At 44.2% G+C, this 247,608-nt stretch overlaps 2 protein-coding genes across 12 annotated transcripts; one reads left to right on the plus strand and one right to left on the minus strand.

Moving 5' to 3' along the window:
* Positions 1-25,766: 25,766 nt before the first annotated feature.
* On the plus strand, positions 25,767-28,694 carry PMAIP1 (phorbol-12-myristate-13-acetate-induced protein 1). Its single transcript, XM_048931187.1, has 2 exons — positions 25,767-25,894; positions 26,091-28,694. The coding sequence occupies exons 1-2, from the start codon at positions 25,843-25,845 to the stop codon at positions 26,201-26,203; spliced, it is 165 nt and encodes a 54-aa protein (XP_048787144.1). The 5' UTR covers positions 25,767-25,842; the 3' UTR covers positions 26,204-28,694.
* A 4,008-nt stretch (positions 28,695-32,702) lies between these two features.
* PDZD2 (PDZ domain containing 2) lies at positions 32,703-231,525 on the minus strand. Of its 11 annotated transcripts, none has more exons than XM_048931119.1 (25): positions 231,385-231,525; positions 170,951-171,738; positions 100,054-100,450; positions 86,827-86,969; positions 85,664-85,796; positions 83,680-83,847; positions 72,477-72,588; positions 70,549-70,697; positions 68,904-69,023; positions 66,127-66,241; positions 64,392-64,465; positions 64,024-64,249; positions 62,825-62,942; positions 60,555-60,687; positions 57,596-57,677; positions 56,576-56,679; positions 55,422-55,578; positions 53,507-54,297; positions 52,161-52,305; positions 46,726-50,320; positions 45,972-46,089; positions 42,294-42,395; positions 39,734-40,004; positions 37,697-37,831; positions 32,703-36,989 (listed from the first exon to the last, which is right to left on the minus strand). In XM_048931119.1, exons 2-25 carry the CDS (start codon positions 171,448-171,450, stop codon positions 36,823-36,825), a joined length of 8,055 nt encoding a protein of 2,684 aa, XP_048787076.1. In that variant the 5' UTR covers positions 171,451-171,738; positions 231,385-231,525; the 3' UTR covers positions 32,703-36,822. The 11 variants fall into 11 exon arrangements, with proteins under 11 accessions (XP_048787076.1, XP_048787074.1, XP_048787075.1 ...); XM_048931117.1 differs by having other exon boundaries at positions 55,422-55,581; XM_048931118.1 differs by lacking the exon at positions 231,385-231,525 and adding an exon at positions 218,489-218,581 and having other exon boundaries at positions 55,422-55,581.
* Between the last annotated feature and the right edge of the window lie 16,083 nt (positions 231,526-247,608).

Consider the following 247,608-nt stretch of genomic DNA (forward strand, 5'->3'; position numbering starts at 1 on the left):
TAAGGCACTACTTAAAGACCAATTAATAAATGCACCTGCATGTAGTGGTTCAAGCAGGTGTCTGAAGACAAAGAGCAGATTACTGCAATCCTAGCAGCCTGAGATTGAAAATAATTACAGGTTGACTCATGTTTCCTTGGGCTATGATTATGTTGAACTTTACAGTGGCGGAAAATGAAGTAGTCAGGTGTATTTTAAGTTATACTCACAGATATTTATGTTCTTATTTATTATCTCTACCTCTAGCCTTGAATTAAATCCAAAACATTATATCAAATGACACTTTTGCATCACCTTTCATCATCTAAGCAGAAGTAGGCATCAGCTTTTCTTTGCTGTTTATAGCTCACCTGAACATAACTCCAACTTCCATTCTTGTTTGTTACTTTTCTCTTTTCATAGGAACCCAACTTTACTGGTGAAACACTAAGGATAAAGCATTAGGTTATGCAAACTCCATCACAAATCTGATGTCACAATGTGCTCAGGTCATTGCAGTTCCTTAAATGCAACTGAAAAAGCAGGCACAATATCCTCCATGCTGCTGCCTTTGTCGATTCGGCCCTTCCAGGAACTTGTTCCAAAGTAACTCTCAGTAGTGTATCAGGGTCATATTTTGGTTAAGCAACAGCCATCTCTGGAATGAAAAGTTGGCTGAAATGAGCCCATTAGCCTTCCTGTCACAGTATCTAATCTGAGTTCAAATGAAAAACAAATACGCAAAGACTGGAACAATGTTTGCCTGTGAAAACAATCCAGATTAATACAACATAGGAAGGAAATAGCAAAGAGTTCAGGTATTTACACAATAAAGCTGAGCATAGCCTTTGAGGCAGCTTTCTTCTAACTGTCTCTGCCACCTACATGTAGTTGTACCTGGAAAGGAAATTTTGTAATATTCTGCATTGCTCAGCAGGAGCTCTGCACAAGTAAACAATGGCTTTAGCAGAAGACATTGATAACAGCTGTGAAGTTTTTCACTTAATCATTTACTGTCTGATCCTAAACTTGCTATAGTTAATAGAAGGAGTCCCACTGAGTGCTGCAGGCTTTCGTATGGATGCAAACCCAGATTTACAAATGCAGCTGCTGTTAAAAAGGGGGAGAAAAAAAAAAAGTCCTTTATTTAGGCACTTGACTTGGATTTGTGTCCTGGTCATTGACATCTTTATTTGACAAATGCAACCCATGCTGGACTTCCGACTAGCTGCACTTGTTTTGGGTCTGGAGAAGATTTTAATGCATTTTAATCTCATTACAGCATAGCTTGGAAATATCTGGGAGTATTACGTACACAAACCCATCAGGAATTAAAGATTTTCTGGTGAGAGCTGATTCTGGCCAGCAATTAGTGTGAGCATCCTCTGGAGCTGACCGACCTCTTGATTGTTCCAGCTGGAGCCAGTAAAGACTGTCCAAACTGGAAGTTGTTCAATATATTTTATCCTCTTTACTTACTGAATAGAATTCACTTACAGCAGCCCTACAATACTAGTTATTCAGATCAATTCATAGTAGGAGTATGTCTAGTGAACAATCCATCTCAACTGCCCTGAGCTATTGCTGTTAATTGGGTGTGGTAATCAGCATTTTGTTCCCAGCCTACTGCAGTGTCCACGAGAAGTGCACTGCAATCATTATACGGAAAGTCAAAACCATCAAGGCAAACAAGGAAACCAGCAGGAAAAACCTAACATACACACTAATTACCCATTAAGAGCAAACAGATCTCATATCAGTAAATAGTGAAAATATCACATTGTTCTCTTGTTTATGTTAGACTGTTGTTTTGGTAGTTGGATGAAAGCAAAGATCTTCCCATGTGAAACTGGAAGCATCAGTCTCCCAACAAATAAACTTGGTTACAAACACTGGCAGCAGTCTGCCTTGGCTTCCCTGGTCACAAGCTGCAGTGAAGCTGCTTGGAGAGCAGAAATACGCAGAGAATGGAACAGCTGAGCACACCGTGTCACAGGATTTGCTATGATGCTTTTCTCTGAGCTTCCCCTTTTTGTTTCCCTTGGAAGCCCGTCCAAATTCTCCCATCTCAGCCTTTGGTTCACATGCACAGCAGAGGGAGCCAAGCCACCATAAAATAAAAATCCTACCCCCCTCAGCACCTGGAAATGCTGTGTAGAGCTCTCTGTCCAAAGCACTGATCACTCAATACTGAAACTTCTTTGTGTAAAGCTGTGGCCTCCCCCAGCCTCAGACACCTCCTGCTCATAAGCAAGACTGTACACACAGGGATTCTGAGGACATCTTTAGGATAGTCTCATTTTCAGGTGCTTTTTTTTTTTTTTTTTTTTTTTTTTTAAATCATATTTTCTCTGCATTCTCCCTTTTACCTGACATTTTAAGGCTCTGTAGCAACATTCAAAGCTTTCCCAGTTTTCCACTGCCTGACAGCAAGCCATAGGCCTTGCCTGTGAACATATCCTCAGTTGACATTGACATAAACTCTGGCTTGGCTTAGCCCCTCAGAGAAGAGAATATCACACCCCAAACCCACAGCTCTGTCTCACAGTAGCTCCTTGGCTTTCAATCCACACAGCACTGATAGAACATGGGAGAATAGCTTTCTATGTCTACAAATCACATAGAACTTGTAGACATTCTCAGACTCGTGACACAGGACAATTTGTAGGATGCCCTTCTCTGCTTTAACACAGCTGCACCAAGTCATAAGAGATTGCTGAACAATTTTGCAGAATTTGGAGATGAATATTGCAATCTGGAGAATAAAATGGCAGATGAAATGCAAGATATGTAGTTATGAAGCAGTAGAGGAAAACATCCCACTAGCTAAAAATTCAGCATCTGTCTTGCTTGACCATGCCAATTTCCCAGCTCAATGTACAGGATTTTCTGAAGAGTCACAGTTATTTAAATAAGCTGGCTTCAGTCTCACAGCCTTATGGGAATTATGAAAGCACAGAAGGCATAATCCAAAGTTTCTAACAGCGCTGAATTCACAGTTGTGCAGCAGGTGAGCAGACCACTCATATCCAAGTGTTGCTGAATGTCCTGGTTCAGTAGTGATGCATTGGCACAGGATGCTCAGGGAGGTGGTGGAGTCATCATCCCTGGAGATGTTCCAGAAATGTGGAGATGTGGCACTGAGTGACATGGTTAGTTACTATGATGGGATGAGTTGGATGATCTTGGAGGTCTTTTCCAACCTTCATGCTTCTACAATTCTATGATTCCCCATTAGGAGTCAACTGCAAAATCTGTTTGAAGAGCCATAGTCATTAGAAGAGGCTAATGGATGTAATTCTTGAGCTCCATGTGTCACATTCCAAGCACTGGTGGCTTTGGCATGCACAGCTGTATGAGCATCTGCAGCCCAAAGGCCACCCAACACAGCACATTGTGACTTGTGAGCTTGGATCCCATTTGTCATGATTAAGAAACAGCGTTCAGTTCTCTCACCCTTCAATTTCAAAGTTGCTTTTTCATGAGAATATTGTGAAGTCACCAGATTTTCTTTGCCAGCAAGAGGACAGACCTCCCATCTTTTCCACTTCCCTTTCTTCAGTTTTGATCCTCAAGAGATAAGAGGTTTTAATAATCCTTCAACTCTAAAATGCTAAAACTCTACATATTAGAGAATGAAGCAGTGTAGCCTCAATGTAATGGAAAAAAAATCCCAGCACCATAGAATAGCCACAATTTACAGAAAATGGAATTGAATAACAGAAATTGTGCAATGTTTTCCTGAGAATTTTTAATCCTGCCTCAAGTTTAAAAGCAACAACAGCACCCCAAAACCCTATTATAGATCATATATAGATCATATATTCTGAAGCCCCCAAAACAGCCAAATAATTGTAATAATCTGATTCATTAAAGGACCCACATTTATAGATGTAGACAAATGAAAAAGAATGTGCTGCTAAGTGTCCAGTAGGTGTCATTTTTGTTCACTCTTGCTTTGCTGAAAACTCCTAAAGTAGCAGGATTTTCCTCAGAAAGTCAGAGGTAAACAGGCAGTATCTGGGAGGAGAAACCATGGCAAATGCAAAAATTCTGGTTTTGAACTGAAACCTCTCCAGGCTGCCTGGGAACACTCAGAATTGGTGTGGTGCTAATACCTAGTGATTACTGGGCTGAACTAAAGACCTGGCAGGCAGCTCCAGATTTTGCTCTAAGCCCAGTTCCAAAGGGTTTCTCACTGTAAAATAAACATTCTCCCCCCATGATTTACGATTATGTCCATGCAACCCCTTCATAATATTGGCCACATTAAGTCTCAGCAAGCCCACCAGGCACCTTCCCCCATGCTGATGGAGATAAGAGATTCACAGTCTGCACATAGGCACTCCTAGGCAACAGTGTCTTACTTCCTCTCAGCTACTCAGAAAGTTGAAAGCACTGAATAGCAAACTCCTTCCACAGGAGGAAGTTGGACCAAGACTTGCTAGAATTGGAGTAAGACCAGTCAGAGATGGTTTCCCATCTGGTAGATACATCATTTCTGCATGGCGCAACCCCTGGAGCAGGACTGAAAACACCGACCCCAGGCACAAGCCAACACTGGATCAACAGTACTAACACAAAATCTGTCAAGATTCACCATGCAAAATATTCACCAGTGTAAAATATTTTACCAATTTTGTAATTTTTTGATAGTTTTATTAATCACCCACTTTGTCCCTGCACAAGGATGTTGCCCCTCAGGGGAAAGCAAACTGGAGGAAACGTGATCTCTTAACATAGGGCTTGGCTACCATCAGGTAGACACTGCCAGTGCATGGGCTCTATAGGTTGTCTCTCTCTTCGTCCCTGACCTAAACATGCGATGTCCTGCCTCTATCAGCCCAGCTATGGAAACCTGAGTCTGCTGCTGTTTGTCCTTTCAGTATCTAAAAGGGGGCTGTAAGAAGGAAGGGGACAGAGTATTCAGCGGGGTCTGCTGTGGTAGGACAAGGGGAAATGGCTTCAAACTGAAAAAAAAGGGAGATTAATATTGGATATAAGGAAGTAGTCATTTACAGTACGGTCAGTGAAGCACCAGAACAGGTTGTCCAGAGAGGTGCTGGATGCCCCATCCCTGGAGGCACCCAAGGTCAGGGAGGAGGGGCTCTGAGCCCCTGATGGAGCTGTGGGCATCCCTGCTCATTGCAGGGGATTTGGACTAAATGACCTTTAAGGGTTCCTTCCAAATCAAATTATTATTTGATTCTATGATTTACAATGACAAAAAAGGAGGCAATGCAACAGTTACTTTCCATCACCATCCTTCCTACCCAGCACTTCAGTGAAGATGGAAACTTCATCCCTGGATGAATGAGGTGCAAACCACAACCACGTGTCTAAACTTTTCTCTTGGGCACATTCATATTTGAACAGAACTTGCACAAGCGTAGCTTCATGCAAAACAGATTCAGCCCTCAGCAGTCTCCTGCTCCTGCACAAAGGTGCAGAAGCAGCAAAAATTTCATTTGGAGTTCCCAAAGAACTGAAATAATTATTTTTATTAAATTCTTCCTCACTAAGTAAAGCATCTTTTTCATGAACCCACATTAGCCACGAGGAGCCAGCATTTTCAGTACCATGTTCCACAGAGGGAATTGCAAACCACAGCTGTTCTGGCCTGCTGTTAGCCCTGCTCTGATGCTGCAGGCTAGAGGCTCAGGGAGCAGGCAGAAGATAGCACTTTGATAGACCTAATTAGTTTCTCTGGCCAAGAACAATTCCTACACACATCATTATATTTTAAATTAATTTCTTCAATTCCAAGTGGTTAGAGGCTGTTGTCACTTCTTTCCCCTGTTGCATAGATAACTTGCAGCTGTTTGCAAACAGCTGATAGGAATTTTTGGTGGCCTGTGTAATGCTCCTGCCTCCAAACTGGAGGAATTTATGCAACGGTGTGAATTTCAAATGTGTACTATCAAATTAGCAATTGGAAATATTTCTGTGCATGGGTGAACCTTGTGTGAAGGTCTAACATAGCTTTCCATTGCGGAATCCAGATCCTTGAGGTGGGTTTCCCAGATTCTAACAATCAAATAGTAGTTTGAGTTGGAAGGAACACTTAAAGGTCATGTAGTCCTACTCCCCTGCAACGAGCAGGGACATCTGCTAGGTCAGGGTGCTCAGAGCCCCATCCAGCCTGACACTGAATGTCTCCAGGAACAGGGCATCCACCACCTCTCTGGGCAACCTTTTCCAGTGCTTCACTATCCTAGTCATAAAAGAAGTCTTCCTTATATCCAATCTAAATCTCCCCTCCTTCAGTTTGAAATAAGTTTCCCTTGTCCTATCACAACAGACCCTGCTGAAGATTCTATCCCTTCAAAGAAATGTGAGATGTTTCTGAAGATACCCATTGTTTTCCCATAACCAGGTCTTGGGCCCCTTCTCGCAGAGCACCGCGTCTTGAGGGAGCAGCTATTGAGTGAAAGTGGAGCCTAAGGTAGGCAAATGGGAGCTCACTTTCAGCTTCTGTAAGCAAAGACTTCAAACAGCTTTCGTTGTTTCTTCAGCCACTGAGTAATAATAAGGCAAGATAAAATGCATACAGTCAAATCCTGGTAAGTGCAAATCTCCTTTTTGGCAACTCAGCCAGATGAACTCAATTCCATCAGACAACAGTGACCTATGGCTGCACCACTTTATATGGGAGAGCTGGGAGTCGCCTTTCAGTATCTCACAGGGGGCTGTAACAAAGAAGAGAACAGACTCTTCAACAGCACCTGTTGTGACAGACAATGGGAAATGGCTTCAAACTAACAGAGAGGAGATAGGATTAGATGTAAGGAATAAATTTTTTACAGTTGGTGGTGAGGTGCATGTTGCATTGCTTCCAACAGGTGCAGGCACAAGTTGCCCAGAGAGTCAGTGGATGCCCCTGGATACATTCAGGGTCAGATTGGAGTGGCTCTGAGCAGCTGATGGAGCTCTGGGTGTGCCTGTTCATTGCAAGGGGATTGGACTAAGTGGCCTTTAAAGGCCTCTTCCAGCTCACACAAGTCTATAATTTATTCTATAATGACAGAAAGGTTCTGCTTAACTTGCTATGCCCAAAGGGATCCATTTTCTTGGGTGGTCAGAGTACAGAGCATTTTCTCACATGTAAGGCACTTCAACCAGCCAATGCTGAACTACAGGGTGAGGAAAAGCCCTACCACCAACAAGCAACTTAAAATGAAAAAGGCACCTGCAACTGCAAGGTTAAGTCTGAGGTTTTCAAAAAGTGAAATTAGCAAAGATCAGCGTTCTACACTAAGGAGCCCCTTTGATATAAGTGGTGACAGGAGCACGACATAAGATTTCAGAAAGCAGGGTGACTGATCGCATCATGCTTTGAAGCAGGGGCTTTTTCAAGATTAAGTCTTCCAGGTGGCAAGTGATGCCTGAAGGCCTGCGTTTTCACCCAGTTGGTGATATTTATTTTCTCCTAGCCTATAAAGAGTTTACTTTTTTTGTGGTTTTTGAATCAGTAACTGAGAGTTTGTTTTGTAAAAAGGGTGACTTGATATGTGATCTAAGCAAAACTAGATACAGCAAGGGAAATTCACAGGGCGCACAACTTGGGGAATGACTTATGACTCTGTTGGGTGACTTCTGGATGTGGGCACACCCCTTAGGCTGAACAACAAATTGGCCCTCTTGTTGAAATGATGCAATACCCATTTTATAAAGAATTACTGTATTTTTTACAGTACTTTCTGCTCTGTGGTTTGCATTACCTTCCTACTCTCCAGAATGGCTCTGCTTCCACCCCATGAGCCCCAGAACAGCTCTTTACAGGCAAAGTATCAGCACCAGCTTCATGCACAGAGCTCTGCGCATCACCTGGGCCAAGGGGCTCTGCTTCATCAGTGATGAGACAGCACAAGACCGCTCAAATTATGGGTCCCACTACTTCCATGGCCTCAGCACACAGAAATAGGTTGCAGAAATAGGTTGTTTTATATTCTCTCCCATATTTTCCAGTTCTCTCTTATTCTTTTCTTCTTTCAGTCAAAGCAACTTCAAAGGCTCTGCAAATTTCAGAACTTCTGCTTCTTGAAGCTGCCCCTCTCCTCCCATTTCATCTTTCACATCGAAGGCCTGGCACATCTTGATGGGCAGCAAGAGGATGCAGCAGGACATAACAACAAGTTTCTCAGAATGGAACCAAGAAAACGCTTCAATGAGCAAGTATGCTCTATTTATTTTGAGGGACAGTTTGAGAGGACAACAGTAAAATAAAAATCACTTCTTACATTTGGAAGTGATAGGAAAGTGTCAGCAAAGGCTGCATTTAGAGACCTGCTGCATAGCTGCCACATCTTCCCCTTGTTCCATTCCCATATCGGACCTAGGCCTGCTTTCTTTGAAAGAGTTGTATCAATCCTGGGCATCATCCTTTGAAAATCAAGCTGGTTTCAGTCTCCTCCTTTCTAAATTTCTTTAAAAGAAAGGCTTTTAAGAAAGTATGACTGATTGTTATTATGCCCTTGCTAAAACAAGGAGGAAGTTGGTTAAATGATTTTAACCACGTGGTGCAAAACCCTGTACTTAAACCCATTTCCAAAGTGCTCTTTACTGTGGTAGTACACTTGCTGGGATGGATCATTTAACAGCATCTCCACACTCATGAAAGCATCTTCAAACAAGGGGTTACAGGTGGACATGGGACATCTCTGGCCACCTCGGTAAGCGCCAACTTTCTAGTGAAGGCTATTGATTGGGAGTTCAGGAAACTGCAATGAAGAGAGTCGAACAGTACCGAAAGTGATTAATTCACGTGGGGCAGAAACCTGCCCTGATTCACAGAAGCAGGCAGTGCAGAGGGGATCTACTTCTGTGAGCATGTGGCAGCAGTGAGCACACCGCTGCTTGGGGTATGCAGGTCCCATGTGTCTTATGTCCTCTACTTCCCATCCCAGACATCAATCTGGAGGGGGATTTGAAGGCTCAAGCTAATGGCAGGGCAAAGTGAGATGTGTGAGAAGTAAACATCTCTGACTGTGGTGCTGCACACACAGATGACCCAATGGCTCAGTTGTTCCAGGATGTGCAGCAATATGTAAGGCCAGGGGACAGTATTAAAGGAAGAGATAGCAGTAATTGATGCCAGTGTTAACTGGGAAAACAGCTTTGGTTGATTAAGTCAACAAACAGGAAAAAGGTGAACGTCATCCACTAGTCATGCATATTTGTCCTAGTGCAGTGTGTCTGTTTCACTTCCCAGCCATGGGCACCCTATAAATTAAAGAATTTGGAGAAGGGATTATTCATCTGATCATCAGGTCCTTCTCTGTGCAGCCTCTACAGTCTTTGCACTCTGTACATATGGTTTGAAAAACAGCAGCAACTGCAGTGTAGCGTTTGTACAATAAATGTCAAGGGAGTAAAGGAGAAAGAAAATACTACCTATTGGGGATCTCCACTGAGAAACTGTGTTTAGGCTAACCCTCCATGACACAATGGAAAATAGAAAGGATCCACAGCAAACAGAGGGTGAGCTGCCAGCTCACTATCTAGCTGCTTAATCACCCACAGAGCATCTGAGCCCAAATAACACAAATTGGCTACTTCTCTTGTCTCTGTGGGAAGGAGTGGGACAAAGGTTTTGAACTCTATAAGCGGCCCATGGAGTTTTTGGGGCTTTTCCTTATGGTATTTCCAATTTTTAATTTTTTTCTTGTGATTATAATCTCTTCAAAAATACAATCTTAGTTTTGGTCTTAGTTGAGTGCACCTTTTCCCGCTGCCATGTTCTATGTTTTATCATCTGGAAGTAAGTAAGAATTGTCACTACTCTGGAATTTCTAATTTTTATCCTTCTGAACAGATCCCGTACTCTCCATCCCTAACAGTGTCAATACCGACAGTAGCCCACGGTGGTCTGTTCCTAGAAGCAAGTGTTTTCTATCAATCTCTGATAAACAATCAGAGAAACAGTGTAAAGATGTAGAGGCCTCTCAACCTCATTTCCACACCTAGAAATTACTGGACTGTGGAAACACCAATTTGCTAAAGCAAGGAAGCATGAAGGTAGACATTAAAATCGTGTTGAAGAGAAAGCATGTTTTTTAAACACATAGAAGTTGTCCCATTTCCTTTGTTTCGGTAAGCATGTCTTTAGCCCATAATTACACAGGCAATTTTGGATGACTGCTTCCTCTTTCACAGAAAGGTTTTTCTCAGTTTTGTTCTCTCCTGTCAGCTGCTTTTCTATGTGTATAGCTGTAAATTGAGAAAACCAACCACAAACCCCCTAGAGACATAACAGATTTATTCCCGTGAATGTGTCTCAGCATTCCCGGCTCTCTGAAGTTCACTGTAATTACTTACTACATGTTTCTTGTAAATAACCCAAACAAAGAGTGAGTCATGTTGGCAGAACTCACAGACGAATGATTAGATGTCAACTTTGAGCTATGGATAACCAATCTGTAGGTTATCAGCTCTCGAGCAGAATTTAGCCACACTGCCAAACACTTTTCTGTCAAAAGTGTTCAAAGTGTAGTGTTATGGTCAAAAGTGTAAGTGGATTCAGGAGAAAACTTATTCTTTTGGGATTAAATAGGAGAGACACGAACCTGTTGGAGATCGTCCAGAGGAGGGCCACAGAAATTACCAGGGATGGAGCAGCTCCCTTGGAGGACAGGCTGAGAGCGCTGGGGCTGCGCAGCCTAGAGAAGAGAAGGCTGAGGGAGACCTGAGGGCGGCCTCTCTCTGTCTAATGGGGGCTGTAAGAAAGAATGGGACAGAGTTTGCTGTGATAGGGATAAGGATAAGGGGAAAATTGCTTCAAACTAATAAAGGGGAGAGTTAGGTTGGATATAAGGAAGATTTTTACAATAACGATGATGAGGGTGATGATCCCTGGAGGCACCCAAGGTCAGGGTAGAGGGGCTCTGAGCACCTGATGGAGCTGTGGGTGTACCCATTCACTGAAGGGGGGTTGGACCAGGTGACCTTTAGTGTCTCTTCCAACTATACGACTCTATGAAATATGTAATTATTTATCCTTATTATATGCCCCTGTATCCACTGATGTTTCCCTTATGCCCGAAGTATGAGATCAAATGCTTAATAATTACAGGAAAAAATACTGATCCCATTGTCCAGAGAGTTTAGCCTCTTTAGTTCTCTGCTCCAACCTCCAAGATTCTTGCTAAGTAATCCCGGATTGATGCTGCAAATTGCCCTCCATCCTTTTGTCCCTGGGTGTGGTACAGTGATTACTGTTGGGGACAGAAGAGCAGCTACACACAGCCAGCTGGAATGACTTCAGACATTAAGAGAACAACCGCAAGAAAAACTGTCACGTCACAGCCGGGTGTGTGGCTCCAAGTGAGCAGCAGGCTGCACGGAGCGCTTCCTCAAAACAACCCTGCTGCACACTGTGCCCACAGCCAGCTTCTGGGTGTGCAGAGAAGCGAATGAAGGAAGAGAAACAGCAGGTACAAGGTACCTGTCTGCACCACAGCTGCAGCTCTGCTCACTTACCGAACCCATCCTCCTCTTTGCTCTATCAACACACCAAACTCTGCTAATCTCTAAGCTGCAGAGTCGAGAGGTCAGAGGGCAGCCTCCATTTCCTCATCTCAAGGTTTGCATTTTCTGTACATATACAAACTGGCTTTACAGCTTGTTTGGTTTTGTAAAATGCCCTGCACAGGAGAGAATTAAAAGTAACTGAAGCAGTGAAACACCTACACTGCAAGGCGCAAATAAATTTCCATTTAAGGATATCAGAGCACCCTGGTGGAGCTGTGTCCCTGTTCCCTTCAGGGGAGTCGGACCATGACCCTAAGGGCCCCTTTCAACTCAGATGGTTCTGTGATTCTGTCCCTTAATGAGAGAAAACTTCTTGTGCTTCAGTGTAAGATAGGAAGTTTTCAGGTATCAGTGTTTTCAGCTAACAAGTCACTTTGCCTATACATTTGTGAAAGAACATGATTTTGCTTTATCCTGACTAAAGTGCCAAGTGAAAGCTGATATTTTGGTGATTGCTCCAATTATATTTACAGCTCATATTTCCAACCAATTATATTACAAATGACCTATGTAAATTAATAGTGCAATTTGATCCTGCATTCATAATGTCAAAAATAACATTACCCTGATACTGCGTGTCAGTAGTCCTCATCTCAGGTACACTACAGGCTACTTCAGCTATACAAACAGGACACTCCACCATCACCACCAACTCAAAAGAAAGAACAGTATAGTTACTGCTCATCCACTCTGCAGTATTTATTTTCTTAAATTTAAGGCTGTTGTTGGATGATAAAATATCATGTAGAAGGAAGAGAAAAACAATTGCTCTGAACCCAGAGGCATCATACTAAGCAAATAATAAAATAATAAAAGCTAAAAAAAATTAAATGAAGAGGAGAAAACAGGAGACAAAGAAAGAACATCAGAAATAGGTATAGCAAAGAATCATAGTATAATAGAATCCCTGAGATTGGAAAAGACTTTTAAGATCACCTAGTCCAACTTTTCACCTCCCACCAGTGTTGCCACTAAAACATATCCTTCAGTGCCACATCTCCGCAGTTCTTGAGCACCTCCAGGGGCAGCGACTCCACAGCTCCCTGGGCAGCCTATGCCAGCGCCCACTCTTTCAAGGAAGTTATTCCTAATATACAACCTGAACCTCCTCTGGTGCAGCTTAAGGCTATTCCCTCTCACTCCATCAAACATTACAAGAATTCATATTATATATATATATATATCACATATAATTACAAGAATATCAAAAGCAGACTTGATTATTGAAATTTCCAGTACTGAATTCAATGCATTGCTTTTCTTTTTGTCTTTTGGAGGATACATTTTTAAGCAAGCATTTTGAAGATTCTTCTTCAACCTCTGATGTATCACAAAACTACAGGTCCAATCAGCAACTGAATGCCTGTCTTAAAAGCTCAGATTTCCCACAAATTCTACCAAGAAAGTATTTTTACTTGGGATTTTAAAAGCTTGGCAAGGTTTTTTGCTTTCTATTTCTGTAGATGTCGTCACTTTGTGCTTTCTGGCAATTGCTGAGATGCCACAAAACCAGCAGTTTTGACAGTGATTCAATCTTGAGTCAAAACCGAATGCTGACAATTTTTACTTTGACTGAGCATGCAAACCGTGAGCGTCCTGAGCATCCCTGTTGCAAGACTTCTGGTTTTCAGACTTCACACCACCTCTGCCAAACATATTTATTGCCTGAAAGCATTTTTTTCTGATTCTGTGAACTTCTAAACTGGTGACCCAGAGGCAAGATGATATACAGTGACAACTTCTTCCACAGCCTCTCACAGGCAGTAGGAACCTGACATTCAGAAGTGTAATGGTGGTACCCGCAGCCACAAGGCCATATGCCTATGACAGCCCCCCTCGCAGTTTGTGCCCCTCCCTGAATACACAGTCTGAGGGAAGGAAGGTGGGATCTTCATTACTGGTGAGGAAGAGGAGATTAGGGTGGGGTGGCAAAGCCGTTTCTCCAGAGGAACTGGGGAAGTCCAAGAGAGGCCTGCAAGTAAAGGCTCATTCCTTCCCAGCACCCATTACCATCATTAACACTTCATCACGAAGGTCCTATCCAATGGAGTCACCCTGTGGAGTTATATCTCGCGGATGTTCCCCAAAGAAGGTCATATCCCATGGGATTACCAAGGTGCTCACATCTCACAGAATCATGGAGTCATAGAATAGTTTGGGTTGGAAGGGACCTTTAAGATCAGCTATTTCCAACTCTCCGCTATAGGCAGGGACACCTCCCACTGGACCAGGTTGATTCAAGTTGATTGTCAGGCACTGGAATGGACTGCCCAGGGAGGTGGTGGAATCACCGACCCTGGGGGTGTTCAAGGAAAGACTGGATGTTGTGTTGAGGGACATGGTTTAGTGGGAGCTATTGGGAATAGGTGAACGGTTGGACTGGGTGATCTTTTAGGTCTTTTCCAACCTTAGTGATTCTATGATTCTATCATTCTATGAAGTTACATCCTGCCTGGCCTTGAATGCTTCAAGGCAGGGGGCATCCGCATCTTCACTGGGCAACCTGCTGAGTGTCTCACCACCCTCACTGTAAAGAATTTCTTCCTGTATTTAGGAAGAAATATATTATATTTAATCTACCCTCTTCCAGTTTAAAACCATTTCTCCTTCTGTCACTACATGCCCTGATAAAAAGTCCATCTCCAGCTTTCCTATAGGCCCCATCAGGTACTGGAAGGCTGCTATAAGGTTCCCCTGGAGCCTTTTCTTCTTCAGGCTGAAGAGCCGCAGCTCCCTCAGCACGTCCTCACCGGGAAGGTGCTCCAGCCCTCTGATCATCTTCATGGCCTCTTCTGGACCTGTTCCAGCAGCTCCATGTCCTTCTTGTGTTGGGGGCTCCAGAACTGGGCATAGTGCTCCAGGTGAGCTCTCATGAGAGCTCATGAGAGAATAGAGGGGCAGACTCACTTTCCTCAACCTATTGGTTACTTCAGTTTTCTTGATGCAACCCAGGATACAGTTGGCCTTCTGGGCTGCAAGTGCATATTGCTGGCTCATGTTGAATCTTTCATCAACTGACACCCCAAATCCTTCTCCCCAAGCCATTCTCTGCCCAAACTGTATCTGTGCTTGGGATTGCCCCAGGTCAGATGCAGGACCTTGCACTTGGCCTTGCTGAACTTCGTGAGGTTGGCATGGGCTCACCTCTCAAGCCTGTCCAAGTCCCTCTGGATAGCATCCCTTCCTTCTAGCATATCAACTGCACCTCTCAGGTTGGTGTTGTCTGCAAAATTGCTGAGGATGCACTTGATCCCACTGCCCATGTCACCTACAAAAATGTTAAATAGCACTGGTCCAAACTTCAGTCTTTGAGGAACACCACTTGTCACTTGTCTCCACTTGGACATTGAGCTGATGACCTCAACTCTCTGAATCTGACCATCCAGTCAATTTTTTATCCAGGGAGTGATATATCCATCAAATCCATTTTTCTCCAATTTGGTGACCATGATGACATGTGGGACAGTGAAAAATACTTTGCACAAATCCAAATAAATTATGTCAGTTGCTCTTCCTTTATCCACTGATGCTGTAAATCCATCATAAAAGGCAAACAAGTTTCTCAGGCATGATTCGCCCTTGGTGAAGCCACGTCAGTTACCACCAATCACCTCGTCTTTATTTTCCATATGCGTTAGAAGGGCCTTCAGGATTATCTGTTCCATGACTTGCCAGGCACAGAGGTAAGACTGACTGGCCTTTAGTTCCCTGAATCTTCTTTTTGTCCCTTCTTGAAAATGGGGGTTATGTTTCCTGTTTTCCAATCAGTGGGAACTTCACCAGGCTGCCATGACCTCTCAAATATGATGGATAGTGGCTTGGTAACTTCATCTGCCAGTTCCATCAGAACCTGTGGATAGATCTTGTTGAGTCCCATGCACTTTTGCACTTTCAGTTTCCTTAATTGGTCAATCTCATGGAGATCACCATGTTTACCCCAAGAAGGCTATGTCTCAAGGGGTCACAAAGGAGGTCACATCTCATGAAGGTCACCATGATCACTCCAAGAAGATCGCATCCCATGGGGTCACCAAAGACACTCCAAAAGCCATAGGTGACTGGGGGCATGTGGGAGCTGGCACCCACCAGGCACCCACCAGGCACCACACTGCAGAAGGTGAATGTCACCAAATCCCGTGGTGTTCCTGCAGATGGGATGTGGTTTGTGGAATAACAAGCTTCACATGCCCCACAGAGGAGACTGCCATCTTCCACCCCTTCTGCACCATTTCCAATGGAACTTACCTGCTCCTGGACACATCGGTGTCCTATGCCAGACTCATGATGCCACCTGTCAATTTAATTCCTTTGTTTTAGAAAAAGAATCAATTACAACAACAAAAAAATGAACAAATCAGGCATCATGTGTCCTTGCAGGTTGGTGCAGATCTCTGAGCTCCTTGCAGCTGTGATAATTTGACCCTCCTCCCAGCTCTGCAGAGCTCTGTACCACAGGATGATGAAATAAGGGGGGAGGATGGCATCATGGCCACCAAGCATGACTGCTGTACAACGGCAAGTCTTGCACCTGCCGATGCGACATGGCCACATGCCTCCTCCCCATGCCCCCCTCTTCCTCTTCTGCAGGCACAAAGATGAAAAAGATAGGACAGCTTGGCCAAGGGGCATGGGGCATGCACAGCTCCAAGACCCATAAACAGACCACTGGGACCTTCTCAAAGCATACGGGTCCAATGAGGAGCCACAGGTTGTAATACACAAAAAAAGGGTTTGTGTTGATAAGTGCAAAACATTTTTTCCTGTTTCCTCTATTTACTTCTCCTTTATGTCACTTGGAGCAGCCAGTGCATCTGCTAAGAGATCTCTGGTGAGGAAGAACACTGTGTCCTCACCCTCAAAGTGAGGTTTTTTTTTTTAATTTCTGACTTGTTTGTTTTCACTCTTCATGTCAAAGTTCACCCTGCAGCTTTATCTATCCCTCCAGGCATATCCCTTGCACTACTACAGCACCTGGCACGTGACTGCAGATGAGCAGGAGAGGTTGTCCCCATATCATGGACCTGAAACCTACTCATCTTTATGGTGGTTTTCTTTCCCTGCTGCCAGCTAGAACTAAAGTGGGATCATAGAATCACAGAATAATTAAGTTTGGAAAGACCAACAAGATCATCTTGTCCAACCATCAACCCATGCCTGTGACCACATCACAGTGCAACATCTACCCTTTTCTTGAATACCTTCAGGGACAATTACTCCAATTACAATTACCAGCTTCCTGGGCAGCCTGACCACTCTTTCTGAGAATAAGTTTTTCCTAATATCCAACTTGAAACTGTATGACCCTTGGGTCAGCACAGTAATGGAGGAGTGCTCAGGGAGGACTACCAGCACCTCTCTAAGAGCTAGTTGCACCTATAGAAGAAGCTCTGAGCACCCCAAAAGGAGCACTGGTTGGCAGGAAGGAACAAGCCTCCTCCTCCTTCTGTGCAAGGTCATTGCCAACAGTATATTTCTTGCAGCCTTTCGTGGCAAAGATCTCCCACAGAGGGTACGCAGGGCAGCTGCAGATGACTTCCCATATCTGGGAGGGGGTGTTTTATTGCCTTTCCCATCTAAAAAAAGCAGAAAACATCACACCCTTCTCCTTTTGTGTATGTGTCTGTGTGTGAGAAAACGAAAACGAAAAGGAAATGAGCTCATTTCAGAGCAATAAACCGCAGAGCTTTTAAGTGAGATTACCTCATGCCATGTGATGACAACAGCCTTTCTCACCTTTAGTGATAAGCCAGCTGAACCACTGCTGTCAGTCTGCGACCACCCTGACATCTTTCACCCCAACACGGTTCCTGTCTGCCCTACTTTTCAGCTACTACAGCCTGCATAGGGACTGTTAATATAGAGGGAAGGATACTGTAGGATTAGCACTGACATGATGTGGTGCACAAATCCTGAAGTGGAAGTAGTCCAGGTTCCATCCCCTGGATGCTCTGGTAGATTGGACTGCTGGTACTCACCCTAGAACCTTGGCTGTGTGTGCGGCCGATTCTGACGCTCATGAGATTTGGGCTGTGATTATCTACCCACAATACAATCACATGATTCTGTGCTTTTTATTCCAAAATAGACATCTTAAAATGAAACCCCAAACACATACTCTTTATTTTCTTGTTGCACCAAAGACATGACCCTGCAATGACTAAACACACCTAATCTTGTATTCACACAAATCACAACTGATTCCAATTGCAGAGGACAGCCAATACAATGTTGAGCATACTATCTGCCTCTTCCACATGTAGGACTCTAATTTTTACAGTGAAAAAGAGTTAAGGACTTACAATTTCAAAGGAGAAGGTTTCACAAAATATAATAAAATCACAGTTAACGCAGCTTAGGCTGGAATGAACCTGAAAAATCACCCAGTTCCAATCCCTGCCATGGGCTGGTTGCCCCCCACCAGCTCAGGCTGCCCAGGGTCTATTCCAACCCAGCCTTGAGCACCTCCAGGGATGGGGCACCACAGGGCACCATCTCTGGGCAGCAGTGCCAGGACTTACCACTGTCTCTATGAAATACTTTCCTCTGACTTCTAATCTAAGTTTTCCCTGTTTTAGTTTAAAACCATATCCTCTTGTCCTATCACTTTCTACTTGTGTAAAAAATTAATTTCCCTCCTGTTTATAATTTCCCTTTAAATACTGGAAGGCTGACACAAGGTCTCCCAGAGCCTTCTTTTCTCCTGACTGAACAAGACCATCTCCCTCAGCCTTTCTTCATGAGATTGGTGTTCCAGCCTTCTGAGCATCCCCATGGCCTTCCTCTGTACCCACTCCAACAGCTTCACATCTTTCTCGGGCTTATGTTACATTTTTCATTTAGCAGGATGTCAAAGTCCTCCTCTGCAGGGCTGCTTCTCTTGGTCTGTATACATATCTGGAATTGCTCCAACTCACGTGCACGTGGCGCGGGCCTTGTTCCAACTCACTAGGTTCAGATGAGCCCATCTTTCAAGGTAGCTCAACTCCCTTTGGATGGTATCCCTTCCTTCTGCCGTATCAACTGCCCCACTCAGCTTTGTGTCATCCGCAAACTTGTTGAAGGGGCACTTGATCACACTTCTATGTAATTAATAGAGATGTTAATGAGAACCTGCCCCAAGACAGACCCCTGGGGGACACCACTCATCACCGGCCTCCACATGGACGTAGAGCTACTGAGCACAACCCTCTGGCTGAGATCATCCAGCCAATTCTTTATCCATTGAATAGTCACTCTTCAAACCCACATCTCTCCAGTTTAGAGACATGGATGTGTTGTAGGACCATATCAAAAGCCTTCACAACTTATATGACATCAATTTCTTTTCCTTTGTTCACAGATGCCATCACTCCATCACAGAATGCCACTAGATGAGTCAGGCTGTTTCTGCCCTTGATGAAGCTATGCTGGCTGCCTCAGATCACCTGCTGATCCCTTATGTGCCTTAACATCTCTTCCAGGAGGATCTGATCCATCATCTCACAGGCAGAGAAGCGAAGCTCACTGTGCTGTTGCTCCTTGGGTCGTCCTTTCTTTTTTTAAAAAAGGGAGTGATGTTTCCCCTTTCCCAATCACCGGGGACTTTGCCTGACAGCCTCAACTTTTCAAATACGATGGAGCATGCATGGCTTGGCAGCCATATCAGTCAGTTCGTTCAGAACCCTGGGATGCATGGACTTGTCCACATTTAGTCTTAACAAGGTGGTCTTGGACTTGCTCCTCTCTCACTGGTTGGGATTTTGCTCTCCTGCTTCCCACACAGAGGATCAGCTTTCCCACTTCAAAACTGGTTTGTGGGATTTAGGGGAATAAGTGATTCTTTATTCAATTGGAGATGACTCAAACAAAGCTCAGCATAGAGAAAGCATTGCTCAGACTAGGGTGACCATCTTCTAACCAAGCACAGTCACTCCTGTCCCACCTGAAAAGCACTGGCAAGGCACAGAGGAGGTGCTGCAGCACTCCCCAAGCACAAGGATGGCTTGCTGCTACATATGGAATCCCAGCTCACCATGCTGGTGTCCAGCAAAGGTGCCTTGAATTCCTCAGTTCTCCTATTAACTTTCTTTAAGGCACCAGCATGTCAGGAAAGAACCAAGCATCTCATCTGTGGGATTTCCCTTGTTTATTTCATTCCTACATCTGATGTACTGACTTTATGCATCATGGCAGAGTGCAGAGGACATTGTGGGGAATGTGGGAAAGGAATTAGCCTGAGCATTAGAATAAAAATTGTTGATAGGCACTGAGCTGAAATTGAATAGAACACATTCAGATAACCATCAACAACCATAAGCATGATCCTCAGAAAGAGCAAAAAACTGAGTGGTGAAGGTGCAGCTGCATTAACAGTCTTAGTAATGTTTGCAAAGTCACCCTGCAAACACTCCACTCCAGTCTGATAAATGGTGATGAAAGCCAACATTTACTTTACTAATATCTGCTTGTTCTGGATAGCATTTACCAGGACTGGCCTTCATGAGGATATAAGAAAATTGTTATCACCACAAGTGCTGAAACCTACTTAACAAACAACCTACTGAATTTTGCATGCTCTTATGGTGGGTTCTTTTAAACTCTTTAGAAAGCATTTTCGTGACCACCAATAGTGTGAACTGAGAACGGTCTCACATGGATCGATAGAATCATTAAGGTCAGAAAAGATCATCTAGTCCAGCTTTTCACCACTACTTTTTCACTACTACTTTTTCACTGCCCACTGAGTCATGTCCCTCAGTACCAATTCTGTTCCAGTGCCCAGCTACTCTTTTGGAGACAGATCTTTACTAATATCTAACCCAAACCTTTCCTGGCACAAGTTGAGGACATTACCTCTTGTTCTATTGCTGTTACTGGGAGAAGGGGCTGATTCCCACCCCGCCACAGCCTCCTTTAAGGGAGTTGAAGAGAGTGATAAGGTATCCTCTGAGCCTCAACTGCAGACTGAACAGTCCCTGTTCCCTCAGCCAATCCCCTGTGCTCCAGACCCCTCATGGCTTTGTTGCCCTTCTCTGGACACACTCCATGGCCTCAATACCTTTCTTGTAGTGAAGGTCCCAAAACTGAACATAGTATTTGAGGCACAGCCCTACCAGCAAGAATACAGAGGGACATCCCTGCTCCTGCTGGCAACACAATTTCTGATCCAAGCCAGGATGCTGTGGCCTTCTTGGTCACATAGGCACACTGCTGGCTCCTGTTCAGCCAAGCATTGACCAAAAGCCCCAGATCCTTTCCCACTGCACGTAGTAAATTTAGAACTGATAATATAACAATTTTAGAAAATTCAAGGAAATTCAGTCAAATAAGTCATCGTGGAATCATAGAATCATTGAATGGCATAGCCTGAAAGCTATGGGAAAAAGCTCTGGGAAAGCCAACCCAGCCCCAAACCCTGCTTGCTGTGGGCTGGCTGCCTCCCACCATCTCAGGCTGCACAGTGCCCTATCCAATCCACCCTAAGTACCTCCAGGGATGGGACATCCACAGCTGCTCCGGGCAGCTTGTGTCAGTGCCTTAACATCTTCAGTGTGTAAAAATTCTATTATGAATCTCCCCTCTTTAAGTCTAAAACAGTTCTCCCTTGTCCTATCACAATCTGTCCCTGTAAAAAGTTAGTCCCCTTCCTGTTTATAATCTTCCTTTTAATAGTGGAAGGCCATAGTAAGGTCTCCTGAAAGCCTTCTCTTGGATATCCAAGATCAGCTCCCATAGCCTTTCCTCATAGAAGAGGTGTCTCATCCTTTGAGCATCTTTGTGGACCTCCTCTACCCCCACTCCAACAGCACACCTTTCTTGTGTTGGCCCCACACCTGGATGTGGTAATGCAGATGGGGCCTCATGAAGGCAGAGCAGAAGGGGACAGTCTCTTCCCTTTCCGTCCTGCTACGCCTCTATGGATGCATCCCAGGGTAGTGTTGGCCTTCTGACCTGGAAGCTTAGACTGCTGCCTTGTGTTAAGTCTTTCACCCACCAGAACGTTAAAGTCCTCCCCTGCTCTCAGTCCTCCCAGTCTGTCCACATACCTGAGACTGCCTCGATCAAGGGGCAGCACCTGGTACTTGGCCTCATTGAACCTCATTTGATTCACACTGGCCCACTTTTCTCAGTTACTTCTTTATCAAAGAGCACACACTCAATATAAACTACCTTGCTCTCAAGCTATGTTGAGGAGTGGCTCTGGTACCCAACCACATCCTCAACCAAACATTATTGCTGACAGCAGGACAACTGCCCCTGCTTGTGGTGAGCACCAGGCCAGAAACATTCCAGTCATCCTTCATTCTTCACCCCCCAAAAAATGAATGCAGCTTGTTTGGCATACAGACGGTCATGGAGAAGATAGGTGTTCACCCACCTGTCAGTGGGAAAGCACTGCTGTACATGAATAAGGTGTTCACCTTGAGGAAATACATGGCTGAGCTTCCAAGGAAAGCAGGCAAGGAAAACAGCAAAGGAGGGAGGGTCTATGGTTAGTGGTAGGGAAATTAGGTAATATTTAAACAGCTGATAAGTTGGGTGTAACTGGAGTTCTCCTTCATTTCTTATCTGATGCTAGATCACTCCAGCAACTCAAAGAGGAATTAATTATTTTACATGACTGTGTGAATCTGCACTGACATCTTCCTTTGTGGGTGTGGAAATGCAGGGGAGCCCCTGGCTCCACAGTGTAGAAAGAGAGGATGAAGGCAATGCCCAGGGCAGTGGTGGTGTCCCAGTTCTTCAAAACATGTGGACAGGGCATCAAGGGATGTGGCCTAGTGATGGGACTCAGTAGGTCAGGCTGATAGTTGGACTGGGGGATCATGAAGGTCATTCTCAGCCTACATGATTCCATGATTTTACTTCTAACAGCAAGAGCCAGCCCAGCAGGACAGCTAACAGGAACCAACAGGAAGAGCCATTTCAGCAGTGAAAAAAACCCAATGGCCTGAATGCCCAGCACAACAGCCACCACAGCCACCATGCACTGGCATGGCTGCACCCACTGCGCTCCGGATGACCTTTGGCTCACAGCCCTGGCAGCGCAGCTCCGCTTCCTGCTCCAGCACTCACTGCAGGAGCCGCCGAGATGTAGTCTGCAGAAAGAGGAAGGGAGAGAGCAGCACACAGCCCCTCGGTGAGTACAGAGCAACGAGCACCGGGCTGCAGGACTCAATAGTGAAAGATCCTTGTAACGAAGCAGTCGCAGTGATTTATTTAACTTTATAGAGAGGCGCTGCTCAAAGCTGATTCAGCACAAGCATTAAAGTTTAGAGAAAAAAACACTTGCTTTCCTTTCACTCCTGCTTGTTTTCATTTCTGCAGCATTCGTTTTCCTTTCATCACATCTGCCCACTGGCATTAGTCATGCTGCAGGTTGGTCACGCGCTGCTCTTGATCCCCAGTGCTGCTCAGACCGCAATGCCTGACACCAGCACGACTCCACGCACTGCATCTTGGGATTCTCCCTTCCCAGCTGCACAATCCCTCAACCCTCAGTTGCTGATAAGCAGAAAAATGGCTCTGAGGTCCGGGGCTGCTCACCACTGCTCCCACCCATTTCCCCCAGGCTGTGCCTACGGGGGTCCCATGGCCCACAAGCTTTCAAGACCACTCTAAGGAGCAGTCTCCTGGGGCACTGCTCTTCCCACCGCCATGCTGCTTTGTTTAGAGGAACTGAAACCAAACATGTCAGAGCTCATTGGCAGTCTGTAACCACAGCAGGCTATTTTTCACTCTGCCACACTGTGCAAAGCAAAGAGTGGCCCCTGGCCACAGCCTCACTGTCCACCAGCACCCAGCAAGCTCCTCCTGTGGCAGTGGGCTCCCTTCCCTGCATGTAGGAGGGCTGCAGTGGCAGGACATGCAAAGTTAAACACTGCAGGAGCTCTGACTTCTTAAACCAGTCTGCACACTGAAGTTTCCCACTCTTCTTATTGCCCTACCACCGTTCTCAAGAAACAGAAAGAAATAAATGAACCTTGCCAATCAGCTAGTCTACTGATCTGTGCCCCACTGCTCTGGCAGGGAGAAGCGTCTCCTCTCCTGCATATGTTCAAAAGAAGAGAGTCTGTCTCTTGGTGCTGCTGCAGGGGCAGTAGGATGAGCTACCTCTAAAGGCTCTTCCCCTTTTTGGCAAGGGAGCCTTGCTAAGCTGGGCAGATGCTCAGAGGATGGAGCATCTCTTCTATGAAGAAGGGCTGAGAGAGTTGGTCTTGACAGCATGGAGAAGAGAAGGCTGCACAGATAGCTCACTATGGCCTTCCAGTGCTTGAAGGGAGATTATAAGCAGAAGAGGGACTGACTTTTTACGCAGTCTGACAGTTGATAGGACAAGGGGGAAGGGCTTAAAACTAAAAGAGGGGAGATAGATAGAGCTAGATTAGCTACTAAGGAGAAATTCTTGACTCACAGAGCAGTGATGTCCTGGCACAGACTTTCTGGAGTAGCTGTGGTGCCCCATCCCTGGAGATGCTCAAGGCCAGGCTGGATGGGGCCCTGGCCTGCTTGAGCTGGTGGGGGGCAACCAGCCCACGGCAGGGGTTGGGGCTGTGGAGGCTTTGAGGTCCCTTTTAGTTCAAGTCATAAAGTGATTCCATGATTCTGTGATATATCAAGATAGAAGGGCACTGGTTTTTATGCCTGAGTAGTATGTCTCTCTCCAAATCCACACAGGAGAGCAAAATTTTTCTAGCCCTGCCTAAACGAGATAAATAAATGCTCACAGCAATTCTTCTTTCCATGCTTTGCCCCTCTGTTCCTCTTCCTCACTTTTTGTTCTGTGGGAAGGAAAACACAGAGGGCCAGTGTGTCCCTGTTCCCTGTGCTGCTGAAGCTGCTGAGCATCACTGTTCATGGGGTTGTGAACAGTGCACAGTGCTGCCCAAGGGATACCCGCCACAAGGGCAACGCATCCCAGGGCTGCTTGCTGCCTTCCCACCACCTAAACTCAACAGACCTGTTTGGAGATAGTTTCTCCCATAACAGGAATCAAAGGTCAAAGGGCAGCTTTCCCCATATGGGCCTGCATTACAAACACACATGTTGGTGTGGATGTGAAATGAACGCAAAAATATCACGTCTAGCCAATAAGCTTATATACCATGTAGGTTTTATATTAAAAGGTGAGAGATGAGGGCAATGCATTCTCAGACAGAGGAAAGTGCCAATGGGCACTGACATCTGGTGTGCCTGCTCAGTGCAGCTCACGGTGCTGCAGCCTCAGCTGTGCAAAATCCACATCTCGCTGTGGATTCCATCAGGACACCCCAAGACAAACAGGGAAAAGGGGCTCTGAGCTGAGCTGGTGAAGTTTCCTCTTCCCACAGACAGCAGATCCATCAGCTTTGTGGACACTTGCTCCAGAGGCTCTGATCCCACAGGGAAGCGCTTCCTGACTGCCCTGTTGCAGCGTCTTTTCCTGCTTGTAATGTTGCAGTGCGAAAGGTGGGTATGCACTGCACCCAACCACAAATCAGCTCTTTGTTATGTCCAGCCCTTCTTATTCTCTTTCTCTTCTTTTCGTTTTCGTGTAAACACAAACTATCCTGCAGACGGGTGACTCACTCACAGACCTCTGGCAGCTCTCCCAAAAGTATGCTACAATCACAAAGTCACGAGGGCCACACGGTAATTTTGGCTTTTCTTCCGCGTAGCACAACTTGCAATTGCAGGTGAGCACCCGAGGCTGCCGGGGCCGCCCGGGCACTGTGCGAGGGTCCAGCAGCAGGAAAGGACCCCGAGCTGCAGGTGTGGGTCAGCTCCTTTTGTTCCACCTGGTTTGAGGACAAGGTCACCAACCTTAGAAGACTGTGCCAGGAGTACCTGCTGGCTAACAGTGGGCAGAGGTCCCTTCACGTCGCTTTGCCCACCATAGGCACATTCAGTCACTAGCTGCTGCTTGCCCACATCCTACTCCTCCGCGCCTCTGTGCCAAGCACAGTCCATCCTTCCACCCCTCATTGCCCATGCACTCCACCGCATTCCTCCACCCTTTTTTAACACGAGCACACCTCCCTCCTTCTCTCCCTGCCGGAAGACACAGCCTTCCATCCCTCATACCCATCCCCTTCCCCCCAACACACCCCATCCCTCCACGCTCCGCGCCACGCTTTATTTCGGCACACCGCCACCGGCCCGGGCGCGCTCCGACACGCTCCCGCCACGGGCCGGGGGGGGGAGGGATTCCCGCGCAGTTCGTTACGTCATCACAAAAGAGGGAAAACCCCGCCGAGCTCCGCTCTTAGGGCGCGCTTCGCCCCGCCTGCCCGCAGTCGCCCGCCGCCGCCGACCCGCGTTGAACCGAGAGGTGCCGAGCCGAAGCGAGCCGGACCGTGCGGAGCTGTTGCCGCGATGATGCCTGGCAGGACGATACGCAAACCTGCGCCGCCCGCGGCGCCTGCAGGTAGGGAAAAGCGAAGGGAGACAGGTCTCAGTGTTTTATTTTTTTTATTTTGGGGGGGGGGCTGGGGGGTTGATACACGCTTTTCCCTTTTTCTTCTCGTTTTTCTTCTTTGCCTTCTTCTTCCCTTCCCCGATATCGCTATCTGGAAAAGACCTCGTTAGAATTAAACCCCCATCGCCCTGCGCGTGTTTTGCAGAGCGGGACGCGGTGGCTGAGTGCGCGCTGGAGCTGCGCAGGATCGGCGACAAGGCGGACCTACGGCAGAAGGTCCTGAACCTCATCGCGAAACTCTTCTGCCCCAAAACGTGAGCCGCCGCGCCCGCGGTGCTGAAAAAGAAAGAGGGGAGATTTCGGCTTTGCAGATCTGGAACGAGAGATTTCACTTACACTGGGAGACAGAGAAAGCTCTTTGACTTGTGTTTTGCTACCTGGAGCCACCGAAGGATGGCTGTCGCTACGTGATTCCTGTGGGAAGTGTTACAGCATTATTATGCTTTACGGATGCCAAGCAGAAAACAAAGTGATGAGCACAGCCCCTCGCCGCTCTGCAGGGGGATGTGGGGCAGGTTGGAACTTGTCCTTCTCGGGGCTGGGGAATTCTGTGAGAACCCTGCTTCCCTTGTTGCCTTCACATCCCACGTCCCACCCAGAACTGTGGACAGAAGGTTACGAAGCAGAGAAAGAACTAAGGGTTGTGGAACGTGGGCACGAATCACGAGGTGAAAGCCGGTGTTGAGGTTCTGACTGCTCTTATCTTCTACAGCTTGGATTCTGCTGGACGGGGAAGTGGTGGTGCTGGGGATATCTCATCCGTTCATTAAAACCACTGCCTTAATTTAAAGGTTATTGGTTGTAGCAAGTGGCTTTGGGGATAAAAAAAAAATTGCAATTCTGTGAATTAATGTGACGTTGCATAGTTCTAGTCTGTATATTATATATATGTATATATTTGCATATATATATATATTACATATATATAAAATATAAATATGTGTAGCCCCTTGTATGAGAGGAGGATTTCAGAGAACTGTTAAGCGAATGCTACTTCTTTAGGCTCAAAGAGTAGTATGAACAAATGCTCAAAACATGATGGAAGTACTTCATACTAACCAGAAGAAAGCACTGTTTTCTGATGATACAGGAAGTACTTCTCACATTAAAGAGGGGAACATAATGTAGTAATCATTAAATAAGTGATACGAATGTATAATGTACAAATGCTGATGTTAAGGTATGTGTGTTGAGTGGAAGGTTTCTTCCAACACTGAAAAGAAGTCCTTGATGACAATACAACACCACTGTGTGCTTTTCTAAGTAACACAATAACTCATCAACAGACCACAAAGTTGAATCTGAGTCAAAACTCGAATTTTCTTCAGATTGTCGTTTTTTCAAAGAAGGCAGCTGCCTCTCTTTGAAGAAATCATAAAACGGATTGTTACAGTCAGTACAGATAAACAGCCGCAATCTTCAATAGTTCTTTAAGGGAAGATCCTTCCCTTGTACTTTCTCTTTCATTTCGCGGCACCCCCATTTTGTTTCCGGAAAGATGGAGCTGCTGCAGCACCCAGAGAAGGGCAATGTGCTGCTGTAACTTGGAGTTCCCCTTGCTGGCTCCAGAGGAGCTGCGCTAAACTCACAGCTCAGACATGTGCCACCTCTGCACGCCCCGTCTTGCTCCTGAGCAGTGTTCTTTCAAGGGTGCACACTAGCAATAAAACGGCCTTAGCTGTTGACATTTGTCGCTACCTCTTCAATCAGTGTTCAGAGATGCACAGAACACCCATCTCCTTCAGGAGATGTAGCACAGAAAGTCAGGTGAGGCCACGCACTTGCTCCTCTAGCTGAGTGCCGCTTTGGTATGCAGCTGTATTTGCGTTGTGTAAGGGTGGGTAGTTGCACCTCCTGAATTCCAGTTCAGTTTTTCCTGCCTGGTAATGATTTTCTGGTTTTATTTATACCCCGTGTTTCAGCTTGCTCTCCTTCCTCTGCCTTTGCAAAGCTGCTATGATGTAGCTGACAGATTTGCTTGCTCTGCCACAACCAGCTGTACGAGGCTGCTGCTCCTTGGCACTGACCACTAAGCAGGAGCAGGAATAGCTGTAATTCATCTTCTTGTTGGAAAGCAACATGTTTCACTGACATCTACAGGCACCAGTTTTCCAGGTATAAAAAAACTGAATGCAAAGAGTTTTAGTTAAACACCAGCGTGCTGCTCAGTAAGGTTGCCTGCCCCGCAATCAATAGAAACAGCAGTGCTGCATGGCCTGGTGACACCCCGTGAGCTATGCCTGGCTCAGGAGCACAGAGCATTTACATCAGGAGCTGAAATATATTTGGATAAAGGTCTTCTGCTTCATGCTGCTTTGAAACTCTGTAGGAAATTAGGCTCCTACAGAGGAGTTCATGGAGCACGGGCAATAATTCAACACAAATGTTATTAAAAAAAAACAAAATCTGTCCTCATAAACGCATTATGATGGGGGCATCTGCATGAAATACCAGTGCAAGTGTTTTTCTGTCTAGATCTGTAAGGACTATTTGCTTTTTGTGAAATGTTTTTGTTTTTTCAAGGGTTGTCAAGTGCTAGCATCAAGTGAGCTCAGGAAAACGTCTGTATCCAGGTGATCAATGCCAGTACATGAGCCTGCTAATGTCCTCCCCACATTTCCTTCTGTTGCTTCCCCAGAGCATTTGCTATTATATGATGTATCAACACGGGTTTGTTTTTCTTGAGGCCAGATATTTCCCTATATGCCCCATGCATGTATGTCTTGAATTCTTGTTGAGATAATAAATGTGAAGTGCAAGCAAAAAAAATGAGTCATTGTTATAACTCCAGTTTTTCTGAGGGTTGTAAATGAGCAATCATATTACACTGATTCCTTCCAAATAGGTGGAAGTCAAAGGGCACACACCAAACCAACAGCAGACTGCCGCTGGGAGAGCAGCATCGTTAAGAGGAGCAACACATAACAACACATAACCATACCCATGAACTTCAAAATGAGACATCGAGGCATCTGTTCTAGCAATTTCTAGAAGTCTGCTCCAGCCAGGGGCACTATTACCATCACCAGAGCTTTGCACCTTTATGTCAGAGAATCTTCAGGCACTAGTGAAGGGCAAACATTGAAGCTGAGTTTTGGGGTTTGTTTTGTTTTTGGATGCAGGCAGAAGGAGATGCTGTGTTTCACCAAGGCCAGATTTCTAATTTCTCTGAAGTCTGATCTTGGAGCCCTGAAAGGGGTGAAATTCCACACTGCTTACCATGAGGGAATAGCAAGGGGTGGCACAGACCTTCCTTCTCAAAGTTGAGGTCCAAGGACATGGAGAACCCAAGATGCTGCCCAAAGTGCCACACGGGACACAGGCTCCCAGCACTAAAGAGGGATAAAACTCTGACCAAAGATTCTGAATCTGGTAAATGACAAAAATATTAAAGGCATTGTAGTGCCATGCAGCAACCTGCCCTATGGGGCACAAAGCCCCCACCTCCTGTCTGCAGGGCCCTGACTCACCCCGAGCACCTGGTGTCACAACCAGACACCAACACCCCATGTCTGACCCTACACATGTCGCTGGGTCACGTTTACACTGCGCTCAGCTGGGTGAAAACCAGCTTTGTGTTAGCAGCCGGCGCGGGGCTGGATGCACCAGTGGTATTTCATAAACAAATTGCTAGACAACAGACAACAGAGAGCACACTCCCCCTGGATGTTATTCTAAGTCATTCGGAAAGCAACAACTCATACACTGCTATGTATTTTTAGCATACACTCTGGAAGTGACTTATTTTCTTGTTTTCCTCTCACGTCAGCACAAGACTGAGCAAGGTCATGATGTGTGTCTGCAGGGATGGAACAGCACTGGATGCAGTGTGCTGGCTTTTGGTCCAGAAGGTTTTCCCTAAAGCAAATGGCAGGATGGCCAGCAAGCAATAGTGCTGACATTGCTGCAAACATGCGGCTTTGCCTGAGTGCACCAGTGCTGTCTGGACAATGGTATGAATGTACCAAAGCTGCTGCCTGCCCTTGCCCTTCCCCTGCACTGTCTCTTGGTGACACAAATCTCAGCTGTCCATGAGCCCTCAGAGTACTGCATAAAGCTGGGGAGAGGCCCTGGGGCTGGTATACCCCGAATATTGCTGCCATCACATGGCTTTGTGCCATTTGGGTTTCCCTGCATTACTACCCTTGTTTCTCCTCCCTTTGGCTCCAGACTCAGAATTCGACCTGGGCACACAGCCAGCTCCACTGTGTACCAGGGATTCATGGCCACGTTTCCTTCCCCTCTGTGCTCCTCAAGGGGACATAACCAAGCTGTGGTGGAGAACAAGGCCACGTTTGCTCCATGTCTCTCTGGAGGAGGAACCAGGGCAGTCTCTTTCCCACACAGCAGACAGGATTTCCCCAGCACTGCACTGGAGCAGTGGCATGGCATGGAAGGCACATCACCAGGAAGGGGAAAATGGCAGGAACTCCTGAGCCTGTTTGCTCAGCAGTATCAAACTGATTCAGAGAGGTGAGGCCACATACGTGGCATCATCAGCAGAAAGGCAAGAAGGTTCTGATTCTGTTATTGGCTTAGTTCAGAAAATACTCTGACTGCTGGGGAACTTGCTTCCAGGCAAGGTTTACGTGATACAGGTGGAAGGGAAACTCCTTGCTTTGGGAGAGGGTGCTTACTAGCATCAGAAGGGGTTTTCTTTCTTGGCTGACTGTACCCTGTGTGCCTCAGGCCCAGCACTGCCAGCCAGTGAGGGGAGGCGTTGTCCCCTCTGTGCTGGGTGGCCTCACCTCCAGCTCCGGGTGCAGGCTGGGTGCCACAGTGTACAGACATAAAGCTGTCACACAGCGCCCAAAGGAGGGCTGTCATGGTGGTGAGGCTCTGCGGGGCAAGGAGCGTGAGAGCGGCTGAGGGCCTTGGATGTGCAGGGCCCAGAGCAGAGCAGGCTGAGGGAAAGACAGACATAATGCTGGAAATCTAGATGGGTCCATGAATAACCACAGTAGAGGCACAGGGATCCTCAATCCGGGTGAGCAAGGTTAACGGAACAGGAGAACAGCAAAGATACAAAGACAGAAATGGCAAACGAGGTAAAGCTTTTCAGGCAGGAAGATAAATTTGACTGCAACTAAGTCAGTTATCTTCTTTGGATCTCTCAACCCTGTATGTTAGTGATATGGGAATTACAAAAAAAGCCATGCCCCAGAGCACAAAGTTCTGCTTTTTGTGCCAAGATTCCCCTTTGCTGGCACTCCAACAGATTCAGAAAAAGCCTGGTCTCCAAAACACATCTGGGTTGGGGAAAAGCCAAATCTGACTTTTCACCAACATACATGGCTTAGTGTTAAATGAGGTCCCATGTGCTAATCCATCTATGGATTAAGTCCACTGTGTCTAATCTCTGCTGTATTTCTCTGCAATGAGCCACTGTCTGGAGCAATTAAGATTTTAATTAAGGGCTTTCAGGACTGGTCCTGCAAGAGCCAGGCTGCTCTGAAGCTGTGGACCCCCAGATCAACTTGTGTTAGGATGAAGCGACAGCAGGACAGACAGAAGGACAACCCTCCCACCCATTGGACCCGAGGCAGCCTTTTTCTGGGGTGACTCAGCAGAAGGGATGGGACTTTAGCCTCCGCACGTGACTCTTGCTCACTTGCACCTTCCTGGCACAGCACCCAATAAAGAAACTGAAAGCAAACACAGAAGCTTCTGGAACGTGAGTCCAGAGATGGAGACAATGCAGACGCCTTCCTCCATTTGCCCAAAGGCCCACCAGCTCTTTCTGGGCGCACTGCAAATCAGCGTGAATGGTGAGAGGTTAGCAAGCACTGAGCAGAGGCATGTGAGCGAGAGGGCAGGGCAGGGGCTGGGAGTTTCCACCCATGCAGCTGCTGTGAGCACCCAACCCATCACTCAGACGCAGAGCAATGCGCACTGACATGCGGGCCGGCGAAGAGGATATAAATGCTTAACCCACCAGTTCCTTCCCCCGCTCTGCCTACCTCGCAGTGACTACTGACATGTCCAGGCACTCGCAGGCAGTGCTGCTTTTGGGAACCTCCGGCATTTCCCGTGTCAGAGCAGCTCCCGGGGAGAACATCTGCACTGTGCTTTACAGGCCAACGCATCCTTCTGGGTGGCAGGCTGGCTTCCAGCCACAGTGCAGCAACTTCAGAAGGTGAATGCTAGCAGCTTTCCCCATTGGGAGCTCTCTCTTGGCCTCTGCCTCCTGCTGTGAACTCCACTGCACCCCGACTCCATCCCCTCTAAAGTAACATCCAGCCCAGCCCTCACCTCCAGTGCAGCGGGGTTCCAGAGGGGAGCACAGCCCCTGGGAAGGCTGAAGAAAACAAATAATAAGCTAGGACTTGCTGTATACACATAACTCCTATACGTATAACCTGTTTCCTTACAGCTCATTGCTGGTCAGGAGGCTGAGAAATTGCTGCTCATAATGAAAACTCTTCATTTCCACTTTGCCATTTTCAAAAAACAAAACAAAACAAAACAAAAACAGAAACAAACAAAACAAAACAAAACCCACCACATCTTTTGGGACACCAAAACAGGTCCCAAGCACCTTTTAACATTTCTTAAATGCTTTTATCCTGCTTACTCTGAATGACTGTTCTTGGAGGGCAGTACTTCACTTCTGGTTTAGATGCACATCTTAACAGTATTACTGCACGGCCTCTGTCCCCAGTACAGCTTCCTCTCTGCAATGCCAGCTCCAGCCATGGACCAGCCAGATCTCGATGTGACAGAAATAAGTACCTAGAGGAGTACTAAGGATACCATTTATTTTCAAAATCACTAAAAAACCCAAACAAAACAGTTTATGGCAACACAGATTTACATAACAGAGACAGCAAATTGGAAAATGTACAATCTATTTCATGTTATTGCACTCGCTGTTTATAATATATAAGTCATTTAAAACAGTTTTCATTAGAAGAAGTTTTATTCATATAAATAAAGGTGTAAATATACAGTATCATACAAGAAGTGTGTCAGCCTAATACACAAAACCTAACCTAGAGCGGGATCCCTATTTCTCACATGATCTAGCCTACTCCTCATTGATATTTCCACATGTACATTTACATACCCTAAATGCAGAAGCAGGTAAACATTCCCACCTGGGAATGTTTCCTTCAGATTTTCACAAGAACCGCTGCCGAACATTTATAAGGGTTAATTTTAAGTGAGGGTCAACAGAAAACCTGAATCACTCAACAGTTTCTTAACACATATCTGCTCTCAATTACTTTTTTAAGCAAGAAAATGATTAGACATTGTTCCCTCTCTAACTTAGGCCTAACCTCATACCTCTGCTTTGTTTTTTTTGTTGTTGTTGTTTTGTGGGTTTTTGTTTGTTTGTTTGTTTTTGTTTTTAAGTACAGATGTAATCCCCAAAGAAGCTGGGAAGAGCTCCCAGGTACAAAAGCCTGCAGAAGATGCTACTGCTGTACCACACCAGAGCCTATTCTCATATCCAACATGTGCTCCAAGCCTCGGAAGCAGCAAAGCCTCCCACTAGACTTCTATCTAAAAGCAAACTCTCCTCATCTGGCACGCCTTCAGGTTCCTGGTGAAAAGCAGTGGACCAACTGCATAATTTCATCCTGACTTCTGGTCTATGAAAATGCAGCTGTGAGTCTTTGGACAGTCGCTCTCTCCTAGAGCTTGCTCAGCTCTCCAGCGTGGTGAAGAATCACCGTGGGTCTGACATGCAAACAAGGAGGCCAAAATGCCTGTGAACTTACTGAATACGGATGAATTAACACAACTTCCTGTGTCACTCTGCTGTGACCAGCCTCTCAGAAAAGTAAGCTACTTTGCCAGACACACAACCGATGGTTCACTACATCTGTTTGCTTCACCCACTCTTTCTGTAATAGATCAGGCCAACATTCTGTAAATCCTGGGGCTTTTATGTAGAGTGTCACCCCAACAGAAACATCAGGAAGTGCCACTGTAACCACACCAACACCAGGAGCACCGGTCAAAGTGTTTCCTGCTCCTTCACCAAAAAAAAAAAAAAAAAAAAAAAAAAAAAGTTTTTTCAGGAACAGAAACAATGAGGGTTAAATACTATTCTTTTTCTTGCTGCGAAGTTATTAGAGAAGTAAATAGTTCTACCCATATTAAGTATCAGACTTAAAATGTTAAACCTATCTTTAAATTATCCCCACTACTGAATTACACACAGAACTCCCCACCTCTCCTTGCTGTTACTCATCCAACACTTATCTACATGCATGTAAAATAAAATACTAAACAGTATTCAACTACTGAAGATCAAAAGCCTTCTAAATCACTCACAAAGAACAGTATCTGCAAGTAAGTGTCTGAAAATATTCACCACGTATCATTTTAAGACATCTCAAATTAAGTTTGCTTTACAAAATGAAGACTTCATCTTTGAGCTCACAATGTACTGGGAGAGTGCCATATATCCTCCTGACACTGTGACCTCAAAAATTTTCAACTAAAAAATATCCCCATCATTTCCTAAAACTTATTTGTGATTTAGCACATTAAAGTAGCAAAAAGTCAGTACTGCACTTGAACGTGTTATACAGATACAGGTACATATTTACTACGTTGCATTAAATTCCACATGCATTTTACGTATCTACTATACACGCTTTTACAATCAGATTTTGGTCACTCCTGAACAAGGCCTACCCATTTAATCATCACTGCCAAATGTCTTCTCCCTGATTTTTCAGGGAAGACGCAAAGCTAACCTCTTTTGTCCCGGCCCAGGCCTGCTGCCCCAGTGTGGGGCTGACCCCAGGTGCTGCACCCTCCCCAAACCTCCCCCACAAGGATGGGACCAAAGGTGGGAAGTGGTCCTGGCAGAGGAGCTGAGCTCTGGGGTCTCAGGAGACCCAAATCCACCTCATTGACCCTGAATGCATTCCACAGAAATCCTGCTGGCAAAGCAGCTGTAGGACTATGGACAGTATTGCCTTTCATGTAACCAAAAGTTGCATCTCCTCCTAGATGCTTGTGCTCATACATGTCACCGAAAGAGATTAAAATACGTTTGTTTATAGGCAAGCATTGCACAGGTTTCCTGCTCACTTGGTCTCTGGCTGCCCCACAGAACTGAATTTTATGCTGCCTATCATGAGTTGCTGATTGACACAGCTGCGACAGAAATGAACCAAACCAAGGGCCCACCATCCTGGAAGCAACTGATCCAAGCACTGTGAACTGAGACATAAACAGAGGAAACGATAGCATGATCTTGGGGTACAGCCCCAAGTGAGGAGTCCTGGCCTTCTTATAACAACTACGCAGTATATTGCCTTACTACAACAGCAGGCAGCAATTCAGATTTGGACCGGCTCCAGGCTCAGAGCTCCTCACCCTGGGCTTGTTGGCGACAAGCGGGGCTCCAGCCCAACGCGACAAACAACCTGAGCACTCTGGAACAAACAACTTGTTCTCAGCTGATAAGGACACTGGCCCATTTCCTCCTCTATCTCTTTTATGTTGTTTAGCCATCCCAGACATAGGAAGAGAAATAGCACAGTCTAATCTCTCGCACTCATACATTCTCCTCCGTGTAGAACAGACTATAAATAACACTCAGCAGCATGGCCCACCAGGAGCAGAGCTGAGAAAATCCCACCTGGAGCACCTGTAGCACTGCAGCCCCTACAGTTTTCTCTATCTACAGCATGGCTTCTCCCACCCATGCAAATAGTTTTCAGTCTCACTATCCAAAACCCTCAGCATCAGCCCATTTCTGATGCAGCCAGAAGCACTTATGCTTTGCACACACATACTCACCCACTCCCACACAAGAAAAAAATAAATACTGGACAGGAAGGGAAAAAATAATAATTAAAAAAACAGTTAATAGCCACCATAAATATGGCCAGTTCAGATTTAATCTGTTAAAATCCACATCCTTAGACCACCATTTGCCAGCTTCAGTATTTCAAGCTGGGCAACCTTCAGCCTCTTGCAGCCAAATAAAAGCAGCCTGGCTTTCAGACGTACTTAGCGATCGCTGAAGTCTGTGGGATCTGCAAGTGCTCAGCACTTGGAAACTGCCCTTCTTTTAAAAATATATGTGTATTTAAAGGTGTCTAATGTTAGAAGCCTAAATTTGAAAATTCAATCCCCAATTTTTATCACTCCCAAAAACTAACAACTCAGCCTACACCTTGGTGGACAGTCACCTAATATTCAGACTCGATTTTCTTGCTCACAGATTTCTGCTGATTTATTGCCAAGTGCTTTTGTATACACGTTTCCCCTAAAGGCAGATTCAGCTGTGGTAGATTCTGAGTTAATTCATCAGTTTTTAGAGGATTCTTCACCTTTGCAATAAAACGCTCACCTTAGGCATAAAAGTTGTGCAAAAATTATACGTCTCTTTTGTCATGCACTTTAAGCAAAACTGCACTTAGAAGAATAGAGTGAGATTGTTCCAGACATTCTCTTATTATAACAAATAAGGACCAGACCCTAAGTAAGTGTCCTGAAGTCAGATTATAGCTAAGTGATACAACACAGTCCAAGTATCATCCTTGTCAACAGGATGGCAAATGACAAGTTGTACTCCCGATGCTCTGCAGATACTAAAAATACGAGGGACAGGCACAACATTATTTCTCAGTCAAAATACTTTAAACCGAACTCAGTAAAGGTCTTGAAGTTCCACTAAAACTGCCACATCATACAAAAAAAAAGGTCTCTAGTGTTTGGTTTCCTTCATTCTTGATAAACAGGAGAGATTTTAGACGATCATCACGCTCTTGCTCAGTGGTTCTCCAAGGCTCTTAGCACCTCTTTGTAAAGCATTAAGACACTTCTGTGGCATTAGAAACAAAGACAGCTTGTAGCCAGTTTTAAATGTTTTGTCTCAGCAAATGTGATTATATGTAGCACTTCCATCACACTGAAGTTCTGTGTTTCCTGATGAGTAACTGAACAGGGCCCTCTGGCACAGATTTAATAATGTTCCAGGCATCGTAATGCATGAGGCCAAGTAATGATTTTCCACTAACAGCAAGAATCTCATCTCCAGATTCTATGTTTCCAGCTTGCTCTGCAGCACCACCTACAAGCAAAACAGGAACAAAGTCAATATAAATAAAAAATTGCTTTCTACTGTGACAAACAGCAGCTAAGCCATTCTTCTAGCAGTGGTGTCACTTATGCTCAGCTCAGCTCTTGCAATCTATTAGTAAGTTTTCTATAATGATAGTTCAACTTACAACACTGGCCACAATCAATCAGGGAGAGAAGAAGGACTGTGTTTACAGACATATATTAATGACCTTGAAAATTAAACATGTCCTTCCCTCTTAGAATCAATTTTGAAAGAAGAAAAAACAAATACATGCATGGAAATTGATAAACAATTCAGGAAACAGCACTTTCACCTTTTTTCCTTGATGAAGGAATGTATCACTCGAAATTAAGCCTGTACAAATGCTGAAAGCCCTCAGCTTCATTAGGTTTGAACTTCTCAAACCATTATGTACAATAATGCTGCTGTGATTTCATGCTTACAATAGCAGACAAGTCTAGGAAGCAACTGCGCCATCATAAGTAAATCAGATTGCTGAACAAGCACTCAGTAGTAGATGCAATCTCCAGACATTCTCAAGAGTATTTTTTTTCTAATGACTGCTTTGGTTACTAAGTGGTAATAGTCAGTGGCAAGTGGTAACAGTCAGAGGATACATGCCTGTTTAAAAAATAAATAAATAAGAAAAAAAGAAAACTGGGTTAATATCTGCTGTATTTTCATGTTTGCAGTACCTTTAAATATTCTTTTTACGAGCAAGGGCCTGTCTCCAGCAATAGAAGCTTTTCCACCATCGAGACTGAAGCCCAAGCCAGCAGAGGTTTTCAATAATTCAACACAGATGACATCATTCATGTCCAGGTTTGGATCTGCAACAGAATACACACAGCATCTTGTTATGCATTTAACAGTAAATTGCAGGTTGGGTTTGGTTGGGTTTGTTTTTTGCTGCAGTGACGAAGCCACTCAGAGTTCAGTCCATAGTGAAACTACAACATGTTGTCACCTTGCTTCTCAGAAGCATATGTGTAACATTGCTGCTGTGAAGGACTGACAGCACAGAACACAGTATGTGCATTTTCATTTTGCATGGGCAACAAAAGTCCATCAAGGCACTGAAATTGAAGCTGAACTCAACAAAGATTTTAAATGTCAACAAAAGAATTGAAAAAAAATTGTGCAAGTACTGTGGAGAGCACTTTCTTTTGTTTCCCATTCATTATCCAAGGAGTTGCACCTTTTCAAATAACAGCAATAAATAAGACTTACATTTAAAAAAAATATGCTCCATTCTCCTAAGAGAGAGTTTGTATGCACTCACTAGTGTGAATATTTGTTTCTGGTCTCACATCTACAGAAATAATCATAGCTATCAGTCAGCAGGTGTATGCCGCTTCCTAAGTCTTAGATACGTTTAGAATGCAGTGAAACTGTAGTTGACATAAATTATGATTTTGTTTAGAAGGAAATAAGCCTATAGTTTTGGAAAACAGGACCCTCTTTGCCCTGCGTGAGTGTAAAAATTCTGCAGCCTGCAACATCACAAATGGCTGTTACGGTTACCTCAAACAACTCCAAATGTTATCTGAAACATCTGGAGAGGAGCCTTGCCGCAAAGGATGGAGAGACACTCCTAATAAACCAACGCTGTTTGTGAGAGAACGTTGCCACCTAGCGCCGGCAGACTGCGCTCTGCATGTGCCACTAAGATGTAAAAGGGATTCTGAAATCATTATGTGTAGTGCATCCAGGGGAGTAGTTACTGAAAGGATGATTCATCTACAGAGCGTTCCCTATTTCTTTAATCTGCATTATAAAGTTGTACTACAGAATCCAGTGAAATTTTAAGGCAATTAAAACTGCTACAGAAAAAGAAGAGCCAACAAAAAAATCCTCTAAAGGCTATGTCCAAAGGGTTCGAAACAGGTGAGAAGCATCTCCTTTTCTGCCTTCTGCTCTGAGGTGTATGCCTGGTACTGCCCAGGGAGCAGGGGAAGCTGGATCATTGGGGCTGTCAGCAGTAGCCACTGCCCACTCCATCCCCTGCACTGCTGTGGGATGGGAGCAGGTCAGCGCTGTGCACCTGAGGCAGCTGCATACACTCAGACAGTACAAAGGTTTAGTGCCTTAATCCTGCAAAAATTTGGGGTATTTTGAATGGACCTCTCAAGTGCATGGAATTGTTGCTTTGTTCCTAAGCAGGGCTTACTACTGTCACTGAGAGCTGCTTAAAACATTTACTCCTCGTTTCCTATGGGATGGCTGCTTTGAAATCGACTTAGCTCCTTCTACCCATTTATTACAACACCAAAACCATTTTTGCTCTTTTTAGAGAAATAGTATAAAATCTGCTACTACAGAGCAAAGTAAAAGTTGGTCTCCACGGACAACAAGCTGTGATTTCATTTGTTGGGTTGCTTTTTGTTGTTGTTTGTTTTCTTGCTCTAACTAGTGTTACTACTTTAAAGAAATGTATTGTGGATCACAAGAATATACAGAATCACTAACTGTAACTGAAACTGGATTAGGTCCTACATATCCTTCTAGGCTTCTGTCTAGTTGTGACATTTCAAACAAAAATACAACAGCATCAACCAAAAAAAATCTGCATTTGGGCTCCAAAGTGAACAAATAAAATTTAGGAGTAATTTCATTTGCTCCCTCCAATTACATAAGGCACGGACTCTTTTAATCTAAAACACATGGACATTTTCCCCTTCAGTCTGCTCCGCAAAGGAATCCTTCCAAGTGCTCTTGGACAAAGATCATACCTGTTCCTATTTCCATGGAAACATCCTTTCCAGACCCCACACATTTTCTGCCAGTAGCTGATATCTCACGTCTGGAGGAATTATTTGCTTTGTCTTTTTCCTTCTGGATGACAATGACTGCATATTTGTGCAGTCTTGCCTGATGGAGTGCATTCAGGACGTCACCGTGGACCGAGTTTGCAAGAGATTTGCCATTGATTGACAGAACAAGATCTCCTCGCTGGATAGTCCCTTCTTGAGATGCCACTCCCTTGGAAAACACTCTGTGGACCTACAAGAAAAATTTTACCTTAGAGACACATTCAGCTCATAAGCACATGTAGTGAACATAGAGACCCCCACCATCAAAGTTCACAGCTGCTGCCCACTTCCCGGGTGTCAGGCACACAATACTTGCTCTTGTCATCAGCTTCAAATACAAAGTCTATGTCACTGGACAAGAACTGCAGGTTGGGATGGGGGGGAGTTCATGCTGCTATTGCACGGTCAGCTCTATGCCAAAGACAACCAAAACCAGCTAGGGAATGTAGTGTCACTTATGCACTTATGTGCTTTCATTGACTTTCTCAGATGCCTTCAATGAACAGTAACTTCAAATAATACACTTCAAATAATTTCAACCTAACACTAATTTTGAATGATGCACAGGTTATCTAGACATCCATATTACAGCAAACTCACCAAGAACAGCACCGCACTGTGTTATACCCACTCCCCAAATTCCCAGTGACCAGAATCCAAAGTAGTTTTCAAATAGCCTTTGAAGCGATGCACAGTATTTGTGCACAAAAAGGCTCTGACTTACTGCTGCTATACAATATTTAATTGCTCCTCTTTATTTGTCTGATCAAGTACCATGTGAGTGGATGCAAAAGGACGATTTAATGGCTCAAAACACGTCTTTTCCTGAGCACATAAAATACTTCATTCAGGGTGGATTAAAAAAGAATAAACTCCAGTGAGCACAGCTGAGATTTATGTAGGTGCCACTGACAGAAAGGGACTGACAACACCAGTCACGACTTGTTATTTAAAGACTTGCCTACCAAGCACTGTGATTTATCAGCCAAAGCACCGTTTCCCATGCAATACGGTTCTAGGCACACTGGACAAAGGCTCAAGGCATTTGTGGACACCATCCTGCATGGCATGTTCTGTAGGAATTTCTCCACTTTATCCAAAACAACAGCAAGAGTCAGAAACCTTTTGACTCCTTCTCCCTCCTGCTGCAGGCCCTCCTTAGGTTGTGGAGTCTGGAGACAATCAAGACCTGCCTGGACACCTACTTGTGTGACCTGCTGTAGGGAACCTGCTTTGGCACGGGGGCTGGACTCGATGATCTCTGCAAGTCCCTTCCAACCCCTACAATTCTGTGATTCTGTGAAGCACCTGCTGCAACCAGGTTTACAAAGATAGTTTTCCAGCCAGCCCAAGCAAGCATCCAGAGCTGGAATCACTGCTTCAGTGACAAATGCAGATATTCAAATGCAGGTAGTAAGTGGAATATGGAGGTCATGCCCAAAGCATCTGCTGCCTTCCCACACATGCCCAGACTCCTCAGGTTCTTCATTTCTTTTCCATTTCTGCACCCAAGTGTTGGCAGAACAGCCTATCTCAGCAGCTCAGCACCCAGAGAGACCAGGAACGCAATCTTGGTAGCCAGAGAAGTGGAGCTTGTCCCTAAACTGTTACCATGTTCTGATTCAGAGACCACTAAATGTACAATGCATTTATTTACACTGGTCATAGAGCAAATACCAGAACACTCCTACTTGAGTTCCTGCACCCTCCAAAGCTGAGGACATACCCTTCTGGCCTCTGTACTTAATGTTTCGCTCTCTTACGATCCACTCTCTTACGATTCTGTCTCTTCCAAGGACAGAATTCAAAAGCACATCCTGTGCAAATAAATTGTCACACGGGACATTGTCATTTGGCATTTTTCTATCTCACTGAACTCTTTTTGAACAGTATTTCAACTTTTTAATATCTTTTGCTTAAAAATTGCTCAATGTCACACAACATTCTTGGTTCATAATGCTGCATAAAATGCTCTTTAAAAAAAAAAAAAAAAAGGAAAAAAAAACCCTCACTTACTGACATACTGACACTTACTGACATCCAACAGTTTTTACTAACAGTAAAACAGATCAGTGAAGAGGAATCCAGAATGTTTGCTCAGGTCTGAAACAGTCGCTCTTAGGATTTGCCAAAACTTCACTTTTTTTTGCTGCACAAAATTTCCTTTCAAAGGCTGGAAATACAGATTTCTTCTAAAAGGCTGTATGCATGCGAAGTTTTACTCATATGCATAGCATTCTGACTACCCAGTAGCACAGCAGTTGCACTTTCAAAGACTGAAAACATAATTGGCATCCATCTCCATAATGAAAATTACAGCAGACACTCCCTTCGATTTCAGTCACAGACAGCATGCAGCTGCCTCTGAGACACACTGCTTTAAGATTTGCAGCGAGTCTTGATAAATGAACACTTGATCTAATCACCAGCATGCTTTAAAACGAGCTTTGCAAAAAGATGACTTGCAGTCATCACTTACTGTGACTGATTTCTGTTCCAGATCTATTCCTCCAGCAACACTAAATCCCAGGCCAGCTCCTTCTTCTTTACTCAGGACTACAAAGTATGCATCTTCTTTGCTCTGGCAGGAAAATGGGGGCAAAGTGGTAAGAGAATAAAGAGAAAAATAAAAGCAAAGATCAAGACCAAGTTCCTGCACAAATCACAAACTTCCAGTACTCTCAGATTATGGCAAGAGGAAAAAAAAAAAAAAAAAAAAGCTCAAGAAATTCAAACATTAATTGAGACATGAAATATATTTATATTTCTGCTACAGATAAGTAGCAGCTCTGTGCGAAAACTCAGGTGACAGCAGAGATTTCTTCAGTCAGTCAAAGGTTAGAACGCAGTCAAAATTAGGGTATAGAAGGGTATTACACTTTGGGCAGCCTCGCTTTCAAAATCAACTTCACGTTGCTGGATGTTTTGCAGGATAACTGGACACTTCCCATACATCTTTCAGGACCAAACACTGTATTTTCTATGTTATTATGAACACTTCTATCCTATTTCTCCTTTCTCTTGAAAGGCAGTTATGGCAGCTGCATCAACCTCTTCTCAGCAGTGCTGGGCAATCTTGCAAGGAGCAATGATTACAAACTGCAGCTTGGAAGATTCAGTGGTACGGCTATTTCACTTCTGAGGTGGAAGTAATGAATCCATTAGTGATCGAAACAGGACTAAGCTGTGCTGTAGCAGAAAGGAGAACACAGCACAGAAAAGGAACTGGCACTGGTCTGCACCAGGGTTGAACTTGGCTCCAGATCAGCAGGAAGGTGTGAAGTCGAGTTCTTTGAAGTAATGAGCTGCTACCAAAATGCAGATTTTGCATTGAGAGAGAAGCAGTTCCGTCCAACAAGTCTGGTGCCATTTTCTGAATGGTTATTAGGACAAAAACAGATACTGTTACAGATGCTCTATTTTGCAATAGAAGGGAAACTGCTTGTGGGGCATAGCACCAGAAGCAGGGAGTGGAAAGCAGGACTCTCATCTTTTTCCTGGGAACCTATCCAACATTAAACATTTCCAGAAGCTGCCAACACTAAAATTAATGGCACATCATTAGAAGCAAACTTCTTAATCTATTTAGCATTAAATGACATATTCAACTCACTAAATCAAACATTTTAACTCAGTGCTTGCCTTTAATTTCAGTGCAGAAAGCACAGGGAATCACAGATTATTTCTGCTGAGTGGTGAAACAATATGAATTCTTGGCCTCTGTGTGTGCATTTTGCCAAGTAATGGTCAAGGAAGATTTTCTGCATTAGAGGCATCTCTGCAAAGCACATGAGAAATTGATGCCCCCCTGCTTCACACCACTGATCCATGGGGGCACAGGGGGCACATGGGGGCGCTGCTCTTGAAGAGCAGTCAGGGATGAACACATTAACCTACAGCCTTTTGTAGCTGTCAAGACCTTCCTCACTCATACTCAAACAAGAACAGCTTTACATTAGCCTGGATACAACAGTGAGTCACATATCTAGCTTAGCTTCCTTCAACAAAGTGCTCCGAGGGTAACAAACAATTGTATCTTTGACCATTAAGGATTAAAGCGTTTTTGTTTAAGAGGTCATGTTCTTTTCTACCCTTTCCCTCCCTCACTCTGGTGTGTCTTCGCCTGAAGTACTGGGTGCAGTTCTGGGCTCACAATTTAAAAAGAAGGTCAAGATGCTTGAAAGCACCCACAGGAGGGCAACAAAGCTGCTCCAGGGGAGGTTCAAACTGGGGATTAGGAAAAACTGCTCTATTGCGAGGGTGGCCAAATACTGGAATAGGCTTACTAGAGAGGTGGTTGATGTCCCGTACTTGCCTGTGTTTAAACAGCATTTGGATAATGCCCTTAAATTATATGTTTTAAGTAGTGGTCTGACAGTTGGAACTCAGTCTTTGTAGGTCCCTTCCAACTAAAACTATTCTATACTGTAACTTCATCTGCTTACACTTTCAGAAGTGTTACAGGGTTGTGTGATGACCACATGCCTCAGGACGGTCAGCAAGACTAACTGAACTCTGGTTTCCCATTCCCAAACATGTGCCTTTCCTCCTTGTCCAGCCCTCAAGTGAGTCCTTATTAGCATGTGTAAAATTGGGCAACAGATCAGTCTATTCCTTTACCTGGCCGCATAGTGGAAGCACAAAACCTAGAGTGATGTGTTGGGCTTTGAGAAGAGTCAGTACAATCAGATATCTGAGAAGTAAGTCAACACAAAGTAGCTCCCTACAGTCTGCAGGCAAGCTATTGCCTCAGAATTTCTAAGGAACTTGCCCAGACTTACAGAAGAAACGAGCAATGTCACATAAAAGAACTAAAATCTTTAGCCTCTCCATTTAGCCTGTTCATCAGATGACCAAAGATCTGATTTTTTAAATATGTATTATTAGCATTTACTGAACACCAGGAGTAAATTCAGAACCACCCAAAGCATAAGATAATGATAAACTCTTCCTGGAGAAGCTCCCTCTGAATCAGACAGTCTACCTCATTTTTCAGCAATTGCGTAAGTATGAAGAATCGTCCTATTGTACAATTAAACCCACCAGTTGACTAGCATAACATTTTCCAGCATGTGTGCCATACTGGGCTTAAATATGGATAAGAAACTATGCAGACAAGGAGTGCATTCCAAAAAGCATTTACTTTTATAAATATTTGAGTTCTCAGATTTTGAGAAGTGGCATAAATAAATAATGTCTCCAATACTCCATATAAAACACTTTAAAGAACACTTAATTACTTTCGTCCAGAATTACAATCCAATCCTAAACTCTTCGGTAAACCTATCAAACTGTCTTGGCTCACAAACCTCTTGGGATTTGCAAGCTTTAGTTATGCTGTCCTTGGAAGGAGGTAAAGCTGGGTATTTTGGGGAGGTCTTGTTCCCTTCAGTCCATTCTATACTCTGTGAGTTAAGTCTGAGAAATACTCTAAATGCAGCTCAGCCAGCAGTTATGCAGACCAGATGGCAGTTTTCCCTTTAGTGCTGTCATTATTTTATCAACTTCAGCTCTGATTCAAAAAGGATGTGGACATATCCCAAAAACACACACAGTGCAAAGAGGGAAAAGGACACCCTGGCAATCATTTCATTTCAGAGGCCTTCTTCATACATCTAAATAATGAAGGTTACCTCGGCACAACACGTTTCCACAGAAAAGAGCAAAATGTGCACAGTGGTCTCTTGCAAGTCCTCCATCAGATGCTTTTTGGCGCTCTAAGCCACCAGTGTCTGTGATCTTGGCTTCTTAAAAGAAGTGTTTCCTTCCAGAAAGGAACAGAGTTTCCCCCGTGTGGTGGGTAAAATGGATTTGACTACGATGGCTGGTGGAAAGTTAAATTCTGATGTGCAATTATTGGCAAACCAAGGAGGTTCTCAGCTTAAACAATGACTGGAGCCACTCTTCCTCACTTAAAACGTCTTATTGTGGTTCTTAACTGCTTTCACACTGGACAAACAAGATCCTTTTTTATCCAGAACCCACCAAAATATATTCAGGGTTTATAGTAAGCATTCAAAAACCAGCAGTAGTAAAACCATCATCAACCATAACCTACTGCAGGATGACTGGAGGAACTCTGGAAGGGATTTCATAGGCCATTAAGAAAACCCCTAGAAAAACTGCCAATATTTTAGCTTCATCTTCTGGTTATTACCTTCACTTGTGCTTTGACTTCCTGGAGCATAGAAGCAATGTCACATTTTGGTATCAGAGCTGACAAAACAGACTGCAATTTTTGCTGGTCCAGGTTTGAGATGAGCAGCTGATCCAGGCTAAAACAAAACAAAACAAAACAGGAAAAAAAAAAATGTATTTCTAGACTGTGTAGATATATTTCAAGCACACAGTAAAATTTGCATTAGGGTAAGCAACAAAAGGGCAGCTCAACAGCAAACAGAAATCTTGAGCATGGATAAGAAATGGTATTAGCTGGGAGAATGAGAAGGCAGAAAGAAGACAATTTACAACAGCTCTGAAAATCAGCCCCCACTCGACTCCCCCCCTGCTTCCCAATGATTTTTGCAACAGACATTAACAAAACCAGGCAGACAGCTATTTCTGAAGTCTACACACTTTTGAGGGCAGACAACAAGCTTGTCTGTCATCCCTCCAGGGTGGGCAGGAGGCAGTGACTGCTGCATCATAACATGCTAAATAACAACCAAACGAACAGCTAGAAGGGTCACATGAAATGAGCTCAACCCTGCCAGGATAAAGCATCCCATCCCATACTGAAGAGCAGCTGCAGCCAAACAGCACTGCAGCAGCTCTGAAATGCAGCAGAGCAAGAAAGAGTAAAGAAATTGGTGTAAGGGCCAAAGCTGAAATGCGCTTTCATCAGGAGAGGCTTGCAGGGATGAAATAAAATACTGCAGAAAAGACAGCTGATAGAAACAGCAAACACCGACCTGAGGGACCAGCTGTTTCCCAGGTGCTCTGCATCTGGAGAGCCACCACGGGGTGAGTCGTCATCTGAGGCCGACCCTGGTGTCCCCGAGCTGCTGTCCTGAGGGCTGCCACTGCCCATCCCCCCTGCCTTGGTAGGGCTGTCCTGGCTTGACAAGACAAAGGATCTCCGGGGAGTGATTTCCAGCTCTGTTTTGAAGCAGGCAGGCTGGGGCGGCCCTGAGAAGCCCTCACCACATAGCTTGTCCAGGTCAGGCATGCTGAGTGCCCTCAGCTCCCGCAGCCTGGAGCGGGACAGCGGCAGCCGGCCCAGAACTCGGCTGCGCCGCACCTGCGAGGCCACAGGGGGAAAAGGAGACTGGTCCGCCCCAGTGCTGCACTCCTCACCCCTCTGGGGCTTTCCTTCCTTCGTGACACCTTCCACTGCACGTGTTGGCTCTGTGCTTATGGGTGACTTGGCCACAGTGTCAGCTGGCATCGGCGTGCTGCCGTAGGAGCTCAAGCTGCGCCGCAAAGCACGAGGCGTGTCAGCAGGGCTGGATGCAGTGGCCATCCCACTGCATGACCTCCTGCCGAGTTGGGACCGCGTGGCCGAGTGGATATCGATGGCCTTCACAATGGGCCGGTCAAAATTTGCCAGGTTTTCAAAGGATTTGATCCTTTGTTTGACAGAAAAGGATGAGGTAGGTTCGTGTGGCCAGTTCAGCTCGTAGTAGTAGTAATTCCTCCTGAAACTCCTCAGTTTGTCAGTGGCAGGGTAAGTAACATCACTGGCGGAGGGGGATGTGTCATGCATCCTCTGGGAGCTTTTGGAGCTGTATACCTGCTCCTTCCCACTCTGGCCATTTGGCAGGCTGAGATGCACCATCTGTAACGGACCCATCACCGCCTGGGGACATTTTTTGTCTGCAGCATGGCCCTGGGGACCTTGTGCAGGCTGAAGCTCCACAGCATGGCAGTTCTCCCTTAAGTGACCAGATAACTGGGCTGGCATCGAGTATGTCCTTGTCACAGGTTTTGACAAGCCGCAGAGATTTCTGTCTCTGGCAATATCTACTTTTGAAAAATACACTGTGGTCCCCATCTCTTCAGTCAGTTGATGCATCTCTGTGCTCACCTCTTCATTTTTCTCCAGCAATGGCAGCTGCAAAAATGGTGCTGGTGAGGAAGAGGCAGAAGATGAAGAAGATGAGGAGGAGGAGGAGGAAGAGGAAGAGGAGGAGGAAAGCTTCACCTCAATGAAACTACGCTGAATCTCCTGCCCTTCTTGCTGCTCCAGCTGAACTGCAGGAGACCTCAGTGAAGAAGAGCCTACAGCTGACGCTCCAACATTTTGCAAATCTAACTGCCTAATGTCATCTGCACTATAGATGCTCTTCATTGTGTTCAGGTTCATTCCAGAGTTCTCAGTTCTCCCTTTCATATATTCAACTCTTGTTTCCCCTTGAGCGGATGAAGCAACTTTGGATTGACTGTCTCTTGCTCTGAAATCATCCACCTTAACACTCTTACCCTGAGACACTGCAGGCTGCATGGAAGCTTGCTTTTCTTTTGGCTTTCCCCATGCCTGCTGCAGATCTGTTAGCTGCCCACACCCACCACAGTTCATTTCACTGCATGCTGCAGGGCTGCTGGTGCCATTCAGGGCAGGCAGAAGTGAATCTTCAGAAATGACCAGAGATGGTTTATTTTCCAGCTCAGATTTCAGAGTCTTTGAGGCTGCTGAAATGCTCTTGCTCAGATCTGGATTTGTAGATGAGTTACGGGGTAACAGTGCTTTCTTCCCCAAAAGTTTAGGAGACAGCTGTGGAGAAATAGAAGTCCTTTTCTGATCAGCCCCACTGACTTTGGTAAGATTAACACTGGAAGAATCTGAATTTGTCTTTGCTTTGCTTTTGATAGTAAAACCTTTTAGCTTTGGACCTCCTTTGGCCTTCTGGTTATTTAAAAGGGTTTCCATTATACTTTTCTGTGCTATTCCCTTAGACTCCTGGCAAGATTTTTTCTGTGAAGATGGGCTGTGTGGTACTACAGCTTCTTTGCTGTGATTTGTGCTTGAGCTTTGGATTTTTCCATTTGAAGTCCTTCCTGAAGTCACACAGTTAGTTTTCTCATTTTTCCCTGGCAAGTCATGAGTTGTATTAGCCTTTGGATCTTTAGATCGGGAGGGAAAGGGAGACCTGAGTGATACTGCTTTTGCTGATGTTGCATTCACATGATTGCTGTCTGCTTTAGACAAGCTGGACATACTGTTGGTTTCTTTCTTTGCTAAGCAATAGGTAACAGTGTGATTACAGTCATCAACCACTGTTTCACTTTCAGATTTGGATCTCTGTTGGTCATGACATCCTTCTTTCTCAAGCAAGCTGTTCTCCAAGCCACTGACATTTCCAGCAGAGCAAAAGCCACCTTTTTTGCAATGCAGAGACCCCTTCTCTTCAACAGACTCACAGCATTTTATGTGTCCATTACTGATCCCCAGACCCACTTGCTCTTCTGCACTTAAGGCACCATTGTTATGGAATGTGTAAACTTCAGGGACATCAACCGAATTCTTTAGGATGTTATTTTCTGGCAGAAAGATTGAGGAAGGAGAACACAGGGAAGCAGAGAAGACTTTTGAACATGGTGAGGGACACAAATTGGGACCACTGCAGTCTTCCAAGCCCAGTTTGCTGACTCTTGACTCCAGTGACCCACACATTGCACAATCCTCAGTTTGCAAAACTTTGCCACCATAGTGATGTGGTGGTGCCAGAGAGGATGAGCTTGTCACAGATGTGAGATGCTGCTCCTGAGAAGGCTTTTGCAGCTCATCGTTCATGCAACAAATCTCAATTTGCTCATCATCTGACTCCAATACAGTACAGACTGCTGGGAGATTAGCAGCAGCGCACGGCCCAAGCAACACGTCACTAGCACTATCAAATGTTTCTGTGACAGACTCTGCATCTGAGTGAGAATCTTCTGCAGCCCCATACATGGACTTTGGAAACACGTCACTTCCCTTACTGTCTGGACAGCTTGCTGCAGGCAACTCATCCTCACTTAAACTGCTAAAATTCCTAGAATAGTTATTTAAAGAGTTTTTATTCACAGTAAAAAGTTTTCCTGTGTTAATAGAGTCCAACACAGACAGCCCCAAAACCCCTTGTGCGTTCGCTGTGCAATTCATAGTCTTCTCCAGCAGCTCCTCCTTGCCCCGACGCGGCTCAGAACCAGGGCAGCCTTCATCAGTCCCACAGCAGCACATGGTGGTGGACTCATCTCGGAAGGGGCTCTCTGCTCGCGACGGGGTGCGCGAAGCCCTGCTCTCAGGAGCACCCATTTGGTTGAGCAAGTCATCAATATCGGTGACAGGCATGCAATCCCCGGCATGGCTGCTCTTTGTGGTACCTCTCTCCACATCTTCCGTCACGGCATCAGGTGGCAGTGTCATTCTCTGTACTGCACAGCCACCACCAGCATTTTGCAAACCTGCTCCTTCTTGTTTCCCAGCACTCAGTTCTTCTTCAGCTGAGAGCGTGCTGCTGACATCAGCTTGACTTTGAGTGTCTACTGCTGGAGACAGGATGAGGTTTGTAAATCTGCTGACAGCTGCATCATGATTTAAAAGAAATCAGAATAAAAAAAAAGAAATACAAATTCTATCAGATGTAGGAAGTGATATCAAAAACACCACGATTTATTATAAAAATAGACACCCATGTACTCAGACTAGATTTTTCCTTCTTCCTTGCACTCCTCCTCTTTTATAATCATGTTTACAACAACTCCAATTTATCATAACCCCGCGTATTTGAGTAGCATGCAGGAAGGAAGAACCCTCCCATCCAGGCCGAGCAGTCATAATCTGTTTAACTCTCATCTTTGTGATTTAAACAGTCAAGCAGCCAGCTACCAAAGTGTCACTGTGCAGGAAGTCAGGCTGAGCAGTGCTGTTTCTCACTGCTTGTTTGATTGAAAACACCTCCAATCGCTTGCACAGAGTCTACAAAGCCCTGCCACAGCAACCAAAGGTGAGCAGGTAACAGCAACAAGCAGTGCATGAACACCTTCACTCTGATCCTCCTGACTCTCCTGCAGGTGCTTCATGTGACATGCATGGGTGATGTTACACATGCATTAAGCACACTGGCTTTGTGAGACTTCTGGCACAGACGTTTCTTCTCTTACAATATATCTTTACCTACTCCTGGGCAACACACTGAGCGCCATGCCACTGCTGCACTTTAATATGTACCAGTTCACCCATAGCCCCAGTTCCTTAATTTTCACTAGTTTACCCCCAATATTTGCTTATACCTTCCTTCATTGCTTCTGGGACACAAATCCATGTCTAAGTTGTCTTCCCAAGACTGGTTACTACCAGATGAGACTCAGAAAGTGCATGGAGAAGCAGGAATGCATTCACACAGTCAGCATCCCTTCCTGCTCATTCAAACACACCTGCATGTCTATCTAATTTTTGAATGAGCCTGCAGGACTGTCCACACTGCTTATCTTATATACCTGTGTTAATAAAGCTCCGAGCTCATCCTGTAGTCAACAGAGGGGAAGACATCCTCTTCTCTGCCAGAAAGGCAGAGCAAAAGGAAAGTAGAAGAGTTCCCTGGTGAAGAAGTGTCAGTATGCCCCTAGCCCAGTGCTGGTAGACTGCAAAAGCCAGAGCAATAAGGAAACAAGAAAAGGACTCTCTGCCAAACCAGAAATTCCTTAAAGAACAACTGGAATTGAAGCATTTGGAAGGAATTTAGGCTCACGGGTATTAAAAGGAACATGAAGAAGATCATAAGCTAGAATAAAGCAAAATATTATGTTCTTCCTGAATTTGAAAAGTATGCTTTTCTTTTTCAAACATTCACTTCCACACCATGAAATCTGTACAGTCTGTGGGGAACCATATATTGCTGCAGGAGCATAAATCAACCCTGAGCAGAAACTAAAGACGTATCAAGTGTTTCAATTCAAACCAGAAAATCTTTTATGAGATGCATGCAAATAAGCATTTTGATAAGATTGTGATAATCCTGGGTTTCATGACACAAAAAAGCATCTTATTTTCTAGCTGTCCATTCCCAAAAACACTGCTCTTAAAAGAGATAGATGTAATTATAAAGGCTTAGTGTACTTCCTGAAAAGACACAGTAGAAAAATGGGCTGTCAGTACAGGGCTGCTGCCAAGTTAACCTCAGGTATGCACAAAATGACTCAGACCTCAGCAAATGCCGACAGGAGGGACATACTGTAAATGGGAGCTCTGAACACTTAACATGGATGTAGGTTTCCTCCACTCATCACAGCACCAGGGAGTACCTTGAAGCCCGGTTAGGTGATGAGGTGCTTTTAATTTGAATTAATGTGGAAAGGAGGAAAGCAGAAGATCAGACTGGTACTCATAATAAATGGTACAAAAACAAAACTACTCTCTTCTCACCTGATGCTGCTTTCTGGATCTCCAGGGTTACAGATGTAGGAAGGCATTGCATAAGCAAGCAAATTTCCTCATATGTCATCTTGCTGACTGGGATACTGTTGATGGTGGTAATCTCATCTCCTACAGTCATCTTGCCCATTGATCCCTGATGCAATGACAGAACAAAGGAAATTTTAAATACAACATTTCCATAGGAGCGAAGATTGCAGGGAACAATTTATGGCCAATAAGCAACATTCCCTATTTCACGTCACCACAGCAAACAGGTACCACTGCTGACAGTTTGCCAGCACATAAAGAGCAGGCTGTGTCTGTGCCAGGAGAGGAACTGATGACCAACCTCAACCAGGAAGATCAAAAGAGCTGCTGGTTTCTCTGAGAGATGAGTATCAGGATGGAGGACACAGCCACTTTCATTTAAATGGACTGGTCTGGACTAAACCTTCAAGACTGGAATACAGTCTACAATTTTTTGGTTTTCATGTAGGAATTACATCCCTGGTCAAAATCTCTTAAGACTAATTAGACTCTCCTAGATTACTACACTGGACAAAGAATAAGCTTTTAAAGTGAAAAAAACAAGTATTTTTCTCATCATGGTGTAATATGACAGAAAGAGAGGCAGGAACAGAACCCAAATCCTGAACTCTTACAGCCCAATGTGAACTGCTGAGATGTATCCCCTGTTAACACTAGTGGTCTTTAAATAAATTAAAAATGCAACATTGAACACTGTACACCATAATATAATTTTTCCCTTGTTTATGCTATTGTATCTAAAGTCAGCAGTTGCATGTCCAGCATGAAGCCAGTAATCAGAAGACATATGCGAGTAAGAGATGCAGAAAAACAACACGTTACTGGTACTACTATGGTACGTGGCAAATCTGGCCAGCAAGTAACACCTCCTGGCACCAGGTTTGTATAATAAAGGGATATATGCTCATAAAATAACAGGGAGAATATTAACACATGCATTCCAGGCTGCAACACGGCTCCTGTCTTAAAAAGCACCTTTATCGTCAGGATTTACTTATCTTGTTTCTGCCTCTGATAAAATGTAAGAAAACAAAGTAGTGCTTCCTCAAACTGTAACTCTGGAATGTGGATGAGTCCATCTCAGTGCATCTGCCTTTTGACTTTCTCATTTTTGAGCCAGCCAGAGTGCACTTCTGAATCAAATATTTCATTCAACAGGCATTTCAGAACCATATGGCATGAGGACTTCTGCGCAGCAGCAGCAGTGCCTCCCGTGCACTTTTTCTCCACAGTCCACTAGCTTAACAACAATAATCCCTGCGAAGCGAAAGCAAATCATAACAAGGCAATCCAAAATAAATAACTACCCTTTCCGCTGCTCCACCTGGACGTAGCCCTGTGACAACAACCTTCAAGGGCATAGCCTGGATTTCCAAATCCAGGCCGAAAGACTCGTGCTCATTGCGAACCAGAGTGACAATTTCACCCTGGCACTGCCCAGCCCCATCAGGTGCTTCACACTTCTTGCTGTGCGGGAGCATCCTTGCAACAGGCTTGCTGTAAGCGCCATGCTCCTCTGTCCTCTGCCTCTGAAGACTTCTGCACTCGGTGCTCATCATGCTTTTCACTCTTGTAACAGCCCTGTGCTCCAGTCTCGGGGATCTCTTAGATTCGAGCTGTGCCTCTCGGAGTTCCCTCAAACTCAGGCTGCTGAGACGAACTTCAGGCACACTAGAGTAGTCAAAAGCTATGATGGGGAAGAAAGGAGAGTCTATTTGCTCTGGCGTGCTGTCTGCAGACTCCACGGAGCTGCTGAAGAGAGGGGAAGATGTTTCTGTGCCAATATATCTAGATGAGTTGCTGTCCTGGATCTCATCATCAGTTTCTACTGATGAGGTTGTAATGACAATGCCAGCATCCTCCTGGCTCTTGGCCTTCTGGCTTCTTTGCAAGTGGGAACTTTCATCATCATCACTGGCATCGCCATCATAGAAGACAACCCTTCTCTGCCGATGGAAGGGGCTGCGAGCAGATTTGGGACTGTCACTGAGGATGCCAGGGCGGACAGACTCCACATGCTTGTTGTGAAGACAGGATGATCTCCCACTAGTTGAAGAAACCAGACCATTTGCTTTTGCTAATCCTGCTTCTCTAGCAGCTAAGGGAAAAAAAAAAGAAAAAAAAAGAAAAAAAAGTTATATTTTAATTGTATTTATCAGTGATTTTTAATACCAAGCATGAGTCTGCAGCAGAGGACATGTAAACGTTTCCAGAGAAGTTCAGCCTCAGACAGCAAAAGCAGTTTTTTAAGTTCTCCTTCCAACTCCAATACACAGTAAGAGCAATGGCAGAAAACTTCAGAATTTATGAGTAATTTCTGAAATCAGTTCATGCCACATCTGGTTTTATTTTCAGTTTATTTCTAAATTATGGCTATCACCCAAAGAAGAAAGAGATGTACATACTCATGCATTCTTTACATTGAACAATTCTTTCACATCTTGCTTAAATCTAGGATGCTGCTTTTATCAGTTTACAGTGAGTGAGAAATGTTTTCTTGAACAAAAACAGAAGTACACAGCCATCAGTACTAAATTAAAGACTAACAACCCTGAGAATCCTTTTCATATCATTTTTAGAAAGAACTGCATCTTACTTTGCAGAAAGCTCCCCCCAACATAAAAACAATTTTTTAGCATGAAATAATAAATTTCTGGAGAAAAATGAGTAGAAAACAAAGATATTAGTAGACAAGGACAGGAAAGGAAGAATAAATATATTATCTTTGAATCAGAAATCAGAACAGTAAGGAATGATTCTTCCAGTCAATTACTATGAGAAGAAATATAATATGCAAAAAATCAAGCGTCAACTTGAACATTTAATTGTTTTTACACTGCTAAAGATGACATTTTGAATTTGTGTATTTAAGGTCACAAAGAACACTTTCATTTAAATGTAATCAATCAGATGATCATAAGCCATCTGAAAAAAAATCCCTGCAGCTTTGTCATTCTAGATTTGGCCAGACCAATCAAATGAAGACATTCTCAGAGCAGCAATTTGGACAAACTACCATGGAAACCGGCATTTATGAGCATTGTTGTAAACCTCTTCCATCTTCCAGAATTTCACATGATGAGCAGCGGTTTGCACTATGCTGCCAGGCATCTCCTATCAGCACAGGAGTCACCACAGCTCTTCTGAAAAGCAAATTAGTGCTCAGTGACTCTCCCCCCATTAACCAAATGATCGGGCACTTCCATGGCTTATTCAGGTTACCAGGAAGAAGGGAGCTGTCATCCAGCAAGCTGCTTCTGTTCTTCTGACGGAGCTGTTCTTCATCACAGGAGCCAGTTACAGCATCAGAAAATGGGATGTGGCTCGTGCTATCATGCGAGAAGTACTGGGAAAGCTCTGCCTCGGAGCTGACGGATCCCTGCTGAAAAAAACAGGCTGGTCATCTAACTCCATCAATGCTTAAAGCCCCTGCCATTCTCCAAGCTGATCATGAAGAGAGGACAGACCAACCATCTCTACTTTCAGACTATGGCAACCCAAAGTAAGCAACGTGATCCATAGATCTGATCCACTTGAATTGGATGTCTTTGCTAAGATTTTGGCAGTGGACAGGGTATTTTGTCCTCAGAACTGGTTCAGCTGTTTTGAGGTCTCTCAGAATATTAAGGATGTTGATGAACCAAAGAGCATGTCCTTAAACATTCCCCTGAACAAGCACCACAATTTCAACTCACATCACCTTTGTCAGCAAAGGAAGTTTAAGCCCAATTTAAAAAATAAGGGAATTGCCAGGATATTGAGGATCAAACTTTGGTGGCTGAAATGCATCACAACAACACCTTTTTGGCCTGCGTAATAAAAGAGATTCCAAATCTTACTGATCAGCAGATATTCAACATACAAACCAGGGATTAAACTGTTCTCCTCTATAACTCCTTTATACACCTTCTTCACTTACAGAAGGGCTCAGTTTGTACTTCTGGTTACTGATGTATGACTTCTTTATCTTCCCCCAAAAAAGCAACAGAGACTTCCCCATGGTACATGTTGTTCCCCACGGCTACGGAGGGAAACCAAGCACTTAACCTTCTGCACACAGGCTTGGGTCCCTCCTGCTAACTCGTCCCTATGTCAGCAGGAGCTTCCTGCAAAGCAAGGATTCCTTTGAGGTGACAGGAGGTGGGAATCCACAGCTTCCTGTGCCACATTCTGCACATTGTTCCTGAAGGCAATGATCACACCATCAGGAGTTTGCAGAGCTAGCATTAGAATTTAAACATGTGGCTTAAGAAACTAATACTTCTATGGAGCCCCTGTAACACGGAAGGAGAGTAGAGGTTTATTTTTGAGCACCCTGATCAAGTCGCAGCTTCAGCACCTGCAGCAGCCTGCCTTTATTGTATCTGATCCTTTACCCGGCTTGCTGGTTCCAGGAAGCGTTTCATCGTCCAGCTGAGGGGAGATGAGGTCTCTCCTTGTTTGGTCTTCACACCAGGAGATGGGGTTTTTTGCACAGTGCCTGTTGAACACAGCTTAGTTAGATGTCAGAAATTAAAGCTGTGGTCCATATATCCAAACAACCCCCTTCATTCACCATCTGAGCCTGCAGCTGTTCTTAATCCCGCTTATTATCTGAACTGCCTTCATAAAACAAGATTTATTTAACGTTTCATGGGCTCTCCCTCAGATCAGGTGAAATATTACCAAGAAACACACTACACCCACCAGGCCTGCAGAGCTATGAGCACAGGATGAGCAGGAGATGGTCTCCCTCCCCTGCAACCACAGAAGACAATCCAGCAGTCACTTGGCAGATCTATTGCAAAAAGGGCCTTAGCTGACAGAGAATATAAGGATAATCATAAATTTAGCATTTCTGTCTGAAAATCACCTGGGTGGTCATTCTGCCATTGCCAAGAGCTTGCTTTCATCTGTAACATTTTAGGAAGTACAAGCTCTCGAAAAATAATTAAAAAACAACAATAAAAAACGGTCAAACAAACATCTGAGAATATATTTTGACATGAACCTAACAACTGAAACAGTACACAACACATGGACCTTTTCAAATAGACACACAGACACTTTTTTGTCACTGCTTTGCCCTCCACATGGGTAAGTGTACACAGGAGGAGTCCACTGCTAGGACATTCTCCAAGCTTATCATGAAAAGAGGACAGACCAACCATCTCTACTTTCAGACTGTGGCAACCTTGTGAAACCTAAAGTAGGCACCATGATCCATAGATCTGGTCCACTTGAACTGGATGTCTTTGCTAAGACTTTGGCAGTGGACAGGGTATTTTGTCCTCAGAACTGGTCAGCTGTTTTGAGGTCTCTCAGAACGTTAAGGATGTTGATGAACCAAAGAGCATGTCCTTAAGCATTCCCACATCTGGAAAGGGATAAATATTTAGGAGGAAACAGGCTGCTACCTGAGACATGAGAGGAGCCCGTGTCCTTACTCTCTCGGTGAGTAGTTCGTGCGATTGCTTCATCCATCTCCTGCTCAGAAACCTAATGTCCAGTGGAAGACAGAGATCAAACTGGGTAAAATAAACGAATATGAAAGCCTGACTAGAAACAGGATTCACATATGACATACTGCTTTCAAAGCCAGAATTAAGAAGACCTAGTTGAGAGCTCCTAAATCTCAGTCCCCTGATCCAGACTTGATCCATCCAAACACCTTCAGAAATTAGGAGGCAGAAGGCAGCCAGTTTTATGAAGATAATGTCCAAGCACCATATTGTGCCAATAAACAAAACTTTGCTGGACTTAAAGAAGTCAAATGAAGCCATTACAGTACAATTTTAACTCAATTAAACCCTGTATGTTGATTTATTGAGAAAATACTACTTTAATATAAACAAAGACTTCTCTGTACAAGCATACATCAGCAACACAAGATATTGTACACTTAATCTACTGGAATAATATCAAACTTCCCAAGATATTAGCTGTTGTTCTAATTTTAATTTCTATTTGCTTTTAAAAAGAAGAAAACCTAAACTGTTATCAGTAATAAATGTTCTTCTGGGTTAGGAATAAATACCGGTTTACCATATTTGCTGATTTTCTCCTGAATCACTGCCATGCGCTTAATTATTACTAGCAAATTCCATATAATTCTGTACAGGAATGACTAGTCTGCAGGATAATATATTTAAAAGCAGAAGGCAATTTAATTCTGTCAGAAGCAATTTCTGTACACACTGCTTTACATGAGTTAAAATTCAGCATAAAGAGAGATGAGAAACTTGAATCTTTCTGAACCAGGAAGATTTGAGAGACTCCTAAGCAAACTCAGCAGTTTAAACATAGTTTAAACACCACACTTACTCAGAATAATAAGAACAAAGAAAATGTTGTGGTGTTTCTCTTGGATGTACATGAAAACACGAAAGTGAACGCATTCAGCAACTAAATTTACTGTGGACCTCTTGTGCCATAAAATGAGAGATTAAGTATAAAAATGTCTAAAACAACAAGAGCCTTTGTAGAAATACATCTGTTTTCAGATTGTGGCATGACCTTTGCAGCAAAAGTCTCTGGGCTCCCGGGACACATGGAGTCCATACAGGACATTGATCAAACCCTGAGAATGTGGTCCAGGACCTTTACACAAACCATTGGGTACAAGATGCAGAACAAAGCCAGGTGTTGAGTAGATTGCAGCATTTGTTTAAAGCTAGACAAAAATCCACACTCCCGCAAGCTCTGGCAAGTTTGATTCTTTAGCATCCTCCACACCTCAGGAAAATCAAATTCCTTCTATGAAGCGGGACAAGCAAATTCTTAACTACTTTTGCATGTTGGTGTACTATAATTAATGAATACATTAAAAATAATAAAACAACAACAACGAAAAAAAACCAACAACAGACAAACATTTCTGTGGGTCCCCCAATGCTGTCAGAGAAATGATGACAGTGAAATGGGATAAACGTAGGTCCCCATACAGACACTCCTTCAAAGATCCAACTATAAAGGATTGCAGATTGCCTGCAGTGGAAACACTTCAGGGACCCTCCAGCTCAACTTCTAACTTTACTTACTGATTTCTGGCAAAGGATTTGTTGTTATTTCAAATATCACTTATGAAAAACTGTAAGAGGATACACTTAATAGTTTCCCTCTGTTACTGAGTAATGGTGAGCAATTAGCCTAACTGAGTTCATCTCAGCAGATACCTGGTTGGGTCACTCATCGGCTTTCGAGCCACCACCAGAGTGAGATGAAAAGAGGGAGCGAAGGGCAGGCTCTACCCCACGAGTTCTTATTATACTTATAGACTCTGAAAAGTCTATATGCCCTAATAATGCAATCAAACAGAATCATCATGCTGGCTCAGCACAGCATACAGACTCCCCAGAAATACTGTTATCTTAGGCTACAAGCCCAAATCTTACCCCTTGCTGCTTACTTTAACTAGCAGAACCAAGGTCTTTTTCTTTTAAGCATCACAAAGCCTCGTGGCAGTGGCCATAAACTCTGGGCAGTGTGACTCTATTTGTCTATTGTTTGCATATTCAATTTAGCAGAAAATATACAGTTAATTATAAAGTCAGAAACCTCACTTCTCCTAGCTATGGATTTATTAGGGCCTCTATTTGCAGTTACAAGTTCAAAAGTCAGAGCTCTCTGGACACACAAATGCAAATATTTTTACAGCTTCAGTCCTGTTTAAACAGGAAGGTTTTGTACATTCATGAAATTCTTTGAAATACTGAAATAAAAGAAGTTGTTATTCCTTATAGTTCGGCTAAAAGGGCTTTATCTTCTATCATCAATTTTTAAAAATTGATTGAAAATAATCACTCACTCTGTAAACCCATGCTTATTTTCAAATTGCCCTGCACACATTTCACAGTAGCAGAACATTCCAGATTCTCATTTTTTAATTCCTGAAGGAAAACTTTGATGTTTGGGCAGACTTTGCTCTTTCAAAAGAAATATTCCTATTACTTTACTACAGTTAATCAATTCAATCTGTTGATAATTATACTCCTGTCCCTAAATTATATTCCACTCGCAGACACACAGACGGACTAAATGCAAATTAACTTTAAGGAGGAAGAGGATTTGTGCCACGTTTACGTTGACACTTGGTACAAATATGAAGAAAGATGGAAGCACTTCAGCTCAATGGTTCCAGGAGAACTGCATCCAGTCATTGTGTGAAGAGGAGAAAAGCAGCAGGAGCAATTTAATTTTGCTACAGCTTACAAAACTGGAAGGCGTCACCACAATCCTTTAGCCTGACTTTTTGCACAATACTTGCCATAGGAAGAACAATCCAGCACTCTTCACTTGCCACTTTCCTGGCAGCAAGAGTCAAATTGCAGCAACAGATGAAAAGAACAGAGAGGTGCTGGGACGTTTTCTCCCTACCTTTGGGTTGGGATGCCGACTAATGATAAGGCTGACCGGCCCTGGACCGCACTCGCTCAGAATGGCGTAGGCTTCGCTCAATGCTGCATGACGCAGGCTGACTGAATCTGCCTCCAGGATCTGATCACCCCGACTGCGGAGAAACATAAAGCCAGTTCATCACAGCCGCCTTTTACAGATACATTTGTGCTTCTGACTGGTGGCCAAACTTTTTCAGAGATACAAGTATCTGGAAAAGATTTGCAAAACGCTGGCCTCGCGCTTGCTCTCAGTGATGTGAATGCTTTAAGTCCTGTTGACTTTGCAAGGCAGGTCCAGTGATCCCTTCTGCACTTATTGCTAGTGCTACAAACCCTATTAAATCAACAGAGAAAATTGGCTGCATTTGGACTAGGGTGAAAGCAAAACTCAGTTCTGCATTCAGATACGTGTCGGGCACAGAGGAAAAATTAGATTCAGACGGGCTGTTCCTTCTCATCATACTGAATTACTTCACAAAAACACTGATAAGAAATTCATGATGTAGATTTGAATTTATGAAATGACTCCAGGAAAAAATTGGGAGAGATAAGAAAGTATTTGCTTCAAATTAATGTACAGAACATAGTAAGCCAACAAAAGTCCCCCCTCTTCAAAAAAATAACCTGGGAGGAAAGCATAAATTGTTTTCTTTTCTTTTCTATTTTTTTTTTTTTTAACTCTTGCTCACGGCATCCAGACATCTGGAACTATTCAAAAGAGAAGATCATCAAGTAGGGATATCATTAAAGCATCCTCCATAATTACTAAAACATTTGCCTTGTGTAGATACTCAAACAATCCACTACCACTGATTTATGTTGGGTTACTTGTGACAGTGAAAATGGGCTTACACTGAGTCCACGTGCCAAACACAAAATGGCAAATGCATGTGGCAGCCTTCTGTAATCTGCACTCCACTATGAAAGCAAAGGCAGTTGTGTAATCATGCTGCTGCTCTGCCTACCTTTTAAACACCTCTTAGAAACTACGAAAAATGGAATCACTTACATGGGCTCATAACTGAGAGGGGGAGTTCAGATAAAGAAGGGCTGGGCTCAAACCATTTCCAATATTGTAAAACCAGCATCTGATTAACGAGGTTTTCCGAAATCAAGACCATCCTGTAAGTTCTGGCTTATGGAGCCATAAACCACTGATGGGACAACAGGAGCAATGTCTCAAAGAAGTAAGCTAGAAAACTGGGAAGCTTGCCTGGATATAATCAATCATTTAAACCTAATAATGATGCAGCTGTTGCATGTAGACACAGTCAGCACTGCAATCTTGTTCCAAAGAAAGCAAGCTGGCACTGAGGTATTGTCTCCTGTAGGCATTTCTATTTGGTAGGAAATTTCAAGGGTTTTTGGCAGAGATGCAACCATGAAATTATCTTCTTTTATTATTATTATTATTAAGCCAAAATGCTCTATCATAGTTTTGCTGGAGAACACGGAAGAACTCTCTGCCCAATACAAAAGCAAGGCTGTTACACAGCACCTCTGCCACAAGCATGGTGTTGACCACACAGTCACAGTGCATCTTCAGCACAGCCAGACCTCCCAGACATGCTCCTGGCACCTAGCAGCACTTATGCAGCAATGCAGAAAGTGGAAAAATTCCCTGAATGTCTTGTAAAAACAAGGCTCCCAGGATAGGAACAGAAAATAAATTTGTCACATAATGTGATGCACAAGGAAGCCCTAGGAGTGATTTCCTCTCTCTCCAAGAGCTCCTTATAGTCATGCAAATGGCACAACGGAGTACGTGAGACAAGCATGGAACAGAGATTCTCCAGACAGTAATGGCAGAAGAGCACTACTGCAGCCTGGGGCACAGACAGCTGCAAGAACATCCCACAGCTCCTCTCATGAGAGTTTCAGGTGACTGAGATTTACATGGGGCTCTGCACACCTCCTCCCATTATGGGGTCTCTGACTGCAGCTCTGAGAAAAAGACACAAGGCAGCACATCCTCCTGCTCCCTTTCTCAACTGAGCTAGCAGGCTTAGTTTTCTTCACAGAGAATTAAAAGAAGCCAAAAACAAGTCTTAACGATTATGCTGCCTACAGCCCACAGAACAACATTTCTTGAGTATTCCATGCCACTTTGGAATGCCTTTATTTTCATGTTTTCTTGTTGGTGAGCACTGAAGTATAAATACTTTCCAGCTGCATCAACCAATAGGTAAGAAGAAACTTTCCATTGATTTTATTGCAAAACCACTCCGGTATGTTTTTGTTTTAACTAACCTTAATCTGCCATCCATTTTAGCCACTGATCCTGGGGCCAGGCTGTGAATATATATCCCTGGAGAACTGTTTTCAAGCGTGAGACAACAGGCACCAATGCCGAGTCCAACCCCTGGCTCTGTGAAAAACAAAAAGCACAAAGGAAAGCACTGTTATTCCCTGCTCATTGTACTCACATAGGACACGCAAGCTTTTCTGTTCCCACATCCCATCTGAGACCAAGACTCGTATTGTTTCAGGACTGGCCTTAGCTGCAGCCAGCCAGGAAGCCAAGACCAACACTGGAAATCAGAGCTGGAAATACCCAATCCTGACTGGTTTCTGAGATCCAGGAATGGCTCTGCTCCTGGCAAATGTTCAACATGCTCTGGGAACTGCCTGGGACTGGAAGTGCTATACACAGTCTGATCTGGTCTGAGACACAAAGGAGAAGGAATGGCAGTCCAATAAAAATCTCACTTAAAATTGTTTCAGAAAATAGGAGCACAGGAGATGCTGCCAATTGCACTGCTCTCTTTTGTGAAATACCTGCACGACATCCCTCAGCAAAGAGGCACGAAGAAAGATGAGGAGTCTTCTCTGGATCAGAGATTTCCTGTGAGCCCTTTTCCCTTTGCTGTCCTCCTGTAACTGTGTTCATTAACTGTGTACTGAAGTAGGAATTGCTGGACACCTGCTTTCTCCAAATGCTTAATCCAACCTTTAAAGACATCATCCAAGTCTTTAAAGCAGGCATGCTTGTCCCACCACAGAGGGCATATGCACTAAGCTTTCCTCATGCAGCTATTGTTCGTGAGATCGATCCTCACGCAGGAGCTCAAGCAGCTCACCTGGGCCATTCTGAGCAGTCTGCAGGGAAATGTCCTGCCCAGACCTGTGCTTTACAGGAAGGGTACAGACAATCTGGTCTGACAAGAGAACAATTCACGTTTTGCCATGTATCTCACAGCTTCACCCCTTCCAGCAGCACAGTCACTGCTACCAGTAGCAGCATCCTGACTGGAACAGCGGGATGTACAAGGGGGAACTATTCAGCAGTTTTGGCATCAGAGAATGTTCTTCTCCTTCACTGTGTGATTCAAGAGCAGAACAACAAGGGAAGGTGCCCTGGATATTACACACATTAATTAGCGTTTTCCCAAAAACCTCCCCTAAGAAATACACGTTCATTCTCCCAGCCCATTCCAACACACCCTTACCTTTATTGAGTGTCACATCCATGACAATTCTGTCCTTTGGGCCAGGGCCTTTGCGGCTGGAGAAGGAACCATCCGCCTCATCAGGGCCGGGCACTGGTGTGCCACCGCTGGCACTGGAGCTGGGCGAGCTGGAGCGGCTCAGCAGGGTGGGAGTTGCACAGGGTGTGAGGCTGGGGCTGCGCAGCCGCGTGCGCACCGTCAGGGTCACCACCCCTTTCTTGAGTTGCTGGAGAGAAGAGCCCATGATAAGCCAACGTTTGCCAGTAAAACCGTGTATATTAAATTTGTGAAAGCAAAAGAATGTAAAGGTGCTAAAAAGCACCCAGTAAAGAGAAGCATGAATTGCTCTAGTGCTACATCCTTGTTACCTTGAACCTCTGGATGGCTTCCTGATGGGTCAGCCCTTGCAGAGACTCTCCATTAACTTCCAGGATTTCATCTCCTGGTAATCAGATACACAAAAAAAAAAAAGCTAAGTCAGAATTGCACAGACTATATAGATGTAAGAAAACCGCGTTCTACATAAGGCAATCTGCTACTATAAAGACTTCAACCAACTGCTCAGTAAAAACCCCCCTACTGTCATCAGCTTATTTTCACTTGTCCTAATGCTTTTGCAAGTTAATGATGAATTCACAAAATAAAGATTGCTCTTCAAGAAGAGATCCTTAATATAGTATTCTCATACTAACAAACCAACTGAAATCATCACAGATATTCACTTAAGTCTGAAAATAAGATGTTCATAACATGAAGTCCAAGGGGACCACAAAATCCCCCTTCTTTTATGAGCATCAATAAGAGAAATGAGAATCTAAGTGAAACACTACCACATACCAATCCAAAACCTGCACAGGGAAAAATGGTCTTGCATCCATGCACAGAAAGCAAATGTGTTCCTCTTACCAAGCACCTATGGAGGGAAAAGCGAGTAGCCCACACACTGTGATAGCAAATGCCCTGCTCCCCTCAACAAGCACTTCCCATCGTGTATCTACCTGCTTATTACAAGCTTCCTGGGTTCTGGGTTGTACTATTTACACCCCACTGTGCTGAACCTCTTTCATTTTATTAAAAAGAATGGCAAAGTGAGCAGGAACCAGACCCAATTTCTGCTATTTCACTTTCATCTGTTCAAAATTAGATGGGGTGATGTCACCACCCACGTTTGCCCCTCCTCTACTTTCTCTGGAGCTCGTGAGCTCTGAATATCTAGTGAAGGCTTGCTGAGTCTTTACGACAGCTGCTACTTAGCAGCTTCCCTTGATGAGTCCATAACCTATGCTGCAGGGCAAGAGCATCCCTTTGGCAGCGTGCTGAACAGTTGGCACCCAATGCAGCCTCAAACATGTCATGTAAGGACAGGAATGGTAGGTAATACAAGGAGAGGTAAGACAGGAGCAGATTCCTGTGGGAAGCGGGATCCCCACCCCTTACAGAAGAGTTACAGACCACCACCCTAAGTTTGTGGTCACTCTGTACTTTTAACTCTCTAAGAGTCTCACTAACATGGGAGCACTCAGGAACACACAGAACTGGCTCTACATATCATACCCATCTGAGATCAGGACTTGGGAAGCAGTAACAAAGCCAGGACTTTTCTGCTTCTCTGGCCACTTGGGTGATCCTACTGCCAATCCCATCTTCCATCATTTCTTTTCTTTCTGGCCATGACCCTTATTTGTTGATTTAAATCAAAATCATACCAAAAGGCTCAAAAAACACAGGGGCTCAGAAAAGCCTCTCCCAGGCACATCACTGTGTACCTCCCCTTCTCACACCTGCATCTTTAAGCCAGACATTTCCCTGTTACCAACAACCCTTTGTATCTGAAGAACTGGAGCTTAAGGTATGGGAAAACGAGGGTCACTGTGGCAGAAAAACAACTTCATGCTGTAGATCACCATTCACAAAATGCAACATTATCAAGTCAACTGCTGTGATAAGTCCCCCCCAGGATGGATAAACAGGGTGTGTTACATCCTCCACAGCCTCTTGCTGATGGCTGGGCACCCAAATAAAGCTGTACTCGAATTTTTCAGCTGGACTGAAGTAGTATCCCAGTGTGGTCCTTTACGTACAGGTGGTGTCTTTCTACCATACCTTCCTTAAGCCTTCCATCAGCAGCTGCTGCACCATTGGGGAATATAGTCTTCACAAAAATCCCCATGCGTCCACGAGCAGAATCCTGACCTCCCACAATGCTGAATCCGAGACCCTGCAGCAAAGGGAGGAGAGGACACACAGCTGGCACCTTTACTCTACTGTCACCTAAGAAAGACTGCTGGTAATGTACAAAGAAGAATGAAAGAAAACCTAAAAGCTTCTGATGAACTGCACCGCAATCTTGCTCTCTGCTTGCATCTCCTAATTTACTGTCATTCTAATGGCAACAGCTTTACCAACCCAAAATGTAGGAGCAGGCACCTTGAGCTAGAAGTTAAAAATGTGATTTTGAGATTATTTTCTTAACCCTGGATCAATATATTTATGTTATCTCCTATTCCAATTTTAAATTGCTCTTAAATTGACAGGCAGTACATTCCCCCTCTCTGAGATCTAAACTCAAAATTAACTACAGGTTTTCCTGCTGTCACAGATCCTACATATCCTTGTGGAAAAACATGACATGAGGTCAGTGCTATAATGTCAGGAATTGTAGCTGGAAAGGGGTTGGCACAGAGGGGCTGTCATGCACATGTACATTTTTAATTATTCTGGAGACACGCACCACATTGTATTTAAATAAATCTAGATCAATGCATTCCCCAGGGCTCCATCTGTTAGCTCCTGCCCCCCCCCATGCTGCCGTGGCTGGCCTCAGGACTGCCTTGCAAAGCTGGTCAGGGAACAGATGAGCACAGCAGAACAAACATCTCCTCCACTTGCTGAGTTATTTCGCAGCCAAAGCACTTCCTTCATCTATCCCCATATTTCTCATCTTGTCACCACTGTATGTGCCTCTTACACGTTAAAGAGAAAAGTCACTGACCAGGTGGACGGGGAGGTGGGATGCTGCTGTGGGTCAGTGATCTGAGGCCAAGGCTATTAGCAGCGCCATGGGCAGCACTGCCCAGCTGAGAGATGCTGCTGGAGCAGGCACTGACACAGTGTCATTACAACACTGTAACACACACAGCTCTCCTGTTTCACTCTATGAATACGGACCACTGTTGTTACAAGCTTCTGGTATTTTGATAACACACTCCTGATTTCCAGAAAGGAAACACCCTATAACCCTATTGTGCAACACACAGTAACTCGAGTGAATGCTTACAGTGCAATTACCAAACACAAAACATCCTACAGATAGCACAAGACTGCAGCACTCCCCATGTCTGTGTGGGGCTGCTAAGGAGAAATAGGGCTGCAGAAGGCAGCAGTACACAAGTCAGCCCACCCTCCCAAAGTGCTGCAGCTTCCCAGGAGAAAAACACTCCACAGAGATTCCACACAGCAGTGAGAAAATGAGGCCATGTGCTGCAGGGAAATACTTTCCAAGTCCCAGGTCCACATAGATAAAAACACAGATGTTATTGTACAAATCATATGCAGCACTTATTCTAACACAAACAATGGTTCCAAATGTGGAAGATATGTGAAATAGTGGTTCTCTGAGGTAGCTCATGAAGACTACAGCCTGCATACTCCCAGCTTGGAGCTAGCTGCAGCACAACAGATAAGGATGGCTTATCACACAAGGAGAGATAAGACAACTCTTATGCAAAAAATAAGGTTAAAAAATAAGGAGAAAAATCACTAGGATAAGGAGAAATACTCACTAGGAAGCCTCACTGAAAATGTCTCAGAACAGGGAGTTATAGCAACTGCATCAACCTAGCCAGAGAAGTCACTGCTTCTAAGTCTTTCCCAAACTTAAAGCACTAAAGAGAATTTGTTTTGTACTTGAATTGAAAGCCAAAACAAGGCTTTTTAGTCCAAAACGCATCCATCTGATGAATTTAAATAGTATTTCAGAATGGAAAATGCATATTTTTCACATATTTAAGTGAGCGCATGGACTGGGTTAGGGAAAACAATACAAACTGAATATAATGCCTTTTTTATTCCCTGAGCATTCAGTCAGCTGGTACCTTGGAAATGTGCAAATACATTACTGGAGAAAGAAAAGGCTGAGTGAACTGGGTCTGTTCAGCCTTGAGAAAAGAAGACTGAGAGGGGACCTGATCCAGGTCTATAAATATCTGAGGTGTGGGGGGCAGAATGGCAAGGCCGGACTGTTTTCAGTGGTGAGTGGAGACAGGACAAGGGAAAAGGAAACCACAGCATAGGAAGTTCCACACAAATGTGCACAAGAACTTCTTTACAGTGAGGTGACGGAGCACTGGAACAGGCTGCCCAGGGAGGTGGTGGAGTCTCCTTCTCTGGAGATGTTCCAGACCTGCCTGGATGCCGACCTGTGCGACCTGCTGTAGGGAACCTGGTTTGGGGGTTTAACACCTAGTTTACAGTAATTTTTTTTTATTATAATGTATCCAGATTCCACGGAGATGTAACACACTTGTCCACAAACAGGCATGCAAACAGGTACTCTTATGTAGTTGCTCCACCTGCACATACATCTGCATATTTACACATCCACTTTCAGCATCTGATATCTCAGTAATGACCAGATGCACCAAATCAGAATGAAAGCCATACCACACTGACTTTATGACACAAATATTGTTTGGTCTGTATTCTGCAGGTGCAACTTCATCATTTACATTTCAAAATTGAGTTTGTTATTGTTACTGTGCTACCTCTGAAAGCAAAAACCAGTTCCATGCAGCTGCTAGGGGTAGGAGTTGCCTCACATACATCAACAGTGCCTCCTGTATCCTGTTTGGGAGAAACCAAACACCTACAGACATCCTCACCTTGCCTTGCCCTTTCATCAGGACAATGTTAGAGATGATGGACGGCTGGGTTAGTCTCCATGGAGATTCCACCTGGGCAGCACTGAAGGAACGAGTGGACTTCTTCACAATGTGGTACTCCTGGTAAATGAGCAAACAAGGGACACGGCTGAGTGTGTAGCATAGGCACCAGAAAAATGTGTCTCATTGGGGATGTTAATGGAGTCAAATCCAGCTGGTGACCGGTCGTGAGTGGTGTTCCCCAGGGGTCGGTGCTGGGGCCTGTCCTCTTCAATATCTTTATTGATGACCTGGATGAGGGCATCGAGTGCACCCTCAGTAAATTCGCAGATGACACCAAATTGGCTGGAAGTGTGGATCTGCCTGGGGGTAGCGAGGCCCTACAGAGGGACCTGGACAGGCTGGAGAGCTGGGCTGGAGCCAATGGGATGAGTTTCAACAAGGCCAAATGCCGGGTCCTGCACTTCGGCTACAACAACCCCAGGCGATGCTACAGGCTTGGGGCGGTGTGGCTGGAGGACTGTATAGAGGAAATGGACCTGGGGGTATTGATTGATGCTCGGCTGAACATGAGCCGACAGTGTGCCCAGGTGGCCAAGAAGGCCAAGGGCATCCTGGCCTGCATCAGAAACAGCGTTGCAAGCAGGAGCAGAGAGGTGATTGTTCCCCTATATTCAGCACTATTGAGGCCGCACCTCGAGTACTGTGTCCAGTTTTGGGCCCCTCACTGCAAGAAAGACATCGAGGCCCTGGAACGTGTTCAAAGAAGGGCAACAAAGCTGGTGAGGGGTCTGGAACACAGGGCTTATGAGGAGTGGCTGAATGGAACTTCTGGAATTCCCAGCAGGAGCTGGGAATGTTCAGCCTGGAGAAGAGGAGGCTCAGGGGAGACCTCATTGCTCTCTATAACTTCCTGAAGGGAGGTTGTAGTGAGCTGGGAGTCGGCCTCTTCTCTCATGTCATTAGTGATAGGACCAGAGGGAATGGCTTCAAGCTATGGCAGGGGAGATTCAGGCTGGACATGAGGAAGTATTACTTTTCAGAAAGGGTGGTCAGGCACTGGAATGGACTGCCCAGGGAGGTGGTGGAGTCACCGACCCTGGAGGTGTTCAAGGAAAGACTGGATGTTGTGATGAGGGACATGGTTTAGTAGGAGCTATTGGGAATAGGTGAACAGTTGGACTGGATGATCTTTTAGGTCTTTTCCAACCTTGGTGATTCTATGATTCTATGATTCTATGATTCTACGTTGCATCAGGAAAATTGTGTGCACTTGGAAAGAGGGGGAGATCTTAATAGATACGTTCAGATGAGCATTCAAAGCATGAAATGCAAGCCTGTTACTGTCAAATTGAATTTTGCCAAATTTTCCCCCCATTTCACACAGAAGGATTGTTCTGTAATGTACCAGTCACTATTTAAATTATAAAGATAACGGCAGCTTCACAATATACTGAATTCTTTATCTGCTAAAAATAAAATTAAAAAGTGCCCTACATCATTAAGTCATTAGAATTAAGAGAAGTAGAATTTTTTTAAGAGCTCAGATCTCTGGAGGTGCATCTCATGGCATCCAATTCAGGGCCTGATCACAGCATGAATGCTTCCCATCCTGACCATGCGCACGCTCAGGTTTTGCACCTACCTGTCGAGCTCCTGCTGATTCCAGCTGCTGTGGCAGGGAGTGCTTCCTTCCACCCCGGGAGTATTTCACTGCTATCTCATAGCTGGATTCACCATTTTCCACCATCAGCTCATCATCCTCTCCCACAGACTCTAAGCGGGATCCAGCACCTAGGGAAAAAAGAGAAACATCTCACAAACATCTCAGAGCTGCTTCATCTTCTATCCAGCACGCATTAATCACCTCCAGCAAACCTCAACTTAGCAGTGCCTTAAAACAATGCTTACTGAACCCATCCAGGCACTTATAAGCTAGGTTTGATCATCCTCAACTGAAAATCCTTCTGCTGTCACAGCTTTTCTGTGATGTTGAACTCTTCAGTGCTGTCACTTGTGGTAGTAGGGAAGAGCAGATAATTGAGCAGGTAGCTCAGGGATAGAGAATAAATTCAGCTGTTCTCACCCAATGTCACTTGCATGCACACTAAGCTCTCGAGGCTAATTCATTTATTTAAAATTAAAAGATCTGACACTGTAGCTGTATTCATTTCTGGCGATGTCACGTCACCTTGAGGGAAGTTTTTCTGGAAGGGAAAAAGGATAAACATGCCAAATAAATGCTATTTTCTTTCCTTCTGGCTGTGGTTTTAGCTGTCTTCAATAGGAGAAGAATACAAATTTTATGTTGGAAGCAAAATGACTCGTCCTGCAAGACATCCTGTGGTCAGCCTCCAGGCTCTCTGCTCCTCAACCAGTCCTCCTCCCATCCTCATTTTTCCTGGGACCCAGTCCCAGCATTTCCTGCATATTTATCTCTGCAATTTCCCCACCACATAGGGAAGCACCATTAACTTCTGTCCGACAGATAAAAGCTCAAGACTTGCAAAACTCACATGAGCTGGATTTTACAAACCAATCTAACTTGAAGCTGCCACAGAAGGGAGCAGCTCTGCTTCCCTTTCATCTTCACTGCCCTGGTTTTAAACTGAGCTCAAAAGCCATGTGCTCAGGGAGATCCGCAGCAAAGTTACCCAGGAGAGCCCCAAACCAGTTTTCTGCCATCTCCTCTTGGCGAGCGTGCTGTGTAAACACTAGGAAGGGAGCAAGCACAGAGCTTGTCTTCACTCAGCATTGGGAGTTTTACCACTGCAGCCATAGGCAGAATTTGTACTCACTACCAAGAGTGCCATTTAAATCCAATCTCTGCTCTGGGATATGAAATTACTGCTATTTTTCTTGCTAGGCATGACTCTGCTACACATATTCAGGACACCTACCTTAGCAAGACCCAGTGTTTTGGTATTTCTTTCACTCCCAAGCCCTCTGTGCATTCACCACTTACCATTCCTTGTCACCTACCCCACTATTCTTCTAGGATAAGTTTCATTTTTGTGTTTTATTCTCCATTTCTGTACAGTTTCCATTGCTATGCCACATTCAACGCTGAGGGATGCTCTGGGCTGGATCCCAGTGAGCCACCAACACAGCCACAGGGAGTACAGGCAGGGCAGCTGCCCAGAGGATGGTAAAAGCATCAGAGTAAATGGAAATGAGAGTGAACGTTGGAGGGATGGCTCCTCATAGAGTAGGGAATGAGAATTTGGTTGAGCTCTGCACACAGATTAATGTTAAGACTTGGGTATAGTGCAAAAACGTGGAGTACCACAACAATGATGTGTTGGCGATGACACTTTGAGAGACCTCCTTCACCCCAGCCCATTAAAGAGAAAGCCCAAAATAAGAAGCTTACAAAATTTTGTTTCATGTTTCTGTTGGTGCAACAGCTCAACTCAGGAGGCAGAATGCAAACATCTAGCAGTTCGAATTTTCCTTCCAAATTAAACTACTGCAGTGTCCAAAGGAAAGAAAACCTATCTCATTTTAGGGAGCTAAAAGAAATACACAACATAAAACCTCGCCTACCACTATCTTTTATCAACTCAGCATTACCTTGGGATCGACTTCTGTATTTCAATATGCCACTTCCCAGAGCTGGACTCTGGTTGTTTCCTCTGGAGGCTTCTGCAGAAGCTGCATCTTGAGACTTCTCAGTTTCCATCACCTAAAAAAGCAAGAAAATCTGATTTACTTGTGAACCCGTGAAGCTGACAGAATTCCGCTCATTTTTATTAAGTGACAAAAAGATTCCACTGCACATCGGCTCAGTTTTCACAGAGCCGTCACAGGATTAAGCCAATACCTGTAAGTAATTGTCAGCAATATCTTTGGAAGTTACGGAATATTTTTACCAACGTTTGCCTACAGCTTGGTGTGGGCAGGCAGCCTCCACAGGGTACCACTCCAGTGCCTCCCCAGCATCTCCAGCACCAGCTCATTCAGGGACTTCCACACGCACTTTAACAACCTTTTAGTGTAGCTTTTATTGGAATTTTTTCAGCTCAGTAAACTTCCAAAACCATCACATCCTTATAGAGATGATCACTTTAATTGTACACACATCAGATCCTCTACATTTTCACCCCATTACCCACGATTTTAGATGGTTCATACAAGAATGGCAAAGCTTTCCATACACTTACCAGTCACATTCTATGTTCAGTGTATTACATTAACTGCTGCAAGTCAGTCTATAAAGAATGCCACCAAATCACCAAATACTCACATTGTTGAAATATTTTTTAATTCCATCATTACAGCTTACAAATGGCATGATTTTCCTCAGATCTTACTTCCCATTGCCCCATCCCTCTTCTCCCAAAACAAAGAAAACCAAAGTTTACCTCTTGCACAGTCTATATCTTGTTATTACTGTGCAAAGGGTAGAAGTTTCAGGAGAAGAGATAAAATTGGCAGATAATGCTGAAATGGCAACTGCTGTTTGCCTTTGGCTCTTGTTCCTCTCCCTTCAATATTAGCAGCTACACACAGTTTGTTTACACCATCTATTTCTCGTTGATTTCTCAAAGCACTGCAGCAATAGCCTCAGAATCCACTTCTGTAGCTTGTGAGCTACAAACAATTTGTAGCTCTAATTCCTCTAAAGAAGAAAATAATGACACTGATACAAGCAGAACTCACAATTGGTCATCCTGGTAAGGCATCAATCCAGAAAAAAATGTAAAAATAAGTAAATGAAATCCAAGAAACCCAAACCACAGACAAAAACAAGGCAGAACACTTAAGCAAGGTGGCATTTTGCCTTCACCCTGCAGACACAACGCTGCCTGAATGTGCAGCTCTGCTAACCTGACTGTGAGTGGGAGATGACCGTGTGTGCAGACAACTGCAGTCTGCACTCCAATAGAAAAGCAAAATTTATTTTCACGAGCAAACCCACCACTCAGTCTTTGCTCATCCTTATGAAGTGAGCTTCATTCTGGCTGGGTTTTCTGATGCTCTTCCTGTGTCTCTGCAGTCATGAAACCCACCATGGTGTCCTCCTGCTTCTCCTTCAGAACTGTCCCCACATTGCAAAGCTGCAGCCCTGCAGTCAGCAGGCCAGAACACGTGGAGTTTATCCACCCTAACAGATACAGATGGACTCAATCCCACTTTCCTGGTGCTGGATACAATCAAAATTGGTGTTGGAACTGTGGAGCTTGTTTGTTCCTGCAGCATGCATGGACACAGGCACTTACACCTAGTGTGACCACACAGCTCCCAGAGAGTTTCTTTAACTCGGAGTATGGGGAAAAATGTTAGCCTGCAGCAACCTACATACAGACTTTGAAATCATCAATGCTATAACCAATTCCTGTCCTGAGTCAGATCTCTGGAGTGACTGGTTGGCATATTCCTTGTTTCTACTAGATGGGGTTTGGGTTGGTTTGCATCTTTCTTGTTTTTGACTGCGCAAGAGAAGCAAGTACAGATGCATTGTGCAACTCCTTCCATTTTCATTTGCGGGGGAGAGGAAGAACAGCAGTCAGCTGCCACTTGCATCAAACCATTACATCCCATCTGTTCTCATCTCCACGCTGTCCTGGAGCCTGCAAGTACCTGCCCTGCACATTCAACCTGGGGCAGGTGCAAACACTGGGGAGAGCCTTAAGACACTCTCCTTGGCTTCCTGAGGTTGCATTTTATCTGACTTGGCTTCAGATTACAGTAAGACTGAAATATCTAAATTACCTATGTCTCTGTCTATTTCTTATTTTAGCAGAAAATATTTACCTGACATGGACCATAAATTTTTAAGGAAAGACATACACAATGAAGTGGACACTTTTCAAGTCATTGACATTCTCTAATAAACCACCAAGAGTTTTATCCTTCTCAGAAAACACTCAGAAATCCAATCTGCAACACTTGCGAGAGCTCCCAGCAGCCGTGTGTCTGTAATCTTCAGCTGTGCTGTAACTGAGACAAGAAAAGCCCAGCTCCATCTTATCCTCCTGGCTGCACGTGAATGTATTCCTCTACTGTCTCAAGGCACTGCCATGCCATTTTAATTTGCCTCCCTTTCAAGGAAATGGAGCTTTCTATTTCAGTCTGCACGCCTCTTATTAAACGAAACCCATAAATCCTGCCTGATGCTGTCTCAGCACTGAGGACAAGGGGAGCTTTAGCATTCATAGTTTGAGGGAGATCTAAAAATAGAGCCCGTCTCACCAGTTCATTAAGTAACTCCGGGATCAAGTGATGGTGACATCTCAATTGATTTCAAAGAAAACAGTGCCATCACGAACACACGGTGCTGGCACTGAACCAGGACCAACAACTACCCCTAGAGCCCTCACTTGGGCAGAACGCCACTGTGACCAGGCCCTTAATGAGGCAAGATGAGGAGCAGGATTATGAGAATCTGCATTGTTTAACCACAAACAGCTTGGCAGTCGTCACTGATTCAAAGAAACAAGGCAGCACACATGGGATGACACAATTTAAGAAGCAAACTGTTTCACTGCTGCTGTTGCCGAGCTCTTCGACTGCTGGCTTTCCCATCACCAACAGCCTCATCTGAGAAGGCTGCAAAGCATTCACTGCACTCCTGGCTTCATCCGGCCCCCGCAGAAAGTCCTGTTGGTCCCATGAGACCAGTGGGTGCTCTAAAGACTTTGCAAAAACTGTGGAGCTTTATCCTTGAAGACCTGTTATAACTCTAATTGCTGCAGCTCTCTGTGCCTTTATTTATTACTCTGTGACGCACAGCGTGCTTTAAGCCTTAAATGTGCTGTCTGGTAGGCAGAGTGCTCCGCAAGCCCCCTCACCTTGCACAAAAAGCAAAGAAGTGCCTTCCTTTCTAAATTAGCTCTTTTTCCATTTAATTGAATCCATCTCCCAGATAAGTGACAAAGCGTAGCACTGTAATTTACTGGAATTAACACTGCGAACAATGCAGAGGATGCAGATTTTCTAAATCTGGTCAGCACCACTCTGGTTTTGTGGTATGCACACAGCCTGGAAGGACCAGGATGAGTTGGGAACCACCACAGTCTGGTCTGCAGTGTGTGAGCACCCTCCTTTGCCCCAGACCCAGTCAGAGGAGGAATTACACTCGGCTGGACCATGAGGCTCACCAGGAATAATGAGATCCAGATTTCATAGCTTCTGTAGCAAAGTCTTCCAAAGGGCACTGCCAACCTGTGCTGGCACAGTGTGAATGCAGATATCCAACAGAGCCGCAATGGAGGAGAAGAAGGGGGGGGCATCACCTCTGTGTCAGAACTATCTACAGCTTTTAACCTCAGAAGAACCTGGAGCCCCAGTTTCTCACTCAATGCTACAGTAGGTTTCATCAGAGATGGCACAGACTTAGATTTGGGTTGCTTGCAGCGTTCTTGGTAAGGACGATGTTGGTACCTGCAGGCACAGCTTGGGCTTCCTCCTGCCCAGAGAAGGGGACACGAATTGCAGCAGTCATTACCTAATGGCAAAGCAACTGCCACCACTTCATGTGTTGCGAAGAGATCAGGAAGCATGATAATCATTCAAGAACTGGAGCTGCCCTATTTTCTGAATAGGTGGAAATGATAAATAAACAGAACAAAAGCCTTTAAAGTGGTCCCTAAGAATGCCTGGCCAATCACTCTAACAAATCCCTGCATTCAAACACCAGCCTAAACCTATGCTATAATGCAGCAGATGCTAGAAAGGACATTACTGTCAGCCTCAGTCAGTGCAGAACTCCGACAGTTATTTGTATTACGCTTCACACAGTGTATAAAGCTGTCACACACCAAGCTGGCACTCACCAGCACAAAGCCAGCAGCAATGCCTGCCCGCGCATCCTCCACACACAGAATGGAAGCAGACCATGGCAGAGCTCAGCTGCTTTTATCTCCCAGAGTGCTTGTTTTGTATGAGACATCCCAACTCCCAGTCCAATGAGTTTGATACCAGGAGAACAACCATGCCCAAAGGATGCGGGCAGGTTCTTGATGTGTACGGATCCCAAGCATGCTGGCTTCACAGGCACCCTGGTGCTACATTATACTATGGCTAGGGCTGCAGTTAAGCAAAGGAGATTTCAGTTTCAGATACCCAAATGGTTGCTAAAATTAATAATAATATTTTGAAAAGACAAACTTTTAAAAGAAATGCAGGAAACACCTAACATGACTGAATTTTCAAAGAAACAAGTACCACAGTCAGCACATGCCTTGGAAACATTAAGATGCTCCCAGCTAAATCCTTTTTGGACCAGATTAGCATTCTTCTGCAGAATATTACAATTTTCACTACAAACATCATCTAAGCTGAAGGAAATCAAATTCATACATTTCTGAAATGGTGCAGAAATGGATCACTGCTGCTGTCTTCTTTATGCTTTATCCTTTTTCCCTACCACACATCAGTGAGGATGACAGGATTGCGTGCAGTGTGTTCCATGCCCACGAGATGTCCCCATGAGCTGCAGTGAAGTCCCTGAAGATTATTGGTCCTGGTAAACGAAGGAGACAAACATGGATCTCAAGCTGTGTGAAAGCTGCTCCTGCTTCTCAGTTATTTTCTTTAATAAATGCTCAGATCGTGGCTTAGCACAAATTCGGAGCCTATAAATCATAGCAAAAAGCACTCTGCTGCATTTTCTTTGTGTTTTTAATGACCACCTTTTCACTTGCAGTGAGTGACAAAGCAAGCCATATGCAATCCTGAAAATAAGTAACTCTCCTGAGAATGATGTGAAAGTCAACCCACAGCTGCAGAGAGCATTCCCGCAGCACGGCTGATGGGGAGCTCTGGATCTCAGCTCTGTTTATATCACCCTAAGTACACGAGAGGATACAGAATACATAAGCACAAAGCATCTTTCATACCTGAATCAAGGACTGAAGCCTCATATATTATACAGGCCACATTTATTTGGACACAGTGCATCTAGAACATGTTTTAACAGAACCCAACGAGACCGGGCTGTGTACATGCTCAGTAATTCGCAGATAAACAAGCTGCAGATGCGATGATACGACATTCACACTAACTCTCAAATCCTAGAACCTTTATCATCTTTCTGTTAATGTATGTGAACTGCACGGCTGTGACAGCATCTCCTTGTCCCAGTGCCACAAGGGGGATATTTTTAGCTTGCTAAAGGCAGTTCATCTCCTTCAAAATCGGGCAGCTATCCAAACAGCCCAAGGAGAGACAGGCTGTACTCTATCTGTTGCTTTATGGGAAAAGCCCTCATTCACAAAAACAACAAGAATGTGGAACACGTAGTGTAGATAAACTTGCATTTCGATCACTTTGCTGACTTGGCATTCAAACTCATCACGGAAGGGGAAAAACTACCAGTCTGTGCATTGTCTGCACTGATCACTGATATTTCTGGTCAACTCAAAAGGTTATCTCTCAGTCAGCTCAAACATCAGGAGGTAACTCATAGTTTGTAGAGTGCATCAAGTCTACAGGAACCCATGCGGATATCTACCTGTGCAACCTGCTTCATCAAGGGGTTGGATTAAGTGATCTCTACAGGTCCCTTCCAACTCCTACCGCTCGATGATTCTGTGCACCCTTTGTAGTACTATCCTATTAACACTCACATGGAACAACCACATGAAACAAACAAGAGCTAGTCCCCAGATATTTTCTCATTTCCTCCCATCCAAATTTCCACCTACAACTTGCCACTCAGCAGTTCTCCGCAGTCACTGCAGGACTCAGAGCATATGTTACACCACAGCACAAGTGTAAGTCACTGCATGGGCTCAGCACTACAGGGACATGATGGACAAGGTAGGACCTGGACAGGTACAGTGCTGCCAGGCCCTCAGCAAGTGCAGCATCTGCAGCAGGATGGGAGCTCCAAGCCCAAGGAGTTATTTAGTCCATCCGCAGAACAAGGGCCAACCTTCATCTTCATCCACCCTGAGCAACGCATTCCCATACAGAGCGGATTTCTGACAGCAAAAGCTGCTTCTCTCTTTTCCAGCCATGCAACCCTGCTCGAGGATGAGTCATGTCTCAGCAAACCCTTCCGAGGATGCAGTGCCCTAATGGGAACTAACACTTGAGTCCTCTCGGTAATGAGGGTCCCTCCCCATGCTCTGCACACACTTAATTGTTGAGTTATGCTTCCTGTTCCTTTTCAATGCTAATGCTTTCTCTGAAATTCTCTCCCAGTGTTTCCAGAAGAACTTTTGACCCCAAGAGTGTTTTTAAACTTATGGCATTGTTATCCTCTTCCTTATTATGCTTGCATGGCTAGAGGTAATTACACATGGATTCCCTAGTAAGACAAGAAGGCTTGCAACAGAACATAACCAACCAGTCTTGTGTCAGATGAAAAACAAAGCAGGCACAGTGGGCAAACAAATGTACTTGGGCATGCTCACAAAGTACATTTTGGAGCATACCATGCAAAAAAACAAAAAAAAAACCCCAAAAAACAAAAAAAAAACCAAAAAACAACAAAAAAATACCACACACACACAAAAAACCCAACAGGTAAGCATGCTTTGACAGAGGCAAAGAAGCTCCTGCAGCTCCTGCAATAAACCTTTAACCAGAGACATTCAGTCTGTTACTTGCTCAGTGAGTCCCGGCCGCACGCATCACAAGGAGAGTAAGATTCAGTGCAGCCCAGAGGAGCAGTCCCCAGCCTTCCTCCCTGCCTCCAGCTACTGCAGATCCAGCCCTCCCAAGGCAGTCCACTCTACTTGTAATTAATAATTTCTTGGAATTTCTCATCCAGCCCATTAACACAAAGCTGTCTGCTGAAGTAGAACACTTCAGAATGAAAATACACAGACCATCATATATTGAACAACACAGCACCACCACAAACAAAGGCTAAGAGCTTTCGAAGCTAAGAATGGTACGTGCCTCTGCCAGGGGACCCAAAATGTCCCAGACTCATCAGACACTTTGCAAATTCTTGGCAGACCTGCCTTCTGTTTTGAGCTCATTTCCCATGCTGCTCTGCCATCCAGCATTACAGTGACAAATAGATGCAATTTCAAGCAACAGAAATGCTAGGAAAAATGAATTAAAATTAAAAAAAAAAAATTGTCAGAGGCAAATATTACCCTATCATCCTATTTCATTTGGACATTAATAATGACATCTTAAAACAGCAGCATCAATTGCACAAGGCAAAACAGGGATTTAGGGGAAGAGTCTAAAATCCCCAAAGTGACTCAGGACAACGTAATACAACTTGATTCTATGGCCCAGTATTTCATACCTAAAGTTCGAAACATTTTGGTCAAACCACTTCTAAAATAAATGCATGTTAAGGATATTAATGCAATCATTTTTCTGTCTGGCAGCACAACTTTTATTGGAGTTACAACTTTAAGGGATGTTTCAAATTAAACAGACTCTGTAAAAACAGAGCTCAAATTAAACTCTGCTATGACACTTTTAATTAATAAAATACAACAAACGGACTCTTCATTAAGCCTTACAAGCAATATTTCTTTTAGATTACAGTTTCCAAATATCACAAAACTCTTCTGCTGAGTCCTAAAGCAGTTGAGTAGCTCAGATTATATTTCCCCATTGAACACACACTGGAACAGAACTTAAGGTTCTGGAGAACATGCTGAGAGGGAGAATGCTGAAGATCCAGCACTTAGAAAGTTTTTTCCCTTCTTAATTTTCATGGAATCATAGAACAAGTCTGGTTGCAAAGGACTTCTGGGAGACCTCGTTCCAGCCACCCTCTCAAAGCAGAGACAACTTAGATTACATTCTAAGAGCCTGGTCCAGTTGAGTTCTGAATATTTACAAGGAAGATGAGAATTTGTACCCGAGTTCCGAGCAATTTCAATTTCTGCTGGGCAGTGTGCCTTTGAATTCAAACACAACTTCACTGGTAACCTCACCAGGAGTGGGCAGGCTGCACAGTGGTCTCCTGTTCACAGGCAGGCTCTGCAGAACCCCAGAGGTAAAATTCATCCATCCGAGCCCAAGTGCTGAGCCTGGGTCAGCTTATAAGCAGCCAGGTGCTGTTGCACTAGCAGTGAGTCCATCAGGAATATAAGTAGGTCACTCCAAAAGTAATGCCTCCTAGCAACAATGAAATGTCATCCAACCATGAACACCTCTGAATTAATTTTGTTAGTTGGTCACCTAGCACCTGACAGCACCCCCTTAAGTGTCTGCAAAACCCTGCCCAGCAAACAAGAAAATTCACTGACCTCTTGTCATAGGTGAGCAGCCAGTGGTGAGAAAGACAACTCCTGTACAGAGCTGGACTGAGAACTGGCCTCAAACCTAAGAGGTCTGATGCTAAAACCAAGACCTCAGTCCAGACCAGTGTCAAGCCCTCTGGAACACTAAAATCCTTACATCCGTACTGATAAAAAATGCTTAGTTCCTTAGTTCCAGATTAGTTTTCTTTTAACCATCAGCAACAGTGATATACAGTACCAATATATGGAATGTATGAGAGAAAGAGAGCACGTGATTATCATCAAGGGAGTGGGAGCAGCAAAGAACAGTAATTTCTAAAGCAGTTTTGCAATTAAGTGTGTATATATATATATACATGAATATATATACACGCACAGATACATACTTGTACATACACATACACTTTGTAGCCACACAGGTATGCTTTTGTGTTTGCTTGCTTTTTATTTTAAATCATATGACACTTCATGCTCATGCTGACCTTCAAACCAGCCTCAAAGCCTTGCTGTGAAAAATTCTCCCCACCTTGCCAGACAGAGAAAAACCACGTGTGAGCTCATCTTTCCCATGCCTTTGCCTTCCCACGTCCTGCCTGGCAGCACACAGGATTCGCACAGCCCAGGTTGTGTGAAGATGATGGATCAGACTGCAGGGAGAGCCCAGGGGTCTGCGCTGCGTGCACTGCCCACGCCAAGCTGCAGAGCTGTGCCTGCACTCCTGAGGCTGACACAGCACTTACACAGAGAATGCAAAGGCATCCACATGCTGGATTAGAAGAGGAAAAATTTCATGTGCAGCAAAACTGAAAACACAGGAGGTCCTGAGAACCATGAGTAACTCAGCATGCTTATATCCCTCTGAATGACATCCTCTCCAATAAGAAAAACAAAACAAAACAAACAAACAAACAAAAAAAACCCACCAGAAATAAAGGGAAAAAAATATATACTCCTGCCATTCTTCCAACACATTTACTACTCAGATTCCTATGATTTTCCCTCCACCCTTCGGTGATGCATTACAAAAGCTTTCAGCTACTGCCATCAAAGGCAATGCCAGGCAGGCAAACCAAAGCTCCAAAGCCACCTCCACTGCAGTAGCTTCAGCACAGAATGTAGGGCAGGATGCAAACTCAAGTACAGGCTGAAGGGCTACACTGGGCTTGTCCAGCTGGATCTTCACAGCACCGTGTACCTCAGCTACCTCAAGCTTTTCCAAGAGTTACGTTAATTGAGAAAGGAAATATTCAACGACATCTCAAAACCGCCTTCAATAAAAAACACAAAGAGTCTTGCCTGGAAACTCACAAGCATATGAAGTGGCACTGGTAGCATGTGCAGAAAGATTTGCTGGAATGCCAGGGAACTGCATCCTGAAGCCATGTATAATTAACTTTTGATTTTTAGGTTAAAGCTTTGTTGAGCCACAGGCTTAAGAAAAACTACCAGATCTTAAAACACGACACACAGAAGAGAATTTCTAAAGCTAAAAGAATGCTGAGATGCCCATTTAAGTTTGCATACAAACACTACCATGTCACTGGCACTGAGCATCCCTGATTTATTCGCATTTCCCTTTCTCCCCACAGAACAGCAACCTGGCACATGGGAGAGAAGACTGTGCAGACATCATTAACGAGAAAACAAAACTTGTCATACTAAAAAGATGCTTGAGAGAGCATAGACTCAAAGCAGAGATAACATGCAGGTATGAAGGGAACACCAGCATCAGGCAGATCGTAGCATGAAGCTGGAGAAGTGTAAGAATACACAATCAAATCACCACGCTAGACATCACGTCTGAGCCACCCAAAGGTTTCAGAGATTTATTACAGTTGCCACAGAAAGGGGGGTGGAAGAAAGACAAGAAGAAAAAAATCAAGAAGAGAATAGCTTCAATTGAATCCACATGCTTTCTCATGCCTGAAAACAAGCCTGTAAGCTCTTTAGAGTTGAGAACATCATTTTATTTTGCATTTGTACAATACAACAGAGGCCCAGGATACTGATGAAGCTTCAGAGAGCTGCTACATTACAAATAAATAACAATAATCCACTTAATCTCTGCTTAATGCAGCCCTGAAGGGAATGCGGGTGAGATTATCGACTGACAGCATTTACTCAGTAGACCTTCAGTTACAGTCCACAGCCATAAATTCAGACTCCTCCCTTCAAAAAGCATCCATTGGCATCAGCAGAGCAAATGAAACCTTGAAGAACTGGACAGCAGGCTGTTCCAGAAGTTTAGTTACAAAAGAAGCAAAGAGGAGCGTGTTGCCACGTAAGCGCTGTAAGAGATATCCCATTGGTTCCAACAAAAGCACTGGAAGGGGCAAAAAAACACCCAACAGATTGGAGAAAGGAATAACCATGACTCTCCCACAGCTTGGAGCATACAAGAGCTCCTGCTGCCCACGCTGCTGCTTTGCTACAGCGCAGAACAGAGGGCAGATACCACAGTAGGTGACACCCCTGCTTCCAACCACCTTCTGTGCAAAAAGGGCTGGGTTGGATGGCCCCTTCCCATCTGTGCCAGGCTGGAGGAGAATGAGACAGATGCAAGCAGGTGTCGAGCGAGAGGGTGAAAATGTCACCAAAGCCACACTTACAGCAACCAGTGTTTCAGGGGACACATTCTCTCCCTTCACATCTTCTTCTTCGGGCTCTTCATTTTCTTTATTGTCAGTGCAAGAGACAGAGTCTTGGACTGAGCAAGTGCTAAGCAAATCTGGCAAACTGGCAGATGGGTACTTCAGAAAATCCCCTTCAGCGGATTCCTACCCGAGAGACAATAAAATGTGTTACATCACAGAATCCACCAAAGCCACGCTGACTCTGCCCCATATCACCTGCCCAAAGGGAGCTCCCCAGCAATCCTCCCTCCTTATGTATTTCCATCAGCTTGAACTGTAATGGCCCAGTTACTGACAGCAGATCTGGTGTTAACATGTGCACCAAGTAAACACAGGCCAATACACATCTAAAACAATCAGATTTCATAAAAGAGAATTTAAAATAAATGCTCCCGCAGCAGTCTGCTCCTCCCCACCTGAATTCACTAAAAGCCACGGCAAGCAGACGCAGAGCTTGCAGGCTCATTACTCATGTCACTGTGTCCCAAATCTCACGCCGTGCTCCCTTCACATATATGCCTATCTAAATGTTCCAAGGCAACAAACCAACAGCGCTGTTTGGGAGAACTAACTCCGTAAGCCTCTACCTACCCAGTCCAGATGCTTCAGGAGACATTCCCCTGGCTTTGGCATGTTTTCTGAGAGGTAAACATGTGCATCAGCTGAAGTAAGACGGTAAGACAGGCTCTCGTTTTATTGCTTCCAAAGGCAATCCTGTGTTTGCAGTGCTCAGCATGCCAAACTGTAGGGCTGCTTTCCTATACCAACAAACAGCAGCCAGAGGAATCTGATGGGGAACACTTCACCTATATATGCCCTTCTATATGAAATTTTAATCTGTAAGGTTATTCACAGAGATTATTTCGATGCAGTCACTCCATGAGCAAGCAAATAATTTTCAGGACAGTCCTAGGCAGGCTAACGCCTTGTGTTTTGGCAGGGACTCCAACTGTCCAAATGAAGTACAAAATGTACCTATTCCAGTTCAAAGCATGTTGTTTCCAGAATAAACACTGGTGGGGCTAATATCATGCTGGGAGCCTACAGAAGGTCTTGAATGAAACTCCCTGTCTAAATTAAACATTAGAAAGTTACAGGCTCTTCACTTTTAACATGGAGGAAGAGAGCCTCTTCTTGACCAAGTCAAGAAATAGAAAGCTTCTTTATGAAGCCAAAAGAGCATCCAGAAATGAAGCTTATGTAAATCTGCACCAGATTGGCTGGGTTAACAAGAGTGGTCCCCATGCCCCCCCTTCTTCAGAGGTCCCTCCCCAGCCTCAGTGGTCGTGTTGTCCTTTCTGAGATCCTAAGTGCTTTTGGAAGTATTCTCAACCCTACCAGGGAGAATGTGCAAACTGGGGTGGGGAGGATTTCCATAAACAAAGCAAAAATATTGTGTAATATTCCCTTGATCTCTGAAAGCAAAACTGAGAGCCCTCCTAATAAATGAATTCCACTCTCATTCCCCTGAAATTTCATGCTACTTTATCTGTGAGAGTTTTGCTCCAAGCTATTAACAAGGACAAAATAAGGAATTTAAGCCAAGGGATCATCATCAGGAGACCTCTAGCACACAGATATGGAGAGAGATAACAGACTCCACAGGCAAGCACCTGATGAGGCTGAGTACAGCCTGCTTTATTTAGCAGTCTACGTATATTTTAAGAAAATGCTTTTTGCCCAAAACTTAAGTAACGTCTGCATGACTAAATCCAGCCTCATTTGCACACTGAACAACAGTAACAATACAAGCAAATCACTACTGTAGTCTATACCCTGCTGATTTGCCACAGATTTACAGCAGCTCCTGATAACAATCCCAGTAGCACTGCATTAAACTTAAGGGAGCAAATGCAAACATGTGCCTCCATCTCAAAAATGTGCCCTTTCCACGCACACATCCTTGAGGACAGATCTAAGGGAGACACCAGGGAGAGGACATAACGTGTGCTGCTTGTACCTTGCTGGCGACCACCAGCTGCACCATGCCGGCGGCCGAGCGCAGGAGAGCCACGGCGTCCTGGTGGGACAGCCCCACCAGTGACTGCCCGTTGATCATCAGGAGCTCGTCGCCTGCCGTCAGCCTGCCGTCCCTGTGAAAACAGAGAGGGAACGTTGGGCTCCCACCATGCTTTAGGTGGATTTTGGTGAGGTAAAATGTGACCTGGGTGATGCTAAATTTGCACTGATCAGTGAAGCGTTGTTTGACCAGAAAGGGAGCACAGGAAGGAGTCCTCTGGAAATTGTTGCTATACTCAGAGCCATTTCACTCTGCCTGCAGAGTGAAAGCACTCTCAGACCCTCTCTGTGCCGCACTGGAGATGGATGGGAAACAGCAGTGAGCCTCAGATCTCACCATCAGAAGCAGGGCTGGGAGTGAGCAATCCCCTGGGATGCACAGCTTATCCTCGCCCATTGATGACCCCATAGGAAAGGCCCATATCCCAGAAACTGACCTGGGAAAAGAGCCCTGCAAGCCATCAGGCTCACTGGGTTACGTTCCATCATCAAGAGCCTGGTGCCAAGAATCACAGAATGGCTTGGGCTGGAAGTAATCTTAAAGATCAACCCATACCAACTCCTGCCATGGGTTGGCTGCCCCAGCTAGCTCAGGCTGCCCAGGGCCCCACTCCAACCCAGCTGTGAGCACCTCCAGGGATGGGGCACCACAGCCCTCTGCGCAGCAGTGGCAGCGCATCACTGTCCTCTGAGTGAAGAACTTCCTCCTAACATCTAACCTAAATTTCTCTCCTTTAGTTTACAGTCATTTCTTGATGTCCCACCATTATCAGACCATATAAAAAGTCAGTCACCCATCTGCTTATAAGCTCCCATCAAGTACCGGAAGGATATCACAGCAAGTCCCTATACATACTGACTCTGGTATGGACCTGCACTAAACTCAAGTCTTTTGTTTGTCTTTACCTTGGACTAAACATGCTGAGAGAGGTCTTCAATAACAAAAATGAGCTTTCAAGCTAAAATTTCACCTTCTTAACCTTTACAGACTGATGAAGGTCTCCACATCATTAGGACAAATCACCCACACCTATCCTGACCCTGGCTAACAGCAATGGCCACAGATGCTGGGTCACACTCTGAAGGCTCAGCTTGCTGGCTCACCTGTGTGCTGAGCCGCCCTCCTCCACGTGGGTGATGATGATGCTGTGCGGGGATCGCTTCGAGCCTCTGCCTCCTGTTATCTGAATCCCCAGCCCGTCCGTCCCCTTCAGGATGTGCATCTTCCATATTCGGGAACCTTCTCGCTGAGAGAAAATGGGCAGAGAGTCCTTGAGTTTGGATTTGGACACTGAGAGAAGGCTGGGAGGGTAGAGGAGGGAGCGACGTACAGCCTTGCTGCCCATCACCACACATCTGTAGAGCTCAAGCCACATGGCTTTTTTGTTTTTGGGTTTTTTTTGCTGAGCTTTTCCTTGTTATTTGTGGTCCAAGCAAAGGAGGTAGAAAGGAGGAGGCAGCATAGAGCAGGTGCAGCATGTGTAAGTTTCCTTGCAGGCCCGCTTGCAGCTTTTCTGAGCTATGCTGTTCTGCGCTGCAGTTCTACATCCCAATCCTTCCCATAGCCAACAGCAGCCTCCAGCACCTTCACCAAAACTCTAGGATTTGCAGAAAGCGAGGGGCTGAGAAGCGAGATACCACTGAAACGGCACCCTGAACACCAGAGCGGAGCAGACTTGCAGCATGCAGCAGCGTTTCCCTCTCCAAATGGCTCGCAGCATTTGAGACATGAGGAGGAAAATGCCAGCCTCACACTGTCAGCTTCTGATCAACTATTCCTTATTTGACAGATGTTATACAGACTGTAAGCAAGGATTTTCCCACCACAAAGAATAAATTTTCAATATAAGCAAGGTAATGAGTAATGTTTAGCACAGCTTTATTTATTTATTTTTTTTAAAGACTATAAATCCAAAACAGAGCTCTACAATTTCTGGTGCAATACAAAATGCAATACAAGAGACTAGTTCCCATGCATCCTACTGGAAGGACTGGGCACAAGGAAACACAGGAGAGGCTGCTATCAGCGGAACAGGAAAGGAAAGAGAAAAATAATCAAGCAAGCAATATGCAGAGGCAATTGCCAGGACACTCTCAGAGGGAAGGGAAGAATCAGAGTAACAGAATTATTAGAATCCCAGGAAGCTTCCAAGCTTGCAAGGCAGAAAAATACACAGTTTGGAGGTGATTTCAGGCTGCTTGCCACAGTCACTCAGCACGGGGGAGGTCATATTTCTGACTGGGTCTGTGCTGCACAGAGACAATGTTCTTGCAGCACACAAACACCCAAGCAGTGGAGATGATTCAACTTTCATGCCAAACTGTGAAGAGCTCGTAGAAATTGCTGCTTGTTTCCGAGGAGTGGAACTGCTAAATATATCAGTGGACGTAAGGTTTGTGGCAGTGGCTTGCAGATTTTAGTCCAACGCTGCTTATCTCAGCCTATATTAAGTGAAGAAAATGTGTTTTTTTTCTTTTAACCTGACCACTGGGGACCGATGTTGAAACTTTTAAATGCAATGCAACATGAGTTTTTCAGACAGAGAAAAAAATATGATCTCGAGTATGTAAACTAGTACCTCAGAACAAAGAGAAGAACAGGAGATAAAGGTTACACAGCCCCAAGACCACGGTACGAAAAACAGGAAAAACCAACCTGGTGTTTTGAGAGGTAAGCCAAAAGTTTGATCCTGGAGAAGCAGACACCTGTGGGTAATTTGTTAACTTGACAGCAGTGCACATGAGCAATATCCCACAGGTTTAACTAGGATGCTGAAGAAACTGATAAAAGCCCAGTCCCAGTTGAGTAACAGGGCATGTAAGGACAGCAAATACCTTGAGACAGATTACCAAGATAGACAAAACATCACGTTAAATGCAGAGGCTAGAGACAATTGTATTTATGTGCTCAAAAACAAACAAACACACAAACACAGAACTAGGCCAAAGTCTGACAATGCTCCAAAGAGATTTTACTGCTATAATATGCCCTGCACCCATAATGAACATCAGATGTGTCACATCTCTCCCTCCCCCAACCAAAATGATGCTCATTCAGGATGCTGCTCTGGCTGTCCACTTGTTACACCTAGTTCAGAAGCAAACCCTTTGATAAAGCCTAACAATGCACTTATAACACTGTTTCTAATGACTTGCAAAAGTGTTTTGGAATGCTGGTTATGCAAAGGCCCACACACAGCACCCCGCCTACACTCCTCAGCACTTCTCACTGTCACATACTAAAAAAACCCAAATTCACTCTCCACTGACCCACACTCCAATACTCATTCATACGGCACAACACTTCGTAGCAGCAAGTGGTGAGGCTCTGCTGCTCTCATTCCCTTTCAAGTCCCACTGAAGTCAAAACTACCTGCGCATTACTCAGCCTAAGCGGGGATGGCAGAGCACAGTCACGCTGCACACAGCACCTCAGCCTAGCATGTAACCAAATATACATTTATTTAATCCTTTCTGAAGTCACAAGTCAGTGGCACTAAGAACTACATCTGCTGACCATTCTCCCTTTGCAGAACAGCCACAGCTGTTCAGTCAACCCCAGAAGTACCCACATATCTTTGACTTTTTAAAGCTGAGCACCAAAACGCAGATTTCCTAGCGTTTCAGTGAGATTTCTTGGAGAAAGGAGGTGTTCCACAGAGCCCCATTTCCTCCCCACAAAGGCACTCTACTTCTGCACAGAGCAGCATGGGACACTCCACTGCCAGCTGGGAAATGCTGCTGCTTCCATCAGGCACCTTTTGTGGCTGCATCACACAAGAGCTTTACCAGTAAAGCTCCAGGCCAAGGATTCTTAAATGTATTTAAATTTGACTAAAAAAACAGTTTTCTTGAGTTCTTGGAGAAACCCACATTCAACAGCACAAGCCTTAAATGCTTTAAATAAAATTTAAAAAGCAGAGCAATGCATTCTATGTCTTTCACTTTTAAATTTTTTAAAGGATCCTATTTCCAAGTATTTCTTCCTAAACAAGAATACACATTCACTCAGACTTCAGATGAGGGCTAAGACTGTGCCATATTCACTCAGTTCCAGAGACTTATGACACCCAAGGGAAGCTTCATTCATGGTTAGATTTGGCTGTCCGCAGGTCCCTGCCCTTGGAGCCTGCTGAATCCTGCCCAGAGGAGGACGATGACTTTAGCTGCAGAATGGCATCCTCTGATGGGCTGCACAACACTGGTTGCTGCCAGTTTCGTATCCCTACTAACATTGGAACTTTTCTATTTGCTCAGAAAAATCCTCGTAGCTTCATTTATAAATGATTCAGAATAATCCCCATAGTTTTGTTCACAAGTGACACAATAAATCCTCACACATACATCCACAGCAGTCTGTGAGAGAGTATTTCATGCCCACAGTACAGAGAGATGCTGTGGGTTCAGGGAGGTATTTCAGACTGCAGATATCCTCAGCAAGAACAGCCTCTTTTCACTGCTCTCAAGAATAAGGAGACTAATCCATACTCCTTCACTACCCTTAAACAAAGTCAGGTCAACACAAGGAAGCTCAGTACTTGTGAAGTGAGATGGAAAGGTGAGCTAGACCTCGTGGGCTGATGTCACAAGCCACAGAGAACCATGCAGTCCACCTGAGATATGGCCACGAGGCACACTTACAGACTTCCACACTCTCTCTGGAAATCACCAAAGGAAGGAGAAGTCAAAATTTCTTTTAGAGATTTTTCCCCATCTTCTGGAAGGCAATATTAGTCCTGCTGAGATCTATGCCACAGCACCCGAGCAGCAGTAGAACTACTCCCCATGCTAGGAGAGCTGTGTGGATGCCATGGATGAACATTTTCTTCTCAAGAACAGTGGTGAGGCATTGGAACAGACTGCTCAGGGAGGTGTTGGACTCACCAATGCTGGAGGTGTTCATGAAATGTTTAGATGTTGTTCTGAGGGACATGGTTTAGTAGAAAATATCGGTGACTGGTGTATGTTGGACAGGATGATCTTAGAAGTCTTTCCCAACCTTGGTGATTTTATCATTTAAGAATCGTGGAGGTATGGCACTGAGGGACATGGTTAGTGAGCATGGTGGGGATGGATTGATGGTTGGACTAGATGACCCAAATGATCTTATCCAATCTCCACGATTCTGTGATCTTACCAACACTTACAAATATCTAAAGGGCAGTGGCCAAGAGGATGGTTGAAAAGAGCCAGGCTATCTTTGGTGGTACCACACCAAGCGATAGAACAAGGGGCAATGGGCGTGAACTGGAACACAGGAAGTTCCATAAAACATGAGAAAGAACTTGTTCACTTTGAGAGTGACAGAGCACTGGAACAGGCTGTTCAGAGGAGCTACTGAGTCTCCTCTGGAGATATTCAATAGCCATCTGGATGCCTTCCTGTGCAAGGCAGACTAGGAAACCTACTTTAGCAGAGGGGTGGAATAGATGATCTCCAGAGATCCTTTCCAATCCCTACCATTCTCTGTGATCTCTGTGTGTGACTCTATTTGTCAGAGAGAAGGAGAAGAGACTAGACCTTCTTTTGAAGTCCCTTCAAGATTTATACTGCTTCTGTGAACATTCTTATAGCAAGAAGAAGCACAAACGGTCAAGTGAGAGAGGCTGCAGCTTGGCTAATGGCTGTTTTTTATTCTCTGCAGTTACATCATTCTTAGGTGACTCAACTTTCCTCCTAACTCGGCTCTGGCAAGCAGGCAGTGCCTTGGATCAGATCTTTCCTCTTGCAGATGATCAAAGTGCACAAGCTACAAATAATTAAAATGTTTTTTAAGATGGTATGAATATTCCACTCGGATTAATGATGAGCAAGAAAAAATGGGTCATCTTATGTAACAGACCACAAATGAGAATAGAGAATCGAGCCAGCATCTCAAGTTGCTCCCTGCAGGCTGCCTTTCTCCACCATTGTATGCAAGGCAGCCTCTGTTCAGAGCAAGAAGCCTACATCTGGAACAAACTAGCCTGCTACAGATGTGGGGAAGCTCGCGTTACGCTTGCTCCAAGTGCATACCATCAAACGCTCAATTTCATAAGCACATCATTAATAAAACAAAAAGGAACATTTTTCCCCTCTGAGTGTAAAATAAATAAATAAATAAGATGTGTCAGAGCCGCTCTTCCCACCCGTCTTTCACCAGCTAATTGCAGGGGAGTTTAAAAGGGGCTTGACTGATTTCTACTGTGTGGTGTTCAACAAGTTGCAAATCTGAATATACAAAGGAAAGATCGCTTTGAAATGTTATATTAAAGAAAAGCTTGGCAGGAGCAAGGTGTAAACAAATGGAAAACAGAAATGCAGTAAGTAGTTAAAAAGGCAGACAGCAAAATGGAAAATGTAAAATAGCTGTCTACAAAAAACACTTTCTGTCACAGCAGCAATGATTTTTGCATAAATAAGTAATAGTTTTCAAGCAAAACCCAGGATAAGCTAAGCTGAGAACAGCAGTAACAGTGTGTCAGCACACTGGACACGCACATGTCAACCTTGCCAGACCTTGCATCCCATGTAGGTATCTACCAACATGCCCATGGGACTCCTACCTGCCCTGCTGGTACCATGATGGGGTTTGCTGCCTGTGCAGGACCAGCTCCCACCTGGTGACCTCACGGGACCACCCCAGCAGCAGAAGCTAACAGTAAACTCCTCCTTGCTGGCCATGAAGCTGTTTTTGGAAACTTATGGTTCAAGAGAAAGTTTTAAGATTTACACCTTGAAAAATTGATCACAACAGGTTTGATGGCAACCAGAGTGCTGATGGCACGCACCTGAAAACCAGCAGTATTTCCCACATAAAAACACACAGCCAGGGCACATGTTCAGATCAGCATCAGCACTACCAAACGGCCTAGCCTACAGGGACAGGGAGCTATGCCGGGTGTAAATAGCAGCACTTCCCTCCTCAGAACCCCCCAGTGATTTGGGGCACATGAAAAGCTCCTCTCCCAGATGCCTGCCTTGTGTCAGATGCTACCTGCTCGCATCATCCCATTCCCCATGCAGACAGGGGACAGGAGTAGCTGGGTAGCTGCTGAATTAACCTTAGTGACCACATGCCAGGTGATTAGCTCAAATGTATTGCTCTCAAGATGCAGTCAAAAGCCATCACTCTTACATCACAGATACACTAGTGCGAATGACTCAATCACAAAATCATGCCAAAATCTGATATTTGCAGATTCTTAACAAAGCAATTATTTCATCGGGGATAATGAGTATAATTTTCATCTGGTCTTACCAAGATGTTGTTAAAGCTGGTTTGACAGCAGGATTCCTGCTTTCATCTGCTATCTTGAATTTTCACTGTTAAACAAGCAAGCTAAACCACTCCAAAACAAATCAAAAGGGGAGGAAAAGAAAGTCATCTACATTCCTTTACCACTGTGTTATTCCAAGGCACAAGTTCTTTGCCCATCCTTACTGTCTATGAAAAGTTCCTAGCGCTGGAGATATTTCTTAGAACTGGAACCAGCAAAGCCTTTCACTTCTGCCTCCAGGTGACACAAGCCAGTCAGTGCCTCTGGGTGTTTCCTAAACCTCTTGAAAGTAGAAAAAGTCAAACTCATAGTCCTCATTCTGAATTATACAATGTTGACCGCGAACTTTCTATGCCCTCAAAACAGGTGCCCATTTCTGATTCAACAGGCTCTTTTTGTTTGGGCAAATGGCTTAGCATCCTTCAACTGAAAGAGTACTTTGCCCTGAAGAGAGAAGCATCCTAAGGATAAAGTCTGGAGAACAGCAGAAAGCAAAATCCTCTCCAAATACAAATACACAATTAAAATACACGAAATAGGCATCACAGATGAGGGGATGAAAACTCTGCAGTCTTAAGCAGAATGACCCACAGGGATGCATCTCCAGAGACAGACTAGTTGTTGACATCATTTCCTTGGCAAGGGCTTTAAACATTTTATCAGCCATTGCATGCACCTGAACTACATAATCACCCCTTGCAAAAAATCTGCTGGAGATGTTTCTCATCCTAAGCCATCACCATCTGGGTCGCACCTTCCTGTGCTGCTCCCCTCTTGAGGCTCTGGAGCTTCCTTGCAAGATCAGCCAAAGGACTGCGCAGCTACTCCTGACTCAAGGGGTTGAGGGGTTGTTCAGCACAGCAAATGCCCCCAGGGAGCTCAAGCTTTTAAGTTTTACAGTGTGCTTGCACTCCTTCAAGTATCTCACTGGGTCTCAATCTGTTGTTGTTGGGCCATTGGGAACAGTGGATTGGTTTGAAGCTTCCCAGAAAAAAATCCTTGCTGTCTGCAGTAGATTAAAGCCTGTCCTGGAGTAAGTCACCATGGTCCCCATGTCAGCTAAAACCTAGTCTGTCCTGGGAACTGGTTTTCATCTCCTGCTGTCAGGAATCTGGGTTCGCTAAGCAGTTTCAGTTCCCTGACTCAAAAATTAAGCATATGCAGATCCATAATCACAGCTTGCACCTGAAACACTGCAGCACTAAGCAAACAGCATGCTCCATTTTTAGGCATGTCCACTGGTTTCAAACATTCACATGCAATGATCAAAACATCAAACTTAAACATTCAGCTACAGCCATCCTTTGCGTTCCACTTATGGATTTGCTGTATCAACCATACCATATGCAAAATGAAAACAACACTTTCTGGATGGATAGTAGATGTTTTTTTTACTGTTGCTCTCTCTTACAGTTTGTCATAGCAGAGCACAAATGTCAGCTGAGAGCTCTTGTGGCACAGCCCTGTGCATCCCTGACATCTCTACGGGCAGTTCACTGCTAACAGAGAGGATCCTTTCTCACGATGACACGTTTAAACTAATTCATTACAACTTATCCATTGCTGTACTATTTCTGTGCACAAACCTGCCCTAAGCCTTTAGAAAATTCGATTCAAACAGAGAATAAATGAACACACTGCTACTTAAAATTTAAATCTACAGCTAGCTCAGCCACAGCTATCGCTTAAATCACAGCAAAGAAAGGCAAAACCTGCCATCACTTGAGAAACGTGACAGCAAGGGCAACTTACCCCAGAAAGTTGTGGTGACGGCTGTTTTATGGCAAGGTGGAGTATAACTGGCAGCAAAAATAAATGAACTGTAGCATCAGTACTAGTTACATAAAAGCGCTTCCTAAAACTCCAAGCAAAATCAAGGCCAAGTTTTGTCAGAGCTGTGCAGCTACAATTAAAAGACAGAGCTTGTCCCTGAGAGAGTTTACAACCCAAAATAGGCAAGAGAGAGGAAAGACATGCTTATCACTGTGCAAATTAAAACTTCAAGACAGTAGATAGCCCCAGGATTCACGTTAATGAAAGATAGAAGCAAACACAGAGGATAAAAAGACGTTAAGAACAGAAACAGATTCTTAAAAAGGCCTGTGCACATCTTAAGCTGTCTGCAACAGGAACAAAAACTGGAGTTATGTATCTCTAAAATGTGTATCATACAACAGTGAAATAAAAAGCCTTGATGAAATAATAATCAGTGCTTACACTGACAAAAATAAGTTGATGCAAAGCAACTCCATTTCCCAAGTTCAGTGAAACTGTCACTGCTTACCCTTGGAAGTATCCTACTCACAGCAAGGTTTGCATTTTGGTACAGAAAATGGTTGACAATTTTTCTTTCCACCCCATTTGAAAAACAGGAAAATCCTTATAGTAGGTACAGTATGTCAAGTCTCGTGTTTTGATTCCTGTAACATACCATTAGCCTTATTCTTCTGCTTGGCAAGATAAGAAACATTTCGCATTAGCCAAAATGAAAGGTACGACTGACATTTACCAGCACTGATTGGTAAATATTGCTACAGAAAGCTGTCAACCTTCCATAACTGCAAAACAACATGCAATTCAAAAGCATTCCACCTTTCCTGAGACATGCCATCTTAATAAGCAAGCAGTAATGGGATGGAACAAAGACAACTTTCTCATTAAGTGCAGACAAGCACTGCTCACCTGAGGTAGTATAAATGCAAGTACTCCTTGGCAAACATCTGACTGGTCTTGTAGGTGCACACACACACCCATGTGCACCTGTGCATACAATCAGGAGTACAGGGAGAATTATGGTCTACGTAAGACAGGCCCAACTGGATCATAAGGCAGCAAAATTGGCTGCACGTGCTGCTTCATAGCTGGAACTCACTGCTGAATAATGTGGGTTAGCAACACAGAGCCCTTGTCATCCACAATGTCAAAGTGCTGCTGAATCTCACTTCCTCAGAAACCTCTCAGAGACTCAGCTTTAATATGACCTCCCCTATTTTCCTTTTTTTAATAGGTAGTAAGCTGACCTCACAAAGACAAAAAAAACACTTTATGGGCCAGCAAATGCTGACTGCTCTCCATACAGGACACACATGGCAGCTCTGCTCCCATGCCATGTGCCTGCTGCAGCAGACAAGTGCTCAGACATACACCCCAACCCCTTTCACCTGCCTGCCTTTACCGAGAGCATCTCCTTGACACCCAGTCACCTCTACATATCATCTAATCAAAACTGCTACTTCTGGATCTGGATGTCAGTCCTTTCCTAATGCAGAAGTGTAAATTTAAGAGACTTCTGGAAGCATCTCTGGTTTTCTTCTAAGCCAGTGAGGACTTCTCAAAGCATCGTGTTGGGGTAGGAGGAAGGAAAGGCAGCAGTTCGTGCTCTGGCACATTCCATCACCAACCAAACTTCTGGGTCACTGATGAAAGCCTCAACTGCCATACTAGGAGACCTGATTCAATGGAATGCCCTTTGAAAAACCACCTTCATTGCCAAGGTACTCTGGCTCCTTACAGTCCCAAGTTCACACCTCTGGTCCCCATCTGACAACTTCTCAGCACTCCTCAGTTCTGAGCAGCTGAGAAAACAGTCCACATCTCTTCCAAAACAACTGTGACAGAGAAACAGAGAACAAAATCAAGTGATTTTGTCTTCCCAGTAAAAACAGTGAAACCACGAAATTGGTATCTTGTGAGGAAACCTCCTGTTTCCCTTTCTTTATCATTCCCCAGCTCCTCCCATACTCATCTTACATCCTTGCCTTTGTAATTACCAGCCTAGAAAATACCACCTGGTTTCAAGCCACTGAATAAAAGCAGCAAACTTTGATTTCTGCGTTTAAGCTCCTAGATCTCCCCAGGATGTGATGGGTCATTACTCTGGCTCAGAGATTGCCTGTTTTTAAATCACTATGCACGACTCCCTGGGCCCTTTCCAAGGTCAGATCTGGTTTCCAGGCCTCTGAGATCTTCCTGCCAGGCAGACAGAGCCCTGCAGCTTTGAATCTGCACATTTTTAAGGGGCACTCTGGTTCATTCTAAAAATATCGCAGCATAACTTAGCCACCTGTAAACATCAGATGCTGACTGCTAATTGACAGGTACAATATTTATTGAGGTTACATACCAACAAACAGTCTAGCAGATTTGTTTATACATAGCAATAGCAATGCCAAATGCACAGGAGAGACAGACCAAGATCCGGGAGATGAAAGCAAGCCTGAAGGGGACTGACACATGCATACGAGCCAGTAGCACTGGAATCTCTGGGCAGGTTCATCTGACAAATAGTTTTCGTCTCAGCTCTCATTTTACAGTTCAGCACTGCTGTTATTAGCAGCATGTTGTGACAAAACAAGAGAAAAACACCGAGCTTGTGGGAGAGGAAAGCTAACAACACCCAAGGCACGTGGCTGCCTCAAAAGCACTCCTGGCACAACAACTCCAAGGCCACGAGCTGACCTCTGGGTTCAGCAGAGCAACAGCCAAAGACAAGCAGACTTACTCCAACCTCTTCTCCCCTGCATTCTGGTTGCTTTAACTTCAAATGAACTTCCTAAAGGGAGAAAAAGGGAATTTCCTGGAGCCAAGATTCCAGCTCTGTAATTCTTCCATCTGCATCCTGGGGCTGGGGAGGGGAATGAGAAGAGGGAGAACCAGAGAAGTCCTCCTGCAGCCACGCAGGTGCTGCAACTCCTTCCCAAAGCCTTTCCTCCCACCCGCAGCTGACCTCCAGCCTGCTGCAAGGCATCTCTCAATGACACACAGCGAATATACTGCTCCCCAAAGGTGCTGGGGCTGACAGCTCTGGATATTCCATTAGCCAACGCATGGAGGAGACGTCAAGCACCGCGCAGGCAGCGGGGATGGGCCGGTTTTCCCCACAGAGAAGGTGCCCTGCCAATGCACCCTGTCCCTGTCCGGGAAGAGATAACTCATCCCAAAGCTGTGAAAGGTTTGGCTTGTGCTTTGAAGCCTGGAAGGAGGAAGGCTGCAATTTCTGACACTCCATTCTGGATGCTGTGTTCAAAAGACTCCTGACAGGACTGGATCTCACATGCCTGACCGCCAGGTCATGCTTTGGAAATGCAGCTTTAAGCGACTTTTGAAGCTTCCAAATATCCTCACCCTTTGATTGTCGTTATTTTTTAAATTGTTTTGTTTTAACAGAACTCAAATACTTCCAAAAATTTTATTTACTGTCTCTATTTACCATTCATTAAGAAGCTGAATTAAGCTGCTGATTACCGACAGCAGCTACCACACAGCTGTTAAAGTGATGGGCATCTGTAGGGTCTCCTTGTTTTCAAAAAGCAAAGGCTGTGCAGGGCATGCCATTCAGGCTCAACTACTTACAATTCTCCACGTTCAGATGTTAGGAAAATGTAATTAATACTGACACGTACAGAGGTCATATCTCTGAGCAAAACATTAAGGGGGAAAAAATTAAGAGAGAGAGAGAGAGAGAGAAGCAATTTTGCTAAATGACTGTGCCTCCCAGCAGGCTCTGTGACAGATACACCACAACAGCACAGATTATAGCTCTTACATTTCCAGTGACTCAACTAAGCGTTTACATTTTAGAAAACCACCTTATATGTGCTTTGCATTAAAAACGCATTTATTGCTCACATTGACACATGTATATTCTGAATTTAATAATACACTTGTTGGATCATGGTGACTCAAAACATCAACGTAATACCAGCAAGAAAAGGCTTTAATCGAGTTTCTTCATACTTGGCGTCGACTTCCTCAAAACATACTCTGGCCATCTTCATTTATAACATTTTTAATTAGACATCTCCAGAACAGATTGCTGAAAATATAAAATCTTCCTTAAGTTTTTATATGAACTGGAGTCTCCAAAATACCAATGGGCTGGATTTATTTATTTATGGAGTTCTAATGTTTTTCTTTGGAAGGGTTTTACAGACTGCAATTATGAGGCTTTCAAAAATGGTACATAATTTACAAAAATGGTACATACTTCCCCTCCCTGTTGCACCATGAAATCAAATGTGTCTCATTGATGGGAAGAATAGGTTTTCTCAATTACATTTCTTTAAGACCAGCACTTAAAAAAATTGGATTAGTCCCCTCCAGTGCTTTTTATGTTAAGTTAGCTTAATCTAACAACCAACATCACTCTGCACTAGTACAGGGGAGTACCAATTCAGAAAAATTGGTTTAAACCAATGCTTTCCCCAGCTGACATTAGGGATGAGATGTCCACTCACACTGCTGCATTGCCATCTTTGAAGTCTTAAAACCAAATGCAGCTGCTGCAGCAAGCCCTGAGCCCAGCACAGCAGCATTCATCTGTTTATGTTATCAGTGTCTATGAAAAAATTGGCAGACAGCTCTTCTGGTGACAGATGCATACTGAAACCTAATCAAGGCTTGGGTTATTTTTCTCCACTCAGCAATGCTGCAATTCTAGCCAGGCAAACCCCAAGATCTCCGTTAGGATGAAGAAAGAAGCAATGAAAGTCCTGCACCCACTGCCATCCCAGACATTAACAAATCATCCATCCCACCAACTTGGAGCAAAACTCACAGCAGCTTCCATGTGGCTCCCAAGCACTTTTCAAACAAGCTTTGTAATGCTAATAATTGCGCCAAGGTCTGGTGCTGATTCTGCTTCTCTTCAAGAATGGAAACTTCAATTCCACTTTTAACCGAAGCTTTAAGGTCCTATCGAACTCAGACATGAAGCCTAAGAGGTCAAAATGAACATCTTTCACTGACCCCTCTCGCCTCAGTGTCTCAAGGTCAACATTTGTTCCAACAAAAGAGTTCCTGAAGCCAACACTGACAAGTCTGAGAAATAACAACCTTCTCTTTCACCACAGAAGGAACGTGGCAAAAATTCCTCACAGTTACTACCTAATTCTCATATCCTCCTGTCTCCTGGTTTTGTACACAATGCCTGCAACTCAACATCCCAGCAGCTTAGTCTGTCACACAGAGGACAACACAATGAAACCTGTGAAATCATTCTAGAAGTTCCCTTAATCCTCTTGCGCATCAGAAAATTTGCTTGCTTCTCCACAAAACCTCAAAGCAGACCTACCTGGGCTGACTGATCAGCGATGTCCATCACGCTGCCCTCTGATAGCCGGGACCGGTGCTGTGCCCTAGCGCTGCGCAGCTGCTCCTCCGCATTAACTTCTGCTTCAGGGGCCTCCGGTTGAGCCACCTCCACCTCCATTGGGGTACAGTGCCCATTCCCGTGCTCTGGCTTTTCTTTGCTCTCCTTGCTGCCTGGCGTCCTTGTGATGACCCCAAACTTCCTGGTCCTCTTCCCATTCTGAGCTGTTCTGTCAGCAGGTTCAGGGCTGGGCTTGGCTTTGGGGTCACAGCTGTTGCTGTTGTTGCCGTTGGAGGGAGGAAGAGGGGCTTTGCGCTTGATGCGGCGCAACATGATCAGGTAGACAAAGCCTCCATTCCAGCACTGCTCGGCCAGGTAACTGCAAGGAAGAGGTGCATGTGTTAGCAATGGCTCACCCCACATCCCGCCTGCACGACTTTCTGGGCAGCACAGCTGCATTCAGAATGAGGACACACTGGGATACCTCCAAGCATCTGCAGAAGCTCCTTTTTCCTTTGGTATTAGAAATTTGCACTGACAATCAGAGATCTCAGTGCTGCCTCCCAGCAGCCCTATCAGACACTCAGGCAGCAGTAACAGAACAACTGGTAATGCTACCAAATGGTAATGCTACCCAGCACCCTGACCTGCAGACCAATGGCACAGCAACACAAAATGGCAAGAGCAAGCAAAGCAAAGCAAAAAAGTAGTTCCAGTGGGGGGGATTAATATAAATAAATAAATTCTGAAAAGTTAAAAATAGTCTGTTTAGCCTTGAGAAAAGAAGACTGAGAGAGGACCTGATCCAGGTCTATAAATATCCAAGGTGTTGGGAGCAGAGTGGCAAGGCCAGACTCTTTTCAGCAGTGTGTGGAGACAGAACAAGGGGGAACGGCCAGAAATGCAGCATAGGAAGTTCTGCACAAATGTGTGCAGGAACTTCTTTACAGTGAGGTGACGGAGCACTGGAACAGGCTGCCCAGGGAGGTGGTGGAGTCTCCTTCTCTGGAGATGTTCCAGACCTGCCTGGATGCCGACCTGTGCGACCTGGCGTAGGGAACCTGCTTTAGCAGGGGGGTTGGACTCGATGATCTCTGGAGGTCCCTTCCAACCCCTACAATTCTGTGATTTGCATCTGAAATGAGTCTCCTCAGAGAAACTCATCTTCTGCCCAGGCATACCAACTTTCTTTCAGGGCCCCAGGGGAACAAATCAGCCACAGGACTAAGCATATGCTGAACCAACCACCTCAGTACAGCAAAGCATGGCACTACAATGCACCCTGGCTCCCATGAATGGGAATAAGTTTCCTTTATAGCAGGCACACTCCAAACAAAGCAGGAGCTAAGTCATTGCAGTTGGGCATGGAGCAGCCACCAGGTCCCCATACCACACCATCACCTTCCTTCCAAAGGCTTTGAACGTGCCTTGTAGAAAACGGCATTTCTGCTTCAAATACTCAGTGACCTTAAATAAACTGCACCCATCAATGCAAGAGGGGAATCCAACTTCATGCCTCTTTTGGGAAAGCATGTACCTCAATCCAAATTCTTGAAATATTTGGGTTTTCAGCCAAGGGTGTGACCAACGAGGAGTACAAACAAGCTGGAATGTGTATTTAACAGGTTTGTATGTGCCCTTTCACATTAATTTAGACCAAAAAACTCCACTGTCTTTCTCACTAGAAAAGTGACAAGAATTTCCCAGAGCACCAAATAACCCTCTGGTGCAGCTGCAATAAACTTTCCACTAACACAGAGCAGTTGGTGAGCCTACAGCTATTAGAGGAGATGAGATGAGAAAATAGGTGTGGAGTTAAACCATGAGAGGTCCTAAGAGAAAATAACACAGCACTTGTGTCTGAGAGAGCAGGAGGAACTCGGGAGTTTTCCACCCTTTTTTCCCTGCCTGATGCTTGTGGGGGAATTTTACCCTTCCCTTTCTTAAAAGTTGTTTGGCCTTAAACACAACTCTTCAAAGCTATTCCTGCATAGAGGTGACTTACGGCAAAACAGGAAAAGCAGCTCTGATAACCCCTGAAGCAAACTTCTTTGCAGATGGGTGAAGAAAGCTCTCTCCATTACTCAAAGCAATCTGGACCAGCCTGGCAGTGGCTGAAAGCAACACACAACGGGTATGTTTTTGCCCACAGACATTAGCTGGTAGTTTCAGCCCACCCCTTCATAAAGCTGAGATGTCCCCCAGACAACAGCACCAGTCAGACTGCCTGTGTTTCACTAGGAAGTCTGATGCCCAAATGAATACAGCCACATAAGTACAGCCCTGGAGCAATTGAGCTGAGGGACAAACAGGTTTCCCAAATGTATACAGACTGAACTCTCCACAAAGGCAAGCCTCCTGAAAGAAAGGAAAGGGAAGAGAACATCTATACATATCCAAATAAAATCTTAAACCCATCTTTTTTCAAACCATCCTCAAACAGCACTGCGGCTGCAGCAGCCCAGCTGTCTGGATGGCTGTGAAGTGACACAGGCCCAAGGAGGCAGCTGGGGCAGGCAGGACCTGCTGGCTTTGCCTAAAAGATTCCACAACTAAGATGGAAGTAGTTTGGATTATCAAGTTAAAAGAAAAATGCTTTTAATCAACAGAAGAGGGGCCGTTTTGTTCCAGAAACAATACGGGCTGCCTGTTTTTCACATTTATCTTCCAACTCAAATTTCAAGGCAGCCAGTAAAGTTGATTAAAATTCATGACTTTTGCTTGCAGCAATACCACTACACTCTGATCCATCACACATAAGCCTGATAGCGCTGTTGCTGGCACACAGAAGAGCTGCTAGTATCCCAGTAGCCCCGTGCCTCACATGGGTGCTGCCCTGCCTGCTTGGAGCAGAGCCCGTTCTGCCAGACCTGTTCTCCTGCAGGTGCACCAACGTGGGAGATTTAAAACACTGATCACTATCTCCAAACTAATTGCGGCTGTAGTTTTGAGTGCCAGTAACCAAGTGCAAGCAGTAAGCAACTGCCTGATTTTGAAACCAAGCAGAGGGGGAACTTAGTGCATATCCCAAATAAAGTCATTTGATAAAGAAGAAAATAGTTTAGTTCACCTCCTCTTGTAACATGTTCACTCTGCTTGTAACATGCAAACTTACAGAAAGAAGTTACAGAACAAACACAGTTTGTTCTTCTCTATCTACTGTCCACAGAAACTCATGCCTGAACTCAAGCAGTAATGATGCAGCAGCTGTGCTGAAGTCAGAGGGGCCACACTGATTTACTCCATATGGCAGGATGATCCAGGCATGCTACCTGTAGTAACTCACTGTTTTATGTCTTCTTGAGTGCTTCTCAGCAGTTCAAAGCACACATTCCCATGAAGAAAAAGGAATGCTTTCTCTGGGGCAGGAATCAATTACCTTTGAGTGGCAGTGAGGGACCATGCACACCAGATGATCTCTGGTATTTCCGGACAGGGTATGTCCAGCTTCCACAAGGACGGGTACCAGTGATGCAATAAGTGGCATCATTACCCCAGAGCTTGTTTCAAATCGAAAATCAGGCATCCTGCGTTGGAAAAGCAGCATGGTGTAACACCATGCTCACATTACAAGATAGGCATCTAATACATGGAGTATTTGCGGTCATTGTCAGTATCACCCTAGATCTGTAGGCAGGGCTGCTAACCAGGGAGCCTGAGCCACATTTAAGCTCTGCTAAGCATGTGCTGCCTACTTAGCTGGCTTCCTTTTCCATTGTCATTTCTTTCCCTATTTAAGAAAGAAGCCAGAAAACCCCATGAAAGCACAGCAGGCCTTCAGCACAGGACAAAAGACAGGAAAGAATGTATTAAAAGACTGAGAACCTGCAGATTTTTAATTACTTTCAATCAGTCCAGGAGCATCCAGGTGCCAGAGGGAAATAAAGAAATGGATTCAATAAAACATATCTATACAGCCTCTATACTGCAAAAAACCACCAGAGCTGTACAGGACCCCAGAATTCACTTCTCAGGGATTTAATGTGTGCTAAGCAGACATGTCTTTTTTTAGGTTCAGTCTCAGCAGAGCATCCACAGAGATTTTAGCCATCATTGCACCGAAGGGATTTTTTGGCTGGGCAGGATCAGAGTCTGTGTGCATCCGCAGCTCTCAGCACACAGCATCAGCTGCTGCCTGCAAGTTTTCAGCTACTTCAAACATGAGCTCAGATGAAAAAGGCACAAGAAGCAAAAATCTCCCAAATGCAGCTTTGATTGACCTAATTTAATGAAAACCGAGACTGTAAATCACAATAGGTTTTTAACTTCCTCTATCCTGTGCTGGTTGGCAAGAAGCCCTGCATGGCATGCACCAGCTAAAACCCTTGGGCAGCCACTCTTAGAGTCTGCAACTGAAAGCAAGAGATTTCACTAACTGGTAATGCATCATTTGCAGAACAGTTTACCAACAAAACGCTCACCCATGCTTCCTGGTTTTGCCCGGCTTTGTAAGGTAGTGCCAAGAATCCTGTCTCCCTGCATACAAGGGGCTGCTCCCATCCTATGGAACTCAACCCAAATCCCTGCCTTACACCTGAAAGAAATCTCAAGTCCCATGCAATAACTCAGAGCCCAGGGAGGCAACGCCATAGCTCTGCAATGGGAGGCAAGGAGAGGCTGCACAAGCTCTGCAGTAACAAGTGGCAAAAAAACTCTTGGAGAATCATGGAACAGGCTGAGTACATTTCTGGAAGAAAAGAATATATATATATATATATATATATATATATATATACATACATATATATATATATGTATATATACACACACATATATATACATCATTTTTATTTTTTTTTTTTATTATTATTATATATGCATATATAAAGGTAAACCTCGGGACATCCTAGTCCCAGTGGAACAGGAAAACACCAAAGACCACAAAACCAACCCAGCCATGTGGGTGGTAGACCCTGGAGGGACAACAAGCATCGAACCTCGATATTTCCACTGTAGTGTCATCTCCCCAAGCAAGGGCTAAGATATCACCAAAGAGTCAGTTTGGAAACATTTCCCACTGACATGCTCAGAAGGAATGGCCGCTTTTGCTGCTTTCATCCTGCTCTAGCTCCAGCTCTGCTAAAACCTCAGCCTGAATAAAAGACTGCCCTTAAGCAGCAGGCAGATTTGTTCTTCTCTGCAGGAGAGAAACCATGGAAATCTTAATAATCTTTAAAACCAGGGAAAAATCACTTTGCACTTTAAACAGCACAGTAAAATTCCCTCTGGCAAAGCTCAACCACAGGTTAAAAAATGCAGCTAGTGGCTGCTATCAGGGGACACTCCCCTCTTCTCTTCCATCTGAGCTACTGAGAGACAGACACATCCTTTGGAGGTTCTTTTGAGTTATGTAGTCATATCCCACTTCTGCCCTACGCTGCAATTGCACAGATCAGTATGTTAGCTCAGTGTACTCCAAGTTTCTTGGCATTCACGTCCAGCATCATACTTAGAAAATGTGTAGGGTAAACTCAGACATCTTTACATTTTACATATAGGAGTGTGCAAATACGAAGACCTACAGATTTGACAAGAGTGTGCTGTGACAAACTCTGTCACATCCCATCTCTGTTGAACAACTACAGACGGTTGCGCTGAACTACATGAAAACCAAAGCAGGCCTGGCAGCTGTAAGAGAACATCTGGATCCACTTTAAGATCAGAAATACTGAAGAAGTATGTTTATTTTACACTAATAATACCATTTCGCATTTCTACACAACCTTTCATCCTGATTGATCAGAAAACAGAGTGGAAATGACACGCACGGACATTCCCTCGCCCACAGTGCAGCTCACCAGGGCACGAAGGAGGAATTTATATCACGCCGATAGCTGCTGGAGCCGCAGACCTGCGGTGTCCTCAGCAGGACAGACAGTCCGCCAGTTGTTACACACTGCTTTGGAGGACTCTGGCATGGTGAAATGTCTTGAAACTCAATCTTCTCTGGGCTGGAAGGATGAAAGGCAGAGTAGATCCTCACAGTACCGAAGTCTCCACATTCAAGGGGGATTTAGGAGCTAAAACTAACAAACCATCTCTCTATGACACAGGAAACCAAGCTAACTTGCTTTTCAGGTAAGTCAGGGCAAATTGATGACTAACAGATAGTGACTGATCAAAAGCTCCACGTGAATCCCTCACCCCATTGCAGTCACTGTGGAAGAAAACCCACAAAACCGTGGGCAGATTTTGGCAGACACCAGAGGGCACTTTTATAAGATTTCCACCTCTTCAGATGAGACTCAGGTGTGCATTAACACGGCCAATGAAGATCACTCCCAAAGCCCAGGCTGAACCACAGCTCATGGGTCTCACCAAGAGGCTGGGGCACACCCCATGGGGGTGTGGGGCCTTCCTGGAGGACACTGATCTCTGGCCGCAACTCACCTCAGCTGAAATGAGCAGTGTTGGCAAAGCCAGCTGTTTTATCACGTTTTTGCACCAGGAAAGAGCCAGGTAGCTCTCAGCCCAGAGCCTTGCTGTGACAAGCCCCATCCTGTCTCAGGCTGTGCAGGTGACGGCACACACAGGGGACATGGTGTTCTCTGCTTGCCTTAATAAGCAGGGGGAGAGGCAGAAACAGCACGGGAAGTCGCTCACAGAGCTGAGAGACGTAAAGCATCCAGGGAGGGCATTCAAGCAGCCAGAGGTGCGGACAGAACTTTCACCTCCAAGAAGAGGATGAGTGGCTCTCAGCCCTTGGCTCACCGCCAGGCATGAGCAGCACCACCCAGAGCCTCCTGTGGCTGCAGCTCCCTGAGCTATGCTGTTTTCTCTCTTAGTATATAGCTCAAGTATTGCTGTAGAGAACAGGACTCTGAATCCATATTGCAAATTTTTCACCATTAACTGTACAGCCAGGAGTGCAACTAGACCTACTGAAACCTTCAAGGAAAAATGAATCTCGAAGTTAAACTTCAAGGTATTTTTCTGTGGCCTTTCCTAAGCCAGTACAAGCATGCTGGGTGCTGATTAGACGCAATCCCTCCTTCGGATTAAGGCTGCCAGCAGCCTCGAGCAATCATGCTGTCCTCGTTCTCGTGCTCACCTTGGAGCAATTCGAGCTGCTCACAGACTGGCTGCTATCAGCACAACACCAAAAAGTCAGAGAGGCAGCATATCAGTGAACAAACGGGGCAAGGTCTGCTCTTCAGTGCTCAGCAGAGAAAGCAAAGCAGAGAGAATTTAAGATTAATAAGAACAAAAGCTCCAGAGCTGAAGTCTGCAAGACTGTGCACACACACCTCTGGATCCAGAAGACCCCTCTGCCAGGCTCACCGTGAAGTCTCCAGCTCTGGGAAGAGGTGACAAGAGAGCAGAGGATTGCTGTTGTGTTCTCACAGACTCACTCCCTACCTGTGGCTTTCACAGAAGGATGAGATTAAGATCAGCCTTGTGACACAGGGCCATGACTAAAGGCTGTCAAGACACTTTACTGACTGATATCAGTGCAATGATGTGGCCTTGAATTAGGGAGAATTAAACTCCTCTTCCCCTGCTGCTGCTCTTGCAGATTGCTTGCAGCACCCAGGCAAGCCTGCAGAAAAAAAAAAAAAAAAAAACAACGAAAAAACAACAGGGCCAACCCACAGAATTGCTGCAAGGGGCAGGGTGGCAAAGCTGTGGCATCAGAGTTTCACAAACACCTTAAATCCACAATCAGCCAACACGAAACATCACAGCTCTCCTCCCACCCAACATCCTGCTCGGCTGCTGGCACAACCCTTGGGCAGCCATACAAATGAACCAACCTGGGAACTGATCCAGCTTTAAATTAACACGGCCAAAAGCAAACACCCAAAAAACTCAAACCTTAATGCAAGGAGCTTTAACCCGGCTCGGTGCTCTGATCAGGTTCCCATGAGCACGCAGGGACAGGAAAGCAAGCAGCAGCGAGGCCAGGCTTCCGCTCCCACCGGCACTGCTGGCACAGCTGCAGCTCCAGGATAGGAGCTCGCAGGCTGCAGGGAGAGGCTCTGGCTTGCTCAGCTGAGCAGCCCCACAACTTTGTTTTCTAAAATCAAAAGGCCACACGTTCTTCCTGCAGACCAGCTTAATCGCATCCTCACTGCAGGTGTGGAAAGGAGAGAGATTAGATCGCAGCTATCATGCTGACACAGTGCAAAAATGTGTTTTTGCCACATGTGCTACAGAAACATGGTCAGAGTTTATAGTCAGAGAGTGATGAGAACAGGGACCTCCAGAATGCAGCACACAGATCAAATGGTTCTGCTAGGAAAAGACAAGAATGATGCTGCCTTCAGATTGCAGCAATTTTTGGACTCAAGCTTTACAAAAAAGCTGATCCTACTAAACAGGTTAACTCCCACAACTGCACCTGAACATCAGAAGCACACAATGCTCTTCAGGTCTGGGACTCTGAGGGAATAAGGATTAAGCTGACAAAATCAATTTGCTCCTTTTTTGACAGCACAGCCTACAAACAATGGTGGCTCAATTCAGTCCAGCTCCCATTTGTTAGTTCTGCTGGAAAGATATGTTTACCTGGATATGTGGCCTTTCTCACACACATTATGTTCTCCTGTTGTAGTCCAGAGCTGGACGTACTCTCCCTGGGAGGGCAGGGCAAGGCCAGACACTCTTAGTTGTTTCATGCCATTTGGTAATGCTGCTGCAGTGCAGGGGTGATTGAGTGCTGCCACCCCCTAAAAGCCATATCCAAACATAACTGCCTCTAACAACGGATTAAGGAGAAGCCTTTTCTATTTTCACCAAATATGCTTTCTAAAATGTCTTGATTTCATTTTGCCTGCTCCTCCGCTCATGCAACACTTTACCAAACTGCAGGACAGTGATTATTATGCCTTGTCACTATGGGATCGAGCAAGAGGAAACATGGCCAAAAACTGCAAAGGAAGAGTGAGATTCAGTCTGCTTTCTAGCCCCTGTCTCTCTCAACACCCTCACAACCAAGGGCTGCCATCAACAGCTTTTCTCTATTACAGCACTTGTGTACATACCAAGAATACACTTCTGAAACAAATCTCATGCTCCCTGTACACTGGTTCACACAGTTGGTAGTCACCCAAGCTTCAACCAAATTCATCTCACGAAATTCCAGAAGCAGGCACGTGCCAGGCACCCACTCCATGCCACTCCAGTTGCTGTGCTATGTGCTGATGTACATCAGTGTTGTGTTCATGGATCACACTACAGCCAGCCCTATATAATGCCAAAGTAACCCCAGAACACAGGTCAGCTACAGCACAACAGTTTCCTGTGGTACCTTTTGGGCTATGCTGTTGTCTAGCCCAGACACTTGGTAACTGCTCCGTTACAAGAGTATCCTCCAATGCATTCATCTGAGCGAAGTCTGCACGGACCAGGGCTACCATTTAATCAGGCCCATGCACAATTTTCTGCTTCAGGAGAAGCACAAGGACCCAAACAGAAAAGGCTCATTTGCAAAGATCACACTTTGGACTGGAATACAAATAAATTATTGTTTACTTTTTGCAGCAGCTGCAGTAAGTCATGAAGCAATACTCAAAGAGTTTTCAATGCCAGTGTTACTGTTAATTTCTGAGACACAGCTTTCTATCATTAGTTCAGGTGTCCAGCTTTTTTTATTTTTTTTTAAACAGTACTTCTGAATTAGAAAACAAATCTCAGAAATGTTAATGAAGAGACACTGATATTTTGACTTCCAAACCGAGAGAAAGCATCAAAGTAAAGATTTACTTTATTTCAGATCAGTTTTCATGGAGTGCTCTTGATGGTTTGAAAAATCTTCATTCATACACAGCAGCAACTTTCCTTTTCTGCCATGTTCCTCCCAAGGTGGAAGACTTACTCCGAACTGGGAAGTCCAAACAAGTTCACATTTGCAAAACATGAAATCACCAGACTGAAAAGCACACATGCCTCAAGTCAAGGAAAAAGGAAGAGGTCAAAACCCACCCATGCATGACCCACACACCACCCACATATACAGTACGCACTCAGGGCAGCATTCCACCCACTGTACCCTGAGTGCCCAAGTCTTGCTGCCTATTTCACACTGTGCCACTGCACGTCCAGGGCTCTCCACCTTCCCTCCACAATATTTTAGGACCACAGTGCCTCTGAAGCAAGCGTCTTCTATGTACTCACCCAGCTCACACCTTCCCTTTCTCCCCACAAGTCCCCAAGTAGCTCCTGTTTTCCACTGTCATTATGTAGCACTGATCTCTGAGATCAGACCAACAGAAATGGTCTGTACTTAGAATCTGCTGTATACAATATATCTGCCTGGAGATGTAGAAACAGGGAGAGCTCTTCACCCCACTCCCCACATAGTACCAGGCTATTCCAGCTCTCCAGAGTTAAGCTTCCTATCTTTCTCTATGCAGAAATCACTACAAATGCCCCAAACGAGAGGAAAATGCACACTCATGAATGACTTCTATGCCAGCAGAAATGTTCTGCAATGATATTTAAAATTAAAAAAAAAAAAAAAAATAATAAAAATTCTGCAACGCTGTTTTAACAAATCACATTGTTTACGTTCCCACATCATCCGTAATTCTCAAAATACTTCTCTCCACTGAGAAGTAAAGGCTTTGCATGTCTAGAAGCAATGAACAGGAGAGCCAGAAAATTTAATCAAGCCTATTTTACAGAAGAAGTGAGATTCTGGGCACAGCCTTATCCCAGCACGTTCAGCTGAACTGCTGAGAAGAAACCTACAAACAGAGGGAATGGGCAGGCTCCCAGCAACCCCACAAAGGCTGGGGCAGATATGGAAGGAACAAATCACAGAATCTTAAGAGTCGGAAGGGGCTCTTAAAGGTCATCTGGGCCAACTCACCTGCAACAAACAGGGACGACTGCAGCTCCAGCAGGTGCTCAATCTGATCCAGCCTGACCTTGAGCGCATCTAAAGACAGAGAAATTCACAGCCCTTATTGGCTTTAAGGGGTAGAATTTGGCAACAAGGGCTACCCACCTCCAAAAGACCACTCAGTTCTTGGTGTTTTCCTGTATTTGTCATAACACTGAAAGTAGCTGCCTCATCAGCTGCTACCTCATTACCAAGGGGGACAGTGCCCTCCATATTCATGCTCACAGCTTCTGCTTTGGCCACGAAGCTCGCAAAGCCAAAAAACACAGAGCCAGTGCAAGAAATTCAGCTCCCTGTTAAAACCAGAAGAAGGAAGCCCTAACCCTCTAACGATGCAGGGGAAAAGTCTGGAAATACAATCTGACTGCACACCAAAAACTTTTTAAGCCACTCTCGCAAGTGACATCGCTGTCTTTCAAGGACTGTGCTCTGGGAAGGCTGGTTTAGCTCTTTAACAAAATCACTACTTCATTACTGGCTGGCTATGACAACAGGCTGTGTACACAGTAAATCCAATGGATCAAAGCTTTAGCCCCCGCCAAACCAAACTTCTCCAAGTCCCCAACCATGGCCACCAGGCACCTCGTGCACCCAGCAGTTTCACCCATTGACACCAAGCCCCACTGCCAAACATGGCTTTGGTATTCCTGACATCTGTCCAGGAGACCTCGCCCTCTTTGAGCAAGCAAACCATGCTCACCACTCACTCTGCAGTCTCCCATGAACACAAGCATTTCCCATTGGAGCTCCCTGGCTGGGGTTATTTTTGCAAAGTAAATGCAACTCCCCACTCCTGCTGCACACAGCCTGGTTTCAGAGGATGCTGAGGATGTCACCAACTCCAGTTGTGCAATTTACCAAAAGCCTGGAGCATTACTCCCAAACACCATGCCCAATAAAGGAACCGCAGCCAGCAGCTTGCAGCAAAAGAGCTTGCAAAAGTGAGAGCTGGGCGATGTCAGATATACATGTGCCTGTCTGTAGTATGTCTGCTTCTTGTCTTGGATGTTCACATTAAAAATCAGCTTCTAGTTACACCCTCACTCTCTGTTTTCACCGCCATAAGTTGGATGAGGCCAAAAGGGAGAAGAATTAACAAGCGCGCATGGCAGCAGCCATAAACATTTCCCAACTTTCACTCAGTTTTGCAACACAAGATGGAGACATGCCCTCTTTGGAGGGCCAACAGATCAGTGCTCGCAGATGATTTTAACTTGTCAGGCAGCAGAGTGAAGTTGCTGCACTCTCACAGTTCTCCCAGCCTGCTGGAAGCACTCTGCCAGCCACAAATAAGCAAGCACCCCTCCAACACTGAGCACCTTTTGGGTCACAGAAACATCTCCAGCAGCAGCCCAGGCCATGAACCAGGTTCCCTGGGGCAAGGAGCTGCAGCACCAGCCCTTGGCACTGTAAGGAAACAAAGCTCAGGCTTCCCTGTTTCTTCCTTCTGTCTGCCCCAGAGCTATGAGCACAAATGTACTGATGGGGCCCATGGGGCTACAATTTTATTTAATTTTCTTTTAGGACCTCTCAGTTATTCCTTCAGCTCTAGAATGAGGCAGACCAGCACCATGTCACAAGATATCCATAGTAAACTTTTTGGTGACTGTCATCTGTTATTCACTCACTGCAAATCCTTGCTGTCAACAAACTGTAGGAAGGGAATCAGAATTTTCAAAGCCATAAATCTCCTAATAACTATGGCCTCTTTATGCGGGCTTCAGGAACAGCCTTGTCATCTGGTTAGAAACTCAGGGCGGCTCTTCATTACTGGGGTGAACTTGCCTGAGAACAGCAAAGAGATGGACAAAACCGTCATCGACTTCAGCAATGCAAAAGCATTCATTACCCGACACTCTCCTACCAGATACATCGAGCACAGTGGCATAAATTTACACTGTGCCAGTGACCCAGACACCTCCCTCGAGCCTCACAGTCCTCACAGACAGCACTGGAGTAAGCCTGTCTGCAAGCACAGAGCCTATATCGCGTTGGCTTCACATTGGCTCCTAGCATGCAAACCAAAGGCAGTGTTACGAGTATCTGCTCTGCAAATTAAGAGTGCCTTTAGTTGCTTTGAAAAATAAGAGCTTATTTAGTCAGTACATCAGCTTCTTCAAAGAGTCTGCAAACTAATTAGCCACACCGAGTTACTATTAAAACACAGAGCTTTCATGCAATACTCTTGATGATAAGAGAGATGGTGCCTTGGTACTAGAGGTATAGAATTAGCACAAACTGTTTGCCAGACGCATTTTCCTATCAGCTCCAAAATATATTTCAGACTGAATATTTTCCTTTCCCAGAGTGGATGTGGGAATTCACTTATCTTATTTGTAAGTTCAAAGCAATAATAATTTTTGTCTATGCACAGATTGAGAGTTTGAATATTCAACAGAGTGAGAGCGAGCAGGAGAGCATGGAAGATGCTGAAAACTAAAACAGAAGCTGAAGTTAAGAAAATGAAAGTAGAAAATAGCTGTGATACAAAAGATCCATGCAGCTGTTCCAGATCAACTTTTACAGGACAAGGGGATTGTTTAAATGAATGCAAAGGGCACACTAGCCAGAGGCAAACCCTCCCTTCTAGATGCAGATAAGTCCTCCAGCAAATCGAAGTTTACCAACTCCAAAAATATGCAAAGCCCAGACACTGAGACCTGAAGACTCACAGATTTTAATTCCCAGAGTTTCTGCCCACCCCTGCTTCTTACAGCGCAGGTTTATTTGGCAGATAAGCCTTTGCTACTTAAAAAAAAAAATCAAAGGAAACAGCATCACAGGAAAAGAAGTTTCCGTTCCCCTTTCAAGTTGCATTCATCTGGTCCCATTGTAGCTTTACAGGTTTACTTACAGCAAAGAGCAGGTCTGCATCCGAGAGTTCCGTGCTGTGCTTGCACCCTCCAGCCCGGATTCCTCTCCTCTGCAGCTCCCACGGAGCCAGCCCCACCCCAGGAGCTCCTTCCTGCAGAGAATCACCACATCCTGCTCCAAAGGTGTTGCAAACCACGGTTCTGAATTTCACGACAGGATCTGACAGCAGCCACAGGGAAAACAGCACACGTGTCCCAGCAAAGGAGGAGTGGGGGGAAACTAAAAACTCCCACTACGCATCATCATGACTAGTCCATTACCAGCTTATAACATGCCATATACCTAATTTCCTTTCTCTCCCCTTGCTAAACTTTCACTGAAGGCACTGATTGGACTTGTCAGCATGTTCTCACACAAGGCGGAATTCAATTAAACCAACAAGATAGCAGGTATTGGGTGTCTGCTTAAAAATAACAAGTAGCAACATGCACACACTGTCAGTGTAATCAGAAACAAGGATGCTGTGCAACTTATTTTCTAACTACTATATGCACAAAAAAAGCCAGAAGCAGACTTCAACCAACTGCCTGCAAGTAGCAGGACAGAAGCAGAGCACAGCAACCACTGCATCTTATTTCATGCGCTGGATCAGAGTTAATCTGAGAAGCAGCCACATAAATCCAGAGGGGATCTATTAAAAACCAGTGCAGTGATTCAATCCACGTAGAGAAGCATAAATTCAGAGAAAACTCAAATTCTGAGCATCCATATATTCCTTAAGAGAGCCCTTTGTTTAGTGACAAAAATTTCTTTGTTGGACAAGCTGGACGACTTATCCAGCTCTAAATGTTGCAGGACATTTCTGCTCCTCAAGTAATGCAGACAGGCGTTAGCACACTTGCAATGCCAAGGAACTATCAGCTGTAAATGTGTGTGCCAAGCAACTCTGCCACAGGCACTTTAACACAGTACAATTTTAAATCTTTCAAAAACTATTTTTTATCTTTCCAAATCAGACTCTTCCACCCACCATATCGTAAGGTAGCCCTAAGGATGTCCCAGTCCACTGAAACCCCAAAATTCCAGCAGCGGGATCCCAACACTCCTCTCTCTCCTTGCAGAAGCAAGGGGCACTTTGCCACCTGCCCAAGAAGCCCAGGGTTTTCCTTCTGGAAGGCAGTGATGAATCCATGCCACAGAGACTCCTTCACAGTCCCTTGGGAAGCTCTACAGGAAGAGAGCTTGGCCTTTTTCAGACACATGGCTACAATTCACTGGAGACAGACGTCTGTTCAGGGTGGGGGTCCCTTGACCACGCACCCAGTGACAAGTGAATCACAGAATGGTTTGGGGTTGGAAAGAGCTTTAAAGTCCATCCAATTCCAGCCCCCTGCTGTGGGCAGGATGCCCTCCACCAGATCAGGTGCCGAGGACCCCATCCAACCCGGCCTTGAGCATCTCCAGGGATGAGCACCACAGCTGCTCTGGAAAGTCTGTGTCAGCACCTCACCACCCTCTGGGTAAAGAATTTCCTTCTAACATCTAACTTAAGTCTCCACAGGGACATCCAGTTTTCAATTTCCAATGCCTCCTCACCGGCTTTCTGCAGCACTTTTTTTTTTTTTTTTAATCCAAAATTAAAGCTACTGACCACAGTGGTAACGCTGCTGCAGACAGAAATATTTCCCTCTCCTCAAAAAATCCTAGCTAGACGCCTTTGTGTTCTAGAACAGAGTCAACTTATGGATCCTACTGTCTGGCACTTTGTCCAGCGAGAATCACAAAATGGTTTGGGTTGGAAGGGATCTTTAAGATCACCTAGTTCCAGCCCCATGCCATAGGCAGGGACACCTCCCATGAGACCAGGTTGCCCACAGCACCATCCAGCCTGGCCCTGAATGCCTCTAGGGAGGAAGCATCCACAACCTCACTGGGCAACCTGTTCCAGTGTCTCACCACCCTCACCATAAAGAGTATCTTCCTAATAACTAGTCTAAATCCAGTTTGAAGCCATTTCCCCTTGTCCTGTCACTACATGTCCTTATAAAAAGTCCTTCCCCAACCTTCCTGCAGGCCCCTTCAGGTTCTGGAAGGCCTCTACAAGGTGCCCCTGGAGCCTTCTCTTCTCCAAGCTCCAGCACTCCCAGCCTCTCCTTGTAGCAGAGGTTCTCCAGGCCTCTCATCATCTTCATGGCCCTCCTCTGGACATGCTCCAGCAGCTCCATGTCCTTCTTGTGTTGGGGGCTCCAGAACTGGACACAATGCTCCAAGTGGAACCTCACAGGAGCAGATTAGAGGAGCAAAACCACCTCCCTCAATCTGCCGGTCATGATTCTCTTGATGCAACCAGAAGCACTGCAACACATTGTCTCCATTTTCTGAACTTGTGCAGGTAATCTGAACAAACTGTCACTGAGCACAGCAATAACAAACACTCCAGCAACCACATACACCCAGGGAACAAAAGACCCACAACCTTCTTAATCACCATGCTCTCCTGTTTCCATGATGATGACAAGCCCTCCTTCCCCATTATGCAAAGTATGAAAAGGAAAATCAGAAATCATCATAACCACATATCATGCACCGATTCATCCTCTTATTTTATTTGGTACTTCCTCAATGCCAAGGTGCTACTAACAGTTTCATACGTGTCATGCAAAACTTTATAATCAGTATGGTATAGTCTTTACTCTGAGATGTGGTAGCATTTACTCTCCTGTGAATTTTTAATTTTTTTTTTTTTAAGCTGGGATATTTGCTCTCACATGGATCAAATATAGAAACACATACAGATACATATGCATAAATACTACTCATATGGATGCCATACAAGTACCATATGTTTTATGCATTAGACAAGATGAGGTCATAAACATGACTGAGATGCTACAGCGCCCACACAAATTTAATATATGTTAGAAGCAAAGGGTAGATAACATCAATGGAACCAATTCTGAGAAGCACTGGGGGCCTGGTTTTGGTTACTATCACTACAGGCTCAAAGCTGAAGGCTCAGGGATGTTTAACAGAGTAGACATTAAATTTAAGATACTAGAGGATGTGATGGTGTTTAATATAGGCCTGTGATATTAATAAAAATTAAAGGATCATCAAAAATCCTATAGAACAGTTACCAACTTGCAAATGGTTGATCAAGCTTAAACCTGTTGCATTCTACTCGATTTTGCACCTATATACATAGCCATCTATACAACACACAGTAAAACACAAAGTATCTTATCACCTCAGTTGGACTGAATCCATAACAGGTTTGCTGTTGCTCATATTGTTCATCACGTTGTTCATAACCTCATGTTTCATTTGGTCAAGCAGAACTGCCCTGTTATTGTCGTTTTGACATTTTCCATGAAGACACTGTATGTTCCCAAAAACAGAGCCGGCCTAAGCTGCCTGTGCCACCAGAAAGAAGAGGGGACAAGAGGCAGCACTGTTGTCACAAAGACTTCTTTGTAGTTACTCTGACTAAAGCCCCTAACTTAGGGGAAGTTTTTGGCAGGGGCCCTATAGAAATGTGTTGGCAAATAGCAGAGAAAGATGTTCCTCCCCCTTGAAAATCCTGACATATCTTCCCACGTTAGAGGTTACCCTTCCTCTCCAATCTTTCCTCCCCTACACAGCCCCAGTTCTCACCAACATTTTTTCATTATTTTCAAGGGAAGAGAGGCAGAAGTCCTTCTTTCCTCCACTTCTTCTCCTAAATACATACACAGACACCAGGGAAAAAACAGTGAGGAGAACACAAAACCAAAGCAGGAAGCCAACTATTTGATCAATATGCTTTGATTTAATTAGGTCTGGACAATGCTCAGAGTCAATGCCATAGAAGAGTCGCCACAGGCAAGTTTCAGTTTGCAAGAGAGATTACTTTCACAATCTGAAAAATAAAAAATAGAAATAAATATAAATATAAACAAGACTTGAACCCTGAAGGGATTCAGGATGAAATTTACCACCTAGAGAAACTTGCCTTCAGCAAAGTGAGTTGGCTGACTTACCTAATAGTCAAACTCCTATAAAGAAAACAGCTATTACACCAAATTTATTCATCTATTTTGTGTCATTGCAGTTTCACAAGTAAACTTCGTTAAAATATTCTTCTTATTCTCCTTCTTTACCCTTTTGACTAAAACCAGTTCTTCAGAGAGGAAAGCAGCACTGGGGCCTGCAGCACTGCTCAGCAGCCCCCAGCGTAAACTTTCAGCTCTGTCTGAAAACAGGTCACAAAAGCCATTTGCTGCACATAAAAGCTTGTTATGTCCTCCAGTTTATTAAATTTTATCTCAAAACAGAGATCTCTAGAAATATATATGAAACAGAGCTGTTAACAGAACACACCAATATCTCACTAATATCTATCATATTTTAAGGTCTATTTAGCTTCGCCAATATACATACATTAATTCTAATGTATTGGATCTGGACCAGAAGCTAAAAGCCAGGACAGCAGGCCTGGAGCAGCAGTCTGGATACAAGTCCTAACTTGGCAGTTTGAACACATACATAATCATCATTACTTAAACTCAGTGAAGGGAGGGCAGACCCTGAATCCCTATTAGATTTACTGACTTAATAATTTACTCAATTTACTAATTTCCTTAGTACATTTACTGACCCAGTCAGAAAGGATTCAAGAAGAAGGTCCTTAACCTACAGCACCAATGACTACAACTGAACAGTTGCTCTCCATCACTAGGGATACCTCCAAGATGGGCCATCCACCCAAGGACTCACATATCAGATCTCGCATTTCATCTCCAGGCAAGCAGTGAGGCCTGTGGTGGGAACTCTGTGGAAACTGGGAGCTGGCAAGGACCTCCCTACTCCTCCAATCATCCCTTGTTAAGCACTGCTTGAGATCTGCAAACTCATCCTTGGCGCTCACATCACAGAGGTGTCTCCTTTCTGGTCAACGACATTCATGAGAGAGCTCTTAATGAGTTCAAAGTGAAATACCCTGAAGTAAATTAAACCAAATCATGACTTCACAACATCAAAAGGGAATTAATATCTCACATCACAGCAATGCAAGGAGGATACAGACAAGACCAGAGCCACAGCTGCAGTTATGCAGGCCAAGCCCAGCTTTTGGACGTGCTCCTTCCCACACTGCAACATGTACCCCCAAAATTCAGCTCCAAAGCCCAGCTTTCATGCCATCTGAGGAGCACCTGGAGAGGAACCAAAGCTCCTAGCACCTGGGGCTGCCTTCAATTTTAGCACAAGAGGCACACACAAAGCACCAGGAAAAGCTTTGGTCTCAAAAGCCAGAGATATGACACAGAAACCATAGGGAAACAAAGATACAGCTCCTCTGGTCCCAGCTGCCATCTCTGCTCCTGCAATAGGAAAACCTCTAGCTGCATGATGTGTTAATGGAAAAATATCTGCCTGCTCTGCTCAGACTTTTCAAGCATCTGGAAAACAAGAAGCTCTTCAGCAACTACAAGACATGGCCAATTCCAGATGATCTGACCAAGATAGTCTGACCACGTTCTGCCCACGAAACCCAGCACCAGTTGCAGGAGAGCTCTGTAAAGCAACCAGCACCAAGCACTGCTGGCAGGAACCCAGCATGCACACCACTGCCCTAAGTACCGTTTGCAATGGAGAAGGCACAAAAATATAAACCATTCTCTTACTGCTTGAGCTGCACATGTACTGACAACCCAACTTTAAGCTTCATCCAAACTAGCTCCTCATTACTCCCACTAATTGAGATTTAGCCTTGTATGAAAGACAGTGAGCATGCACTAGGCATGGCACATTTCCTTGAATTCTGTTCAGTAAATTAAAAACTGCAGTTACATCATCGCTACTGGAATACAAATAATATAGCCAAGGCAGTGACACCAGCCTAGCTGGTTAAAGCTGCTGGACAGACAGATTAGGGGTTTTTGAGTTGAAGGACATCATCGCTACTGGAATACAAATAATATAGCCAAGGCAGTGACACCAGCCTAGCTGGTTAAAGCTGCTGGACAGACAGATTAGGGGTTTTTGAGTTGAAGGACGGAGGGAAGAGAGCAGATCTGAGTTTTTCCTTGCTTACTGCAATGTTCTCAGACAAGAAGGATCTAAGAAGGAATCAATCACTGTTTATTTTCAGGCGTACACACATCATCTTTACTTTCAAGCAGCTGGTAAGGTCAAATTACAACTGAGCAAAAGACAGCTAAAGGGGGGAAGCAGGAAAAAGGAGAGAGAGAGAGACCCACTTCAGTAACCCAATGAAGATATTAAAATGGTACCTGATTCACAGAGGGAGAAACACGGCCATCTGCATGAGGGGAAATCGCAGCCAACCTCGCAAGTCCAGAGGACGTGGGAAAAAAAGTATTTCAAACATGCCTAACAAACAGGAATTGCTTTTGTCTGCTCTAAAAGCAGCACTGCTTTGGCCACCAACGTGACCAGCAATTACAAAAAAGAAATCTCAAAAACAAAGCACTGAACTATGCCATGTCAAAAGGCTGCTGTCCTACGCCAGCAATATTCAGAGCTGGGCTGTGCTGCGAGTTTCCATTCAGAGTCACTGCTCACAGTACAAAACAAAAGCTATTGCCTGACCAGTATACAGAAAGAGAGACAATAGCGCTCATAAAACCCCACGTAAAGCTTTTCAGAGATTTCGAGTTTGGTATCTGATCTGATTAGCCTCTTCAAGTCAGACTCTAACAAGCCATGCAGTTTGCTGGCACACATCTGCTTTAGTACTAGCCTCCTCAGTTAACCATCCCTGTGTGTTTGATACATGCCACTCCCACCATCCTCATCCTCTATGTGTACATGATACAAAAGTTTTGGTATGAGGCGTCATGCGTGTATGGGAACCAGCAGAAATCACCCTCACCTTATCTTGAATGTTTGGGCTTTTCATGGGTCTGTTTTTGCTTGGCCTTTCCACAGCGTGGCTAGTGGCCAAGAAAACTGCCTGATCATAGCAGCTGGGCGCGATGACTCAGGGCACATGAATGCCATCTAACTAATCCCCTTCCACCTGTGTGCAAGGAGTGTTGGCCGCTCAGCTGAACATGACGAGGACCAGCACTGCCATACAGAGCAGAACTCAGGCATCAAGGTCAGACCTGCCCACTTCCCAGCAACATTCCCAGCAACCCAGCAAGGGGAAAAAGAAGAAAAAATAATTATTATTTTAAAAAAACCTCAATCCCCAAGCAAAAAGCTGACTTTTCAAGAGGCACATGAAGAAGTGCAGCCATCAGAGCACAAAGCGAGTTGTGACAGTGTGGCATATAATGCGATATAGATTGAGCATGCACAAGAGCCTCAGCAGGATTTACTCTTCGCAGAGCCCACAACTTTTGAATTTGCTAACATAGTAAGCACCCTGACATTAATGCAGTCACTGATGCTAAATAAAGCCAAGCAAAGTTGTGTAGCTTTGATCAGTCTTTTCATAAACGCAGTATAAATAATATTGCTGCTTTTCCGTATCTTAAGAGGCTTTTACATTTGGAAAGTGTTATGGGGGCTCGCTGGAGATGTAAGTAGTGTTTTGTTTCTTTTTGCCTCTCATGCTTTTTTTTCTTGATGTTTTTCAAACTGTAGACAGAAAAGTTAAACAACCCACTCCCAATGATCCAAACAATGTGTTTACATAAGGGTTTCTAAAATGAAAAATCAAGTTACCACACATTGAAATATTCTGCACTCTGGCCAAGTGTCTCAGCAGCCTAATGTCCGCAGAGAAACAGACTTGAGGTATAACGTTTCTGTCCAAAGTTTTGGATTTTTAAAGCAGAACACAAAGAAAAAAATGTACACCCAGTTTAACAGCAGAAGTCCCTGGCTGGAGGAACCTTGCTGGCCTTCTCTGGAGATCTGTGGCTGTTTGAAGCAAACCAGGGTTTACGTTTGCTCACGTCAGCGCTGCCACTTCCCCATGGAAGAAGCATGGTAGAAGTGGGACTGCTCCTGCAGCCTTCAGGTTCTTTCTACATGCTCCCCTATCCTTTGCACATGAGGATGCAGAAGAAGTTCACTAAGCACAATTCACACAGAATTAGAGGTTGACAGAGCTGTAGGTAGGCAGGACCACCACGCACATCTGCTCCCAGCAACTCGGCTTCTTTCAAAATGCCAATCCCTGGAGATGCCATCTCAGGTCCTCCAGCCATGCCTCTTCCATTGCTCCTTCACAGCCTTTAAACAGCTGTTCACAAACCCCCAGACACTCAATTAGCATTGAAAAACCTGAGCAAAGCATCAACTTCCAGTTTGGCATCTCAGAGGCTGATGAGGATGTGCATGGTTTATGCCGAGGGGGGTTATCACTGTGCTACGCAGTAGCCCAACTCTGATTCATCTTGTTAAAGCCATTTCTGCCAATTAGTGCAAAACCATTTCCTTCTGTGACAATTAATACTTACAGCAGTTATCCATTCAGTTCACAATGCTGTACAGGCATCCTTAAATCCTTATCTCCCAAGGCACAGGAAGAAGCTGCTTTCATGAAGGTGGTATTTTAAAATCCTAACACACACAGAAAGTAAGCTTAATCACATGAAGAAGCTTTAGGGTTACCATGACTAAATGCACCAGCCCCTACCAGGGAGTGCTGGAGCCTCTGACATTACTTCTTGCTTCGATTCCCCCATCATCCCTTCATCAAACACAGGCTACTTGTCCAAAGGGAACCAATAGTCAGAATCAGACATTTTGTCATCACTGATGTCATCATTGCTCCAAAAGGGCAAGAAAATGAAGGAGATCCCCCATATCTCCGAGTGGTATTTGGCTAATGCTTTAGAATACACAAATTTATATGCAGAAAGAAAGGATCTGAAAGAAACTCACAAAGCATACGAAGTCAATGCATCCAGACTGAATCCAGGGCAAGTGATAGCCCTGCTGGGCTCCCTGCAGCTCCACCACCCATTCTGCTAAAGAAAACTCTCACAGGAGCAAAACACTGGAAGCCTACAACCCTGATAGCTGCCTGAAATGCCTTCTGAGATCTCGCTTCACCCCACACTTGTGGGGAATAATCCTTTCTTAATGCAGTCTCGAGAGAGTTTCTCCTGGAGAATGATTTTCTGTTGTCAGGCCTCTAACAATGTTAGTTTTATTATTTTATTTCTTTCCCTGACAAAAGCCTTATAATCCTCTACTTTTTCATGAGACTAGAAACCACTATGTGACAGCTTTAAACTTTTCTTCCTTTAAACCCAGCTCTCCGGCCTCAGCTATAATCCTCCTATTGGAAAGATCTGTTTGCAAGTCCCTGCCTCCAGGCAGCAACATCACAGCAGCGATTAGGACCCACAAAATCCAATCAAACAGCCTCATCTTTCAGCTCAACTGGCACGAGTTTAATTTGATGGGAGGAACACCAAGGAAGCTAAGTGACAATCTGCAGTTACAAACTGCTCCCAAGCCACGCCATTCCCAGGTTCTTCCTCTGCAGCCATTCCCAGGTTCTTCCTCTGCAGTTCCGGAGTCCTTTGAACTGCAGGGATGGCACACTTGACAGCACCAGAGCCACTTTGACATCTGTGTCCTATTTTTAACTCCTTCCCCCGAGGCACCGGGGCTTCTGAGACCTTCTGGACTTTTGATCATCCTCTGGCTCTGTCTGGCTTTTCCTCCTCCTTCCAGTTTTATCCACTGTAAATGTTCAGTAACTACACGGACTGGCTCAAATTCTTACAACTTTGACATAGTATGAAGAGCACCTGTATAGTTAAAATGGTGGAATTCTGTCTGTTGCAACAGTTGAAATTTACCTCTAATTCTGTAAAATCAGAACATGAATTAAAGATGGATTAGCCTTCTGCTTCAGAAAAAAAAAAAAAAAAGGAAAAGAATATTCAGTGATGAAGCAGTCAACACATTTTGTAACAATGAAATCACATCCCTCCCCTTTTCTGAAAACTGTAGTGAAGTCAGAGAAACTGCCCCTGTCCAGAACAAATCAATGACACACCCTGCAATCAGGCATACCCATGAAGAGCAGAGCTTCGGTCAGCTGTGCAGTGCAAAGCTGCACAGTTCAGCTCAGGATCCCATTAGTCCCAGCTATGCTTCAGGTCTGCCTTTTTCCCCAGAATGGAGCTGCTATGGAGAAGCAGAGAGATGTGCCAAAGACCCCTGCCATTTTCAGTACATGCAGACATGGCTTTCCAGGCGTTTTCCATCCTATATCCTTGAATAACCACGCATCAGGGATTCTCTGTGTTGGAGGACCATGATATTACCAAGCTGTACCTTTAGCTTGCAAAAGCCCTAAAATCATCACATGTGGGAAGCAAAGAAACAATCCCCTGCATCCAACCACTTAAAACTATGGTCTGGCAGTACTACTGGTTTTTTGTTTTTTTTTTCCTGAGCTACTGATTTGCACTGAGCTTCTTCCCCTCAGGAAACAGTTAATAAATGGAGAGGGGGAAGACAGCATTCCTTAAGAAAAACAAAACAAAACAAAAACCTGGAGAGAAACAGCATGAGATACCAAGGCAGTTGTTTGAAAGCTCTCTCCCAATACACATAACGTGGGAGCCAGCATCACTTTAACAGCACTGCCCATTTGGGATCACGTTCTAAAAATGGGGGATGTTTTCGCGTTTTCATTTGCACTTCTGTCCTTACTCTAAACTCTCCTTTTTTTTTTTTTCCTTTACAAGGCAGGAAGGCTGACTCTGTATCGCTGACCCTACCTCATTCTTAACTACATGGCTGACAGCTGCATCCCTCATTGAATCTCTTCCAGATGTGGGAGCAGGCCATGCTAGCATCGCACAGGACACACTCCCCCAGTCTAGCAATCCATTGTGCTAATTAATAATCTGTCTTCAGAACAGACAGTAATCAATGAGAGCTAATAAACATACAGAAGCCTCATATATCACATAAATTGTCATATTGATGTGGTGAAAGGGCTCCTGATGACGCAAATGGGAGCAGAAAACAATGCGATACAGCCATCGCAGACGCACCTATTTCGCAGGCTGAAATGTCCAAGCTGACTTCTTATGTTTCAAAAGCAATTATACAGGCTTGCTCCCAGTGTAATTAACCCAGCTCTTCCAGCCACTGTTTAGCAAGAAAGCAAACTCAGTGTTAGAACACATAAATAGGATTTGCACTGCGCTGACTGCAAAGGGCCACGCTACTAAGTCCCTGCCAGGTCAAAATGAAAGAGTAGCATGGGTATCTATGTGCTGCTCTTTTGTGCATGGTATAAATCCAGCATGAATGTGTGTGCCATCTAACAAAAGTCCATTTCTGCATCATGTTGGCAAGGGAGATGATCCCGGCATGAACAGATCTAGTGTTGGTGGTCAGGTGCCCCTGCACTCAGATGGGTTTACCATGGGCTTCACATGAGGATTCCTATATCTACCACATCATTTTGGCAGCACAAAAAACAGCAACATCAGATGGGGGGCTCTAGATGCTACAGGAAGGACAGAAACACGAGTGGTTACGATCAACAACCCAAGGCAAGATTAAGAACCACCGCTGCTCAAAAAAATGCTCTGCTGACAGTGCTGTTTATTTCGTACAGACATGGAAAAATCCAGCCAACATACTTTATTCATGGCCTCTGCTTGACCAGACCAAAGATCTCAGCTAAGAACTAAGGAATCTCCTCCATTTTCAAGTGTCAGAAAGCAACCCAAGCATTGTATGGGTGTTTTTTTCCATATATCTTTGTTTAACTGGTCTCTTGTGCAAGCCTCACCCATGTCATACAATAAATTTAGCTGAAAATGAAGATAGCAAGACCTAGTTAAACCTATTCCCAAAGGCAGTGTCTGTTACGAAGTGTTTCAGGTATGGAAAAGGAAAAAGTAAAGACGTCCATGTTTTTCCCCATTACTGTATCACAGACTTCAAGGCAAAAATTCAAGCAGGAAGAGATGCCTGGAATTTCTTTACCTCCAAAGTGAAGGATTAAGGCAAACATTAAAACAGGAGGAGATGTCTGGAATTTCTTTAACCTCAAAGCTAAGGAGTATTTGCAGCACCTTCAAACATTGCATCTTGGATCACATTCATTAAGCATTGCTTCAGAAAGCTTCTCAGAGGTGCAAGTTATTTGGTTCAGCTCCTTGTCACATCATCCACTACATCTACACTCAACAAGTGCAAAACACCCTTAAGGTAAGGTGCAAGGGCTGATTTAAAAGCTTCTCCTCTCGAACAAAGGGCATGCAATGAATGCAGAAGCAAGAAAGTGATTAGTATTTCTGAAGAGATGTTGCCATTTCACACCTGAAACCTCCAGCTTAATATTTGATTGTCAAATTAGATCTAGGCAGCTTCAGTAGAAACATACTTTGTGCTCATACTCCAACCATCTATGGCAGGTAACTAAATCTAACACTTAAAAAAATTTCGTGTACTTTGAGCTAAGAGTATAATCACAGTACATCTGGCATTTAAATAAAATAACCATTAGCACAGGAAACGCTAATGTAAATGTACTGGGCCAGGCAAAGACAGATGAATATGGAGAAGCAGCATGGGACTGGATTTAATGCCATGTTTATCAGGGATTTGCTGTACTGAGAAATGCAGAGAACTTCCTGTGGCAGGCTGAGCTCAGTTACAAGATTAAAAATACAGGCTGTGACTAAAACTGTAGATTTAATTATCTGGCTTAATTGGACAAGGAGGAAAAACAGCTCCAATATAGGCTGATTGCTCCAAGAAGGCAGCAGACTACTTTCATAAAAGCTAAGACACCCACAGAGTGCTACAAGTTGGACAGTTTTTCACATTGCCCATTAAAAAACATGCAGGTATCTATTTGTTAACTAGAGCAATAGAAATGTCCACTGGTGTTTAGAAGGAGAAACATATTACTTGAGATTAATTGAATTATGCTATACCAAGCCTACAGATTAGCATGAATTAGCCTCTACTGACAGCAAGTTCTAGCAACACTTCGACCTGCAATCAGTGAACAATTCCATAAAATTTCAAGTCGTGTTCACAATTATTAACCAAATCACATACACAACTGGCACCAGGAGACACTAACCAATGGCACAAAAATTACCCTCCTCAAAGCAGGCATTATGCCCAACCCTACCACTGACTCATGAAATGCCCTGCAGCAGGTCATTTGATGTCTTTGTGCCTCAATAAAATAAGAATAATACTTTCTCGCCTTCATACTAATTGCCACTTAAGATCTGTAGATGAGAAAAGTTATGGAAGTGATTACTAATAAATCACGTCATGATATTCCGAGGCCTAAATTCATTTCACTTGTCACTCAGTGGTGAGTAAGAGCAGTATCCTCTCTCCGAAGCTTAATCCAATTTGTTGTGGCTATTTTTGCAACAGCCGTACTTACTTTCATGGTCCAGTAGGCTTCCTTTGATGTCCCTCTGATGATTGCACACCATTACAACAAGTCCACACCAAGGGTCCCACCACTGAGATGGACTGTCACCCAGGCTGCTGCAGGTTTTACTGGTCCCTGCACTGGGAAGAGAAGGGAGGGTACATCCCACATGTCTGTGGGCTCTCTCATGGCCCTGGAGCCACAAAGAGGTAAGAAACAAGTATTTCATCAGCAAACAGGGCTCAGCTGCCATTCCTTATTTATCCACATGCTAAACTGGATTACCTAAAGCTTGACACATCACCATGCCCCACACAGGTCACCAGCATTATTATCCCTGTTGTGCCATGGAGAAACCTGTAATGAGATTAATGTGATTGCCCAGGGCCATAAAGCAAATCCAGGGATGAGCTAAGGACAGAGACAGGATCAGGACAACCTCCATCAGTGCTATGCTTGGCTGTGCTTTCACACCCCCAGCCACGTGCCAGCACCAGGGTGCATGGAGCAACTCTATCAGCAAATGAAGGAAGTGATGCAACTGAACAGCAACCTCAGAGTGTCGCAAGGAGGACTGTGGCATTTCACCCATGACCTCTCTGACTATGTGGTCACACAAATGGTACTGAAAAGTATTTTATTTTCTAAGGCTCTTCCTTCAGGAGAAACTCCATGTGCCAATCTGCTCCTAAACACCTACAAGAGAACAGTACAAAAAGGTACAAGACAAAGTGTACAAACAGGTGAGAATACTATCTTAGACAAACAAGTGTTCGGCAACTTGTTGTGCTTGCAAGGATGAATCACTACCTCCTGCAAGCTGTAATTTACTGGGAGGACACCAACCAGCTCTGTGTGGTAGGCAGGTGAAACCAATGCCTCCCCACTTAATTGGCTGTTTTTCTCCAAACTCAAACTTGGTTGACTAGGAGGATCTCCCATGCGCTACCAAACCCAGAAGACAGATTTAGTGACAAGTTCCCTGACAAAGACATTGTCTAGCGAGAAAAAGACACCTTTCCTTAAATTTGAAAGCCTTGGCTCGCTCTCATTTTCAACTGATTCAAAAGACCTGAGTCTCAAGAAAGAATATCTTGTCTTGGCCAAGAAAACCTTTATTGTCAAAGGTTTCAACATGACTTGGGGAAGTGTTAGTCAGATCATGTGCAACAAAGGAAAATTAACAGGTAATTAATAGGATGCATTCGAGCTTCTCTCTCATTAAAAAAAAAAAAGCTAAATTTATACTACAAAGCAGAAAATATTTGGATTCAGCCTTTAACAATGCCCTCATTATTCATAAGCAAGCTCCCTAACCACAGAAAGTTGGGCATCATCTCCTCTGACTACATTTTTTGTTTTTTTTGGTGAAAGAGTGGCCACAAGAGCTCACTAACATGCAGATCCTGTAGCGCATTCATGCATGACCAGTCGGCACACCCAGAGATCACCTCCTCAGTCAGACCCGTGGGGAATTCAGTCTAAGAACACGCAGTTCAGGAATTATAAAAGCAGGTGCAGGCATGAGATCAGCATCTGAGATCCCCAGTGAGACCACGAGGCCACCAGCACCAAGATCTTGCTGCACAGCAGTTCCAGCGCTTTGGGAAGGACAGAGCGCATTCAGGGTACACAAGCAAGTTGTAATGTAAAACACGACTGGTGCTAGGACAGGACATCTCCATGCTGACAAAGCATAGGAGCGCATCTTGCTGCTCACCTGTCTTCATGTGACTCTCACTTAAATGAAGCACTTTCATGGATAGGGGAGCAGGTAACACTGTCTTATTTCACAGTCTGTAGAAATTGATCAAAAGCATTTCCTTATTTTAATTTCTGCATTTTGTTAATCTGCCATGAACAATCAGGTACTACAAAGCTGAGAGCAACACAGACGTCTGAACTGTTTATGGTAGTAAGAAGAGAAGTAAAGGAGAAACAACTCCCACCCTAAAAGCTTAGTCTAAGAGAATACAAATTTCAAATGTCATTCAAGAAGGTCTACAGCCTCTTTTTAGACACAAGGTCAGACAAAATGGAAACAACTGCCACTTCAGACCAAATAATCTCTATTCTTGCATACCCTATAATTTCTATCCTTCTCACAGTTTTCCTGTGTTCCTACTACTGGTTCAAACATCAGAAATAACCAAAATATTTAGGACAATTCAGCTGAGATCAGCTAATTTATTGTATTCTCAGAGGTAGAGGAATCACTACAGAATAGAAAACTCAGAGATGTCATCTGTCAAAGGCACTTTGACCATGCTTACAGTACTGTATCATATAATGGTCTTATCCCAATCAGTGGAGATCCACGTTCCCATTACAACACTGTGTCACTTAACATAATTATACACCGTTCACATCACTATCACCACACAATTGAGGACATTAATGCACAAAGAAAAGAGAAGGAAAAAAGTCTCCAAAAACCATGTTGTCCAGACAGTAGGAAAGACTGAAAATACCGTCTCATGTATTTGGAGCTGAGCCTTTCTGAATAAATTAGCATTCAGCCAGTGAGGACACATGGAAGGAAACTTTACCAAGTGCCAAAAACGACTTGTCTGAAAAGAATTCAGTAAATAGATTCCAGCGTCTGACAAGTGTAAGCTGCACTGAATATTATCAGAGACGGCAGTACTTCTTAATCATGTGGACTGCATTTTTAACTGGTAGCTCCTACCAGTGAAGTCCAAACGACAATCTGAAGGGTCTCTCCAAGGAGAGGCAGAAACGGTCAGTGTGACAGATGCTGCTGGATCAGGGTATTCAGAACTCATTGCATGAACCTTATCAATGTGTTATTTATTTTCACAGACTTGTTCCAGATTGTATTTATGGCACAAGGGCTAGGATCAAGAGCATTTCTTTCACGAAATGAGGCTAATGAGGGCAATTAACCCAACTCCAAAATATACAAGCTGTGCAGATAAGAAGTCTCATTTGAATTTTGCTATTCTCGCAAAAAGCAGATGGATTGATCTGACTGGTTTCATGGGACTTTTGCCTTGCTGTAAAAGATTAATGCTCTCTCCCTTTAGCTACAGATCAAAAACCAGGCCAGCGGGTGAAAATAAAAGCCTCATGATCCTAAGAAAGGACCTGCAAAAAAACCTCGTCTCTTGCCGAGATCTCCAGGAGGTGTAAGGGTGACCAAATGATAGGAATTGGTACACTTGTGTTTTACCAAGCATTCTCTCTAGCAGGTCACTGCTGTGGACCAACATGATGCTCTCCAACAAGAAGAAGCTATCAGGGCAACTGCCACTGCCAAGAGAGGAAGCCACTGGTATGCATGGCCCTGAAGCAAGGCCAGATCTGGATAAGAGAATATGAGAAGGAGCCAGAGCCCCAGAGTTCTGACATCACCAGACTTCTCGGAGGAGACCAGATGTGGTCATCATCTTGCTCAGGGTATATCTGGAGGATGTACCAACTCCTCACTCCCTCCACAGCCTCCTCCGGGCCTTCACACCCTCTCATGCCCTTCTCCCTGCCTCCCCCAGGAGCCATAGCCCAAGCTGCAGAGATGCTCTTTCTTGAGGCTGCTGCTCCCTCCAAAGATGACACAGAACAGCAGTTCCAGATGAGTTCAGGTCTGAAGACAGTTCCGGCCTCCCTCTGGCCTACTCCTTGAATTGTGCTTCTGCTGTCAAGCAATTGGCAGCTGCAAAACAGGATTCCCCATAGAAGCATGTGCACCAAGTACTTGTCAGGGGTTTCACAGAAACAGTCACCCCCATGTGCAAAGCAGCGCAAGGAAACAAGGCAAGAGATCTTGATCCAAAACTCTGGATTAAGACCTGCAGCTATGAGGTCTTCTAGAACATCATATTCTCCATGTAATTAGGGGTGGAAAACGTGAATAACGGAATACTTCACTTCTTTGAGTGGGTGATAAAAAGAGTTGGGAATATTACTTATGATCAATAGTGGCTGGAATTTATTCCATTTGGTTAACATCTGTTAACTAAACAGGTGTTATTTGGACAGGGCCTCTATCATGGCATCAACCCACAGCAAGAGAGGAGGGAAGCCAAAAAGTCGAAGCATGGATCATACGATTTTTGATCCCAAATGATTCACTTCAGCTAAAGGCTGTTACTGGAGACACAAGGCAGACTGCGTGGATCATCCCTAGGAGCTACTCATTTAAAGCTCCCTTGGCTGTACACACATACATTTGGAGTGGTTGCTCATGTGTATTTGCTAAGTGGCCCAGTATCCTCATTCTTATGGTAGACTTCACAGGCTGTGGTTTCACTGCCAAAGCCTTCTCTAACAAAAACAGCAAAAAGCCTACCCACTTACACGTTTGTGGATTGCTGCCAGGAGCAGAGCCCCATAGGCTTAAGAAACATTTAAGCAAATACCCGTGATGAGGATGGTGCTTTCCAGATACTCAAAAGTAGGAAAGTCCCACATTCAGATGTTCAGCAGCTGAGGGAGCATGCAGGAGCCAGGGCAAAGACACAGAAAAAGGCACAACAAAGAAACCACCCCAGTGAGACGGACTGCAGCAAAACTGACCTGAGAAAGACAATCATTATGCAGAAGAAGAACTCAAGCTAATTTCTTAAAATTAGCTTTTAGGCATCACCCTGCCAAGCTCTCACCAGCCTCCTTTATTGCTTACACCTACCTGCTCCTGGTGAAATCTACTATTTCTTCCATTGCTACAAGTCACCCATGGTGTGCAGGGGTAAGGAAGGGAGGCACACCTGTGTTACTGCTCGTCTCTTCCAGTTGAAGAAACCCAGCAATCCACCCCTCCACAAATTTCAAAGATAACAGCACCCAGAGGTACCTCGTATCCTATATCACGAGACAGAAACCTCTCTAAACCCACTGACTGTAAAGAATGTATCCAAAAGCCTCATCTGCTAACAAATTCTGGCATTTGATGGGAGGCAGCAAAAGGCCTGCTCCCAAAGTCTCCTTTCTCTGCTCTCAATACTCTTTCAAAATGCACCTATAGAGTTAAATTAATATGGATGGTTTTTTAAACTGGCTTTAAAATGCTTTCATTGCACATGGAAAAAGGAATCTATCATGTGGAATTCCTGCAGCTTAAAAGATATTTTAAACAGAACAATACAGTCTGTAATGGTCCTTTCTATTTGGATGGTAATTCCATCCAGAGGTCCCAAAGAAGCAAGAGATCCCAGTTAAGCTCACAGCTGGCCATGCATGTGTGTCTGATCCTCACACACCAACCAATAACTGCCTCCCCACCAACAAGCTGCCAGTCCATGCACACCTGCACAGGGACACAATGGCAAGAGACAGGAATGCCAGCATTAAGTATATTGCTTGTGACCCTTGTAATAATGCATATTTAATCACCTAGAAATGGTGGTCTATTTTCCTTAATCAATAACCCTAATGCTGAATGTAAGCTCTTTAAAAGGGGATTCCCAAAGTTAATTGCTGCAGCTTTGGTTTGTGGAAGCAACCTCAGATGGTCAGGCTTGAAACAGCTGACATCCCAGTCCCAAACCTCCGCCATTCCCAGGGCACACAATCACCCTTCCTGCATTTGTCTTTGCTAAAAGACAAGGGGACTGTCTCCTGTAGTGCAGAACCCTGGGGTGGGCGGAGGAGCGAAGTGGGTACCAGACTCCTCAGGGCCACCAGCACCAACATGATGCAGTAAAGGGAGGGTGCAGACAACTCTTTCTCAATGGCCAGAGCATAAAAACCCAGACTGAGCAGGGTTTTTTTTTACAGTTAAAGCATCCCACAGTCATTTTCCTCATCCCCACCAAAAAGGACACTGACTGGTCCACCCGTGGGGGCCTTTTTCCATTCCCCAAGTGTCCAAATGCATGCAATGCCTTTCATATTTTTCTCTCTCTGTGTACTCCATCCATTCAAAGTCCTCCTCTCAGCTCATTTCTTACGAGACACCCAGAGGTTATAAATCTACAGAACTCCCCCAAAGACTACAGTTTCACAAACAATCACATCCCAGTCATTTCCTCTCTGCAGTTCTCAGTCGCATCCTGTTTATTCTGCATCTATCTTGTTTGGATCACAAACTCTTCAGAACAAGGACTTTTCACATTTTGTGTCTACGCTGCTGGAAGCATGCTGGTGCTACCCAACTCAGAGCTGCTACGGTCAGAGGAGACCTCTGCAATTATCTAGTCTGGCCTTTTGCACAACGCTCAACCAACTTCAGCAAATGACTTCTGCATTAAATCCTGAAAATCCCAGAAGTACACTGCTAGCATAAAACCACTTTATTCTGCATCATCTCCCAGGTTAGCTGCATATTTAGTGTTTATTCAAATCCGTCCAGTACTTACAACTAGTCTGACATTCACATTTTAGGATGTTTTCCAAAACACACATGCACCTTATTTCTGCAACCTCTGCACTGAAACTGCAGTTGCTAATTACTTACAACACTTTGCATTTGCCAGGTTCATATCTAATGTACCTGCCCCGAGATAAGATTTGCTCAAGAAAAAGGAACCGTAATATAAATCATAGACGTACACTCCTGTTTTTAAGAAACTACGTCTGTAAAAGATTAAAGACCTGAAATGATTTGACAATAGAGTGAAGGAAAAGAATGAGCTGATGGCATTTGTTGGTATGTAAGGTATTCTTGTGTTAAAAATTTATATATAAAAACCTGTCATGCACTCTGAATACCTGTATTAACTTTAATGCACAACATGCTATAAAGTGATCTTCTTCTGAAGAAAAAAAAGATTAAATTCTTTTGAGCCAAGTATTAAAAGCATTCTTAAACCAAACATACACAAAAGGAATTCTCACAAAAAATCTGTTTCTCATCTGTCCAAAATTCTATTGGCTTCAGCTAAATTCAATCAATCAATACTCAAAGAATAAAATAAAATAAAATAAAATAAAATAAAATAAAATAAAATAAAATAAAAAATAAAATAAAATAAAATAAAATAAAAAAATAAAATAAAACAAAATAAAATAAAATACCCTATCCAGTTATAAATTTTTCTTTAACTACAATCATCTGACAGTGGAGTACCACTGACCTAACTTTATGAGCACTTGTCAGCTGATGATGGCCACAGTGCTGTCAGGAGCAGAGAACAGTGATTCTTTGCTCATTTGCCAAGCAGAGACCAGAAGCGACCCACCACAAATCACACAGCAAGCAGCACAATCCAGAGGGAAAATAAACAACCGACTAAAATGAATGGACTATGAGGGATTTGCGCCTGCCCTACACCATGCACTCAGACAACAAGGTACCAAACAGCTCAAGGAAGAGCTGCAACAACTTTGCTCCATGACAACTAGCAAGTCATTAATGATACGCAGATTTCCTCATTTCTTCCAAACAGTGCCATCCTTCTGCCCATAGTGAAAGCCTCTATGAATGTGGTATCACATGAGGCGTTACACAAGAACAAAGAGCTTCCACAATTTTCTTTTAATTGCTATGACAACTCTGTTTATTTGGATTTAAACATCATCTTGGGATGTTTATACAGCAAACAGCACAACATGACAAGGCAAATGGGACAGGAAGAGCCAGCAAAATGCTCGTGTGGGTAACTTCTGTACAAATCACATAATGCTAAGAAAAAAGCAAGAGCCAACAGCTATGATGAAAAGTACGGGGGAGTTAAGAACCAAACCAAAACAAACACTTCTCACCATTTCCCTTTTTTAGCAGGAGCAGCGATCATGTTTGCAGCTCCAGTGCTGGGAAACTGGAGAGGACTCTACAATTCTGTCCAGCTGCAACTGTGTGTCCCCACCTGCGTTTGGAAGTGGGATTTTAATTTGCATCATCACCGCCTTGCACGTGCATTTCCAGGGCTTGCTGAAGATATGCTGATTAAATGAAGATGTCCTGCATTGTCAGGTAACAACTGTGCTTCCGACTGTGCTCATAAATATCAGTTATTAAACAGCTTCACAGGACACCGCCTGTAGTCGCATGTTTAAAACCTCCATTTCCCTGCAAAGTTGGGCTAAAACAATATAAGCACCACTCAGACTATCACAAAAACTGTCACAGAATATAACTGGTACTCAGTCATCTAATTAAAGCCTGGGATGCTGCATTTGTTTGCCATCCCATAATCTCACAAAACACCTACAAGCACAGACAAACTTCAGTAAAATGCAAGTTGAAAGCACACAAAGACTCACTCTTGAGAACACAATCAGGGCAGGAGGTGATGGAGCGGAGGAGCCCATCAGTGACATCCCACAGCTGATCTCACCAGGCTGACACTAACCCCAAGCACCACTGTGACCAAATCCAACACAGATGCCAAGGGGGAGGCAGCTCTATCAACTCTCAGACTTAAGATTCAGTCACTATGCAGCAGCAGCCTGGTATACGGCCCTGCCATGGTTTTGAAGAACTGAGCAATTGTCTTCAGACACAACAGACAACTGTTCAAAGCAAGACACCAGAATGAAGAGAATAAGAACCTGCAGCCAATCTCAGGGACTTCCCAGCAGCTTGGGACATGGTCTGGCTCCACCAGGAGTTTCCAGCACCCAGCTGGCAGGCTCAGCACAGAGCAGATGTAGACACTGGGATGGGCTTTTCATAACACCTCCATTTTGGGGGTCAGCCTCATGATGCGCAGATCCAGGACATTCATTACATTAGAGTTTCTTGGGCTGCGTTTACATGAAGGTCACATTCCTCTGCAGGACTGCCCCCCGTGCTCCCAGCTTCACATACTAGTTTTCCCACATAACTTCTAAGCAAAGCATGCTGTCTGCACTAAACACATGGTTTTACTAATTCAAATGGGCCACATAAACAGAACAGCTCTATTCTCATCTAAGGACCAATTTACCTGCAGATCTTCCAAAATTACTGTTAATAGAACTACTTTCAGTTAAGAACTCCAAGGACAAAAAGATTTTTGTTCAGTTTTGATTTCAAGAGGGAATTGGTAGAGCAAAGACTAGCTGATTAGCTATTTGCCTTAGGCACTGGTTACTACAGGCTTCTAGTTTAGTTTCAGTTTCTTCACGTTTCCAATGATGATATCTGTCCCATTCATACTGGTGGCTTCTGCAGCCTTGGAAGAGACGACGAACTATTTTGCAAGCACACCGGATCGGGAACACTGTGAGATGTCTGGTGAGGTCCAGTCAGCGGTGAATGCACTCTCCTACACGCTATTAGACACGATTAAAACATGCAAAATGTAGATGCCTCCATATATGTCCCACAGATGCAACCTGCTCCTGTAAAGAACAGGACAGGAAAAGGGGAGAAAAGAAGAAGGAAGGGGAAAAAGAAGGGTCTCTTCAGGGGATCTTCTCACCCCTAAGCAGAAAAGAATAGACTCTGGATAATCTTCAAACAAACCAACAAACATAAGCAGTTCCAAATTTGCAATTCCAGTTGCCCATGGGGACAGAGAGCACATACTGCTCTGTGCAGATCACACAATACGGAAGAGTCCAGAGAACCCAGAGGCATAAAGCCCAATCTCACTACTGCAAAGCCTTACTTACTTAACTACCAACACAAAACCAGTTTTCTTAGGACTTAGTGGTGAGACATGTCATTCAGGCCAAAGGCAAACATCTAAAAACAGCAGCAAGGTGGGGATTTTTATTTTTATTTTTTTTCTGAAACTGAAGTCTGTAGCAGCCTTTTTGACACAGAAAAATAAGTTTCCCCAGAAAGTAAGATGCATAGATGATCTTCAAAACTAACATGACAGCTACAGGTGCATATGAAACACCATTAGCTCCCTAAGTATCTTTTGGGGACTGGTTAGACGTGGAGCAGCTATAAATCACAGCAAGCCCTTTCTAAGGGAAGCAACACTGGCTGCATCTGTGCAACAACTGCATGGAGGTCAGGCTGGCGTGTTAAATCACTTCTCCAATGAATCACCCCAACAGTTTTGAGCACAGTATTTAGTTTCATTACCATCCCTGCAGAAACTGGTTAGTTAATCTCATTTAACCCTCTGTGCCAACATTCGTATAGTTTCCATTGCTGCACTGGAATCTGCAGATAACATGACCTGGCTCAGTGCTCCTGGTGCTCCCAGGATCAATTACCATTTCACACATCACTGTTTCTTTACCAAGCCATGAATGTCCTCCAGTCGATCATAACTTCAGTCCCATGCTTCAAGAGTCTGATCTTTGAAAATTTGCTACTTGGCAAGATTTACTGCAACAAAGGAAGATCATCCCAGTCGCGCTTCTGGCTATATCCATTCACACTCCCTGCCACTGCAGTGGCCACTCGATGGTTTAAGTTATGTGATTAAAAAGAAAGCGATGGTAATTGTGCAGTAGCTGGTCTGTCAGCTCTCTGAAAATAATGAGCTCTCTTCCTCCTTACGTTCACCACAATATATCTTTAGAAAAGTCTTACAGAGATTAATGCTCAATTGCTGTAAATGAGCTTAGCTTTTTTTATTCTAAGAGAGGATCTGGCCCCCAAATCCTGATAAGCCATTGCTCCAGCATCCCTATTAGAAGAAAATCCTGTACTGGAGTTAAGACAGAACTTTGGCCTCATGTCTTGCCTGTAAATTCAGTGACAGAGATTTGGCATACTTTCTATCAACAAGCCAGGCCTAAGTGTGTACTTTAAATTAAGCTAAGATACAAGACATCAAACACTCAAATCTTAACACGATAAGACAAATCCAGTGTTTCTGCTGCTCATCTTCACCTTAGCTGCCTCTTCCTCATGCATTCCAATGGGAACATTAACCTCACCTGCTCTCAGGCTGAGCACCATGGGAAGCTCATTCATGGCAATGTCAGCATTTGAAATACTGGATCCGTGAGCAGCAGCTCTACAGCAGACCCAGCCGGGTCCCTGCAGCACCCCAGGTAGTGGAGAAGTGAACCACGTCACAGGGAAGAAGGCCTCAGGGAGAACATCATGTTCCTAAAAACCACTGTGATTTCAGGCATCTGTTTTGAAACTGCAAGTGCTATGAAGTGACAACATGCGAGCCACAACCACATGTTAGAAGAGTTTGTTTTATATCACGGGGTCACAATAAGAGCCCATTATAACTCTGGTTAACATTCCCAGGCTGGTATGCAGCGACGCAGCCCACACAACGCCTCAGCTGTGGTAACGAGGTCTTGAAAGGCCTCTCTGCGAGGTCTCTCACAGACTGGTGCAATCCTCCCCACCAGCCTTTCCCCTTCCCATCACCATTTACGCCCCAGCTGCATCCAGGCGGCAGGACAAAATCTGGCTCATTGCTTGGGAAGGATTTTTTGCACAAGCTTCACGGTTCAGCAGATCTAAGGCTGTGGCTTAAAGCTTCCTATGCTGGCCACCCAGCGTACAAGTGTTCCCTTAAATAACCCCTGCTAGAACTGGGGCTTCCACAACTTCATGGAAAGTATTTGGATCTCAAACAGAACATTTTCTTAAGCAAGCTATAAAAAGACTACACCACACAATTTAAATGGGTTGGCTTTTATGGATCCAAGTGCCAAAAAATAAATAACTAAATAAATCTGGCACTAAAACCCATTAAATAATAATCCACCCAATAATATGGCTGCTCAGTGACTTCAACAGAGATTTCACGAATCCAACCCTGGCATCCCGCTCAGCGAAGATGTGCAGATTAGCAAAAGGAAACAGATGCCAGACATGAAGGAAAATCCTGCCTTCAGATCATTCTTTAACAGGAAAAAAAATAATCAGTTGAATCAGTTGAAGATAGACTCCTTCTCCACACATTAATACAAGTGTCCCTTCAAGTACTCACACTCAGAGCAAATTGTCACATATGAATTTTTATGGCTGTTCATTTTCAAATCAGCGTAGCCCAGGCTCTCACTGCCTCAGCTGAATATCTTGCAGATGCCACTGAGTTTCTAATCTCCCGCAGAGCTATCAGGATAGGCTTGTTTGCTCACTTTACTTGCTAAAATTCTCCAGGTAAGCTTTACAGCTACAGAACAAAGGCAATGTAGCAGTTGAGAACAGATATGGAGTATTCTATGCCCTTCCTCAAACGCTGATTTAAGTGATCATTGTACACGAATGGCCTTTTCTCTCAGACACACACATGTACGTTCTTGAAATGTATAAAGCTAATGCCCTAGATCTGTCACAGTCCCCATTAATAATTCAGATTATTGGCCATTTTACGCACATACAATGAATGCTTCCAAAATTAGCTTTTCTTCTTTTTTTTATTTTTTTTGTTTCCCTCTTTTTCCTCTAAATGACCCACTTGGTGTATTTGCTATTTGTAGAAAAAGCTGTATGCTTACCTAAAGCTCTGAGAGACCACAGAGCACCTCTCCCAGCGGGAACTGTGCTTGGATGAGGCCCACAGAGATTATCTATTCTGGTCTTTTGGCACTAGCAGCTGAGCAGTGGACACAGAAAGCTTTCTAAGACCACTTCTGACAGGGAGCACACTCCGATAAGCAAGTGAGACAGTGACAATACTATTTCAGTAATGTCTGCAGCGCTTAATGCTGACGGAGTTGATATTTTTCAGCTCTGGTCATTCCTACAACTAGTAAGAGTATAAACAAGAATTGCCATCTTCATTTTACACTGAAATCACCAGCTTCAGGTATCTATCATTTTTCAGTAATTTTTTTGAAATGAAGTAAAACCTTTCCTAGGAACTGTTAAGCACTGATAACAGACCAGGATACAGAGCCATTTTCCACCCACCGAGAAGAAATATTTACCATCCCCACTCATGCACTGCACATGCAAGCTCCCTGCCAGCACCCTGCACATGCAGAGCTTGCCTGCAGCACAGATCTGCAGTCCATCCTGTTTACCACTTAGGACACACACTAGAACCAAACCAAGCTCCACCTCCCAAAATCCAGAAGAAAAGCAGCTCGTGCAGATGTTGAAATTCTGGTGAGAAAGACAAATGATAAACAAATTTCCTAAAAGATGTGCCTTGGGACAGTGCTATCCAGCAATTTCACTAATTCCCTTGGTAGGGAAAGTAGGAGAGTGCAAATGGAATCTGCAGAAAACAGACTGCTGGGAAAGTTGTCAACTCAAGAGGATGCACAGAAGTTTATTCAGAACATCTGAGGACTAAAACAACTGACGGGAGGCGCAGCTTAAGATCAAGCCAAGTGCAGTCATGCACTCTGGGATTAAAGAAATATGTTCTACAGCTTGGGAGCTCAACAACCGTTGGAAATGATATAGAAAGACTTGGGTGCTCATGGCGAGACCGTAAAAAAGCCACATGTTGCCTGAGGTCTCAGTGAGGTACGGGAAAACAGACAAGACACTAGTAAGATATTAGCTGGAACAACGTGATTTCAGGTTACTGAGTTCAGGAAAGGTTAAGTGAAAGTGAAATAGGGCAAGAAAAGTTCAGTAAAATAACCTCCCTCATAAGACAAAAAGATAAAATGAAATTGGCTTTGGTATTGGAGGAAAAGGGGGCTCCCTTTGGATGAGAAAGGGAAAGATAAGGCAATGAAAACCAGCCACAAAGAGGTTTAGGCTGGAATTTGAAAAAAGGCTTGTGTTCATCAAAATAATGCATGTTGAGAAAAGCTTGCCAAAAGGAAAAATAAGGCAAGAGGTTGATTGTTCAGTGCAAGAAAACTGAATGAGATGGCCCAAATCAAAGCCAGTCATGCAGGATGTCCAAAGCCAATGCTGGTAACAGAGATTCTCATCACATACAGTCCACAAATCCACTGACCAAGGTGTGTGAGCTGCATTACTACCCCAAGACCTGCTAGACCATCCTTCACCTGCAGCCAGGTCTTGTGCCATCACTGGAGGGGCATGATGCTGAAGGTGTACAGAGAGCTGAGATACACGCTACCGACATACACCAAAAGCTGTTTTACATATGGACTGGTTTCCTGAGTTAGTGCTCAGTGAAAAAGGGAAGACACTTCCCCAGAAAACCTAAGGTTTTTTCTAACCAAGTCATAGGAGCAGAGACTGGTGAAAAGCATGCCAGTTGACTTGATGTCATCAGGGACAGAAGAAAAACTTTGCTAAAGGCAAGGAGATGCATGAGGCTTTGGAGGGAAGAGATGAGATGGCCGCTGACGAAGGCTTCAGAAATCAGCACTGTGATAGCAAGCAATTAACTATCACAGCTGAATTCCTCACTATTACACAGTATTACCCAATAAAATTAACAGTGCAGGCAGGTGCAAAGGGCCATTTACAATCTTGCTTTTCCAAATTAAACTCTGTTCCAACAGAAAAACATGAAGGTAAAAAGGTGAAGAAGGGAGAGAAGCGGGAAAACATAGAAGCTAATTAATGTCAATCACTGTAAAAACCCACGACTGATGCTTTTGACACAACTAAGACAGATCCTCTGCAGACATCCAAAGGAGCATGAGAAGGGTGCCAGAGTGCTGCATCAAAGTGGGATAAGCAGAGAGTCCCTGCATATCTACAAAATGCAAAAATAGTCTGCTCAGATACTTATACAGACTGCCCTAAAAGTAATGCTTCCTATTTATTTCCATGGAAACTACAACAGATACAAAGAGCATAGTAACACTACTTGATAGAGCAAATTCTCACCTACATAACACTGTTTTTCAACACAGCCACCACCATTACCTACGTATTTTCATTAGCAATGAACAAGAGCTGGCATGCCACACACAGACGTCTGCACCAGCAGAGATGATCCACTGTTCACAACTGTTATGACGGTTTCACTGCTGAAGCATACCACTCACCACCTCACTGTGTTCACAGAATCACAGGGGTTGGAAGGGACTTCAAGCGACTATTATAAAGTCCAACCCCACTGCTAAAGCAGGCACCTACAATAGGTTACACAGGTAGACATCCAGACAAGTCTTGAATATTTCCATAGGAGACTCCACAGCCTCTCTGGGCAGCCTGTTCCAGTTCTATCACCCTTACTGTAAAAAAGTTCTTCCACATGGAACTTCCTGTATTCAAGTTTTAGGGCATTACTCCTTGTCTTATCACTACATACCACCAGAACAGCTGCATCCATTTGCCCCCACCTCCCTTTAGTTCTTATTCCACCTCACCATCCACTCAATGGCCTCAGTGGCCTTACCCAATTTCTTACTCTTAGGGATGCACCGATCTTGAGCTTGGAAGAAGTGATGTTTAAGCACAAAACAGCTCTCATGGGCACCCTCACCTTCTAACATTCTAGCCCATGGAACACTTCCAAGCAGGTCTTTGAAGAAGTCAAAGTTGGCTCTCTTGAAGTCCAGGGTATCAATTATACTTACTGCTTTGCTTATTCTACATGAGATCTTGAACTCCATCATCTTGTCAATGCTTCATCGCTGCATCCCAAGCTTTGCATCCCAAGCTTCTCCTAACCACCATATCCCTGACCAGCCTTTCCTTGTTATTAAAAACAAGCCCTCCTTGTCAACTCCTTCACCACCTACATCATAAATGCATTACAGGAACCAAACCTTCTGTGCTTGGCTGAGTTGCTTATCCAACAAATATCAGGATGGCTGAAGTCCCCCAAGAGAATCATTGCTGGAGATCACACGGCTACTTCCAGCTGTCTGTAAAAGACCTCATCCACTTCCTCCCTCTGATCAAGTGGACTGCAGTATACACCCACAACACAGTCACCCATGGTAGTCTGCTCCTTAATTCTTACCCACATCCACTGTTTGCTCTCCATAAGCGTTCAGGCAGCACCGATGAATGTCAGTGGATGCCATTTTTTCTGCACAGACGAATTAAGTGAAATATCTTTGCTTCATCTGCACTTTCATGTCAGATGCCATTTGTCAGACTGCCCCTCAGCTGCTATCTGTCACACGGTAAATGGAATGTAACAGAATTCCAGTGGGGAGGTTCAACCTCTACTGTCATACCACCAATATCCACCTCTGATCTCATAGGCCAATATAAGGAAATAGGAGGCATTACTTTTCAAAGCAGCCCGTGTTCATACAAATGTCATTCCAAATGTTGGAGGAGAGAACCTATGGATGTTTATACTTTCAGAACAATCTCAACAGTGCATGTTTAAATTGCCCCTGTGGGAGAATAAGTAGAAACTCCAAAACAGACTCCAAAGGACTTGCATGCACAATTGCTGCTAATAACCACTTGCATGCAACAGAAGACTGCCCCAACATGCTTTTCTTCCAGGCCAGTTTTCCCATCTGATTTAGAAAACAGAAGCCATAAAGAGCACTACCAGCTCATTCTGGGTTTTCTTTTCCCACAAGCAGTTATTTTGTTCACAGCAAGGTACAGTTTTGGAGGTAGCTTTCACTTCCATCAAGCTTCAAACCTGTTATCAAAATGCACAGTATTCACCAGTCATGGTGAGGCTTCAACTCTCTGGTCACAAGGAAAAAAGGGGCCACTAGACAAAAGTTTATAGAAAGACAAGTGCTCCGTTTCCCTTCACTCTTTGGCCACAATCTGTTGCTGTCATTTGGCTGCAAAGCTGGGACTAAAACACCTGACACTCTCTTCAGTGGGTAGATCTCAGACTTCACTGCAACACGAAAGACAGATGCTTCCTACTCTTAACTAAGCACAGCCAGGAGGCTTTGATCAGCAGTGGTATTGCATAGTGGAAACTGTTCCTGCTCTTGAGATCTGCATTAAAAGCAGTTGTAAAAAGTCTCTTTAAAAATACCAGCATGAGTTCTCACATCCCTGGAGTGCTCTCTTGCAATTCACCTACAAAGCAAACAACTGCCTCTGGCCAACAATCATGTTTGTTTCTAAAGGGCAGCTAAGCTCATGGAAGACAATACAACACATACTTTCCCATGTTCCTCCAGGACTGTCCTGGTTGCTCAACCAGCTGCTGCACTTTGCAGGCAGCTGGACTCTCTTAAATTTTAGTTTTAATGGTGAAACTAACTTTTCAGCCATGAACCAGATTCCAGTTCAGCTTTCTGCATCTCTAGCAGCTGTTTCCGGAAGGCTGCTCAAGTACTGCAGCTCAGTGGCGGCCTCTTTAGAAGTCTCTCCCCTGGCGGATAACCTCAGAAACCATCTTGGCTAGTCTCAACTTCTGCTTTAGAAGCTGCTCTGGAAGGCACTCCATGGTTTTTAAGTAAAGGCAAGACTTTAAAAGGATTGCAGCAGCTGGACTTTAGACACGAGTTGCTGTCTGCCTTTATCCACAGTTCAAAACACAGCCCACAGCCAGGAGGGAACGGTCACATTCCAGCAAAATGGTGTAAATCATGAATAATTCCACTGAAGTCCAGCTGGAGAGTGCAGCCTAAAGAGAGGTTTCCCTTTGAAGCTCTACAACTCCTGAGCTCCGTTGGAAGACCCCAGTGACACCTTTGGCAGCCAGAAGACATTGCCGTATGGACACACGTACACTTCCCTGCAATACGTGAACACTGGGGTCTTAGCTCACACTGTAGTTTCTTTACCACTCCTTAAACTCCTGCAAAACACAAGTTAGGTCTTCACTACGTCTCTGCATTTGACAGAAGAGGAGCTTCCCACCTCCAGCCCACATTGAGGACACCAGCTACAGCCATAGCTACCAGCAGAGATTGTGCAGAGCTGAGAGCTTCCTTGCGTGGACCAGACATCCAGTTCTTCCCCTGAGGATCTGGCTTTGATTCAATTCAGCACCTGCTATTCCTCCCTTCAGCGACTCAGCCAGCCAGCAAGACCAGAAAGCTTTCATTACGTCAGAGGTGTCACTTAAGCAGGAACAGAGCGTTAACACAATTGCGTTCAGAGAACAAACTCAATCTCCCTATCTCGGCTCATTTCCCCTTCCAGCAGGCACTTCACAAAGATCTTCTTTCTCTGACACTTGCAGAAGCATCCCTTCCCTAGAGAAGCATTTCTCTATCCCATCCACAAGTACTTTCTCACTCTTATCGTCCTCAGTCTGCTCTTCAAATGCCAGCGTGGGTAATTCACCGGGGCAGATCCATTAAGTCTTCAAAAAACTCCTGCGTCACTGCTGGGTCTTACTAAGCAGGTGGTGCCTGGTGGCTCTTACCACTACCACTTTACTTTTTTGTCCATTATTTCATGGACAACGTGAAAAAAACTGAGGTGACTCTACACACAATGCACTTCTATACCCTTCACAGCTTTATTTCCTTGAGATATAACCTCTCTTTACCGAGGAAAGCAACTTTCCCCGATTTCTTATCAGTTGGCTTATTACCCCCCAAGCAACAGAAGCAGATTACACTGTAAATGCCACTTCACAAACAGCAGTCAACAAACAAATTCCTTCTGTATCCAAACTGAAAAGGCATGAGTATGAACTCAGCAATCACACTTATCTCCAGGTCATGGGTCAAGACTGATGGACTCAAGAAGCCACTTTAATTAAATATTTTCACATCTAAGAATCTGGGAAAGAGCCATAAACTCGAGCCAGTCAGAAAACTATACAGCACAAGCCAAGCAGTCAGCAATGGTCATTCTGTGTCTGGAAGATTACCTCTCAGCAAATTATTTACATGTTGTGGTCATTCTTATTTTAAACATTTCTTTTAAAAGTTGTTTTCTACAAGCCTGTGTTTAAGGATCTCTGTAACTTCTTGTTTTATCTGCCTCATCCCCTCTCCCTTCTGTTCTTTCAGCTTTGACCTAGAAGAGCACAAGAGTTGTGACTAGATCAATCCACCTCGCAAAACATCCTGTCCCTAAAAGAGGAAGGTCAGTGTTCAAAGACATAGGACAAAATCCTTTCCTGTATAGTGCTCTCGACAAACTGCAAGATTATCTGGCAACAACCAGTCTGGCCCCACTAATGCACTCCTAAACTGTTCTGGATTGTGGACAAGAACTTGAAAATGTATTTCCTTCCTGCCCAGTAGGGTGAGATTCCTGTTTCTACCCATAACTCCTGTGTCAGCAACATCAGTACTGCCCTGCTCCTTTCCCTGCTCACCAGCAGCTGCAGGGATTTACAGATACATTCCCTGTGTATTTTGTACATACTCACAGTAGTACTTGGAAGCCACTCAGTGGTTTGCTGAGACAAAAGGTCAAATTCTGCAAGTTACTGCAAATCTTCAGCACCAGCAGAGTTCATCCAGAGTCAAGAACTTCTCCAGAATATAGGAAACACTTAGGATGCCATGGGACAAATCAAGTGAATCATGCCGATGTGAACCACAGCCCCAAGAAAGCAATGCTAGTAGTTATGCAAACAGCCGTACCTTTTCAGCGGCCCTGAACTTCTCTCTCAAAGCACTGGAATAAGTCTTAGCCCCTCTTCTGTTGTTAGGAGCACAGAAATCTCTGAAGCATACAATGGATGTAACCTGCTCCAGAGCCAGTGCACCTGGCCATCCCACTCCAGTGGAGGGCTCAGAAAATACAGCCATTCTGCCTGTGAGGGCCTAGGAGCAACAAGGCACTTCTATAGGGGTCTAGGAGCAACAAGGCCACTTCTGATGTTCTGTGTGTGTTACATGGATCTACACTGCTCCAGTTAGCCTGGTTCCAATACAATCCATGGTGCAGCAGCCACTTTTCCAGAACCAGAAATGCCGGAGATACGCCTCTGGGACACAAAATGGAGCAAATGTGGGTCATTAAGAAGTGTTTCCATGAATCCCAGTTCCCTGTGCCTCCAAAACAGGATCCTGACCTGGATTAGCTTTTGGCTGAAATGACAGGTGATGCCAGTCAGTGATCACTCAGTATTTATGAAGCATGCTGCACAAATGGTTAACACTTCCCCCGAATCCGGGGTTAAGCTCTCACTCATTCTGGCCTACAATGGAATTCCACGGGGTATTTTAACCAAAGGCATAATGCCTCATTAGCAGTCCCAAGCTGCTACAGGTCCTTAGACCAGCAAAACACTCAGTGCATTCACTCTAGAACTGACAGCACTCCTACGACAAGCAAAATAATGATCTTTATGGCTGCTTCCAACCCAAGCCATACTACAATTCCATGACCAGGCAAAGCAGAGGTACCACATCCTGCCTCCAGGCTGAGCACCACACTAACGGTAACCTGGGCTTTGTGGCAAGTCTCCATCAGAGCCTCAGCTATCATGAGACAAGGTCTGCAGTGTGAAGGAAGGACTGGGAAAAGGGACAGGACTATCAGCCTACGAGAGTATGCCTACATGCGCATTTCTATGAATGCACAGCATTTTCAGATGACACAAACTTCCCCAAAGCCCTTACTACCAGTATCTTCATGAGGCTAGCTGCAAGCAGCTCCCAAGATAAATCCTATGAAACATTCTCCAAGGGCTGCTGCCTTCCTGCTGTTCTCGAGAACATGCAGTATCCACTGAAGCATCCATTTCTACCCACACGTGTAAATGGGCTACCACTTCAAGTTCTCTGTGATCACACTCTTCCAGGACTGTGGACTGTGCCTTAAATTAACTCACAAAACAAGCCAGAAAGAAAGAACACAATTTGACAGTTTTATCCCAAGGCTAAAAGGAAGAGAATTGAAAAAAAAGGAGAGGAAAAAAATAAGAAAAAAAAAGCCCAAACCAGCCAACAACTCTTTACACCAAATGAGCAATTTTATTAAGGAAATAACATCTGAACGAGACACGCCGCACACACAAGTTCTGCAGCTGTAACCTCTCGTAGTTGATGTTTCTCTTGGTGGTACATAAGGCAGAAAATAATTCAGCTCAGCCCCGGAGGGCTTGTGGTGGCTCTGCGGTCATAGCAGGCACAAAGCATGGTAAGACACTAAAAGCAGACCTTGTAAGATGTATCATCTGCTTAGAAGCTTCTTTTTTTCTCCTTCTGCAGTGAACTACAGACCAGATAGGCTTTCAGAGACATGCCAGAGTTCAGCCTCAAGGGAAAGGCTCCAGATGACCAGAGAGCAGCCCTGGGCCACCACAGCCCTCCAGAGGCTGTCCTCTTCCCAGGGACAGTCCCAGGGCAAACTGCATGCAAGGAGGAAATTCTCTGCATGTACACAGGGGACACTGTCCCATGGCAGACAATTCAAATGTCCATAGTTAGAGCTACAGCCACTATAACAGCTCCACACCCATCACTTGGAGGAAAATTCCATGATGTTTCCATTCCTTTGGATTCAAAGAAGAGCACTGCGCCATACAAACAAAACACAATAGGGACCAGCTGTACCACACCATGCTTCTCCATCAGTTTTTACCCTAAGCCCACATGGCTTATAAAACAATAATGAAGTACTAAATAGCAGTGAGATACACCAGGCTACCTAGTGTTTGCTGAAATACACATGACATTTATATAGAAACAAAAGGCATCTGTGGCATTTTACATACCTGAAAGCTTCAGAAAGTTAGACCTTGTGCTCCGCTCCCCACAGTCACAGCTCAAGGACTGCTGATCAGATTCAGACCGAAGTCTGCCACATTCTCCTTCCCTCTGGGGACTGATGGGCAGATACAGAAGTCAGAGGGAAGTCAGGTACCACAATCAGGGTTAATGCTCTTTACTTCATGCCTTTTGCATGTGAAGAAAATGATTTTCCACTAAAGACTGGGGATGAGATCCTCCTCAAAGGAAGAATTCCCTCTGCTCAAGCTTAAATCCATACACAGTCATACATCTGCTAAATCACAGTAAGATCCTTCTGTACTGACACAGGTTTTCTATTTCAAGAGGATTAATAATATGCAGGCAACATACTTTCCTGACTATGCAGAAAAATTAGGATACGTAGCATATATCTTTAACACATTTCCACCTAATCGCATGCACAGAGATACATCATGCTAGATGACTAACCCTTCCAGCACAGCCATGTGAGGAACGCAGTACTAAACTGATTTTCTAAATACCATGACAATATTTAGTCACTATGTCAAAAATCATTTCAAGATTTCAGAAAAGGTAACACAAGAGACACAAACTCTCTCCCCACGAAAAAGCTGGAGGCACATTGCTGCAATAGATACACAGGTCAATGACGTGAGGAAATGCATTCACTACTTTTCTTACCCAAGTTTTACCAAAACCAGCTGGAGGTTTCCCGTCCCTCTACACCCCTCCATGAGGAGGCATCTCCTTTTTGAGCCAGGAGATGGTGCCACAGAAATGCTCCCTAAAGAAAGGCTGAGATGAGGAGATAAGGGCGAGGTCAAGAGCCCCAATTTCTGCTGTTGAAGGTGCAACTAGCAGTCTGTTACTATCAGTCCATATGAAATGGAAATTGACAATAATGCTTTTGGATGCAAGAAACAGCTGCATATCTAATGAAGCACCTGTAAGAAAAGTTCAGATAACACCTACCTGAGCCAGAAAACACCAGCTTATCATCTTATTCAACAACTGACAATATTTTGGAATTAAAAATGTAGGATACATACACATTTCTAACAAATGTGCTGCCCAGAGGTGTCAGAAACGTTATCAGGACAGAGAGGAATCAGCCTTTCTCACCAGAGCTGCTGCTGGTTGAGGTACTACCACATGCTATTTCTGAGCAGCACGGGGTTCAGATCGCGGACACATAAAACCAAGAGTTGTGTGAGCAGCGCAGCACACACACGCAGAGCAGGCTGTTGTGCAACACAACACTTCGACACTTCCCATCTGCACTCCATTTCAAAGCATATTTTACTTGTTAGCTTCATTTTGAAGGTCCCCCCGCAGTTGAGCTGCAAGAGAGGACGCTGTCAAAATGCAGAGCTGAGCAGAAGCATTGAGCCTGCATCTCCATAAAGTAAATGTGAAGTAGGAACTAAGTATGCCAATGCCGTACATGCACAGAACCCACTGAACACCAACAGACGTTTCTTTGCTAGAGGATCAGGAGATATTTAGAGTGCAGGATGTCTGTGGCACACGAACGCCACCAAAAGCTCTCCTAAACGAAAGCAAGAATCACGATGGATTTAGGAAACGATCATTCAGCTCTATTTTCTGCATCCAATTGAAAGACAATATATTTCCCTTACGAAAAGCCTCCAGTACGAAAGCTTGCCAAAGGAAGCTCCTCTGCAAGGCTTTCAGCAGCGCTTTCATTTTAAAAATCCAGTCCTCACACGTCCCACGGGAAAGCGATCAGTGCCTTGAGTTGCGGAGGTTATCCTCAATGGCACTGCCCGGCGCGCGGGGACACAGCCCTGTCCCCTCGGCAACGCGAGCCCCGAACGAAAGTTTCTGGCCAGCGCCGAGCCCGAAGCCCCGAGTGCCGACACCCCAGCACGCCCCCGCCGGCCCCCCCGCGCCCCTTATCCCCGGAGCCTCCCCAGAGCTCCGGCCGCCGGGTTCCGCACACCTCTCCGCGCCTCCGCCGGGCTCCGCGTGTTGGCAGCGGCCGTCCCCCGCCGCCCGCGGCTCCGCTTCATCACCTGCCGCCGAGCCGCCGCGCTGCTACCGCCGCGGAGCCGCCGCCGCCGCCTCCCTCCTCCCGGGCGCGGCTGCAGGGCCCCGCTCCGCGCCCCGCCCCGCGGCTTCGAGCTCCGCGCTCCCGCAGCCCCGAGCTCCCGCCGCCGGGAGTGCGCAGCGCCGGAGCTCCGACCCCCGCCCCGCAACCTCGGCTCTGCCCGCCCAGCTCCGAGCGCGAGGCTTCTCCTACGGGAGTGGGTACGGCCGGAGCGGTTCTCGCTGCTACGCACTCGCTCCGACCACACCGCGCTCTCGTGCACTTTCTCCCCTTCGGAGATGTTTCCACTCGGGGCATCCAAATTAAAATTCCCCATGCAGCTCACAGGGTTTGTTTTCTTCCCTGTAGTGCAGCTTGATGTGCCAAAGCCAAGCACCTTCATTGTGGGCTGCGGTTTAACATCACGGGGACATTTTTCAGGTGCGTGGCTGTCCCAAAAGCAGTCATCTGGTACTCAGTACTGTGTCTTTTCACTCATAAAGGCTAAACTACACAATTACCTATGCAGTGAGCAGTCTGTAATCAAGACAAGGATGAAACTCTTCCACTGAGTCCCACACTGTGTTCTAGCAGCCCTCTAACCGCTCCACTTTGTTCAGAGGAGCCCTGTCTCTGCCATACAATACTACCCTATGCAGAAATCACCATCCCTCGTTTTTCAGGATTTTCAGCATGATTCTCAGCCTTCCAGGTGTTGAGAGGGAGGCAGAAGAGACTCTCGGCTTTGTTCCTTGGAGCGAAAGACAGAGGGTGGTGTCAGTCGGTGCCCCTGCTCGCGGAGAGCACAGGTCGTTAATTAGGAGTCAAAGAGGAATGCGCCAATAGTTAACATACATAGAGCCAACCTCAGGGAAAGCTTTCCATCTTCAGGATTTGCCTCTTTCTGGGGCTCAACACTGCGAACCCAGAAATGCCTCTCTTCCAGCCATGATTCATGGCCTGACATCCCCTGAGAAAAAAACCTCACCATTCCTTTCATTTAAAAGGCAGAGAAGAGCTCAGATGCAGAGCACAGCGAGGAGGCTGCAGTGCTCCATCAAGCAGGACGTGCAAAAGTGAATGCAAAATTCAGGGAGAAGAAGTTGTCCTGAGTCCCTGCCCTAAAACCGGTTTCTGTCTCATCTCCATGACCTGGTTAACATTATAAGAAGCTGTGCAACAGGATTCACACCCCAGGGTGCCTCCTTTTGTCTCCCTTACTGTTTAATAATCATATACAGAGAAGAGACATCAGGGGTTATCCCATGCAATCTTCTGTGAGACTGCTGGATGTGGGACAAAAACAGAGACAAGCTGCTCTGGCCCAGGCAAGGCCAAAGTGCTCTGTATGGACACACAGTCCAGTGCTTAGGCATCAGGAAAGCCCCAAAACATTGACCACTTCCCAGCAGCAGCACAAGGAGTTCACAGTTTCTATTTAGGAGCTCGCATTCCATTGAAATTTAGGGGGATTTGGCCTCACCTCTTCCCAGCTCTTATTTTGGAGGATGTTGATAGCATTTTAGGCACACACATGCAGCTGTGCATTTCAAAGCAATCTGTTGTGATATAAGCCAAAACAGTATTGGAGTCATATGTTTTCTTACAGATAAAGCATCAATTTATAAACATGTACAGCAAGTCTATCCAACAGAAAAATGGCTTCATACATATGCAAACAACAAGAAATACTTAAAGCAGCTCATCAAATTCCTTTCTGATGGAGAAACTGGAGAAACGACGGTATGAAGATGCTGTTTCCCACTGCAGTCAGAAGGAAGATGCAGAATGATGAGTTTGGTGCTTAGCACATGAAGTTGCAGTTGCATCCCATGTCACTGCACAGGGAAAATGCCATTTGTCACCTTGGGGCATGCTGTGATTTTTTGTTCTTTATCTCTCATCTTCTTTGAGTGTATAAGCTCTTGATTCACATTCAGGAAAGCAACAGTGAGCAAAAATCATCTTAAAGCTCCATTCAAGCTAACCATCACTGAGGTCAGCTCCAATAATGCGTTAATATCAGAAGTTAACAAGGAAGTAACTGTGATGATTTCATCAGTCTTGTGTATGCTCTGGAGCACCTAAAATCTCACTGTATTTAAGTCCTATCCCAAATATCAGCTTCAGGAGTATTTGTTCTTTACTACAGGCACAGACATTTCCTTTCTCCCGACACTGCACTGTGCTGGGCACCAGATGTCTGCTGCCCCCAACACAACACACATAAGGTCAATTACACGCTACGTGTTCTCAAGATCTGAGATGTTTGTGGAGCTGATGGGTAGCAAAATCAATATACGTATTTACATGAAATTCTTTTGAGAACACAATAAGCATCTATCCAAGACCGCATATAACCCAGAACAAAAACACAATGTTCAATTTTTTCCTAAAATAAAGCTACAAATTTCAGAATTCAGCCAGAAACCACAAAAAAGGCACAAAAGAGGGTTAAAACTGAATAGAAGTCCAGCAAGCCAAGAACTGCAAAGGCCACATTCTGCTCCCAGCTATGCCAGTGTAAATACAAAAATCACTGTGCTGACCTCCGCGCTTTGCTAGGTCGGCTCTATACATCCAGGCACTGAGCTCCCCAAGTCTCTGCAAACACCAGCTTAAAAAAAATATTTCTGCACCACACATTGTTAACTATATGATGAATGATGCCACAGAGAAAACTTCTCAGTGTTTGCGCATGAGAAAGCAAAAGCCCTTTAAAGCCCCCCCAAAAATGTAAGTTTAATAGCTCGGACACACAATTACTACAAACAGCTCTTGGGAGCTAAGTGCCAGCCACCCCCAGGGCTCCTGGAGGAGTTCCACCCTCATCCATTCCTGCTGGCTGCAAAACCACTACTTTGTGGGGTCTTCAGAAAAAAATGCCAATGACCAAAAGAATTCCAACCAGCTTCAGGTTGGGTTGAAAACTCCGGAGAGCTTAATCTGTGGTGGGTTTCTAAATGCAAATTGCAGACAGGCCCTTGCAAGAGATATGCTAGTAAACACTCACTTATTCCTCCCACGATACAAACAGTAGGAAATGAGATGTTTTCCAGTCATTTCTTTGGGGGATCTGAAGTCTTGTCCCTACAAGCCAGGAAGTTCTCCAGCTGTACTCTTCAGTTGCATAGGCTATAATCAGAGGTGTTCTCTCCTATGACAGAAGGACTGGTTTCTTGGGCAAAATATGGAAAGAAATTGGTAAGAAATAGTATTGGAAACTGTAGGGAAATGTAACATCACAATGTTACTAATAAACTAATTTATTCACAATTATTATTTTTGTAGCACTCAAAATACAGCCTTAATTTGTAAGGCAAATATGGATATACTGCTCTTGTCCCAGAGAGCTTACACTGTAACTTGCTATATTAAGGCTAATTAATATTGAAAATATGAAAGTTCACTGGCCCTCGTAACAGAAATTGTATGGAAAATCTCTCTGCTATGCTGTTTGTTTCAGTTTGCAGGAATGTTTCATTGGAGGATGAGGTGAGGCTGCATTCACAGAGCACTGCTCCCCTCAGGCCCTCTCCTAGAATCACAGAATGGTAGGGGCTGGAAGGGACCTCTGGAGGTCCCCTAGTCCACTTTCTGCTAATGCAAGTTCACTCCCTAGAGTACAATGCACAGCGAAGTGTTCAGGAGGTCCTGAGCCATCTCCATCAACCAGAGGTAGAGATGTGTGGACAGAGTAGCTGTTTGTGAACCTTTGTAGTGTTTGGAGACTGTTAGAGCTGACTTAATGCATTTGCAGTGTATTTACAGGTTGATCATTTAAAAAATCAATTATATATGAAAAAATTCCCCACTTTAACAGGGTGTTCTGTAAAAATCCCAAGTGTGAGGCAAAGTATCCATATTTTACTTCTCTGAAGTCATTCTTAATGTACTTCTTTATATGGTCACAGAATTTATTTAGAGGTTACTATGAATCTACAGGGGATAAAACCTTACATAGGCTCTACTCTGACTCAGGTATGGACTTCACAACAGAGTAAAACTCCTATCAATTAGTGCACAACAGAAGAGATTAACGTGTGTTGAGTATGCTGCTTTAATCTTCAAAACACAAAGCAGCAACTGAAGTCTGGAGAGTATAAAACAGGAAGGTCTAATGGTACCACTGAAAGAGAAGGGAAAATGGCAATGCAGAAATCATACAGTTAAACCCATTTGCCTACCTGCTACTTCTAACATCTGCCACAGTTATTAAGTGGCAAGAGTCACTGAGCTGTCTTTCATCTCTCAACCCTTATTTACCATTTGCATCACTCTTAGCAGTGCGCTCTGTTTAATTTTTACTTCTGTTCACGTGATACATTCACTTGTTTATGGGGCATGGCCCGGGTTTGGATTTCACATACAATGTGTATTTGATCGAAGCAATCTGCAATTTTGTTTTCTGGGATGGAAACACTTATCCTTGCTTGTTTTTAGCAAAGATAACTTGAGGGCCATGTTTGGAATTAACATTACCGTTTCAAAACAGAAAAAGAGAAAGGCCAGTTTCTACCCTCCCTTGAATTCAGCAACGACTGAGCAAGACCTCCATGCACTGCACAGAGCCAGATATCTTCTCCCAGATAATCTTTCAGGCATCAAAAGAAAAATATTTCACATGATATAATATCTCAAATTATGTACTCACCATTAGATCTCTATTTAAATTCCGTTCTTTTCCCTCCCAAAGGTGATGCCAGTTTGCTCTTAACCTTTCTCCCTTATTACGCAACTAAGACAAACTTTTATCGCAGGGTCTGAGACTGGTCTGTTTTTTTCTTACCAAGTTTGGTCCAAAGGTTATCATTTCACAAAGTATCCTAAGGACATTTTCACTCCCAAGAAATATTCTGATGAGAAGATTATTTTTAACTCCGCTAAGCTCTGATGAGTGCAAAATGTGACACGGGGTGCTCAGCAGCCTTGGGGAAAACACCAGTCAACAGGGTTTGTGTTCTTCGCAACCTGAACCTTTCAGCAGCAAGACTCTGTGCACACAGTACGCGATGTACATCTCATCAGAAACCCAAAGGATTGCCAGACAGGTGAAAAATGTGCTTAAAGCCTGCCAGCAGCTAGCTAGAGACAGCAAGGTGCTGCCTAGGGGTGCAGCCTCATACTTGCGTTCCCATGGTGGAGATGTGGCCAACAGAACACCCAGCCCCTGGCGATGCTGCAGGCAGCCTGCTCCAGGATGGCAGCTCCAGGTTTTCTCCCTCTCAATGTCAGAAGTGGCAGGACAGGAAATGGGACAAGACCACTCATGATCCTGTAATACATCCTAGAAAAATCATGAGAGAGATAATGGGAAAGACAGGAGAGGGAAGTGCCAGAGGTTGGCTGCTAGGAGCACATGGGCACTAAAAAAACACCTCCACAGAAGCAATGCAAGCTCTGGCACGGCACATCTGCAGAACAGCCAAGGGAGTATGTTGCCTCTCTGCAAACACCCAGTGTGGTGTTTTGGCAGTGCTTTCCCTGCCTGCACCCAGATAGTGGGGCTCAGGTTGCAGGCATGGTTGCAGGAGCTCTCTGCTCAGGAGTTAACTCCCCATTTGCAAACATACTATTCCTGTTCACTAGGATTTCCTGTCAAAGCAACACTACTCCCTTCTCCTCTTCTACAAACATACAAACAAACATACAGCAGAGGCTGCCCCCTCCAGCAGCGTGTCCCACTCTGGAGGCATTTTATATTACTTTTCCCAGTGTCCTAAAACCAGGACCACAGAGACTGTTCCAAAAGTGGCTTTCATTTTACACTAGAATAGCTTCCATTAATGCAACAAGCTCTATACTTTATGATATCCAAAGTGGAAGCCCAGATCTTGTTTGCTTTTTAAACATCACCAGCCATCACGCACTTTATCTTCACATATTTCCCAGCGCATGTCTGAATGTGCCATTCACCCACCACTTATTAATGTTTCAAGAGTCTTCCTTAAGACATACATGAGATTTAGGAAGGATTTTGCTTTAGAAGCCTTCTGACCATTCTGTGCAAGCAGAGGGCGTACTTCTATTTCACAAACTGGGTTTAATCTACAGAAACACACTGCTTCTGTTTCCAAATATTCCTTCTTAAAACAGTTATGAAAAGCAGTCCTTATTTCTCTTCAAGGAAGAAATATAATTTGGATTTCTCAATCCTGATCACCTTAACACCCAGGCTCAATTTTGTTTGCTAAAGCAACCTACAGGCTCCAAGTAATATAAATTTAATCTACAAAGCTTCTCGCTTGGGCTGGGTGGGTCCAGCATGCCTGTGTTACAGACTCCACACGGTGTGTCAGCAGCATCCGGTGTGAACAGCAGGATCTCAGTCTTGGTGCTCATGTCACTCCATTGGGCGCATTTCTTGACTTTCAGGTCTGGATTGGATTTTTCACTAGGATATCCTGGTATCTCAATGGATCAGAGATTTATGGTTGGTCCACGATTCTGTGTCAGTATTTTGGAGCTGCAGTGGTTTCTTATGGAACAGCTTGTGAAAGCCTGATGTGTTGACAACACATCCTACACATCTATTTCTCCTTCTGCATCCTTATAAACAAAGAGCTAACTCTCTAGTTAACCAGATTGTTCTGGGACAATAGTTATGCATATGAAAGTCAGAAAACACTCCTATGTCGTCTGAGATTTGGGATTCACCTCCTTCATCCTCAGTGATTGCTAAAAATGTGTAACTTTTTTCTAAGTCATAAAAAATAATTTGCCTTTTGATTGTACCCAAAGTAAAGGATTATTAAGAGCAACAAACGATTTTCCTTAATTTCAGGCTTTACTCTGGTAAAGTTCTAAGCCCTCCTATGTGCCAGGAAGGGATTTTGCCTTCAGTAAAAGAAAGAAAAATAGTCAGGCATCAATAGTTATACAGGAACATTTTGATGGCTGGCATAATCTAGAGGTTAAATGTCCCAATAGGCAGCTGACCCAGGGAAAAATGGCAGTGATGCTAAGTTTAAAATTTAAATATTCAATCAGATCAATGAAGCAATTTCTCCAGGGCGCAACTTTTAGGTTAATTTGCTGAAGGCTGAAGGAGCAGGTGGCAAAAAGTGACTGAGACTGAAACCCTCAGCTTTTACACTACATTTGCTTTTTCATCCCATTTTGTTCATGAACTTAGTCCTCAGAACAGGTTCCTAGCAAACCCTAGGAAGAGAATTCAGTAGGTACAGCAGGAACAGCAGCACAAGTCTCTGCTCATGTCCATGCCTGGAACTCCCACATCACAACAAGGACCTGTGGGCTGCAGAACTGCATACTGTGAGATAAGTGGACTTATGTGAAATGAGCACAAGAGGGAGGATGCTGCAGGTCAAAGCAGTGGGATGTCTCCAGTGCTGCCAGACTGCCTCACTACATCACCTCACAACTGTGAGTTTCATTACACAGCTATATTTAATCCTATTTTTCTCCTTCTTGCATTCTTATCTTGATATCAATAGTACTTCCTCCTCAGATCAGTTGTTTCCCAAGAACCCTGTTCTAACTTGCAAGGAAGTTCTCAATATAATGATAACTGCACTGAACAAGAAATTGTTTTGTCACATTTTCCCAAAGCCCTAGTGGCTCCTTCTTCCCCTACAGATCTACTCGTGGAGCCACCCTGTGGGCATTTGCACTGTTTCTGCGCTAAAAGATAACCCGGTGAGGGAGGATACATGAAGTTTCATGAAACTGCATGACCTCTTGTGGAGGAGCACTCACTCCAAGCAGAAAGCTCAGGTAGGCTTGGCCTTGGAGCTTCTCACTTCACAGCAAACCTCAAATATCGTATCTGGAAATCAAACCTCAGCTGTGCATTGGCTGGAGCACCAAGCTTTTTCTCAAAACCTGTACTCAGCACACAAAAGAATGGTATTTTGGCTTAGAGGCCTTGGAAGAACAGGAGTTCAGTTTTTCCATTCTGTCATTATTCCAGCAAGATCCTTCAGGTAAATAGGCCTCACTTGTTTATGCTGATGCTTCACGGAGACACTCAGGAAGTCAGAATAATGCTTAAATTCATAGCCTGCCAGGTATCTCATAAGATAGGTCTTGTTTATATTGCTCAAGCATGTGTCTGAAGAAACAGATATTTCCAAGAATTTTACTTATTTTATAACCCTCCAGCGGGTCAGGTACGTGGAAGGAAACACTCCACAGTAAAACACAGCAGTTAATAAACTGCTTTTCCCCCAGAGAACTCAAGCACCTGCAGAAAGCAAGCTGAGGTCATCACCACCCTGTCACCAAGCTGTGACTTGTTCACAGCAGGGAGAGAAGGTTTGACCGGGACACCAACAGTTCTTCAACCCACACGTGATATCCATTAGGCTGCAAGGCCTTGACAGCAGTTTGATGCATAGCTTTAAGTCACACAAGGTTTAATACAAGCATAAATTACAAGTAGATGATTTAAAACAGAAACATCCAGATGAGAAATGGAATGTAAAGTGAGCATGGGCTCACCACAGACAGAAACGCCACCTACAAGCAAGAAGCAAATGCCACTCCAAAAGGAGCAGAACTCTGTCTGAAATTTGTGCTGGTTACATGATGGATTTACAATGGGTACGGGCTGGATTTACTTTGAGTGATGTGCTGGGTTTACACTGGGTGCCTGCTGTATTCTTACACCAGTTTTGCATTCTGTGTAGTACAAAGGATGTGGCATTTTTCTAATCTAAAGGAGATCCTGACTTGGTTTCATCATGAGTAGTGCAACTCAAATGTAGTACAAGGCCAGTGGTCCCAAGTGTGTTGAAGGTTATATAAGAAAGAAGAATATACCTCCTCCTGTATTTTAATACTATTAATGACACAATCATTAACGTGAGAGAATACCCTCAAGGCTGGAAAATCCCTGGGGAGCGGAGTACAGGAGCTGACACCTGGACATGGGATTAGTTTTCTTGGTTATTAGAGCTGGCTGAACTGTTCTAACAGACACAGGTATCTAATTTAATTACATATTAGACAAAACACTTTTGATTACTATTCAGCCCGCCAGAATTAATGAATTTCTAAGTCCTACTTCCATCATAAAATCTCTTCCCTCTAGTCTTTTTATCTCTTTTGTTTTCCGAGCTCTTCTCGGAAACAATCTCTTCAATCCACCTCTCCCAAGACAGATGTTTACTGCTGTACTAACTTGCATGACTTTTTTATGATGATGATGCCCCTTAAACTCATTTCTATCGTTTATGATTTGATTCTTGGGTCACAAGGGAAAGCATCTGAGTCACAAAAAAGTCCAATAAAGCACCAGGATTCTGATTTTCTCATACACTATTTAAAACAGAGTCCATTTAAAAGCAGAGCCGTGAATAAACCTTTGTTGACTTTGAATTCCACATGCCAGACATAAGCTTCTGATCTATCTGGCATCTGCACACTCTTTAAACCATTGTTTTTCTTCTTCCATAGCGTAACTGACAAATTCATAGAATCATAGAATGGGCTGGGTTGAAAAGGACCACAATGATCATCGAGTTTCAACCCCTCTGCTATGTGCAGGGTCACCAACCACCAGACCAGGCTGCCCAGAGCCACATCCAGCCTGGCCTTGAATGTCTCCAGGGATGGGGCACCCACAGCCTCCTTGGGCAACCTGTTTCACTGCCTCACCACCCTCTCCATGAAATTATTCAAATCTGAATTATTTTAACTGCACAGTTTAACCTGATGAAAGTGGCTAATTTACCAAATCATCTTCTGTTGCATACAGCCCTCATTTTCTGAACTGAAGCAATGATTTAAAATCAGATTGCAGATTCCTGGGTCAGATACTGAGTAGCAGGACAAAGTTCAGAAAGCAGGATTTCTCAGTTTCCACAGAGACAAACTTGAAGCAATTCTACTGAGTCCCACAGTGTTACATTATTGTCAGAGATTGTTTTCCTGTGCAATAAAGCCACTCTTCAGATCATGCTGTAGCAAGCAAGACAGGAGGAGATGAAGTTATGAACCTCTATCAGTGTGTTCGGTACCTGCAGCCATGCAAGGATGACATTTTCAAGGCTACGCAGGTGCTTTTATCCGAGGGATATCCCAGCTCAGAGCAATCCAATCGCTCTGCACACCTACAGCCCCAAATATAGCTCCTGCCATCTGAAGGCAGCGATTAATCCCTGAGATTGAGCATTAAAGTGTCAGATTCTTCCAGTCAGTGTGATGCAAACATGAGCACCAACTGCACCAACGCGCTGCTGAATACACAGGCCAAACCCAAAGGTATTAATCCAGTCCATAGATCTTGAGAAATGAAACTAGGAATATTTAATTACCACTGACTTCTTTTTAAAATGGGTTTACATCCTTCCCTTCTCCCTGCAACTCAAATATAACATCATTCTCATCACATTTCTGTCTTACAAAAGATTTGAACCATTTGAAAGGTGTGCTTGCACAGCAGAAGTTATTGAAAAAAGCCATTCTCACCTATTTAACTCATAAATGCTACAGAAGAGCAGTGTTCTCATATTTTCTTAGAACTCCTATAATTCAAAAGTAGAGAGAAAAACCTACTTTGCTGCCTATGACTGCTGGCTTTGAAATCAATGCAAGCACTGCCCTTTTTTATTCACAAGCTCTTGTTTTCAAATAGAGCACTTTTGGGAATGAGTGTTTTACTGGAATTAATTGCTCTTCCTGTTCGGGGAAAAACAAACAAACAGGTTTATTCATTTAGAGGATTTGGCAACTGCAGATCTCCAGTTACTTTTTTGGAACAGGTATTTAACAAAGGATGTCAACCCATAAATTCAGTAAACATACGGGATTTGCAAATTAATCCAATAAGGCCATTATGCTGACGCTCCAGACGTCTAGTCACCATGAAGAGGAGAAAGGACACTAATTCTAAAAGGATTTCCCAAAAGTCATTTTCACGTTCAGAAGTCAAGAGCAAATTTCCCCTTTAGTAGTGCTGGTTTGGGAGGGTTAAGATAGCAAGAGGCAACAGAAATCGGTGCCCATGATAGCACGTTCCATATCACACATCTGAGCTTTAAGAAAAACAAAACACCCTTTATCCAGATTCGCTGTTACTCTACACTACAGTAACTGAAAATAGGAGACAGTATCCCTTAAGATCGAGTACTAAGAGCCAGTGTGACTCATACCAATTTCCAGCAGTTGTTCATAGGGACAACTAGCTCCAAAAAGGGGCTGTTGATAACATCTCTCAATTAATTAATACAATTAATGAATTGGCAATACCCAAATTCTTGTGAAAATAAGTGGTAACACAAAGTCCTTCTGTTCCCTAGGTTGTATGAACCATGCTGATCTGGTGTTTACATTTATTTTCTGCACCTCTGTCCTACCACCTACCCTCTGTTCCAACTACCAATGTAAACTACAGCAAATGGTCACATCACTCGCAGTAGACTGGATTATAATCTCTTTTACAGGAGTTTAAATAAGGAGTAGCTCTTCAGGGTTGCTGAAACTGCACAAGTAAAAGAAAAGAGCCATATCTTCACACGTAGCTCCTCTGCATTCCACCACAGGCACATCTGCCTAAAATGCAAATGTATTTCTGGTTAGCTACTGAACTTTCAGTTCAGTACAGTGGTTATTACTGCATGTATACACATCCTATATACACATCCTAAAAAGTATGTCGAGAAACATTTTTCACTGCTGCCTTATGAATTCTTAGATAAGGCAGGCTAAATTCCAAGTTGACACAACCCAAAAAAGGCTTAAAATATTTATATGACATTGCCCTCTAGAGGAAACCGAGAAAAATCTACGTTTTAGCAGCACTTTTTTACAGGTGAAAATAGGAAGCACAGTTTTCGACAGAATAATTAGTGTGTTAGAAATCATCTTCAGTGAGAACTTCACACCCTGGTTTGACTCTGCTTTCAATGAGCTTTTGAGAGGGAATCCCCAATCGCTTGCTTATATTTCCCATCTGGCCTCAGTGTTTTAACACTACCGTAACATTTACTGATTTCAAGGCATTTCTGCTTATTCCTTCAATATCAGAACAAAAATAGGCCAGGCAGGCTGCAGAAAATCTGCAACACTTAGTAATTTCTCAGCACAGCACAAGTTGCACCAAGTCAATGTATATGAGGATGAGAAGAGGGACACCACTGCCTTTTGTTCCCTCAAACAGTTACTCTGCTGGTCTGTACCAATCAAATGAAAAAGTAACGGACCAGGAAAACATACTCAGAATCATTGCTCTATTTATCAACTCTTCATTTTGCTAAGGAAAAATGGGGAAAAACAACAACAACAGCAACAAACAAAACAACAACTACAAAAACACCAAGTGACTTCAGCATCATTCTAAGCAATAAAGAAAGTCTTAGTCATCACAGAACCAACAGTCTCCTTTGGTCAGATTTCAACAGTTTTATTGCATTTTGAAAAAGCCCAAACCTGCATTTCACCTATACCTCACTTCTACAGATACTCTTACTGAGGTCATCATCCTGGCTAGCCTTCCTGAGTCTTGGATCCTTTAGTGTGACATTCACTGCTAACTACATTTCCTCTCCTCTTCTCCTGTCTCCATAGGTACAAATTGATCTTCTAGATATGCCCTAAACCTTGTCACAGTGCAAACACTCCCTGTCATGCCTACCAGTTTATCTTTTTACTGGTACCAGTCTGTTAAAATATCTTTGGAGGCCTGGGCAATCTTTCTGAGCATCACACATTTCATCCGGAGTAAGCCACAAGAATCATGAGTGATGCTACAGAGCCTGCAACATATAGCCCTTCCCATCTTAGCCTACATCTAATAGGAAGGAGACAGAAAAATAAGTTTCAAGGAGCATGAAATATTGGTCTGTGCCTGGAGGCAAGTGTCACATTAGATAAGAAGAGCAATAAGTTTTCTCCAGGAGGGAAAAAAAAAAAAAAAAAGACAAAAGCCATTCATGGCAGCAGCTGCCCCTGGCGTTGCATACCCATCTTTCTTCCAGTCATACCTGTATCTCCTATACCTGTTCTCTCACCTGTGGCCACAGATCACAGGCTCCCATTGATGCTGAGCACAGCCTGTGCTTGTGGAACCATCTCCTCTTCATCATCCTTCAGCCGTCCCTGCTCCTCTCCATGCCCAGACAGCCTGAATCCCAGTGAGATGGGATTTAAGCTCTGGCTTTTCAGCTGCCAACCACTGCTCCTGCTCCTAGCTCTGAAGCATCACAGATCAGCCCTAGTACACCTGGTGGAATTGCAACTGTCACACCCAAAGGTACATGATGTTGGCAAGACAGAATTGCATCCTCCTTGCAGACTGAAAATCTTCTGAGAATAAGAGTGCTGCTTTTTTTACTTCAGCGCAATGAGAGATTTTTCAGTGGATACTGGAGAAGATGTGCCCATCCAGGGTTTATGGCATAACAACTCACTATGGGTGGAAGAGGACAAGAGTCAGCCTCATGGACATCATTCTCCGGCACACAGCCTGCTATGTGCAAAATTGTGGACTTCCAGAATATGAAGGGCAGTTCACATTTACGGATTCAAAGAGACACTGTGAATGACTGACTGCACATTGCAAATTGGTGTGTAAGGGCACAAGCATTATAAGAAGAGCAAGAATAATGGGCACAGAATGTTTCTTGCTCATGTTTTTGAACATCTATCTTTTTAATTATTGATGACTGAAGTACTGTACTGTGCCACCAAATGCACTGCTGAGGAGGCTATGAAATTATCCTTCTGTGGCTGAAGGCCTCACCTGCTCCCTGCCTGGGTGGTGGAGAAAAGTGACCTTGTTTTGTGCATTACAGCAGTTCGCCAGTTAGTGAGTTCTGCTGCATCCTGACTTTCAATACTTCAGAGCATGAGATGCCTGCTGCATGCAGGGCTGGAAGCCCACTCGAGATGGAAAAGGGATCTTGTTTGCACTTTGGTGTCGGGGACAAATGACAGGAACTCAAGGAGGCTGTTCCCACAGCAGATCAGTCGGGAGGACAGAGCTCTGTCCCAAGGAGTGATCTTCTGCTCTTTTACTTATATATGGCCAGAACATCAAATTAAAAGCAGATGCACAGTCCTACAATCGGCAACGTGTATGGCCTTCTAAGCAGAGGTTTTGTAGCTCATTGAAACAAAACAAAAATATTCTCCCAAAACACTCAAGACAACCTATACTGTCATCTCTGAAGCTTTTCCACCTCCTAAGGCAACACCACCGAACTTTGTGTGAGAATTTTAAAGCCTGATGCAAACCCTCTTAAAGCGAAGTGTGGAGAGCAGCAGCTGGTGAGCATTTGCTGCAGATGGCCCTGGGGATGTTGCCTAACTCTTCACATATTCCCTCTGTATCGTAGTTCCTACAGAATTAGGTGAGATCTGTTTTCAGTGGCAGCAGTGTGTAGAAGATGCCCAAAATTCTGGAGCAAACACATGAACGTATGTAGGACAGGAGCTATCTAAAACAGTCTCAACATCATCTTTTAGGGTTGCTAGCTAAAACCGAGCTGAGGGAAAAGACAAATATGATGTAAAGTAGGAGGGTTTGGAAAGTCTGTTGAGGAGGTTATAATGTTGGTATGCTGCAGAAGAACATTACTACAAGAGTGAAGGTCCACTACTCCACAGAGGCTGAAGTCATCGTGGAGAGGTTGAGAGAGAGATAGGAACCAGAGGGTTGGAAGGAAGCAGGGTGAAGCCACACACAGATTAACACAGCAAAGACGACAAACACGCTAAATGATCTCTGTTGAGTCTGGGGATTAGTGACCTTCTGTTTAAGTTTCTTGCTCTAGAGAGAGGATTTAGGATAAAGCTCATTTCTGCACAGCAATTTGTTTCTCAACATGTGTGGCTAAGTCTGCCCATAACTGTCTTTCTTGAAGACTTAAAGGAAGGGAAGAATAACATCTTTTTCTTTGTTTCTTAGTCGTGTCATATTTTAAGAGAGGTAGTTAGTATTTGGTATCAGAACAAAACACAGCAGCCATGCCTTCGAGATGGCTCCATCCTCTAACATACAAGGCTTTCACAGCTCAGCAAGACTCCTGAGAACCAAAATTCACAGGTTTCTTCCCATTTCGCAGACACACATTCACCATCTCCCTGCTCATAGAAGCTCAACAGCCAAGAGCCCTGTGTGCTGCTTATTTTCCATTCTCAGGTTCAGAGGGCACATCAGCCTACACTGCCTATCTGTGCCCCTGACAATGAGCCCCAGGTCCTAGCCTCTGTGCCCCGATCCATCACTTTGCAGCATGAAAATTGTTAATACGATAAAAATAAAAAATAAAGGAAACAAATTCAACCCCACAATAGACTGGGGGCATTTTTTAGGTCAGTTATGATAAATCTATTCCCTGAGATTGCATTTGGAGGCTGTGCTCTCCAGGACCACTGTGCTTGTTTTTCTCTCTGTAGTCAGTGTTGTTAATATTTTAACAAGGAGCTCCCACATAAATGTTTGCCCCTTAGCCAAGGGCAAAGGGCCAGGATACATTTCCATTTGTTTTTCTATTAAAGCAAAAATATTTTCTTATGAACATAACCAGGAGAAGGCCCTACTAACACCAGGCAGTACAGCTGCTTACACTAAGCAGCACTTTGTGTTGGCAGCACTTTTGTTTTGGGAATGAGGTGAGGAAACAAAGCAAAACAGAGCAATTGATCTGTGCAACCTGACATGCCCAGGGGGTGGGAGGGTGGTGACAGAAAGCATTCTGTGATGACCAGAGGAATTTTCTTGGGATGATTTCTCCCTGAGAAGACGGATGTATAAAGGAGACTGCTCTGCTGAGCAGCACGTAAATCCACAATAACTTCCAGAGAAAAATAAGTTTATCACAGGCAGAGAAACCTAAAAAATTCCTCTTCCTTCATACTGCATGCTTTCATATACCTTAATTCCTCACCCTACCTAAGAATGGATTTATTGCCAAAAGCTTCAACCAATGGCCACAGCTGATGAGCAGAGGGAGCACCGCCCAGGGCATGGTTTGTCTCACCACACATCAAATCAGGAGGAAATCATTATGGCCCACAGGGCATCATTTAAACTAAACCTTGCTCACCATCCCCACACACCAGCCAGAGCATTTGGCAGTGGTCTGAGCACCACACTGAGTAACATGGTGCTGCAAAATTCTGCAGATGTTCCAATGACAACCATGGCTCCCAAAGTGGCTACAGTGAGTGCTACAGCAGCAGTAGCACTTGTGGCACACCGTAGCGCAGCTGGAAGCAGCCTCCCACAGAAAATGTGAAATTGGAGCACTGCAGTTTGATAACAAAGAGTGTCTACAGTCAGGGAGTTTTTCATCCTGACAAGGAAAACTGTTGTGAAGACAAGCGCAAAACAGGTTATGATAGAAAAGTCTTTCAGCTCAAACTCCAGGGAAAGGAGGAGTCCAATAAAAAGTGCACTGAAGTATCACTTTTCAAGGTACAGCATCAAATTTTTGAGGAGTCCTGCTCAGATGCAACAAAGGTCCCCATTCTCCACTCCCATTCCCTCTTCATCTGCTTGTACCCACAGCTCCCAGCAAGAGGTCAAAAAAGAAGAGCACTGTCCTGAAGACCTCCTTTCAAGCTGAATTTGGCTTTGAATACAGCCAGGGCCTGCCCATCGCATTTCCAGCACCAGCAAAGACTGTTTTGATAGACAACCCAATGTTTCATCTAAATGCACATACAGCCCAGTACTGTTACTGACTGTCAGCAGCATGAAGTGCTTTGTCCATTTTGACACCTGTAATTTGATTAGAAGCTCAGAATCACACTTTGTAACCAGCTGCTAACACTTACAGAGAAATGGGACTGTGTTTAGGATGTCTGTGTACTGTGCATCTACTGAGAACAGCACTGACCTGTTGGGAGGACCTGGACATTGCCTTCATACTCCTAGTTGTCATGGAGCACACAGATGTGACATATAGAAGCAGCAAGCCCTCCGGAGAGACCTCTGCTGAAAACCCCTAACTTACGTAAGGTCAAAGCTTTGCCCTCAGCGCAGACACTTTAAAGCTCATTCTCTATTCTGCTGCATGTCTGATTTCTGAAAATCTTTCTCAGCATCTTCAGAAATAAACTGATTTCCCCTGACATTCGGCATGCCATATCTTATGCCAGGGAGGAGTCTGTGCAAGTCCCCGAGGACACTGACGAGGAGAGACTACGAAAAGGCCACGCAAAGTTATGGCTGTCAGAACACTTATCTGTTCATTTTCTAGAAGCTACTCCAGATTGTGGAGTAAGAGGGAAGGCACTTATCTAACTGTATTTCCACACATGGCAATGTTTGGCCATTTCTGAAGATGGGGAACGTGATAGTTTGAAGCACTGGCTGGGTTTTCTCAGTGACAAAATAATAATCGTATCTCATGCTTATACCACACTGTCGTCAGCTGGAATGTATCTTATTTTGCTTTCTTTCAAAAACAGCTGGAATTTGGAAATCTAGGAAGCAGTTATTTTGAAGATTAGATGTACACAATAGCCCTGTCCAAGCATTGCAACTATACTTGATGAGAGTCATAACCAAATATTTCAAAGTGAATGATATTCATGACAAAATAATTCTTTTGCAGTCCTCCCTGGACTTTCTCAATGAAGGTCCATTCAGTCATGCTTAAGAAAGGAAGGATTCATCTGTCATCTGCAGGAATATGAATGGCCTCCCTCCAGTGAATGAGTGATTGCCCAAAATGAGAGGAGTAGTTGCAAAAATACTTAGGAAGCTTTTGTCTGGGGAAAAATAACCCATGTGCTTTGGAGATACAGCTCTATAGACAGAAGATACATAAGGTTTTGACTAACCTTTATTCAGTACTTCAATACACCTCATCTCCCTGCAATTGCATCTGATAGACCCAATTTGCTAACTCCTAAGAGAACAATAATTTTCTCTCAGTCTCTAACAACAAAAACACACCACCTACACCATTCATTTCTAATATAATAATACCCTGTTAAGAAGAGAACCTTTGATAATTATATTACTGCACAGTGTTTCCCTAACTGAAAATAGACAAAATAAAAAGAAACAAGCTCAGCAATTATCAACTTGTTTCTGCTGTTTTCACGTCGATCAGTTCGAATTTAAATAAATGACAGTTCTTTTAAAAAGTCAAACCAGATTTGACTTCCCAAGCGGAGGGTGACAAATGAGAGGTGCCCTACGAGGCACTTCACACTGCTCTGCTGCACAGTGCCTGACCCTGTCACTGCTTTGGGAACAAGGGCTGCAGACACAGGACCTGTGCTGAAAGAGCCCTACACCAGGAACAATTTGCACCTTCCCTGCACAGCGACTGTAGAAGGGAGGCTAGCTGTAGTGCAAAGCAATTATTGATAGTTTGATTCTAAAGTTCAAGTCGATGAAATTGCAAAAAAATACACACACTATTTTGGGGGGATTTTTTAAGCCAAACTGTCCGAGGCTACCCAGTCAGCTGCAGCTCCCTTCATCTTTTTCACATCCTCTAAAGAATGACTGCATCCATTGGACAGTCAGTAAGAGGGGAAAACACACCCCTACCTCTCCTCTCCCACAGTCCAGCACACTAGCTTAGCCCTTTACCACACGGCAGGATGGAGCTAGAAGACCCAAAGACTGTGTACATGCTCATATTTCTGCCAGCCTTGCTCACGTTCCTGCTCAATTCCCATGAAGAGCCATGAGACCCTCTGCAATTTCAGTGAACACAGTTTTAACTTTGCTGACCACACAGAGGCTACATGAAGTGTACCACACTGCAAACCACAGCACTCATGCACTTTCATCTCAACCTGGAAGGGTTTTTCACCCATTCAGGGAGTGATTAGGCAGACAAAACTGAGCCAGGATGACTCCAGGTATTTCCATGCAGTTCTGCCCTGGCAGCTTGAAGAACCGCATGGAAAAGCTTCCACGACAGCAGCAATAGAGCAATACTCCAGCACAGCTGCTGCTTCAAAACAGGCTTTCCAAAAAACAAGCTGATGTTACAAATTACAAACCAATGCTCTGAGTCCCTCAATGGAGAAACTCTAAAGCATTCTGAAGCAGACCAGAGGTACAAGATGGAACATGGTGTTGCAGCTACTAGCCCACTCCTGGAGAAGTAAAATCAAACTCTCCAAACCAAGAGCATCCTCAAGATCCCAAACTGTTATCCGTCAACAGTACCTTTCTCAAAGAGCAGTTGACTAAATTGAACGTGGATGCTTTAGATGCTGAAAATAAATTATGTTTGAGTAAGAAATGCCCTAAATTTTGGCCTAAATTGGGCATGGAAGACTCTAAAATGGGATCGTAAGAACAATGATGCTGGCCCATATCACGAAAAAGTAGGAAGTCTGTCTTCATAATAGCAAAAAAATATCAGATAGGGAAAATGGAGCACATGGTTCTCATTAGCAACAGCCATATCTTGCTGGTTTAATAACAGAGTTTTCAGAAAGGAACAAACCCCAAATAAAGCCTTGAGGGATAGCATAATAAGAACAGATATCTAAACACTTTGCACTCCATTGGGAATTGTCTCTCTTTTGCATTAACAACATGATAACATTATTGCTGGCCTCTGCAGACGACTCCTTTGCATTTTAGGAACAGAGACATCTGGCAAAGGAGAAGCAACATACTATTTTTTCCCACAAAATCTTACAAATCTGGGAGTGTGAGCGATCAGCTCGTTTACAATCTCAGTGCCAGTCTTTATATATTCACTGAATTGCAGGCCCACACTTACAGAGAACTGTTATCACATCTGCAAATCCATGGCTGGATTCACCTTCTGAGCACTCATAAATGGAGAGGTCATTGCTTCTGTTCTGGCATGTGGTAGGACCAGGCGCAATGGCCAGCCTGAGTCACAGCCACAGACCCACTTGCAGAGCTGTAGGAAGCTCACTGTCCATTGGGAGCAAAAGCTGTGCATTTTGCAAGGTTTTCACTTGGAAGCGTTGCCAAGGCTGTTGTGGCTTTGCAAGCCTGACAACTGAAGCAGTAGATAAATAACCAATGAGTCTTGTCACTGTCAGTGAGTCTAGCAGCCCACAAAGAGAAAAGCTGGTCCACAACTGATTTTACAGCATGAAGAAATTGAAAAGAAAAAAAGAAGGAATAATCTGTATCATTGCAAGAACCTTCATATTTGATTTGAACTCCTGAAGGTTGCAGGTTGCAGGAGACAGCAAAAAAGAGCAAATGAAATAAAATCAAAGGGAATTTATTAAAATGAAGTTGTTTCAATCTGGAAAACACAAAATCGCTTGCTTTGAAAAAAGTCTCAGACAACATTTAGCTGTCAAAAAACCTTTCCTCCAGTCAAATGATTCAAGAAAAATAAGATGTACCCATAAAAAAAAATTCAGTGTTGCTCAGTTGTTTTTACTTAAAAAAAAAAAAAAGTTTTATTCAAACCCAGAAAGAATCCTTCTTTAGTGAAGGCTCTCTGATGCATACAATGCACTATTTTTTGACACAATGACCTCTCAAACATTTCCACCGGACATGCAAGTAGCAGAGGTAGGCTAATTATTGATGTGTTTTTGTTACTTGATTTTTGCAGACTCCTAAGAAGGAGTCCACTGCTCTCCTAGGAGCTGGAAAGCAAAGGTCAAAACCTCTGGTGTTAGCCTCAAATCAGCATTGCGTGACCTGCACCACACGCAGCTTCTCCAGCCTTACCTCGCACCAGTGACGTCCACGCCAACCATGAGCTGTCCATTCAGGGAGAGGATTTCGTCCTTCAGTCGCACTCTCCCGCACTTCCCGGCTGGGCTGTTCTTCTTCAAGTCTGTCACCCAGATGCACCCTACATCGAGCACCGGCCCCTTATGCCCTTTTCTCTTTTTTCCTCCTCGCCGCTTCTCCCCATAGTCCCCCAGTGCAGGGATGTTCCCAAAGCTGAGACCCAGAACCTCTGTTTTCCGCATCTCCTGAGCCAGGTAGACAGTGCAGATCTCCGTATCTGAAGCCCCGCAGCTCCCTGCCTGCAGTTTGCTCTCATCCACTGAGAAGTTGAGCTGGATGTACTCACTCAGCTTTTGGACAGCTGCATGGCACAGCTTCTGCTCAGCGCCCTCAGCCCCCTCCCGCTGGCTGTTCTGCAGCCATTGCCATAGGAGGGGCAGGAAGACCCCCGCGTTGTCCTGCGTGATGGGCATTGCCGTCTCCAGGTACCTCATTGGCTCTCCAGCTCCCAGTTTGGCCGCCTGTGGCAGCCCCCTGTGCCCCTATGGGCCATGCTGGAGTAGGGACAGATGCCCAAAACAGGCCCCATCTGATCTCGCAGGGGCAGTGTTAGGGCTCTCACTTATCACAGGCACAGCCAAGGCAGGATGCTTCTCGCAGACACGCCAAGGACGTTGGTGGATGAAGCAGTGCTTTTCCACCTTTTCTGTCTGTTTACAACTCGCAGTCAGGATCTCCGCTCCACCAGGAACGATGTCTTCTTCCCAACACAGTCGCTGCGCCTGCAAGCAGAAACTGCAGTTAGGAAGGCCACGTGCTGCTGTGCCCACCAGCCCCAATACCCTGCCCGGGGCTGCACCCGCAGCGGCTTCTACGGCCGAATCCGCTCTCCTGCGATTTGCCACTTGAGGGCACCAACTGCTCTTTTCAGCAAGGGAATAAAAGGTCACCTTCAGCGCCCGACCCTTCCGACAAGGCAGCTGACCGACTGTCCTACCCACAGTACAACACAACCTGCTGCACCGAGGGGACGCGGTGTGACACCGCTCACACCATCACCTGAAGCTGGCTGATGCCGAAGGACAGACAGGGACTAGCTCACAGACAACTACACCCAACCTGCAAATAAGACACCTAAGGGACGTGGCCACCCCGTTTCCCTGTGACAAGAAGATCTGTGTGGGTAAACTCTCCGCTTTGCGTCACAGCCTGGAGGTACACAGGCAGCCACAGCTGGGCACTAGCAAGTAAGCGGGCGATAAAGGTGTTCTCTAGGATGATTAGGACTAAGAAATAAGGAAAAATCCTGATGTGAGCAGAGTCTGTTGACTGGCTTCTTTTCAAGAGAGCTTTTCTAGCAATATATGCAGCTCAGTGAGTTGCACCCCTGGTGGGCAGAAGAAAGCAAGAGCCTCACAGGTAGAACTGCCGCTGCATCAGACAGAACAGCTTGCAGCTATGGTCTACAACCACAAGAGCAAGAATAATCACAGAAACACAGAATACTCCAAGTTCAAAAGGACCTGTAAGGATCACGGCTCTACACAGGATCACCCAAACCCAAACCCAATGAACGTTCTCCAAAAGCTCTGTGAGCTGCAGCAGCTCAGTGCCCGCTGCCCTGGGCAGGCTGTTCCATGCCCACCGCCCTCTGGTGCAGAGCCTTTCCCCACCCCCGGCCCTCCCCTGGCGCAGCTCCATGCCGTTCCCTCGGCCCTGTCGCTGTCACACAGAGCAGAGCTCAGCGCTGCCCTCCGCTCCATAAGGAGCTGCAGCCGCCATCAGGCTCCCCTCAGCTCCTCTGCTCTGGGCCCAGCACACCCAGGGCCCTCAGCTGCCCTGCACATGCCTTGCCCTCCAGGGCCTCACCACGGTTGCAGCACTTCTTTGGACAAATAATAAAGGCAGACTTACAAGATCACAATTGCAAACTTTCTGAGAATAGTTTTAAAAAGCAGGAGTGATTGTACACCCTATATGCACCAGGAAACATAGTTAAGCACTTTAGTGTCTTAGATGCCTACTGCAGCATTGGTGAATCTATTGCTTTTTGAAATGGATTTACGTTTTAGTTAAAATCTCAGATTCAATTTAAGACTAAACTGGGTGCAATAAATCCACAGAGTCAACAAGGCTGAATGGGTCAGGCTGCCTGATAACAACTGACACTGCAGTAATGGGAGAACACAAGCACAAGATATCTGCTAGGGAAGCAAAGCAGCAGAAGACAGAGCATCCCGGTGCATTGGAGCAATATTCTTGCATAACTGATAGGTCAAATAATCAGTGGGGAAGCGCCTGCAGAGAAGGATGTATTGGGGATAAGAAAGTGGAAGGAAACGTGTTTAGAAGTGGCTGTGAAATGATGGAATCTGCCATACACTAGGGATGGGGAACAGCAAAACAGAAATGCCTGGCTTCTATACATACAGGAAACAGCAAAAAAATAAAAAACCTACTAAGCAAGACTTCATGCAGTGAAGTTTAAAGAAAAAAAGAAATCAAGGTGAGCTGTAGTTTCTCAAAGAAGTAATATTTTGTGCTCAAAAGGCATGAACACAATAACATTTCAATGCAAAATAAGGATCAGAAGGCTTGGCAGCACCACAAGCTCTACATTAGCCTCAAAGACAAGAAGAAAGACACTAAATGGTTACCGAATAGGAATTAAAAAATAGTGAACATTCAGGCAGAAATATGAGAAATACCAGGGCACAAAAATGAAAAGAAAATTGCAAAAGATTGAAAATGAATAGATTTTAGTATCCTTCTTATGTACATCAATACTAAAAGACAGTATTAGAAAAAAGTGTTGCTAAACCAGAGGGAAAGTTATTGAAAAGTGACCGCAAAAAAGACAATGTTGGTTTGATTTTGCCTTGGTCCTAGTTACATTCCTCTGCTTAGCACGAGGGGTTGGTCCAGTTAGCACTGTGACACACTGTCACTGCAGAGATTCACTGTCTTCTCCCTGTTCCATGGTGAGATCAGCACTGTGCCTCAGCCAGGTATTTCAGACCACAGGAGACAAGCCCTTGAGGACCAACTGAAGCAATCTCAGACAACTCCCTTCCTGTCAACTGTGACCTCCTCTCTGGTCACCTGTGACAGCTCAGATAGGTATGGAGCCAAAACTCAGGAAAAAGGCAAACACAGTGCCTGTCTTGAAGGGCAGAAAGAGGAGCAGCAAAAGGATGCCTTATCAGTCAGTTTAGCCTCAGTCCTCTACAGAACTCTAAAACAATCAAAGAAACAGTTTGCTTGTCTGCGGCAGATAATAAAAATATGAGCAGCAGCAGAGGAGACAAGAAAAAAATACTTATCAAACCAAATTAATTTCTTTTCATAGCAGAGAAGTTGTTAGATGTCATTTATCTGGGTTTTATTATAGCATTTGACATCGACTCAAACAACTTTTCCGTAAATAAACTACAGAAACATGATTAAATGACACCACTATAAAGCCATACCCAGGGAGTAGTTATTAATGGTATGCTGTGAAAACAGAGGGACACTGTGAGAGAAGCTCTGCTGGATCTACATAGTCTCGCTCTGCTCAGCATATTCATTAGTGACCTGGACGATAAAAGACAGTACACTTATTAAATCTGCAGATTACATGAAGCTAGCAGTGACTGCAGACATGCTGGAGTACAGGGTTAGAATCCAAAATGATCTTGGAAAAAAATTTAAAAAGAAAAGTTCTGTGAAAATTGGGCTAAAGTTCAAGAGAAAGCAAGCACTACTACAAAGTATCAGAAAGGGAATCTGCACACAAATAGGGTTGGGTAAGCAGCAAATCTTTGGGAAGAGATGCAGTTTATTGTTAATCATACGTGTCAATGCAGACTGGCTGTTGTAGTGGAAAAAAAAAATGGTCACTGTCTCAAGGCTATCCTGTCAGGTGCCCAAAAATGTCCCAAAACTACAAGGGGTAAAGAGCAATCTATTCTCCTTGTCCACAATAGAATAATGGATATGAATGACAGCAGGGTGTAAGTAGGTTAGTGCTTAGATAAAGAATGCCAATGCGTCAGAAAATGCCTGAGTCTCCTCTGACTCCACTACTCTTGGTTCCTGTGGCAGGTTTCAAAAATGCCAGGAACACAGAATAGCAGTAATGCTGTCTTGTGCTCTAGGAGGAAGCTCTTCACACAGAGGGTGGTGACGCACCGGAACAGGTTGCCCAAGGAGGCTGTGGATGCCCCATCCCTGGAGGCATTCAAGGCCAGGCTGAATGTGACTCTACGCAGCTTGGTCTGGTGGTTGGCAACCCTGCGCATAGCAGGGGGGTTGAAACTTGATGGTCTTTGTGGTCCTTTTCAACCCAGCCCATTCTATGATTCTTCGATTCTCTGGGACTCAGTCTCTCCTACGTTCTTCCCTTCAGCATCACTTTCTACTTTATTGATGGCAGTGTGAAAGTTCGTATAATTGGTAACATCCAGCAAGTTGTAACAACATCCAAATAATTGCTTCAACCACAAACATCAGTATGGCTACCAGTAGCCACACAGGGTTCAGAGCCATTCCAGTTCTAGAGGTGATTGGACCAGCATCCTTTTTGGTCTGATCATTTAAGAAGATTCCCTCTTGGCTGGTTAATTTTGAGTGCACATGCTATGGGTTGCTCTTTGCACATTGTCCTCTGAGCAGAGGCACTGTCCTGGTGCCTGCAGAACTTGGGACCCTTTGAAAGCAGTTTTAGTTTCAGATTCTCCAAAACCCCTTGCTAAACACCAAACATTCAGGGGATTCTGGTATTCAGGTATTCTGCATCCCACACAGAGCTCATCCAGTGGCACTGCTGGAGGACTCTCCCCACACACTCCTCCTGAGATGGACGATGAGGCAAACAAGGATCTGCTCTGCCTCTCCAGAGATTAGTAGCCTTCAAAACACCATTCCTCCATTCCACTGGAAAAACCACACTGTGGGTTGCTTGTCAATGCCTGTATACACAATATCAGACATTATAATTATGCAGATAATTACGAAGTACTTTCCAGGGATTTCATTATCTCAAACAAAACCTTTTGGTTTTGAAAAAAAAAAAAAAAGGGCTCTGACAAGTATAGCTAGAGAACCTTCCCAGTGAAATATGCACTAGGCCTAGGGAAACTCAGCAAAAAATCAGCCCTGTACTCCATGAAGTCAGGTTTGCTGCACTATCAAATATTTCTGCTGGTGAGGACAGCAGCTCCAATGCCAGAGGAAGTGAAAATACAATGGTGGCAAATTGGTCTTCAAGGGACAAAGCAGATGAAAACAGCAAACTCGTAGCTAAGATAAAATTGATTTTTGCTCTTCTGCAGAAATACAGTCTAAGCACACACAAAATTTGTGCCTATTTACAGGAGTTAGCACCACCTTGCTTGCTTTCTGTAGGTTACAGGCCTGCCAACTTCTCTCACTTCATCACACAATTTACATACAGAATATTGCCTTTATGCCCCTCCTGCCACTGACACTTAGCTGGAGTACATCAAGCCAGTGCCAGGATGGCCAGCTCTGCAGGAACCAAGTCCCTTGTGCTGTGGACAGGAGCCCCTCTTCAGGGTATAATTCTCCATGAAATAAGACTTAGTCATTCCTGCTTTGAATCCCTCTGGATCCACCAACTGCCATTCTCTGGATAGTGATTCAGTCTCACAGCCTACATGGCCTTCAGTATCTGTAGTCTGGTAAGATATTTTTTTGTTTGCATTTTAGAGGTTGAGGTAAACTGACCAAGATTTTGCAGATATGCTGCTCAGACGCTAAGAACATCTCAACTGGAAGGGTACTGGGACAGGGGAAATCCTACTTAATTTTCTGGGTGCAATATGAAAATATTTTCAGTCCTGTTCACATAGCAGGGTCATGATGGTGCTGGGACGTAATGAACACTCATTTCCAGGAAGACCTGCTCTTCATGTGTTCAAGGCCAGATTGGATGGAGCGCTGGGCAGCCTGGTCTAGTATTAAGTGGGGAGGTTGGTGGCCCTGTAGCAGGGTCAAGCCTTCTTCCACCCCCTCAAGACATGCTCTCGAGGGTTGAAATGCCACTCGCGAAAATGAACTGAATATCTAATTCAGTTCTAATAAGTTTTAGCTCTGACTCAGGAAGTAACGTCCTTTTTTTCTTAAGCCACAGCTTTTGAGGTTCAAGGCACCGATTTAAACATGGGTGACTGAAGTGAAAAGGGGTTGCTTTATTTTAGGCTTTCTTAGGGAAGGGCCATCTTAAATCATTACTTATAAAAAACATTTTCTTTAAAAGAGACAACGCTGGAATTGTTAAACAGCATATTTGGATATTTAGGGCAAACACACAACTGTTTTCTTTTTATGATAAGCTGAGCTGCTGCTTCTTACACCACTGTCCTGAAAGGAGCAATGTAAAGAGCCCCAATAATCACTTTCTCAAAGGGGGCAAAAGAAATAAAGAGGGTCATTAAAATGTCCCATTACTACTTTTAAAAGGTGATTTGTGTGAATGGCCAACGCATGATCCTCCAGGATGACCCCTCTGGCATATCTAGCCCAGCCTAAAGTTCCAGAAAAACATACATTTTTGTTGATTTAAACAAAGTTTATTTAAAAATTCCTTTTATCCCATGAGTGATATCACTTTATAATCGCTTTAAAGGTTATGTTTGACATAGTTAGTCTTTAATTTGTAGATGAAGGCATTGTACTTGTTTTCTCAAAGTCATCCAAGCATTTTAGCACCAGAGAAATAAATCCACTACCAGCAAAAGACATTCATTTATTAATTTCTGTTCAAGCATAGCTTTCATTTCTTCTACTTTTTGGTTAGTAGCTAATAGCAAATTAAGTAACAATGGGGAAAAAAATCACCCAGGAACAGAATAGAGCTGTTTCACTAAAAGAAGTGCCACTGTTGGAGGATAGTTTTATTATAACTGTCCTTCACTCTGACAATACTGAACATATTTTATTCTGGATTACCCTGTGGTACAAATCAGACACAGGCACGCTGTTATATTTCTGCTGAATTAGCCAGAGTGCACAGCTACAGGTCAGCTTTATGCCAGACATGGAAAGACTACTAATATTTGACCTGGCATAAAAATTTAAATCTTACACTGGCAGGCTTTTAGAGATTCTGAGCAAATTTGAATTGACAGTGAGTTTTATAGCAGTCAGCATGTTGTGTCTCATGGCCTCGATGCGTCGCACCCAGCCATAAGAGCCCCAAGGCTGGATTCACTGTACAGTCAAACCAGCCTCCAGTTTGACCTCAACACCAGTAACCAACAGGAACACTGGAGCCCTCAGTACAAGAAGGACATTGAGATTTTGGAAAGGGTCCAGAGGAGGGCGACTAAGATGATCAGGGGGCTGGAGCAGCTCCCCTATGAGGACAGGCTGAGGGAGTTGGGCTTGTTCAGCCTGGAGAAGAGAAGGCTGCGGGGTGACCTCATTGCAGCCTATCAATACCTGAAGGGAACCTACACCCAGGAGGGGAGTAAACTCTTCAAAAGGGCTGACAACAGCAGGACTAGGGGAAATGGTTTTAAGTTGAAGGAGGGAAGATTTAGGTTGGATGTTAGGGGGAAGTTCTTTACTAGGAGAGTGGTTAGGCCCTGGAACGGGCTGCCCAGGGAGGTTGTGGATGCCCCGTCCTTGGACGTGTTTAAGGCCAGGTTGGACGGGGTCCTGGGCAACCTGATCTGAATGTGTATGTTTGGTGGCCCTGCTAGGCAGGGGGGTTGGAACTACATGATCCTTGGGGTCCCTTCCAACCCGGGTGATTCTGTGATTCTGTGATTCTGTGAACACAGAGACAGGAAAACTCAGATTTCTGTTCCATAACATGAGCTGAACGCCCATCGGAGTTTGTCACTGTGGGCTCTCTTTCTGGCCAGTAAAGAGAAACAGGTACTCTTAGGAAATGTAGATCAGACCTGCGGTAGATGTTTACCTTCAGACTAGATGCATGTTCTTTTTTAGGTGCACTTTCTCCTCTGCTGACTGAAAGCAGTGGTCATACAGAGGTATGTGAATATGATCAGACGGGTCCTACTCTGAAACATGCACCAAGAAAAACTGGATGTAGAAAAGTCTAGTACAGTATAGCTTGTGAATGTGGTGTTAAACTTTCTGTCAACTCTTGCAGAAAGGTTCCCCACAATGCCTTCCTCACTGCCTTTCAAGTATTTATGTTGACTAAATCAAAAATCAAAAGACCTATGCAAACATCCAGACTTCCTAAATCAACCCTGGTAATTACCAGGATGTTTACAGTATTAGCCCAAGCTCTGAGAACAAAGAACAGTTCACAAAGAGGACACTGACATAGGGAAACATATAAATGTAAAACTTGTGCAAAAAATGTTACAGAGGCCAAAAAAAGGGCCCAAAAGTTAAATACCTTGCCATGTACTGAGCTTTAGCAGCAGCACTCAGGAGAAGCTGCCTCAGCTCCTACAGAACCCACCATTGCCCCTTGGTAGAATCTGCTTGCTACTCCTGGAGCCCTAAAGCTCTTTATTTCTTTTTTATTTCCACATCCATACATTTATTCATCACTGTTCTTTCAGAGTCTTTCTACCCCCACAATGCCCAAGGACACTTTCTTTTGACTGAGAAGTCTCCACAAGTCTTTAACCACAGCTTTACACAGATACTAAATATAAGCATCTCTACAAGAGGGCTCTTACAGAGAGACACATTTCCAAAACATACCAACCACTGAGAAATTGCAGATGCTGAACACAAGCAGAATTAACACATCATTCAAATGGCTACCAGGCCACTGAAATTATACCATCATTCAACGTCCAGGCTACCTTGGCAGTTCCACTGAACTGGGAACTGACGGGATTTCACTGATACTACTTTTGGACTTTTGGGATGGTGAGCCATCATACCAGCAGCCTCACATCTGGAATCAAAGAAAACCAAACCCAGCTGTGTTGCACATGGTAAGAAAACACTGAGCTGGGGCCATGACAATGTAGCTTCATTGGCTGGATTTTATGTGCTAAACAACTGGGTTGTTTGACTTCCTCAGCTTGGCAAGGAAACATTCAGAACATACTTATCAACCTACCGAAACTGCTGTGGTGTGAGAGCAGATTCAGGGACTAACGAAGCGAGCTTTTAAGCTGGAGAGACAGCCTGGCTCGAGCCAAAGGACTGTATTTTCCATGATCATTCAGATGAATTAAAAAGAAGACAGCAGGGGAGGAAGCATCTGTCTGGCCATCCATTATTAATGAGAGGATCAAATCTAAAACTCTTTCTGACACTGATACAGAAGCGCTTTAGTATGATCAAATTATTCTCTTCAGTCCTCATCCTCTTTTTACATACACTGTCTCCAGCCAGCATCTTCTCCAAGCCCAGATCAGGTGGAAGAATGGAAAAGCTTTGCAAATCCTTAATGACTTTTAAAATCTTTCCTATATTCTGTTAAGCTGAAGTTACTTTGAGTATTAAAGAAAGATAGGCTTGTTCTTCTGCATTCATTCAGACCAGAATGAAAGAACTTATTTCAAAGACAAGGCTTAAAATCATCTAATTCTCACATAATCCAGTGTCCCAGACTATATCAAAGCAAGAGTCTATAGCTGTCAGATGTGGAAAAACATCTGTTTGTAGATCTTTAAATACTACTAAATTTAGTAGCACAACAGACAAGGCTTGCTTAGGTAAAAAAGTAATTGCAAGCTTGTTGAATGATGGAAGAGCTATATTTAGAGAGCTAAGAGAAGAATGACACCCATACCACCCTCCATTTCAGCATCCTCTGTACGCCAACATGCCTCATCATCCTTTGGATCTCTTCCATTTGCTGAACTACGCAGAGATGGTGCTGGGAAGCTCCACTGTGAGTTTTCAGAGTATTCAGAATTCGTTCCTGACATCATTTATAGAAGAAAAAAACTGGAGTACCATAATTAAAGTCAGCGATGCTTTTCTGGATTTACTTTACAGTTGTGCAACCACAAAAGAAAACTAATTTTAAGTATGCAGATTCCTAGAAACATCCGCTTACCAAGTTTAAAATAGCACGGCTCTCTCACACACACATACAGAAGTGAGCCAAAACTACAGCCATAAAATATAAACACAGCTAGACTTTAAAATTACATTTAGCCATGTAAAAAAGTGACCCATTTTTTTAAATGCCCTCATAATGTCACCCACTTCTATACCATCTTGAAGTGCATCCACATCTCAATGCTCACTAAACCAAACCCCTCATTTGCAAGGCTCTCCGAGGAAAAGGGCAGAGCTGCCACGTAACATACTGAATGCTCCTATTGGAACTTACTGCACCCAGTAATTCTTTCTGAAAACAACGCACTGAGACAAAAAACATTCTGTGTATCTGTAATTATTTTTAAATGCTTCCACTTTTCTCAAGACCTTCCTGTGGGAAAGACTTCTGCAATAATTATCCATAGAACAAGAAAATGCAAATAACATGTTCATTTTGGACCACATTGTCTGCAGGAGTCATGAATCCAGAATTACAAACAAACCACAAACATCTGATGTTCTAATACTGTGACTATATACAAAACCAAATGTGCCTAACAATTTTTTAAATTGAATTTTGATAAGCACCAAGAAAACATAAAGCTTAAAACCCTGTAAACTGAAAAACTAAATGCAGTTGGAAGATGGATTGCTGTGGTTTTATTATGTTACTGGAAAGGCCAGAATTAAAAAACAAAAAAAAAAAAACAAAAAAACTTGTTTTGTATTATCTCTTAACTGAATTAAGACAAGCAAAACTATTTCCAGATTTAACAAGACAGATTTCCATATCACTATTTCCAAAATCCATTAATCAACTCTAACCTGATCTCAGCACTGGAAATAATTAAGCACCAGCCTGCTGTGAGTGTTCCCAGGCACTTGTGCCAAGCAGAGCTTAAGAAGGGGTTTTCCAAGATCTTTCCTGCCTGGGCTCTGTAGGATGTTGTAATACTGCTCCCTTACTGATTATCACCAGGGATGCCTTGCTTCCCAGTTAACTGTGCCTCCTTTAAACGTAAGGATGTTCAGATAGCAATTTACATCTATACTTTTGAGTACCGCAGACACCTTCTTGGAAGCAGTAAAAACATCTGCCTTCAATACCAGACAGTCAGACTGCACTCATCCTCCATGAGGGGTCAATTCAGTCATGTGAAGCCCTTCAGTGCATTGGCAGAACCCAGCCTCCATCCTTACAACCCTGCCTGGCAGGCAGGAGCCCACATGAAGCCCACTACCCATCACAATCCTAGGGAGGGCATCTCTGAAACCAGGGCATCTGTTTGATCCCAGCCAGTAGTCTGCTGCACCCTAAGTGCAGGATTTTCACAGCTGGAGGGTGAGTTACAGCTTTGTTCCTGTTCCCACCATCAAGTCAGTGCAGAAGTTTTTAAGACAACACAGGTGACCTCTGAAGGACACAAGCAGGTGAACCATAAGCCTGTCCTCTTAACCTCCAGCTGAACTACAGCAGCGTCCCAGAGCACTGCATGCCAGACTGCATTTTTCTTTCCCAGCTGAGGGTTAACCCTGCTGGTAGGAACTCACAGGAGGCAGCAAACTGTCACCTCTCGCAGACGAGATGCTGCTGATTCTAACTCTGCCTACAGTGCATCCATCTCCCCTCAGCTAGACCTCTCAGAGCAGGAATGTGGGAGCTTCTTCAGTGAAGGTCACTGAGGCAGCTTGTGTAGCACCAGTCTGAGCCTCCTCTGATCATTCTTAGGCAATGTATGATAGCGGGTTTGGAGGTGGCCTAACTTAAAGACTGCTTCAGAGGTTTCACACAGGTTCCAGGCATAGCTGGGCAGAGTGAAATATTGTGGTCTTTGGTCTTGTTGCTCTCAGATGATTTTTTTCTCTGATTGAAAATTATCTATTCAGAAAAAAAAAGGGAGGAGAGAGCATAGAGTAGAAACAGCAAATTTTTTTTTGTGTTGAAACACTAGTTTTCTCCATGTTTCTCCATGCAAATTATTTTCTGCCAGGACTTTAGGACCTGCACCCAATTAGAGCCTGTGCTCCCAGAACCTCAGGAGATGCTCATCTCCTGGAAGTCCCCCCAAAGGCTTCAGCAGAGCACAGATGGCACAACCTAGAACACACTGTGCAGACAGCTATGAAACTGTGCTCCTCTTATCGCTGAGCAGTGGTTAGCAAATTCATTGCTTACCCATTTATACTAACTGACTACTTGCCCAAGTTGCCCAGAGAGCTGTGGTGCCCCATCCCTGCAGGTGCTCAAGGCTGGGTTTGATGGGGCCTTGGGCAGCCTGAGCTACTGGGGGCAACCAGCCCATGGCAGGGGGTTTGGATGGGGTGGGCTTTGAGGTTCCTTCTCACCCCACCATTCTGTGACGCTGCAATTCTACAGAATCTCACAAAATCTTCACAGTCTGGGGCAGAGGTTTCAAGCACAGAAGCAGTTGGCACAGTAGTGCTCATGTATTTCTTTGGTGCTTTAAAATACTTAATATATGATATGAATAAAGCTCCAATTAAAAATGCATAAATAAATGTTATGGTCTATAAGTAATGATTCACTGCTTTACCCAATCATGTTTTTATGCAGTCATCAACTCAGCAAAGTTGTGGAGAAAAGCCTGGAAAGCAAAGCCTTGCCTTCGGGCATTTTAAATATTCAAGTTTCTGAGCCAATGCTCTTACTAGGCTGAAAGAACATAGGAGCAGGTCCACTTGGAGCAAACATACATAATAATCTTTACCACACCATACACTACTGCTATTAACTTAAAGAGACATCATGTGCACTTTCATGTATTATGCTGTTCAGATGCGTGTAACAGCAGGTCATATATAAATGAAGTCAGATGGGTTTTCTGAGGCACGGCAAAGATGTAAGTACGCCCATCAAGCTGACAGTCTCACATCAGCCCTCACCACAATCATTCTTTGTACCAGGATACAGCCATTAAAAGAAAAGACACAAAACACAACCCCACACACGCACCTTCCCCCAAAACTTTTACCATTAAGCTTTGAGCCTCATAGCCAGCCATTAACCACTGAGTTTCACTTAAACCAGACAGACTTTCCAAAGCTAAAAAAGTGCTTCTGCAATGTTGGACTCAAATATTACAAATCAAATGCACATTTGTGAAAATGCTTTTTAGTACAAAAAAAGTCCAGATAAAATGGAATTCATATTCCTCCAAATTTATTTAAGCAAATTGTTTGTATCAGCAAATTACTGTGGGATTAGGAGTTAAAAAAATGTGTATCTTCTCACCAAAATATTTCCAGGCACTGCTAAATCTATATGTACTCAATACTCAACATGTAATTCAGCACAGGAAGATCCATCCCATGTCTTTGTTTTTGAAAACACTCCTCCTAAATTATTTCACCTTCAGAATCATCTCCAGAAACAGCAGCTCAGGCAAGACATGAAGATGATGCCAATAAGAGAGATTTGATAGCCAGATCCCTGCACTGTGCATCTGAACAAAACCATACATTTTTAGTGCACTGATGACCAACATTTCACCATGAGCAACCCCCAGGCAGGGAAGACAAGAAAACTCTTTCCAGGAAGTCCTCTTTTCCAGGAAGTTTCCCCCCAGCTCAGGGGGAGCTGGAAGTTGAGATCCCGGCAGCCAGGGAAGCTGGAGCGTGATGAAGGAAGTGTTGCTCTTTTCACCGTTCAATGGACAAAGCTAGCACGTGCTTTCATGCCTTGCAAGGCCCATGTTCTCCTGGCAAAAGCAAGGAGTGCAGGAGTCATTCCTTGGCTGCGCTCTGTGTAGAGCAGCAGGGGCACATCCCGAATAACCCCAGTCTTAAATAATTTTTTAGGAAAACACGCTAAGTGGGAGCGCAATTTCTCTCTGCTCTTATTACCTGGAAGTGGGAATTATCTTCAGCTCTTGTATGAACTCCTTTATGGTGCTGCAACACATAAAAACTTATTCAGTTGTTTTCAGATCACCTGGAAAATAGCAATTCTGCAGCCTGGTATCTTAGGGCTTTATAAGGTGAACTGATTAGGTATTATAGTATCTACCTCATATATTATCTCACTTTGTATCTTTGGTTTCATTTTCTTTGTTCTGTCCCATGATAAAACACCAGGCAAGTATGTGTATGTCAGCACGGCACTTTGTTTCTAAAAGCTAATTAAAAATACATTATTTTAAAAGGAAATATATGAAAGTGACTTTAGAGGCCTAGATTTTAAGATGCTTTTTTTTTTTTTTAACATCTGTTTGCTGAGTGCGTGTAATTTCTTCTTTGAATTATTTAAATATCCCAGCACTTTTCTCAGAAAAGGAAAGCTAAAGTCAGATGCCCAGTCTCAAGATGGAAAATCCTAAAAATGCGACCAGATGGAGTTAGTAAAAAATAGGAATTTTCATCCCCTGGGAAAATCTAGTACTGCAAAGAGCTATATTCACTGGAAATTCAGCTGAAAACCCCTGTATGAAACTGAAATTTCCAAGAATTTTCATTATAAGAAATCTCAGATTATTTCCTTCTCTTTTTCCTGTCTCTTTATCCATGCATCACTATAAGAACCTGAGGAGTTTCAGTTCCTCTCTTACAGATAAGGTTGCAGAACATCCTCACTGCTGCTCCCCACTGCAATAGGAAGAGCCTTCCATGCATCACAGGAGGCAAACTGAACAGGAGGAACTGCCTTTCGTGAGGATCCACACCTCACACAAAGTACCCCTGAAGGCTTTACTACTAGGAATATCTTATGTTATTGGAGGGACTCTGAGCGCCTGGTTGAGCTGCAGGCATCCCTGCTTGTTGCAGGGGAGCTGGACCAGATGTTCTTTAAAGGTCTCTTCCAACTAAGATGATTCTATGATTCTACAGTTCTGTTTTCTCCTCTCACAAAACCCTGGCAGAAAATTTGTCACTGCCTATACCTAAAGCATGCAAGTGCAAACCATAACAGAAATCCAATATGGAAGGAAGGAGAACTGAAACACATTCAAGGACTTCTTGAAACCACATTCTGCCAAGCAATACTGCTTTGGTTTGGGTAGTTTTCATATAGCAGGTAGCAATATTTAAATGTAAATAAATGAATAAAACACTGCAATTATATCAGAGTTACTCACCCTTGGAATTTCCAGCCTTGCAGCTCTACTGAGACCTGCTGGGAGTCCTGCACTACAACAGTGCACGTGTACATTTGTGTCTTAAAAGAGTTCATCTTTCATTAAAAATTCATTTTATTTCACAAAAAAAAAAAGAATAAAAGAAAAAGGTAAATAAATAAATAAATACAATGAAGATGCAAGCAAGCTTCCTGGATTGTCAGATGAAAGGGATAAAAATAAAGCAGACCAGCTTCAGAAGCATTACAACACTTCAGAGAAAGAGGGAAAAATGCTGAAAATAAGGTTGCCCGGATACGTTATGTTGCAGTTCATCGTGTTAAGAAGGAAGCAGATGTTCAAGGCTGGGTTTTAGCCTCATTCTCCACTATGTCCCATCACATTCATACACCCACCCTATCCCCCCACACGTCCAGTGTGAAAGGCCAGCACCTGTTCTCCAGAAATGCTGGTGGGAGCCTGAGCTCTTCATAAGCAAATTCTTGTCCAAGTGTGCTGACTATCCTCAAACCCCTGAGTTTTGCAGCTCAAAAAGCAGGAACAGGGAGGGGATTTGTAGCACTCAGTGACCAAACAGATGGCAGGAGGAAGACAGCATCTGTGCTCACATTTGCTTTACCCAGGATGGTCTCACTACATCTCCAAACTGTTTTGGTCTCTTCTCACAGGACTCAGAAGCTCATTTTGGTGCCAGATCCACTACAGCAATCAAGAAGGATCACAGAACACTGAACTTACTCTCAAGCTTGCCTCAAACCTGCGTAAACGTGGCAGGATCATTTTAGGATGAGCTGGACCAACCATTACTGCTGCTTTCCACTTTCCTTCGTTTTTTTTCTGATTTTTCTCATCTTTGTTTCCCTATGGGTGGCAGGAAAACTAAGAGCAGCAAAGTATGAGCAGAGCACAAGGCAATACCATTTGGCTGGTGCACATCTCATCCAGCTTCACTGCAAGACAAGCAGCCCAACTGCTTGCTGGAAATGGAGCAGACAATTTTCTCCAGGTCTTTGCCCCCTTAGTTCTGTGTTCCGCATGCATGTCCAGAGAAGGATAGTGGAGCTGTGAAGGGTGTGGAGCACAAGTCTTTTGAGAACCATCCGAGGGAACTGGGACTGTATCATCCTGAGAAGAGGAGGCTCAGTGGAGACCTTATGATCTAGCTCTCTGAAAGGAGGCTGTGGTGAGGTGGAGGTCAGCCTCTTCCCTCAGGAAACAGTGATAAAACTAGAGGTGATGGCCTCAAGTTGTACCAGAGGAAGTTCAGATTGGATATTAGAAAAAATATTTTCTCAGAAAGGATGGTGAGGCACTGGCACAGGCTGCCCAGGGAGCTGGTGGAGTCACTGTCCCTGGAAGTTTTCAAGAAATATGGAGATGTGGCACATGGTTTAATGGGCATGGTAAGGATGGGTTGGGGTTGGACTAGATGATCTTAGTGGTCTTTTACAATATTGATGATTCTGTGATTCTAATCTCATCCCTATGGGAGCCCAAATGAGGGACAGCAGCTTGGTTACAGCCCAAAGTAGCATCCATACCAAACCACTGCAATGCATCTTCACGATGAAGAGAGTGGACAGCAGCCTACCTCTGCTACAGACACCCTTGTGAACTGCACTGTTGATCTTTACATTTAATGCAGTAAAGGCTTCAAAACCAAAGGTACATTTGAGAAAGCAGACAAAAATCCAGCCAGGCTGCCCTTTTCAGCCACCACACAGTGAATCAAGCACAGCACCATGGCCTCAGCGAGTGAAATTTCCTTTCTTCCTTCAGCAAATGGGTCACCACCTCCTATCCACACACACCAACACAGCTTCCTGACCACTTCCCCACTTCCCACTCCAAACACTGCGAGATATTTTGTTAATCCCACAGAAATGCCTGCAGAGACCCAACAGTCTGAATCACCACAGCTGCTATAAGGATGAAGGCAGGGACTTCCACTCCCTTTTAAGAGAATTTTGTACCCCCAGTCCCTCATTTTAAAAAGCAATGGTTTTCTAAAAATCACAGGCAGCTCCAGCAAGCTTCAGACATATTCTGAAAGTCACTAGACTAGAAAGCAAACCTCTTTGGCGCTAGGAGGCAAATTTAATCATATTTATATTTTAATCTTGGCGGCTACACAAAACATTTGTCATGAGTGTGGTGAGAAAATGAAAATTTCTAGCTACAGAAAGTGCAAAGTCCAGCACAGTGTGAAGCACAGAATGGCTGAGGCCGCAGGCATCTCTTGGAACGATGTGGCCCAACATCTGCTCAAGCAGGGACACCCAGAGCAGGGTGCTCACATCCACGTGGCTTTTGAAGATCTCCAAAGAGGAGACTCCACAGCCTCTTCACAACCTGTTCCAGCAGGACATCATGGCTCAGCAAGCTCCTTGCTGTCACTCTGTCAGTCTTGATTTTCTCACATGTGCTCTCTCATCCCATGGTTGCAGATGGTGAAAGGGCTGGGACAGTCTCCTCTCCCTGCTTTGAGGAAGGAGAGCTGATGTGCACACAGGGCTAGGCAGGATGAAGACCTGGTCATGCAAGCACAGTGCCTGAGAAAGATAAGATGCAGGAACACAACCAGCAGTTATCAGGACAGTAGGCCTCTAATTTGAGATGTCTTAGGTTGTCAGAGGCAATCACTAAGCTCCAGTTATCACAGCTCAGCTGCAATGCAAAAATTGTTATCCAATGCAAACTCCACTGTGTGCTTGGGCCTGAATTTCCCCTTCAAACATGTGATAGTGGTTTGCTTGCAAGTCACCTCTAATTTTTATTATTAATTTTTATTATTATTATCTGCTACAAACCAGGTTTCATCCAGTGCTGTGAGCCATCTGTTGGAGATATCTGGTTTCAGTGTCTGGCTATACAGCATTTCATTGAATTATCAGAAAAAAAAAATCTTCCTTAGTTTTACTTCTGAATAGAGCAATGTTTGAACATGAGCAACAGAGCAGTGCAGGGAAACTCCTCACTTATGGATGTGTACAAACATCCACAGCCATCTTTGGACTCCATGGAAATAATGCCTTACAAGTTTAAGAAAAAAAGCTATTTAGACATCATAGAAAGCATTCAGTTTTTGAAGCTTGGGACCCAGTTTGGGTCAGGGTATTTTACTTGAGCTGTATACGTGTTATTGTTATTACTACATGTCTTTCTAGCAATATTCAGCAGGAAAATACAAGATGAATCTCAAGACCTGCCAGCTTTAGATCTCCCATTCGCCAAAAAGCCCTTAGGGCAGAGAACTTGCTGCTAAGAAACCCAAAGGTCTGGAAAAAAATCAAAGCGACTTTTTGCAGCCATGGGGAGCTGGACCTTATTCTGTTCCGGCTGTACATAATTTTTTAATGTCAAATATTCTTTGCATTAACATGTTTTCCTGTCTTGGGCAAGGACAAAGGGAGGTAAGTCTTCAGATTTCTTGACTGTAACCTAGTACAAGTGCCTTCCTTCAGCAGTTGACTGTCCTTGTTCTGTCAGAGAAAGCACACTAACCTATTTCACAAGTATCTCAGCGGGCCTCTGCTTATCTCCCCGTTTGAAATAGGGTTGAACATCTCCAGCACATCCCTGCAAATTCTTTCTCAACAATTTCTTTTTAATCTCCACTCATGAACATTCTTCAGCCTCTCTAGGTAACTTGTTCCAACAGCTTCCAACTTTATGGTCAGAATTTTTGTTTCTAATGTCCAGACTAGTTCTTCTTTGCTGCAAGCCTATGTCTACTTGCCCTTTTCTATAAGGTGTTAAAAGAAAAAGGGATATGGGTATCAGTGCCTTTTTCATCTTCAAAATTCTTAGAAAATCACAGGCACAAACCAAAGGCGGGAGTGAGAGAGGGAGGACTGAGAATTATGGGCAGAATTCCTGTGTTAGTTTTACTCTCACATTAGACAAATTTGTCATTTTTGTTTTACTCTAAATGCTAATGTGTGGCAACACCAGCTGCCAATTTAGAGAGACATACTTGGCATGCCAAGATTTATGTCCCTGTGATTTGCCTTCCATACACAATCCTTCTAACAGTCACCAACACTTCCAGAAAGACAGATTTACTTGGCACTCTTGAAAAAAACACTTAGTTGATGAGTGATGCTACCTCAAATCACAAGCCTCCCAAACTCAGAGCTCTTTGTCTAATGAAAACTATTACTGCTTTTTAATAAGTTCTTCAGCATTTAAAAATAGCACTCTTAATTTCCTGCTCCACCGAGCACCACCTTGACTTCAAGTCAAATTATTCACAACCTCTTCTCCACCAACCCTGGGGGATACGAGCCTTGCATTTTGGGGCTAAGTACTTCTCTCAACAGCTGTAAGCAGCTCTCCAAAGCAGCAAGGAGCAATGATATCCTAACAGCATCCGACATCAAAGCTAAGCCACCATTTTTTTTCCTAGTATTTACTCCAGGTGTTGACAAGCAGCATCACTAGCAAGGCTTCTTTGAAGCACCTTATACCTGACCACGTTATTCTGAGGAGAGCATTTATTAAAAGGTCTGCCAAAAAAAGGATTAACTTAACCAGATGATCCAGATTTAACAGTTTTAACTTGTTCTAGTTCTCAACAAACACATTCATCCCAGGAAAATACCAGAGGCAAAACACTCACCTGCAAAACAAACCAAAGCAAAGCTCACAGTGTGCCACAGTGTATCATGAGCCTTAGTGCTAATTCTGAAAAGTAGAACTGTACCTAAGTACACACAGAGCCCTGTGGAGCACATTGGGTCTGCTTATGTAGGGGTCAATCACAAGATACAGTCTTAAAAGTGCTACAGGAACCATCAGAGTTTTCACGTAGGTCCAGCATCTTTCAGGGCATGAGCAGGGCTGATCTCACCTCAGGGCTTCTACAGAGACCAAAGATGGGCTGTGCCCAGCATCGTGGTCTTCATATTCTGTTTCCTCCTTCAGAAGTCATCATTAAACACTTGTTCCACTACTACTTGAATTTTTCAAACCTCCAAATCCACTAAATTTCTTTGCACGTTATGATAAATTACTTTTTGGATTAGCTTATTGTTGCTTGCTGACATCTCATGCATTTAAAATTCAGGAACTGAATCTCTTAAAGGCCTCCTCCTTTCCACGTAGGAAATAAATTCTGCACAATCCTTAGTTTTAAAAAGAATTCCTCTAAGCACTTGACAGAAAACTGTTTTCTGACAAAAAGTCTTGGTCAAACAGCAAATACTGATTAGGAGAGCCCACCTAGCTTTGTCCTCATGGTCCTCTTACATTATTTTTAATACTGCAACCTATGCAACAGAAAAAGAAAACACTCAAGCACAAACCACCCACATTTAGAGTTTCAGTTATTCAAGTTCTCTGAAAAGAACTGGAGCTCTGATGCTGCAGACCTTTACAAAACAAATGCAAGCAAGTTCTTTCTCTGGAAAGCCTCAGCTTGTTTGGGCTACTGACCAGCACAGGTCAGGTAAATTGCTTTTCATGAGCATGCAAATTGTGTATCTTGAGGGAGGAAAAACTAAAATGCAAAACCAAACACTGTTTTGCCATACAGATAGAAGCTCAAGCTGACTCCAAAGGAACTACTTGCAGAGGTTGCAAATGCAAAGGTTAAACAACATCCAGACAACACTGCAGAAAGAGAGCACACAAACACCGTGGCAACAAACATAAAGCACAAAAAAGGTTCTTTTGGCATATTCAATTCTGACCTTCAAAACACCGTAAAATGCCCACTAGAAGTTTTTATTCTGAAAGTTAAAGAAAATGACTCCATCACATAAAGCAACAGCATTTGCTGCTACCTCCATCCCTGGAGGCATTCAAGGCCAGGCTGGATGTGGCTCTGTGCAGCCTGGTCTCGTGGTTGGTGATCCTGCCCGTGGCAGCAGAGTTGAAACGATTATCATTGTGATCCTTTTCAACCCAGGCCATTCTGTGATTCTGTGATTCTATGATTTATCCAAAGAGCGACATCTCCAGAGTTTTCTCATCTGCTAACACACACATGACTTTCCAGCATGTTTCATCCTCTGCTAAGGACAGAAACGATGCAAATATGAAACAAGTTTCTGTAAAACAAACAGGACATGAGCCTACAACACCACACACATGGCTAGTCCTGCCTTGGCCTTCCTGTGTCACAAACCTTCTCTGAAGATCATTTTTCCTCTTGGCTGAATATAGTCTCACTGGACACATCCTATTTCTGCTGAAAAAACAGGATATTCCTATTTTCCTTCAGATATTTCCTCAGTGCATTTTTCTTTTGGTAGACAGGTGGATTTGGGAAAGGGAAAATATTCTAAGAGCAGCAAGAAGGAACAGCTCCAGGCAGTCAGTTAGAAAACAGACTTGAGACATTGTGTCTACATATATAAGTGGTTTTTTTTTAATGTACAGAAAGAGAAAACACAAACGGGACAGCCCATTCTACTACAAAAAGAACTAATGGTTGCTAAACAAGGCTAAAATTATGAACGTGGGATAATTATTTTGTTAATAGCACCGCTTGAGAAACAGCTTCTAATAATTATCACAGGTACGTGAACTCCTTAGGCACACAGCATATTCCCTAACTTTCTACACTAGCACCGCCTTGGCCTTATTACATATGCAAAACAACCTGGATTGTGGCCACAGAGCATTTTTGCAGTGCCTTTAACCACAGCTCTCTGAAATCAATCGCATCCATATGCTCCACCGCGCCGTGCTGCTCCTCCGGGGTCAGGGAAGAGGCCCAGCGTAATGTGCACTTAATTCAATTAAGAGCTACACAGAAACAGACTCTAGTAAATTTTAACCTTTCCTCCTTACATCATTTATTAACCTGCCATTAATTAAAACGCGGTTATTAAATGAGCGTGTTTATAATTGCTGTGTTTTCCATGAATGAACAAAAGCTGTTTGTGAGATCCAACCAAAGAGCATTGTTCATTCGCGGCGCGGGGCCGAGTACGGCCGCCCGAAGCCAGCTGGCACTTGGACAGCACAAACAGCAGTCAATAGGCGCACAGAGGCAGGTCAGTGCAAATATGCTCTGCCCAGAAGAAAACACCACACTGGAATATTTAACATTCCTGCTTTGAGCATTTACAGCTGAAAAAGGCACCATTTTCAGGTGCTTGATTGCCCAGAGGAGCCAGAGCATTAATAAGCCCAACTTGCAGGTAGAACTGTTCTCCAGATCCAGCAGGTTGCAATCCATCATCTCGGTAAGCACATGGGCAATAGATCTAAATCTCGGCACAAATGGCCACTAGATAGGAGAAAATATTAAACACCAGTGTTCCCACCACCCTTTAACATCTGTGTCCCATCAGACGGACTCCGGCAGGAATGGGCTGGGTGGTGAGCAATGAAAGGACGTGGCCACAGATGTCTGAATGACAGCTCCTCCGTGTAACCAACAGCATCATGTTATGAGACACCCAAACCTGTGCAAGCCGGTGTGGATACAGGATGTGTGCCCCACACCTTCCCAATGAACCATGTTTTGCACCTTCTCCAGATGAAGCTCTGGCTCGCTCGGTGCACAGCTCTGACACTACACATGGTGTGAGGTAGCAGCAGCCTTACAGGTCCATCAACACACATTATCAGATTTAAACAAGTTTGTCAAGTGATAGCAAAGCCAGAGCAACAGAGGATTTTTCACTTATACCACAAATCCAGAAATGTGAAGTAATCCAGAAATGTGAAGTAAACCTGTGAAAATGATATGAATGATATGAAGTTAAAAAAAAGTAGTTCTTTCATCTTTCTTTGCCAAAATAAAATCTATGAAGTTTTGTGCATGTGGTTTTTCATTCATGAGTAAGTATCTGACCCAATGAAAACAGGCTGTTTCTCTCTGGGAATGATTTTAGCATAAGCAGAGCAATGGGAAAGGAAGACTGAATTTAGACTTATAATTCACAAAATCAGCAAGAAAATCCCCAGTCCTTCATGTACAAATTTAGCAAACAGAGCCATTATCAAGCTGTGGTAGGACATTTGTCATACTTCAAATCCTGCACAGGGAGGTGCAATTACGCCTTGGCCACTCCTTCAATAGAGCCCATGAGCAACTTCCATGTTCCATGAGGTGCCTTCAGTACTTCAGCCTCAGCACAAACTGCTCCACAAGACAAGCAAGAACTGAGACCCAGATCCCCACTGCTCTCAATGCTGAAGCACAGTTTAGAAGTACCTCAGCACTGAGAGAACCATCCTCATTCTGCTGGGGTGATGGTGGCCTTCTCCTGCTGGGTGGGAGAGGCCCTGTGTGGAAGGGAGGAAGCTTTTAGCAGTGGGAGAGAGACTACCTGACTGCAGATTCTACTGCCCGGATCCAGTAGGATGGCATGGCCAACTGAGGGCAGCTTTTGTCCCGAAGTCACAATTTACAATGGATAAACAACTTACTGATAAGCTGCAGGAAGGGAATGACATGGGACATACGACCACTATGACCTGAACATATCCTACAGTCCCTTGTCTTGTACATGGAAATAGTTTGGAAGAGATGAAAAAGAGAGGTTTGAAAAGAAGCACAAAAACTTTCTTATTATTCCTGATTTTAAAATTACTACAAAATCTTTTTTCTAATTCTGCCTTGTCAGCAGCATTAAAAAGTCCTCACAGGTGTTCCTAATAGCATTTCTACACAGTCCCTACCCACTGCACACATTTGCATCTCAGGAGCAATTACCCATGCAGCACACCTCGCTTTGTCCTGCTCATTTGTCTCATAACTATTGTTCTGCTTTCCAAATGACAAACTCCTCCCCTTGCACAAGCAGATGGGGAAATGTCATTTCCCATTCATTGAGGAGCCTCTGACCAGCATTCTGACTTCGGCATTAAATAGAGCAGAAGTCTGCAGAGCTACCTATTCTGTATGGCATTTTTTTATGCATGAGCACTGCTGTCAACAACGTCAGCAGGAATATGCATGATTTTACACACGGTGTTTGTCAGCTGGTCATTTACTATGCAGCAAGGGCCTGAGAGCAGCGAAGAGCAGAAAATCAGAGCACCCTTCATTTAAATTTATAATCTGCAAAATCAGGACAAGGAATGAAAATAGCAAACTTGGCCCATGTACTAAGATTTAGGCCAAAACTGAAAATGCTGAAGGTACACGAATGCTGGGGAGCCCCAGCAATACCCTCACCCTGTTAAAATATAAGGGATTGTAGAGAGGTGACTAAAATAGAAAAGCCTGAAGGAAGCCTGCCCTAGGACCAGGTGAGGACAAAAGCAGCTGAATAACAAGCAAAGTGAAAGAGACAAGTCTGCTTAGCAGAGACCACAGCAAGATGAGTGAGAGCTTGCTCCTGGGGACACCCGGTAGGGATGTCCCCATCCAACAGGGTCTGCGCAGGGATGTGCTTGGCACCATTCATAGCATGGCTGCAGATGACAGCAGCCTCCAAACCCAGGAACACAATGGCACTTTATTGCAGCCAACAGCTGGCAGTGTTCGCTGCACACTAAGGTTGCAAATCAGACTGCATTATGATCTCCTGGGTCTACATGCTCTTAGCATCTTACCTCCAGAGAAAATCTGCCACTGCTTGTTTAAGGAGCTGAGGAAGAAGAAATAGGTTGCACAAAAAAAAAAAAAAAAAAACCCTCTTCACTTTTGTATTGTGGTTGAAGATGACTAGGAAAAGTACAGTTAATAAACATAACTGCACTTCAGCTAAGCAATTTCCCCTGAAACCTGGGCAAGGAAAGATCCTCCATGAGGAAGAGAGTTAGTGACTGTCCTGGTAGGCACCAAACAGAGCATCTTTGACAGAGGACATGTTTGTACATACCTCAGATAACTCTCAAAAGCAAGATGTATCAGGAAATGCAAGCATGAGAAGAATTTTCTTAATCATGCAGTTCTTTGAGCTCACAACATTTTTAATTCTAAGCTGCTGTCTATAACCAAGCTGCTATCTATAACCAAGCTTACCAGCACTGCTGAAGCAGCATCAGCAGTGGAAACCTACTCATTGTTTTTTCTGTGGAATTGAAGTATTAAGGCCTGAACTGTAGACTTCGAAGAAAAGCTCACATCTAGATGAATCTCACCCAGTGCTATCTATGAGCAGTATCCGATCATTAGCAAAATAAGTATTATCATTAGCAAAATACATATCTTGGACAAAACGTCTCATTAGCAACAGATGTAGCTTAGATGAAGCATTATGAGAATGTATTAACCTTTCCTTGTTTAGGAGCATAGTGTCAAGGCCTGCTAGTACACAAACTTCCTTGGTTCCTCCTTGAGCCCTGGCCAGGCTTGAGGTGGAATCCAAAGGGAGAATGAAACCAGATGTTTCTGCCTAACTGCCAAGTAAACTTTTTATTCAGCAATATAAAAGCTGGCCTTTCTCGCAGCGAGATTGGAGACCTCACCTACAAGTGGACACACTTGTACAAAAGGAAAGGCTCTCCAAATCATACTGCAACTGGGGCTCCCTAGCAACTGCATATCCGAATGATGGGGATATGTTAGGTCAACTGATGATGTATCTTTCTTAATCACTATCACTGTCTTCAAGTAGTACTGGCTAGGTGCACTGACTTGTTCTGTATTATTCTTGCTGTATCGTTTCATTTATTACCTCACTGCTCTGAATTTAAGATAAAGGCATTTCTTTCATTGTTGTCTCTGACCTTTGTGCTGATTCGGTCCACTGGCAAAACAGGAATATCTGTTGGTAATTTCCACTCGATTTATACATCCGTAGGAGAAAGAAAAGCACATAGTGGAGTAGCTAGGTGTAGGTCCAAATTCTGTATATTTGCAAACTTCCCTCTTCCTAATTATCTGCTAAATACTTACATCATAAACTCTATACATCAACAGGCAAACTGTGGCTTCCAGACCAGATTGTTTTTGCTTAGAACTTTAGCGATCCCATTTACTGTTGGGATGGGGTTTTAAATTTTTACACTTAGCAATAGTGCATTATACTATAGTGTCATGCCCTTCCATTTATTCCCTTCTTTTCCACAGTGTAAGAGCAGGAGGCTCCAAGAGGCAAGAAAAGCTTTCCATGCACAATTAAGTTGGGAAACACATTACCATGGGATGTTGTGCTTCCCAAATCTATAAAGTAGGCTCAAAATCACAGTTAAACAAATTCAGAAGGAAAAATGTTGTTGGCAGCTTTTTAAGTAAGCTTCAGCCTTAAGTAAGACTGCTGAACCCAGAGCAGGAAGGGAGCACAGCAGAATTTATCACAAAATACGTACCCAGTTTGGCCACTTTTTTTCAACTACAACTACAACTACTGGTCAGTTCCTTCCTGCACTGTCCCACAAGAAATCTGAGAGGTTAAACATGGAGTGCACAGCAATCAGCCAGCAGGATTTCACTGCCTCAGATGGAACACAAGGAGACCTCTCAATGAAGTACTTTGGTTCTCAACTGTGACTGCAGCAAATATAAAAGAAATGGTTAAATACAAAGTAATTATGGACAGTAACGACCAAAAGCTGCAGTTGAAGATGCAGCTATGGACACATCCTTTAACCACTGTCTGACTGGCAAAACAAGTGCTTAGACAAAGTACAAGGAGTTATAAATGCCACGGAACTTGGACTCTGTGTCTTTTCTTGTCTCCATGAGGAAGCAAAGTCCTGCTGTCAAGGTTTGTTCAGTTCTCCTCTCACACATATCCACTGTTGATAGGATGAGTGATAATAGTCTTAAGTTGTACCAGGGGAAGTTCAGGCTGGGAAAATTAGGAAAAAACTCTTTTCAGAAGGAGTGATGAAAAATCGAAACAGGCTGCCCAGGGAGGTGATGGAGTCACCATCCCTGAAGGTGTTCAAGAAACGTGGAGATGTGGTACTGAGGGACGTGGATTAGTGGGCATGGTGATGATGGATTAGAGTTGGCCTACATGATCTTAGTGGTATTTTCCACCCTAAATGATTGTATGATTTTTCCTTTGAGGTGTTCCTATAGCAGAACTATTCTCCTTTGCACGCATTCAGGATCAATGGGAGGTTAGACTTCGCCATTCTGGAAGAGGTCAGAAGTCTGGGTGAAAGCTTGCCTTTTTCCTGCCCTCTTCTGAGGTTTCAGGATCTAATTATGAAATGATTTCTCCCCTTGCTTCCAGCTGTCCATTCAGGGGCAGCTTATAGACTTCTTCACAACCTTCCTGCACAGGCAGGGCAGGAAGGAAGGAGAGAAACATCCTTACCAGCGGCCACCAGCCACTGCAGTGCTCAGCTGCATCATGGGACTGCACCCAAAAGCCCAACTTGACCCAGGGGATGTTGCCAAAAAAGCTCTCACAGCAGACAGAGCAAGAGGCTGTTTGAAAAGGCCCTCTCATTCCCAAAGAGTTCAGAGTGTAAAAGATATTCTTCTGTCAGACAACAGCAAGAGACTCTGCAGACAGGTTGGAGAGACAGACAGAGACTTAATTTGCAAAGTTAAGCCATTTCATTCATGGAGCTGCTCTGCAGCACTTGCCATATTGACATGAGCAGACAGTAATTGCCAGGATTGTTTTCTGCTGAGCTCTCACTTTCCAAAAAGTCATTACCCAATCAGTATGGAAAGTCATTAGCTAATCCCCTTAGGATCACACTGTTAACAGAATTTGTTGAACTGCCTGGACACTGGCCGAGAACATAATATATGAACATACAAATGAAGGAAACATCTTAAGCATTACTCAGCAGGGTCCTCAGCTGCACTGGACAAAACTCTGCGCTCACAGACTGGGTGCTTTCCTGTGCCAGGTTCTGCCCAGCAGATTTCCCAAAACAGTTTAGGAAAGTTTCTGAACTGTCCCAAATTCTATCAGTGTGTAATGCCCCCAGCTGCTGCAGCATTCCTAGCAGCATGTCCCTTGTGACAAAGAGAAAGAGCTGCAGAGGTGGCTGTGCACCTCACCAGTAGAGAAGACAACTGTCAGCGGGCACCTCAGAGCTGGCACACAGTGTGCAAGAGGGCTATGCTCTTACAGACTGCTAGGGAACACAGGCATAACATACATGCTTATGCAGCAGAAGTAACAGCATACTCACTCTTGATCCAAGTTAAAATTATACTGCAAAATAAACCAGTCAAGTGCAGAGCCACCAATAACTAATGTGGGACCACAGGTTAAAGGAAAAACAGCATCACAGTTAAACACTAAGGAAGGATATAGGGAATTTGATGAAGCACAGGGAAGACATAACAAAGGATGTCAAGGATCATTGGGATTTAGCAAAATCAGGGAAACTAGGAAAAGAGGAAATTGCAATCTAAGATGAGGTTGTAGAAGACTTTCTAAGAAAATAAATTTGAGGCAGAGTCCTGGGGTCTGGTGGGAGGCTGGGAAGTGATTGCCAGCCAGGGCAAAGGGTTCAAAGCCCGGGTGCCCATTAAATAGTAAGTAAAAGAAAAGCAGGAAAACAGCTTCCCTAGAAGCAGTGATTAAGTTAAGGCACGTCTTTCTCTAAATGGACAGCAGCTGTTTTTTTATCAGTTACATCTCCATAAAAATTTGCCACCATATGAAAGACAACGATTTATACTGAGCTTGTTGACAGTAACTGGTGGTTACCATGGGAGAGAAAACAAACTTAATTCCCATTAGATCTTTCCTAAACAAGCTGCATGTGTGCAAAACTTCTGCCTTGGGCCCCTGACACAGAGGAACGTGTACTGATGCGCCGGGATGTAATGGTTATTTGCTGATTATACCTGGTGGCATCCCTGAAACAAAGGTGGCAGTGCGAGGATAAAAAGAGAGAAAAAAAAAGATGAAGTAGAATTTTAGCATTTCTAAAGAGGTAGGAATGCGAACTTAAGATGCAGGTAGGCTATTCTCTGCATATGACCTGTTGTGAAAGGCATGAGTGTCAGGCAAAGCAGCATCTATCTATCCATCTTAAAAGCAATGAAGCAATGAAGAGATCCCGCTTCTTACAAATGTACACGCTCGGCTTAGGCCTCACTTCAGGCCCAGCTGCCTTGGGCATGATATCTTAGCTGGAAGACTGGATCTGCCTGTTCACCCATCGCAAGATGCAGAAACAGGGCCATCGCTTTTCCTCACAGGGCTCCTCAGAGCATCTCCATCCCATTGGCACAGGCACCCGTGACACGAATGGCTCATCCCCGCTAGCAGTGCCTAGGTCCACTCTGTGGAGGAAGGGCAGCAGCTTATGCTCTGCCTGCTGTGCAGTACTTATGCCAATAGCTCAAGGTTTGGGGTGCATAGCATGGGAAGTCAATCACAAGGCCAGGCCAGGCAGCCACAGCATCACACTTGCAATTAGTTTTGATTGTCTATAATTTGAAGAGGGGATATGCCACACCACATCACAAAGCACAAGCATCTCTCCACTTGGTCCAATTGCTCTTTTTATAAACTAAGTACCAGTTTCTGCTGCAACGTTTCTCCCAAGAAATTACAGCAGAGTGCAAAGCTTGAAAAATGCTGATTTTGAATATAAGTATTGTCCTGACAGTTACATCACAACAGTTTGCTTAAATGAAATATTAATCGCAGATCTGTGGCACTGCCTCCTTTCCTTGCTGCAAATATGAGAGAGATAGACTGTATCCATGTATGGAAGATACAGTCTGTTGAATAAATCTGGAACTAGAATTTACTAGTGGTTTTTTTCATCTTTCTTTTCATTGCTTTTAGGAGAAGAGGGAGTAAACAGAAAACCTCTACACCCCAATATTTAGCTGCGGGCAGGTATGCGGGCAGGTAGCTTGAAGTCGTTCAGACCCACAAAGCAACAATGTCAGCTCTTGTTATACTAACACTCAGAATGTTGCCCTCTATTATTACAGACGATGAAGAATTTCTGTAAGGTGATTCAAAGAAAAAAGGGAGGAGAAATCTTTGATTCCATGATATTTGCATTTTAAACTTCAAAAGGAAGAAAGTAGAATTTTAATTCCTACATCACAAAAAGGATCATCAGTGAAGTTTTGTCTCAGAGATATTTTTTTTCTTACATATCTGGTAAAGTCATAAAGAGTTTCAAAATAAAGAAACTGATTAGAAATAAAAATTGCTTTCACAAATTATAACAAGCATTTCTCCATGAGTGAAATCCACTGTATACTATAAGAAAGTTCCCAAGGCACCTCAGGTGACCAGTAGAAATATTCCACATTTTGGACATTCTTCTTCAAGGCCATGGTCCGTTTGAGGGAGGTTAGAAGTACGACTTTGTTCTCAGAAAGGAAGGTCTGAACACAGTGGCAGTCTTCAAAGCTGCGTAAGGTTATAAAAAGGACAGCAGTCAATTGTACTTTATGCCCATTGAGAGTAAAACAAAAATTACTCAGCTTAATTTCCAGCAAAAACTATTTAGGTTATAACATCAGAAAAAAAAGAAAAAAAAAAACCAGAGGAAAAAAAAGGAAAAAAAAAAAAGGAAAAAAAAAGCCTGCAAGGACAGGGAATATAGGAACAAGCAACCAAAAGATGTTGTGCAATGTCCTTCCCTTAGGCTTTTAAAAGAACAGACTAAGTAAGCCAGGATCTGCCAGCGATGGCCTAACTATATTGGTCTTGCTCCAAGATGAGAAGCTGGATCACACAGTTCCCAGTTTCAATCTGAAAATATATTTTATTAACTTTCTGGTCCATATGCCTCCTTGGAGCAAAAAATAGATATCCAGTAGAAAACAGACACAATTCACCCCAATGGCTAAGCGCACTACTATTGACTGCCATGTCCTCAACAAGAACACAGGCATTTATTTTCTACACTGACCCCAATGCAGAAAAGCTGTCATTAATGTAAGCACACTCAATACCCATCTAAATGAAGCTGAGCATGGTAAACAAAAACCAGTGCAAAAATGTGCTGCAAGAGCAAAGCTGGTATTTCTGAACCCCAAGCAAGTGGCTGTGAGTGACATTACCTCCATTACAGACCCTCTCCAAGTTCAAATCACTTGCAGTAGTTATCAACCAGAGATGCTGACTAAAACGTAGCCCTAAATCTCCAAACCAAGTGGGAAGATCTTCCAGCTTCTGGAGTTCTCAGGGTATTCAAGCGCTACCTCACTTTCCTTAAGTTTCTGCAGTTTGTACAGCAGCAGATTGTACCAAAAAGGTGACTATTTTCAAAGAAATTCCCAGTGGCAAAGAAAACATCTGTCACCCCCTACAAAGTGTTCTCTGCCACCCACACATGGGCTGGACACCATATTATGCTGTCAAAAACCTTGGTCTGTTTTTAATAACTAAGCAGAAACATTTCTGGCAAAATGAAGCTTACCCTAAATGTTCATTTTCCAAATGATGCCACCTCCTTTCTGTCTTACATTTCTGGGGGGAGGAAATCCATGAGCTAAGAAAGCAAATGAAGAACTCACACCTCAGAAAGTGTGAGAAAAATGGCTTTCCAGGGCTAAATCAGACCATTAATGATTAGTAACACGGGGTTTTATAAGCTCTCAAAAAAACGTATCTCTTCCCTGTTTTGGTTTTAACCGATCAACAGCTTATGAACTTCGCATGTAAGATGCCAGCAGACCTGGGCATGATGAAAAGAACACCAAGCAGCATCCATCCCAGGGATGCACACACACACAGTGATGATAGCATTGTATTTCCAGTCAAGCCTCAGAGACATCATAAGTGGTTTTTACCCTAAACAAGCTCATGTCAAGAGCCAAGAAGTCTTGATCACAACCAGATTTTAATTTATGGCGCTGCACTCAGTGAGCCAGAGTTTAAAGCAGAGACTTATTTTTCGTCACTGCTGGGGAAAGTCAGCTAATTCACAAAGAAAAGCTTTCAACACCTTTGAGGACATAGTGGCTTTGGAGTGCTGGCCAGATTGATGGAGTTTTGTCAAGGCTAAGCACTAATTACTCTTTGCAGTCTTTTACTGCAGCTCCATGCAGTACCTTTTCTATACCTGCAAGCTGCAACTGTCATCAGATCCAACTGCACACAGCCATGTGTTCCTGGGGCAGGCAGTTGGATGGGACCATCTATCACTTACTGCATCTCCTTCGAGCCTCCCCTAATGATGTACTGCTGAGAGGATGCATAGTTGAACCTTTCCTCCCCCCTATTTCTTCTCCAAACACCAACATTGCACTTGGCTGCAACTCTTGTTAAGCCTCTGCTTTCAGTTTCACAACTGACACATACTTCCCTATGATACTTAAGAAAAATAACAGGGAGACACTGTGCAGTATAGCCCTGTTGCTACAGTACACTCCTTGCCAAAAAAGAATGCAGGACTGCAACATGCCACCTTCAGAATCATATAGGCATCTTAATTCAAATTTAGGATTCCCCACAGGAAACCAGACTGGTTCAGAGAGATGAGGTGACACCCTTCCTTTCTAAGTATCTAGAAACATATTTAATGAAGCCTTTCAAAAGGACATTAACAGAAGAAAAAAGTACATGCTTTTGGCAGTCAGACAACAGCTCACAAACAAATATTTAAATATCCGCTTTTCCTTTTGTCATACCTATGTGACTGTGATACATGGACAACTATGAAAAATGAGACCAGTGCACCAAGCATGCTGTGCATGCAGGTGTATGCTAGCAACAGGCATGTGGAATCAATCCCAGGGCTAACTTCCACATCAAATAGCTGAGTAAAAACACATTCATAAATAACATCACAAATAGTTACAAAATCTCATCATTCCTGAGAAAGTCAACCTCAGCCATAAGATTTCCTGTACCTCAGACAGGGATCTCTGCATGTCTGACTCCGCAAATACAACCTGATATTGCAGATCTTCTTTACATTAATTCCCTGTTATTGAAAGGAATTGACATTTTTAATCTTTACATCCATTCAATTTCATATCCCTTTGCTGACAAATACTTTTAAGACAAAGTAATTCAAAAATAACTACAGTTAAATCCTTTGTGATGGTTACCATTCAAAAAATAATAAAAATCAAAGCTATGAAAGAGAGACAGACATTAATTAATAAACATATTCAGAAAGCAAGCTGTAAACCTCTAACAAGACTTTGTCAGAAATACTCAACAGTTGGAGTTTCTGATGAAAGCTGCACTAAGTTGGCTTGTAAATCAGTTTCTAGCTTTTTCCTCTGTAATTCTAAATAAAGTTGGCTTGTAAATCAGTTTCTAGCTTTTTCCTCTGTAATTCTAAATAAAGTCTTGAGTACTTACAGAAATTACAGAACTTGGAGAAAGGGAGGCCAAGGCCATGAAAAAAAAGGAGTCTCACTAGATTTCTGCTTGGAGCTGTTACAAGTCTATTATCACTTAGCTTAAAACCCCTTCACAATATAGGCAAACTCAAAAACAATCATCAGTATCACCACTCCTTTTGCAGGAGAGCAGCTTGTCAAGGCAACAAGAAATGGATAGTTTGCTCACAGCTATCAACAAGCCTTTTTGAATCTGAAAATGTCAAGCTGGGGCCACTGTATCAGCCACCATGTTCCTGGCTGGTTTTCTCCTTAGCTTGATCAGCTGTCTGGAGTTAGTATACCCAGGCACCCCACACACCTTCAGGTGAATATTTTGGCTAGATAAATTGAACTTGAACTCTAAACCCCACCATTTCAGCCAGCATGATCTCAGTGTGCCTCCACTGGGCGCCAGCAACAGCAGTCCCCTGTCCCCCAGAGCGAGGGAGAGATTTCCAACAGCCCCCAAGCATCAAAGTGACATACCACTAGTGCTGTTAAAATGGGAGCAGAGTCTTCAAAGCAAGGAGAGAAGGGATTATTTCTCAGGGGTTGACTTTGTTAGACAAAGAAAAAAGTTTCTCTTTTACTGATACTGTAAGGCTTAAAATTAGTCCATACCCTTCCATCCTGCTTTCCTTTCTCATGTTTAACAACATTTCTGTAGATATCATCTCCGGTTAAAAATAACAGACTTAACTGTCCTGCTACATGCTCAGCCTTTAAGACCAACACTTCATTGTACCAAGGCAGATAATACAGTTTATATATAGTTACTTAAGAAATCATCCAGCTTACATAGGCTTTCTTCAATTATCATCAACTACATAAGTGATGCATTGGCAGTTTACAGATGTGTGAATGGGTCTACTGGCCAAAACATTTCAAGATCAAATGAGAAGCTGAAAGCAAACTACAGTATTTATCATTTCGCTGAACACCACATTCAGGAAGTCTTCCCCATGGCCATGGACTCTACAAGTACAGAATAAACTGCTCCTGCTCAAAAAGCTTAGAAATGAAGCAAAGGCCATGAAACAGATCCAGGCAGGCGGAACAAGTTTAGGATGAATGAACCACATCAACACCTCACTTTTTAATCTCAGTGTATATAGAAGATATTACTTAAATCTCTATCACTTCATCTTGCTTGCCTCTGTCATCGTTGTAACAATTATGTAACACAATATAATTAAAATAAACTTTTCACTTCCCAACAATAGTTATGCAATAACTTTAAATTAGCTGAGATCCTTTACGCTTAAGAAAATATTTAAGGGGTTTAAATTATGTAACTCATTGCCTTTCTTCATAGCACCATATTCAAATCCTCCAACAAGACATTTCTGCATCTTCCTTCTCATCTCTCCAGCACAAAGATGGTTTTGTCAGGTTTTATTTGGTTTTATCTGCTCGCAAAGATGTTGTCTTGGGGTCTTAAAAATGCAGAGACATATTTTATGCAATCTGTCAGCAACCGTCTTCAGATGCAAGGCTATGGGGAGTTGATGAGCTCTTTTCTTATCAGAATGAGTCACAAAAATGGATTATCCACACTTAATCCTCCTCACACTAGTGAATTTCCTGATTTTCTGTTCAATTAAAAACAACGGAAAGGAAGGAAGGAAGGAAGGAAGGAAGGAAGGAAGGAAGGAAGGAAGGAAGGAAGGAAGGAAGGAAGGAAGGAAGGAAGGAAGGGAAGGAAGGAAGGAAGGAAGGAAGGAAGGAAGGAAGGAAGGAAGGAAGGAAGGAAGGAAGGAAGGAAGGAAGGAAGGAAGGAAGGAAGGAAGGAAGGAAGGAAGGAAGGAAGGAAGGAAGGAAGGAAGGAAGGAAGGAAGGAAGGAAGGAAGGAAGGAAGGAAGGAAGGAAGGAAGGAAGGAAGGAAGGAAGGAAGGAAGGAAGGAAGGAAGGAAGGAAGGAAGGAAGAGAAGGAAGGAAGGAAGGAAGGAAGGAAGGAAGGAAGGAAGGAAGGAAGGAAGGGAAGGAAGGAAGGAAGGAAGGAAGGAAGGAAGGAAGGAAGGAAGGAAGGAAGGAAGGAAGGAAGGAAGGAAGGAAGGAAGAAGGAAGGAAGGAAGGAAGGAAGGAAGGAAGGAAGGAAGGAAGAGGAAGGGAAGGAAGGAAGGAAGGAAGGAAGGAAGGAAGGAAGGAAGGAAGGAAAAGGAAGGAAGGAAGGAAGGAAGGAAGGAAGGAAGGAAGGAAGGAAGGAAGGAAGGAAGGAAGGAAGGAAGGAAGGAAGGAAGGAAGGAAGGAAGGAAGGAAGGAAGGAAGGAAGGAAGGAAGGAAGGAAGGAAGGAAGGAAGGAAGGAAGGAAGGAAGGAAGGAAGGAAGGAAGGAAGGAAGGAAGGAAGGAAGGAAGGAAGGAAGGAAGGAAGGAAGGAAGGAAGGAAGGAAGGAAGGAAGGAAGGAAGGAAGGAAGGAAGGAAGGAAGGAAGGAAGGAAATTGGCCTGATTAAACATTGTAAGAACAGTTTTACTACGGAGTGTTCTTGCAGAAGGGAAGTGTCACTCTGCAATTTTAGGTGACCACAGAGCCCAGTCTTCCTACTTTCAGCATACAATCCAGCATTACAGATGGATTCCCCCTGCCCTTTTATTTCAGTCCCATCATATGCCCCCACGGCCTTATTTAGGGGCTGTGTTCTGGGGGTTATTTTGCTTTATTTGCAAAGTCCTTATCTCTCCACAAACTAAACAGATAAGAAATTGTTTAACCTGTCTCCTTCACAAAACGTTTTCACTGTAGAAGTCTTACTACTATGATTTCCTTGAAGTGCAAGTATTTTTTTACAAGATTGTTTCATTAATTTTCATGAAAGCCAATACCTCATACAATCAGAATTTTACAGACACTCTCAGTTAAATCACAAAATGACAAAATCTAGGCCTGGACAATCCCCCTTCCATTTTGAACGGGGATTTAGAAAAAGAAGTGGGAGTTTTGCTGCTATTTACTAATCCCAGCACAGAGAAAAAGAAGTCCAAACTGCCTGAAAGCTCATCCCTGAAAATAAAGTGATTTTCCTATAAGATTAAATGTGTCTATTCACAGATTCAAGCTTAAAGAGGAAAAAAAAGCAGCATTCATACTTCTAACATATGGTCCACAGCCAACTTTTAGTGCAAAGCTGTCCCATCAGGCAGCGAGCGCACGGGCAGAATGGAAACCGGGGCTTCATCTTTACGGTTATTTCCCTGCTTATTGGATTTGGGTTTTCAGCTTCACTCTGAAATGCTGCCATGCTACATTTAGCACGTAGTAGCTGGCATCACTTTAAAGGCCCCAGCAGAACTCAGTCAGCAAACCAGATTAGTTATACTACGCAGGAAGGAGGACTCGTGCATTTTGGGGAGTGACGGTGACACAGGAAGACATCCCGTTGTGGTGGCAAAACAACACTCTGAGAGAGAGGGGAGAAAAACACGCTGTTCTTAAACTCGACTTTCATCTTAGACATTGTGCTCCACTTAATCTCACCTGGCACTACTGAACTGTCCTAGGAGACCTTCCCACAGACTGCTCCGCACGTGAACAGCATTGCCAGTGGAGCAGAAGCGTGTGTCTTGTCATGCCACATCAAATTTCAGGTTGTTGCACCCTGTCAGGGCTGTGGAGCAATGTGATCAGTGTCTGCATCAGTGCAGCCAGCTTCCTTCAGGTGACATGGGAGGACAGAGGTGGTGAGGATCCTGAGCAAGCTGATGGCGTAGGTTTAGCAGAGCTGGCTAACATCCCTTCTTCTCAAAAAGAGGGCTCTGCCTTTCAAGGTTTTGTTTAATCTCCCACCAATACAATGGCAGCTGCAGTGGGATCCACCTCCATCTGTCCCTGCAGTACCTGATCTGCCAGTCACTCTGAAGATGGTTTGGGGCCAAGTGCTTCCTGTAAATTACTCCTCTGCGAAACCTGCTTAATGGAATTAAAGTGAGTGATCAGTTTGGCCCACAGAGTACGTGAAGTATGGAATTAGATTTTATCTCATTCCATTACAGAAAGTTCAAAATTGGAGGAAAAAAAAAATCATCTGTAGGCTGACAACAGTTATTATTGAAACTCACCGCAAAAATAGGAAGGTGTTTTATTTCTACACAAATCATTTTAAAATATATCATTTATTCAAAGCATGTACATCATTAAAGAGTTACAGATGACAGCTACAGAGAAAGTGAATAAGGAGAGAAGTTTAATTATTTTTATAATTCTTTTTTCAGTTTTCCAGCCAGACAAGAAAATCATTAAAGTAGAATCATAAAGATTACTCTGCAAAGAGAAAAAAAGCAACTTAAGGCACAAAATGAAGTTAAACACATATTTGAGAATCTTCATTAAAAAGCAACCTTGGTTAATCCCTCTGGGCCTTAAGAATTTCCAAAATGTATTGGTAATGTCAAGTTGAGGTACCATATTTTTTCCTCTATCCTGTTACTTTTTTTTGTGCATTTCAGCACTTCTTCCTCTAATAGTGGAGAAGGAATGTTTTTATCATTTTGGACCTACCCTTTGGAAACCCTGCTTCCTCAGCAGTCTGATTTTGCTTTGGGTGCAACTCCCTTCCCTATCAGAGAAGCACACCCTGGAGTGCTAATGCCCATATGGCTAATCTTTTTGGAAGGAGATAAAATAGCAAAACAGTTGCATAAAATATTATTAACGTCTGGGAATTACACTACCTTATCAATAAGTGAATAGAATAGAAAGAGATAAAAACATATTAGCTCATGCTTTGGGCATCAGCCACTGGTAGGTTTGCCTCCAAGCTTTGGCTATGAAATCTCTGACAGGTCTTATTACCCTCATTGCTGTCATTCAAGGGCTGTGTATCAGTATTCACACACACCACTGTCACCACTGGATTTTTCCCCCTTCGCCTTCCTAGGAAAAGAATTTATATTGTAAACACCGTCTCTTGTAACTGCAGTATTAGTTTGATTTACACACAGAGTGTCATCTTGGGACAAGTGGGCATTAAGTCATTTAGGTATTTTGTCATACCTACAGTACGACAAACTACAGATTGAAATAATTTCACCTCACATCTATTTCCTCTGTTATATATCTGCATTTTAGCTGGCAGAGAAAAGCTGGGTTTGTAAGGAGCAATTCATTAGAATTTTATAGACAACTACTTGATAGCTATCTGAGCAGCCCCAGAGCACTGCCAGTTTTTTATGAACAGTATTCAAGAGCATTAGCTCTGAAAGCACATGTATTTGTTCCAATGAGCACAAATCTACACACCTCTACACTGATCAAATTAACAAGAACACAGAAAACACACGGTGCAATAAATCTGGCTCCCATTTCTAAGAAATCAGCCATTGCTAAAGAAAAAAATTAAACCAACTCTACAGTCAGTTCTTGCAGAAATTACTAAAAATTAAACCACTATGTTACTGACATAAACACTGAGCTCTGTTCCTATTGTTTTGTTCTTGCTGCAGAAACATGGCAAGGAACCCCAGTACCATGAGCTGTGCCCTGCTGACTACATCTAGCCTCCATCATTCAGCATTAGCACCACATGCAAGCATGAACTCTTAAACCAGCATCCAAAAAACATACACAGACCACTGACAAACCCACAAATACAGCAACATGATGGCTTCCAGCATCTGTGCCTAACCCAAAGGAGCATGACAATTCAGAATTAACCATCCCATGTCAGCATCAGCCGGCTATTGAACAGCAGTGGAGAAATATATACTTGCTCCTCAGGGGCAGGAAGAACTGACTTTTAGTAAGTCTTTTAACGTTCTTCCAATGATTTACTACCAATAGATACAATTTGTACTGATTTTTAGAAGCTACTTGTTTTCTTCAGTAAATTTAAAAGTCAGCTGAGGAAGCAAGTGACGGCATTCAGAGGAAAAAGAGGTTTAGGGCTAATAGTAGAAGACATACAAGGAGAAAAGGAATAAACAATATGAGAAATTAATTCTAAAAAAAAAGGTCCTATCAATAGAAGAGATATTGAACGAATTTCTGCTTCACATACAGGGATGGCAATTCCTGCAGGACAAAACTGGCATGCAACTGTCCTTATGCAGGGGTGGACAAGCAAAACACATTTGTGGGAAGCACTCTCGAGTCAGAACAAACTGTTCTCTACCTGCCAGCTAGCAGGCAGATAATCCACAGATCCACTGTCCCGTTCCTTTCATAGAATCATAGAATTGTATAATCATAGAATTGCTTGGGTTGTGATGGCTTATTCCAATCTCTCCTGCCGTGGGCTGGTTGTCCCCACCAGCTCAGGCTGCCCACAACCCCATCCAACTTGGCCTTGAGCACTTCCAGGAATGGGGCACACACAGTTGTTCTTTGCAAACAATTCCAGTGCCTTACCACTCTCTGAGTGAAAAATTTCCTCCTAACATTCAATCTGTATCTCCCTTCCTTCTCTATAGGAATGAATGGTTGCAGCTAGAACAGACCTTGGGAGAAGGAGGAATGGGACGTGAACACCTCTTCCCTGAACTGGGGTTATACAAACACCCCAAGCAGATGCATGAGAACGCTGAGACCTCACATTCCAGCACTGGGCTTCAAGGAGTCTGGGTGACCTCCCCCTGATGTGGCTGAACTTCCTATGCAAACACCGTACGTTCAGCAGTGAAACACAAGGTGCTGTCTCCTGCACCAGAGGGCTGAGGGGCTGTTCAAGGCTGGCTTTGCTGCTGCAGCACAGAGCAATTTTGTGCAGACACAGAGGCCTCTGACACTCCAAAGCACATCTGTGTAGGAAGATTCACCCAGGTGAAAATAAATCTGCATGTTAAACAAAATTATTATTCTTGGTTAAATTGACATTGAAGGAAATAAAAGCGATTTGTACTAAAAGTCCTCAAGGCCAACTGACAGGGAATACATTACTAGCAGCATCTCCAAACATGGGTCTCAAGTGTCCCTGCACCAGGGATCTTCTGACCAGGAGAGAAATCACCAAACACTTACAAAATGAACAAAAACACACCGCCTTACGTTTCAGACTTCTGGAGAATTCTGTGGCAGTCAGCACCAAGCAGCACGGTAGATCACTTACTAAACTTTTCAGAGGGTTGCAGAGAGACAGTCACGTGGAACCATAAGGAGCACAACATGGGTCACCAGGAAGGGGAGAGGACACAAGGGCTTAGTGTGAGTACAGGGGGAGGCAGGGAAAGGCCCAGTAAGCCAAGAACTGCTTGTCTCACCTTCCAAAACTGCAGAAAGAGAACAGTTCTCCCCAAATCTGTCCTGAAATGCAGTTCCAGGGATACATGTGGAGCTGGAGAGGGTAGGAGACGATACAGGCATCCCTCCAGCTCCCTACGGCAGTCTGTCTAAGGCCATCTCCTCCAGTCACTGCGTTCTGACTAAAATCAAGTGAGACAATTTTACTCCATGCAAATTTAAAACTCTTCCCAAGCCCCGCAGTCTGCTCTCACGGCTTCTTCCCCAGTGCCTGAACAAATCTAGAGGTTATGGAGATGCCTCCAAAAGCTAATGCTCCCAGCTCATGTCACATCTTATGGAAGCAATTAGAAACAGTGAGTGCTAAGCAGGACAAACAGCAGACTGTGAGAAGGAAACTTTTTTTCCCCCTATTTCTTCCAACTGAGACTTTTGACCTTGAGGTAAAATAAGCCAAAACCATTTCTGCATCTGTAGGTAGATGGGCTTGGATTTGCAAAGCTCCAGAGTTAGGTGGGCCCTCACAAATCTCCCAGTTGGCACTGTTACAGTTGGGATTACACTAGAAAAGCGGAAGAGTTTTCTCACACTGTGAGCCTTGACAAGGGCCAGTAAAGACATGCAAAGGTACTGCACAGCCTGCAGCAGCTGAGAGCTCTTGTGGGGACCAAAAGATCACTATCTTTCAGAAGCAAGTGACAGTGGCTAATAGAGAACTTGCCGGTGCCTAAGAACTATGCATACTTGTTCCTGAATCCTGCCACAAATCACACCTCATCTTGACAGAACATCTTCCCTAGTCACTTCATTGAAAGCAGAGCAGATTTTTCTCCACAGATGCCAGGTTAACCAGCTCAGATCACACCGTCAGATCTGCAGATGCTCCAGTGTGGTCTGTGGACCAACACAACGCCATCACACCCTTGTTCTGACCTCCGGCTCCAGGGTGGGCTTATGAAAATATCAGTTTAAGAAATAACATCAACAAGGGATGGGTGGGGATAACATTCCCCACAAAAAAGAATCCTAGCTCCCTAATTACACATATCCCATCTAGATATTGTTGCAAAGAGCGCTGCCTACATAAGGAATAGGAAATCTGATCTAATAAGCAAATAAAAGTCAGAAATCTCTCCTGCCAGCCATGAGAAAGGCTATCAATAATTCATTTTAACAAAAAAGAACATCAAAGAAAAATGCTGTGTTGGTTTGACATTTTGATATGTTGGTTCAGGAATCTTCTTTAATGTAGTAAGTAACAAACAGCAGAGTTCATCTATAAATGCCAGACACGCTTGTATGCTGTTGAATATAGCAGTTCCTATTAATATTCACTTAGGCTTTTTTAATTAATTCACTTTGATTGCCTTTACAGCTATTTTACTGCCTTCATCTACTGGTTCTAGGTCAAGCAAAGCTCTCAGAAACACGACAAAGGGTTTCTAAAACTAAAGTTTCAAACTTGTAACTGTATTTCCATCTATTTCTTCAAGGTCTGACTACATAGCTTAGCATCCAGTCCAACGTGCCTGGTTTGCTGTGAACTTCTTAAGACAAATGACCAGTTGAGACTCAGAACAAGGTGCTTGTCCACTAAATCAACCATCTGTGCAAGTTCACCCTTATACAGAGCGGTTTAACTTCATTTACAATTTCCATAGGCACATTTGGTGGCGTGGATGAAGTATATTATACTCCAGAAAGCACAGGCTTGCAATCCACAGATTTCAGTGTTGTGTTGCAAGATGTATTTATTGCAGCAGAGAACTGTTGGCAAATTTAACATATATTACTCAAGCTCAGTCTGTGTTCCCTTCAGTGCACAGGAGACATAAACTAGCTCACTCTTCTAAGTTTAGGAAGATAGGGAAGATTTCTTCCAAGCCAAAATCTTTAAAATTGTAAACTTACCAGTTCCAGGGTTGAGTAGAAATGTAAATGCTCCTGTTGTTACATCACTTTAAGTATTCTCTTTAAAGTACATGCAATAATCAGACAGTTCATTAAAAATCTGTTTCCCTGATGGTAACAACCTTCTTTGGAGGCAGACACTGCACGTGTTACTGCTGGAAGAATCTGTCACTCAGGTCCTAAGCCTGGCTGCTTCCCACAGGTTTTTTGGCTATAGATGTGTAGATCCATAGGTTTTCTATGAATTAAATGTTTTAAATTGCTATTTATATCATTGCAGCTAGAAAAGAACTGTTCAGCTACAGTTTGAAGAGGGGTAACAGCTACTGAATGTGATGACAGTCCAGATGGTAAAGCTGTTATCTAATCCAGATGATAAAGTCATACCATCTCGGTTTAATTCAGTCAATTGTAAACAGAAAGAGTCAAAAAGGAGACAAAGATATAGATATAGATGTATTTTACCAACTGTTAGCAGATCCCAGTGCCATCAGTTGCATATACTTGAATTTTACAGCTCTGCCAGCTGTAGAAAAATAGTATCCACAGAGATGCACCCCCTGGTGCTTCCACCCACACTGGCTAACACAAGAAGTCATCTTTCCCCATCAGGAAGTGAACTGTGGAGCCTTTTCCACACACAGCCACAAGAAATTCCACCCCCAAAATCCTATCTTAGTGCTGCCTCTGGGGAAGACGCTCCAAGGAAAAGATTTTCATCCGTGGGCCATGTGCATCCCCCTGCCCACGCAGCTGTCTCTTGGGCATCCCAAAACCACACAGGCATTGCATTGCATTGCACTGGCCCAAATGCCAAGGACAGTAACCCCTGGCCATGCTTGCAGATGGCATCCCTGCAGGTGGGAACACTGCTCCCAGAGGTGGCCTTGGGTCCTCCTTTAATCGCATGGGGAACACACACACAGATGAGATAAAACGTTCCAGCTAAAGACAGACCTTGAATCCCTTTTAAAATCCAATAAGATTTCAGTCTTTTTCTATTTTTTTTTCCCACAAATGACAGGGAATTTGTGAAATCACTTGGATGCTTCTAAAAACTTCAGGCACTGTTGGAATAATCCCAAAAGAAAAGGGAAGAAAAAAAAGAAAAAAAAAAAGAGCCACTACCACTCACTCAAAGACTACAATGCAAACTGCATGTTTCTGAGACGCGTTTTAAAAGCCACTGCCATAGCCGGGGGGCTTTGGAGCCCAAGACCTCACTTTGCATAAGCCTACCCCTTCTCAGATCTTTAGTTATATCATGAAAACCATACGGGGGAAAAAAAATATTTCACTGACACGCAGTAGGAATATAAACACGCGATTATTTGAAAGGCTGTACAAAGGTTAAGTCCTTAATCCTTTTAATCCCGGCGACAAACAAACAAAACCCCATCCCAGGCTGCGGAGCACTGCCGAGTTCGCCAGGTCTCCGGTGGGGGCTCTCCCCGCTCAATGCCACAGCAATGCAAGAGCCTACAGCTGCAGACTTGCTGCGGAAGAAACAGAGTCATGCATGCTTTTATTCCCAGTTCTTTAAAGCTTATTATGGGCGATTTGGCAGGCTAGCTCCACATCTCGGTGAGAAGGGTTTAACTCTCAGTCCTTAAAAGCAAGGTTACCGGATTTCCAGGTCTGCTGGCTGAGCCAGCAGTGCTGCTCTCTGACGAGCAGCACAGGTCCTAGGGATTGCTCTTACCTGTCACTGGTTGTGTCCAGCACCAACCTGAAGTCTGCCAGTCCAAGGTTCACCACAGGTGACCTGCAGGCCCAGAACTAATTAACTCCTCGCACACCAGCACTTGTTAACTGTCGCTGCCTCTTCTAGAAGGTGCTTTGCGATGCACAGAGGAAATGCAGTTTCTCCTCATTAAAAAGCAAGAGAGTTTGAGGCAGGGAAGTAATCACGCAGTAGCAGCAAGTAGCATCAGAATAGAAACTGCAGAGCATCGGGGGCCCAAGAGAGCTCCTCATTCGGAACACTCTGCGGAAAGCACTTTGCTTGGTGCGGTGCGTGCCCGCATCTGTGCCACCCTCACAACATGGTACCAAGGTAAGGACACAACAGGGTTAAATAGATTTAGGACCTGACCTGGGTTTATCAGAATAACAGGATATTCTTCCACCTATTTCAATGGGAATTGGGTCATGCTGCAACCAGGCATCTTAAATGAGCTGCAGGAAGAGCGCCACTGATTTTAGCAGTATTATTCATGCAATTCAAATTAGATGTGTGGTTAAGTACCTTTTGGAAACAAGTCTAAATGAAAAGTATAACCCATCCACATAAGGTGAACGGATAAAAAACCATTCTCCTTTCCACCATACACCTGACCACAAAACGGTGAGCCACCACTTTATTTGCGCATTCCCTCAAAGACAGCTACCACAGGTGAGGTGCTGTAATTAAAATCCACATTTCCTCTCAAAGTTTGTCTCACTTTTTCTGTACATGCCTTGTGGCATAAGCCACTTAGTGCAAATTCTGTCAGTTTTGTCAAGAGTTGCTGACCACGATATAAACTATTTCAGCAGTGCATAGATAAGCCAACAGAAGTGTTAACAGCCTCGATGCAGCCTAGCCCTCAGCAAGAATTTGTGACGGTCTTTTTGGAACCAAGCACTCCCCTCTCTCCTCATTTCAGATTCTCTCCAGGATGTGGCAACAGCTCCCTCACCCTCACCCTACTCTGCTACAAGATGGACTGGACCTCAGCCCTCACTCCAAGCAGAAGACAGGATGGAGTAACAGTGGCACGTGAGGCACGTGAAAGCTGTTGGGCTATGGGATGTCCTCTGGTAATTAGAGATTAGAGTAGTTGCTCTGGTGTATATCACACACACAAATAATTCTCACAGAGGTGCAGGGCATCACCGTCATCCTGCTCTCTGCAACAACCGGATCACACACAGAGAGGAGAATGTAAAAAACAATAGAAAGATGCAGACAGAAATTAAATTCATCAGCCAACACACCTCAGTGCACAAGGACAGAAAATGAACACAAATGCTCCCACCCCTGCTCATGAGACCAATACTGAGCAAATTCAAAGGGATATGAGGTGGCACAGGGAGCTGCTGCACAAGTCTCATCTGTCTCTGGTCTCAGCAAATTCTGCTTTAGTATGTTATCAGTTTGAGATGATATGAGCAGCAAAGAGAAAAACTAGATGAGAGGGGTAAATGCACAACACACAACCTCAATCATAATATGGTCCTGAGTTACTGTTAGTACAGCGCTTCCTCTGCCAAGAGGACGGCAGGCGTCTGATCTCATTCTGTAAAATAGCAAAGGTCACTGCAAAATTACAGCTCAGTTTGGGGTCAGTTAAAGATAAAATAAAAAATCCTTTTGGATTTAAATAAAAGATCCTTTTGGAAGCAACTGTCCCTCTCCCAGCCCCAGCACAGAAATGTCATCTCCCCAGTTTTCATCCCATCTCCACCACACCAAAGAGCTGTCTGTTACATGCATCAGAATAAGAGCTGCTGTAAAATCAAGAGAAGAGGGGGAATGGCTGTAGCAGACGGGAAAGGGTGCAAAGAACTCTAGAGGCCAACAAAACACCTTATTTAGACATTCTACATGAAGACCAACAGTGCCACATGCTTGCCAGAGTGCTGACAGCATTTCTATCCCTGGCAGCTTGCAGGGTCGCGGTCCTTCGGGCCACGTCATTTCACTTCCCATCCTGCTTTCCCTCAGCCCCATAAATTTCAGCTCCATTCTGGCAACCAGTAGCTCAAGAATATGATGACAAGCTCAAGAATAATGACAATTAAAGATTAATGCTATAAATGCATGGAAAGTTGAAAAATCCAGATTTTTGAATGTCATGCCAGACATATTCATTTTTAAACTTTACCCTTGTGGTTCAAGACACCAGGCCAGGAGTGTCACTTTTCCCCAGCAGACTATAAATGCTTTCTTCCTTTCAGCTGCCAGCTAGCTCTGTGGGCTTCTATATTTTTCTTTATTTAATTATTCACTGTAATACATGAAACATTAAGCAGCTTCTTTCCACAGAGAAATGCGTGCTGCTTCCCAATGACAACATGCTAAGTAGCCTTAATAGTGGGAATAAGGAAATAAGCTTAGCAGAACAAAAGGGAAAAGAGCAGGAAGAATGAGAGAGAAGTCAGGAACACCTAGGATTTAGTGACACAAAAAGCCAAGACTTCATTTTAAACAAAATAGTCACAATCGGCTGACCTGAGAAATAAAAGCAAAAAGAAAGAGACTTTTAAAGCAGAGTATGTTTTCTGATAGGGCTTTTGGACTAGAATATTCTTCTTTCCCAATGTTTACAGAGATCAGTCAGCACAGAGGAAGCCACAGATGCAATGCTGAGATAAGTAATCCTGAGTTGTGCCTTCTTGATTGCTGTAAGAGACTCCTGTTCTCCAGGAGCACTGGAGTTAAAGGGTGAAGTCATTAATGAAAGACAGCCCAAGCCACAATTTTTCCTGTGAAAACCAGGCTGCATACACAACTTCCAGCTTACGCTCCTCTCATTTAATGTCTTCAGCAGCAGCAAAGAGATGGTCTCATCAGGTTACAGCACAGCCCCATCTCCTGCCAGCACCTCACGACTGTATCTCACCATCAACCCAGACGGAACGACCTTGGTGACCTTGCCACAGTCGCTGGTGAAACCTTTTATCCTGCCCTTGAAAATCTAGGTAGGATTGCAGGGGTGAGAGGATTTGCCTGACTTTGCTTTTTATTTGTTGGGTCACAGAGGTAAAATCATCTCTGTTTGATTATTTAAAGCTGTTGACTGTGAGGATAATCTGTGCATTAGCATCTGTGTGATGGATTGTGCAGCTACCAGCAAATTCATAGCTGGAAGCAAAGAAGTCACTCTGCAGAGCACTTCAGAACCTAGGAACGAATGCACAGGACAAACACAGCCTCATGCTGAAGTTGCTTCCTGCAATAATAAATCCTCTCGTCGGGATGGGTGAGCCCCAGCCGTGTCCTGCTGCTGCTCCCCCCATATCGCTGCAAGTAGACTAAGATCCTAAGCAAAGGCCAGTGCATTACCTCCTGCAGTCATAACATTCATCATGTCCTGCCTCCCCAGTGGAGACAGCCAGAAGCACAGCTCAAACCAGTAGGTTCCAGGAACTCCACCTGGGAGCTGCAAACCTGCTGTCAATAACCAAATAATGTTAGTTAGCCTTGGGTATGGGGGGCTGAAAATCCCTACCTGGCAGCCACAGCTCTGGGAAAGGTGAACAATGGACCTCGTCACCACGGACAAACATCTGGAGTACAAACACTGCTGGAGACAGCTCTATCTAAACTCTTCATCTCCTAATTCTCTAAGCAGAAATTCTCTGACCACTTGCGTGCAGACCAGAGCCATAGCAAGCCACTCCTTTCTGAGCAAGGACAGTTTATGTCTGCAGATATTACTTTTGGGATTTTCCCTCCTCCTACATTTTTTTTCTCTCTCTGACTGCAGCTGCTGAGCTTCAGTCCTGGCCCAGAGGTCACCGGCCACGATGTTGGAGTCAGCACAGCACTGGATGAATTTCAGGCTGGAAGGTTTATACAGAACAGACATCAACATCAAACAGCAGGAAACTGAGAGAGGATAGCGAAGGATGCAAGACATCCCAGAAATAGGAGTGACAAGAAGCAGAGACACACAATACTTTTCTTGCCAAAAATCTGCATCTGGGAGCAGAGGGGAGCATCATCACACACAACAGACCTTCACCATGCTATCTCTCCCTTTTTGTTTGGCCTAAGAAGGAACAGAGGCACGCAGCTTTCTTGATACCACTTAAAATATAATTTAGAGATAGTTTATCTAATAGTTTTGCTATTACCATACATGCAAGTGCTTTAGTATGGTACGTGACTGCAAACACATTGGCAATATCCAAATGTCCATAACTGCATGAAAGATCTTTAGGCACAATTGATAATATCTGGAACACATTAAAAAAAAAAAAAAAAGGAATATATAGTTCCCTCAGCAGCTGTACTACTTTTCTCAGTCTTTACTAATTAACATACATTAAGGAGGCACCAACAATCACAGACCCAAGGTCACGCTTAGCTTCCTTTTTAACCAAGGCACAGAATAGTATCTTCACCATCAACAACAGTTCAGTCTCAAGTGTCACGCAGCTAAAACTTCAAAGAGTTTCCTTGCCATAAGCCTTTTTTTTTTTTTTTAAACGCAGTGTTAATGAATATGGCACCTTTACAGAGTGATCTTCTCTAATCTCTGCTACCTCCGGTGTCCCTCAGCCCTTCTTGAGTCTGGGAGGTGCCAACCCAAATCCTTCCTCACCCCAGTGCCTCCCTGCTCTCTGTTTCAAGCCCTCAAAAACCAAGCAGGCTGTTGACTCCCCTCCTTCGCTTGCACTGCTAACAGAGTGATAATTTGCATTACAAAATACACTGAAGTTTTGCTCCCAAAGGCAAGGAATAAAAACCACTCTGTGGCACCCCCAACATTACTGTTGCCATCCTCCCCACACTTTAAAAGCCATCTCTGCTGCACAGTCTGTTTTTATATCTTCCAGTAAATCATTTAAGATAGCTCTCTCTATATATTACCTTAAAGAGTTAAAGATTACAAGGTTTGTATTGTCTCATGACGAGAAAAGAGACAGACAAGGCAAATGTTTTATTTACGCTTTAAATTAGATGCAGAAAGATTCATAAACGGATTAATTTTAATTAGTGTCCTCATTTCATTAAAGAAAAAAAAAACAAAAAAACAAAAAAGCATCCCTTAAAATTAATGCACTGCTACCATGCATCTTAGCAAATATGTCATGTCTCTGCTTGTTTTAAAGCCCTTTTGTTGATTAGAGGGTTTTTTATTATATATCAAAAGCAACCCCGGGACAGTTATTTCAAGAAACTATGCTGGAATGAAGCACGAGATAAATATTTCCTCATGTTCTTTAACAAGGACACCCCCAAAATCGTTATCCTGGAGGGTTAATGTTTGTGCCATGGCCCTCGTGCACTATCTTGCAGCACCATGAGGTCAGGCTCTCCCTCCAATCTCAGTCCAAAGAAACTCACTGCCCTTCGTCAAGTCAAAGCTAGGCATCAGCTCCAAACCAGAAGCATTTGAATAATGGTTTAACATTTGTCTGTCCTTGAACTGTTTCTCTAGTGGCTGCAGAAATTAGATTCCTTGCAGATAAAGAGCAGGTGCAGTACCCAAGAAGATTTTTAAAAGACCACATTTGATGTCTTGACATTTGCGTTATATTTCATTAGAGCACGAAGCAGAAGTGGAATCACTAAAACCCATCAAGTGCAAGAAATACTGATCTTGCTCTTCTGGAGCTCAGTATTCATGTTTGAGGTGCAGGTGCCAGCACCCCAGACAGGAGAGTTGCCAACCACCCACCTTCATCCCCCATTTCTCCCTACTGCCCTACACAAACACAGCAAGGTGTCAGAGGCTCTACATAGCGCACAAACCATGTAAGAGACTCTCAAGTGGTGCGCTATCTCCAGGATCCCAAGACTCAGGCCAACTCCTTATAAACCAGTGTGTTTCCTGCCTCTTAACATTGTTGACATTTCATGGCTACCTCTGTATACACACTCTTTCCCAAACACAGCCTCCAGCTCTCATCTGGGTTGTTTCTTCCTGCCTACCTTCGCAGGCTGGGTGTTAAGAAAGGGATCTCGATCACAGCAGCCTACCTGCCTGCCATTTCCTAATCAAGCCCCCATACTTTCCTGTGCCAGGAATGGTCTTGAGAGGAGCTTCCTGCAAACGCTCCCACAGCTCCCACACCAATGCCCACCACGTCCACCAATTGGTGCCAATGCCCACATCATCTGCAGAGGACCAACATAATAGAGGAGACATCACATTTTGAGGCAATTGCAGAGGGAGGACAGGATGTCTAGGTATCACACATGATGAAGATCATCTCCTCTTCCACCCTGCTCCTGCAAGCGCCTTGTCCTCTCAGTGAGAGTAAGTTACTCTCCAGCTCCTGGCAAATTTATTTCATCCTTCTACTCCAGCAAGCATGCATACAGTCTGGGTAGGCATGCCCTACATAAAAACCATGGCCATTTCAAAGGGTGTGTTGTTGTGACACCAACAGAACCTGAACAAATAGTTTAGGATATCAGAGCTGTGAATGATAGAGTTGTGTAGGTTGCAGCCTAGCACTTTCCAGTGCTTTGGGACGAAGAGAAGTGACAATTTCCCTCTCAGCTTGATGAAAAGCAAAATCTGAAGGGGGCAGCAAGGGGAGAAACAACATGGGCACTAAGCCCCTTATTAATTAATGCATGTTTTGAAAAAGAAATGCAACTGTGCACTCATTTCTGCTGGTTTCCATGAGCTTTTGTGACCTTAATAATTCATGTTTATGCAAGCTATTTATAATTTTAAGCAGTTGTTTCATGTAGATTTTGTCCATTTCATTTAACTGAGATGAATATATCTAACTGTGAAATGAGGTTGGTCATAACACTCAAAGAGAAGCTTTCGGCCCTCAAAATTACAGTGTTTTTCTAAGGACAAACAAAATTCACAGCTTTGTCTGAACTAATTTTCCATCAACTACTAACACAGACAATGTAAAAAAAGAAAAAAAAAAAACTATTTTTTTTCCCAGAGTCATCCTTTCCCTTTCCTTTTCATGTTTTGTCAGCTTTGGTATATTTCCTATACCATAAACTTTCACTGTTTCTCAAGTACGTAATTGGTGTGTCCCGCCTGTTGTGCTTTTTTCAGTAGCAACAGGAGATTAAGAGGAGTGAGAGGGGGATTACAAACACCAAAGTGATGAGGAAAACCGAGAGGTAGGTAGAGCTCCTGAGACCACCTTGTCATTCATGCTTTGGTTAACATTTGGGCTCCTGCAATGCGCAGTGCTATGCAGCAAGAGGACTGCCTCCCTCCTGTAGCACAGGGAGAAGGCTCTCTTCCATGCCCATCACTGTAGGGCACACAATCCTTCAGGGCTTCTCTTCAGGTAGTCGCCCAGACTAAGCGGTGGCTTATCAATGACTCACCACGAAGCCCTAAGAAAGCATGCCAGAATCTGGAAAAAGCAGTTGTCTACAGGATCAAATGTTTTCATAAACCTTTCCCGATACATCCATCTATCTATCTATTCATCTGTCTATCCCTATCCTAGCCTTCAAACAAACAAACAGGTCTTATAAAATCTACATTTACTTTGTGTCAACACAAGCTTGACCACTGTTCTCAACTTTGCTTCAGAAAATTTGGACAGAGTTAAGGGAACTGAGAATCTGCTCTTCCTGGCCAGCGTCGGGAAGGAGACAAGGACATCGTTGTGAAAGGTCACCTCTCCCAAATGCTGGCAACTTGTGCATATCATCATGCTGAGTATAGACTGGAAGCTCTTCTGTAAAGACTCTTGGTTTTTAGCCTGATTCCATTTAAACAAGTTCTTATTTAAGAAAATCAGCACCTCATTTCAACTGGAATTGCAATTTGCCCCTTGATAAAAACTGCCAAATACAGGTTGCAGCTGTACCTCTGTACCTCCCAGCAAACAGAAAGTTTCCATCAGTGGCAGAAGAGTGAACCATCCCTGCAATGCCAGCAGCTTAACAAAATAAACAGACGAGAACTGAGAGAAAAAAGAAGGCTGTAACAGCCACAGGCTCCCTGTACCAGGTTTGCTCTGGCACTCACAGAAATAGGCCCCAAAGGGTCATTTTTTCCATAAATAAGGGATGTGGACACTTGACACAAGCTACACAAGTGTTGGTTCCTACAGCACCAACTCAACAAACCAGCTGCTTCCCTAGTCCACACTGCCAGGTGGGCTCAGACAATCATAGACCAAAGTGAAACCAGGCGTTTACAAGTCCAGCCTTCCATAGAAGAGCTTAAGTTCAGTTTGAAAGAATCATTTCTGTTGTGCTTCCAGCATTCTTCAAATTAATGTTTCAATTAACAGTTAAAAGAATAGTAATGTAATTGGTCTTAGCAGCTTACAGTAGGTCTTAGCACAAGTTAGAACCAATCCTTTCCTTCCAGATATAACAGAAGTCAATGAATTCAGGCACAGACCTGTGAGTAGGAGCACACAGCGGTATCACTTCCAGGACCTAAAATCAGGTTGACCACCTTGACTGTCAAATAATACTTAAAGTTCAAAAAGGCTCCTAACTTTTTTCTGTATTTCTTTCTGTGTTTAGGATCCAAACTAATAATTATAATCAGTGTACATTAGGTACACAGAAGAATCAACGCTTAATCCAACGTAGATCGGATTTAAAGGCATCCCTAATCCTAAAGTAATGCTACTCCCACTGAACATGGAGGAGGGATGTTCACAGACATTATCTTGTATCTCTCAACCCACAATGCTCCCCGCACTCCATCACAGTGATTATCTCTGAGCTATCATCCCATCTACAGGACATATTAAAAGGCTGCAGATAAAATCATTAATCACAAAGCCAGCTATTTCAAAGAAAGAAGCAGATTCCATTTTTCCAAAGTCCCTGTACAGAGAAAAGCCACTACTGTATCACAGGATCACTCCAAAGAAGAAAAATCGATCCTAAATTTCTAAGGCTGACCCATCATTTCTGATACTTGCCACAAAAGGAGCACACAGGAAGTATAGAGTTTAAGACTAACGAGCAAACCTCATAAGAAATAGATTATGTGGCAAAACTGCAGTTGTGATATGCAAACCTTCAACTGCCTCACGTTCCAAGACGTGCATTACAAGAGGTCTTCAGGCCTCTCAGAACACAACTGGAGATTTCACAGCTCTCAGACTGCAGCATTCAAGCTGCATCCATACCAAGGGCACCGCGGTTTGCTCTATGGCTCTTTACTGCAGTTATCACTACCTTTCATTTAGAATACATTTAACTGTAGAATCATAGAATCACTGAGGTTGAAAAAGACCTCCAAGATCATGCAGTCCAACCATCCATCTACCACCAGTATTTCCCCACTAAACCACGTCTCTTGGTACAACATCTAAACGTTTCACAAACACTCCCAGTTCCATTTCTTCCACAGTTTTCCAGCCCCTGTGCCCCAAGCCTGTAATGCTGCCTGGGGTTGTTGTGGCCGAAGTGTAGGACCTGGCTCTTGGTCTTGTTGAAATTCATCCCATTGGCCTCAGCCCAGCAATTCAGCCTGCCCAGATCCCTCAGTAGGGTCTTCCTACCCTCTGGCAGACTGACAGTTTCTCCCAGCCTGGTGTCATCTGCAAACTTACTAAAGGAGCACTCAATCCCCTTATCCAGGTATTCCATCAAGATACTGAACAGGGCAGGCCCCACTACCACCCACCCCTTTGGGAACGCCACTCAATCATAGAAGTGTGACGTATCAAATGATTTAAGAGAATGTACTCCAGACAAATAGGAGTAAGTCATTCCAGAGAACCAAAATTAATTGGAGGAGGAAGAATATTTTAATTGATATATCTCTAGACTGCAAAGTGGCACTTAAGTGATAGGCAATTACACGTCGAGCAGCTTCTGCTGTACCGCATACAGTAGCACAAATACAGCAGGAAGGAGTAAACAAGCCTAAATTCACCACAAAATAAAATTTATGTGTGCTGCCCATATGATCAATGTAAATAACCACAAATATTTGCATTAAAATGGTGCAGTAAATAATCACCCCACAGCTGAGACATTTACAGCCGCATCAGTAAATACAATTCTGCTTTTTCAGAGAGGGTTAATTCATTAAACCACCCAAACAAGACATCTTGCAATCAGCAGTCATGCTTTAATTAGGAAGGATCCTACTGAAAGCAAAGCAAAAGGCTAGATGACCCAGCAGGCCCTTCCCGTCCTGGTTATCCAGGAGCTGTCATTCACCATTCTTACTACTATGAACTTCATGGAGGTTTAAATCCTTTGACAAACATGTTGGCATGGACTGAAAGAAAAGGCTGTAGGCCAAGGAAAGCTCATTACACCCAGCTCCCCATAGACCCACAGCTGTCAGAAGCAACAGAACACCAACTAGAATAATCTATTTGTGCCACCCACTTCCTATTTATTTCCTTCCAAATGAGCTGAGGGACAGAAATTGTGTATGGGAAATAGTTTTATTCAGAGGAGAAGAGGAAGAAGTCTGTTACTCCATGCAAGAGGTAAGGTGGATTGCTGATGGAACAGGATGTGCCACATCTCATCCCGCAGCCCAAGCCCCATCATACCAGCAAAGATACATCCTCATCACAAGTGGAAGATTCAAATGCAGTGAGTATGGAGGAAGCTTGCACAGTGGTGTGGATGAAATGCTTTGTTTGTCTGATGCAAAGACTAGAAGAGTGAAGGGCAGGAAAGATAATGGAAGGAAAGGTTATATAATCTCTGCTGCTGGACCTGGAGGGCAAACTGAAAGTTGGCCTGAAGTTAGCTCACCTGGCTGTACTGCCAGATAAACTTGGCAAGCATGTTCCCAGCAGAAAGGACCATGGATGCTCAAGAGCTGAAAACTGTACATTTGGGATACAGAAGACCATGTGATAGCTAATCACTCATGGAAACATCAAATCCTTCATATTTGATCATTTAAGAAAGAACATACGACCAGGATTTGTATTTTAAAACCAAGCAGCTGGTTAATGACTAATACCTGTCCCCACTCCTCATCTGACATCCTTCACATTGCCGTTTCAGCATGGGCGAGACAGGACTTTGGTTTTCAAATAAGGTCTGATGCTATCAGGGCTCCTGCTGGCTGGATTAAAGCCATGCACTACAACAAGCATGGTGCTGCCATGAGTCCCCTTCACTGTCTACCAGCACAGCAGACACTGAGGAGTTGCTGAGGCTGCATCATTGCATCAGCGCATCAGGCTTGCATTAAGTAAGCAGAGCCTTTAAGCTTCAGGCTTTGGCACACCTTTGGATAAAAAACTTTCCCAAAACCCAGTTTTGAAGTCCTTTTTTGATTTTTGATTATACTAACACCAAAACATTGCAACAGATCACACTCCCTGATCATCACAAGACCACCACAATGACTTGAATACATAGTTCAGTATTACAGCTAGACCTATCCCACACTACCAGGCAACACTTTCGCTCTTGGAGAAGAGAGAAGCAGCAGTGCATCAACCCGAAGCTGTGGTCAGACAGCGATGACTGATTTATATAGCTGTTATACCTGCACACAGCTGAAGGTGAGGAGAACCATGCTCCAGTGGGGCACAGGCTGCACTTTACCCATCTACCCTGGGGCACTGTCAAGAGCATTGCAGAACTTCCAAGACAGCCTTCTATGGGACGATGGTACTGTTAAGATGGTATATATTAGCAGGTGTAACCACAGTATTTGCAGAAAAGCAAGCATCTGGACTGCTCTGGTGCAGATGTCAAACACCCGAGGGGCAACAGCAGGTTGTTTTTCCCTGGAAGACAACTGCAACCAGAGAAGGCTCTGCATGTGTTTTAACTCTGTCAATCTTCTTGGCAAAGCCTGTTTGTCTGAGACTTTGGGAAGCGTGAAGTGAGCATCAAAGCTCTCCTTCATTTTGTAGGTCAGGGAGGCTTTGGGGTTGGTGCAGTGTCAGTTCACATTTATTCTGCAAAGTGCGCTCCAATTTTTCATTTTAACAGCACCTACAGACTTTGATTGAAATAAATAATGAACCGATTTGTATCACGGATCTAAGAATCACTCTCTTCTGGTCCCCATCACGGATGGGATTTTCTTCCCAGTGACAAGCGTTAATGCATTTATGCCCTAGTTTTGCACGGTGGAAGGCACGATTGAAGTGTCAGGAAGGAAGGTTAGCACTGCTTTTTCAGACTGCTCCAGTCAGCCGCAGCAGTCCATTTCAGATGAAAACATCCCGACAGAGCACAGGCTGAAAGGAGCCTGGATTTTAAACAGCACAGCAAAAGTCTTTTGTGTTGAATATGATTAAAAAATAAGACTGAATAGATTTTTCTCTTGTCTGAGATGGGGAGGATGGCTCCACTCTGTCAAATTGTAGGTTTTTTTGCAGAGTAGAGGATGTTTCACACATCTTTAATGCAGTTACAGACTCTTTTTTCTACACTTCCCCCATTTTTCACTTTGGAAGATCCTCCAGCATGAATCCTGGCTGCCACCACCCCACTTCTGGGAGCTGACAGAGGACACCTGATCATCAGCTACAGTGTGACCCAAAGCACCAGGCAAAATTGGCCAACTCCAAAGACCCAGTGAGGTCCTCAGTGACCCACTTCAGCTGTGTGAAAAAGCATCATTTTAATAACGTGCAGTTACTCACTTGGAAAAAAAAAAATCAATTACCAAAAGCAGCCTCATGCCATTTCAAAGTTTTGCCAAATTAGTTTAATACAATTCCATTTCAAGAGGAATACAGATTAAGCACACACAATAAGCCACCCAGGTATTAATCCCCTTCGGTAACTGTAACACTGCAGGGAAAATTAATCAAGTGCTGGCCACAGCAAACAGTAATGAAATTACAGTGCAAGTGGCACAGCTACCACCAGTTTCTAGCCATGTATTTGGGAGGCTGCACCGAAGGGAGCTGCAGCAATTAGCAGGTGTGACAGGGGAAGCATCACCTTGTGGAATTACAGAACTGCTCCTGTCTGCTTCTCAAAGATTTACAATGGCGAGACAGCAATATCAGCATACCAATAATAGACCAGGAGCCCTTTTATAGCAGAAAATAATTACTATTTTTTTAATGGTGAGTAACCGCAAATTAATTGTGTTCACCCACACCACCTCTGTCACTGCTGGGATTGCTGCTCAACAACACAGGCTGCCCCAGCCGGCACGCTGCACGCAAACCTTGGGCTCTGTGGCACGAGACACGATGTCTTATGACATGGCAAGGGCTAGAACAGACTGCTCGACCTCCAGGCTGAATGGATCAACCTAGTAAAATGTCTTTGTACCACAGTTTTTAATGAAGACTACACAATGCAGGGCAGTGTTGCCTGGTCCACCACAGATCTGTATTAAAGCGCAATATTTGTGTAACCACTTCTGTACACGATCCAGTCAAAATTAGCCAGAAGAGCTGTTACTGCAGTGCATGGGCACTGGGAGGAGAAGGAGGAGCTCAGCAACATGAAGCCGTGGCACTTTGTTATGAGTCCATGGAGGCCACATTGGCTGGGAATTACAAAATGTGGACCGCACTGTGCAACATACTGAGTGAATGAAACAAAGGAGCTCATAATTTGGTATTGTTTCCAAAGAACCAAAACCCAAATTGCTTATTTGTTGCAGTTACTTGCACTCCGTCAGCACACAAATACGTCTGATCTGGTGTCGAGCACACTGTGGAGCACAGTGCAAGGCAGTGCCAGGCTCCCCCAAAGCCCACAGCAGCCAGCTTATGCATGGACAAGTGGGTCAGACTCAGAAAAACACTCTTTTCTGCTCTCTCTCTGCATATATTACCCTACGTGCTTATTCCTGTATACATTATGAGATGTATGCCATTAAGAGCGCACAGGATGTGCACTGCAGCCAAGTTAATATTGCTGTTGGAGCCTCAGCCCCTGCATTTCCTGACTTCATGTTGCCTGGTTCAAATTTTGTTGATTTTTTTTTTTTAATTCTGCATTTGTCTAACAGAGTTTCTAACGGGTTTGAACACATTTGGGACAAGAATGCTATGCTGAGCACCTACTAGCACCTGCATGAAACCTGGCAGAAGAACAAGCCCTATACTGAAGGCAAGAATAACAGTTAGAAATGTCAGTACAAAAATGTGTACAACACAGCAAAGCAATATATGTTTAGCAGTAACATTCAGAAAAAAATGTAGGACTGTTTGCATTGTAGGACTTCTATTTCTACTGATAAAATCCACAGCTTTTGACTTAGCACAACTGACCTGTCAAGAGCCACAGTGTGTGGTGTACACAAGTCTTATAGCTAAAACAGTGACAAAAACCAAAAGCAAGATTTTTTTTCACAGATGTCATGACTTGGATTTTAAAGGCAGGATGTAGAAATTTGTTTCTACTGAAAATAAATGGAACCAAGCATTTCACAAGGCTTGTGACTAAGGCAGGACCTTGAGGTCCCATCACACACCGTGCACACCTGCACACATCCAGACTTCCACCTAGAGCTATTCTTTATTCTATGAAGCTACCAAAGAACCTTGCAAGACACCAACAGCATAAAGATGTGCAACTCTGAAATCCTCTGAAATATGGCTCTTACAACACAGATGTTGGGCTTCACCAGCACAGCCAAACAACCCCACAGGAGACACCCACAAGGAGAGGTTGCTGCTGCTCTTCACACCTCCATCAAAGCTTTTCCAGTGCAGTGTCTGCTCATATTGCTTAGAGTAATGATCCCCCAATAATGTGGTAAAGGTAACACAAAAAAAGGCCTCCCATCTGGAAAATCAGAAGACTTAGCCTTTTTCTTTTTTAATAATAATAAAAAAAACACATCCTACTTCTGTAAAATGTTGGTGAGTTTTTAAAAGTGAAGAAATAGATTTCCTCTAGGCGAAGCACTGAATAATTTTAAAGAAAAGAAGACTTCAAAGGCGTGTTTTACATTCTATTTGCATTCAAGCATTTTGTTGTTGAGAAAGTTAACTCAATAACGTTGCAAGCTGCATGTCTGCACACTGTGAGCTCTGCCCAGCAGACAACTTTTCCAGTGCAAGGACCACATGAGACATGCAGAAGCTATTCTACAAACAGCAAAGTTGGTGAGTTCTCTGGAGGAATTAGCACAATCTTTGCAACTGAGTGCATTCTGGATGTGAAAGTAAGGGTTGCTAAGCACACAGCTACTTGCCTTAAAATGAAGGTAAAAGAATTTTGACCAAGCTTTACTATCCGCTCACAGCTGCTCCTTTGCCAGCAGCAAGTGAAATGCCTGAGCTGTGATGAATGAAACCAAGAGGCTGATTTAGGGACATCAGGATGGTGCCCCAGCACACCGATCCATCTTATCCCTGTAGCTCCCAAGGGACAGAGGTGAGGTGGCACTGAGATTTCCCTTCACTCGCCCTCCCAGCCAGCACAGGGACCTGACACATTGCCAAAGGATGATCAAGGAGGTTACTGCTCATTAAAAGACTACCGAGGGGAAGCATGGAGGTTAACGGGCTGGGCTGTATGAAGTTCATCTATAGCTTAATGGCACTTTCAAAGGGGCAGAAGAGTTTTCTGCAGTAAAGGACAATGGTCAGGGGCTTAAAGACAGGTTGAACTGCAGACCTCTGCCACCCAAGGAGGGGCAGCACGATTAACTTCAGAGCTCGAGGTCAGCTCCTGATGCTTTCCTCTAATAAATCTCATTCATAACTGCTCCCAGGCTTACAATACGGCATGTATCACAGCTTGCTTTGCGTGGATAGGAATATTTCACAGTGTAGAGAACTACTTTATTATTATTTGGGTGGGGGGATAGTGGAGAAGCGGGGGAGAGATCAGCCAGATGTTTCATGCTGTCTGATTTTATTACTCTGCTGCATGCAGAGTATGTGACTGCACCCCTCTTGCTCATACCTCCAGCACCCTGGTGCACTGCAAGGTGCTCACACACACACGATCACAGTGGGATCTAATCCACACCACAGGGAGAGAGCATAAAGCAACACAATGGGGTCAGAGCCCCTGCCCTCCACGTCAATGCACTGGGGTCAGCAAAGCCAGCTCAGGATCCCCTCGGACCAGGGGATGTACCCCACTCAACTAGGGATAAAACCAAACGAAACCTTAGAGGATGGACCGACCCTCCTGACACCTGTGGGGCTGTGACCCACTGACCGCAGAGGGATGCACCCTGCTGGCCACGGGTCACAAAGTCGTACTAGTGCCTGGGAAAGAATCCCACCGACGCCCGGGGGTTGCGGAGGTGAAGCACCCCAGTCCCTCGGCTGCGGCGCGCACTCTACAGACCGCAGGAGAAGGAGCGGCAGGCAACGGGGGAGGCACCCACCGCCCCCTGGAGATGGAGAGCCCGGGAGCACGCACCTCACCGACTGCCGGGGGACGCAGCCCGCCGCTGCCGGGGGGGGCAGCAGTCAGCCCAGCGCAGCCCCGCACGCCCGCTGCCCGCGGGAGCGAAGCCGCCACTGGCGCCAGCACCGGCCGCCTCCCCGCTCCGCGCTCCCCACTCACCTCGGAGGAGACGCGGGGGAGCACGCAGCGCCCCGATCCCTGCCCGCCCCTCAGGGCCAGTCGCCCCCCAGCCCGGCGTCGCTCCCTCGCCGCACCGCTCCGCTTCTCCGCGCCGCCCGCCTGGCCCGGCCCGGGGAGCGGCGGGGGCGGCCCCGTCGGGGCGGGCAGCGCCGGAGCCCTGCGCGGGGCGGTGCCGCCAAACCCGCCCCGCCGGGAGCCAACCCTCCCCCCCCCCCTCAGCCCTCCGGGAGCTCGCTCCGGTGGTCCCCCGGGGTAGGAGCCGGGATGCGGGACTCGGTGCCCGAAGCCCTCGCCCCTGAGGGGAACGCATCGTGCGGGGCGGGGTGTCTGTGTTTTCGGTTGTTCACTATCGCTGTTTCCGCTGTGTTGCTTGTATCTCTGGTTCCCACTCAGCAGAAAGTGCAGTTTCCAAAGAAGATTCAAATGAACATTGAATTTCCCATTAGAGAGCTAAAAGAATACCTTTTTCTTTTTTAATTAATAAAAGTTGCTTTTTTATTCAAAACTTCAGATTATTGCAGTGAAAGTGTGTTTTCCAATGTTGGGTTGCTATTCAGGTTCACTTTTCCAGGCAGCAGGAAAGGAAGAGGTCAGCAGCTCTGATTTCTGTTGAGCCAGAGTCCCTTCCTGACTTGCACCCTGTCCAAGGTTTACAGGCCTAACATTAAATCTTAAAAAAAGAAAAGAGTTCAGGATAACCAGAGAACCTCTCAAGGACTGCCTTTATTGAAGGCTGTGACAGGTAGCCACACGGCAAGGTTTTCCACAACTCTCCTTTGAAGCTGACTGCTCTCAATAGTTCCAGCACTGATCACATACCCAAGGTCAATGCTGGGAGCAGGGCTGCCTGGAGCTGCTTGGCACAGCAGCAGCAGCAGCACCCATGGGATGCCCCGTGCCCTGCCAGGCCCTTCTGAGTTTGCTATTGGACCGACTCAGACCTCTGCTGTGATTTTTCTACTCTTTTTCTGGGGATTTGACTGTAAGTAATGCTCTGTTCATGGTTTGTCCCCGTGAGAATGCCAGATTGGCCCTCCAGTTCCCAGGCAGCTCTCTGAAGTAGCGTCAGCTCAAAACAAGGTGGGTGAGGGGTTGAAGCAAGAGAAACAGCAAACATGTTTCCCCCCACATCCTCTAAGATAACTCTATGAAGCAGTGAGAGTCCAGGGCTCCTTCTGCAGAGCGTTTGGCTCCAGGCAGGATCACACCAACAAAGCAAAGCTGATGCTCAAAACCAGCAGTTTTTCTGTATGCTCTTCAAGGCAGCTACTGGCATTCAGTTTTGTGATGTGAAATCTGTCATTGCTTCTACTTCTTGATCACAGGCCAAAAAGTAGAAAAGATACTACACTGCATGCATTGGGTTATTTTAGGACAAAAGGTAATGGCCTCAAGTTGCGCCAAGGGAAGTTCAGGTTGGATATGATGAAAAATTTATTCTCAGGAACAATGGTGAGGCACTGGCACAGGCTGCCCAGGGTGCTGGTGGAGTCACTGTCCCTGGAGATGCTCAAGAAACATGGAGATGTGGCACTGAGGGACGTGGGTTAGTGGGCATGGTGGGGGGGTTGATTGTTGGACTGCATGATCCTGATGCTGTCCTCCAACCTAAATGATTCTATGATTTTATGTTGCAGATCTCTGTGGAAAGGTTGGCTTTATCCACAGCTGAAGTCAGGAATTCCAGAGGCTGACAGCAATATTTTACACTCTTCTGTTATACGTCAGACAAATACTATTTTTCTCCTGCTCCTCCTGAAGGTTATACACCTCTTCTGCAATGTGAGCATCAAAGTCCTGATTAAATGAGGTTTCATGAGTATGGATCTCCCAACACTGATGGATCGGATTTGCAATATTTGTATTTTGCATCCTGGTTGGATGTCGATAGCATTAGCAGCATTCTGTGTTTTTCTCGGACACCAGCTGGGCAGAGATTAAATCCATCCCTTGGTGTTTTCCATGCTTCGCCACACAGGGAGTGCCCCACATCTCTTTTTACTTTGTTTTAGGTGTGGTAATGATAATGAAAGTAAAACACCTATCTGGATGCTGGAGGAACCTGGAAGAGGAGCTGGACCATAGAAAAGGAGAGACACTGGCAAAGCACGGGGAAGATTGGTGTAAGCATATGGAGCAATATGCAGCTTTCAGGATGCAAATGCTGCTCACATCATAGAATCCAGTGTGATTGCATCAGCAGGACTGCAATTCAGTGGCCTCTTTCCTGAAAGCAGGAGCAATTTCAAAGTCATGGTACAGCAGATTTTGCTCATGCTAACAACATTTAACCCAGATGCCAGCTTCAGCAATCTGTAATTTCGTCACAGTCCCTCGCACAAGCAGCGCTCTGCCCTGACCTATGGCAGTGTCCAGGCACCCAGGCAGATGTGCTGAGCTATCCCTGCCCTTGGTGACCCCCAGTCCCCCATTGGAGGGGGGTCATACAATGCTGACACCATCCTGCAGATAGTTGGACGCTGCTTTGGTGTGGTCTGCTGACCTGAGGCTGGCAAGAGGCAGAGCAGAAAGTGCAAAGGAAAAAGTGAGTGGGCTGTGCGTGGTGCTGCTGCCTGGACACTGCAGAGCAGGGCTGAGAGCTTCTGGAGCTGTGTGTCTGCAATTCTGTCTTCTCCACAGCAACTTCCGAAACTCAGGCTGTGATTCTAAAGCTACTGAGCGGCTCCTGACATGCTGTGAGCTCCACTACTAGCGCTGCTGATCTGTTTGCATGGAGCAAAAGCTTCACCACTCACACTGGTCCTCTCTGACCTTTTTGCACGCACGCTCTCTTGTGTATAAAATATTTGTGCTATTATAATTTCCATTTATAAGGAGATTAAAATGAACTATCCCGTTGATTTCCTTATCTGTGTGGAAAAATTAACCAGCAGGACGATGGTAATAACCTGGAGTTATCTTGGTCCTCAGGTGGATGCTCCATTTCAATTTTGTTTGGAAATAATTATCCCGAAAGCGGAGTAATTTCTCCAGGATGGTGCCTGGTTCTGCGCACATCCCACACCCCTTCCCCTGCAGCAGCGCTGACAGCAATTTGCTTTGCATAAGCAAAGCCCAAGAGAGCACACATTGCATGCATCTCCTCCACAACAGACTGCAGTGAATACGAGGCTGGAAAGGCCGAATGAGAGAAATATGGGACATCGGAAGGAACTCTGCACAGAGCATAAAAAATCACAGCAGACTCAAAGCCACAGTCGCAGCTCCGGCTCTGCAGAGCCTATTGTCATCTGTCATGAGAGCACTCCACTTTGTCCCACCTTTAATTTCTATCAGCTGCTGCAAGTGGGAACAACAGCAAAAAAATCGCTTTGCTGATCCAATAGTTTTTTTTACTGCCTTTTGAAATCCTACTACAGTTTTGCAGAGAGGGGGAAAAAAAATCAGCTAATAGCTGTGAATCTATCACTGGGGATTTCTCTCTTTATGCCTTTCCTCCTGTATTTTCGTAGACTAACTGCAAACCTTCCTAGGATAGAAAGTTCCCAGATGCAATAGCCTTCCCCCAGAGCACTGCAGTGTGCAGACCTTAAGAATTACTTATTTTAAATTAGCATGAAACATAGAAGATAGATAATTTCATCACCTGCCTCCAAGCCTACCAGGGGGGAAAGGTGGTGGGCAAACACGGGGCCACCAACAAGAGCTAAACTTTAAAGTAAAAAAAACATACACTTGTATTTATTTCCTGGAAGCTGTTCATGGATGCTACATACTACATTATTCATTGACTGCTAGTCTAAGATATGTACAGCGCATAAATACTACCCTTAACAGACCAAAATAAGTCAATATTAAGGGTCAAAATTTCTCAGATTCAAGCATTCAGCTGCAAATTTCCATAGAAGCTTTCATTTTCCAAGCTCCTGAGGGTAAAAACCTCTCTCTAATATTATTTTGCAATATGCATAAGATACAATTCTCTAAAGAGTCTCTTTCATGTAATTCCAAGATCATCACTTATTTTGATTACAGCAGTCTGAGATATCACAGGTCAAATCCATGACTGAACGTGATAGTAGATCTAATAACTGCAGGGGCCAGATACACTGCAAGAAGTAGGCACAACATACTAAGGCTGAAAAAGATCAAGCACTGAAGTTCCTCCTAGAGCTTCTCATCAAGATTTTTTTTAATTTCCTTAGCAAATTAATCATCCTCTTGTTACTGCGCAGTGGTTATCAGATCTGCTCTGATGCTGTTTATTTTTCTTTGAAGGAGCAAAATTTGGACTTAGTTGATTTCTATTATTAGATGATCAACTCATAATTCCTCCCTTTTCTGCAGCACTCTTCCTCTGCATTTCAGAATTTATTAGACTTCATTGCTAAGTACAAGGGGGCACATATGGAATCATTTACTGCATCAAAACATCTTCTTAAATTTAACCGTATACAGAAACCTGGGTCTGCACACTCCCGTTGGAGGAACCAGAATATTCTATTTGTCACAGTTCATGGAATTATGGAATCATAGAAACATTAAGGCTGAAAAAGACCACTAAGATCACCTAGTCTAACTGTCAGCCTATCACCACTGTTTCCTCCAATGCCACATCTCCACAGCTAATGAACACCTCCAGAAGCCGTGTTGCCACCAGTTCCCTGGCAGTCTACACCAATACCTCATCACTTTTTCAGATAAGCTATTTTTCCTAATATCCAACCTGTACTTCCTGTGGTGCAACTTGAGGCCATTCGCTTTCATCCTGTCAGTGTCACCTGGAAGAAGAGGCTGAACCCCACTTCTCCACGACCTCCTTTCACGGAGTTGTAGTGCACAGTCAAGTCTCCCCTGAGCCTCCTCTTCTCCACACTGAACAATCCCAGTTCCCTCTTCTGCTCCCCGTAAGGCTTGTGTTCCACACCCTTCACAGCTTCATTGCCCTTTTCTGGACAAGGATTGTGACCTTCTGTTTGCTGTCTGGACACGACAAACTGATGGAGTCCTTCACTGCATAGGATTGGCACCAAGGATGTATAAAGTAATGCTGCGCTATAGATACACCATTGCTGAAGCAAACTATAAGGTAATGTCCATGTCTTCAACACAGAAGGTAGGCAAGCCAATGTCTTATCACCATGATTTTAATCGAGGGCTGTTCACAGAGAGGTGTTTTGAGAGATCAGCCAGGTTTTGGAAAGTGCTGCCCATGGCCATCACTGGCACAGCAGTGCTCCAGTTTTACCCATCCATTTAAGGGCTTCGTTTTTGGGCCAGTTTTCTATAATGTTTTCATAAGTGACTTGGATGTCAAGGAGGAGTTCTACTCAGAAGGAGCTCTGAGTAAATTTGCTGACAGTACTAAATTGGGTGGACTTGTTGACTCCACTGAAGGTGAAGAGGCCTCACAGGAAGATATGGACAAATTAGAGAGCTGGGCAATCACCAATCATGTCAAGTTGAACAAGTTCCAATTCTGCACCTGGGGTGGGACAGCCCTGGCTACGCATACTGGGGGACAAGAGGCTGGAGAGCAGCCCTGCTGAAGGGGAGCTGGGGATTCTGGCTGCCAGCTAGTTGAACACAAGCTAGTGGTGAGCCCAGGAGCCAGTAGGGCTGACTACCTGGGGTGCCTCAGCCCCAGCGCTGCCACCAGGCAAAGGGCAGGATGGTCTCTGCTCTGCACTGTGCAGCCTCACCTCCTGGTGCAGAATGCGTGCCACAATCTCATGACTGTTGGGTGAGAGCAGGGATTCTCCATGTTCATATCACAACTCCGCAGCACAGAGCATCACTTCAATGTCTTCTCCAACCCAGAGCAGAAGGCACTTACTGCAGACAGAGCCTTCAAGCCATCTGCCCTCCTTCCATCCAAAACTCATCACACATGTTAATCATTAAAGGCTTGCAGTCAGAAAGCAGTGCTCATCTGATGATCTCGGTTGATAAATTTAGCATGAATCTGGCCTGGTGACTGCACTGTGGTATGCTTTGATTTGACAGTTATGTTAAAATGCTGCCTGGATTTGTTTCCCTGTGTGCATGTGTGTGTCCGCGTGCATCTGTACACATGGAAATAAATTCCTGGTATTTCAGTGCTGTTTGAATGAGCGCCGAGCATCGTAGCCATCTGTTAGTAACTACTTCTAAACCAGGAAAGAGAAGAGAAGAGATATTTTAATCCTTTTGCTCACAACAAGCAATTTGGAAATTTGCACAGCTCAGAAAGAGATGTGCAGCTTCCAAAGGCAGGTTGTGCTCAGCACGCCTCTGGGCCTTTCACGACTCTGTGACAGAGTGTTCTGCTATGCCAGATAGAGATAGTAGTGCACCTACATCCAGTCAGATGCTTTCCAAAAGTGTGGGAAACTTGGATGTAAAGTGATAAAGAAAAGCAAAATAATACCACTAAATGCTGGCAAGGCAAGAATGAAGTGTATAGTCAGAGTGTCTGTGGGGATTGTGTATAACACTATATACACAGATTTAATATTCAGGAGGGACTTAGTTTAATCTGCTTGGTTTTTACCAGCATGATACATGCAGCATCCACAAATCCCTTTTTTCTTCCAAAACAGGCTTGAGTTTCTCCCCAAATCATGTTTGATGGAATCACTTCATCAGAAGAGTTTTCTGGAAAGAAAAAAAAAAAACAAAACCTAACAAAACAACACAACCCTATCACCAGCTGGTTTGCAGTTGGCATTTCTTTGTCATCCCACATATTCTCTGGCTATTATCTTTCTGTACAGGCTGGAGCTGGACAGGCTGGATTGCTGGGCTGATGCCAGTGGGATGAGGTTCAACAAGTCCAAGTGCTGGGTTCTACACTTTGGCCACAACAACCCCAGGCAATGCTACAGGCTTGGGGTGGTGTGGTTGGAAGGCTGTGTGGAAGAGCATCCAGCACTGGGGATGCTGGTTGATGCTTGTCTGAATATGAGCCAGCAGTGTGCCCAAGGTGGGCAAGGAGGCCAATGGCATCCTGCCTTCTATCAGAAATGGTTTTGCCAACAGGAGCAGGAGATGACCATCCCTCTGCACACAGCTCTGGTGAGGCCACACCTTGAGTACTGCATTCAGTTTTGGGCCCCTCACTATAAGACAGTGAAGCCCTGGAGCATGTCCAGAGAAGGGCAGCAAAGCTGTGAGGGGTCTGGAGCACAGGGCTAATGGGGGGCAGCTGAGGGAACCTGGATTATTCAGTGTGGAGAAGAAGAGGCTCAGGGGAGACCTTACTGCTCTCTTCAACTCCCTGTGAGAAGGTTGTGGTGAGATGGGGGTCAGTCTCTTCTCCTTGTTATTAGTGATAGGACGAGAGGCAGTGGCCTCAAATTGAACCAGGGAAGATTGAGGTTGCATGTTAGGAAAAACTTATCCAAAAGAGCGGTCAGGCGCAGAACAAACTGCCCAAGGCAGGGGGGCGTCACTGTCCCTGGAGGTGGGAGAAACATTTCGATGATGTACTGAGGGACATGGTTTAGTGGGGAAATACTGGTGGTAGGTGCATGGTTGAACTGCCTGATATTGGAGGTCTTTCCCAACCTCAGTGATTTGGTGATTCTGTGATTCCATCCACATTATCCTGTCTTGAATGCCTTTTCATTTATGCTTTCTAATAGTTCCTTTGTATTTCTTGTGCTTACTCATTTCTTAAAAAAAAAAAAAGAAAAAAAAAAGAGGGAGAGAAATACAAGGCTTAGAAAATATGAACCAGCGAGTGGAAAAAACTACACGCCTGAATTTTTGTAGTGCTCATAGCATGTGATGGAAATCCTGTGAAGGAGCAGTAGTCTCTCCTGAGTGTACCCAGATCTTGCTTCAGTGTATGGTTTCAGCAGCCAATACCTGGTTTCCTACTTTAAATGAAACATGCTGTTGTTTAGGTTGAACTACCTAGGGTCTGGAATTCTGAAGAAACTAATAAGAAAATTTTCTCCAGTTATATTTTTGTATTATACCCATAGCAGTGCAAGCCAGAGCTGTTCATTCAAATGAACATTTTTCTGTGTCATTGAGACATGGGTGCATTGTAACAAGCAAAAGCACAGGCAATCCAAAGGAGCAGTGAATCAAATAAATCACCAGAATTCCTGACAGACAAGGAGAGACAAAGGGACAAAAAACAAACCTCTGTATCACTCTTGAAGAACTGCAATCTGCAGCAATCAAAAACCGCCCTTGCAAATAACATCACTGAAAATTTCCAAGAGCTGAAATGTCAAATATTAATGTAATTTGACTAAATTATCCCACATAAATCCCAATCAGAATGCAGCAAGTTGTTTCCAGGAGGGACACCACTCCTGGCTGGGATGAGTATCCTGCTCAGTCCCCAGCCTGGTGAGTTTGCACATGAAAGTGAGTTGGCACAACAGCTGTTTGTGCTCCTGTTTCTTTCCATGAGTAGTGAATGAACAAGCTCTCTCTCCACTGTGAATTTGTCAGGTCTAATGGAAGGCCAAGCCTGATTTAGAGTCCCTTTGCTTTGAGCAAAGAAACCTAAGCACCGTAAACATCATGAGCATTAAAGGAAACTAAGTGATGCTAGCGTGATACAAAGGGCTGTTACACAGGCAAGACAAAGGCTTCTGCTTTGGTATGTACAGCTGTTTTAAAATTTTCTTAAAGTACCTCATTGCTGGTTTGCAACCTGAAGAGGTACCAAACCAAGGGGCTGTAGGGGTGCAAACAGCTCTGTCTGCTCTGCTCCATTAGGCTCTTCCTATCATTGTGAAGCAGAATTCACCAAGCTGGATTGTTCACCCACTAATAGGGAACATGAGCTGGGATTAGACTGCCGTGAGACAGGTTAGTTTTACCCTACTGATGATGTGTTGTTGCGCTAGTAATCCTGCTCAGAACGAGAGGAACCGCAGGTTCAGACATTTGGTGTATGTGCTTGGCTGAGGAGCCACTGGAGCGAGGCTACCATCTGTGGGATTATGGCTGAACGCCTCTAAGAAAGGCAAAAGGAGTGGCTGCAGGAGTAGCAAAAGCAGCATTGCACCTCATGTGCAGCCCCTCTGCTGCAGGGCAGTGGCACTGAGCACCCATCTCCATCCTATTCTTTTCCCATACCCTCAGTCCTGTCAGCACCCATACAGACAGTGACAGGGTGAGCACCTACACCCCCAGGAGCATCGTTCACCAGCTTGGACCAGCACAGATGTGATGAGAGGGCAGCAGGCAGTCATTGCAGTGTTGCATTGTTGTTAAGATATGTCGCAGGGCAGCTGGGGTAAGAAGACTTTTCTGCATTGCATCAGCTGAGTGCCCAGCCCTGGGGGATCTCATTAAAGGCAGGCAGCCTGCTCTGGACCACCGAACCAAAACAAGGTACTGATGGAGACTTGTTTCTCTTTGGTTCAGCTGTGTTGAGAAAGCCAGCATTTTGCAGAGAAAATCTCATTGAGAGCAATGCCAAATCTCCCTCAATTGAGCATCCCACATCTGCTGTGCCTTTCTCTATGGCTCAGCTCCCTGTGGTGCAGAAAGCAAGAAGACACCAGGGAGCTCTTCAACGAAGAATTTAAAGATGAATTCACTGCTCAGTAGTTTGGCTCTGCTCGTGTCCCTGTCCCCATCCAGTCTCTTGGAGATGCTGCAGGATGAGTGGTCTCTGTGAAACTTTTACAAAAGAGAGGAAACTAATGGAATGTTGCTATTTATGGATCTGCCCATTAGAGAAGCTTTTCTGTGGTACACAGCATGCCAGTGCACTTTTTAAAAAATAAATAGGAACTAGAATATTAGCAGAGGAAGCATATGTGGCCCCAAGACCATGACTCACCAGGTTGAATCAACCAGCTGAGGTCAGCACTTCTACTTATCAGCTCTGAGTTGCAAATACGGTGATGGGGACTGTGATTCTATTACCTAAATTTTACATGCTGTGTAAAATACGGCAGTGATTAATGTCTGTTACGAAGGCAGTGAGCTAGCTGGATGTGCTGTTTTTAGAATTTGGAAGCTATTTCAAGGTCGAGAGGTTTCGTTTTCTTCCTAAAGTGGGTTTTCAGCTGACAAAGTGGGCTGCCTACAGATTTCAGTGTCTGTATTTATAGGCAGTAAAAAGTATTTTGTGCTCTCATTGGCATCCAAAAACAGAGCCTAACCGCAGCTCATTGAGAAAACCCCACTAATTGCGCTGCCCCAGCCACATATCATCTGAGCACTGTATGACTGTGAAAGCATCGACCATAAGCTGATGCCAGGCAGGAGGCAATTTTGACAAAGATAGAAAATGTTTCAATAACGTGCTGTTGTTTTTTTTCTTTTGGCATCCCAAATTTTTGACACAAAGCATCTTCCTCTCTAGCCAGTCATTGGGTGGTGTGGGAGAGGGCCCATGTTTGCTCATGCATCGCTGTGCTGAAGCCCAACCTCAGGCAGATGGTGGGAAACACCTCTCTGAGGAAGGCCCATTTCTGTGGCCAGGACCAAGCATGCAGAGCATTATACTGAATGGAAATAATCTTTCATCCCCGCTGTCTTATCTACGAATTGTCACCATTTTGTGTGAAATTTTTCCATTCTGGTTTTACAGTCAGTTAAAACAATAAAATAAAAAGTCACAGGTAGTACTTGATGGGAGGGCAGCTCTGCTCACTGTCAAATACCCAGAAGTCCTGGTCAAATACATCTGTACAGGAGAAATACATCTGTACCTTTTTTTCCTCTGTTCTCGCAAGGAAACCGTAGCACAAGGACAGGAAGAGCCCAGAGCAAAATAGCAGTGTTCCCTGCCCTGTAACTGTGTGGGGACAACTGTGTTTATCCTCATTTCCCAGCAGAGCTAAGTCAGCCCCTAGGGACTCACATCTCGATGTTGTCCTCCTCCACCCCACAGCCCCTGGTGCAGGGGACTGAGTGCATCTGGCGAAGAAACCCCCTGGGTGAGGCATCCTGCCCTGGGGCACAGCCCTGGGAGCAGCTCCATCCATGCACAGCCCACAGCCTCTTAGCAGTTGGGCTCAGCCAGCAAAACATCCAGAACTTCTTCTAGGAGCCCTGTAGGGCCACAGTAATTACAGACACACTGCAGTGCTGGTTGGGGCTGTGCTGTAATTACCAAGAACAAAGGTAACACCCACCAGCAGACTCTCAAGCTATTGAGACCACGGCTCTGCTCTGCTCGGCATCACTTTACACAGCTGCATCCCTCTGTAACCAGTGTCAGCTCCTTGTAGGGCTTATCCCACCTTACCTGCTCTCCAGTTCTTCTCTCTCTTCTCTTTTACCTTTTTTCATTTTTTATTTTATAACCGCAGTCTCCTGTATGAGACATTTTTGTCAGGATTTTCCTCTCTAAAGCCTTCACAAGACACCACTTCCAAGGTTCACACTTACGGATTTCATTATTTCCCAGTGAAATTGCACACACCCCATCTCCCTTGAGCATCAAGGGAAGGTGATTTACCTGCTAATGTCAGTCTGATAATTTTGTGCTTAGGTTAGAGGCATCCTCTGCGGCCGTTTCTCCACTAAGTGCTCGCTCTCTTGAATTTTTCATGTCCAAGACATCTATGACTAAGGCACCCAGAAAGATTATTCTTTTTTAAATACAGGTTAGCTACTCTTTTATTTGATTTGTGTGGGTGTTATTTCACTCAGCACTTCGGCGTCTTGTGACCCACTTACAGGCTGAAACAGGCTCCCGTGAACTTTCATGTCTTTATATTCAGGTTGCTCTGAACTTACAGAAAAACCTCTGAGGCAACCCTATCCTTGAGTTTTAAATCTGAAATGGCTCTTCTCAGCAAATGACTGAAAATATGCTACGGCAGCTCAATCCACGATTCGTGTGAGCCATGAGGGCCAAGTGGGATCTCAGCAGTGTTTATGGTGTTGGGTTTACCAAGAGAGATGCGAAGCACCAGGGGCTGTCGAGCATTTTTAGCTTTATGAAATCTCACGTCCTACATCCAAGGCGAGGGGAGCAGCACGGAGCCTAGATGGGATTCTCCCACTCTACAAAGCCCAGGTGCTCCTTCCCCACCCCAAATCTTGCCCCATGCAGGTGAGAGCAGTGAGTGACCACCTCACACCAACACACCTTTGGAAGAAGTTCAGAAGAAAAGAACTTCTACCCCAAAACAAATGTCGTTGTGCGGAGCTCTGCTGGAGCCTGGCAGTTTTATTTTTCTGGTATAATCATGTCAGTGTGACTTGTCTACTCTTCTGTACTGATATGCCCTTAAGGAATTGAAGCTGTTCAGTCTGGTTTTGAAAACATTGTGAAGTGACTTAATTACAATACAAATGCATCTTCATAGGGAAAACAGCACAATGTAACAGCTGGGAGTTACACTTGGAAGACCAGCCTTAGAAATGTAGGACAATTGCACGATATCAGCACTGATTTAACCCTGTACAAACAGAATTACCCAAGCATGAAACAGAAGACATGCAAGGCTCCCAGTCTTTTGCTATGCTCACATCAAGGCAGGATGTCTCACCAGAAAACTTGATTTAGCCAAAACACAGGACACAGACTGGGAAACAGGATTTGGTTAGGAGACTGGATGAGACTAAGTCCCCCTTGTCCTTCAAGGTGCCCTTCATTAGCAGCCACTGCACAGGTAGCTGTGGCCTCGGGAAGGAGCCTAGCCACTCAGATAGCAGTGCAAGGGAAGACATGGCTAAGCAGAAATACCCCAGTGATTCTCAACAACCTAGGATACAGACTTGGATGTTCTACTATTCATCTCAGTGCTGAGTGCTGCAACGCAGCTGGTCACAGAGGAAAGCTAACAAGTCACTTATTCAGAGAAAACACAGGAAGGAGACCAAAATTTGCCTCTTCCATCCTAGAAGTAATGAGAACCAAAAGAAGGTGTATTTTAAGTGAAACTTTAAAAGTCCAGGTCACATATTATAAAAAATGAGCAATCTAAGTATGAGGCCTTTACACAGGCAGAAGGTCAGCGCTCAAATAAAAGGTAGCTAGCTATGAATAACCTTGTATCCACATAGAAAAAAGCCATTAGAAGAATCACTATTGTTGCTTCGCATTACCTGTGACTCAGTGCAGACGGAAAGCAAGAATGAAAGTGCTTGTTAGTTCCTAAAGAAACCTAGAACACCTACATACTTTTTAATTACACAGCTGTGTGTGCGTTTAATTAAATTAAAAAACAATTACCACACTTTACGATATGAATCAACACTTCAGCCAACTGTGATTACAGCTGAGTTTGCGTTTTGACCCTTTTTTTGTTGGTTCTCCTGGCTGTTAAGTAGTGCAAGCTTATGTTTCTGTTATAGCAGAACTCCAAAAGGGAGTAATTCCATGGGTGCTCCAGCTGTTTATTTCTGGAGTGACATGAGCCTTTTTCTCTTCCCAAGGGATGTTGGATAGAGGTGGCAATTTGTTTTTTGGCTTTAGTAAAGTTGATTTGAAAATTAAAAGATGCCAAGAGTCTGCACTGAAAATTATGATGTGAATGAGAGTTTTGTGATACATGGACTGGCACATGAGGAGAGACCCCCACATGAGAAAAATAACACGCTGCAGCAATAAGTTCCATGATGTCCATTCATAAGTAAGGATGGGTATTTAATAGGGAAGGCAAGTATTTCTCTGGTGTAGATGCATAATTCTGTATTTGAAGGAAGTGACAGATGTGTTTATCCGCTGAAAATATCCTAGAGATTCACACTTTTGCGAAACAGTTTCTCACTTTCTTTTGTTTAGCAGTAGTATCTACAATAGGAATCCTTTCCACAGAGGAGACAAATGCCTCTCTGAAGTAGATGAACAGCTATATAAATAACAGCCATGGGCTTGAATGGCTTTGCATGTCTTGGCTTAAGCTATTCCAACAGCCACGGCTGGAGATGCAGAACCTTTCCCCCAACAGACTCCTAGGGAAGGTCAGCAAGGAGAAGTGGAGCCTTGTGTGGGCAGTGTAAAAAACCTAATGCAGATGTCTGTTGACCCTGTTTTAAGATTCTCCTTGTCCCTCTAAATGGAAGCTCTTCCATTTGGTGCATCAGCAACTCTTCCCTAACTTAATATCATCAACATGTTTTCCAGAGATGCATGCGGTCTCCTCATGTGGCTAATGAAGCTATATTTAGAGAAATACTAGACCCAGTCTACTACAGGAGCCCAGAGGCCAGGACAGTTCTCACCTCACCTCACCGTCTGGCCCTCCAGCTCATGCTTTCATAGCGTCCTTATGAGAGTGCTGTGGAGATGATGCTGAAATCTTCACTGAAACCGGGTGGTCTTATATCCACTGCCCCCTCAGCCAGGCATTTCATCACAGGAGGTAACTGAGGTGGTCAGGCACAATTTCACTTAGTAAATCTTTGACCAATCCCAAGCACCTTCCATTCTGTTACACATTTGGAAAAGGATACAAGAGGACATACTTGCTGTGTTTGCCCAGCACTGGAGACAAGTCTGACTGTGCTATGTTCCCTGCCCTACAGACAGGCATAGTAATTTGTTTTTGCTCTGACCCAGGACCTCCTTAAGCCTCTGTGATTTTTCCTGGCTGGTGCTCAGCATCACTCTCAGCCCCCTCGGTAAAACCCATAGGTTTACCTCAAGGATCTCCACACATCCAAGTTGTGTTTTCCTTTGGCTGCCCCCTCCATCCCGAGCTGCCAGGGCTCTAATTTAAGATTTTCTGTCAATTTACATCAGCATTTTCCATGTTTGATATTTATTTTCTCCCTCATTTGCTGATGGACCCATGGCATTCACCCATGCAACTTGCATACAGACCTGCAGGCTGAGGTTGCATGTTCATGGGAGAGGAGACAAACCTGGAGGAGAGCAGCTTGAGGGGAGCCTGGGCAGTTGACTGCTCATCTGAGGCTGGCCAGAGGCACATCTGCAAGCCTCAGGGAGCCCAGAGACAGGTGGAAGAGCTGGGAGTCATCTGACTGCACAGCAAAGGAGCTGAGGGCTGAGCAGTCTTGAATCCCACCATTACCATAACACCTGGGGGTGAATGCTTGGATTTCTGAACTCTTTTTAATGCAGATGATAAAAATTGCCTGCAAGACATGCTAAGAGCAGGATAGTCACCAGCCTGCTCATTCCTGTAGTTATCTTCTAAGTGATTGCTTCTGAAGATACACTTCAATTAAAGATGAGCAAGGGGTGCTTCTTTCCATCACTGTAAGAGTAAACAAAAATACACCATATATCTCTGCAGCTTGCAGCTTACTGTCCTGAAACCTTACACTGATAGACGGCCATACATGAACCTGGCAGCATATTCTCTACAAAAGAAAGGGAAAAAAAGAGGTTACTTTAGCAACATCAAAAGAAAACTGCCTTCTCTAAGAAACAAATATAAGAAGTTAGTTTAAATGCCTATCTGTAAACGCTGTGTACAAATTCCCTTGCACATCAGCCCACAAAAAGGAGATCCAGTATCCCTTTGGCAGAGTGTGTCAGGCTTGGGTATACTAAAATGCGTGTAAATCTTCAGCTAGATTTCTCTCAGAGCTGGTGTCTAACATCAGACAACATATTTGCAGCAAGAAATTTATTAGTGCAGCAATTTTAGTTCCATTTCCTGCTTGCAACACATCCAACAGTCAGCCCTCAGTTGTTATTCCCAATGTGTTTATAATTTCATTTTATTCCAGCCTGTTTTATTTGTATGTATTCCAACTCATGGAAGGTCACACACACTCCCCATGTCAAGCACAACCACTCACTCCCCAGACGTGGCGCTTTCCTGGATGACTGGAATTTCTGTGAACAGCCGCTGTTCCTCTCCCACGCAGCCAGGAGCACACCCCAGACATCTGCAGAGTGCTGACCAGCAGTGCTTCGGCCAGACCCCTTCAAGCACAGCTCTCCAGCTTCCTCCGCTGTGCTCAGAGAAACGCTTCGGCCCTAAACCTCTCCCTGGTGCACAGGGGACGGGATCCCAGTAAGAGTAAGCTCCAGTGGAAGATGCCTGGGTCCGTTGCAGGGCTGGCACGGCTCACAGTCTGCCTGAACCAGCAGCAGCACTGCACCACCAGGGGCAGCAAGACTTCCTCATCTCTGGCCCACAGCCAAATCCACTCTCACACGGGTGTGGGCAAAGAGCAATAATGCATGCATCCATGGAAGGTCTTTTCGAAACGCCACTAAGAACATTGCATAAACTGCCTCAGGAACCTCGGGCCTTTGCAGGAGGGGAAGCCCTCTTTGACCCGTTTTTGTTCAGGCACCAATGCAACTTCTCCATCAGGCTGACTTCTCTGTGGTTGAGGTGGGTT

This window comes from Lagopus muta, chromosome Z (genome assembly GCF_023343835.1).
Source record: "Lagopus muta isolate bLagMut1 chromosome Z, bLagMut1 primary, whole genome shotgun sequence".
Classification (NCBI taxonomy): domain Eukaryota; kingdom Metazoa; phylum Chordata; class Aves; order Galliformes; family Phasianidae; genus Lagopus; species Lagopus muta.

Coding starts and splice junctions, on each gene's coding strand:
- PMAIP1 (XM_048931187.1), top strand. CDS start 25,843: ATGATGCCTGGCAGGACGATACGCAAACCTGCGCCGCCCGCGGCGCCT. Junction 25,895..26,090: donor GCCGCCCGCGGCGCCTGCAG/GTAGGGAAAAGC, acceptor CGTGTTTTGCAG/AGCGGGACGCGGTGGCTGAG.
- PDZD2 (XM_048931117.1), bottom strand. CDS start 171,450: ATGAGGTACCTGGAGACGGCAATGCCCATCACGCAGGACAACGCGGGG. Junction 70,698..72,476: donor ATACAGAAGTCGATCCCAAG/GTAATGCTGAGT, acceptor TTTTTTCCCTAG/GTGCTGGATCCCGCTTAGAG. Junction 69,024..70,548: donor AATCAGCAGGAGCTCGACAG/GTAGGTGCAAAA, acceptor CTCATTTACCAG/GAGTACCACATTGTGAAGAA.